The sequence below is a fragment of the Homalodisca vitripennis genome, chromosome 3, assembly GCF_021130785.1.
Source record: "Homalodisca vitripennis isolate AUS2020 chromosome 3, UT_GWSS_2.1, whole genome shotgun sequence".
NCBI classification, from domain to species: domain Eukaryota; kingdom Metazoa; phylum Arthropoda; class Insecta; order Hemiptera; family Cicadellidae; genus Homalodisca; species Homalodisca vitripennis.
In genome coordinates, this window is record NC_060209.1 from 114,126,459 (window position 1) to 114,403,201 (window position 276,743).

The window sequence follows — 276,743 nt, forward strand, 5'->3', positions numbered from 1 at the left end:
ACTTCCAGAACTTTTGTAAAGTATCTAAAGACAGAGAGATTGTATGTCTTATTTTGGCAATAGATACTTTATATATATTAATATACTTGACAAAATTTTACTAAGTTTTGGTCAATCTGTAAATATCTTTTTTATGTCCTAGAAGTTGTAATTCTGATTGTATTTAGAGGAAAACAGTATAGACTTATAAGTACCTAATGTATTCTAAATAAGGAAAGACTAGTTTATACAAGTTAAATTGTACTCAATCAGAATCATCTTTATTTATCATCATTACTTATAAAAATCATTAGTATAAATTGTACAGAGGAATAAACTTAATAACTAGAGTATATCGGTAAGTCAACCATTTCAAATTTGGAAAAATTAGAAAATACATAAACAATTTCAGGCTACAAAAATGTAAAATAGAAATTTTACATGAAATATTGTCAAAAACAATATTGGAAATTGAAGATGGTAAATGGTAATCAAATAAAATTTCAAGTTTTATCTTAAAAAAATTTTAACAGATCTGCTGAATAAACCATGTGAGTCTTTAGGTAAAATTGACTGAGAGTTAATGCCAATAATATAGTACTGTATGGACCAATTTTTTAAATTTTTTTAACTTATTCCTCACCTTTTATGTTTTTGATATAATTTAATGCACAAAGAAAGCAGTTATAGAAAATTTAAAAAATATATTAAACATGTTAATATTTCAAGTAAGATCTATCTATCTTCTATGAAGTATCTTCTCTACACATTATATCACATTTGGTATGGGAGTTGTATTTTTGCATATTCTTAAATAAATTCATAAGCTATTCCATTTAACTAAATGTTTCAGAATTAATTTTGTTTACATTTATTTTTAAAATGGCCTCAGTCATAAATCCATACAGAGAAAATTTAGTGTTTAAAAATCTTAAATTCACCTTCTGTTCCTGAAGGAAGACGTAGAAAAATGCAAATAAAACAAACGTTGAAGACCTAACAATATTTTCCCTGCCGATGAATTAATTTGATGTACAGGCAGTCTTTACTCATAAGGTCCTTGAAGGTGATACTCTTCAAAATTTTGTTTCTGTGATTGACTAGAGGTGTCCTGATGTTTTCGCAGGACTCGAATCCTTGAGTATACATAGTCCCAGTCCAAGTATCCCCCCTCCAGGTGCCTATCTCCTTGATACGTAGAGCGTCCATGGAACACTCGAATATTGTTGAATGTTAGGATTTCACCTTGAAACAGAAATACATTATTATTTCCACTTAATGAAATAAATATCTTCTAAAATTGTTTGTAAAAATAAATAAGCAAATATTATATTGTTGTATGTATTGTAGTTTTATAAATAAAGTTATTTAGTTTTTGAGAATTAATAAAATTTAGGTATTTATAATTTTCAGATTTTAATTTTTATTGTGTGTTATATTATTTGTATCTACAAATAAACAAAGTTGCAAGATATAATAGATCACCTGGAGACATCTTGTAGAGGACTTTGCTGTGGATACTGTGCATGTGTTGTGTGAACAGTTGCAGGGCTCTGTACCATGGTGTCACCTGATCCACAGGTACACAGAAATGGGAACTACGCTGGGGTTGGCTCCAGTTGATCCTCACCACCTCCCCTCCTGGCTCCTCACTGCAACAACCCACACAGACTTCAGTGCTTTAAGTAAATATCCTCCTCCAGCACAACTTAATCCAAGTCTCATAATTCATCAACAACCTTTGGAAAAACTCAGTTGTCATGTTCATAAAGTATATTTCCAACATTTAAAAATACAATTTTTCCCATGGATCTTTAAAATTTGATAAGTATAATCTGTGTTTATTATGTTTTTGAGACAGAGCCAAAAGTACAGAACAGCTTGAAGCATCCATAATGAGTCTCAGGCTGTTTTACATTATGGAAGCACTAGTATTGGTGTTTGACTCTTATATTGCTATGGCCTGGGTTAGACACGTAAATATTAACCTCATATAAATAATGTAATATAGATCCAACCCCTGATTCCAAGGTAGGCAGAATATACTCATGCTATTGAAGCAGTTACATTTAAATTCTAAATTTAGTATTGTTATCAACAAACTGAATGTAATTTCAATTTGTGATTCCAGAGGAGCAAAGTTTAACCATGCTGTAGAAGCAGTGACATTTAGATTCTCCGTTTAGTACAGATATGAACAAACTGACTCTAATTTCAATTCATGATTTGAAGGGAAGCAAAGTTTAACCATGCTGTAGAAGCAGTGACATTTAGATTCTCCGTTTAGTACAGATATGAACAAACTGACTCTAATTTCAATTCATGTTTTGAAGGGAAGCAAAGTTTAACCATGCTGTAGAAGCATTGACATTTAAATTCTCTGTTTAAATAAAAATCATTCCTTGACCTCTAAAACTCTCTATCAGACAACTTGTTCTACAGCTACATAGTAAACATCTATAATTCTCCTCAGCGAAAATACTAAGTATTAAACTGATAGTGTACTAACATATATAATCTACATACTCTAAGAACATTGAGCGGCTTAATAATGAGATATATGGATATCATATCTGTTAGGCAGCTAAGTACCGGAAACTTTTTCTTATATCTTTTATTATCTCATATTATCTTTTGTATACTTAAAAAAAAAATCAAAACTCAATATCATGGCATGTGTGATACTTTTTAAACATCCTATAACTCTTAAAATCAAAGACAGTAAACAATTTTTCTTGTAATTTTAAAAGTGTGAAAAAATTTGTAAATTTAACTATTATTTCTCTGTTCAAAAATTTTAAGTTTTAAAATCTGTACAAACATAATATGAGATTTATACTAATTATATTTACCAGATGATAGGAGCTCTGTAGATGGAGTGGTATTCTTTATCATCTTCTATGACGATATCCTCCCATTCGACTGGTACAGTGGACAGTATCCAATAATGGTGGGGGTGGTGTTCTCGCAGCCAGTCACAGACTGCTAGTCCATCCGCCAGCTGACTTTCCCCTCCCTCCCCCTCTCCTTGATTCACGCAGTGCAGCATGTTAACCTATCATCATACCATCGATTACATAAGACTGGGAACTTAGGGGGAAAATCATATTTACATGTAGATTTGAACAGACAGATTCACACAAATAGAAGTTTGTTAATTCTCCCTTACAAATTAAAGAAAAATTAAAGAAACAGTCTTGCCCTCTCCAGAAAAATTCCAAAAAGTTCATTTATTATACAAACAGTTTTCAAATTCTTTAAATAGTGAGAGTTATTCAAGTACTGTGGTAAAAAATGTAATTTAACCTTAATGTAACAATTTTTATGTTTTTCAATCTATCATTCAAGAATATGTCATATTTTTAAAGTAGTGCAATTCATCTGACTACAAAAATAAATGGTGCTACAGTTTATTAAAATGTAACTTGATCCAACACAAATTAGGGTGATTAAAAAATTACTCTCCATAAAATTTATGTCCTTTTGACAAACAATAAATTAGTTTTTCTTCTATATTGTTAATTATTTACAAAGGGCATATTTACATGCTGGCACTGGTAGAAGTAGTCATCACTATACCTGTACTGTACCTACCCCAGGCTTGTAGTGGTAGTAGGGTAAGTCAGTGTGCAGCTGCAAAGGTCCACTGAGATAAGCCACATTGCTGGTGCCAGGCTTTGCTCTCACTGCAAACGTCTCTCTTGGAAACAAAACAACAGTGCATAAAAGATTAGAAGGCTCTGCAGACCATAATAAGCATCTCATGAACATGAAATACACTACTCTGTACCCATAATTAATAAATTACAACATAAAATTTTGGTTTCAGATAGTCGTAGTTGATATTGTATTACAGTGTTATTAAAAACTAGTCGGTATAAACGAGCAGTGAAGTTGTTCAGCTTGCAAACAGAATTTTCTATAAATACAATAATCCAAAATTCTCACACTGTATACATCTCTAGCTGCTTGTTGAAATACTGCTTAGTCAGGTTAAGAATTTTCAATAATATGATATAAATCATGGGTTGAATTATCAAGAGTTAGGTGGTGGTTATAAAAAGCCCTCTCCTTATTGAAGTAATCTGGATATGATTAAGCTCAGTGATAACAATGCTGTAAATATCTTTAACTATTTCAAATTATTCTGATCATGAATGATTCAATCTTGAACACTTTATTCCACATAATAACGATTTATAACATTATATATTTCAGAGAAATCATTCTAGTTTTTCCTAAGTTTTTAAAAGATAAATCAAGTACTATAAAACAACGAACCAGTAGTACTAATAGTGGAGAGTAAATTCAGCTAATTCATCAACTTCTACATACAATTGCCATCTAAATAATATTTACAAACATGTTTGAGAAAACTAAAGAAAGACTTCAGTGGACTAGTAATGATGCTTACATAGTCTACAATGGGTTATTATAACTATTAGAAGGTCAAGTTACAAGCAGATCGCATATGTGACCAACCCAAAGTTAGGCCCAGCTATTGCATGCAAGATATTTCGTTTGTGATCCGCAATGAGCTAAAAGATACTTTTTAGTACTGCATTTCGTTTTATTTTTTAATAGTCTTTTTTTACTTAGTACTTAAGATGGTTGAAGGGGAAGCTACAATATCATAGTAAAAATATAAAGTTTCTCATATCACCAAGCACTGTTGTATAACAAAAATAACTCTAACCTCAAATTAAAACTAAATTAATTGTGGATTTATTTTAATTCAATCACAAAATTTAGAGTCTCCACTTGATCTGACCTAGAATATTAAAGGCTATAGTTAATCTTTTTAATAACCTACATGACCTACAGATCTGAGCAGGAACTACAACTCACATTTTGTTTTATTGTCAGTTTACAATCATATGAATTGAATATTTGGCCATGTAACACTTTTTTTCATATTGGGGAATAGTAAATTGTATTGTTGATTTTCACATGCAGACCTAACCTGCCCACTTCATTATAAGTTGTACTATTTAAATAAGTTTTAAGAGTTAGTGTATCTATTATTAGCCTCTTTGATGAGTAAAATTCACTCAGAATCCTAGTGGGAATAAAACAGTTGGTGAATAGAATCAAAGCTAATTATACATTTAGCTCTTTTTCAATCATTTCAATATATTTCTTATGCTACATTATTATTTTAATCAACCCAAGACAATTTCATTAACGGTTGAAATCTTAAAAAATATTTATTTTCACACTCAGGCTATAACAGAGGAAATGATAACCCAATGGTAGACTTTAGACTTGAACAGCATTATAAGGAGCCGTTGCAATACTCTTGATAATTACATCACTGATTTGCATGACTATGGCAGATTTATACAACACAAAACAAACCAATCTTAAATTTTCCAAAATGTAATAAATGATATTTCTTTTACAAAATGTGTTTACTGATTTTGGAAAAATAAATAACCCAATTTCAGAATATTTCTTTGTCAATAAATGTTGCAAATTCAATTTGAATGCACTATTTACACAAATTAAAATATATATTTACATCACTTCCAGGAAAACTCATGAATCCCCACTCACCCATAGTAAGTCTGTTTGAGGAATGCCACTCTGTTTGCGAGAGGTTGGAGTTTTCCAGTTTCTGTGCCAGCTCCCTCTACCAAAGCCACTCCATCCACAGCTAAACTCTCCAACCATCTTAATAGCACTTCATCCCTGAAATACATAATGTTATTAGAGCATTACTTATTTTTCACTTATTTTTTATAGCCAAATCAAGAACTCTTAGGAATTTGTACACTGATCTCAGCTTGATTGTCTGTCAGCGGTTATTTAAAAAAATGCTGATAATAGTTGTAGTTTTTGAAAACCACACTTTTATTTCCCATAATTATCTCTTTGATTACATTCCTATACCAGAATTAATTTTGAGTCACAATATTAATCAAATAAGTGGACACACTGCAATGCAGCCTGCTTCATATGTTCAGTAGATATGCACCAGACATTTACATACTACTATTTAATTAATCGGGTACAAACCAATGGATAAAGAATTAATAACGTTAACCTGACTACTATAATTCTAAAATATAACTGTCAACATAGCTGTCAAGCTTTCATCTTAGTAAGTTATAGTTGGTTTAGTGTAATCTGAGAACTTCATTAGGTGAAATTAATTGATCCATGGTTCCGATCTCATAGCAACATAAAAAGATTAACGTTAAGAAAATATGTCAGTGTACGTCAAGTTTAGCTTGTGTAATGCAGAGCAGCTATGAAGAGAATACAAACGAGAAAGGTTCAACATTTAATTATGCTTTATTTATAAACTTTAAATAATTAATGAAGGATTTTTACAAGTTTTAACCCTTTTACATGGAAATATAGGCATCTCCTCAAAGTGTGCACAAGGGAATTATAACTACCTTGGTCTTTTTAATTTGTCAGACAAGACAATAGACAAAACACTACACTTTGTCAGATTAAAGTTAAATATCTATACTGATGTAATTCAAAATTGTCTGTAACAATATAACTTCGACTCATCAACAAAGATAGAATTGCCAGCAAAACTCAAAAAAATCACAAAATTATTAGTTTTAAGAATGAAGGTGAATGCAAGTAAAATTTTTAGCAGCAGAATTTGAAACTCAGTCAATAATTTTACAATTCATTAACATGTAGCCGAGGGTACATACAATCTTTCACAACTGCCGTTGTGTGCCCAATCGAGTACATAACGGGGTTTCATTTAGCGTGCCGTGTTTCTAATGGGGTACATGTTGCAATGCATTTCTTTATAGTGTTTCCATTGTTTGCCTGTGTTGGTGATTTGTTAAATCTTACGTAAATTAATTTTTTAGTGAAAAACTGCGAAGCCTACATACTTCTTTCTTGTCATAATTAGATGTTCACACAAAAGAACTATTGCGGTTTATTGCCATTGTTATTAAAAATTTTGACAGCATATAAAAAATGTGAAAATTTACCGTTGTGAATGTGTTAGTTATTCAAAACCTTTATACACTTGTGAAAAGGTAAATGAACAGACCTTCACCCTAGTGTAGGAGAGCAAGGCCCTCTAACCAAGAGGTCATGTGTTCAATTCCCAGAGAGGTAAATAAAAATTGCTACTGGGTTTGGACAGTTTTCCCAAAAAACGTCACAAAAAAGTTTAATGTGATGATTCAAAGTGCCAATGTCTTAGAGAGAACCTCTTAAAAAAGAGCAAGTGGGGTTAAATATGTGCATAAAGACTGTAAACATTGAACTAAATTTGTTTACCTTTCTAAAATATCTTGAAAATTGAATCGCTGAAGAATATTTTGAAAGTCAGAGGCTGTCCAGGGCCGAGGAGAGGGCCTGTAGGAGGTATGGAGCCACTCCGCTTGACTGTGTGGGTTGAACTGACGTGCCAGCAACCATGGCAGACTGTAGTGACTCTTGTGATTGTCTGACCAGCTTACGTCCAGAGCTAACTCACTTATCTGTTCATTACAAATATTCACAAAAATATGGTCAGTAAAGTTACTGAGTATTAAATTTGGTCAACACTACAACATTTTATAACTTTAAAAACAATCAAAATAGAATAATCAGCATAGAACTGTCATTGAAATTGTAGACCAGATCACACACCTATTAGTTATTTTCTAAATTGCTATAAAATTGTATTTTATTATTTGTTTGTTATTAATTTGCTGTTATTGAAGGATATTTAATTTACTAGTAAAATTTTAAAACATTTGAATTAATCTCACTTAATTAATTATGTGTAAAATCTGAAAATAATGACTATTAATGCTATGGTTGTGTATGTACTTTTCACAATTTTTTTAAATACATTAATGACACAATGATCAAGCAAAAAATACATACCCATGTACACCTATGCAACTATGCATATTTAAAAAATGGCAATTTCATATTAATATGTTATTTTACAACACAAAATGCAGCATAGACAAATTATTTTGTGAAGTGAAGTGTTCATAGTTGATAAACAATATTTCATTACAATGTAAAATACATTTAAAGACCCATGTTTGGGAAATATGCTTAAAAGTACTGAAATAAGCTGTATTTAATACATATTTTAAAGTAATAAATTAGCACAACTTACAGAAGTTTTGATGGGCCAAGAATCAAATTTAAACTGTTCAATATTGATGACTCGAGAACTTGATGTCTTATGAAAGCATGACGGGCACTGACAGTTGTCTCGCAACCAAATGTGAGGATAACGGAGTTCTTCTTTACCATCTTCTTTCAAAACTAAATCATCACCTCTCGACTCAACAGTCCACAAAAACCTCTTCAATGCATTCACATTTATTCTTAATAATTTACTTGTTAACATTTTAGAATTGTATTATAGCTAATTCACAACTAATAAGTCATACACTGAACACTTTTATCAACCTAAAACAAAAATAAATACATATTTTAAAGACCTATTTTATTATTGTAATCACAGTATTCTTAATATTACTATACTGGAACTATGTCTTCACTAATTTAAACTGCTGAAGGGCTCCTTCATTTTAAAACACACTGTGTAGTTTAATGTAAACAACTCAGTGGAATTTAGAACAAAACTGACCTTTGCTCAATGGCAGGGTCAAGACATACTGTTAGTGTTTAGTCACTGAGCTGAGTTGCTTATCACCATTAAATTCTCTAGATGGCTGACAGACTGTTGAACTCAGAGTGTTTTGGTTGACTAAACTATTTACATTGATCAAATAACTTATCTAATCAAGTGCCATTATACATGCCATAATATACATTTAAATATTTATATGGTGAAATGTTTTATTTCCTGAATGACATGCACAAGAATACTTTAGAGGTAAAATAATATTTGAATATTACCAGACCAAATAAAACAGATTACAGACTACAGATACATATTATCAGATTACATATAGAACAAAGCTGAGTGGTTTTGTTTAAACATCAGCAATACAAAGCATTGCAATTTATTATTATAAATTAATCAATATCGTACAATGATTTGTTTAAACTATTTGTTTGACAAAAAACATCTATACAGAATTTAAAATAGGCAATTCTTTAAAGAATATAAAACATTTTAACTGTAAAAAAATATAAAGTTTCTGTCACTTCCAGAAAGTTGTACAAAATCCTAGTAGTACAATGATGATGTAAGAAAATAATTTTAAAATAGGAAAGTTGACCAACTAATAAATTATACATACCTTCCCTCTTATAACTAAAATATATAATTTACTCTACTATAATGTTTAAATGTATTACTATAAAGTAAATAGTAGGCCCAGGTTATACATACTGTCCATGAGCCAGTTCATCCCTGGAGAAGCTAGAGTAGTTGTGGAACTGGTACTGCTTTCTTCAGGCAACTTTCTAATTTGGATGGAAATAGAACATTTAAATGGACAGTGAGTGAACCTAGATCCTAGAGATTAAGTGAAATGCATAGCCTTTAACTCCCTGTACAATACATCACAATTATTACATCGTTAAAATGGATTATAATCTGTGGCAATGCTTTATTTAGAAAGTTTAACCTAAAAAGTATAAATACTCACATGTATCTGCCAATTCTTCTAATTAATGCTGCTGAAATAAATATTTTCATCCTATTTTAAGACAATACTTTTTCAACTCTACCTTGTGCTTTCGTTCCTTACTTTCTAATATATTTGTAATAATTAGAAATCTTCTTTTATTTTAATCTTATTTGGTTTTACGTGCTGTCAAAACAATATTCAAAAACAAAAATTTTGTTGAGAGTTTTTATTACTATTTTTAAGAATGTTTAACAAAAATTTAATTAAGACTCAGTCATTTATTCATTTGTTTATAAAAACTGTGTTTTAAAATAGTATTTTTTGTTTATGGCCCTTCTGACTTGTTGTGTAGTACATGACGCCTGTTGAATATGTTGCAACAGTCTAACGTTAAAGTTATTTGATCAAGACTGTTGGTAAAGGCAGAAGATTGCTTATAAAGTTACATGAACAAATGAATTACTTTACCTTTAAAAAAAAAACAAAAGATTCCCTTTAAAAATAATTTGTACAAGAGTTGTTTTTATCTATTGTAGAGTTTGTAAATAACATTTATTTTTTTTTAACTAATAAGCTGAGAACATAAATGTTTAAAATTTTAACTAGTTGGTCATTTTTCCTTGGAGTATTTGGCCTCATGATTTATTCACATTCACTAAAGTAAAGTTAGCTCAAATCTGCACTTCTGAACACTAAATTTTGAGCAGGAGAGCACTTTCTTAAAACTCCTGGATATTTTGACCCCCTACCAAAACTTTAGTCTTGCTACATCACTGATATTGATTACATAAATATTCATTAATTACAAGAATAGTATATTTCTTTAAAATAATTTTGAGATTGTTGGGTATGTTGCTAACCCAGGCACTACTTTTTTAATACCTTTTGCAGTGTTGTGTACAAATTCTGTTAGTGATATACAAATTAGTAGAAAATGAGTACAAAATCATGATGTTTTTTTCAATTCCAACATGGCTAGACGAGCATATCACTTGATGACCGCAGTCCCAAAACCTATATCACGTAGCCATTCCATAATGAATACTATGAGTTTACGAGGTTTAATAGTTTTTCTGACCTTACTATATAAGGATGCTAGACCATGTATGGCCAGACCAAAAAACTAAAAGCTACCTGATTATACCAGGTGGACTGCTGTTTGAAGGCAACGGCTGAGTATTAAGCATTGCTAACGCCCAGCCAAATCTCATATGCACCATCATTGCAGATAGAAATGAATCTTCATGCAACGTTTCAAGGCTATTGCTCAATACCTTTTGAGATATCCTGCCCAAAGATAGACTTTGCTGATGCTCAGCCAATTCCCATGGACACACTATAGCCAATACATTGATCTTGTTTATGTAGAAACAAAACTTTGAAGAAAATTTAACTTTGCTTTGGTAATTTGTCTGCACCACATATTGTTCTCAAGGCACTCTGCAGAAGACAGACAGACAGAGAGACAGTTGAACAATTTTGCCAGCACACTCATCTGTTCTTGAGATATCCTTATTATTAAATAAGTGAGTGAGTGCCAGCATTGTTGATATTAAAGGAGAATAATGTGAGATCCATAAAAAAATAGGTGAATTTGAGCCTAGATGAAAATTGAATACGAGAGATTAGATATTATCAAAAGTAAAATCAATCAATTTATTAAGCCATAAGACATCATCGGTGAGCTAGATAATCGCGTGATAAGAGTCAAAAATGTACCGGGCTAATTCTTATTGTTGTCCCGGATATTGAACTCGAAAATGTGGAGGTACTAAGAATTATGAACCAAAAAAGAGATAAGTTAAAACCTATGAAGATTATTTTAAACAATGCGAATGAAGGAAGTTAGTTTTTCAAACAATTTTCATGTAATTTAGTTGTTGAAGGTGATGCTAGTTTTCAGAGATATAAGTATTTGTAGAGACAGAATCCTCAGAGAAATAAAAACATCAACAATATCTGGGCTGAACTGGATAGAAATACCAGAGGATGAGAAAAACCTAACCTAAGTAACGGAATGGAATACCCACAATGTTTATGTGTAAACCATTCAAAAAACCTCATAAATGGCAGTGCACCCAAGAAGAGGATGTCAACCCTGCATTGGAATATTTGAAGTGCTACCCAGCCTACCATTAAACAAGCATAAAGTCGTTCTGGCACTTAATTTCTATAAGTGCAACTTCACTGAAGTATATAATTGGATTCAGCAGCAGCACTATCCTGGTGTTTCTTCCGACATGTATCTTGAAGCTTCATTTGTTGAGTTTTGCAATGATTTGAAAACCGTCATAATATTGAATTGCCCTCTGAGAAGAGAAGTAAAAAGAACTCCCTTCCTATGTTGGCTTTCCAAAGAACTAAGATAATGTGTAAAAAAAGAAAAAAAAAAACATCACTCACATTTCAAAAGAATAATGAAGGCATGAACAAACTAAGGGATGATTACAATAAATTCAAAGAATTGCATGACTATTGAAGGAGGCTAACAAGGCAATATCAGTCAAACTATCTAGCCACGGTTGATGATAGCCTGATATCAAATCCAAAATTATTTGAGGTCACCTGTGAGGTCTCAAGATTTCATCAATTACTTTTTGCTGGCTTTTTCTCCGCTATCTATGCAACTCTGTCAACTGCAACACCTTATTACTTGTACATGACCAACCTTAACACTCATCTATCTGAGTAACACTTAAGTTGAAAAGTAGATCAAAATCTTGACTATTCTTCATGCCCAGGCCATGCCATGATTTCTGCCAAAGTCTTTAAGTTTTGTAGTGAAGTGTTAGCTCCTTAACTGTATATCTACTTCAACAGCCTTCTCAGACATAGTGTGTTTCCATCAAACTTAAAAACTGGATTCTTATAGCTAATTTATAAATCTAGTCTCAAATTAAATGTAAAAAAAAAACAACAGGTTAATAGTTATTCAATCTACCACGGCTAAAGTATTTGAAAAAATTGCTTTGGACCATATGACCTTAATTTTCAGAAGTATAATTGTTTCACAACAACATATATTCCAAGCAGGAAGGTCGATTTCAACTAATTTAGTGGTTTTTATACTACTTTTTAAAACTACAACCAGCCTAATTGCGTATATCATGATTTAACCAAGCCCTTAAATAAGGTAACCCACTCGGAGTCACTAGCTCCTTGCTTTCCTGTATTCGATGTTGTCTCACTGGATGAACGTGTTCTTCACGGCTCTCATCTAGGACCATTCTTATTTAGCCTGTTTTTTAATGACATTGGTAGTTTGATTATAAGCTCCAGGATGTTATTGTTCAAAGGGTCGACAGTGTTTGGGATCTCAGAGTTCTTTTAACACCTACCTTTGACTTTGGTTTGCATATTACCAACCTGGTCAACAAGGCCATAAAAACACTTGGACTCATTTGTCGAACTTGACACCGGGGCTTCTCTTTGCAATCTCTCATAGCTCTCCATATGTTCCTTGTTTGTCCTATAATGTTAAACTCCTCTGTAGTGTGGTCAACTTACCAGGTGAGGCAGATCTCGTCTCTAGACTCGATGCAGGTCTAGGTCAGTGTAGAGTTCGGCTACCACCAGTACATGAATGTAGACCTGCACGAAGTTCAATTCCACTTGCAGCTTCCTAACCTGGTGGTTCGCAGAAAATTGATGGACATCATATTTCCCTTTGTGATCTTGAATGGACTGATCAACTACAATCAGAATCAGAATCTCTTTATTTCATAAACATCAAGTTTAGAAAGTGCGTCATATTAACTTAAAACATTTAAACAAAAACATAAAATGTTTACAGAGTTTCATAATTTCTGTACAAAAATTCATCAATGAAGGAAAAAGATTTGTTAATTAACCAGTCTTTCATCTTCTTCTTTAGAGTTGTTGGTAAACTATTCTCGAGACTTGTTGGTAGAACATTGAAAAATTTTGCTCCGGCATAGGACGTCTTTCTCTGAAAGTGAACTAGGAGATGTGTAGGTAGGGTAAACTGTTGGGAATGCCTTGTATTATGTTAATGGATGTGGATAAATTTCTTTGGATTCTCTTGTACAGCATACATAATTACTTCATTTATATAGATGAAGGCTACTGAATTTTTGTATTCTGTATACTGTATTTCCCATTCTCTGAAAGCATCCTTGCATGACTCTCTTGGCTTCAGCCCAGCTAGTATCCGTATAGCACGCATTTGTAGGACTAAAACTCTCTGGAGATTCTCTCTTGATATGCCTCTCCAAACCAAAATTCCATATCTTTCACAACTTTCAAAAAGTGCATAGTATGCGACTTTAACTGTCTTTACAGTGAAAATTGTTTTAGTTCTTCAAATTGCATACAACGCTGAGCCCAGTTTGCTACATAAGAACACGTGGGTGGTCCACAACAAGTATTCTTATATAATTACACCCAGATGTTTTGTTGTATAGACTTGCTGTAAGTTTGGCAGTGGTAATAGCTTGTTTTTTTTTCTTCCCAGAATGTTATTAGGTCTTGGTTTCGTTGTAAATCAAGTCATTTTCATGACAATATTCTTGCGCCCATTTAACAGATATGAAACTTTTGATTTCTAGTTGCGCTATCACAATTTAGTAAAACTGTGTCATCAGCAATCATTACAGCATAACTATAGCCTTCAACATATTTTGGAAGGTCAAGGGTGAAGAGCACAAACAGGACTGGTCCTAGGACAGACCCTTGGGGGACATCTCTCTCCATAGGTGCTCGTACCGGTTTTTACGGTTCTCGTTTCTCCATTTTTGGATTCTTTTAGTTCAACGCGTTTGCTTCAGTTAGACTAATAGCTGCAAAACCATTTTGCTGCCACACCATGCGTCCCCAAGGCTTTTAATTTGGATAGAATTAAATCATGTTCAAGACAGTCAAAGGCCTTACTAAGATCTAAAAATTCACTTGAAACAGTATTTCCAACATCTAGATTATTCACAATAAACTCTACAAGATTTGCATTTGTAGATCTGCCTGATATGAAGCCATGTTGCCTTTAGACTAGTAAATTATTTTGTGTTCTCAAGTGCTCAATGAGTCTATTAACCTTAGAGACAGTAGGTAGTAAGGAAATGGGTCAATAGTTTTGGATTATCTCTTTGGAGCTTTGTTTGTGCAATGGATACACTTTTGCAATCTTTAAACAGGAGGGAAAATGCCTTTAGCCATAGATCTGTTGATTAATTGTGCCAGAGGATAAGAAAGTTCTTTACAATATTTTAGCCACTCGACTGGAAGGTAGACAGGCGGACAGCCCCCGAAAATGAAGTGGAGGGGATATATGAAGATTTTTAGTTCTGCTTCCGTCTCCCAGACGTATGATGCCAGTTAAGGGTTAACATCTCACCAGCTATTATAAATGTTGTTGAGACAACTCCATTATATTTATATGACGGCTTCAGCTTTCTAATAATGTAACTAAACTGGCAGTGGATTGCACAGGGTTGAAACGTTAACATCTTATGATCGATTATACATGTTGTTGACATTGACAGCTCCATTATTGTATTCATAAAATGGATGTTGCTTTCTACGAATGTAGCCAAGTTGCAGCTCTATTATCGTATTTATATGATAGCTGTAATTTTCAACAGATGTAACCAAGTTCACAGTGGTTTGAAATATCTTTATTGCACTGCACATAACAATAAATTGTACAATTGGCAAGGTTAGGATTACTTAGTCCTTTCTTACACTTATAGGGTTAAATAGTGGTTATAGTCATGCATCTGGGCATTCGTTCTGATTTCTTCTGGAGCCATTGTATAGATGTATTAATGACTTCGAAAATGTTAAGGTTTACTATAGTTAGGATTTTTAGCTGCCTGAAGGTCTCCCTACAAGATTCTCTGTGTTGGAGGTTTCCTAGGCTTCTTATTGCTTTTTTCTTAAGAATAAGGACTCTTTGTATGTTTCCAGCTGTATTACCTCCCCATACTACAATTCCATAGCAAAGGTGTGACTCAAATAGCGTGTAGTAGCGGTCTTAGCTGTTTCCATGTTGCTTATGTTCTTCAGTCTCCATATTACATAAAGTCCTGAGCTGACGACACAGGGAATCAATGTGGGGTGTCCATGTAAGACCATCATCAACTGTTACACAAAGGTATTTAGCCGAGGCAACCTCCTCCAGACCAGGTATTCTTCTTGTGGTGTCTCTTTGTCGTCCTAAAATCAGCTGCTTGGTTTTCTTTTCATTCACAACCAGATCACTGCTGTGACAATACTGAATTGCCATGTTCAAAGCTACATATGAGGCAATTTCCAGTTGTTCGGGTTCCTTTCTACTTAGCAACAGTACCGTGTCATCTGCATACATCACCATTTTGCTGTAATTCTGTATGTATTGTGGAAAGTCATTTGTAGATATAATAAACAGCAAAGGCCCTAATACAGATCCTTGGGGTACTCCATGGATAATGGGTTTAATTTCTGATTTAATTTGATTTGTTTTCTGTCTGATTGTATGCTTGATTTCTACCATTTGGCTTCTTCCGGTTACATAACTTGTAACCAATCTCTTGATGTGCCCTGTATCCCAAAGGTTGTCAGTTTTTTTAAAAGCTGCGGGTGGTCAAGGCTGTCAAAAGCTTTACTGTAGTTTAGTAGTATGACTGTAGTAGTATTTCCTTTTTCATATTATTCTAGCAAGAATGTACTAGGCTTATTAGAGAAGTGATTGTAGATTTTCCTCTTAAGATGCCATGTTGAAAAGGTGTTAAAAGTTTAGATATTGGTATATGTTCAAGTAGTCTTACTAGTGCCACTTTTTCTATTAACTTTGAGAAAGCAGGGATCAGTGAAATTGGTCTATAGTTTGATGGATTAGTTTTTGAGCCATTCTTGAATTTAGGATAAATTTTGGCCAGTTTCAATGATGTTGGGAAAACTCCTGAACCAAATGACTTATTAGTTATATCAACCAGAGGATTGTTAAGTTCTTTGCAGGTTTTTAATAGCTTAGAGGAGATCCCATCATATCCTGATGAGGTCTTTGTTTTTAGTGAGCTAATAATTTGGTTAATTTCTTGTTTAGTTGTTGGTTTGTACAGTGGTAAATAATTGTTAATCCTTACAATTCCATTACTGAATTTATACAATGATTGTAATTTTCTACAGCTGTAGCATAGTGAACATTGGAATTTGAATGGTTAAATCTGGCATTTTTACGTTTTTATAAACTTTCTAAATTACCTTGTTTTTAATTAAGAAAAACTAAGCAAATTTTGTTCAGAAAAAAATACAGCTTACATCCTTACAGGTTAGTGATTGAAAATAGTCTCACAAGGCAAGAACATGTAGATTCACTACACTGTAAACTTAACAGCATTATTTTTCAATCTGAAGAACTGCAATAATAGAGGTTGCTTACTATGCATGGTTTATAAGCAGTATGAGATATGGAATTGTTGTGGGGTTGCTCTTCAATCTACAATCTGGAAAGAGTAGATTGAAGAGAGCTCTGAGGATCGTGGCGAGGCTGGAAGTAAGAGAAAGCTGCAGAAGAATTTTTATCAAGAACATTCTTACAGTGTTATTTTTTCCTTACATGAAGTTGGAAACGGGGAGTTCTATAAATGGAAAAGGGACCACCAAAAATGCTAGGATACATTAGTACAACTCAAGATTCATTATCAAATTACAATCCTCCTTATTATTGCACAAGGCTTTTTGAGAAAAAGCCTTCATACCTTGGAGCAAAGTTCTTCAATGCACTGCCCGAGAAACTCAAAAAGTTGTCAGAACCTACGAAGCTGAAGTCTCCTATAAAAACATGGTCGTCTACACAACCTTTTTATTCAGTTGCTGAATTGAACAGACTTTATTTTGAATGTTTATTAATTATTGTTTCATTGTTCGTTATTCTTTGTATAATGTTGACGTCATTCCAAATTGTAATGATTTTGTAATAAAGGCTGTTTTTATTGTTCGTTGTAATTGTCCGCAGCACAATTATTGCTTTTAATGGCTTGAATAAATTCCTTGAAACTACATTTCAAATATCCAAAGGTTTGACCAAAATGGTATTTAATACATTCACTGAAGTTATTTTGGTAAATATCTAATCTTTCTCTCTATACAATTTACTCTTTCCATCTCTTATTTCCCTCAGTTTATTTTTTCCTCTGAATAGTTATTTTGCTTTATTATTGTACCATAAGATCAATCAGTTTTTGGCAATACACAAGTTATGCATGTATTATACTTTGCTGAACTTTATATTTTATATCTGCATGCTCGAAAAAGTTTAAAAGTATGATCTGTGATTTGGTTGAAGATAAACATTGGAAAATAAATAGCAAATTCCAATCTTTGTTACAATTAATGTAAGAATGTGTTTGTTTGTAATTTTTGTGGGAAAATGTACAAAATTGCGACAAAACTTTTTTAAATAATTTTTCCGGTCCACACCATGTCGAAATATTACTTAAATAATTATAATCTTTAAATATTTCAGCTCATTGTGGAAAACCATATTCACTTAACAATTGTTAAATCAAGCTATTGACTGAAAATGGCTCTCGACAACGAGGACGAAATATTTCAAAAATGTAACTGTGCAAACAATGTTTCAACGCTTTGTGAACTGGAAAACTTAGATGTTAGTTATGACAACAGACAAGTAGGCCTAAGAACTAAGAATACTCTTATGTTTCAAATTTGTTTTTATATAAAATTTTTTTTAAGGCTTACAGGATTATGAACATTTTTCATCGTTATGTACTACAACAACAGAAACACAGTAATTTGAAAATTAGAGTTTCTTTTCTCTTCTTAAAATGTAAAATCCTAAAACGTATTGTTAAGTATGAAATAGAAAGAAATTTAAATATATTTATAAATAATTAAATAGGTTGTTTGTTTTTCATTTTTACATAACAGAAACTATGTCCAATAAACTAAATTCTTTTAATTGGAATATGTCAATGTCACTAGTGCCAAAAACATATCTTTATCATCATCATCTTAAAATTGTACTGAAAATAATTTTAAAACAATTACTTAAGACTTCTTGTGAGTTCTGTAGGTTTAATTGAATCTGTTCAGAGAAATCAAGAATCAAGAAACTTTACTGTCATTAAATACACAAGTGTACAATTATAGACATTGTCATGAACATAATAAACATGTATTATAAATAAAAACTATCATAAACTAAATCATGAAGATAGTATTGTATTTTGTACAGTAAAGACTTGGCAACGTTACAGGTCCTGTGTTCTACAAATTATATGTTGGTATTATTCAGGGAGATAAAATACCAGCATTATTGTAAAAATACTTTATTAAACTTCAAATTTTATATTGTATTGGAGGTGAAAGACCATTTTTACAAAATTATATGATGAGAAGCATTATCTCAGTCAGTCAGGAACTATTCATTTTCCGATAGCCCCGATGTTTGCATTTGTAAGTTTTTCACACGATGAACCAACTCCTCAATATGTTGACGCCTGCAAATAGAACAACTAAATAATTCGAGATACAGTATGGTTTTAAAGTCTATTTTCTCTTCTTAAGAGCTGGCTTTGGTGAAAAGTCCCTGAATTTTACCCCATAAGAGCAATGCTACACTTCAAATATCTTTACATCCTTATTGTTTGCCATATATATACGGAATGTCTCATTTTAAATATAAAACACTTTCAAATTTTACTTTCAAAGTGTACATTTTTTTAATAGTCTAACGAAAAGTACAAAATGCTTGAGAAGTATGAAAGGGCAGCGCATATTAATTGACATCTCCCGTAATTATTCTACTGCAAAAATCTAAGATCATACAAATTGTTTGAAGTTTAATGACATTGTTACTATGGAGCTAAAATCTAGATAACCACCAAAACAGCTGGCTGATTTTTAATTTAAAGATGATACACTCTATGTCTATGTTGATTCATTACAATATGTCTGCTTTGTCTACACTTGTATGTTAGCTGCTAAGTGATACAGACACAATTTTGTATTTCTTTACATAGTTCTTTTTGTAGTTATATAAAAATACAATCTCTATAAGGTTACAGGTAACCTTTTCTGCAAATAAAAGGTAGAATATGAGTTTCAGTTCTGAAATACAGCCATTTCCCTGAAACTCTATCAATTAAATTTTGTTAGATATTTTTAGCTCACTTTTTGTACTATCAGGCAGCCTGTAAAAGAATTGACTGAAATATCTATCAATATTTAAACCAACTACCTTAATAATGAATGGAATACTATTTTAAAAGGATTTCCAGTAGTGCTATTACTATAACTTTGGGGAAAAAACTGTTCATAACAGATAGCAATGTACAATAGCTGTTCAGAAATACTAGATATAACACAGCTATGATGGAAAGGGTTAATTCAATGCAAATTTTGGGTTTAACTATATTTCACCTTCTGCTTATTGTCAGATCTCAGTGGAAGGTGAAATGGAGTTAAACTCAACATTCACAGGAAATACTAGATTATGTATAAAATAGATGAAACAATACAAGACTTACATGTTGTTTAAGTTAGCCTTCATAAAAACTGCTCTGTCCTTGTCCAGGTACAATGGTTTCATTTTTCTCTCTACTATTGCAGTCTGAACCTTCACCTGTAATGTATAAACTCAAACCATCATCCAAGTAATATAACTAACAGTTTGAAAAATATTAAGTTTCATAATGTTAATTCTAATATGACAGCACACCCATGTACAATAACGGCTGTACATTGCTGTACAATAAAGGCCACAATAACATAACATACCACAGTGATGCTATCACAAAATATTGATCAGAATCCAAATATTAAAAATCTGGAGATGTGGCTTGGGAAGAACAGATTATAGAGCCAGTGGCATTTGCTGTGTAGCTAATTTCAAGAGAATGATATTGTGGACATTTTGTCTACGTGAATTATGTATGTTTTATATTTCTACAATTTGTGTATTTTGCCGGCAAAAATTAAGACAATTTTGTTTCAATGGTGTTGTATTACTATGCAAGTTTTTTTTTAACTGTGTGAAAATGAAAAGAATTATAGTACTTAAAGAAATGAGTATGAGTATAGTATGAAAAGAATTAATGGAGCTTATCACTCAAGGTCTAGAAAACTTTCTGCCTATCTTTTTGCACAATATTTCTAGAACAAACCAACCAATACATTTTAAATTTTGCATGAAACTTCAATTCCATATATGCAATATTGAATTCGATGATGGTGCATGTCCCTCCATTGGATTTGCTAGGTTTTAACAAACATTATTACACATTGGTCTTAAGAGTAACCATGATGGCAATGAGAAAACCACACCATGCATAAATTTAAAAACAAACAGTGCAATTATATGACATTTTGACTTATTACATGGTAACATGTGTAATGTAATGAATGAGCTATAGACTTGACAATTTTCATGTAACTCAGCGAAGCCTAGTATGCAGACTTGTGTAGTATACTCCCACCTTTTTTTCAGTTTTCCATAACTTAATTGTTTTCTGTTATTTTTATTTACTTTTTAAGCTTTTCCATTTTGAAATAATGTGCATCAATAACTGCAAATATTTACAAATACTTATCATTTATTCAATCAAGTGGTAGACGGTATTTTAATGTCCAGTGCAATGCACGATCATGGTCTTACTGTTCCTTCTACACTATTTCACTTCCTCATTAATATAGCAAAGAATATAAATGATGATTAGAGAGTAACTTAAATTATTAAAACTATTAAAAGTTACAAAAATGTATAATTTAAGCCGTACTTTTATTTCTGTGATGTAATACTTGTGTTTTATTGCACTGAAAATTATAATGTTTTATTAAGTCAAAAATTATAGAAAGATCTGTTACAAAAATTAAATAAAATCCAGTAGTGAAATATAATACTCAAAATAATGTTATACTATTCAAAGAAACCAGTCTATTTATTTACTAATTCATTTACTGGGGGACTACATTAAATATTGAACTACAATTGATGCAGACTATATAAGAGAGAAATACCTGTGTTGTATAGTAGTTCATTTTTGAAGAAGTTTCTACAAGGCATACGTTAAGGTTCTTAGCCTTATTTTCATAATTCTTTAAATCTTGTGCCATTTTTCTTTCTGCCAAAGTTTTAGTTTTACATTGTTGCTGAAGATTTTCTAAAGTCTCCTTCAACCTAAAATAAAAAATGCTGTAATAAAACTAAATATCTAGTTATTTCTTATGTTTTTCTTGTTTCAAATATTAGTTTATTTCATAATATATTATTCATATATTTTTCAACCAAATACCCTTAAGGATGATCATTAAAAATGTATGATTTGAAAGGATAGCAAGATTATTTTGGCAAAATACATTTATTTATACACTACTCAACGTCATTAAGTTTCAGAAAGCAAATCACCTATTGTTTTTTGTTTGTTTTTTTTTTTGTATAGTTCAAAGCCAATACTGAGCAGGACATCTTTGACTTTGGTGTTTAACACCAAATAATTATATTTATTTCTAAATGTACATGGTTTCAGATAAACACTTCATTATTCCTTGCCAATTTACACCAATAATTAAAAAAAGTTCATATAAGTCAAATTTTTACTCCCAATATTTTATTTATAAATTATATATTTCTTATTTATAACTTTCACTTTATATTGAAAATTTTAAATAAACTCTTCTATAGCTCTATTGGAAAGAGAAGAGTGTGTTAAACATGGATCTGATTAAGTTGTATAATACAACTCATTCCCGTGTTTCCTTACTGATGAAGTAATTTATTCATTTTTTCTATTGACATATGCGGCGAACACCCCACGCATTTCTGTGAAATATGCATGAATATATTGAATTTTATTTCACTCATTAGCTACAATGACTATTACAACCGAATACATAGAGCACCATCACTAGTAAAATATCCAAGTGCCTAACCGCTTAGCCAGCTGACTGTTCTATTTCATTGCTGTTTCCCAGCCGGCACTAAAGATTAAAATGTTCTACTGTGGTGGTTAGTTTATTGAGGTTATGATTATTATTATTTATAATGGCTGATCCATGTTCTTCAAGTGACATTAGGGATATTTTGTATCAGGAAAGTGAGTGTTTTTGATTGATGAGTGATTTTTATCTGATGACGAAATATCTGATAAAGTTTCCTGGCAGATTTTGTTCTTTTTGTATAACTTTTGTACCTTTAGATTCAGTGAATTTAAGCATACTAAACATTTTTTTTCTAATGAAACCGTAAACATTTCAAACATCTGTGTGATGCTAACTCAATGAAGCTATTACCTTTAAAATGTAATTTTGTTATTTTTTTTGTAGAAACATTTTTATAAGTTTGTACCATGTTTTGTTACAGTAAAGTATTCTCTATGCTGATTAAAATTATATTCTATACCATACAGTTGTATTCAACATTTATTCTCTTATGAAAAAACACTGTTAAAATCACTGTATCATTCTAGGTATTTTAACTGTATCAGTTTCAGCATTAATACACTGTAATAATACAGTCAATACTCAAATATTTATTGCGGAGGCAAAAAGTACATTTTTATAGCAAACGTCAAATATCTAATACTTTTGACACTCACTCTGCTCCAATCATCGCCACTTTTTTCACCACCTCAAATCAGGAGTAAGTCTCCTGATTTTGCGGTCTCCCAGTTAAACACCACAAACTCATTCACCCTATAAAACATTTTCAACACTAAACAGTGTTTTAAACGCTTTAAGTGTAGACGAATTTTAAATTTCATTTGGCAAACTGTTGATGATATGAACTCCTGCCTGTGAGGGCAAACATTCATGAACTACCATCCTGTATCTCTTAGTCTGGTAGTTTTCTCTGCCTCTTGTCTCGTACAAGCAAACATCTCGCCAAGTCGGTCAAATTACATTTAAACATACAATGTGACGTTATTTATAAAATGTAGACTTAGCAGAGTCAACAGTTGCAATCTTTTGAAAACTGGCCTGAACGTCTCTTTTAATTTGTAGTTTTGCAATGATGCGTATTGCTTGTTTTTTAAGTTTGAATACTCTAAAAAATTGGTTACTTGCACAAGCGCCCCAAAACACTAGTCTGTAGGTGATATGTGGATAAATTTAAGCCATAATTAGCCATCATCATAACCTGAATAGGGCAGTATTTAGCTACAGACCTCAAAACATAAATGCCTGAGGCTAATTTGGAGCAAATGTAATCGATATGAACATTCCATGTCATACCTTGATCAAAGTAAATTACAAGGAATATTGACGAACAGACCTCTTCTAGTATCGCATCATCCAACACGATGCCCGGGCCATATTCGCAGCCTGTTGAGCGCAAAGAAAAATTAAGAACATTGGATTTTGAAAAATTTGTTTTTAGATTGAGGTTGTGAAAATTCTGTTTACTGCAACAAAGGTGTTTTGTTCTTCTACTAATTTTGAAGTTTCATTAAAAAAAGAACCATATTATCAGCACACTGCACAATTCTTCCATGTGATAGTGATGATTCGATGGCACTGACATAAAGCAGGAAGAAGATAGGACTGAGAATAGATCCTTGTTGTACTCCATAAATCATTTTCATTGAATTATAAACATGGTTTGAAATTTAGACAACTTGAGATATGTGTCTTAAAAATGAATTAAGCCACAAGAGAGGAACGCCTTGGACGCCATGGGTCCCCCATATGTCAAGCAGCATGAGATGGTCAACATAATCGAATGCTTTAGATAAATCGAGAAACACACTTAATGTGTGATTTGACCTTCTAGCCCCTCTACAAACATCTCGACAAAACTCACAACTGTGGCTATTATCGATTTAAACTTTCTAAATGCAAATTGTTCGTTCGAGAGTTTAATGTATTTGTTAAGAAACTGAAGCATTCATAGAACAAAAAAGACAGGCCGATAATTATTAATGAGTGTGGAGTCGTCTTTTTTAAATTGGAATTACTTTTGAAATTTGTAGGAGTGAGGGGAAAACTCCTATGTGAAATGACAGATTAATTAACACAGTCAAAGGTCTCATAATATACTTGAAGCATTGCTTGATGAGCCACATTGACATTAAATTAGTATCATTGAACTTTTTTCATGAAAGCTTTTTTTCTTTGCTTCAAGGGGAGGGGGAAATCTCTACCAGATACCTTACAGTTTTGATGGAAGCTGCTGAATATTTCTATCCACCTCTTCCTCAACGACAAATATAGTCTATCACCTTATCCTAACTTATTAATGAAACTCTCGTATTTAGGTTTCAATAATAATAATTAACACTCTCATAGCACTCAGATGTGGAATGCAACAACAGTTATATAAGGAACAAGAATATTTTATTAGCTTTATGTCAGTATGAAACAAATTTTTTATATAATTAGTTTCATTGGAACTAACCAATAAAAGTATTAAAGATTTTGGTGCAAAAATAAAATACTTAAAAAAGGCTGTTGTTTCAAAATTAAATAGATCTAAATAAGAGTGCTCAGAATGAAAGCAATTCACAATTTGTAAGATTAGGATCATTTATTTTGTAATAAAATGTAAATTTTTTCAAAAGTCTGGAAATATTTACAAAAGTAGCAAGTTAAGTAGCAAGACTTAGTTAAGAGTAATATTTTACTTACTGACATTGTTCAGAACATCTTTTGTGGGCACCACAGAATACAGTACATGTAATGACTCAGTTGGTAATTAATTGTGAACAAACACAAAATAACTTTCAATTTCCAATTCAATACTTAGGCTGTGGAGGTGGAGGAAGTAAGCAGTGTCAGAAGGTGCCTTCTTCTTAGGTTTTGGGACTTGGGAGTGAAAATAGCTGCTTTCCTGTTCATACAGCACACAGGGAGGATAGGAAAAGGAAATGTAGTTCTCTTCTTTGTCAGTGAATACTACTAGCTGAACTGAGCCACAGCTAGTATCTTTAAATAATGTATACAATAGAGTGGACGGTAGTGACACTATCTTGCCAGCCTCATATTATATACGATTAAGAAGAGTCTACTTGTATAAATGGTCTGAGGTAACACTCACCTTTCACTTAACTCAATATGTTTATTCTGAGCTAGTTTTCGAGCGGCCTCTAATCTGTTCATAGTTTCTTTTAACTGTTCTCGGCTCTGCTCCTGATCCAAAAGTTGTTTCTGTTGACACATCAGCTGGCACTGCAATTCATCTACCCTGTCACAATTATAATATGTTCAGATCTACACCAAAACTCATACAGCAACATTTTAATGTACTTTTAGCACTACAATATCAAAAATTAAGAGTTCAAGGAGTTTTTACATTCTGAAAATGACGTTCTTGGGTTTTATCAGATTTTAAAAGGAAACCATTAGATTGAAACCTGTTGTATTTGATTTAATAAATCTTTCATGGTTACAATTGGCCAACTAAGAGAAACATTTTTTAAAGTGTTTCAACAGACTTTAAGAGTGGTTAAGTTTTACTGATTAAAAGGAGACAAGTAATACAATTCTTAAAATAGTATGGAAATATCTTCAAACACTCCTAATGGTTGCTAGACCTCAGACAAAATGGAAAACAAAAAATTAATATGATAAAGATAGTTTTGATGCCATAAAGAACAATATTCTCTTTTGAAAGACCGACCAATATTCCATCATACCAATACTCTATTGGTAGTGCAAAAAATCAACACATCACTTACTGCAAGACGTCTATACTTACTTAGATTCAATGGTTTCAACGGCTTTGACATGACGAACGAATATTTCCTCCCGACAGAGTTGTGTGAAGTTGGTCAATACCTGAAACATGGAAAAATCCATTTAACTTCACAAAGTTGTGGATATTTTTATGTTTTGAACTTTGGATTGCCAATATTCTTAATTTAACTGCTGCTAATATACAATACAAAATTAAGACATTAATTTGACAATGTTACAACCAACGATTGAATGATGTCATGATTACTCTAGTAATGCTATGGTCAAAACAACACAATCTACCTGTCTTGTTATGACCTGAACCTAGAATGCGATTGTACAAGATGGGACGAGTAAACTTTCTTTTTTGAACCTAAAATAAAACACACTACAGGCTTCATTCTGCTTTATTATTATTTTCAGTCTACCGTACAAGATTAGAAATTTGACTTTAACACAATCCTACACACAATGTTTTTAAATGTTTCCCTCTATTGTCAATACACTGATTCATTCAGTTAATAGCAAAAGTTGAATCACTCTTTCAAGCATATCAACCAGACTATCAATTTTGCCTTGCATGTTGTTCCATAAATCTTCCAGGATGTTGGGATAATATTTGTAAAATTGAGAATTGAGATAACTCAACAGGAAATATTATGTTTAATCAGGATGAGTTAAGTCAGATGACTATGCAGGCCAGTTTATACAATGTGGCATGAGCTCTTCCTCCAAAAATTGAGAAATGCGCCTTATTAGTATGTTTAAGGCTTGAATGGTAGATTTACTTTTCTGAAAACCAAACTGCAGGGTTTTTAAAAGACTGTTTCGAGGTAAGCACAAATTTGTTTTTTTAAAGCCTCTAAAAATGTTCCAAAAAGTAGAATAATGGAGGCAGGTCGCTAACTCTCTGGCTTATATCTTGAACCTTTTTGAGAACAGGGCAAATAAAAGAGATTTTCAATTCCTTAGGGAAATACCTATTCTTTAGGCCCAAATTAAAACAGTAAGTGAGAATAACATTTATATGGGAATATCTTTTCAGAGACTATAGACATGTCAACTATCAGAATTATTTCAATTTTTTAAACCATTAAGAATGCTTTCCAGTGTGATTTCAATCCACTAAAAGGTTTTGGTTGATTGCTGAATATTGTTTTCCTTTAGTAACTTATACAAGCTGTTAGAAGTATTACCAAGATGTTTTTTTTTTTATTTCTGTAACAAAGAAAATGAAAATACTGATTGCAAATGTCTGGCTAATACTACGAGGGCTGTTTTTTTTTCAACTTCCGATCGTGCCGCTAGATGGCTGGGCGAGCGGTATCGGCCAGCAATGCGCGGCAGTCGACTGCGCACCTCTCCCACTACAACCTCACTCAATTTCAGACGGCCGACGCCATTTCCAATTTATCTAGCGACACATAAACATGGCTACCATGATAGAATCTCCCGCCAAGTGTGAGTTGAGAAGTGTCATTCGTTTCTTGCAAGCTGAAGGGTTATCTGCAGCAGAAATTCACCGTAGAATGGAACGAGTATACGGTGAAAGCTTTATGAGTGACAGTGCAGTGCGTGATTGGTGTAGGAAATTTAAAGATGGACGAGTTGACATTCATGATGAAGGGGGCCAAGGACGAAAGTCGGTCGCAAACGAAGACCTCGTTGATCGAGTTGACCAAAGTGTAAGAAGCAATCGAAGGTTTACGATTACGGAGCTATCCAATCAGTTTCCTGAGATTTCAAGGTCAGCCCTATACTCTATCGTAACTGAAAAGTTAGGCTACAAAAAACTTTGTGCGCGATGGGTGCCGAAGATGTTGTCTGATGACCACAAAGCTCGGCGAATGGCGTCAGCAACGTCTTTTCTGAACCGCTATGAAGCTGATGGCGAAGATTTTTTGATCAAAATCGTGACAGGAGATGAGACATGGGTTCTGTACGACACCCCAGAAACGAAACAGCAGTCCCAACAATGGATGCATTCAAACTCTCCAAACAAACCCAAAAAAATTCAAAAAAACTTTCAACAACAAAAAGATTATGGCCACAGTGTTTTGGGATCAAAAAGGTGTATTGCTTGTTGAGTTTTTAGAGCCAGGTACCACAATCAATGCGGAAGGATACTGCGGTACGTTACAACGTTTGCGGAGAGCTATCCAGAACAAAAGGAGAGGAATGCTCACATCGGGAGTAGTGCTCATTCATGACAACGCCCGTCCTCACAGTGCTGCTTTGACAAAGCGTCTTCTTGACGGTTTTTAAATGGGATGTTTTTTGACCATCCGGCGTATAGTCCTGACTTAGCGCCGAGTGACTATCACCTTTTCCCGGAACTGAAGAAGATGCTAGGAGGGCAGAGCTTCCGAACAGACGACGCGCTGCGAGACGCCGTGAAGACCCATCTCAAATCACTGGCGGCAAACTTCTATGAAGAAGGTATTAAGAAGCTTGTACTCAGGTATGAAAAATGCCTCAATTTAAATGGCGATTATGTTGAAAAGTAACTAATAATGTACCTAACTTTTGATAATAAATTTATTTAATTACTCTCCCTAGTTTTATTTTTATATCACATCGGAAGTTGAAAAAAAAACAGCCCTCGTAGATGTACTGTGCTTGAAATCAGAAGTCATTGTGTTTAATTTTGCAAGTGACTTGCACTTTTAATGATTTTTGAAGAAATTTTACACATTACAATTTTTATACTCATGGTTATTCTGTCATACTCATGTGAGAGGCTAATGTCATGTACAGATTGCCAATAGACTTTGCAGGCAGAACAAATTTTAAATTCTTAACAGTATTAATGAGATGGTTGTTTTCTAAACGTTATAGTGAGAGATTTTTAAAGTGAGAGATCTGTACTTAAAGTACATATTATTCTCTTAAGATAACTCCTAAAAAGAAAGTATAAAAATTAAATGAACAGGTATGTTGTATTTTATGGTCATCCCATATAAGTATCCTTTGACACTTATGATCAACTTTTGTGTGAGAACTCCCAAGTATGGGATTTATTTGGAACCTTGTAATCATTCCAGCAATAATAATGGGTTCACCACACAATGTCTCTCAGTGTCAGTACTATTATAATCACCATTTACTATTATAATTTCAAACTGTGTAATGATACCCTAAGTGTATACAGTATCACAAAATTTTATATTTTTCAAAATAAGGTAACAAATACAGTCTTACCTGAAGATTAAATTTTAAATCGTCACCATCACCTTTATATTCAGCTATAAATTTGGAAGGAATTTTTGAAAGCTTCAGTATATTTCTTACTTCCTCCTGAAATGTTACTTCATCTTCCTGCAAAAAAATACAATGTATGAATACAAGATAATTTTTAACTAACTTCATGTGTAATAAACATGTCAGCAAATATGGCATTTTTTCAATAAACAATATGAGTAAATGTTATAGTTTTTTGCATATTAGTTTGAAAATACGCATTTTAACTGATTAATGTTTACGATTAATTAACTATTGTATTCATATTTAGACAATGGTTAAAAAAATCTTTATCTCTGCATTCTGGGATGTGTCAAAGAACATAGTACCAGTTTTTTATGGTCTTCAAAAGGATGTTAATCCTGGTATGAGCAGTGCAATTCTTTCCTGTGTCAGTACATCAATCGTTGTTGACATTAAGCATATCTGCAACCTATTATGTAGTTAAAAAAAACAGAACTACAATATGAAATGCAACACACTCCCTATCACTAAGAAAACTCTCTATTATGTATTGGTAGAATACTCTTCCTTCCCAATTCATCCTGTATCCTCACTCTAGGACTGGATTCATTCTACCTCCAACATGGACATCATCTGAAACTCAATAAAACTGAGGAACCGTTTTCGACCAGCTGTATCACACAGAAGCCATGGATGCCCATGCACAGAAAACGAGTCCATGTGTTAAGAAGTGAATAGTGGTTTGGTATATTTGTGCTTTAGTAGTTTAAAGAAGATGGAACATATCAATGCAATGAGTTTATCCAATTAACAAAGGAAAAAATACACACTACCATAAAATATCAGTCAGATCTTGTGATAATCTAAGCTTAAGGACACCTGCATAGGAGAGACATGGACATTTGATTTTCAATTAGAATGTTTCAACATTATTATAAACATTGGATTTTAGTTAACAATAAACAAAATTTTAGTAGTTAAGTACATTTCTAAATGTCCAAGAATAAGCAGCATATTCTAAAGACTAATGTTTAAAATAGTATAAGAGAACACTTTTTACATTAAGTCTAAAACTACACAAATTATTAAATTATAACAATTTGTTTCCATTTTTAAGTATGTAATGTAAGTTTAGTTTTAAACAGTTAAAGCCAATTTTAAACTCATGAACATATCTACAGAAAATATAATGTGCTGTACTGTACATCTCTGTGAGTGATCAACGGGCCTGTCCAGTGTCCGTGTGGCAGTCTCTATATGAACCAATGGTTGGCTAGACTCGAACAAAGCCGAGACACATGATGGGCCCGTCGACTGGTAAAGAACCAGACAGGCGGTCCGCTACCCCTCGAGAGGCCTGTTCTGTATCCGTGTCTGTGCCATGTGTCATGGTTCATATACCTCAATGGTTGCTAAAAACTGATGAGACAGACCCATTCCATTGAGCGGCTATGTGTCCATAGACTTTATACTCTCTCACTGTAAGAGAATGAACAACCAACTATCCTTTTTAAACCAAGATTACTTTAATAAAGTGCTTCAGTTAATAACTAAAGTAACTATTTTTACTTCAGTTAAAAATATAAATCTTACATTGACAGCTTTTAAAAAACATTTGTGATAGAGAAAACAAATTTATTTCAAGAAAAATAGTTATGGAATGTGAGAATAAGGTAAGTCAAGTCTAAACGTACGACAATGTATTATATACAGCAATGTACCTACTGAGCATTAATTGCAAAAAGCAAAAATGTGTATTTTTTGTTTTGTTCCATGACAAATGATATGGGTTAGCTTTTGTATGTTTGAGATGCCCAATGGCTGAGTTGTCTAAGATGTTGGACATTGATTCTCAGTTAGAGATACGCAAGTTCAAATCCTGTCTGTGACCATTGCATTTTTATCAGTACCATCGACTTTGTAGTGTATCGATTCTTCCCTTTATTCTGTTTGATAAGATCCTTGAATAGACCAGTGGTCCATGAGGATAGTCAGAATAAGGTTTAAAAGGAGATTGGCATCTCCTTTAAAGAAAAAAATTAAAATTAAATTTAAAACAAAATTAGTTTAAATGAATCTGTAAAACATTCCTTAAACCTCATTTTAGGAATGATAGAATTATAGTCAATAACTGCTTGACATTCTCAAAACAACATATCAAGCTCTGAACCTGATTTTCATATTTTAAGGGTTTATCTAGTATTTAATAAAATACAAAATTACATAAACTTATATATGTGTATATATATACATATATATATATATATATGTATATATACACACACATATGTATATATATACACAAATATATATATATATATATATATATATATATATATATATAAGTGACTTCTGTATAGACTACATACACATAATTATTAGTGACACTAACTTACCTTTGTTTGTGGTTCTGAAAGAGGTCCTTCAAATAAAATATCATCATCTGGTACTTTTATTTTCATTTTAAACAATTTTGAATCCAAGAATAGTTTTATTAATTAATATCTTGAAATAATTACCTAAAAATAATAGACAAATTAGCCTACTTTTAACCCCAGCATTTTATATATCAGACAATAGAAGGCTGGTTAAATGTCTGACAACTATCATATAGGATGTCTCCATATTTTCATGTAGCTGGCTTATAAAATTTCCAATTAATGCCACCAATGTTTTGTATATTGATGATTGAACAAACCTGTTACACGCAAAACTCACAAACCTCTCTATTAGCATTATATTTTGCCTTCTGTGGAAGTAGTTTAGATGTCAGTGTCAGCTATCTAACAATGTAACCCATTATTTACTGTTCATCAATAAATGAGTTTCGGTGATTGCAACCTCTCATTTATCGTTTTATAATTGGTCAAAATGAGTAAAGATTGTACAGAAAAATCTCTAGTGTGTGAAAATAAGAATAAAAGCATTGAGAAAATCAACTCCAACAACCAATCAATCAACTTCAATTTCTTTCATATTTTATGATGATTAGGCAATTCAAAGAAAGTGGGAATCATAAAAGTTAAATGTCAGAAAGCCATTATTGATGTTACAGAGCATAAATACATTCATTGTTTTTCTTCTTTGGCAGAAGTATAGGTGGTGCCAAAGGTGTGTTTTCAATAGGTTAATAACATTAATCTCATTACTGGTGTGGATTTTAAAAAGTGTAAAATCATGTAAAGAAATTCAACTATAACTTACAAACCTAATAAATAATGTACAAAAACTAATGTTAATTTAATAAGTGAGCAAACATAACCTAACCATAATTTCATAATTTCTTATGTACATAAGTTAGAACCTACTTACTTACAAACCACCTGGTAACTTACGATCACATCAATGCTTGTTTTCTGATTGAAAGACAATACACAATTACACAACAAACTTATACTCTTACTCTGAAAAATTACAATGATCAATTAAAAAATTAATACAGTAATTTAATTTAATTTGTAAATTAGCTGCTCTCATAATTTACACTAAAAAGCATATAATAATTTTCCAAACTAAATAATGGTAATAGAGTTAACGCCCAGTAGTTAAATAATGGATGCCACAGTTAAAAACAAGGCAGTGAAGATACTACCACATAGGGTGGTTGTTAATACTATATTATGCTGAATTTACCACAGACCACTTGGATAAACTATCGGGAGTAGATAACTCTGAAAACATAAATAACATGATGTACAATACACAGGTATAACCACAACATGACATTTCCACTTCCAATACTAAAAAGGGTGGTTTGTGATTTCTATCCTTAAAAAATATAACTTAAGAGTTTTATTCAGGAGGATGAGCAGATTATGTTATTAACTATGATTGACAACTCCAGCCCTTAATTTCACTGATAGGCCTCCTCTTCACTATTTTCTTTTGAAAACAAAAACAAATAGGGGCTGCAGTATAATAGGCGGCCATCACCACATTCGAATCATCAATATTTATGATTATCTACCAAAACTAAAATGTCAACCAAACTACATTACAGGTATTTCACATTACAGTAGTCTTTGTTCAGCTGTTTTTATATAAAAAAATAATTTAACTTAATAAATTAAAAAATGTCTGAGTTGCGCGTGTTTATTAAATGTAAAAAACAAAGCAGTCTGTAACATTTAGTTACTGTTTGCTACTTTGAAGGATAAATGTGTCTGACAGCTTGTTGCGTATGTCCATTACCGTTTTATTTGAGACCATTATTAAAACACCATACATATCATATTAGTTTGTTCGAATTAATTTAAATAGACCACTGTGTAATTACTAATGGTTCTAAAATGGTTTTCCCCTCACTATCCCACCCTACTTCATAGCCAGTTCCCACTACTTTCCTAAGCGAGAGAAGAAAATGTTGGACGACATTCATTGAAACCTAACCTATAAACTTACAAATGTAATTTGTTCACTAAATAAAACCATCTACAAGTTGACACATTACATAACTAAATATAAATTCATTGTTAATTGTTACACCGGAAGCGGGCTGAACAAAAATAAACCATAAAAGTCACAACAACATAGTTGGTTATTTTTTGCGACAGATTTGCATGTAGGCTAGACCTCAAAAATATAAAACGGCTCCAGTAAGATACATATACAGAACTAATTTTAAATAACTATAATTGGAACGTCTTTGTATTCAATTGTTAAATGGTTGTAAGTATTTACTTAGGCACTTCACATTAGGATTAGGCATATTTGGGCTGCAGCAAAGTAAATGGACACCACAATCATATCAGGGACCAAATTATTGATTATAAATACCTAAACTGTTGAATACAAACGTTCCAATTAGGCTATAATTATTTAAAATTAGGGGTAGACTTTAATAAGCGTCCTACACTCGTTGTTCAGTTGTTTTTATTGAATGGATGGATGGATGTTGTTATCCAAATGAATAATTCAATATTACAATTTATTTAACTTAGCATATGATTTCAACTTATTAGTTATAGTAATTTTAGTGTAAACAACAAACAGCAAGAAGTATTTAATATTTTGAGACTGAAAATGGCGATGAATATGAGAAAAAATGTGAGATATTTCTTACAAGTGACCAGATTTGTTTAAGTGGTTTCAACATTTGGGTTTGGCTCCTGGTAACCAACCCTTGGGGAGAATTCTTTCCTCCATTTCACAAAAGCGGTTACTCATTAATATCAAGCTGGGCAAGTTATAAAATATTGTAAGGTTTCTTTGATATCTAAGTCTAGGCCATAGTTGGTTTTGTTGTTTTGTAATGTTAGTGTTTTAAAAATTGTTTTTCAAATTGTAATTTACGGGATTCTTCTTGTTACTGTAATTTATCAGAACTGTATTTGTATACAATTTTTACTTAACAAAGTTGGATAATATATTTTGTTCGATAAAAATAACCGGAAGATTAGTGTAGGCCGCTCATTAAAGTCTCCCCCCCCCAATGCGACTAACAGAGCTAAAAGTATATATGACCTTGAACATACATTTAACTTTATAACTTTCAGCTTGAATTGTTATACAAATAAAATTCTTTCTAATAGTTCTAATTAAGTTAGTTTGGTAGAATAAGACTATGGTTAGCTTGGTGCTGTTGGTATATAGGCCCAACTCTAATTTCAATAATATTAAGGTAAACGCAAAGAAATTAATGTTCTAAAAAGTATTGTTTGGGTACTATTACAAACGAAATCTACTCTTAAAAAAGTAAATAGCAGTGTTATTAAAATTTACCTTCTAGTATTTTCGATATCGAGACTAGCCTCATCTGAATGAAATCTGACATGTACAATTTTACCCTGCATATAAAAATATCAGACTTATAAGTTGAATATAAAAGCACTTACTTTAGTAGATTAACAGATTAACACATATAAATGAATTTTAATAATATAAACACCGATTTCGTAGAAACTGTTTCTGAGCTTTCAGGTTAAATTTCGGTTTGTTTTCGTCATTCGTGTTGTTCAAATGGAAATGGAATGTTTGGAATGTCCCACCATATGGGTCGCCTAAAAAGACCACCAATCAATGTATTCATAATACCAACTGTAAATGATCAAACAGCATGAGTATTTGTACCCGTTTTTAACAACATTTATAATCATAAAAAATATACCTGAGTATCAGTGTTTTTTGTTGATTTTAATTATATGATATGTACTATTTACTATGCTGTATAACATTATAGGTGTAAATATCTGTTAGATTTAATAAACACAATTAAATATATGTATCACCTCAGTTATAGGGTGCATTTTGACCAAACAACCTTTGCATTGTTATAAATCATAATCATAGTACTATCTGTTCATGTACAGCTTTTTCAAGAGACAGTTATCTGATATATTTTATTGTAATTCTTTGTTATTTTTCTTCCTCAGCAACTAAAATAATAATAATTTTATTCCATCAATAAAATTTACAAAACAAAATTCACAAATATTTCTTTGGAATTTACTGAACACTATTACCAGTAGTGTTGCCAGTGATATATTTAAATAATAGTTTTAAGATACTTAATATAGAGTCTAGCAAACTTGAATAATGATATAAGATTGAGCCTCCAATTATGCTGTTTATTTGAAATACTATTGGTGTGAAAGAATATTAAAAAGTGCATGAATATCCATATTAATATTGTTAAATAACGTCGGCTAACAGTGATTTTACTACCATTGGTTGCCCAACCTGTTTGGAGAGCAATATAATATAGCAGGTACAAAATAGAGAATACTAAAAAGAGTTCTCTCCTATTAATACAATTTTATTTGTTGAAGGATTTGAAAGTAAACGTTTTTCAATCTATAGACTTGAATTTATATACAAATAAAGATAAAGGAACATATTATGAGACTTCAGCTCAGAAGAAACATAGATTAAGCTAGAACTATGAAATAGAGAATGACACAAGTAGGGAAGAACCTAAACATACAGGTAGATTTTTTAGATACAAAAGTAAACTATGAACATTCAGCTTTAATATTGAGCAGTAATGTAAAACCACATAAGGAACAGCAGATAATAAATGTAGACTATTGCAATGAAAATATTTGTAATGCTATGCTATTTATTATATCATTCTCCCCAGCTTCAGTTTGTGCCGTAGTTGTGTATGTACCGTGGTGGTATCCGATCTGTGAACGCCGTGATTGGGAACTACTAGTTTGAGGTAAAGAATGTCTATCTTGTGATGAATAGATATACGTACGTATTTGAATCATCTGTGGTGGACATTTGTAAATTAATCTCCGTGGCATGATCCGGTGGTTCATGCATAAGAGAGTTTCTTGAATCACTTACTGAATTTTGATTTTCATGTGTCAGGTTCTGATACTGGAGATAGTATATGATTATTACTGTTTTCTCTCATTCCTCTGAGAGTTTAACGTGTGCGAGCCGGTATTCCCTTGAATGAGTATAACTTCTCTCGCTAAAGGGTCAAATTTGCTAGATCAGTTGTGATTACAAATTAGGACAAGGCCAGGCAGAGAAAGGCATTTTGGAACTAAATTACCATAGTGAGATTTCCTAGGATGCTTTAACATAAACTCGTGTGGAGTGGTAATTGTAGATGTACATAGGAAAGATCAAATCGAGTAGAGGGCTTCTGACAGAACTGATTCCCAGTATGTGGTTGGACAAACCTTGGCTCCTCAGGACAGGTGTGAAGGACTTCCAACTATGCCATTATTACTTATTATTACTTTTCAACTTATTCATTGCCTCTGAAATTATACGCTTAAGAATGACTTGACGCTACCCCATGTGTTTCACAAAATAATTTCAGTTCTTGTGACATCAATGCCAATTCATTGTCTAAATTTATAAAAGAAACATTCTACAAAGACTAAACAGTTCACTTAATCTTTTGATGATTGTTGATGATGATTCTCAATTCTCAACTGAGCATCTGATGAGACAATAAGTATAGCTCTTCGACTAGATTGCATTACTTTTTGTAGTCTGGGTGTACCTGATGTCGAAACGATGTGTGGGGGGGTTCTTTTTGAGCTTCTAAGTTTTTATTCGCCGACTATTTTTGGATCACTTCAAACGAACATGACCCCAGATTGCAGGATTCAAATCTGAAACAGCATCAGATTCCAGATGAAGCATGTGAGAGGAAGGTGAATTTGAACTAAACTCAACATTCGCTTTGAATCAAACCTTTCCACTATAGCTGCGTTATGTGTACGACAGACAAGTTACAACTTCTGACCAATTACGTAGCTCCAAAAACCTACTCGTACTTTGTTGAGACCACCATCTACGGAGATGTGTTCTCTACTTTTGAAGCATTATATGTGAAACCAAAGAATGTGATTTTTGCTCACCACTGTTTGGCTATAAGACAGCAGCAATCTGGTGAGTCAATTGATAAACATATGAATATCTTGAAGTAAATGAGTAAATGCAGCAATTCTGAAACTGTTTTAGCAACCGAATACAAAAGTGAGTACATCCGTGATATTTTCATTAGTGGTTTGGTTAAAAATCAGATAAAGCAAAGTATATTAGGGAAAACAGCTCTTACACTTCATGAAGCATTATTCAGGCAAGATCCCTTATGCTAGTGCATCAGCAATCTATGTCAGCAATATATACGTCGCAACTACACTGAAGTTGATTCAACACAGCCCAATTCAGAACTGAAGCTGTAGATTTGTCACCAAAAAAACTGTTTATATTTTAATAGTGGTGTCATAGAATATCATATCAAGGTAAAGAATATGAGAATACAACTTGCTCCAAACTAAAAATACTTTGCCCGAGGATACAAAAATTAAAGAAGAAAAGAATAAATAAACGCATATACGAGTATGAGCTCAAGAATTCTCACAGTGACTACAGCCAATGTGAGAAATACTGCAGTAGTCCCCTCCAGCTTAAATAAATCTACAATTCCTATCCTTGGTTACGGTATTCTAATGAATGGATTGATTGACACTAGTTCGTCACTAATTGCATACATGGGAGTCTCGTCAGGAAATATAATGCAAAAATGGTGTCCTACAAAGAACCAATTTCCATGACAAACGCTTCATTGTGTACACAGGTAAACACAAATAAAAGGTCAATGTAAGGTTGACCTTGAGGTTAGTGAACACCTTTACAAAAACACATGAAAACACACTCTTTATCATGAAAAATACCTGTTCCGATGTCATAATTTGTCATGATGTGTTAACAAATAATTATACAGTGACAATTGTATTTGGCCGATCAAATTATTTTTTAGAATCACATTCACATTCACATGTTTGTTCATTGCGTCGGTTATCATAGTAGTGTTTGAACAATAAAAGTCTACGCACCAAGTCTGTGTTCATAAAATGAACAGGTATGCATTAGGATAGTTAGGTTATATGTTTTAATATGTCACATGCTAAAATGTATTATTAATGTTCTATGAGTTTGTTTATAGCTTTACTTATTTTGGTATTTTCTCGTTGCCTTCATGGTTACTCATAAGATCAATATTAAAATAATCGCTAAGGCTCAAACAAATCTCATGGAGGGACATGCACCATCATCGAACTCATTTAGAGATGAAGCTTCATGCAACACTTCAAGTCTACTCGTATAAGCTCACTTTTCAATATATCATGTGAACAAGCACACAGACAGAAATGAAACTTCTCCAGACCCTCAAGTGATATACTTCGCTAGTGCTCAACAAATATTAATGAAAATACATTATTTACACTATCGTAAGATACCTACCACTGGTAGTTTGTGGGTAACTTTATAACTCGGGTATCTAAATTTATTGGCCCCAGAGTTGCAATTATGGTTTAAACATTGAAGATTAAGAACACTTGTTCCTTAAATTTAAGAATGAATAGGAAAACACTGTTACGTAGTTATTTCACTTATAAATTTCACGTTATATTGCACAATAATTGTGCAACTATATGTGGAATACAGAATAATACAGTAATCCATAAAACGAGGCTTCATACTGGATAGTCACAGTATTACTGTTTTTTGTATAACATTTTAAAGTTGTTAATAAATTGCCTTATTTACTTTTATTCTTGAACGGCCATAGGGCGGTTACACACGTTGAAAAGAAGCATTGGTCTAATAATTGAGCTCTTAATCATTTAAGGAGTTTAATTTTGTAAACAACTAAAAATGTTTAATTCGGTTTATAAACACCGATTTAATTGCAGATGTTTTTAATCTGTCGTGCCTCAGGCAATACCAACCGGTTAAAAATAAAGGTTTCAAAATTTTAATTTAATAACAACTTTGACCATACAATAAATTATAAAATCAAATACTCAATAACGTACAGTGGTAACCATATCGTATACAATGTGGTCTAACTCGAATCAATAGTTTGCGAATTATGAATGTTCAAAATTGCAGTTTGATTGAAAAGGGCAAAAACCATATACCTTTTTTCGATGTTATCGGCATAAAAATGAATGAAATGAAAATGAAATACAAAATTCCTTCATTAATGAGGTGGAGTTAGGGCTATCTAGCCGTCTCTACCACTAATCCTCAAACTTCAACCTAAAAACTAGAAGTTATTTTAATTTTTTTCCTTTATATGTTTACACGCAGAAACACACAGGCTAAATTATAATGTAACTATTGTTACTGAACTATACCGCTTTGTTTGTGATTATCTTTAAAACTCGGCTATCTGTACGTTTTTATCTGAGAGTGGTAACACCTGTAACGAGGTTATTTTGTTGAGTTACACTTTCCTTAAGTTTTGTCGGGTCATTCGATTCTCCGTTGTATCAGTTTATTTATATATAGACAAGATTGAGTTCGACCAAATGTATTAACCTGATGAACTTCCGGTAGTACGGTCGGTCTTACTTATGTTGTAACAAATCAAGGTTTTCATTAAAGCAAAGTAATTAGACTGTATCACTGCAAACTCCTGCTTGAAAATGTTTTTGAAATATATTTATATTTTACTGAACTAATGGAAGGTGTTTAACCCAGGTCATCTGATGTAAAGCACAGGGGTATATTTTTAATAGGCTTGCCATGTAATAAATTAAATCCAGAACTGTATGGAACGGGAACGCGTGGGACAACTGATTTCGATATTTCAATACACAGGCTGTCTGCAGTTGTCAGGACTCAGCAGGTATTCTTCCATCCTCACTCTTTTACTCCGGGTCCGCTGATCATTCCTGTAAAGCGGATCCTGAGATGCTCGTTCAACGGTATGGATGTATATCCAACTGGAGTATTTAAAAGAAATATAGATCACACTATTCCAAAGGAGTCTCTAGAAAAAGCCTCTTCTTATTTGAATGATGTCAATATGTGCGGTAAGAAATAAGAAGAACATGGCTGGATTCTGGAAACATTCTTTACGGCTGTAGATAAATGCAGCTTAACCCGGAATAAAGACAAATCACGATTCTATTGGAAAAGCATTAAACTTCTGGGCTTAATGTATTTTCTTAACTTGATGTATTTGTTTGGTGTATTGATGTATTTTTTTTTTTTACTTATGGTGTATTGATGTATTTTCAGACCTGACCCTGAGAGAACCAACCCCCTACTGAAATTGCATGTACCTAGTAGGATATATTATCTGACTGAGTTTTTTTAGAATATTGTGATTAAACACTTCATGAGCCTTAGTTAGTTTAAGGAATGATTCTGTTTCCTGGGTTCAAAACTTGAGTTAGAGAGGAAATAATAAGGTCGCCGCATCGAGTGTGAATTTCATTTCAAAAACAAAACTTGTTAGGATACAGGATTCCTTGTTAAATAAAACTCGAGAATCTCTTGAACACAATATTTCCGAAAGTTTTGGATAAGTAAGGTATGGGCAATATTGTGTTTCACAGAGTCTGAGGATATACCTTACTGAAAATATATCAGTAGCGGCGGAATTAAGTCATGAATTTATTTCACGAGTCTGCAAGACCTCGCCAAATCAACATGACGATAAACTTCAGAGGGGGATAATGACGCAAGCTACTCCATCAATCGAGGGTTTGAACAAGGAAAAATAAATTGATTATTAATTGCGTGTTGATTACAAATGTTTGTTCCTTCGATGCCATTCATGTTTTGCTTCTTTCACTATTTTAGAGCAGATATAGCCGTATATAATGGCTACTGTCACAAGATCTATAAAAGTAACTATTATTTTCGTCCTGTTAACGTATTCTTTAGGTTTTAATAGATTTTGGATCGTTACTAATTTCCCTGACAGTTTCGCTTTTTCTTGGGTGAGTTTCTCAATACTTGGTCTGATTTAGTTATTAAAATTACCTTCATTATATATAGGACTTTTAAATTCTTAAGCACAATTAATTCGTGCAGGATAAAATAATCAATATGCTTGGTTATGATGTGTAAACAATGCAGCTGGTTTCTTAGTCTTGGTTATAAATGAATCGGCACATGCTAAAAGGGCCTCAGTCAAAAAAATTGAAAATTAAGTTCTCTATGGAAACCAAGTATTTGAGGATAGCTTCACAAATTCTGTGCTAAAAGGACCTCAGTCGCATGCATTATTAGTAGAGAAAAAATGGCTGATTCTCAATAAGTTGATTCTTTGCTGTACTCTATATTGTCTCTTTACAAATATTGAGTTTTGTCAGTATAATAGTAAATTTTGTTTTAGCTAAAATGGATGAGTTACAGGAAAGTGTAGAACAAGTTGGTAGGAAAAGAAAAGGCTAACAAGGATTTATGGAAAAGAAGCATAATAAAACAGGCTAGGGTGAAAGGTGAGGAGTTTGTTGATTTAACTCCTCATTTGAATGAAGCTGCTAAAAGGGCTGCAGCTGCAGAGTTAGTAGTTCATAAAAGAAAATCCAACAAGCTCTATAACCGCCTTAAAAAAGAGGTGGAGAAATACGGATGAGCCACATGTCCTAAGCCATATCTTTTGATTTCATGCAAAATGTTCAGCTCCCCAATATCCCTGTCCAAGAGACATTTTATCTTCGCCAGCTGTCAACCAGTGTGTTTTGCATACATGACATAAAAAGAATGATGCAGTAATTTATTTTTATGATGAGGGTACTGCCAAGAAAGTCCCAATGAGGTATGCTCGTTTGTATATGACTACTTACAGAAGGTCTTATCGCAGTAACAGAGCTTCATGTGTATTCCGACAAACTGTGAGAGGCAAAAATAAGAATCATTCTTTGGCAACAATGTTTTTAGCCTTAACTGACACCAAGCGATTTGACAAAATTGAACAAATCTTCCCAATCAGGGAACATTCATTCCTCCCCTGTGATATAGGGATTTTGGAATTATTAAGAAAGAATTGAAAAAAAAAAAAAAAAACATGACAGGATGTATACCATTCATGAAGTGACATGCCTTATCATACAGTCAAGTAAGTCCTCCAAGTTCATAGTTAAAGAAGTAGAATCTGAAGAAATTTTGGATTTCAAAAGTTGGTGGCTTACTTACTATAAAAGAAGTTGTATATCTCAAGAAACTTAAAACGAGGAATATTCCTAGAAATGAGAAAGTGCAATTTATGATAAGTAAATTTATTCATCTAACTTATGATTCCAAGTTTAGTTCTTATATTGTGGGAAGAAACGTTATTGACTCAATAGTTTCTCCATACATTTTGTCTTGGCCAATCAGAACACCAAGCAGTTTTACTGCCAAATAAGATTGCTTACCCTTTAAATAAGGTTCCAATTAAACGTGCTAAGCTACAAGACATCAGGAGGTTGTTGCCTTACATTCCTCATGAACATAAAGATTTTTACAACCTGATTTTGGAGTGGCCAACAACTGAGGACAACGAAGATAATGAGGAAGATGATGCATAAACTGTTTTTGATCATAATGTTAATTAAAATATTACTTCTGTATATTCTTATATTCATATAAAAGCAAACTGGCCTCATTTTAACTTTTTAAACGATTTTAACTAATAAAATATTCCAAAAGTATGATTTTTGAACTCAATTATTCATAGCAAAAACCCCGTTCCATGCTAAAAGGGCCTAAGTCTGACACATTTAAGATTTTTTTTTTAAATACAGAGAATTCATAAAAAATGTTTTCTTTTAACAAAAAATACTAACCAATACCTATCCTACCTTGTGGTATTTTATATTTATTTTTGTTATTAATTCTATGTTCTAGAAACAGTTTTTATTGTTTTTTCTCAAAAGTAGGTTGTTATTGACTGAGGCCCTTTTAGTATGTGCCGATTCAAATATCACCTAAGCTTTTCGTGTTTTAACATCTAAACACTGTCCATACAATTAAATTCATTGAAATATTTTGGTCTTACTGTGGAGAATCACCTCTAGTCAGCAGGTGCTCAACAAAAACTGAACCAAAATATTTTAAGAATACTTTAACTGTGTGAGCAACGCCTCGACACGGTGTACGCCGAAATTAGCTGTAACCTTGCTAAGGTCTCCTTGCCGTGATGATCTGATAATACAATGACTACAATATTCTGTTACTCATACCATGTATGTCAATGTTTGTAAAGATATTATCAGCTGTCGTTCTTGAGTGTTTAGACAACAATGAGCATGATGAGATAATATACAAAAGGTCTTAAGATTCGTTCCATGACATGAATAAAACTTTGGTTGAATGACCTTGTACTCAACATATCTATATTAAGATCTCCAAGATTATGAATGCATTGCTGGCTTTACGTAATATTAGGCATGGCTGATTAGAAAGAAGATGGCATATCTTGTGACAACTGAAATATTATGAATTTATTCTCATGGGATTTACATGTACTCTGTATCTCAAAAACTGTTCGAGATACAGTAAAATTGTTAGTTACAAAATGTTTGGAAAATGTTACAAGCATTCCAGCACACTTTTAGTTTTTTTCTGTAGATCCATAAGTAACATAGTTGTTAATATTTTACAAGTTTGAGTGGCCGATATATTAAAAAGAAATGACATACCAAGCTTGGCAATGAACTCGATAAAGTTATTTATAAAATACATGTTTATACCAAGTTTGAACTTGTTTCAACATTCTTATCGCCAGTTATTGGTAATGGAAAATTCTTACGATATTTATATACATAATCGATATCTCAAAAACCGTTCGTAATAAAAACACATTTTTCAATACAAAAGATTTTGAAATGCTATAACTTAAGCATTCGAGAAAACCTATTATTTTTTAAGTTCATAAATTACTGAGTTGTGATTGTTGATAAAAGTTCAAACGGCTGCCATATTGAAACGAAATGAGCACCAAGTTGGTCAAGAGTAGTCAAGATATGTACCTATAAGTACAATTTTTGTAGCTAGTTTCACCTTTATTGGGCATTTTTTAGACAGAACTATCCTTTCCACAAGCTACGTAATGTATGGAATATACTGATGTGTAACACTAGAGTTAATACAAGAGATTGTAATATCAGTCTGTTTGGAATCTAGAGTATGAAGTTAACGGGTTCAAATCCAACAACTAACAAGAAGGGACGTAAATCTAAGAATTAAGGGCTCAAGTCCCTTCACTTCTGGTTTAAATATAAAGTAGAGAAAATTGTGACTAATTTTACATTGAATGAAATACAAATAACAATTTCTTTCAGATGACGGATTGTATTTTGTAATTGACAATTATTACCGGTAGAAGTAATTAATATTCAAACCTCTGACAGCATCTGTTAATCTGTTAGCAATGTAGCGCATTAATTTCACGAATGAAATAACCGTTCCTAAATGTTTTCCTGGTATATCCCAGTTACATAACATTGCGGTAAGCGTGCTTTGTTGCTATTATAAGTTTGTGGATAGTGCACTGGCTAGTGCAAACAATCCTATTGGCCTAGCTAGACGTAATTCACTAGCACTAGCAGCAATGACGCGATGAAGTTCACTTTACAATACCTTTTACCCCTTCCAAAACTATTGATGCACCTCTATATTGCTATTTCAATTGTAACTGCTAGACTACTGTTACAGGCTTTGAATGTACAACAACCATTTATTCTCACAAATACAGTTATAAGAAGAAAACTTAATCTAAACAAGCTATCATGTTTTGTTGCTCAGGGACATATCAGAACTGATGAATAAATAAACGGTACATGCTAATTTAGGAAAATTCCAATACTAGCATTTTTCCTTGTTCCGAATATACAGGACATATTTTACATGGTTTCTCACGGAGACATCACAAGGACATATAACAAGAATCGTAATATTTTCTGTAGCATCGTCGAGGTAGAATTGTCTAAACAAGTTATCCTGTTTTGTTGCTCAGGGACATTATCGGAACTGAAGCACAAATAAACGGTACATGCTAATTTAGGGAAATCCCAATCCCAGCACTTTTCCTTGCTCCAAATATACAGGACATATTTTACATGGTTTCTCACGGAGACATCACAAGGACATATAACAGGAATTGTAATATTTTCTGTAGCATCGTCCGATCCGATGGTTCATGACATATTTTTTGAGGTCTCCCAAGAAGACATAACATGGTGCTTACAGCTCCATATATGAATCATGCATATGCTTAGAAGAAACATAAATATTTGTATCGTATTTCTCGCTACTAAAAGGACTGTTACATTGGTTCCAAAATGCTATACGTGAACTTGAAATGCCAAATTTAAATAAATTCCTTCTGGAAGGTTATTCAGAGCCATAACATAGTCAGATATATGTTTCCTACTATCTTTGTGATAGTTTGTGGATATGGGGAAATCCCACCAAAACACATCTTCCTATCTCACCGGATCAGACCGGATTACACTTAGAATAGGGCTGGAGAGTCACTCTGATAACAGAAATTATTGCTGCCAATAGTTAGGACATCTGAAAGAATCACACATTGAAATGTTTTCAGGCTTCCATGAGTTAACGAATTTTGTAAATAATTCCATTTATACGCTCTATATTATGTGCCTCCTTCAAATTAAATAGAAGGTCATCTGGAATCAAAGCGCAAAGCGTAAAACGAGTTATAACTATTCTCACACAAAAACATTTATTTATTTAAACCTTATCTCTGAAGTAAGTTAAGCATATCAGTAGAAAAAATGTGTCCTCAAAAAAAATCGATATAGATGATATCCATTATTTCCAATCGTACAGTTTTTCAAGTCCCATTTTCTTTGAGTTTTGTCTCGTGACGAGATAAAAATGAATAGCGTTGATCCAACTTACAAATAGTCCAAATCTCATGTGAATGAGATTAGTGATCAATCTGAACTCAACGAATTGATTCAAACTCACATTCCAAAGACTAACGCATTCTTCCCAAGATGATCTTCTGTCTTATGTGTTTGTAAATTAAACTATATACAATAAAGGCGTGAAGGCTTAAGTAGCATTTAGTAAATACCACTATTTTAAACGTCATTTATTTGCTTAATAATTTGCTAAATCGCCAGTTTTAAATATATAAGTTAGAAACACAACATATAGACATGGTGACACAATATACATACACTAATAAAATCTTATTTCAGCTATAAGCCAACGTAAACTTATCATTGACCTGCACAACCCTTGTGAAACGGCGTTTTGCATCGCATTGTGAAAGGCTGCTCCACAGCATGAGTGGCTCTTGACTGACGGTTGCGGTACACGGTACATATTTCTTTGATAAAAAGTACTGTTCTCAACAGAAAGCCTTTGTTACCGATTTGCCCCTCGTGATTACCCAAATAAAAAGAGCCATCAATATAAAGAGTAAAAGGTGAAATAGCGTCTAATTATTTTGGTTCAATATTTGTAAATGTTAAAAAGTAAATAACAAAAGATTGCAAAATTAATATTTGAATGGTTTGGCAATATCATCTTTTCTTGTGGATGAGTTTGTTCTTAAATATCGGTTCCATAATAACTATTACATTTTTTAACTTCAAAAACTTTAAATTTGACACAATTATAGTTCTTCAAGTCTTAACTATGATACATTATCAAAACTATTACAAATTAGTATTTTATACCACAATTTCGAGTATCAGACTTTGTATTAAAAATTATTCTAACCTAAAATAATAAATATGTAATTAACTTTGATATGCCGAAGACGGTCGAACGAACACAGCTAGGTTGTTCTACAAAGCAGGCAGGGGTGTCTAATTTTAATTTATCGTAGGTTAGAAACTGATTTTTCCCGAAGATATTAAAAAAAAACATCAAAATTATCATATAAGAAAAGTAACAAACATAATTAGCATTTGAGGGTTATACTATATATTGATTGGAAACAATAATATAACAATAATATCGTAAAATACGATTTACACTGCAATATGACTTCAATATTCTGAGGTGGAGGTTTACAAAAATCCATATGACATTGAGTCCAAAAACAATATTTATTTTACGTACGGTATATTTCACTTTTCTTCCGGCCACTAAAACAATATTTGTTTTGATTACTACGAAATAGAACATACTTAAATGAAAGAACCGTGGAATAACTTAGTAAATAGAACAACCCTTGGACTTCTAGCAATTTAACCCACATCGTCCTACTGATACTTATCTACCAATGTACGGCCTCGGTCTACGGTTTTCAGTCACAATACGTTACAGGCGGATGTGAGTTAATAACGTAATCTATAACCAGGAATTGCACTTATTTAGTGGCGCTTCTTGAAATAACAACCTGTAATACAGAATTAATGACACTTAGCTCTCGTCTAGCCCACCCCGTCGCGGTCGCGCCGTGCCGACAGACGCGGTGTCACAGATGTTCGCCCGGGGCTGTCGTTTCACCACCAGTTGTTTGTCGCTCTACATCAAACAGAGGAGAAGGGAAATGCGTATATATGGATAGGTAAGATGGACCATCGACACAGTTGCTCTAGGAATACCGTCATCATGCAGTTGGTAAGTGGCAAACATATATTACATTTTCCTATGTTCGTATCAAACTCGTCAAAAGTGTTTGTATATAAATCAAAGAAGTGTTTATGTGATTAATTGTAGGCATTAGTATTTACTACTGATATTTCATAGTGTTTTTTTAACCATCCGGTAATCTTCTGGGAATCTTTTGTTCGGGTTGATGCAAACCACAACATTCTATATGAACATTTAGGTCAGACATGCTTAGTTACTGACCATCTATATGTGTTTATTATATTATATTTTATATTTTTTTATTCCATCATGCCAGTAAAGATAAAGAAATCAAATTTGGCACAAATATTATTCTTACAGTCTCAAATCAATAAATACAAGTCAATATTAGATTATCATATCAAGTTTCAAGGCCATAGACGGTTGAAAACGTTTAATAATATTTATAAATATAATCGTAGTAATGTAAACGTTATAAAATTACATCCAAATTGTTTCCTGGATGATTATATTATATGTATAAAAATATCTTTAGTTAAATGAAACCAATTTCATTACACTTTAAACATTGTTTTATTCTTATTAGTTTTTATGTTATTAAGTTTTGTGAATCTATCCGTACACCATCTTTAAACATGAAAAGATAATTTACTACTGATTTTCTCTTGAACTATAATTGTATCAGATTTGAATTAAAAAAAACAATCTTAACCAGGTTTTTTAAGTTGCCAAATCTTAAAATACGTAGAGACCGACTAAGCATTTCTGACTCAGGTTATGTTACATTTTTGTTTGCATTGGCCCGTAGAAAATGTCCCGAAAAGATCTTCAAAGACTTCATAAACACCCTGCATACCCTAATTTTGTTATTATGAAAATTAAAAAATATAAATTTATTAGCAAAAGTGTTACGATTTCAAGTTAGCCTAAGATAGATGCTTAAACAAATTAAATCCAGAGGAAAAATATTTATTACAACTATTTACTCTTATTATACATTTTCAATGCTATACTATGCTATGTTTTACAGTAACTTCTAAAAATATTTAACATACCAGTAAAGCGTATTTTCATTAAGGCAAGTACAGATATACGCTAATTCAAGAACTCAAAAATACGCAACTTCCTAAATTCCATGTTATAGTTTTTCTTGCTTATAAAATTGCATAGTTGTATTTTTAATTTAAAAAGGAGCTATAATATAATATAGTTAACTGGATCAATGGCAGCCTCCCAAAATACTTTTGGATTCCATCTTTGATTTACTGGGTAACCCATCATCGGTTGTGAATACAACATTGTAATAGAAGGCAACTAAATTACACTACAAACTAACTAAATCATCATTATAAATACGTAGCGTATACCACAATGAAAGAGTGAGGATTGATATTAAAACACAAAAAAACTTGATCTCAGAACTCAAGGAGTGTTTTTTCGCTTTTCCAGGTCGCTATTGTCTGTATGCTGGTAGGAGTAGCCGTGGCACAGCAGGCCAAGGTGGACCCTAACTACTACATCCGTATCCTGCCCGTAGTCGAGCGTACAGAGATCCGAGATGTAGCCAACCAGTTCTCTGAGAGGTAGGTAATCTTTACTCCTTTTTATACTCGTAATTGGAAAATGTAGTTGATATGCTCTTTTATCAATTATTCCTAATTGTCTATTTTTCTCAATGTAACCAATTTCAAAACCAATCCGAGTGCTAAAAATCCGATATTGTTTGATATTGTAATCAATACTGACTTTAATGGTAAATTTTATTCTATAGGCAATTTTTATTCACAATTTAATATGTCATTTTATATATATATATATATATATATATATATATATATATATATATATATATATATAAAAGCACCTTTTCGTAAAATTAAACCAAAAATACATAATTTACTGTAATTTATCAATAATTTGTTACACTGTATGCATTATTTTCATTTTAATATTCAGTGACTTTTTCCACTAAGTATGGAAAAAAGGAATTTTCATTCAGGTCAATTTATACAGTGTTTAAGTAAATGTGAATGCGGCTTCAGATCTGATTTGGTTTGTTTCAGTTACACCACTCACGACGGCCAGACTTTCGTAGAACAAGGAGTTTTAAAGCGCACCGCTGACGGCCTCGACAACTTCCTAGTGAAGCAGGGCAGCTACCAGTACATCTCCCCAGAGGGTGTCCCCATCAGGGTCGACTACACTGCTGACGAATTTGGCTTCCACCCCGTGGGCACCCACCTGCCTGTAGCACCCGCCCCTCCCGCTGCAACATTTTAGATATATGTAGACTTTATAGTTTAACTTATTCGTAATTTCATAAATTTTGTACATAAACATTTTATTTTTCACAAGAATACTGCTTCCTATTATTATTCCCATAATTGTATGTATGATGTAGAATGAGGATAAACACAAAGGTACCTGCACAATGACCTTTTATTATCTGCGATTGCGATACCCTTACAACAGCTTTATTGATTAGATTCATTCATGAGCACAATTCAATTATATTTGTCTCCACCTGCTAAAAGTTTGTCTAATGGAATATATCTAACATGAACGGAATATTTATGAAAACAAATATACGAATTTGTAGACGTACAGGAATATTTCACTCTAATTAATCTAGTATAAGGTATTAGAAAAAATTCAATTGTACTATGAGATATGAGTGATCAAATAAACTAAGAAGCAATATAATAACAATTACTAAAACTAAAGCAATGAAAAAATGCAATAATAAATTACATTTAATATTTTATAGTACAATCTACTACATTTTTATAGTATATTTAACAATTTATTGTATATTGCATACAATATAAAGCACTGTTAATATTTACTAGTGACGTATTTATAATTAATTTATTAGCATTTATACATGCAAAAATTTAACCAAACAAACCTATTTTACTTAATACCCATCCTTGGGCTGGTACAATTCTAGTTATAATATTATCTAGTAAAATATTATTTATAACCGTTGTTGTAGGACGTTTTCAAGTCTTTAGGAAGTGTGTTCACCACTTTCAAAAAGTTTGGCAATGAAAATACTATTAAACGCAAACAGAAGATCTAATGTGCAGTTTAAGAAACAAGCAAATCTCTTTTACACTTACTTCTAAAACAGTTTATCTACTAAAATATAAGGTTTTCATTATCATTAATATACCGGGTGTCCCACGAAGAGTTTTGTTTGATTTTATATTACTTGCCCATTTATGCACCGAACATTTTAAAACTCTACACAAATCATTAAATCGGTTTTAAAAATATTCTGTGAAAATTTCAGCTCCCTATCAATTGTTGAAACAAAATAGTGGCATTTTTAAAAACTCTACTTTTTAAGTAATACTTTTACTTATACTTTTTAACAGTAAAAAAACGTTATTTTTGGTTTTGTAAAATTATTTATTATCATATCATATTCTAGAGAAATAAAGCATTTCAATCAGAAAATTAGAGCATAGCCTATTTAAAAAACTTACAATTACAGTCCACAGTTATTCGAACTGTAAACCATCGACAGCGGCACACTGATAATAGAGCTTAACAAATGAATCGTATGATCTTACAAAGAAATATTCTGTCGTATCCGGAGAAGTTCCTCTTCAATTGATTGTTTTAATTCCTAATCATTATTGAAGCTACGAGTATAAACTTGTTCCGTTAAGTAACTCCATGGAAAGAAATCACAACAGTTAAATCTGGGGATCGGGGTGGCCAATCTAAAAAAAAAAAAAAAAAAAAAAAAAAAAAAAAAAAAAAAAAAAAACAATTCCACGACCAATTCAACGGTCATGAAGGCTGTCATTTAGTAATCGCTTAACAGGATTTGCGAAACGAGGAGGAGCACCATCTTGTTGGAAGATTGCTTGATCCATTTCTGGAACCGTAAAATGAGGTAAGACTTGTTCATTTAAAACCTGTTAATATCTGTTCCCAGTAATTGTACTGTCTTAAATGTCGTAAGATAGCACTCCATTACAACTGACAGGTACCCACACAGTAAATTCTTTTGATTTGAGTAGTCTGTTCAAGATTGTGTGGATTACAGGAATTGTAATGATTACAATTATGCCTATTTACAGCACCATTGCGGTAGAAAGTGGACTCATCTGAAAAAATAATTTGAGTATGTCAATTAGGATCTAGCTCATGAAACTCAATGGCATGAGAACAAAATACCACTCTCCTGTCCGGATCATCTTCAAGAAGATTATGGAATAGGTGACTTTTGCAAAATTTAATTTAATTTTTATTAATTATTCTCTGTAGTACTGAAGACTTTGGAACACCAGTTTCAAGTTGAACCTTCCATAGTGATTTCGGTTTACCTGGAGAGCGGAGCATTCACGCATATACTAGTACTTTTCTTTCTTCATTTGATCCTCTAAGTACTTTTTACGACCTTCCAGTTTCTAACAAAAGATTTTTCTTGTTACTTATTGTTGGATTGCTAGGTGGTTCAACTTCTGGGTAGACAACTTGAAATTGTCTAATTGCATCTGTAAAACCAACAGCCCACGCACAACACTTCACATTATGTTCAACATTAAAAGCCATTTCTCGAACTTCAATATAAGTAAAACTGTAATGGAGGAGATTGTTAGGTTATGTTTTTATAGCACAAGCAATATTCTCCAATCAAACAGCTGTCTTCAACAATGAGCGTTATTAAACAGCTGTTCTTTAAAACTGCAACGCAAAAATCAAATAAGGTGATTTATGAAATGAATTTTTATAGGAGGTAAAATGGTAAAATTTTCAATATGTCACCTATTTGTTTCTACAATTGTTAGGGAGGTTTAATTTTCACAGAATATTTTTAGAACCTACCTTAAAAATTAATTGTGAAGAGTTTAAAATGTTCGGTGCATAAATGGTTTGCACCGTTTAATCGGTGCATCAAATCAAACGTTTAAACCTCTTCGTGGGGCACTCTGTATATACACAACGCATATGTTGTAATCCCAGGATCTTACTAACTATAAAATAATTATTAACTTTCATTTTGTAAAATTCTTGTTTTCCTAATTTGTTATTAGCGTATTTGTCTAAAATACCATAATATCATATTTGGAAAGAATCAGTGCAAATTATTTGTTTATTTATTCACGGTAAACCCATTACATACAAAGATTGCACAAATTGGTAGAAAAAGCTGAATAGAATAATCAATAGTAAATAAGTTAAAAATAATTATGATTATAGTACAAGAATAATTTGAATTAATAGCATAGTAATAATAATTTAAATGCAGACGACTTAATAATAATAACATATCAACAACTTATTAAAAATAAATAATATATAACAACAATATAATAATAAATAATATATAACAACAATATGATAATAAATACTATAATAACAACGATATAAAATAAATAATATGAATAGCAATAACAGCAGTACATAATTAGAACATTTTTAACTTAATAATAAATAATTTGATAACAATAACATAACAACAGTTTAAAAAGGAAGCAATAGCACTAAAAATATCAAAAAAATAAATATCTATAATAATACACTATTTTTTACAAAATAAATTAATAAATAACAGCATGCTATGTTGCGAAAATGCGTTAAGGAGGGTAACGCTGTTCTAGAATTGCCAAGGAAGGTCTTTTAAAGGAGGCGATGCCATCATGAAAGAAGTCAATGTCCCCAGCAGCAAGATTCCCAAGTCTCTGGATTCGGTTAATCGTGGAGTTCATCTCGTAGTTAGTAGCATGATATAGACGTCCAAACAGGTCCCTTGATCTAGTGTTAGACGGTACACGAAGATTGATCGAACTAAGGATTTCTGGACAGTCGACCAACCCGTTCAAAATTCGATAGAGGAAGAGAACATCCTGAACCATACGCCTGACACCAAGAGTCCTCAGTCCGAGTAGAGCAGCAATGTCATTGAGTGGAGCATCCCGGTATCCAAACCCAAGTTTCAGTCCAACCAGATGAAGGAATCTCCTCTGGATACGGTCCATGTCGTCAATAAGGTATTCTTGAAGAGGTGACCAGACAGTATTGCAGTACTCAATGTGGGGCCTGACAAAAGCACAATACAGAGATCTTAGAGCATAGGGACAGTGTAGATTTCTTGAGAAGCGGAAAATCATTCCATGACTTCAAGAAGCAGAAGCACAAGCACGCTCGACATGAAGAGCTGGAATTAGGGTAGGGGATAAAACAACCCCAAGGTTCCTAACCATCAGACGTCTCTCTAACTTCTTCTGGTGCAGTATGTAGCCAAACACAACCGGTTGATGAGATCTTGTGAAGGAGACTATTACACACTTGTCAGCGTTAAGGATCATGAGATTATCCACACACCAAGTTTCGATAACCAACAGACTTTCTTGTAGAAGATGACAGTCGTCAACTGAGGAGACAGAAGTATACAGTTTAATATCATCGGCAAACAATAAATGGTCCACTTTAATAACTTCCGAGATGTCATTAACAAAGATGTTGAAGAGAAGTAGGGCCAAGATGGGAACCTTGTGGAACACCAGATGTTGCAACGAAGTCCCTGGAGAATGCACCAGCAAATCGTACACGGAGCCGTCGATTCTGCAGATAGCTTCCAAACCATTCCAAGAGGGGCCCGTATACTCTATGAGCTTGCGGCTTTTTCAAAAGATGCAGATGAATGACCTTATCGAACGCCATCGAAAAATCAAGGTAAACAGCATCGGTCTGAGCTCGAGTTTTAAAAGAAGATATTGTCTCATTCTGAAAGAGTACCAGATTTGTTATGGTAGATTTATTGGGCATAAAACCATGCTGACTTGGCGTGATGATTCTCCGCAGGAAAGGATGAATTTTAGAAAGAACAAGCTGCTCAAATATTTTGGCAAGTACTTGTTGGTTTGCAATGGGTCTATAATTTCCGATGTCACCCGTTGATCCAGACTTAGACGAGATAGGGACAATATAACTGACTTTGAGGACATCAGGAAAAGTACCACATACAATGCATCTGTTGAATATTTGTTTAAGGGTGCAGCCAATACAGATGAGCAATGCTTTAGTACTAAGGGGGGTATGCAGTCTGGTCCACATCCCTTGGACACATCTAAAGATTCCAGAACACTAGTTACATCTTGTAGAGAGAAGGTACACGAAGAAATATACTCTAGTGGAGCAGCGTTGAAGAAGTAGATGTAGATCCATGAAATATAGAAGAAAAGGATTCTGCAAAAAGACAGCACATATCTTTGGGATATCTAGCAACTTTGCTCCCCAATTTCATTATTGATGGACAGTCAGAACTATTTCTCAAATTTTCACATAGCTCCAAAAGCCTTAAGGATTTTCAGGCAGGGCTTCCTGAACAAAGCCGGTGTAGTCATTGAGACAATTCTGGGATAGTTCTTTACATCTGGCACGAGCTCTGGAAAATAGATTGTAGGTGTTGATATCGAGAGTTTCCTTGTAGCGTCTATGCAGTATCTTCTTTTCAAAAATAGAGTCTTTAAGTTCTTTGCTGAACAGGAGGGAAAGTGGAAATTTCCAACTCACTTCAACGGTGTGAATTTGGAGACACAACCACCAATCATGTCAACCAATTTCCTAGAACAGCTGTTAACATCAAGTCATCAGGTACTGCAGACATGGTGCGAAGAAAGGGAATGAAGTTCTCGGAATACTTTTTCCAGGTCACATTTCTTGTATTTAGGCACAAAATTACACGATTTAGAAATATCAATATCACCTATGGGCAGAGAAATATCCAATGCTGGATGATGGGGAACTTCCAGCAAAATTGGATCCAGAGAACGGGCAGTGGTTGCTTCAATGGAAGAAGAAAAAATCAGATCAAGAAGAACTCCTCTCTGATTGGGTAGAGTATTTATTTGTTTAAGGGAGAAAGAGTCAGCAGCTTCCTAAATATAACGGGCAGAAGGAGACGAATTAGAATCATTGTCTTCGGACCAGGAGTGGTTCGGCAAGTTAAAGCCGCCAGAAACAATGAGTTCTGAATATTCAGTTGATGCAACGGCCACGTCTAGAGCTGAACAGAATCTTGAATACAGTTGTGATGATTGACCGGGAGGAAGATAGACTCCATCCAGAAGCAGTTTTTCACGACCAACTGTTAAAGAAACGAAGACACTTTCAGTACCGAAGGAGTCGGATTGGAGGCAATGTACAGGACAACATTCCTTAGTAGCGATGAGTACTCCTCCGCCTCTGTACATGTCACTAGTTTCATCCGAGCGATCCTTACGAAATACATTAAAGTTTGAGGCACCGAGTTGAGCACTATTGATGTCAGAAGTCAAATTAGACTCATTGAAGATAATAATGTCATGCAGACACTCCGCAGACCACCTACATTTTGATAATAAATATTTAAAAATGTAGATTTACCGTAAGACAAGTTTATTTTTTTGATTTTCAGTAATGCGGGGTACACCATTGACGAACTTGATCGTGAGGTTTTTCTCACCTGCTGCGATTCTATACTTTAGCTTCAAGTTAAGTGTCTCTAGATGTTTGCGTTCCTTAGGAGTTCTGTCACGCGAAACGGTCACATAAGCCAATGAGATATCAGTTTTAGGGAAATCTTGTTGTGAGAACTTTTTGAAGAAAGCGAATGCATCTTTTTTAGAGGACAAAATCCGTTTGATAGGACGAGGGGAAGAGCTAGAATGTTTACCAATACGGAAAAAGCTTACATGCGTAAGGCCGAGTCCAATAGCATTAAAAATTATGTTAAGCTAGTCTGAATCATGCTTTTTCTTTAGGTCAGGTGAAGTGCTAGAGCAATCGGGTATTTTATAGATGATTATATTTCGAGCTCGGTTGCTTCTATCGTTGACTTCAGCAATGAGATCATTCTCATCAGAAATTCCTAAATTCAGATTCTCGATCTTCTGTTCAAGCTCTAAAGTCTTAGTCTCAACCCTAACAAGTCTAGGCTCCATTGCATCCAATTTATCAAACAAAGTTTGAATATCCGACATTAAAGACGAAATTCCATCATTGATTTCATTTTTTGTAGCAAGCTGTTGAAATTGATTCAGAAGAGCTGTAACTTTTGCATTGAGATCATTAAGAGCATCGGGGGGCTTGTCAACACAATCCATTCTATCACATGTCCAAGTCTTAATAACTCCATCGGTTATTTTTTTGTACTCTACAGAGTTTAATTTGACGCATTCCGGTTGAAACCATCTTTTGCAGTCACTATCAAATTCCACGCCTCTGTCGGTTACTTTTTTGAAGCAATTAATACAGACAGTTTTATTCACTAATACAGACACCATTCCGTTGAAGAGCAGCAAGTCGGGGGAACGAGACTGGTTACAGTATGCTTAAGTAGGTAGAAGAAATAATGAGGTATGAATAAGTCAAAAATCGTGTACACCAGCACTAAGTTTACAATATAAAGATAAAGAACTTCAAAACAACAGTCATTGGTAGCTACTCGATCCACCACCAGACTGCCTTTGGCAGTAAAGCAATATACTGCACTTGATATTGTAAAAAAATACGACTCATTGGAAAAGTAATGGTGGAGAAGGCTGTGGATGAACAAAAATTCGGCGTAGTGATACCAGCTCGATACCAGCTTGTATCACTATTATGTATTATAATAAGTGATACCAGCTTGAGAGAACTTGGAGAGGAGTTAGTGACGTTACAGTTTATAAGAAGGGATAGAGTTGAACATTTATTGACGAAATGAAAGGTTTTAATTCACAACACTTTAAATTCACTGTAAAACAGTGATCCTATGACGTTGGAAGCCAAACAGCTAAAAATGCCAGGCAGCAATCCCACAGGGATCCCCAACAACCAACAACAGTAACAACCCACAATAACAGACAAACTTAACAACAACAAAGTATAAACTCTTAATTATTGATTACAACAGTACTAGAGATAAGAGTCAGTGACATCTAAATGTAGTGTAACTATTCGAAAACGACGGACGATCCACAAGGCTGTGGACTTCACCAGGCGAATCCCATTTCTCTTTGCATATCAGATAGCAGACGACTTGTCAACAATCTAGGGAGTGTGGAACGGAACGGAGGAATGAACTTCAGTGTTCGTCTTTCAAGTTACACGAATTAATCAGTTGCCACAGTTAGTAGGCTAGGGCTAATGATAAGCGAGCATTTCACAATGAGAAAATAGTTAGTGACCACAATAAAAATACACAGAAACTTACAGTCTCAGACGGCACACTCTTATAACAAAATAAAAGCCGATAGTGGAAATTTTGATTATATTTGAACTAAAATAAACCACAGCAACGATTAAACAGGTTTCGCAGTTCCTAGTCCGCGAGGAATTGTCAATCAATTATGATTCCCTCCTTGAGTTACCTACATACAAATGTTTAGGTAAATAAATGTTCCAATACTAAAAATATATTCCACTTCTTGTGTTAACTTTTCCATATAATTATGTTCTTCACACTATAATACGGTTTCGCGATCATCAGTTTGTCATGAGTTGCTATTACATTATTGGGTTTGTGTAGCTTGTCATCAAATCACCTTATACAGATCACCCTTATACTGTACTGTTGGCCATCCTTGATGTGAACAGTTGACGCTTTCAAGTCTATTTATTTGGCAGATGCATTAAAGGCGTTGCTACAGGACCTATTGAGTAGGCTACTCAAATATCTTCTGATAGATGTGGAAAATGGGTTGAAGGATACTACCTATTTTATACGACCAGGGAAGTGAAGGGAATTAGAAATGTCACCGGCGGCGCTGCTGCACAGGCATCGACTCTCATCAGTTCTTATCTATGGAATGTCTCGTATGAAGGTTACTTCGCTTCGAGGTGTCAATTGATGTGTTTTTAGTGAGCTACGCTAATGGTGTGACCGCAGTCATCACCATGATGACTCGGAAGTAGTTTCTTCTTCGTGTGTATAGTTGTATGTCATTAGTTTCTGAGTCTTTTATTTTTGAATGACGCTTTCAGTACTATAATTGTAAATTCTTTCTTGTAGTAAATTCTTGTCACAATAATAATTATTATTAAGTGAATCAGGTGATGATTCTTGACGGCAACTGAATGAGACATCTCATACTCGAGACACCGTTGTAAAGACAGCGATCTTCGTACTCGAAGGATCTCCTACAGTGATTCTCATAGTTGTTGGGTCCGTCAAGGCAAAAAAAAACAGCAATTTATCTGAGCGTGATTCTCGGTTGTAGTCTTGGGTATTTGAGCCATGCGGGAATGGTATATTAAAAGCCATCAAGAGAAGGTTAACGTCTCTAACCAGTTAAATAGGTTACTCGCATGAGCCAAGATCGAGCAAAAGCCGAGTTTTTATGGTCATTCGTTTGTCCACAAAAACGAACGAATCCAAATGCAAATGGTTTTGTCGCTTTTAGGTGTGTGGTATATCGACAAATGCCAAGAGCGTAAAGATGTACGAGTGCTTAATACTCGGGTGCAGAGGAGCACTCCAAATTGTCCGAGACTTTCTCTCTTGAAGGTTTGTTCCTAGAGAAAGTATCAATGGGAAGCAGTCACTTTCAAGAATCAAGGGTGCAAGACAGACGGTCAGACATGGCATCCGAAAGAATTCCATCCTGGATCTCCGAGGCTCATAAACAGTTAAATGTTATTTCAGTCAATTGGGCATGATCAATTCCATTCTATAAGTGTAAATGCATTTTTTTCTACAATTTATAATGTTATTCTGTAAGCAAAAAAGTTAGCAAATACCTATTAACCTATAGAAATGTTCTTTGAATGATTGATATGTGTAAGTGAAATATAAAGTTGCCAAGATAGTACATCCCTACGGCATTCCAACCTGCATTGACAGATGTCAACTCTCCCACTCTCACTTGTTGCTTTTTATAAAAAAAGGCTTTTAAACTATTTCTGCTAACACGTAACATTTCCACCTTTTCAATAAAATGTATTATGTTAGTTCACACCCGATCATAAGTATAGACTATGAAGCCAATATAAACAGTCGGCTTCATCAAGTTATTGATACCACAAAAACATTATATTATAGCTATAAACTGTTCGAAATATTTTTTGGTATATCCGATATGTAATTATCTTACATTTAAACTATGCATGTTTTTATTAAAGTATAAAACACTCGTTTAAGAATGCCAAACATTATTGATTCATGACTTGTAATTGTGAGGGCATCGTTAAATTCGAGAAATCTATTTATTGCAATAATGCCATGAATTAAGGTCTTTTGAACCATGGGAACACAAAAATCCCCTTAGATTTTTTTTAACTAGGGAAGATTAAATGGGAAAACACCTCTTCTAAAATAAGTTCCTTTCAATTTTTCAGCGAATGGCAGCGTTTAGATAGTAGATTAAGAAGGGTTCCACCATATCAGCAATATGTTCCATTAGATGTATTCTTGATTAATAATTTCGTTGATTTCGAAATTGTAAATCCTTTTATTATTTTAGGTACTACAAGTTCAGTACTCCTAATTGAGAAAAAAGATAATTTTGAGGTATTACAAACTTAGTACTCGTAATGAAGAAAAAGAATGAACACCCTTCATTTGGTGCTTAGTGATGAATTATCGGGACGAAATCTGGCTCGTTACAGTCATATGTTAAATGTTATATGTATATGCTAATTGTATTGTCTATGTTACAATTATTCAATATCGAAATGGTTTATCACTCACTATCACTAAAAAATTGAAATCAAATTGTTTTTGATGAGTTGTCTGGATGTCAATCAACTAACAACATTTGACACTAATGCACTACAATAAAAATGTTTGGGCCCTGTCGTAGTTTCGTAGAGCCAATAAATCTTATAGAGACATACAAAATTGATAAAAATAAATAAATTATACAAATAATCAATGATTTTTTGCAAGGTCATAAAATATAACTTTAGAAAATTAGAAAAAATAATGATCCAAGTTTAAGGAATATTTTAACCAGAAATGGAAGAATATTTTAGAATTATTTAATGATGTTTGGTTCCTTTGTATTTAATTTATTTCTAATATTATAAAATATGTTTAGGTAATTAAAAATAAAAATGTAGCTGATATAAATAAATAAAGCAGAAAAAAGATTCATGCTCACACTTATATTAATCAAAATAAAATGTTTGTTTAAAAATTAAATTCTTAACTAACAAGTTAGCTTATTCGTACTTCGAAATTAAAGAGTTTTTCACTAGTTCTGAATTTATATTGGCTTTTAGAAAGAACTATTTCCCGGTACAATGTCATCAGTTAGTTTTTGATCACTAAAATATGAGTACTGTACCTTTCAATTAAGATCTCTTCAGTAAAATCTTGTAACAATCAGACTGCTTTTAATATATATATATATATATATATATATTTATATATTTTTTTAATATATATATGACTCGGGAATTTACTTTTGTCATGGTTCTGAAAAGAGCAGAGGCATTTTGAAATTAGGTGAGCGTTTACATTAGCAAAGAACGTTTAGCTTCTTAAGCATATACTATATTTAATATTAAGTATATATACGGTTTCTTGATAATCCAAATGTCTCGGGAATTTACTTTTGTTCCCTTATTTGATTAAATCTTCTGACTGATATAAAAAACCCTCTTTACTTTGAAATAAACATTCACACATTTTGTTTGAAATCATCTTAACAGTAAACTTGTACAGATGGTACAACAGATGGCATTCAGTTGAGTATATTCTTAATAAAATCTAAACTAGACTAAAAGTTGAGTAAGTCAAAAACTTCAGAGTGTGAATGTTGAACGCTAACGCTAAGTAAGTTTGAAGTGTCTGAACGAGTGCTTAGGGTTGAGCCGCCATTTCCGGCTCTTTGCGAACTGCGCGCATACCTCGGAGGTATATGGGCACTCAATTTTAAGTCTGTGGTCTATTTAGCAACATCACAACATAGGAATTTTAGGTAGATGTTAACTTCAATAACGCTCATAAAAAGGTCAAACATGGTCGAGTCTGTCTTAGTGGATAGTTAAAAACTTTAATCAGGCTGTGAATTACGAATATACGAATGATAAGTAGGCCTACCCTACCGAAAAATAAAATCGAAACATAGTGATACGAGTATTAATAAAATGCTTAAACTCTAATGCAGTAGAATAACTACAGAGGGGTAAGTGGGATAGAAACCCCATCTCTTAAAAGCTGTAAAAATAGATAAAAAATAGCAATCAAACCTGTTTGAAATACAGCTTTCATTTTGATTTAAACCTTTATAATTTAGTCAAATTTGTATTTATTTAAAACCACACGATGTGGTTTGAGTGGTGGTTTCGTCACACCCCATCCCGTCAAATCCAAGTCCTAGTTACGCTACTGTTCTAGTGTACTTCGTGGTTTGAAGGAAGAGATTTTTTGTTATCTAGGTAATAATATAGGTAATCTTTATAAAGGATCTTTACAAAAATGTTTATAGTTTGACATTCTGCTGGTAATACCTGTAGGTGATATGAAAACTGTAATACACATTAATTTTATTACACTCTCAGAAGAGATATCAAAGAAATGAAAAATTAATTTGACATTTATTCAATTACAATTCATAGCGTCGAGAAACGAAGACTACGATTGAACTTTGTTGAACATTCAAATTTATTAAGAATTACTTGATTACAACACCGACAGTAGCATATAAATACAAATCTTTGAACTGTTCTTGAACGCCAAACATACTATAGTAAGTCATATCATAGTAAGCCTGGGTTGTGTCAAATACCCTGCTGTTTAATGCACTTTGGCCTGAGATATATGGTTATAACTTTGTATGCGAGTTGAAGAAAAGTTTCTTGTGATAAAATCTGTAATAAAATTATTAACTGGAATCTCTTTACTTTATTATTCAATAATAAAGCGAAATGGCCAGGCTGTAGTGATACTTCTCATCTAGCATCTGAATGAAGCAGGGCAATAAATTTACTGCAGAGATTTAGTAGCAATGTTATGTACAAAATTTATTAAATTAAGAATAAGTTAAACTATAAAGTCTACATATATCTAAAATGTTGCAGCGGGAGGGGCGGGTGCTACAGGCAGATGGGTGCCCACGGGGTGGAAGCCAAATTCGTCAGCAGTGTAGTCGACCCTGATGGGGACACCCTCTGGGGAGATGTACTGGTAGCTGCCCTGCTTCACTAGGACGTTGTCGAGGCCGTCAGCGGTGCGCTTTAAAACACCTTGTTCTACGAAAGTCTGGCCGTCGTGAGTGGTGTAACTGAAACAAACCGTATTCAAGATTAAAATATAAAACTGTTTTAGATTATTCTTTGAGGTTTCAATGAGTTCTGAGGTGCAGGATAATAGAGACAGTCAGTGTACTCTACTCGTATTTTTAATTCGAAAAGCAAATCAAAGTTATAAATTAAATGGTGTGATTAAATATACTAACAGTTGGCCTTTGAATGCAATTATTATGACAAAGGTTGAAACCTAGCACTAAAGGCAAATTAGTTTTATAAATTGTCAATGTTATGAAAGAAGCAAGGATTATCTACCTCTCAGAGAACTGGTTGGCTACATCTCGGATCTCTGTACGCTCGACTACGGGCAGGATACGGATGTAGTAGTTAGGGTCCACCTTGGCCTGCTGGGCCACGGCTACTCCTACCAGCATACAGACAATAGCGACCTGGACAAGGGCACAAACACAAATAATTTAAAGGCACTTTTTCTCAAGTTCCCTTTTTCATAGTACGTCAAAGTTATTATTTAGTCGACAATTAGATATATAGTTTGTATTAGTATTGTTACCTTACTTTAAAATTTTTTTTCTTTTATTTATGTTATTATATCATTTCTAAGTTGTTTATTTATGACGTAGAAATTCTAAAACTTAATAAACACCATATTACGAGTTTTTTCTCTCGTATTTTCGTTGTTACAGAGTAATTTCTTAACATTCATACATGATTACTTTATTAGACTGTATGTAACTCCAACAAACAAGAAGACAATTAAAAATTATAATACATTACAATTTTTAAAACATGACAAATATTACAGATGTTGAGTACATTCAATCACATTAATGAGTCTTTCTGATGCGATAAGGTTACTTCTACATTTATTATCGAACTTTAACTATCGTATTTTTACAACATGAACATCAAAATGTATTGATTTAATCTGTTACTCTGCATACACTTAAGGAAGATAGACTATTTAAATAAAATAACAGACATTTTATCAAAATGAAACAGTTCTGCAGGTTTTGTCCTTTGGATCTCTGAACCTTGAAAAGCGAATTCCACGGAACAGTCGTAAATGTGGGCAATTCGAGATGTTTATATTTTTTTAAATGTAATGATTTTCTAAATTTTTAGAATAGTTATTTAATAAACTATTGGATAATAAATAAATATTACTAAACACGCTCACCACTACTGTTGTAATTCATAATTTCTTACATCAGTCTTAATTTCAACACTCTGTACTATTTTAGAAACGAACATGATCGAATTGTAAACAGGCGAGTCACTTACCAACTGCATGGTGAAGTTTTCCTAGAGCAACTGAGGAAGTGTGATGGAGATCTATCGACCACACCCCTATATACTCATCTCCTTTCTCTTCAGTGTGGGATGTAGAGCGACAAACAAATATGATGAAACAACCACCTGGGGCGATCCTCCCCGACACCGTGTCTGTGGCGAGACCAGGGCCGCTAGCCGCTAGTATGGACCGGAATCACTATATTCTGTCTGGACAGTAGTTGGTTGCTCTGAAGGGTAACACACTCGTCGACCAAGGGACTCTCGCACGCGCACTCACATTCCTTTCAATCATCGAGTATGTTACTGATATTCATTGACCAGTTTTATTTACCCTAATTTATCCAGTTGATTTTATTACATACGCATTCTTCATATTACAACATGAATATAGTGTATCCAAATATTATACTTACTAAATATTAAAGCTAGTTTTTACATTTTCAGCTTCCACATTAAAAATATAATTTGGATTATAATTCCACTTCTAAAAATATCGCATTTTTAGTTTAGACCCATTTGATTGGTTTTTTCATGAAGATAAAATGTTTTAGAAAATTATTACAACACATTATAGGTTGAAAAATAATTTCTGTGCGCCATGGTTCGAGCGGACTTGCGGATGAGGATGGGAGTGTAAAGGGAGTCTCTATAATCCAGGGTATTAGTAAGGTCCCCATTAGTAAGGCCGAGTGTAACATTAATATGGTTACTATTAGGAATGGTATAAAAGTATAGCCAAGACTAATTTCAAGTACAGTTTCAAATTGGAAGCGTTACAAGTAAGCGTTAAAATAGATTTTCAATATATTATTTAGATATTAAACTCAGATTTTTAGGGGAAAGTTTATCACGATGTGTATTATTTTGATTCCAATGTTCACACGATTTACTAGCCTGTTTATTTACCATCAAGATACTCAGTCTGATACTGGATCGACTCTAATATCAATAAACCATTAAGTATCTAGTAAATATTATCAGTCATATTAATCCTTTCCTTTGTGGACACCGCCTTGAATGAGTCTATAGAATTATCTAATCGAAGTCACAACTAAAATAACCCAATACTATATGTCCATTCATAAAGTTATATTTATAATAATGGACTCACTAAGATCTCAAATAGGTAAGAAAATCATTAGTAAGAGTACTGATATATTGATATATGTTGCTGTTTTAACAGGACCGGCTTTTGCTTGTGCGGGGCCCGGTGTAAACTTTTACTGCGGAACCTCTAAATTTAGCACCCACCTTGCACCTGCAATCAATACCCTTCCCTCCCACTATATCCAACATGCGTTACAAATGTGAAAGTTTGTGAAGATGTTTGTATGTTTGATACTCAATCACGCAAAACCTAGTGGATGCATTTGAAAGAAGTTTTACGTGAATATTACTTATGTATAGCATACTTTTATTTCGAAGTACCACCAACAAATACTTTTAAAAATAATTTAAAGAAAATGAGATAGTCACAGACACGCGGTGTCACATTACTTTGTATTTGCATTAATGAATATCAGCTTTCGTTGTGTGATGCATATAGTAACGACAAATAGTATAACTATCTTTTATTATATATAGCAGCAGTGACGAATTAAAACCAATTAGTTTATTTTGGATTTTACTTAAGAACAAAATTGAGAATATTTACATATAAAGTGGTAAAAATTTGTTTCTTCCGACATTTTGGGACAGCATACTTAAGTAGCTGAAGGAGCAAAACAAAAGTGACCGGGAGCTAACATAATTCAACGAACCATTCGCTTCCTGACTACAGTTTTACAGCAAAGAGATCGCCGCCTACCGCATCAGAATACGACGATCCAGTCAGAAATGGCAGCGCATAATGTACTTCACAATGTGTACCTAAAACAACCCGCCATTTCTGATTGGATAAACCTTTTGAGATGCCGGTTTGCGGCATTCAACTCTACTAAGTGAGCTCTTTCAAATGAGGTATCACTCGACCCATGCTTTGATTTAAGATTTCCATGTTTTCCTCTGTGGGCCGTCCCCCCATGGTTGGCATGTCATGGTAATAGCAAGGAAAAATAGTTTACATAGCCATATGACACTGTGCAAAGTTTATAGATGTTATCTGCTATGGTTTGTAAAATATTAAGCCGTACCCAGACTTTTCAAACACCTTGTATATAAGAGACTTGGCAACAGTGCAGATCTATTGAAGAGTAAGACGCTGCCGAAGTTATGATTTTCACTCTCCCTCTAATACTAGAAGTGAAATATAAGCGTGGGTGTATACAATTTTTGACTGTACTAGGCTTCTTAGTCCAACGTATATATGTATATATTCATCTAAATTTTGTCCTAAAGATTATATTGACAAATAGGTACCTACATCACTATTTCAAAAGTGGAAATAACTAATCACTATGCGATTCAACATAACCAAAACAATTTCGAAAGTTGTTTCAGGTTAAACGAACCATTTAGAGTAAAATTCTAAAACTGATTAAAATTGAAGGAATGTTGGAATTGCCAATCAGCTAATTTTATTTAAACTATAGGCAACCAAGCGATCCAAATGTAAGATCAATCTCTATTCCTCCTTTTTATTTTATTTCTTTGTCAAAAATGTAAAATATTTCATATAACAACTTTGGAAAAATGTTGTTTTTGGATCTCGAAATATGAACACGTTTACTGATTTTTCTGTTACATATTGAATGTAAATGTAACCTTACTGAAAAATTTTAAATAGGTCTTTATATATTGTGTATTTGGTAGGATAACTAGTAAAGCTCAAATTTGTCTTCGAAATATAATTAATTAGAACCAGTAGTGCTACTAAAGGGCAAAACCTTATAAGGGCAAAAAATAAATAAGAGCTGCTCGCAATTTCGCTTAACCATCAAACTGGAAATGTAGATACAATATATTACAAGGTCAGGTGTATTTGGCTGCATCCTTTATTTTATATTTTGTTGCAGTTAGAAATTAGTGCAAAAATGTATTATTTTTTAAATTGTATTTATTCCATTAGTATAAACATTCAACGAATTTAATCAAACTAAAAAATGTGTACCTGTTATATGACTACTTCCGTCTCATAGATCATATTATGCGTAATTAAAATATCATAGGACTCCATATTATAGCATCATAGGTGATTTCACAAAGAAAGCTACGGTGTGTTTTGGATGATTGCTGAATGACGACCCTATAATTCAGCAGAAAATTCCGGGCGAAGCCGGGAGTAGTGCTATTTTGAATTATATATCACGTAAATGCAGTATGGAACGTGTATAACAATAAAAACATATTATAATATTAATAATACTGAATTATTCAATAAAATTAGAAAATAAATTATCCAATTATAAATGAAAACATACTTACATTACGGCATTTCCGAGGTTGAAATAATTTTCTACGTACAATTCATCTGATGTTCGATTGTAAATGAACAGCAATAGTTTATAACCATGAGTTATGTTTTTATCAGTTCGTTACTTTCTTAAGAATTGTCAAGCTTTAAGTTCTTAAACAAACAAACAAAATAAAAATATAAAAATTATTGTATAAAAAGTTTTTTTTAAATTTTACTAGGTGGTTTTAAAATCACTTTATACAAACGTTTGTTTCCCACTGTGACGGATAAACAACGAGTGAATACTTGATCACATCACATTGGACTGCTTTCTGTTATAGTAGCAGTTGTGTCTATGAAAACTTAATATTTTATAATTCTGGTAAACTTAAATACTTTTTAATGCGGAACTAGGTACGGTCACATTGACCTTAGTTTGTTAATATTTATTACACATTACATATTAATAACAATATTGAGATGTTTCATGTTTTTGTGAGTTTTCCATATTTTGTACACCCTACTTCACCACTTTCTTTATTGATTAGTTATATTAGTAGTTTCATATTTTTTGTCATGTTTGTTTGAGCTTTCCAGTGAGAGTAGAAAGTATCAAGTCAGAAAACTACAACTTGTACGAAAACGGGCTTGTAACTAACTAAAAATGAGAGTAAAATATGAGTTTCTTTTCATTCCCATAAATAATTTACTTTAATTCTTATGACTATGACTATGCATTCTATGTCTTTACATTCAAGAATATTAATGTTAAGCATCGGGTTCAGGCATAATATTTCGAAAGTTAATTATACTGTTAATCATAGAATAGCAGGATTAAGCTTATATACGAATCAGAAAATATTTATTATTCCTTATTAAATAAAAAAACATGCAGAATATATAGGCCTATATATATAAAATTTTGATAACTATTTACTTTAGCGATTTGACTGTTATTATTTTGGAAATGTCCACTTTATCTCTGTCACTGTCTTAAGTCTTGTGAATGACTAATGGCTGAAATTATACTAATAGTTCGGAGATCCCCAAAATTAAGGCTAACTTTGACTCTAAACATATTTCTGAGTTTTTTTACGTCACCTTTAAATGTCGCTCAGAATTGGTTAGAATTCAGCGCTCTCCGAGAATTGGTTATAATATACGATTATATTCAGTGGTATCGGTCTGCTGAGCCGATTAACAAAATCAGTGGAAGAATAAAATAATTACGTTTTATATACACTTTTATCTATTATCTGTCACCTATATATATATATATATATACAATCATTATCGTAACATTCATTATTAGGATTTGAATAAATACTGTACTATCAGCACTCTGTAAGTTAAAAATAATGTACAATATCTATCAGTTCCTGAACATATTTTTTTTTTTCAATAGACGTTTTACAATAAAAAAAAACTTGGACCCTCACAAATGGTTTTGAAAGGCAAGGCGAAAGGCTCCTACTGTACGTAATTAAATCATTAATACGTCAACCTGCTTAAAACTTAGCGATTTAGATCCAGTTTGACTACAGGTTCATACTGGGTCATGTTGGGAGTTTGTGCTGTGTGACAATGTATCGCTCAATCAAGTATTAAAAAGAAGGTAACAATTTTATTTTTCATTATAACGTGATCTTCCGTGGTAAGAGGAAGGGCTAGATAGCACTATCTCCACCTCTTTAACAAAAAGCATATTCATTCATTCATCTTTATTATTATACTAGCTGTTTCCGCAGCTTCGCACGCTTTTCGTAAGCGTTACCCGTGTATGTGAACTTCTGGCTCTCACGTAAATTATATTTCCAACGACCGATGTAGAGTTTTTTTTATAGCCATTGTACACGTACATGTGTTTTATTATAAAGTGGTGTAACACTCATGTTTAAGTTCAACCAGAAATTTATCTTCAAGACAAAATATACATCATAACTTAGCGCCTTCAAATAGTGTTTTGGCTATTAAATATTCGTTAACTGTCTCGTAATTGCAGTTTATAATGTGGCAGGCGCTTTGAAAACTATTATCTTTGGCAACACCAAATGGATGCGAGTTACACCAATATACATAGCATAGAAACCTTCTTCGTGGAAAAAAATACATATACAAACAAAGTTTGGTAATGATCGGTCAAATAGTTTACGATTCTATAAAGGACAAACACACAAACATTCATTTTTTCTTATTTTATATACTAGCGGGCCCGGCGCGCTTTGCTGCGCATTTCAATAATTTTTTGCAAAAGTTGCCCGCGGCTTCGCACGCAATTTCCCGTTGAAAAACAGTACACTATATGTCACTTATTCTTTTTCTATCACATTCTAAACATTGCTGAGATAATTGATAGTCGTTCCATCGTGAGCCTCTTGGGCGTAATATGAAGGTGTAATGTACCACATATTCCTGCCTCTATCTAGCTGTTACCCACGGCATTCGCACGCAAATCTTAAGAACCGAAGTCATTATATTACTTAGTAAATTTTTCTTTTTTTACTATAATAAATTTTAGATTAAATTAGTTATATCTCCGATGCACGATTGAGCTTGCTTTGTTGTCTCGATCGAGTGAGAATATGTACACACGGAGTTTTGAGGAACCATACTTCTGTCAAAAAAAAACAAACTAAGGTTTGGAATTTTATAAACTTCTTTATATTTGTAGCCAACGTAAGATAGTAATTATGATATCTGCTATTACTCTTTGATCAAGCATGAGCATGGTTTATATTAAATAAATATTGCAGTTAAGGTGAATTTTTACGTCAAATTTGAATTGTATTATCTGGATAGTAAAGTCTTTGTTTAACAGTGATTGCAAAAAAAGCAGTTTAAACAAATTTGTCGTTTCTCTCGCCCCTGGGGCTTACTGAGCTACTCTATGCTTTAAAACTATAATTGTAATATATGTTTACAAAGATACAGCTGATTAAAAATTTGATTAAAGCAGAAAGACGTTAACATATGTTTGCTGCAAAGCATTTATTATGGGTATTTCTGTACACCAGTGGGGCGGAATCCTGAATCGGGAAAGGGGGATGGGCATAGCTTATAAACCTTCTCCGTGGAAAAATACATATACGTAATACAAAATTTTCATCATGATCGGTCCAATAGTTCACGATTCCATATATGGACAAATAAAGGACAAAAAACAAAAATACAAACATTCATTTTTTTTTATATATATACTAGCGGGCCCGGCGCGCTTTGCTGCGCATTTCAATAATTTTTTTTTTGCAAAAGTTGCCCGCGGCTTCGCACGCAATTTCCCGTTGATGAAAACAGTTTACCACTCTATTTTCACGCTTATTCTTTTTCTATCACATTTAAATCTTAACATTGCTGAGATAATTGATAGTCGTTCCATCGTGAGCGCGAGGCCTCTTGGGCGTATTATGAAGGTATTGTACCATATTCCTGCTCTACAATCTAGCTGTTACCACGGAGCTTCGCACGCAAATCTTAAGAAACCGAAGTCCTATATATTACTTAGTAATTTTTTTTTACTATATAATAAAATTTTTAGATTAAATTAGTTATATCTCGATGCCACGATTGAGCATATTGCAGTCTTGTTGTCTCGATCGAGAGAGATATGTACACACGGAGTTTTGAGAACCATACCTTCTGTCAAATAAAAAACAACTAAGGTTGATTTTATAATAACATTCTTTATATTTGTAGCCAACGTAAGATAGTAGATAGTAATTATGATATCTGCATTACTCTTCTGATCAAGCATGAGGCATGGTATTTTATATTAAATAAATATTGCAGTTAAAAGGTGAATTTTTACGTCAAATTTGAATTGTATTATCTGGATAGTAAAGTCTATGTTTAACAGTGATTGCAAAAAACAGTTTAAAAACAAAATTTGTCGTTTCTCTTGTAAGCTTACTCTATTGCTTTAAAACTATAAAGTGTAATATAGGAGCTATGTTTACAAAGAACAGCTGATTAAAAATTTGAAAAAAGACGTTAAACATATGTTTGCTGCAATGCATTTCTTATGGGTATTTCTGTAAAACCAGTGGGGCGGGAATCCTGAATCGGGAAAGGGGAATGGGCATAGCTTATAAACCTTCTCCGTGAGGAAAAATAATCATATACGTACAAATTTTCATCATGATCGGTCCAATAGTTCACGATTCCATAAAGGACAAACATACAAAACATTCAGTTAAAAAAACAAAAAAAAAAAACCAAAAAATCTATATTCTATATTATAGATATATAGATTATGAGTTGTAATTTGTAATGTTTGTTGAACATTAATAGTAAAAAAATATTCTATTTTTGTGGTTTCAAAAGGTCCTTTTGCTCTAATATGACTTAAGACAGACATCAAACTTTCACAGGCGATTTGTGGCTAAGAATTTTGAAATAATTTTAAAATAACTACAAAAGTAATTTAATATACCTATATTTTATTCACATATGGTTTTTATTAAATTAAGTCTTACTTTCATAGTCTATTACAACAACGTTAGATTGTATACTGTACAGTTATATTAATTGGCATGGACACAAACATTATGTAATCAATTCTTGTGACAAATCGTGCACAAAACACAATTAATACTATAGCATTAACTCAATGACACGTAATCAAAACACTCCAAAATGAGAATTCCCAAGTGGATGGACGATTATACAGCTTGTTGACGTCGTAAACAACTCAAAGCCTTTTCAGACAAGTATTTAGACGCCTCTGTTTACTTATGTAACGACTTGTTTTGTCTGTTACTGAAGAATATTTTTAAGCCAGTCTCTCACGTAAAGTTATTCAGCTTTGTATTCGAGCTGGATTATAAGCTGACAAAACAAGCTGGTACTTATTAGTGTATATTTAGAAAATAACGACCAGGAATTTCCAAACTATCCGTATGATCTTAGTAAATGAAATAATAATATTGCCAGAGCTGCAGGTAAATCCTTGAAAGGGGCCCCGTGCTCTCTCTTGAATTCTTCCAAACTCTAAACGAATTAATTTTTATAAACTTCTTAACAAGGTAAATTGATTATTGCAAACACGGATTAGAAATTATGGATTTAAACAAAAAATGATATTGCAATAAAAATTCCATAATATTAATATGTTTTTCTATTCATAGTTACAAGAAGAAAATTTTAATGACAAATATTTAAGAGTTTTTTTTTTTAAACAATCTTACTTAATAATAAAATTATTTTCTAATTTCTTGTATTTCTTTACATCGATACTTTGTACTTGTATACTTGAATTTGTATTGTATAATATCTGTTTTTAATCAAAAGTATCATGAGATGAGAGGAAGCCTAATAGTTCTTGTTATGTGACTTTAGATCAGTAAGATCCGAAACTATACCTGCTAATAAAAGCTTCACTTTTGAATACATTACTGCCGTAATAGAAGAATCGATGTCCTGGCTCATTTAGTCACGCTGTGACAAAACTGTGCAATATTGACATCTGTTATTTTGAAAGGCATGAGCACATTTAATTTTAAAATTTGCTCTTGTACACTACCTCCTAAAATGATGGTCTAGTTGGATGCTTTGTTCTGCGAATCATTTAAGAATGGGTTAACGGAAGTGTTCCCCAAACTTTTGGAGTCAAGCCTCCCTTTAGGTTTGTACTACTTTCCGCGGCGCCCCACTCCCTCAACTCATCGTAATAGAATCGATGAAGAATAACAATAAAGTATTGTGACTATAATTCATATAATAATTAATTCACATCGGTAAAATATTTACCTGTATGCCTAATTTTATAAAATCAATTATATAAAACTGTGTACTATTCACTATTACTGATTTTAAAGAACACTATTATTATATCGTTATTAGTCTTGAAGTAATACAAGTGAATATATAGGGGAAAGTAAGGAAAAGCACAAAGCGTTTAACATTTTAAATATTGTTTTAATAATTCAATAATTGCTTCGTGAATATTACAGTTTAGCTAGTCAGATTATATCTACTCAAAATACATAACAGTTCGGAATATTCGTTTAAAGTTTCACACAAGCCAATCGGACATATTTGCTAAAAGTTTATGCGAAGTATGAAACTTAGTCCATTACTTCATAAAAATGTGTACACATGTTCGAAACTGTAACATATACTTCTTTTTCAATTTTTAAGTTTAGTTTGTATTTTAATTTGATGACTGCTACAGCTGAGAAGCCTGCCTCACAAAGGTGGGAAGTAGCAAAGGGTATCAATACAAGCAACGCTTTCGTGGCAATTGGCGGAAATTGTTCACTTTTTTCGACGTAACACCAGTTCGTTTTGAATCCAGCCTTTAACGAATTATCTGTTTGAAATCCAACCAGTTGATCACTCTCTACAACGTTTAGATGCATTTCTTTGTTAAATGTATTTGATACCCACATAATAGAGTTGACATCGTTGATATGGAGATATTCATCAGAATGCACTCAGTTTGGAAAGATCTTTCTTCAATAAACTCTTTCAAGGCAGAAAATTTAGTGTATTCATCTTTAGCGATATAGCCATCCGCAGATCAAGTTTCTATTTTTAACCTCTTCCATGTCTGACAGATTTAAGATATTTGTCTTCTTTTCTTGAAATTACTTACTTATGTTCAACTTTTCAAACAATTCAGTAAGGAAAGCTATCTTCGGCAGAAAGTTCTTATCAATAAATGTATCGGCAATGACATGGTTCTTATCTTTCTGTTGTTGAGCGTATATTTTGTGTCTCAGCTCAAACACTCTAGAAAGAGGGTTAGCAGGGGACAACCAACAAGAACTATTGTATAACAAAACATGAGCTGTCAGATCCCATGTCCTTGTATATTTGTTCAAACAATTCTTACTGTTTAAGAGTGTTTTTAATGTAGTTGATTGCACCCATACCAATGTTAAATATATCTTGCAGTTCCTTAATGAGGTGTTTATCGGCTAATGCTTCTATATGGATCATGTAATGGTAAATGGTCGCTTTCACTCGCACGAGCTTAAGCCTCCTTTTTCGCCCCGCAATGGAGCTGCCACTAAGTAGACTACTTATTACAAACATAGTTTCAACAGTCAATGTAATGCTTATTGACATGTCTGGGTAGAGTGATGTGTAGCGTCAAGGCTACACGTTTCAAGACATGGTGGTGGGTGTGCCTGCGAGTCACTCACCAGAACGCTATTTATGGGATGACGCAGTAATATCTTTTGTTTATGTTTAATTATTTTAATATAAAGGTTAGTTTAAGTAATTTATGGAGCTGTAGGTATATTAATAATAATTAAATAATTCGATATGACATTATAAATCTAGTCTAGAGTGAAGGCAAGAATAAATATATATATTTTTTTTAATTTTTCACACGATATGATATTTTCTTAATCACTGTAGTTCAACCTCGGCGCCCCTTGAAGGATTCGTGCCCCAGAGTACCGAGGCCACACTTTGGGAAGCACTGAGTCAATGTGTAAGCTCAGTACCGCAAGAATACTTTATTTATGGTACATACATTTTAGAAAAACAGCGTTTAGCATTAAACTAGAACTATTTTTTAACCGAAATTCGAGTGACGCGTTACATCTACAAACGTAAATAGTATTGAAAATACATTATAAGCGTTTTCAAATTCAAGATTATCTTTATCAGTGTGTAATCTCGTAGATACACACAGTGTGCGTTGAGTTTAGTTCCAGTTAACTTTAGTGCAACGAATCTAACATCTTACAATCAGGCTGTTGAAAAAAAGAACTGTTTAAGATAATAATATGTTTTTTTACACTACGTATATAAAAGATGACTTGAGGTAACAACATGCTTTTTATTTATTTCATTTATTTATGAAGTTACCAAAGCATGTAAATTCAAGAAAAAAACTTTTTTTCTAACTCATTTAAAAACTTGTAACTTCCTGAAAGCTGTAACTCATATACATGTATTTAAAAAATCACATTATTATCTTCGGCCAATTTTACTTGGAATTGGCTACAAAATTACTCAAATTTCCTTTTTTTAATGCCTGTGATTCCTTAAGGAGAGATGCAAAATGTCAATATTTTTCAATATTCTAAAGACTTAGTTATCTTTAAAAACTGTAACTTAAGGATATCCTAACTGTAAGAAAGTTTAAAAATGAACCTAACCTAAAACTGATTAGGAAAATCCCACCGAAGGAAAAAAAGGAGAGTGTTGTATTTGTGGGTGTAATATTTGGGGTCTTCAAGTAAATATTACATAATATATGTTTTAAGGTACCTATAAATTGCAATTAATACCATAGAACACGTCGAATTTGTAAGTTTTAATTAGTTAATTAACCTGATTCATTTAATAATTAATTTTTAAGTGAAACGCTTTATATTTTTGGCATATTTTTATTGTAGACTTGTGATGAAGTAATAAAACATTGTACCCTATTGTCCAGTAGGCCTACATTCAGATCTTTTCCTACAACTTTGTAAAAACCCATAACCAAGAGACAGAGTTCCATTTTTATTTTGAAGTGATAATAAATATTTGCAACCTACAATATTTAAATGAATAAGACACAACATACAACAGTAAGACTATCCATGACCTTGCATGACCTTGAGTTGTAGGACAAACAGGAGATCCTGGTGAGTCAGAGATATTTGTCTGGTCTTTGCGTGACTCAAGTCTGTTAATTGTTGTCACGAAATAGACTAACGCTTATGAATGTCCCAACACAACAGTAACTTGAAGAGGCCAGGTGGTGGAATGATGAACTAATTATAATTACTCTATAGGAGGCCTACGTGTGAAGAATAGTTCAACTAATTAGGAAGAATGGTTGTTTACTTAGTATATTTGTCTAAAATGTTTTTAAAATATCTTTATTTTTGTCGTCCTAAAAACAAAACAAATCAAAATTATATGAAAAAAACATATTTTGTGTGTTTTAGAGAAACTAAGTTAGACTTCATGCACACGTTTATTATTTGATTGATTTATTTTGGAATCGTTAAATGCAATATACATGTTGAAAGGTTATACATTTAGTTAAAAGAAAATTAAATATTTTCACTTCTCATTGAAATAATTGAAAACTTCAAGAAGAGATTCAAAAGGCAAGTTTGTATTATAAGTGGTAAAAATTTGGTTCAATTTTGTACAGTAGTTTTTAAAAAAATATTGAAACATGAGTAAAAAATTACTTTTTCAAAAATAAGAAAACAAAATACTGGCCAACTTAAAATCACTCTTTAAAATATTTCTTCTTTTTGATGTTGTCCTTTCTCCTTTTCTACATCTAACAAAATCTTCATTGCCATTCTTCATCTTCTCCTGGGCTGTTTTACCTCCACTTCGCATGCTTTATCAGATTGTTTTTATTCGGTCGCAGTCGATTTTGCTTAGAATGTGCAAAAATTTTTCCCGAATTTCCGAAACTCCGAGAAATTCTAATACATTTAATTGTCCCTTATTCCCTCCATTGAAACCGATCACAGCATCATATGTACCACGTTTCAAAGTTTGAATGCCAACAAAATTCACTTTTTGTATCCTGGACCACAATGCGGAATTGACACATTTATTGCCATTTTGCGTACGTACATGTAAGTGCTGAGCATTCTGGGTTTAGTTTCAGCATTGCTGTATTTGACGTTAAAACCTTCCACCTGTCACCCGAATGGTGTTTGGCCTGGAACTGCAAGTGCAATGTTGTGACTAGTAGTTGGACGGCAGTGTATAGACGTTTATATGTACTTAATTAATATAACGTAAAGCTTGGTGTGTTTCATTCTGACGTGAGTTTCAAAATTCCTGTACGAGTCTAGGCTAGCAATATTACTAGTATTATATACAAAATTGTTAAACCCGTAAGAACCTGAGACGTGTTTTGCTCTTTTCTCACGATTTTTGTTTACCACATTTTGAAATGTTAGCATAAAAGCGACACACGCCTTTTAGCTTAAAAGCATAAAAGCATAAAAACTGTGATAATAAATCTTTACTGTGACATCAACTTTAACAATTGTATACAAACGTTAGTTTTATAATACTAACTAGCAATAACTCGCGGCGTTGCACGTGTATGACCACTGCTCGCTCGAGTGAATTATTTTTCGACACCTATGTTGACTTTGCCTTGTTGCCACGATCAAAAATATACGTCAAAAAGTGTATATTTATGGTATTTGTAATTTACTTTGTTCTTATTATGGTTTGTGCCATACTTGGTTTTGATTTGTTTCCTCAAGAAAATATATCAAAAAAATATATATCACAGATTAGAAAAGTCTACTTGTGTTAAAAGTGGACATAGATGGGTTAAAATAGATATACCAGAGTTAAAATTTATACTAAAAGCTAGATAGTAATATTGTTTTTTAGATCTATGACTTAATATTGATAAAGATGTACAGTTAAAAGTACATTAATAATGACACTATGCTGTTGTTTCTTTATAAACGGAAAAGTATTGTTAAATTTAAAACATTTACAGCTGGAATTGGTACATTAGTTCAAAAGCACAGCTTTCATATAGCATAGTGTTTGACGACTGCTTGAAAGGGAGTCTTCGAAGTCAAATTCTGACCATCTAATATTTTAGGACATTTTCTAAGGTAGATGAGGTATTTAATTGCTGAAAACTTTAAACGGCACGAAAAATAATGGTTATTTCTTAGAGAATGTACTCACTATAAATGCAAACAAATTGAAAATAATAAACAATATTTACACATAACAATTGATTATATTAGGCATGCTTTTACTATCTAATATTCAACAAATTTAGAGACCAAGACGTGATTTTTCGCTGTTTTAAAGACCAGTGAGGCGGAAGTCATGTCGACGGTACTAGGATTAATCGTTATTACTTTAATATATATTTATATAGTTAATAAGGCAAGTTTTGTTAGGAATTTTATATATATATATATATATATATATATATATATATATATATATATATATATATATATATATATACGTGTTGTGTCGTAAATGATAAATTGTGTTTTCGAAGTTAAAACAGTGTTGTGTAGCGTTATGTTAGTAAGTACCGTTTAACAATTATTCAGATTCTTTGCTGTATTTAACCTAATTGTGGTGGAAAATAAAATCAATGAATGTTCGTGAATCACGTAGAAAGATAAAGCCGGCCTAGAAATTAGTGGATTAAACCTTAATATATTCACTCAGATTGATTGTGTTGAAGTTATAATAATTTTTCTAACATCCTTTAAATATTTTTCTGCATTTCGTTATTCATATTTTATTTTATACTTGGTATTTTTACACAAACTGTGAAAAGTATTCATAGTTATATTATGTAATGTTATTGTGAAATGCGTTATTAATTGTATATGTACAAGTCACTAAGATTTTGTATAAATATTGATTAGATTTATTAGCATTTTGTGGACGAAGATGGTAATTAACAGTAAGTAATAATAATTATTATTATTTAATGTGACAGTTGAAACAAATCCTAAAATAGTTTTAGAGTAATTAAATATATATATATATATATATATATATATATATATATATATATATATATATAAAACTTTATTTATTTTGTTCAGTAGACAGTAGTTGTCAACTGGCTCTGACGTGAGTTATGTCCTATAATTAGTGTAGTCTGTCGTAGACATGTTGATACCTTTGACCTACTCCTGTCGAGAGAAGTTAACGAGTTTTCTTAACACTTTCTATGTGAAAGCGCTGGAAGTTATTTTTCAGTGGAACGTTTGGACTCATCTGTACAATGTATGGTGAATTATAGACTTCAAAATCAGTTTGAAGAAGTGAGAGACGATTTAAAAGAGATAAGGCATTGGAAGGACATACACATCTAAACGTTTAACCTGTCTTTAATGGTGAAAACTATGTCACGCGATCGATAAAGATTTCTCAAATTCATACAGTTTTAGATATGCTTCTATAATTGACTTGGCGCGTCAGGGAGACCTTGGCAACCCATTTGGAAAATTATACACTTTCTGGTCGGTGAATGGCATAAACAATCATTAAAATTACATTGAAGCCGTTATAGTCATTAGTGAAGTTTAAAAGGATGACCTCAGTAGCGTAGCAAGAATTTATAAAAGGGGGCATTGACCGGGATATTGTATAACTGAACGATCCCTGCAAAAATCCACAATAGTGATCTGTGTAAATGTCAATTATGTTGGTTAGTAACGGTTTTATTGGTATAGCGTGGATTAGTTTTTCTCTTAATTTATATTTTGGGGTCACGTGTTACCCTTGAGTGTATTATGCACACAAGATCTAGCTCATCCATCGCTACAAATTGATGGCTCAGACTGTCATATGTAGTGTGAGAGGTCAGCATCAAATATTTAAATGGTAAAAGTCAAATTTGTTTGCCGCAGCCCTTCCTCGTACCTCAGGGCTAACTTAAATAATCCCCGGACCTCAGCACTTTCCCATGAATAATTCAGTATGAATTATTTATCTCCTGTGTAACTAATAAAAAAATACATCTCATATAATAGAAAAGGTAACCGACCACGCTTCTCGGTTTACATCACTGAGTAACCCCGCAGTGACATTGTTCATTTCTTATTACTTCGGTTAAAAGCTTATACAAAAAATGTTGCATAACTATACAATTTATTAATTCAGACACGATAAGCTAAGAACGACCCAGAGTGTCAAAATATGTTTATTTATGTCTATAAACATATTTTTAATCTTCGTTCTTAGAAACTAATTAAAACTACCCGCTCAATTATTAGATTTAGAAGGACAATTCTGATGCCTGAAGTGTCAAAGAGATTTAATGGCACTAGACAATAGCAGAGCTGTTGGCCTGGGGGTGGACAATAAGCTGGTTATCTCTGCCACACTATCAGATGACGGCGATCTACAAAAGCCTTGGAGTGAGGAAAGTCGTGTGAACTACTGTAAGTCAACAACCAATGAATCATTGACTCTGCCATAATTACATTGTTTGAGTATAACATTATAATTTAAGAAAGATTTGTGGCCCAAGAAACCCCTAAAAAATCTGTATTACACAATAAAACTGTGAATATAAATGGGTCATTGTTAATGCCTGAAAGTGATTTAAGTAAAACCCAATTGGTTTTCAGTTCCTATGTTCGCGTTCCACCCTGGTCATTGTATCTTTTCTGAAAGCTCCTGACTTCTAGTAGGAGAAATGATCGGATAACTTTATGTCAATGTTGAGAAGATTTCTTCATACACACATTTGGCTCGTATATATCATCGGAAGAAAATTCCAATCCTATCCCCTTCCTGGTTTCCATGGTGTAGGAACATGGTTTAGTGAAAGCTCATGACTTCCAGAAGGAGATTTGATCGGATATAACTTTATGTAAATGTTGAGAAGATGTCTCTTCATACTCACATTTGGTTTAGACTCGTATCTATCATCGGAAGAAATCTCAAAAGTTCAGTACTAACCCCTTCCTTGTTTTCATGCTCAGTAGGATCATGGTTTCCTAAGGTGTATAACAGAAAATTAATTTTGAAATAACCTCAAACACCTGTCTAGTTCATTATTTCCAGCAGAATAAACCTATATCTGCACCTCACTCGGTCCTTCGATCTAATAATGTTTCGCGTATATCTGCGTCTAAAAATACAGTTATTTAAAATGCAATGCTTAATATTAAAGTGTGTTTGTTTAAAACAATATCCCTAGCTTTCCCTACATTATTCGGATTTGCGTGTCTACTATTAATGCGTTACTTTCACTAATTCAACTGATATTTGTGGACAAAATCTTGGTTTTGAATTCTTTATAATTTTTTCGTGTTTTTAATACAACTTATTATTGCACGAATATTCAGTCCCATTTACTTTCTCTCTAGTATTTCATATTTGCAACAGAGTGGAACTATTGTAATATTAGTGTTTGTTAACCAAACATTATGACAGAGCTACCTCCATAATAAGTAATAAAACTGACATTACATTTTAGTTTAAACGTTTTTGGTGAACGTGAATTACGATTGACTTTTCAGACAAATACATCAAGTTTATGATTCATTGACTTTTTATAGATATACATTGTTTTTCCAAAATTACGATCTTACAACATCTTATGCAAAAGAATTTCATCAACGTTTCGATCAATTAAAACAGTTTAATGGTCTTTAAAGCTGGGAAATTGCGACGAAAAAATAGTTTTTATTATTTCATATAATTGGAAGGTTTTTATGAGGAGAAATAAAATAAGGTAAATATTAACATAAAGCCTGTGTTAAGTTATTTAAATCTAAAACTTATATTGTTATTCCTCCTTTGGAGTGCTTTCATTAAGTCCTCTTCTAAAACCTTGTTTTCGGGATAAAAAAGTGAATGCTAAGGGTACTTTCTTTACAGACTGAATGTCCAATTCCTTTGCGGTAGGGATGAACCTGTCCTTAGTTAACTTTTTAAAACATAATCAGAGAAATTCTGGATACTGGTACAGCTTCCATATTTATCACATGTGGCATAGAAACTGTAATAAGCATAAAACTACAAAGCAGTCTTTCACTTCAAACGAAAATGGAAGTAGCATTAAAACTCTCGTTTTTAAAACTTTTACCATCATTATGGTCGGATCCGCTAAGTAAAAATAATTAAGCCAATAGTAAGTTAATGCATATTTTTTTTTAATCATTAAAATTTTATCAGCAAAATATAAATTAATACATGTCAAAGAGAATACTTGAATGGTTCCAAAATATATTGAGTCTCTTAATAAATGCATTTAAATAAATACTTCTCACAAGTGAGTTCTTTAGACAGTCTAACTCATAATAAAGTAAAAATAATGTTGGCGTTATAATAAATATTTCCAGGAGCAGTCATGTGTTTGTATAAATCCTTAATTTCGGCTTAAACGGCATAAGAAGATTGAATGGGTACTTAATCCGCCATGGGCTTGTTCTCAGAAGAGATTATACAGAAGCTGGTAAACTTTGCTAGATGTAATATGCGAGTAAATCCTCTTTAAAATATGAATTGTGTACTGCCTTCGTCAACTGATTAGACTTTTAGCTAATATAATTACGCCATTATGTCAAATACTTATACATGGACAATTTGTTTGATTTGGTGTTTAAAGGGTTTTTATTATTATTATAGTAACTGGATGAGTCAGATAATGTGTCCTAAACGTATATTAGGAGAACGGTTAGAGCTATATCACAGAAACAAAATGCAACTCCCCAAATTACATGCAGAGAATTTTTTAAAATAATTCCATCCGATTTTAGGATGGAACACGTAAAAAGCGTTTAGTTTTCAAAATCGTTTTATATGAGGGACAATATAATACGTGGACAATGTAATATATTTGAAGTTTTTCAGCTATGGCCCTTTTAATTTTATCAAAATGTTTTGTACGGTTAATTTTGAATAGTCATTTTCATATGATATATCAGTTTATGTGTATTTATTACAGATTAAGAATATGGTTTGTTTAACTGGTATGTTTTAAAATTATTTGCAAATATAGTGTTTTATGTTATACCCCAATTTTACCGTGTATAGGTTTTGCCATTTTGAAAAACATATTTTTAAAACAATATTTTCTACGACGTTTCTGTGAAATAGAGCTTTAAAATAAATGTGCTATATGTTACGTTTGAAAATTTGGAGATTCGAACTCTGAACGTCCATTTTTGGCACATATTGTTCCATAAATTTGATTAAATTATTTTAAACAGTTTTCCGGTATGTGATGTAGTATGATTGCATTTTACTTCTTAGATATAATCCTAACAGTTCTTTTAATATAAGTTTAGGACACCTTAGCTGACTTACACTGTATAAAAGAAAAGTAAATCATGAACCGAATTCCGCAGTTTTAGAGCTGTAAAATGATCTCCATCTGCGATAGTCATACCACCCAAAAGCGATTGTAACGGTCGTCAGTTAAGAAAAGTGATCTACAATGGTGAAAATTAAAATTTAGCATATATATTTGTTAACCCATTGGTGTTCTGTAGTAAGATAGTGACAACGAAAAAAATTATTTTAAACGAAAAAACAAAAGGCACTGTGATATTTTTTATTCTAAAAGAACATAAAATCCTCATGGGTTCGTACAAATATGATTACATTGGTAGATATTATATGTACATTGGCATCATTTGCATGAATGTAACTGAACGACTGAAGTGAGCTATTTGGTTTTTAGCGGTTTGAACACAAAACATTTGACCCAAGCATTAGAATGACCTTCATCCTTTCTCAGTTAATATATTATACAGGGCGAGATTTGGATGTCCTTTCCTGTCATTAGAGGTCGGTTACAAATTTCTACCGACAATTTTTCACTAGTAAGAGCTTTATTATTTTGATGATGTTCTCGGCTACTATGATGGATCCACCATGTTAGAACTGAAAAACTGTTTACAAGTGAAAATGTGTTAATATTCGTCAAATTTAGTTTTAATTCTTATTTTTATATTCTAAAGTTGAGAATAATGTAAGAGAAATTAAAACTGTTTATAAACACGTACCCAAATCAGCCTATTTTGAAATTATGTGTCGCAACATTACACTTAGGCTACAGTTACCAACATGTTGATTAAAAATAATTAACCTTACATAAATAACGTCCAAGTCAATTTAACATTATCCGGTATCGTTATCTGAAGAAATAAAAAAGTATGGAATGGGATTTTAAAAACTCTACTTGTATAATATAATGCTGGACATATTATTTGGGGCTCTTTTATCCCATTAAACTGATAGGATTAAACTAAGAATTATTTCTTATTTTTCACGAGTGGAACTAGTTGCGTGTACTGTAACCATAAGTGTGTTTACTAGTGCTAATAAACAGAAAGTTATTGATTTAACAGTAAAGTTTCAGTATTTTCAAGTATCTTTTCAACTGAAGATTATTTTTAAATATTCAGAATAGGAGTGAGGAAATATTCTGATAGTAAAAATTAGAAAACCTACTATTTCAAAATGATATGAGGTTCTAGCCTTTTCAAAGTGATATCATTACCAAAAACTTTCAGAACCGAAATTATCTTTTTTAACTAAAATAAAACCGCTGATTTAAGTCACTGTATGTTAAGAAAAAGTAAAGTTAAAAATAATATACGTTTATATGATGAAATACTTATATTTTTGTAATTATAAATTTTAGGAATAGTAAACAAAATGATACACCGTACCATTACGAGAGAATGGACACGAAACGACAATTAGATGCAGTGTGAGATAATAAGTCAAAGCTGTCAGGACTGCTTCCCTTTTGTGTTGTTTCGATCAGCAAATACTTGTGCAGTTACCGAGAAGTGGCAGGGTGGCAACATTCCTGAGCAGGGTGGTAAACACCTCCAGTCATAGCGTCATTGATGTATTACTAGTAGTGCAATATTAGTGTTACTACTTTAGTATGTCTATACGTGTAATGTCATCTGGAACTCTCTAGCACTAAAATTATGTATATTTTAAATATGAATCAAAAGTAGAAGTCGGGTGTTAGTATTTTACTACATAAAGGATTTTGTTATTACTAGCAGTTACCCGCGGCTTTGCACGCGAATTCCTATTGATTCGGCATAGTAATATGACATTAAAATGGTATAATAAACACTTTTGAAAATAAATGAAGGCTACTGGAGATGTTCTCATCTGATCCATTTCTGAATAATTGGACTTTATGTCTAAAAAGAAATGTTTGGACCCTGAAGCCGATGGGTGAGAACAGTTCCCACTAGTACCAATGAAATACACAAATTTCTATGCAACATTACATAATATCTGGGAGAATGGCTTCATCAATGAAGTAACTCTTGAACTCTTTATAATTATGAATCGGAAGTTGACTTGTTTAAGGTACGTATTATTTCAGTGCACATTCTTAACAAGTTCAAAATGTCAACTGGTAAATTTTACACGCATTAGTCGAGTTTGCCTAGTTGTGAAGGCAAATAAGATATATATATATATATATATATATACACGTTAAATTGTATAAATGGCAATAGCCTTATTTAATTTCAATAAACATTGAATCACAAAAAGTACAACCGGCGGTGCAAGTACTTTTTGTGATTCAATGTTTATTGAAATTATATATATATATATATATATATATATATATATATATATATATATATATATAAGTGGCAATAGCCTAATTTAATTTCAATAAATATTGAATCGCAAAAAGTACCGGAAGAGCAAGTACTTTTTGCGATTCAATATTTATTGAAATTATATATATATATATATATATATATATATATATATATATATATATATAGGTATAAAAGAAAACAAAACATGTTTCTTCAACTTGAAAAGCTTAATATTTCGTTACTTTTCAGTAACATTATCAAAAGCATGTATACAATAAAATATAAACAAATATAAAAATGAAGGTTATAAAAACATTGGAAACAACAAAACAAAACATATGGTATCAAAGAAGAAAATTAAACATGTAACCTTTCCTAAACACAGAGATAGATAAAAAGTTTGAATAATAAATTTAAATTAGCTGTGTCTCAAATTTAATCCAACTGGTGATTTTGATTGTTTTTTTTATATATATTATATGTATATATATATATATATATATATACATAAATTTATATATATATATATATATAAATTTAAAATATTAAAGAATAAACACATAAACATATTTTTTTAAACCCCTAAACTTGATAAAAATGAAAATTTAAAAGGCAATGAACTACAAGGAGTCGATATAGTTTATTAAAAACAATGTTTGGCGTCTTTCTTCCTGTCTACTATAACGAAGAGTAACGAAATTCAAATATATTGAGTATTGAATATATATATATATATATATATATATATATATATCTTATTTACTCATGTTTTAGGATTTGAAACTTGTTATTTTTTAAATTATCCATTGCCACTAAGTTTAAAGAAAGAATGACTGGGTAGACGTAATTTAAACTTGAGTATTAAATTATTCTTTCAGGAACTTCTATTAATTTCAAATATATCAATACGAATGCATGAAATCATGCAGGATTAAGCAATGCTTTGAATTCCTTTTAATTTTTCTATCTACCATAGTTACAATATGGTACCAACGTGTACTCTATGACAACTAAATTTGAATCTTATTAGTTACTGACTATTTACAACGTGTCCAAGGTCCCTGTTGTTTTTGTCTACTGATTTATCTCTCGTGTTGGCCGAGCGGAGAGTCCTCGATTGAAACCTGATCAGGGCCTTTCGCCGGATTAGATGTGGTTATTTACAGGAAGGAGTACTAAGACAAAGTTACACTGTTCTGAGGTACTTTTCGCCCTGGACGGATAGCATAATTTCCGCAAACTCCGAGTTGAAAGATCCAACTTCAACCCCCCCCTTCCCCCACCACCCAACACGAGTTAATTATTACATGTCTATCCCAGAACATAATATCAGCAACTGCATACTTAACTTAACTCGGTAACTGAATGAAGCAAAAAAGAGGCAGAGGTATTTTGAATTCATAATTGTCCACATAAATTGATTTACAACTTGTAGGGCATATTTACGTACATACTTGCATAAAAGTTACATCATAATACTATTTATTATTATTTCAATAGCATTTTAAAGTTACTTTGTATTTCTAAACTTATATTTAAGTCACCCTTAGTCTTATAATGTTTATTATTAATTAATGTTTATATAAATAATTAAGATATAGTGCTTGCATACATTAAACTAGTGGTACGTCTAAGTTTGTACACAAGTAAATATTCCATCTATCTTTTGATAGACGTTTATTTTTAGTAACGTTACTATGTTAAACTGTAAATAATCTGTTTGTAAGTACTGTCATAAATGTAATTTAGCACAGCATTTATAAACTACTTTAGTTTAAATAAGTAGTTATTATATTTTTATTTCACAAAAAATAAGATTATACATTACCCTTAAGACTGAAATTACACTGCGTTTACTAGTTTTCATGTTTGTACATTAATACTTAAACAATGGCTAGTGTTAAACATATTATTTATGTATTTTGAATCTTATTATGAATTTTAAACTACTTATTTATTATTTATCGGGGAAGCTATACTACAGAAAAGTCATGTTTATATTTACCACACGTACTAAAAGTGCTGAAATCCTGTTCAAAATTACTCAAGAAATGCTGCTATTTTCTTAATGATATACCTTGAAGGACGTATATATCTCCGTGCTCCTTTATATCGCGATATTATATAATATATTCAATTCCCCGATGGCCCATGGCGATGAGATGGTGCTCATCACTTCACGCCCTCAATCGACTGGTTACGCTCTAGAAAGGAGGATACTTTCTCTTTGTTCATAAAAAAACTCGGTGTGTGTGTGTTTTGTTTAGTTGCGACCAATCAATATTATTACATTAAAGAACAAATATTAGGACTTATTGGGATACTCCAGTACCCCACAGTAGTCTGTTCTACTGTGATGTGTATTTGTGATCTGCGTAGCCTACTTGATTTGTGCTCGGCACTAGCATTCTGTTCAGTGACAACGCCTCGACTGAACTCCAAGCACGTTTTGGGTATGTTTGACCCTTTTCTTTCCCTTCTTTACTTCTTTCTGTTCTTTATTTTTGTATATATTAAAACCTCCCCCACCTGACGAAGAGGATAGATTTCAATATTCGAAACGTTGTGTTATATGGATTTAGTTCTATTTTGAAGATATATTTAATACGGTTTTAACACTTTTTAAGTTTCTACAATATGTTTTGTTATTTAAAAAAACTGTAATCTTCCTTTACTTTAACATTTAAATAATCAATAGGTTAATAATTTACAAAATTATTTTGATCTTAAGTTGGGGAATTTTTTATGATTACGACGACAAATGGAATTTTTATATTATTGTATATTAATATAATAATTTCAAATAATTTATATTCAATTGTATATTAAAATATCATAATGCCGGGCCATTGATAGTTTTTCTTGCAGGCCTTGGTAATGTTACAGTAGGACGACATATATTTAAGACACAAAAGCAATGCCAGAAATTATTACACGTTTCTCTAAAGTTTATAATTACTTTTTTACACTTTATCGTCCTCTGTATACGAAAGCACGTTGTCGTAATAAACCAGAACCGCTTTGAGTAATAAAGGACATTATTTTACAAGTGAAGGAGTGAAGTCTTACGTAAAGAGTGATTAAACTGAGCTCAGAAATTATAATTGTCAAAAGAATGTGTTAGAGAACAAAGACTATAAAGGAGAATTACGAGTAGGCGACTAAGCGGCGTTTTGTAGTTGAGAGTGAAAATGACGTACTTGGCCTTTAAACACGAGTACTTGGCGCCCTCACGCCCCTCCCCACCCCTTTGTCTCTACTTCACTGGCATTTATCGGTCAACCTTTAGCGAGCACCGCAAACAGCTCGATAATGCCATTCGATAGTCCGCTTTGATGCTACTTACACGTTCAATGTTTTTTTTATGTTTTAGATCATCCCAATCGTTAAGATATTTCACTGGTCCAAACTGTTTTATATTTAACCTTGCCTGGATCTACGTTAGTAACAGTAGGAATCAGGAACATTCATTAAAGATTACATACCCTACGTAACATTTTTTATTGGTTTCTTTAAATTTGTCCCATTTTTACAAGTTCTGTGCGTACAAGAACTAAGTAATCTAAATTGTCGCAGCACCTGCAACTCTGACATCATCATCTCGACTCATCCAATAAGGTTCATGGCTGCCCAACATGATTTCCCCTAATCAATCAAAAGATAAGGTCTAAACGGAATAAAAACTCCTTTATCCAAAGGGCACATATTAGGGTGCCGAATTTCTCCTGGAAGTTTAATTATAAGATAAACATAATTAAACTTACTACAAGTGCAATTAATAACACAAATAATTATTCAGATGTTTTAATCATTAGTTGGATTTGTATGCAGTTCTTTAAGGCAGAGGATACAATACACATTATTTTTATAAGGTTATGATAAACACCCAATTATGAGTAGCAATACACAGCTAATAACTAAGTAGGAGTATACCACACCACTTGTCGCGTAACAGGATTCACATAGGTTTCATGTAAAATTGTAAGTCTATAGCTCCAGCGGACATTTAGACAGACGTGTACGATACGGAAATGAAACTTTTACATTCCCCCTCCCGGCAGATAATAGCGAAATATGTCAACCTATTGTGTGACAGGCCTTAATAACGCTCAGCTCAATTCGATGGTTGCACATGCACAATCATAGAACTCCTGGTCTATGAAGAAATTCTAATTCTAATTAACACACAATTTAATCAAAGTGACTTCATTGCAGTTTTATTTTAATTATGATCTATATTTTACATATGATTACTCAAAAATGTTTTCTTCTCACTCTCTCCATACATTCAGTCTAGATAGCAGCGAATTAGAAAATATATAAGGACAGCGACAATGCTGACCTCGATACGAGAGAATCACACTCTGTTAGACAAGAGATAAGAAAGCAAATACAAAGTACAAATAGAAAATGTTCAACTATGGAAAAATAATTTTTTTATTCCAAAAATAAAAAATACCACAATTATACGACTATATTATTTAGCTTATTTTTAATGTGTAATTAACACCGACGAGTATTTTATTTTATGGGCTACACAAATATTGAACACAGGCAGTATACGCTTGTGAAAGCTGCCAGTCTCCAAGAATGTACAGCCTACTAGATTTAAGTTTCTAAAAGATATTGAATTATGGGATTTCCCAAACCACCAAGGATATTGGCTTCTGTGAGCTTTCGAAACTTCGACCTCCGGAATTGCCCGGTCTCCTCGTTCCTTCGGACTGTTTGACATCACTGCCTTTTTGTTTCCAGGTCATTGGAAGCTCTCGGATTCTGGAAGCTTCATGACTTTCAAACTTGCGGTCTCTATAAGGTGTAAGCTTGCAATGACTCACTGAATTCGCGAGATCGCAGCTTAAGCGTGTTTTTCCAATATATGGAGATTCTCGTTCCGGCTCGGGCCCCTGGGGGCTTCCAGTTTCTACAAGTTTTAGACTTATAAGAGCTTCCAACACATTCCGGCTTCCGGGACCTATTTCAGGTTTCTGCCCGCCCTCGCCAGTTTCCTCCACGTGGTACAATGTTTCGCACAATGAGCATGGTAACTTTGGTTAAAAAACACACAGTTAAATAATTCATAGCGTAGTTTAAGAGATATATACTTATCATTTGGCTTCTGGTATGGTTGATTCAAAAGCGATCACGAATTTAGTTTGTTTGACATGTGCTCCGAGCTGGGAGAGAAATCAAATGATTGAGACTTACTGTAACTGTGCAATTTTGCACAAGATATATGCACTGTCTTAAGTATAGTTTTGGGAGACAGTATCTTGATACACATTATATATGAATTGTATATTAACCATCATCAAATCAACATTGTCCCGGTCAACACGCGTCAAAACATTGTTGTTCAACATCAGTTGAATTCTTGCAATATCTCGGTTTCAGTTTACCGACCGCAGAAGGCTCTCCACAGCAAGACCAAGAACTTCAAGAACTTCAAGAATTTAATTGTGTTAACAATATTTCGTCGCGATGTGGATAGGAAAACTTAGATGATAGACATTACATCGGGTTCGAAAGCGTATTGTGATATTGACTCTTCATATGAAATTGGCTCCCTTAATTTTTCATACCAAATAGCAACATAATGTAACTTAATGTCACGTAAGGTTGTTTTATTATTTTCGTAACCTTTAATAATTGCATTATTCATTGTAAAACTTATTATTGAATTTTAACAACTTATTCTTGTTCGTTACAGAAAATAATATATTTGCAAAACAACTCAAATAATAATCGTTCTAAGAGAACTAGGCTTGCTGTTCTGAATTGACAAATTTGGAAAAAAATAAACTGTATGATACATTCTAGAAGCTCTGTTCTTATTAGAATTAATTATTAATTTTTAAAAAATACTCTAATAATATACTTTTTTATTTCTGTGAGGCCTTTCGTACTCAGTGAGCACATCATCAGACCCACATAACTGAATGAAAATATGTGGGTCTGATGATGTGCTCATTGAGTACGAAAGGTCTCACAGAAATAAAAAATTATATTATTGGAGTGTTTGTTTTAAAATAATAAATTGTATAATTGTGTAAATGTGTGAAGGTCCGAACATACCATACAAACTAGCAACATACTATTCGATATCAATATCTCCGAGTATCCACTTCCTATTGCACCAACTCAGTCTCGTGACCTCAACAAGAACAAGCTCTTTATACCGGCATCCTTTCCCACAAGGTAACATTTCCCGCTGATAGTTAATTTCATATAAATTTTGAGAGAAATACCTCATTTCATATCCAAACCAGAAGCGCAGAACCAATATCGATATATAACAGCTTCCATTATTAATGAGATTTATGGTGCATGACGTATCCTTTAGGTGATGCAAGCTATTTTGGGTTTGGAAAATATTGTTTTATGTTTAGTTCAGTTACTGAATACAGAAAAGTATAAAAGTTTGATCACACCTCATGAAATTATAGGCATTTAAAGTAGGTGATTTGGTAATTTGTAATCGAGTACAAATAAAAACGGTTCAATATAATGATATGAAATTTTTACAGTACATACATGAGACTTTAGGGGTTGATATGATTTGTAAGTATAAAAAATATAATGTTGTTAAAAAAACATATTTTAAAACGTGTAATTTCCTTAATAAGAGAAAGAGGACGCCGTAACACATGACGCGTAAAAGGCTTCGCTGGTTACATAACATTTTTTAAGCTTATAGCTCATATCATTATGCTACATGTGTTACTATGGCAAACGTTAAAACTCCATATGATTGTACTCGGTTTGTTAAACAATTTATTTGCGATGTATTATATATATTGATCGATGTTACTTATATAGAAATTAAGCCTGCTTAAAATTATTATTTTAAGATTACTTTAAATTGTTACTTAACATTTCAATAGTTCACTTAGTTCTCGAAATATCGAATGGACAGAAAAGACTGTCAGACATAAAGGAACTTTTTCCAGCTCCTCGAGTGGTAGGTTTCACTACTGATCAGGCAATAATTTATTCGCCATATGCGAATATTGTTGGTAAACATTATTACAAAATGTAATAGTTATTGTTCTCTATGATGATAGAAATACTATATTGCATGTAGAATAATGGGATAATGTATAGAACGTATAGAAGATTGGAAAGTAAATAAGGTTGTGAAGAAGCTTTCTTTGTCTCTCTCCTGGGCATGATGGAAAAACAGCTTTTACAAAACATTTCATAGTTGAATTTAAATGAAAGTTTTAATCTAAAATTAAACTGTCTGGCCTAAAGTGATTATTTACTTTCCACGTTGCGTGTTACGTTTAATTAAATCAGTCTTAGATCAAATCGTCAAAACTTCAAAACTTTAAAACTAAATGACTGGAAATAAGTGGCATAATATAAATGGACAAATGTTCTATTTTAATATTTTTGAGCTTATGTTAAAAATTTACTTTAGTTTTATGAATATTAAATTGTACATTACAATAGATGTTTGATTAAAAATTTACTTTAGTTTTATGAATATTAAATTGTACATTACAATAGATGTTTGATTACAAATTTACTTTAGTTTTATGAATATTAAATTGTACATTACAATAGAGGTTTGATTACAAATGTACTGTAGTTTTATGAATATTAAATTGTACATTACATTAGATGTTTGATTACAAATGTACTGTAGTTTTATGAATATTAAATTGTACATTACAATAGATGTTTGATTACAAATGTACTGTAGTTTTATGAATATTAAATTGTACATTACAATAGATGTTTGATTACAAATGTACTGTAGTTTTATGAATATTAAATTGTACATTACAATAGATGTTTGATTACAAATGTACTGTAGTTTTATGAATATTAAATTGTACATTACAATAGATGTTTGATTACAAATGTACTGTAGTTTTATGAATATTAAATTGTACATTACAATAGATGTTTGATTAAATGTACTGTAGTTTTATGAATATTAAATTGTACATTACAATAGATGTTTGATTACAAATGTACTGTAGTGTTATGAATATTAAATTGTACATTACAATAGATGTTTGATTACAAATGTACTGTAGTTTTATGAATATTAAATTGTACATTACATTAGATGTTTGATTATGGTCTTACATGGAACTTCATATCTGATCTAACCTATATTGAACAATGTAATTTAAACTATAATGTGTTAGCAATTTTGTTTTTGTTAAAAGATTTGTTTTTATTTTGAAGATTACAAATGGCTTGTACTTACATATACTAATAATCAGGTTAAGTGTAAGAAAGGACTATGTAGTCCTAACTTCGCCTGAAAAAATAAAGAGAATTTTCATTTCATTTCATTTCATTTCAATAGAAAATAGCTGCAATATTTTTGAAGATAAATGATAGTGATAATCTAAGTGTAACATTAGAATTTTAATGATGAAAGAACTTAAAATGAATACGTAAAGAAAAACATTGTAAGAACGATCTCATAAACTAAACATTTAGAAGTTGATAGCAATCAAATCGTTCAAAATTTAAAAAAGTGAATAAAAAACATTAGAGGGATATAAAACAACAAAAAGGGAATAAACCAAATGCACGTGGTGTTGAACCACGCGTGTGTGCATCTGTCTCCCGAAAGATTGATCACCCAATACCAATGACCCTTGTCCATGTAATGGTCTCTCTCTCTCTCTCTCTCTCTCTCTCTCTCTCTCTCTCTCTCTCTCTCTCTCTTTCTATCTCTTTGGTATATAATACAAATTAAAATTAATGATTTGACATACTCAAAATATGTTTGGTTAAGAGTAATTACAAGCAAAAAATAAATGATGCTTCAACACTTTAGTAAAAAAAGTTATGCTAATAGTTTATTTAAGATGTATCAAGATTTTATTTAGTTTAATTAATTAGAATGTTATCTGATCCACATGTTTTATAGTTATCGTTTTTCAATAGCTTATTTTTTTTTAGAATTTCCATTTTATGATTTCTGCGAGAATTTGGATCATAGTTAAGTTTTCCACGTAGTAAATTTGAAATTTTAAAAGCCAATTCGGAGCCTATATTTGATTAAAGATTTACTCATCGTACTTATGTCACCCGTATATCTACAAGGTTTATTAATTATATTTAGAAGTTTATTTCAAACGTTTCATTTTGTTTTAACATCATATGATATATGAATACATTTTTTGTACTAATTCTTTTAATGACGCAATAATGCTTAGTTTTTATTTATTGAATTTTATCTCTTTAAATTTTTTACGTTGAAATAACTTATTTTTAACTTTTAATAAAGTTTTAATACCTATTCTAAGTCAAATATTTATTTGGCTGATTAAATTTTAATTCTAATTTTTTTATAACGTTGCTATTATTAAAAGATTGAGATAATTATTATAAACTAAATTTGGATTTTTTATGAATAAACTGTATTTAAATTATGTAAAAACCTGCCTGTAAATGTCATTATACTATATGATGTCGTGACAGATGATGGTGGGCGGAATTGTAATGTATTCTTTCTGTCGAATCTCAAAGTTCTTGAAATAGTGAAGATTTGTGCAGAAGAATTAAACTGTTTACAGTTTATGTAAAGTGTTGTAGTCACTTGTAGAAAGAAAGTTTAAAAGTTTGCTGTAAAGTATCGTAGAGTAATGAAGAATGGAAAGTTTGTTGTAGTACATTGTAACTTGAAGAGAATAATCTAATGTAGTCGATCATTTAATGTAGAGTTCACTAACTGTATAATGGTTCTAATTTTTTTAGAGAACTTGTAGAGTTCACTCACTGTGTAATGAAAAAAAAACTGTTCTATATTCTTGAAGACAGACAAAAATGTAATACATAATTTTAAATAATTGCTTTATTTAAACTTGCACCGTTAATAAAATTCTAGTTGTTTCAATTTGCTAACCACTGCGTGTCTTCATGTTTGAAAAATCAGTTCTTAAAGTCAGTTGACAGTGTTTTTAACAGACTGGAAAGTAATGGGTAGAGGCAAGCGTTTAGATGTATTGACGAATCTAAGAAAGATACGGTTATTTAACTGTGGAAAATTTTACTTTTTTGATATAATGAAAATTTTAAGAACAGATTGGTTACATAGAATTCTTTATAACACTTGGTATACCTTATCTATATTTGGCATCTCTTTGGTAGGTCTATATATTTTTATATCTCTGAAAAACTGTTTGTTTACTAGGATAACGAAATTATTCATTGTATTGTTATTATTGTATTTGAGATGTAACATTTTTCTATATCCATTTTAAAATGTCTCTATAACTTTTTATGGTGGGTTTGGACAGAATTTCGTTCGTCCCCAAAAATGGTCTAGGTACTCTACATTATAATCTGTTTATATATACACAAGCCTCGCACGCAAGTTTTTAAATTGTAGTCCTATGACATTTTTCAAACATAAATAGGCATACCATAGGTAGGAGTACATAGTACACAGATTTCTCGTTCAAAAATTATATTTCCAACACAGTTAAGTCTAAGTCTACCTTATTACCCCAATCAAGAAAATAGAAATACACATGTCTCGGAAACCTATGTCGGAAAAAAGCGTTTACTTCTTGCCTTCTCACATACTTCCGGTATAAAAGAATTCCAGTACCACAATAGAGTTTGACTTGTCTCGACGAAGAAGCATGTATTCACATGTAGGACTGAGAAGCCTACTTTGGTTAAAAAGGGGCCTACTTCCGTCCGTTTGGATTCAATTACGCTGTCACGGTTTAGTTTTTTACTCATTGTCTCGACTAAAAAAATATAAATTATAAATAAAAACACATTTTGCAATTCATTTTTCTTCAGAAGGTATATAGGAGGCTGTTCGAAAGGGAGGGGGGAGGGCACCGGGGCAAACTGCACTGGGTGACGTGGTTGCAAGCTGAACCAGGAAGCGTGATAATAACAGCCACAGTCAAGATGTAAGTAGACAGCGCGTAGCATTGTACTAAGGAGGGAGACAGCCTTATGCTGAATGACGTCATGCGAGCGGACGACATGTTTCGTCCAGCGTAAGAGCACACCTTTGTCTCCTTACATATTGAGCCACATTCCACACATACTTGTATCAATGTTTGGAACTGCCATAAAATAAGCATATTAATAATTGTTATAATTAAAAAAATGTAGAAATGATAATGTTATCATTATATTTATTTTTATATTTATATTGGTTAGAGAAGGATGCGCGCCGAGGATAATCTCGTGCCCTATACTAGGATCGGGTCCAGGGCTGGATTTACATATGGGCTGAATGGGCTATAACCCAAGGCGGCAGAATTCAGGGGGCGGCAAATTTTGGATCAAAAAGTAAAAAATTAAATAATTCTAATAAAAAAGTAAATAATAAATCATATGTTTTATTACAAGATTAGCGTGGCCGCCTCGCTGCCGCCGACTTCGCGTCGATCTACCGTGGTTCCAAGGTAAGCTACATGGTTGGTTGGTTTGGGGGGGGGGGGGGGAGCGAATTGTGGATGGCCCCGGAGGCGGCAAATATTAAATCCGCCTCTGATCGGGTCTGCGCATAAACAACAAAACGTGTATACATAGTCTTTTGTGTACGACAATTTTCGAAAAGTTTTTTCATATATCGAAAGGTATTTTACAAAAAGTGCAAATGCACTTACTGTGGGAAAACCCGCTACTTCGATCAAGTAAGTTCATTAGTTTATCAACATTTGCATAATGTAATGTAACTTACGAAACTTCAGTAAACAAATGCAATTATAATGATTTGGATTATCTTATAATTTATTTTTACAGATTGCGTCAAGGGTTCTTGTTATTTATTTAAATTATCTATCAATAACTTCCTCTCCTAACTTCGCCTCTAATAAAGCCATTTTTCATTTCATTTTTTCATTTCATTTTCATTTCAATACAACTTATATTTACCTGTATATCTAACAAGATTATATTTGTATGTAAATAGTATGACAATGTTACTTGCACTGCTAGGAATGTAATAAATATCGATCATGTACGTGTGTGTTTGTTTTGTATTCACATGTATGTGTGTGTAAATCATGTAATAACACAACTGACTTGGAAAAATATATCGATGATGTTATGCAGATTATATTGGCTCAACAACAAATACCTTGAGAACAAGAATGACAGGACACCGATTCGATTATAAGTACCAAGATTTAAAGAAAACGGTTGCCACTCTTGGTGTATGACACTTTCTAAAACAAATATTCTGTCAAACATATTCGGCAAGTGCATCAAAATTCAAACCCAATTAACCCCAGAACACTGGAACAAGCACACCAATTGGTTTTAAAGAGAACATTTCCACATGGACTCAACATCAGGTAACTTAGCCAAAAACGTCTAAATTTGAAATCAACATTTGAAAGAAATATTTAGTTCGTGTCATCTCTATTTATTATTTATTTACTGTTTATTTACTTTTCGTTCGTATTATGTATTATTATTTTGTATTTTATACAATTTATGCGCCTGAAGACGGTTTTTACCAATATATAGTGCCAATGTATAAAAAAATAATATTATTTATATAGTCATTTATTAAAAATAATGTGTTGTGTGTGTGTGTGTGTGTGTGTGTGTGTGTGTGTGTGTGTGTGTGTGTGTGTGTGTGTGTGTGTGTTGTTTTCTGAAAGCTATAGAGCTATAATATGTATCCTCCAATCAGGCTAGCATCGGAGGTGAGATATTTCTCATCTGGAATATTATAATTTAGTTTTGTGAACTATGTGAAATTTATTTGTATTCTATTATATTTAATATGTTCTTGGAAAATAATGAGCTTATTATCGGTTTTGATACATTTTAAACGTATTTCTGTAGGATGAACAGTAGCCGGAGCTGGAGCTGGAGCTGGAGCGTTCATAGACTATTGACCGCCTCGACGCCACTGCGACAAGGCTGGCGCCAAAACGTAAACAGAACCTTGGCTCCAGATTTGGGTCGCAGTGCCATTCTATATTGCGTCTTTGACAATGCCTCGCCTTGGCCCGCCCACTCGCTCTGTTGTGTAAGGGTAGGCCAAGAATTTTTGTTCAAGATGTTTTCCTCGCTTATAAAGTGTCTGGACAAGTCGCTGCGAGAGATGGCGGACTGAAGGTCAATAACCACTCGAGATAGTTATGCGTTACTAATAGAGTTCAGAGTAACATAGTTTCAATTGTGTCGGTTGATTACTCGTGTATTTAACATTAAAATATACCAAATGTAAATCATACATTATGATTTATATATTTTAATTGTGTTGAGCTCAAGGTCAGCGTTTCTTTTAGTTGTTTTACGTTAGCCCTCTCGAATCCACACTTAAACCAACATGACCGACATGGTTCGGTCTTCTTAGACGCAGAAGAAGACAAAATTGATTTTCAAACACTGCAAGGAAAGGACGGTTATTACACATAATGTTCCATGTAAGGCAGTTGAGAATTAATATACTGGCTAAGCGGCCATTTATTATTAAATTATTATAAACTAGATAATACTATTCTTTATTCCTACCAACTTAATAATATTAATGTATACAGTCAGTTCAAAAGTAATTATTATGGCTGATTTGGAATTTTAACAGTAAATGATTAGTGCTTACTACGGATATTGATGATTGTATTTATTTATTATTAGAACGTGTTCACATCAAAAGTCTTAGAAAAAATGAATACACCGTATTTGTGAATGAACGATCAAAATAGTATTTTGGAAGATCTAAAGCGTTCTGAAGACTTTTTGTGGAATTTAGATGTTCCAGGAAGTAAATAACGTGAAGAGAGAGATAATATCGAGTTCAATGATGATGAATATCAGTCTATGAGATTTGGCTGAGCGTTAGTGAAGCACATTACTCAAGAGGGTATCTTGAGGTCCATTGATTATAGGATTAAAATTTGAATAAACCTTAATTTCTATATAGGCAAGATCGAGTTCTATGATGATGCATGTCTTTTCCTGAGATTTGGTTAAGTGTTAGCAACGTCTACCACTGAGAAAGATATATCGAGAACGAATTAAGCTATGGGCTTGAAATTCGAATGAAACTTAATTAATACTTAATTATGTCACTTCAGTGCATGTCTTTCTTACCGCGAAGATGAAGTCAGGACTTCACATCCAACCACGATGTCGTTAAGACGACAATAGCGTTGATACTTAGTGAACCCTGTTACGTAACACGTGGTCTGGCGTAGTCCTAATTTGTTGTATTGAAGTAAGCCGGTTGATTTCCAGTTATATTGGACTGGTAGAACTGCTGAATCCAAGGATCAGTTCGTAACGCTGGCTTCTTGGACGTAAACCATTATACTAACATGTAAACCTAGAGATAATGCAGTGCCTGACAGGAGCTAGAGTTCTCGTGATTTATGGGAACAACGCGAGGTTTGCTCCCTCGCTAACTTGATATCGGATGTACGGCCAAATATACTGTCCATCAAATATAAAGCGGTCAAAAAGATAATGAGTTTTTCACAGCCTGTAGATTTTCAGGATGCTTACACCTTAACAAAAATATTTGAAAGAGTATTGTCATTCTTGAAGGCGTAAACTTATGAGACGTATACTGATTTAAAAATGTTTTGAATGTTAAATTAAGCTGTAATTTAGAGACGGTGGTACTAACGAATATCATGACTGAAATGCTTTTTAATGTATTCATTAGGTACTTTCAATGTTTATTAATCTCAAATTCTTTTTTACTTTATTTTTCAAATATTCGAAATAAGTGATTGATGAGCAGAAAATTATTTTTAATTGTCTAAAATAAAATTAATTTAAAAAGCTTAAGCTGTAGCTATCATAGAGAAGCATGATAGTGAGGAAATGCAATTTAAGCAAATTTGAAATCTAAGATGTTTGAACATCCGAGTAACCAAATTATTTGATTATCATGTTTTACCGAAATTTTGTGAGATCTATTTTAGTATTTTTTCACTAATGACTGTAATTATATTTAGGAGAAAGTCGCTCGTTCAGCTAATTCATATTCATTACTCATATTCATCATGAATGGCACTGAACAGCAGCTACCAGCGATTCTGGTTCTGTAAAAGTACAAACTTAGAACAAATACGAAAAACAGCTCCTCTATTGTTAAATGATGTATTCGTCGTAATTTCGAAGAGCTTTCGTTGAAGGATAGTCTGTTTCATATTATTATGTAATTACCATTTCCTCTTAAGGTCTACAATATGAGACGACTAATGCTATACTTATGTAGAACTTTAAAGCGATAGATTCTTTGTTGTCTGCACGTCCGTCAATCTGTGTCTGTGCAGTAACATTTAGAGACTTGAAAGTCCGAACATAGGGTTTTTTGGTCCAAGAAGACGGCATATAGATAATATGTGCTATTTAGGTTACCATAGATGAAATAAAAGTTGTACAAATGAAGCTATTAACAAATGCTTGTATGAATGCATAGGGTTGAAAGGTCAATGGGCAGCAATCTTGTCCTTACGTTCAAGTTCAGCAAAAACTTTTATAATGTTTTGTCGGGTTATTCGATCTCCGTTTTAAGAAATACTTACCAGGCTTTAAACGAAAGGAAACATAGTGACATTTTTTATAAGAATGTTTTTTATAAGCTGTAACGAATAAGTAATTAATGTTGACGTGCTGTTGCACACGCTCGTTTAAGTACGTAAGACTTCACTAATGTAGGCCTACCATTTTTACTGGATTTTCGATAGTAGGTGGACTCAACTCATCACTAAAATAATGCACACTTAGTGAGTAATGGGAACCCTGCTAGTGGTGTTTGATAACAAATGATGTGACAATGTGGGTCACATTGAGTGAGGCGGCAAGGGTATGGGAGGGGCAGAGCGTCGCGGCGTCAGGCTGGCGGGCGTCTCTCTACTGCGGCGCGTGGTGCCTTCATCCCATCCCCAACCCTCCTTATAGAATATGTATTGTGTCAAGTATTTCATAACAATCGTCATCTAAATCATCATACGTTAACTACCATTTTACTTACGTGTTTATCTTTAAACACGGATCGCTCTTTTACCTTTTCACCAGAAAATCAGCGGAGTTCTTCCTTAAACTAAAAGGAAGCTATTTATAAAGTTTCTAGTCTCTAGGACTTGTCTATCAAGCACAGATTGGCCGAAAAACGTGCAGATAAATGGAGTAATTGCCCTTTAACATTTTATCAAAAAGTCTATAGGATTCGTTCCTCTACCTACGAATTGAGTTTTCAGTCTCCAGGACCTTTCTATAAGGCGTTATGGTACAAACGGGTAGACGGACAGACAGACAGACAGAAAAACAGACTGTCCTTTGACCTTTTAACTCCATAATCAATAACGTTTCATCCTTCGACTAAGAGATAACAATATACCAAGTTTTAAATCTCTAGAAACTTTCTATCAAAAGTTATTCGTAGGGACGGAAGGACAGACGAATAGACAACGAATTCAAGAAGGCTCTGTCGGTAAATAATAATAAATGAAGTTTTTATCGTGTCTGCGCAGCTAAAAATATTAAAACCTTCATCTCGCAGTAATAACCTAGACGTCATCCTTGAAGTTTGCTTGTTAATCATTCTAAATTTATGCAACGAGCTGACTCTTCAAACTCGTATAGTGTAACTTTCTCGTTACTTATTTTTAATTCATATAAAAAGTACTCTGATCCGGCTTTTTAATGTATAGTAGTGCTAATAATATTCATGTACTTTCTTACCTACTCGATTTTTTTAAATCTTGCTTGTTAGCATGACTACATTACTATAAGTGGGTTTATATTGATTATTTAGTAAGGGAAAAGTATACAAGTTTTATTGAAACAATTATTCTTGTAACCGGCGCATTTTTGAGTAGTAAGCATATCATATTATCACTCCATGGACACGGCATAGAATGTTTGTTCGGCCATTGCATTGTCATACCCTATAAAATAACTATCAGACTAGTATAATGTTCCTGGCCAGGGATTCAGATCAGCCATACTAACCCTATGAAGGGCAACAAAAACTTAAATACTGAATTACCAAGATAGAAATATGCCACACCATGTGACGCGTAAAAGGGTTCGCTGAGGTTGAATGCAAGATTAGGATATAATCATTTCATTAGCTAATACGTTTTACTTTGTAAAATGTCAAAAAGGAGTTTAATTATGTTCAGTATTTACTCTGCGATTTCCTCGATTCCATTATGGTTAACCATAAGACTAATGCAAAAATGTTCACTAACGCTCAACCAAATTCCATGGAGTGACATGGGCCATCAAGGAACTCTATGTTGTTTATTTAGAAATGAAACTTCATGCAAAACTTCAGGTTTGGTCGTTCTGGAGATACAGTGCGGACAGGGAAATATATAGACAGATAGAAATTAATTATTTACAGCCTTCGAATGATGGGGTTTCACTATAGCTCAGCCAATTAATACTTTTAATACTATACTATAGTAATACTATAACAATTCTTCTCAAGAACAAGTAAAAAGTAATTATGAGAAAAATATGAATCGTTAGAAAATGTTACATTTTTTCTTTTATTTGATCACACAGATAATGTTTACAAAGTGTAGCATGGTTACAATGAATAAAAACACCTTACTGTTAAAATAAATATAATAGTTTCCTCAATATTTTGTTATTTTTCTTTGCAATTATGTTCTCTAATGCAATGATTTTTACTTGGAACATGCCACTTAACTCAGCCAACGCCACATAGAGTGCTCTTAAAGCAGTTATGAATTTCCCCTAAATAGGTCATCTCAAAGATATTTTTCTTGAGTGATATGTACAGTAGATATTGACACATTTGATACATATTATCTGTAAATTGATAGCATTGAATTCTTACTCTGAATGTCTGAATAAATCCAACAGTGCAATCAGGATTCTGGAAAATATCCAAGGGTAACGACCAGTTTAAGTTCAGCAGTTTTGGAGTCATTCAACTAGACTAATTTGAAATTGTTCACTCTATCGTAATTGCAAATAGAGACTGCAATTAGACTATCTGTCGAAAATTTAATTTAATAATAAATTAATTTTATTAAGCCCAGAATTAATCCGTCGTATTCGGTTCATGATTTCTGAAAACAGTTATTTATGAAAACAGCATGCCTGATTCAACGAAAAGAGCGCTGGGATTTCACATTATGGTAATGGGTGATCAACCTATGAGCAATTGACAGTTACGTGCACACGCCTTTAAAGAAAGAGATTTTTTAGCATACCGGAAACAAGACTAACAGCCTCTAAGAACTTCTGGACACTAGGCAGCACCTGCTTTTTTTATCTTTAAACTCCAAGGCTTCTCAGGCCTCTGGCGGCTTTCGGCTTCTGTAATTCTCGGGCTTTGAAATTTCCTGGCCTACCGGTAGCTCCTGGCCTCTGATAGCTCTCATCCTATAGCAGCTTGTGGCCTCTGGGTATTTCCTGCATTCCGGAGTTGCCGCTCTTAGGCAGCATCTAGCTTATGCCAGCTCTAGTCATCGAGGATCTCCTGGTCTTTGGGATCTCCCAGTCAATGATATCTCTCAGCGTTTAGAAGCTTGGAGAACCTGGCAGCTCCCGTCCTCTGAGCGCATAGGACTTCCAAACCCATAGTATGTCTAGGCCTCCGCCAACTCTTGGTTAATGGTTAATGGGACCTTGTGGCATCTTGATGTTTAAAACCCCTGACAACTCTCATCTGATAGGACCTTCTGGCCTTGGGCACTTCCGATGTCTGTCCCAGTGTTTGTTATACCATCAGAAAACTTATAATCTTTGTATGGTATATAAATTTGGTACGTTCTTGCCAATATGGTCAACTCTGGTATGTACAAACTTCCTACCTCTGAATGAATTCTGAATTATCTAACCTACTAGCTCTGAGAGGTAATTACGAGAGCAAAAATGTTTGCATAAGATGGGTTTAATTGGCTTACATGTTTTTATCTAATCAGGGTATCCATAGATTATATAAGCTAGATTTTCAGAATTCATTTTCTCTTGGGCTTATTTGTCCTGGGTTAATATTCGAAGAAAATTATGCTGTAGTAGAGTATTTCATTTACTGAATAAAACGTTAATACAGAATTCTAACAGAAATCATCGTATATAGCATATACAGTAATTGCTTTTAAAATTGTTTTAATCCTAGAGCTCCCCCTCCGTGAATGCTGAAAATCATTACAATTTTCTGCGCGATTGGCTCCAATTACGAACTTGACCTTCCCATTCTCTTATGACGACAATACCAAGTTTCGTAAAGACATGTTAAGTACTGCGTCCGTAATCGTGGTGATACATATAGGGAGCTGTTTACATTTATACATAATGATAAAACCTGATTATGGCTTATTGCTTATCACTTATTGAAATGTTGTGTTAAATGAATTTCCTGCACTACACAACACCAGTTGAAGTGATCGAGTTACTTCATGTTTGGGCAACATCGTGTGATCAGCAGACTTGTGGCTGCTTAGGCAGATGGAATCAGCTTGTTGTCAGCAACAGAGTACCGTTATTGTTACAAGCATGTTGATGCCATTCAAGGCTTTGGGAGACTGATATGTCCGATATAGTACTCTGATAATCGTGGATGAAAGATTAAAAGCTATTGTAAGTTCTGTATGGCGACCAAAGGAATGAATAACAAAAACAACAAGTTAACTCAATAGAAATGTTATTTGAAAATAGTCGTTATTTGTTATGAGTTACATTTATTTGGTAATAAACACGGAAACATAAATAGTAACAGCTTCAGCTTGGGTTAGTTAACTATTAAAAATGTAACTAATTTTATCGCTTTGTACCAAATCTCATCATAATTTCATTTCATTTCATTTATATTTTAAAAATACAAACCTAATCAAAGTATTGCTGTGAAAAGAGATATGTGTACGTGAACTTTTCAGTCTAAAGTCGTGCATTTCGGGCGCGTGTGGGGAATGTTGCGTGCTCGGGACCTTTAAGATAACTGCGCCCTACACCCATATGTCACAGTGTTAATGAAAATCAATAAGGCGGCCTAGAGTCGACTTACACGAGATCCTATCAGAATATCGGAAATAGAGTTGTCGTTGTGACAATATGTCTTTGAAAGAACTGGATATACAGACAGGACATTTTAAATATAATAGAACGCATCTGTTTGATACTATTTTTTTAGTTTGAACATGAGTAAATATTAATATATCTTTTTAAATAAGCAACTAATAATAACCTCAGCTCACTGTGCTTGAGGTCGCCCCTCTTGCTTGGAATAACGCTAAAGTATTGGCATTGGCTTAATGTTTTAGAGAGAAGTAACAATTCAAGAGATCTGAATATTAAACATGCAGATTAAGAAAACTGATCTCTTAAATATAATACCACGCCGAATTTTTAATAATTTTATTTTTAACGAAGTATCGTTTTAGACATAAGGTTATGGGCTTGAACCGCAACCGTAGTTCTTAATCAAGGAGCTTATTTTTCAGGTGGTAAAGGTGACGGTGAAATCTCTTATATTTATTTTTCGAAATTCATTTTTTGATTCGGGTTAAGGAAGGAAATAGATTTATTTGATTTCAACCAATAATTTGTTTTTAACTAAAACATGTTTTGTAAATTAATTTAGTTGAATATTACAAAGAAAGTTCATATCATATCCAATCGCTTTTCATAATAATTGGACCAATAAGAGATTGGAGTAAAGGATGTTATGAGCATCAACTCAAAGATCTGTGAAAATTACAGTCTGAGATATGGTCTTTCGCTGTGTGACGTAAATATGAGAACAATTTTAATTTGTATGTGTTCTATGTATTTAAATAGCTTATCTAGGAAATGTTTTCATAACATATATCTTACGAGGCAAAGGTCAAGAAGAACTATATTTGGCCATTTTCAGGCCTTCCTTCAGCGAACGTAATGAAGTTTCTCTCCGGAGGGTTATATTTCTGGACATACAATATATCTTGCAAGGTAATCAGTCTGGTAACAATAATGTTTAGCAATTATTTAGGGTGCTTTCTATAGAAATAATGGAGCTACGTTATTTTCCTTCATCCCCTTGTACCAAATGGACGAAATACATGGGGTTGGAGATATCTAGGGTCGTAGTAATAGATACTCGGCATTTCAAAGTTTACTTATAAGTTTAATTATAGCCAATTAAACCTACAAGCACCACTTTAAGATGTTAAAATAAAATTATGACTTACCATTTTGCTACCAAAATTAAGTAATAATGAACTTAAATGATATCTTGGAGGGTGAGCCTGGTGGTTTCAATGTTCTTTGGAATTTTGCCTGCGAACTTAATCACTTCATAAAACTAAATTGGCTTCCCTTCACGTTGATGTCGACTCACACACCGCGGCGTCAGTATCTAGACTTGACATAGCAGCTGTAGGTAAGAAAAGGAATAGTGAATCAAGTAGTCCTGAAACAATAATCATTCTAGCACTCAAGAAGTGGGATAAGAACTTGATCTCAAGGTTGTACTCAAAGTACTTGGTCCCAAACTCACCAATAACAAAATCGATTCGGGAGCAGCCATTTATTGAGACGTCCTATAATCACGACGTGGTCTCGTCAGATGAACATCGTCACAACTATATTTGGATTAATCTGGCAAATTAAACCTCATCAATAAAAAGTAAGTTATTTCACTTTTTACAAATTTACTTTATATTACATTCAAAATAGTAGTCGCTCATGAATGGGCAAATTTATAATACGAAAAATCTAAATCTTTCTTATGGAAAAGACGGCCGAGGTGGTAACCGGTAGAACGGCTACAAAGTTCAAGAGAGAAAAATTCACTACGCGTTCCAATTACGAGTAGATTATGATTCCAAAAAGAATATAGATCCAAAAACATCGGATAAAAATAATACTAACCATTAACGAGTAACAGGCTTGCCAAAATACACATATATAATGCAACTAAATAACGGTATACCCTCAAGAGATATTTTTCTTGAAAATTAGTTTGCGACCTATCAATCAACTAGCAACAATGTCAAATTTTTACAAGTAAAATTAAATTTGAAGCATTAACCGAAAATTCAGCAAAACTAAAAATAAACAGTACTTGTTACAGACGCACGAGTTTACAAAATGAGATCAACTGTAAATCATATTGAGATTAACATATTGCTTACATCCGGAATTTGCCAAGATTCCAATCAAGAAGTAAGGATTTCCAGAGGAACTAGTTAACCATGCAAATGTTTAGTTCCACTTAATACTCCAATCAGTGAAGCCTCTGAAATCTGACACTGCTCAATCTTGACTCTTAAATTGTAGAGTCCACGTCCGTCTGAAGAGATACAGCAAGACCGAACAGTAGAGTAGACCTACTAGATACCAGATGCTGCACTAGACGGAAGGTAAAATGGAGCTAAAATCAACATTCACATTGATCCACTCTTCCCACCATAGTTGACAGAGTTGTTCACACCAGCATAAAAGAGATTACATAGTCCACCGTATGAAGCCTGGACATATAGAATTTACATTTTCTTCTAGATTAGCGTGAACGAGATTTTGTCACTATACTGGATTCAGCGAGTGTTGAGAGTAATGGACCTTCACTGCCGAGGTGTGTTGACACGACGATCACGTGTGGCCATATTCCCATAAATGTTTCATCGCTGATATGATCGGTGTATGGTTTGTAATAAACCCCTGAAGAAACGTCCACCTTTTCTACACTATGTGAGGTGTCACTAATTTTTTTCACCGAAATTCTGAAAATTCATTCCATCAACTGCCAACGTGATCTTTACCCGGTTTCTCTCCCCAATCGGTCACAGCACCCGAGGCTCTGCACGGTGTGGGCGAGGCTTCACTCTAAAGACTCGGTGAATCCATTATAGGTCTCGAGCCTCAGCACTTCTTCTGTTTATCTGATATTGAGTCTGAGCTGCAAACGTGTTTTAACCCTTTCGATTTTGTGTGTTATTTATATATACAGTAGCAGTTGCCTACGCCTTCGCACGTAATTACACAGGCTTTGCAAGTGTATGAGCACTGTGGTTCGAGTAAATTTGATTTCCTACGACAATGTTGAGTTTGTCTTGTTTCTCAGGTCGACAAAATTTACATACATACACATGTCTGAGAAGCCTACTTCGGTCATAAAGCGTCTACGTACGGCCATTTTAGATTGCTCCCATTCTAAGATATTTCTGATACCACAATTGTGTTTGCTTCGTTGCCCTGTTCAAGAAGATATATACATAAGCAGGTCTGAGAAGCCTACTTCTGTCAAAAAGCAACAAATATGGGTTCTGTAACAGCATTTAAACATTTTACTATACATATAGTAACATTTTGATAGTAACTTTGACATATAAAATACAGTTCTGACCAAGCATTGTATACTTAATATATAATACTAAATCTTTGTGAAATAGTAATTGGTGTATATATCTCCTACTTAAGACTCCAACGTCTCTTCAGGATATACAACCTGCGTTTAGATCTACAATCGGTTTTAAATTGTATAACATGATACAATATATATTGTATAAGCATTATCGATCGTAATGCATGCTTTTTATTCCTAAGAACAGGTTTGGTTGCCAGAAAGGCATTTTTGTTTTAAGAAAGTAATTGAAATGTACAGCATTTTCCTTTCCACGTGGTTAGTTGTTTAACACTTTTTTACAGTAATTTAAAAAGTAATTTTTTATTATTTGTTTTTTAAAAATTCATAAATGCGTCACAATTTTCTATGTGCACCATAATTGTTGAAGTCAAACCAATTTTTTGTACTCTGTTGTTGCTGATAGAAGTAAACCTGCAGTTGATTTGACCATTGAGTTCAACTCTGCAACGTAATCCAGAGGAAGTTTTTTGGGGGGAAATCCATTACTGAGGTGTTCACTTGTAAAGTGGTCACCTTTAAAAAACGGAAGACTGAAATAACCAGGTACAAAAACAAACAAAGAAGAAACAGGTGAAGGTCGGTCACCTGTGGCGCGTGCGCTTGCCACCCCCTGCTCGCCACCCACCCCACACTACCCTTAGCTGCCGGTCTCAGTAGCTGTGTCACGGTGGACGGCACAACCGTCTCTCATCCTTGGATACCGACTTACAGGTTAGTTTACGATACTTGCCAACTCTCACACTGTTGCTGTATCCAGAATTTCACTAAATGCACTAATTGTTTAATGTCTCCACTGTGTTAAATATTATTTGGTCTAATCAGTAATTAAAAACAATTAAATATATCAGACCATCCAAAATTGAATTACTTCATACAGTTAGTGATAAGCATATGTATTTTATCTTAACGGTAGTTGAAAGAATATCACGATATAGTTCACGATATCACGACAGAATGAGAGAGTATGCAGTAAAATGTGCAGTTGAGAGAAAGACAGGTGGTCGTGACACTCGCTACTGGGTCTGCTTCATGTCGTACACATGTTTAATGCACCTTAGTACTTTTATATTCGCTGTTCGTAATAAAATATGCTTCATGTAAACGTAGTATTATAATTATTGAAATTAAGAAATACACTGACGTAAAGCCAGTTGTACTTAGTATTCTAATAAGTTAATTACCATTATGTAAGTTGTATATTATACTGCTGGAAGTAAAGATTAAATGTTATTTTACACTTCTGAAACCCTTCATATGAACAGTGTACTATTTCATATAATCTCTATATGTTACGAACTGATACTATTATAGAAAAATGCAATCAATTGTGTGTTGGTCATTTTATAAGAATTTTTTAAAATATTAAAAACTATATACTGTATATACCTATATCCGTATACTTCTTTCATAATATTTGATAGTTATATTTAATAATTCCTTAAATGTTCATTCATGAATTACAAATTTGTTGGCATTTCACGAGGTGTCTCAATTTAAATATTTTATACGTACATTTTACATATACATTAGGATGTTCATTACGCAACCTTATGAATAGCTGAATTGGTTATGGAATTATACTCGTAAGAGATATTTTAGAAGCAATCTCTGTCAATACGAATATACTAACCATCAGTAACGTTTTATTGACAGTAACCTATCAAAATTGACAGTTGCATTCGTCAGAATCAGCTCTTGTCTGGAACTGCTACTGGAACCTGAGTCGCGGACTTTACACTATGCAAACTTTTCTACGTTATGTCAATCCTGTTCTACATTCAAATTTGTTATTTTGGTATGGCACCTGATATATCTGATCTTCATCAATTACTACGCAATCAATTACTGCATAGCATATGCATAATGCTAATCACTATTTGCAAACTACATACAGCCTACTGCATTAAGCAACTAGGCTACGAAAGTCATATTTTCACGGGCAAAGAATTTATTTACAAAGTAAAGGAATGTGAATGGATGCAAACTTGACAATATCCTACAGTAAACAAACTCGTAATTTTCGGAAACCCGTTAAGTGGTTGAACTTCGTACCAATAAAAACGCCTAAGTGGTCTTGTGGTATAACCCCCCCCCCCCCCTCCGGACATAGGAGACTTGGGATATGACTGTGTATGTTCGAATTCTGCTCCTCGCTTACGGATTGTTGGAATATCGTAGATGAAATTAGGGTTAATCCTTAATTATTGTCGGTGAACTTGGGCGATGCTGAGTGACGCTGTTAGTGGTTCGCAAAGCTAGCGTCTGTCTAGTCATGTTGTGACAGTCCAGGTTGAATGCTTCCCTGCTCTGAGAGTCACTAATACTATATACACATAGTCGCTCCGCCGGGACCAGAATCTGTATCACCTGCCGTGCGAGATTACTACCATGACACCACAGAGCCTTCCTTTACTTGCTGTCCATAAATTATTTGACTGTTTCTGTCACACATGTGTTTGAATAACAAAACCATTGACCAACCAGTTTCAAACAACTTTTAATATTCATTAAAGATTTTTAAGTGGCAACAGACTAATTTAATATATATTTGACTCATATCTATATATTTGTAATAGTGGCAATTTAAAAAGAAAATTGATAACAATACCTGCTTACGTTGTCTTGAACACCGTGTTAAGTAAGGAGATCTTCTATGTGGTTTATGTGTAATAATGAATTTGGGTGTCAGTTGAGGAAAATGTGAAGTTTTACCGAGGCATGTATAGCCGGGGTGGGAAAAACATTATTATAACAAATAATAAGGGTTTAGAAGAAGCAATGTTTAATAATATAACAAATATTTTAAGATCAAAGCTGAATATGTTAATAATGGTTGCACTGTTATGTAAGAAAAATATGGAGGAATATTATTAAGGAACAATGTAAACCAATGTAATTATGCTTCATTAAAATTCATGTAATTTGAAATTGACTTAGTTTACAAAGATCAAAGTGCAAACAAGTGTATTTCACCTCTTTTGCCGACAGCGGTGAAATTTAATTGTGATTCAAAATGTATACTGTAATACATGTGCATTTTAAATTAGTTTTAATATGTAATTTGAGGACTATTCATTTATTTGTTCACAAACCAGAAATACACGTACGTGTTTAGGCAAACAACGTACTAAGTGCTGCGTGATAATAATGTTTAGAGTGAAGACAGGTACACGATATGAACTGAATCAAACAAATGTTGTTGTACCTTGTAACCGATAAGCCCTTTATCGAATGGATATCCAAGCATTAGTTTATATTTTCCGCCTTTGTTGGTATTTACATCAATTTATAACATAAATTCTCTGTGCATTTAACGAACAATTCAGGTATTTACTTCACGTTTCCGCAAAATTTTCACATATTTATTACTTTGAAATTTATTAGATATTATATATTTCATAACAAAAATAATAATCTGTGAGATAGGAGGATAACGGTATTTACAGTTTTAACAGTACGCTACGGAAAAATAACAATAAGTGCACGAATGACGAAATCATTATCTCGGATTTAGAAACTAACTCAACTTGTGTACCTAAAAACTTCATGGAAATTTGTAAAATTTACGATTAGTAGAGAGGAAATCCTCCTCCACGAACGGAACTTGCACAGGTTTGTTTGGATCTACGCATCCACAACTTCACATGATAAATGCAGAACGGTTTAGGCTGCAGCTGTAGATACCCAGGAACGCATTGTAAATGCTAGGAGGGAAAATCAGCGCTCTAGCCAACTTTGTAGATGTTTCTAAGACAGGATTTTTCTCATCAGATGAAACGAGAGTTGATATCCAGAAATGCAAAGTTTGTAATATGTGGTAAAAGTCTCTCATGATGGTCGAAAGTAAGTAGTGCATCTGTCACATTGTTTACCTATCCAGTCATTGCAATCTCAGTTCGGTAAAGGAACATCGGTTTTTCATATAGGAATTCAAGTCAATTTTGTGTGTCAATTAAATGACTAGAATAGACGGCAGAACTTCAATTTAGGGAGCAGGTTTAACGCATTCAAATGTATATCCAAAAGATATAGCGGTCAGATCCTACTCATAAGTTACTAGATCCCAAATGAATGTAAAATAACTAGATAGTGCCTCTGAGGTACAATAACTGGTCGACAAATACTCGTACAATTCTAATGCTGTGCCCTCACAACAACTAGAAGACGCCCATTATGTGGGAACACAATATAGTAACTTCCAGAATTGATCATAACTTTTACTAACGTACTTTAGATTCACGTGTCACCATCTCCTTACTTTTTACAAAAGGATATCCCACTTTCGCCCTATATACAACAGCCTATATTGCTTGGAAATGCCCTTTATCCAGTCTTCCAAGCTCACACCCACCATATGGAAATCCCGCTTGGTAACCTATAAAGGGCAAACTATGTTTATAACGAGGATTCTTGTACATTTAATTTTACTGACCTTAGTTAAGATTACATATGTGGAAGAGGTTTAGTGGACTGTTTCGTAGTGGAAGTCCTATAACTCTAAAGCTATTAGATGACGAAGAAAATGATATCTGGAATTTCACACTTGTGAATCTCTCTATTCACCTTATTTGGATCCATTTCATCGAAAAGCCCTTTACCAGGTCGTACACTCAAATTGTATAGGAACTAGAGGAACGCGATGAAAGGAATCATGTAAGGATGGATTTAGGAGATAAATATTGAAGAGGTATCCCAATCAGTTAAAAAGCATGTCTAGATTTTTAATCCTGTAATTAACAACAGAACGGTCCGGGTGGACAACCTGATAAACTTACTTACTCACCGAAGCATTTTAGGCCAGGTTCAACAACCAATAGATTCTCTACATATTAGGAAGTCTAGATCTTAGGCACGCATTCAGCCCACGGAAGCAGGCTCGGCGTCAGAATGTAAGCCTGCTTGTGTTACGGACCTCAACAAATATGTTTACAACTTGTATTATAGCTATAGTTATTTTAATAAACAATAAATACTGTGGACGCCACAATGTTGATGTATTACACATGAAAAGTTTGAAGCTATTATGGCATGAGATGAGTTCCAAAACACTTCCATACTATAAATCTCGAGTTTTAGGTATATATTTGAATATAATAATTTCTTTCAATTACAGTTATTGATATCGGAGATAGTAAGATTAACCTAATCAAATTAATTGGCTTCAGAGTCTCATCCAACAAGGCACGTGATTTTCCGTGATGTGGACACATAACAAACATCAATGGTCTCAGGAATATTTGAAGGTGATAAATTATGTGTTAGGATTTCTTACCTCTAGTAAAATGATATATTTCAGTAGTGCTCGTGCTTGAGGTCGTGATCCTCCAAACTTCGTGTAAGATTTTAGGTGAGGACACTTCTCTTCACGACTTTTTGACCGATAACAAGAGGCGAAAGGTTTTTAATTTTCGACTTTTATAAAAGCCTAATTTTTCATAACTATTAAACCAAAACAGAGTGTTTGGGGTGATTCAGATTTACCAAAATGCCAATCATTGGCCTCGTAACTTTTTTGTAATTTTGAATTGGAATGGATAAATATCCGTTTCACAAATGTGGTGAAACGAATTTCTAACAACTGTATAGGCAGTATTTTTGGGAGTGGTTATGCTACATAAAATCACACCGTATATTATTTACCATGGCCATTCCGTTTGATTGTTGTAAGCATTTTGGTCATGGTGCAAACAAAATTATAAACTGTAGCTCCACACAAATTTCTTCCAATACTTTCACTGACTGCCGTAGAAAAGCAAGGATGTGAGTTCCCGATGTGACGTTTATCAGAAGGTATGAAATATCTCTTACTTGATTGATTATATTCTGGCTTTAGGAAAGTCCGGGAACTTCTTACTGTCTAGTGACAAAGACTTTTACTTCTCACGATTCTTATGGACAACTTCCCGTCTATCTAGCTAGAGGCTAGGAAATTATAGATCTGGCAGTAAACAAAGATACTTTGTGATGGGAATGATATTTACTATTACCACATCTGACCTGAAGGATATTCTGAGATATTTTAGCTTCGATATGAGATATCTCAATATCGTCTTATTTGTTTTGCTGACGAATTTCCCATTAAACCGGCTGCATAGTAATTTAAATTATTTAAACCAATAAGTCAAAGAACAAGTAGTAACAATATACTAGTTAAAGCGACAACATATTCAATAAAATTTTACAATCTAATACCAACATCTAAAGCTGATAATGTTCTTTAAAGCCAATTAGATATACAAAAGTGTAAGGATTCTCGTGGCGGGGATAGTTATGTCATAAATTGTTAGGGAACTTGTGAGGGAATAATTAAATGAACAAGGTTTCCCTTCTCCACACCTGTTTAATTAACTGTTAACTGTTAAAGTTGCTGACGCTCCGTAAAAACGCGAACAGCCATACACTGTAGAGGAACAGCAGTTCGATTTTGTAAGATCAACAAAAAGCAATCAAGTGCTTAGCGAGCTTTACAATTCAAATACGATTACTGAAGTGATCAACTTGTTGAATGTCAGTTATTCTGAATACATGGGTGTTGTGAGGAGTGTAGACGTTTTAGTTACAAAGATATATTTATTTATTGAACGAGCTTTCATTTAGCTCACTTAGCTGCCAATCACTTTTGAACATTTTAATATCGAGACTTGTCATTGAGAAACACAATTCCTTCGGAATAAAAGTAGGTGGTATCTAAATAAATTATGTATATGAAGCAAATTGTGTAGAAAACGTGTTAAACTATGATCTATTTATACAGTAGGAACATTTTTTAGTTCACAAAAGACGATAAAACATAAAAAAGAACAAAGGGACTGAATAGTCAAAGTTTATAATCATCCAAATTTCAATACTAAAACTGTGTAACTGTTTTTACAGCATTAATGTCTCTGTTATAAATCACCTTCAGTGCAGTAGGTTATATTTCATAGTAAAAAGTGTTCATGATTTGTGAGGTTTTAAAAGAAACATCATATTCCACTTATTCGATCGTGCACGACAGTAATATGTATCTTACTACCCTCAACACATTTCACTGGACATTGAAGAGTTCACCACTCTATAATCACAAGAGAGGTTGCAGTGTCCTGTGTCAACTATCTCATAACTCTTGCTGTAAATTGTGCTCTTGTGCGTAATGACTTATATTTTCAACACAAGAGTTCATATTGAGGACGGTAATGTTATACCGTATTTTGATAGCAATGTTCCACCACTTAACATATTAATTGAAACATGTCTACGATTTTAGGATCCATTCCACTATTTTGAAGTCCAAAACATGATAATTTTATCGACAATTGGAATTTACAGGAAGTTAAAACAGTACAAGCTACTGTCGTCAATTCTGATGGGCTTTTATTGACGATCTCGGCGGCGGAAGCTATTTTAGTAGGTGGGAGATTTGGTCTGTAGTACCGTTGTCCACAACTGCTGCACCTTACCATAGTACTTTGTTTTCCTAGTGTTCAAGTAGAGAGTTAATTTAAAGCTAAGCGATTAGAAATGAGATCTTAGTAATGTTAACTTTATAAAAATGATTAATTATGTTGTTTGCATTATGTATTATCATAATATGACATCATTCTATAATATTATTGCTATGTAGTGTATGTAGTGCTATAAGTACAATATATGTGTAATACACATGTAAATTGCACTGTCTTAGTAATTACCAAACAAAATTAAGAATTTTTTTCCGATCAGGTAAATTGTCTCTTTTAAATCTTATTAGAGTTTGGTTCTTTGCTTAATTTGACTTTCTTCTACTCAATACGTATTTTTTAAAGAAATAACTGCCGAAACCTTTAATTAAAAATACATTATGTATTCAATGACTGTCCTTTATCTAATACAAACTACCAGTTCAAAGAGATTAATTAATCTCTCAGAGACTGAGTACTTAGGAAACTGTAATGCTGCGTTAACTCCAAGGTTTAAACATTGGTTAATTTTAATTAATTTTGCGTACCAATATGATACATAACTGAACCCTTCAATGTTGGTTTGCTACTGACTTGATATTGACTACTTGACGTGATACTGACTTACTAATGACAAATCAACACACATTATTTTCCTCTATAACGTACAGGTTATTGACAAAAGATTCGGCAATTCAATTTAATTATATTTAAGTTCTAGCCGGTAACCGCGGCTTCGCACGCTATTTTAAATATCGAAGTCCTTTTAATACTTATTAAACGCACTTATGATGAAATATGATGACATTTTCCAGACAGTAAGTAGGCTTATATCAGTTACATATTATTTCATATATCATGGTAATTGTGGAATTCATAACATTAAGAGGATCAGAGTTGAACCTGACTTTTCGATCACATTTTGCAAGTTTATAAACATTTTTGGTTCTAACCAATTATTATATTGCCGACGCCACAGATGATCAAGAAAAGGCAAATACCTATATCTCGAAAACCTACCTTTCGATCAAAAAGTGTTTAGTTCTATCCCATGTCATATGCTTAGATATTGTCGGTCTCAGATATTTCCAGTGCCATAGTAGGGTTTGCCTTGTTATTCCGACGAAGTATAATTATATACATACTTAGGACTGAGAAGCTTACTTTGGTTGAAATGTGCCTACTTCCGACCGTTTCCATTCACTTCCGGCGCTACAGTTGTTTAGCCGGTGCCTTATTGCCCCGATAAAAATACTATACGTATAGCTTTTACTATGTACGTATAGTCAAGTAAACAGATGTTTCAGCCCCTTTTCCAACAGCTGTTAGTGTCAGTTAAATTAGGATTTTAAAGCATAGAAACTATAATTTTTTACGAATTCCAAAATATACCTGGTAACTTTTCCGAACTATCTTTTCATATAAACCTTCCTCGTATGTCAACAAATATTTTACAAAGAGCATTAGAGGGATTGGACTAGCCATTCTCGAGATTAGAGCTTAGCACACCCGTTTTCCATTCATTTTTATTTATTTATATTTATGTCGAACACAGTAAAATAAAAATATCGAGTTTCAAGCCGAAAAATAAAATTTTTTGGTGACAAACCGACATTACTAAAGAGTATTTCAATTTTAAAATAATGTTCATGCTAGTGTAGCAGAATAGCATCCTTCCTATAATACGTTTAAGGACAATAATAAACCAGCAGTTTTGTGGTCTCTCTATCAATAATCTTTTTTCATTTTCATCCTTAACGTTTACGAGAGTTGTAGTGAAGGATTTTAGAGTTGTATTTCAGCGTATTTATAAAAATTTTGCATAGATATAAAAAAGAAAAAAATTCAAAAACCCATAAGGGATATAATATGTCAATACGTTACTTTAAATTCAAAATATACTTTTAATTTAACTTTAGCACTATTAATATTGGTCTTGTTCCTACTTATATTTAATATAATTGAATTCATTTCCTTGTTATCTTTTCTACTTAAAACATAACATTTTTTTTTAATGGAAAAGATCCATGAAGTATACTACATTTTAAAAATTAAACATTCACATTTCTTTCCCTTTTTAAAACTGGGAGTTTCTTCTTCCTCTCAATGATATTATGTAATAAAATTGTTGTATTGTTTTTAACTAAATTCACAATATCTTTAAAGAACTACAATTTTGAACTGAAATAGAAACGTAAAATACTTCTATGGCAAACACGAAGGATATAAATAGGCTATAGAGTGGGCAGAGAGATTGAGAGAGAGAAAAGAAGAAAGAGTAAAAAAAACCAAAAGGATCACACGTGAGACTGAACGAACGCTTGGTTTTGGAAACTAGAGACATTATTCTCGGCAGGTAGGAGCAAAGTTTTTAATTAATGACGTTCTGTACGACCCGACAAAGACAAAACTCGGTGTGGCTGGATCTGAACTACACTTCTGCAGTTGCAACCTCATTCTCTCTCACTGGTCCCAATCGTAATGTGTTGTTGTACTCTAGTTGTTTTTGTTTCATTTATCAACGTGTGTTATTGGCTGTATCTGAACTACACAACAGCATTTGCAACCTCATTCTCTCTCACTGGTCCCAATCGTATTATGTTGTTGTACTCTAGTTGTTTTTGTTTCATTTATTAACGTTTGTTATTGGCTGTATCTGAACTACACAACAGCATTTGCAACCTCATTCTCTCTCATTGGTCCCAATCATAATGTGTTGTTGTACTCTAGTTGCTGTTGATTCATTTATCAACGTGTGTTATTGGCTGTATCTGAACTACACAACAGCATTTGCAACCTCATTCTCTTTCACTGGTCCCAATCGTAACGCGTAGTACTCTCGTTGTTTTTATTGCATTTCTCACCAGAGTACTGAACTCACCCAGTGTCGTAAATTTGAATATGTCAAGCTTATTATTAATTGAAATGCACCATCATCAAACTGAATGTTCCGAATATATACATGAAGATTGAATCTGCAAAAGTTGAAATCTGTAGATTCGAGATATCGTGCGGACAGACAATTAGGCAGAGAGACAGAAACTTTTCCAGCCCCACTAGAGGTAGGCTTTGCTAAATTTCAGCCAATAAAATAAGATGGTTCTATATGCACTTGAGAGTGTACCGAATTGTGTTTCTGTGAATAGTCAGTTAACTGTTTATGTTCGTTAATTCTGAAAAATAATTGCGAAAAGATCGTTAGCCAACGACGTGTGGCCGAGTAAGCGAATTTGAGGTTAGATTCTATAAGATGAAATGATCTGACAGCACACATCAGGCAGCTGACCTTGACATTGGTGATATTTACTTCTTTTTCTGCAATATTACACTTCAAAAGAAATTAAAAACAGCATGAAGACAACACAAGATGTTATAGGGCACTTTTCAGCTATTTAACTTTCGAGTTCATAATTTATTTTTGTCTAGTTTACACCAACTTCTTAGAACGACCGATTCCGCTTGATTAACTGTGGCTGTGAAAAATCGTCTACCTGGAGCACTTCGAGGTTGGTGTACTTCTCGGTTGGCCCGCGTTGTGGGGCCTCAGTTTCACCACCAGAAGGTTTACATTTTCCGTAGCTGACATGTCCGTCTTGTCCCTCAGTCTTTAAATTGAATAAACTTGCTTTGGGTAGCCCCTGTTAATAGCCAGGACATCCTGCTTGGTAAAAACATACGAACTATTGTCATCAAAGGTTAGTGCCAGTTTGAGAGACAAGCTCCCCGGAATCAAATTCATTGCCAATTTTAACCATTTTAAAACAATTACAAAAAATCTGAAAGGTCTCAGACCTAATTTCGATCGAATGTCATCATGAGTATATATAAAAGTATATCAAGTTGTATAATAAAAGTTGTCAGAGCATGTACATTTGGTGAAATGGGCAAACATGTTAGATAGTTGTTTCGTTACTTAAAACTATGTTTGTGTCACAACTGTTCTATCATGATAACAATTATTGAATTAGCTATAAATGATAATTTTGCATAACAAATTATGCAATCACATGCAACCTGCATGACTTTTGTGGCAAGTGTTCGAGTTCTGTGATCAGCAGTGTGTGATACAGATACATGGAAACCATATCGACATTGAATTTCCAATTGTCTGTCGTCCCTTTGTTGTCTTCCATACTCTTTTAGGAAAGCAATTGATCTAAATATGAAATAACTGAATCCAGAATAAATTCTAAAAGGAGTATATTACAATCATGTAGTTTTGGCTGTGAGATTTGGACTTTGCTAAGGAGACAACATAATAGCATGAAGGTACCTGACATTTATGTTGCTGCCATGGCCAAGTATTGATTTTTAATCACTAAGTTTTTGATGCCTGTAAATGAAGATAGATTCCAACTTTCAAAACTTGTGTTCTACTTTTTAACGTGTAATAATCCCAAATATCTGAAATCCTGTTATCCTTTTACGTGCAACTTTCTAAAGTGCGGATTTTTGCTTATACCTAATCAAAATACGCTTTTGGCTGCTTAATACCCAATCTTGGCGAAGACTAAGGCTAAAAGGTCTTTGGTTGTTTATACATTCAAATTCTACATGAAATTTCTTCATTTAAACTGTGTACATAGACGATAAAATTATAGGGGATTTTAAGAAATTCAGGCGATGGAGGGATGAGAGTCCCTCGAGAGGATACGTCTAGATTGTTATTTATCTCATCTATAACAGGACGTGCTGATAAAAACGTTTGAGAAACGACGTGACAACCCACAGCCTTCTGTATCGGCCTGCGCTGCCTACGGCCAAATGAATGATCAGTTATTCAGTAAAACATACATAAATTCTCAATAGTAAACCAGATTTTATCAACTGGCAGATGCAAACAGACACATATTTAGGTAAAAATGGATTACATTCAACAAAAACAATGTTATCAAAATGTTTGGATTAAAAACTGTGTTGTGTGCTTTTTTTCTCCAGAAATGTTTTAGGACTCTGTTTAACACCAATATGCAATATTGAACTGTTATTCGGCAACTTATAACGTTCATTATTGCTAGCTGGTCATAATTTACTGAGGCTTAAATAAAGAACGAAATGTTCAAATTAAAGTGACTGTTTATGTGTTAGGCTGAAGTTTTATTTTATGAAAACATATTACATTTTTATGGCTAAAGATAATTTTTTGAGTTTTTAGATTTCAATTTTATAGAAACCATTCTTAATTTAGTCTGTATCAGTGTATGATTGCGACCATTATTTAAATTTGTTATACAAATATTATGCTAAATCATATTACATTATTTCTGTTATAAACAAACCCAAACCTTTGAGTGAACCCTTACAAAAACGATTCATTAGAAAAATGAAGCATTTGATAAGACGCCTTAAAATGTTTGACTTTTAATTTTTAATTTAATTGTTGATTTGTACAGATTTATAGATGTATAGTAAATTTACAACAGACATGTGCATGCTCGCTTGTATCAAACATTCTCAAATACACCAAGGATCAAAGAAAACATCGATTGATTATAAAACAACAACTTAATGAGAGTACACAGTTAACTCTGCCCCGCCGGTGTAGCTCATGGATATAGTAGTTCGATCAGTAGTTCAGCAATACCAATCGGCTAAAGGTCAGCCCTCTCCCCCCTGTTTGCAACTAATTATCACCGGGTGACTGTTGGCCACATTGTCTGACAGGATCGGATTTACTCTCGACCTGCACAATCGATAGACCACACAATTGAACACAAATACTGTACTCTATATCAATTGTGTTGAATGGATAACTAGCTGTAGAAGGGTTGGCAAATGAGTATTGTTAGGATGACCAGAAGAGGGTATTTTACTTCTGCACAATAAACCTACTCAAGCCGTAGTTATTTGGATTTATACCACTATTATTAATTTATTTCTCCGTTAAAACGTTAATTAAATTATTGCTTGTATTTTAAATACAGTCGTTTAAACACATGGATGATTCGCTATGGTGAGATCTATATTCTCTTTTCTTATTGTTGGTTCACACAGAAGTAAAGCGGCAAGGCAAAGGGAGATGACTATTGATTTGCGATTTACAAAGGATATCCATCAAGCTATTTCACAATCCCGAATTTACGACTTTAATCCTATAAACTGTCCGTGATGACCATTTGTGTGACAGAGATGTGATAAATCCCATCAGAAATATCTCACTACAGTAGTAGTTTTCTCACTCGCTATTGTATAGTTTAATAAGCCGCAATTACTGGCTAAACTTTAGATAAACCTATCACTCCTGAGGCTAGAAAATGCCATTTCTGTCTGTCTGTTTATCTGTCTTTCTCTCCGCAGGATATCTCGAAAACTAACTCACCGATAAACTTGAAATTGTACATGAAGCTTCAGTTATATATGAGGAATAATGAGTTCGATTATAATACACGACACTCCATATATTTTGTCAGAGTACTAGCAAAAAATATTTTTACATTAGTAACTATGATGGCAACGACAAAATAGTAGAACAAATACATTTTCTAAACATAAAGTGTAAAATTTAAAAAAAATAATAATATTTTCGATTTCGTGAAACAATTTGTTCGCTTTCCCTTATAAGTATACGTGTTCTTGAGGATATTTCGTGAATTTAGCCATTTTCTAACCGACGTGTGTTAGTTTGAAGATAGTTTCTGTTGGATATAAATCAATGTTCACCTATTCTGTAATCTAATGAACCAGCTCCGATTGTTCTGACAGTAATTTATGTATACTTTCTCTTACTTTTGGATTATTTCTCTTTTATTTAAATTATTACTAGAATATCGTAGAATACCGCAAAAGTTCGTTTACGTTTGTTACATATATATGCTGGATGTATTCAATTTTTAGTTTATATTTATATCACACTAAGCAGTGCATTTATTTATTGTTAATGTATGGTAACAATGCTCAAAGAATCAAGTTTATTAGTGCTGCTGGACTGACTTAAAGAACTCTAATCCTGCACACATACGTGGAGTCTCTGCAGAAATTATTCCAATTTTCTTTTTACACTTTTTGAAAGTCAAATATATTTATGTATTGTTTGGAAATAAATAAATTAAATTAAATAAATGTAGTGTTGATATTTTACGTTTTAATCTAACAATATTTGTAGGTGATAAGCTTAATATACAAAATGTTATATTGTGTCTCTTTATTCGTTATTATACGGGTAGTATTCCTTAATACACAGCTACTGTATTTGAATATATTGATATTTTAAATTTTCAATCATAGACAAACACAAACAAGTCCTAAAATGTAGATGTCTGTTCTTTGTTGTGACTAATATGAACTACATATATTGCGTTCTATGTTGAGTAGTCCTATTAACCTTTATCGGTATTAAACTGTGCCCAAAACGTATTCCGTTATGAATACAAACTAATTATCTAAAGCACCAAGTAAATTATGAACTTAATTTATGGACTAACCAAACAACTCTAACTAACCACCAATCAGCAGTTGTAAACTACACCACGATAGCTCGCCAACTAGTTTCTTGAGATTAAATCTACGAACTGCTCACTTGGGAGCCGTTGTCGTCGGCCATCGTGTATGGTTAATATATCTATCTTGCACACACGTTTCGTAAAAAGCTACCTCATTTCCAAGGAAACGTAGACTTTCTGAAAATAAATAAGAAGTTCCACGTCAGAGTAATAACAGAGTGAGAAACTGCGTTGAGAATCAATAAACAAGCCTACCACAGCTATTACAGTCCGTGAACCCATCGCTGCATCACGTGACTAGGAGCCATCTCTTCAGCCCTATCTGGTCATACATTTGCTGCTGAGAGCCTAACATCCAATTACGTTTATTACTTTTATTTACTGCCCCCCTCTTGTTTTGTTACTTTGTGCACTTCATTTTCCTGTACATTGCAGAGAAAGCTATCAAGCCAAACAAAAAAAAGTGTTCACGATACTATCTATCAGGATATTAGTTTTTATACTATGTAGTAGTAGCGAAACGTCTGTTATTAATTCCATTGCGTTGTTTGTTCTGGATATTGTTAAGGTTAATTCAATTTCTTATTAGGTGTTATGTGTTGTGATTCTTCGCCTGGAATGTCGTACAAAATAAAATTAACAAGAATCATAATATTTATTTTATGATATAGCATCATGAAAAAAATGTTCAAACCACTAAAATAAGGACTCGCACTAAAATTCCCGATATTGCAATTTTCAATCACTGTTTGTTCTCTTTTAAGCCTCAGCTTCAGCTATGTAGGCTTCGATGTACACTGGTTTATTTTCAAAGTACACACACACTGTTTCGTGTCTATACATTATTGGCCCTCCCCGGAATTTGAACCCGTGATCTCTCAGTTACAGAGCCGAGACTATAACCATTAGTGTACGGAGGAGGACACACTATTTAGTTCATAAGTACATATAAAATACAATAATAAACAATCTACGCTATGGAGCAGCTGGAGAGTGTTACAGTTGGCCGAGTAACTGTCTGAAGGGGCGAGTCCATGTCGCTTCGAGCATCTCTCGGGCGTTCTTGAGTTCATCTGATGTTACCCAAGGATCTTTACTGGGTCCATTTCTTTTCAATGTCTATATTAGTAACCTGATCCAGTCAGTTACGGTGATATGCCTGTTTTCGCGTACGACATTAAGCTTTTTACGGAGGTAGCAGTTTTTGAAGACTGAAATCTTCAAGCGGCTTTTGATGTTATAGATGAGTGTACCAAAATTAATGCATGGCCTCTCACCGTCACCAAATGCAAGGTTGTTCCACAGGACATTTCGCCCTATCTTCTTCAACTACTCGTACTTTATTGAATCGGAACCTCTGGAGCTTTGCGTGGAAATTCGCGATCCTGGAGTGACCTTCAGCCATGACTTATTTCCTTAGGCACATATCAATGTCTGCGCAATAAGGCCTACAGATCAATTGGGTTCTTATTCTGATCCTTTTAGCGCCAGAACTCTGGTTCTGATTTACAATTCCCTCGTACGACAACGCCTAGAATATTTAAGTATAGTGTGGGCGCCTTACACCAGAAGTCATTGTGAACGGTTGGAAACAATTCTGCAGATATTCTGTAGTCGTGTTGCTTTAGACGGCTTCTTTTTCTTGGATGCTCCAGTTGCTAAGATTTATCTCTCGGTTACGATTGGAATCTCTCGACACTAGTCGTGAAGTAGCCGACCTTTGCTTCTTAATCAGAATATTGAGTAGATACGTCCCAAAGTCTCAAGCTACTTTCGTTGATTGAGCTGTCAGTTCCTTATCACACGTGATCCCGAGACCTATTGTTCAGAAGACACCATGGCAAAAACTACCTACTCCATTCTCTTCCCTGGATGATCGGAGAGGGGAACATGTGCCCTCAGGGCTGATCGAACTGCCAGTTCCTTTATCACACGTGATCCCGAGACCTATTGTTCAGAAGACACCATGGCAAAAACTACCTACTCCATTCTCTTCCCTGGATGATCGGAGAGGGGAACATGTGCCCTCAGGGCTGATCGAACTGCCAGTTCCTTATCACACGTGATCCCGAGACCTATTGTTCAGAAGACATCATGGCAAAAACTACCTACTCCATTCTCTTCCCTGGACGATGGGAGAGGGGAACATGTGCCCTCAGGGCTGATCGAACTGCCAGTTCCTTATCACACGTGATCCCGAGACCTATTGTTCAGAAGACACCATGGCAAAAACTACCTACTCCATTCTCTTCCCTGGATGATCGGAGAGGGGAACATGTGCCCTCTGGGCTCAATTTCTTGATCGATGCCATTGTTCTGAGCTTTAAGACGAGAGTCTGTAATATTTTCATGTCTCGAATTAGTTATGACACCTAATTCTTCCTTTCCATCACATATGGGCTCATCATTCAGTAGTTGCATGAGGGTGAAGTTTAGTGCATGCAGAGGCGAATAAGTTTGTAATTCAAATTATATGTTATTATTTTCGTCATTGTCTCGTTTCATATTAGTATTATCTTCACAAGTTTGGTTAAAATTGTATATTGTCATTAATTCTTTATTTTTTTCATACTATCATACTGCGTTTATTATTATGTATTTGATGATGTTCCTGACTCCATATTATAGTCACCGGCTGTCTTGTTTCTGTAAAGGTTAAGTTGTTCTATACTCATCTTTCCTTTTGTTATGCTAAGTTATATTTCTCGCATTGTACTCATATGTAACTATTAAACTGCATGTTACCTAATTTATAACTAACACACATGATAGATTGGTTGTTCTATTCTTTGTAGGTAGTTAGTACGGCTTTGTTGCAACATCAGCACACTAATGCACGTTGGACGTGCAAGTGATTGCATGTCACTACCATTTCCCCAGTTATTCATTAGGATTCATGGGACAGTGACAGCAGTATTGTTGTTGTTTTTCCTTTTCTATCACTACCATCTTGCATTGCAGGTTGTACGGTTCATGTAACCGTATGTGCTAAATGAATAAATCTGGTACTTCTGCAGTAATTCCACATGCAGTCAGTGATCTAGCAGATATCTGTAATTAAAGTGGACACTTTTTCTACTATAAAGACACACTCACTATTGTATGGTCAGGAATTGCCTATAAATAGTCGATAAAAATCATAAATCCAAACTAAAGTCACGTTACATTTAATTATAAATTGTTATACAGGTTAGTTGATACCGGTTACTGAACTCTAAAACTCATGTTTGCCTACTTTTATAATTATATTTATGCCTCATTTCCTATCAAACTTATGATAAAAAAAATTGTACAGTAGGTATAAAACATCATGTATAATTTAAACTCTGCGTTTTAATTATGTAACATTGACAGTAAAATATGTTACTTTATTTGTAGTACGTCGTTGTTTTAATTATGTAACATTGACAGTAAAATATGTTACTTTATTTGTAGTACGTCGTTGTTTTAATTATGTAACATTGACAGTAAAATATGTTACTTTATTTGTAGTACGTCGTTGTTTTAATTATGTAACAATGACAGTAAAATATATTACTTTATTTGTAGTACGTCGTTGTTTTAATTATGTAACATTGACAGTAAAATATGTTACTTTATTTGTAGTACGTCGTTGTTTTAATTATGTAACATTGACAGTAAAATATGTTACTTTATTTGTAGTACGTCGTTGTTTTAATTATGTAACATTGACAGTAAAATATGTTACTTTATTTGTAGTACGTAGTTGTTTTAATTATGTAACATTGACAGTAAAATATGTTACTTTATTTGTAGTACGTCGTTGTTTCAATTATGTTCATGTTTAAATAGTTTTGTCTCGTAACTCATTCGCCCTATAGCAAAAGTATATGTGCATACAACATAAATTTGGAAATGTTTTGAAAATAAAATATTTTTGAGTTTGAGTTTAAAACATCCACACATAGTATTGTAAGAGTCCTAAAACAATGGTTGTCATTTATTACTTGTTATTTCATTTTTTACTAGTTTTAAATTTAGATCACACACGTTTTAAATATGAGTTTTTCATCTGTTGAACTATATTTCAATTTCACAATTATAATATAATGCTATATTGTAATGCTATCTTATTATCACATTTGATTTTTTCCTACCGTCCTCGTTTTTAATACTTTGTAGAAGATGTAATATTTCGTAAATTAAATTTACTTTTCGTAATATTTTATGTAAATGTCTTAAATAAAGTTGTAGGCCACAAACTGCTTCGCTCGACGTCATTTATGGTGTTGATATACCCTTGCATTCCAAGTAGCTGCCATTAATATTCATCCCAGAGCCACTAACTCACTCCTTTGAATTGGAGACTACGTACACTTCGGTTTAACCAAGTATAAGACGTAAATTTTATTCGTATATTTATACCATAGTTTTCCAAGAATTTGTTTTGTTCATTCGTTGAAAACTACCAACTTGTAAAAAATAGTGACGTAAGAACCAAATACAGTGTATGAAGAGAGTCACAGTCTAAATACGAAAACCATGTTTAGAATTGTCTAGGGCATACTTCGAACAAGGCATAATTTAAGTCAGGCGTTGTAATTTGTTGCAAGCCACAAGTTTTTAACATATTTTGACTAGATTCAATATTGCGGCCAATTTAAAGAAACAAGGTTAAACTTTACAATCAGAGGTTTATAGTATGGTACAATAAAATTTATTTTACCTGAATATCCAAAAAGTTCTACCATGCAACAAATTGTTCTATAATATGTATAATCGTCTTATAATAGGTGTAAAACATTGCAAGACCCTGCTAACTTAACACGTGTTTTCTATCTATACAGTACATTAACTTAAAAATACAACAACAAAAATGTAACTCTTACAGTGTTGATTTCCGGCCAGGAGAGAGTCTGGTTACCGCTGCAACTCAGCACTACCACCAGGCTTGGAATTGAAAGGATGTTAGTAACTATCTAAATAAAAGGTTTGCTCATTTTTAATCAAGTTCAAGAAATTCGAAAACAAAAATACGTGCGAATTACTACCACCACTAGACTTCATGTTAGCGAAACTGTAAAAATGTACAATATTTTCCACTTCTCTGCAGACAGTATAATGATTAAGCATCTTTTTACTACTTATTACTACGAGAGCACAAAAAATATCATCTCAAGGTGGAGTTTCTTACTTAAGGTTGGACCTTAATTTCACTAGAATTAATAGTAACAACAAAAATATTCTGGTAAATACAATCATATCAAACAATATAAATGTAAGATTTCATAAAAAACAGTTAACACCGTTGATTTTCATGTCAAGATATATAAAGCCTACCTCAATATTTTAATAAGGTAATCTCATAGGAATGTAATATTAATGTTCTCTGTCATTTTTCACTCGAACTTTACAAATATTAATAAGTATTATGATTTAAAATAATTTCGTTAATTACTGTTCTATGTTTCTTAATAGTGTTATTGTTTTGCTGGAAGTTCAAAAATTTAATATTACAGTTTTAAAAAGGACACTATTTTCCACCTAATATGATTGTGAAATCCATCGGAATTTTTCGAAGATGTTAATTCTACTTTTTTCTTTGAATAATGTATAGTATAAAAGTAGTACTGAATGTCACACTATACTTAATGTAATGTATAATATCCAACCAACCAAATTATTATTAATTGTTTTTTATTGTTCTCATAACAGTGAAAGAGAGTTCCATATTAAAATTCTTGACACTGGTTTCAGTCAAGACTTGCAAGTGAGCTAAAAGAATTATATTAAAGTTAGGTATGGTCACTATTGGAATGAAAATAAACCTCAGTGACATTACTAAATTCACGGACTGATATCAGTGATATAATGATATGCAATCAAATAATTATTAACTTTGCATAAGAGCTTTAAATTATACACAATAATGATTTACGAAATATTTAATAAATAATAAAAACAGTCGGCATATTTTTGTACATAAACGCTTAAAAGCGTTCACTTATGATTTATTCGTATTTCATTAACGTTGACATTGTGAACTGTTCATTGTAAAGTATATAGTTTTCATAATCAGTTCCTCAAATTTTCCTAAAAGAAGCTTTTTACGGCCAATTAAGGTTAACTATTAAGTAATAATATTCCCAAACGGGCTAAACTGTGCTTTAAAACACAATAGTGAACCTATATGATAATTATATTTCGATAAATTTAACCTCTGATATCTTACTTACAACATAATAAAACAATGTATATTTTTTATTATTGCATCTGATTATTACTAACACCATGTACCATCAGGTTTAGTATTTTAAAATATATACATAATCATTTTAACGTCATGGCATTATTTTTATAGGAACTTTAGATGGTTTATTACATTTTTTAATAAGGCTCTCGCTGTAGGCAAAAGCATAGCTGGATGGAGTTTGCCTAGCCAGCGCCTGACTTTTTTAAGACTTCCGAATACCCCTCCTTTAAAAATTCTGAATTGGAAGTGATTGGCTGATTCTCAGTGAAACATATCAATTTAGAGGACTGACAACATTTCTCATGTATATTTATCTGTCAGTCTTTCTTTACGTAGTATATCTTGAGAACAAATTGAGCAGTAGACTTAAAAGTTTGCATGATATTCACTTCTACTTATGCATAATCGAGTTAAATGATTGTGCAAGTACCTTATCTGACCGAGGCGTATTTTGGTATTGTCGACGTACGTAAGAAAAGACTCAAACATTGGTAAAAACCATATCCCACCAAAATGCCATCACTAAAGCGTCCCAAGGCCTCTAAAATTAGCTATGGCGTACTCCTAACACAGATTTACACGAACAAAAAATATAATCATTAAAATACGTAAACGGAGCAAAGATTTCTTTTACATAACTTTGTTAACCGTCGCTAACAACCTACTATTCAATTCAAGCTGAAAGAACGATGTCTCTAAAAACATAACAACGAGTGATGATATAACATTATCTTGCTTTATAGCATCCTTTATGGTTATCTGTTATTTATGTTATCTGCCGCCTGAAGGATAAAAGAAAGAAGATTGTTTTCGTGCATCCCATAAAATGGCAATTTCTGTAGATTAGTGTCACGCAAGTACACGATAGTGGAAGGTTGTTAGAAGTTATAAAATACACATACAATTTCAATATAATTAGCTACATTATCAATTTTACTTACAATTAAAAATATAGTAAACTGCAATGAGTGGATACTCTATTAAAACTAGGAAGTTTACATAGAGACGAAGCATTCTTAATGAGCTTCCTTAGTTTGCTTCTAATAAATTAACATTTTCTCAGGATTTTGAACTATTTAACCAATTAGTTAGCAAATTTAAGTAATTATGGTAATTTTAAAATGTTTACAGTTAACATTTATGTTGGCTATCTGTATATATTTCGTCCTTTAAATGGAATGACTATAAAGGTAACGGAATTTTTTCGTCATTTGCTATCGTCCAGTGAATTTGTTTCTAGATATGCAATCTGATCTCTTCCTTAAGGGAATAACTAATCTGACATATAAGTACAATCATGTACTATAATAAACAAGTCATACCAAAGCGTTGTGACACACATTTACGTCGAAATTACATCTGATGTATACCAATGTCATGCACACAATCTTTAGGATATTATCCTAATAACGCAAACCCTAATTTATTAGAAACTGTGCTGAAGAATACAGATCTTGTAATTATTATATTAAAATAGAATTTTTATTTAAATACATATAGCAAACATTGTATAGTACGAGTACATATATTTGTTTTATGAATGTGTAACTCTCTGATGTTTGTATATGACGTAAAAAATAAAACAGTTTTATGGCTCTATACAAACTGTATTCCAGTATTATAACTGCTGTTGAGCAGTTGTTTAAGTACAACTACAGGTTGATTCAAATTTAAAACAATATGATAAATACGGAATGTTATAAATGATACAATGCTTTTTAACATTAATAAGGATATTTCAAAATATAGCAAAGAGCAGTATTGTACTTTATTTTATGATTTAATCATTTTACATTTTATTGGATAGTTCTAGTTTTTACAGAGCATTCTTATTTCGCTTACTAACGAACGTGCGGGATTTCAGAATAGTCAGTAAAGGAATGAGGAAATGAGGAAGCAATATAACAATTTGGATTTATCGATAAGTAGATATATATATATATATATATATATATATATATATATATATATCATATGTTAATTTCGTTATTTAAACACATATGTGACAGATACGGCCAAATACAATATAATTGAATCTTAAAAAGTAAGGTCTCTGTGGGGTAATGGTAGCACATTCACCCGGCAAGTGAGAGATCCGGGTTCGAGTCCCGGCGGAGCAAGTACTTTTTGTTATTCAATGTTTATAGAAAAATTATATATATATATATATATATATATATATATATATATATATATAATTTTTATATATATATATATATATATATATCTACATAATATGTCCGTATGTGTATTAGTTCATTACAATATAGGAGAGAACCGTGCACGCTTTACGTTTCCGCCCCCATTTGCTACGGTTCACAGTCTTTGGTAAAGTCTTACATTTAAATTACCAGTAATGTTTTGTGTAGTTCCATAAAATATTATACAGGAAAATTAATGTCCAAGGTTTTTGTTCCTAGGTTTGTTCAATCCAACGAATTATATTAATGGAACGCTCTCTGGGCCGGAGAAACCGAGCCGAAATCCTGGCCTGCGTTCCGAGTCTGCAGGCGCTGGAAATGGGCAAGAACTCACCCCGCCCATATGGCTGGCATTATAGTAATGATCTAACATCACTTTAAAACGCCTACTAGACTTAACAATATTGTTAGATACCACCATTTATTTATTATTACAAATGTTAATAACTGCTTTTTACCGTGGATTTTTATTTTTAATTAACACAAACAGATTTTTTGTACAATTTCAAAATAACAGATTTTGACTTGGTATTTTACTTATAAAGTCGGAAACGAAGAACTGACATTAAAATATTTCCCAGGTGAAAAAACAACATTTTTATTGACAGTATTTTATTTCAAAGTAAACTACATAAAATGTACAATCATGACATACTTAATCTACGTGTTAGAAAATAAAATTATTTTTACCAATGTTTGCCTTATTCCTAAGTTGGATTTTTTTGTAATGTCAAAAGTTTTTATTTACAAAAAGTAATTGTGGAAAAAAGTGGCTGCCATTAATCCATCTGGACGTGCAGTTGTGCGCAGCGCAACTCTTCACTTCGTTACGAAAACAAACATTAACAACAACAAAAACTAGTTGAGTTTCTCAGAGCAGACGTCTTGACGTACTGAACACGAAGAGTAACCAACAAAGCAAAATCTCGCGTTAAAACGAGTCGTGTTTCGGCATGAAAAGGCGTGATGGCCGTATCGTCCCGTTGATCGCCGCACAACTCGGTGAGTTCTTGCCCACTTTAAGCGCCTGCAAGTCCATGGATACACCCGCAACGCACAGCTGTGTGCGACCGGAAAACACAACATGTGGCTTTTCGGCAGTGCGCGTTCCAGTAGTATATTTCGTTGGTTAAATCATAACAATCTGTTTGCTTAGCTAACAGCTGTTTGGATGTATATACTCTTAAAAGGCTGGTCAGTATTCAAAACTGATAACTGAAGACGTGAAAAGTTAATTGATATTGAAAAACCCTTAGATTACAAAGAACGTAGCGGTAAGCGTGAATATGGGCTTCGTCGGCGTGTGTAGGCTTCAACTAAGCTCAGCCAAATTTCATGGTTAAACATGCACCATCATATAATTCATTCTTGCCTATAGTTTGGACATTTCAAACAAAATTAAACGTCTACAGATGAAATCTTTCTCGATATATCTTACCACATGATACATTTACGTGTTTATTCATTTAAATTAAATTGCATAACGTGTATCATTATTTCGCAATTAGCTCATTGCAGTCTTAGTTACCTAGTTAAGACCAATATAAAAATATTCGCTAATGCTCATCCAAATGCTATGGAGTGACATCCATAATCAACTAACTCAATATAGCCTCTATCTAAATGAAGCTTCATGTAAAATTTAAAGTCTATAGGTAATTTCTTTTCATACAGACGAATCTTTTCAGTCCTTCTACTTTATAGGCCTCGCTAACGATCAGCCAAATTATTATATGCCCAAAATTGGCTTCGCAGAATACTTATTATGTTATATACGTATTCAAGAGTCATCGTGCTGCTAAACAACGTATTAAATAACACAATAACAGATAACTAGATTGGGAATAAAACAATTTTCCAAAGCACTCGCCTCTGAGACAGGATTATCCACTCTCCGGATAAAAATCATCAATGCTAAAGTTCACAAGGTTACGCTATCTTTCAAAGAAAATGGAGCTTTTGCCTCCATCCTTCTCTGACGTCCAGTATTCTGAGAGTTATCTTAGTTTAAACGTTATTCATAAACTAAGAAACGAGTTCCCGATGCTGCAGAAATCTTCAACTAGGAATCAAACTTATGATTCATTTGAATGACTTTTCTTGTATATGTCTTAATAACAACACCAGACTCTTAAAAACAATTTCAATAAATAAATACAATTCAATAAAACCCTTATTTAGAGTATTACCGGAAAAATATCTTTTAAACTATTAGGACAGATTGTCTAGTAAAAAAAACTCTATTCAAATCTGAAATTATTACATCCTAGTACAGGAAACATTAAATAAATTACTATTAAGACCAATTTTTTGCCAAACTTTTTCTATATTACGACTAGCAGATATTAATAGTTGCCGAGTCTATTATTCAAACAATAGCTAGTAAGTAACCAACAAGTACTCTACAATATCGTAAACGAAGAGGGAAGAGAAATGTGAAGTGTGGTTGTCGATAAGCCTGTAATTTATCAGAGCCGATCTCTAATGGTGTAACGGTGTTAATTTGAACCCCCGGCGCTGCTTGGCGTGACGGGCGGGCGCGGGCGGCCGAGGCGTGATGCTGGAGAAGGGGCAACTCTGGTAGAGTGAGCCTGACACAGTCTATCAGCCAGACGAGCCTGCTCGGTCACTTATAATTGATCAGGTACCTGCATGCAGGAACAGAATTAATGCAGTGCAATAGCCACAGCGATCAGTGGTGATAAACCTTAATGAATTTGTGTATGTTAACATGTGGTGAAACATATAGACATCTAAACGTATACCGTACATTAAATATAGGGGCATTATTCTTAAAGCAAATCACTTCGGTTATGTATAACGAACCATCAGAATAAACGTTATATAACGCTATGTATTGATCCTATCTGCCAATATACTGACACTATAAATTGTATTCTATTTGACAAATCATTCATAAATTAAATAATGTGTACGACTGTCTTTTTCACAGATTAATTACAAAATTATAATTATTTTAAATACTTTATTAATGTGTCTTAAATCTTAATTTGTGAATTATTCCAAATTCATATCATCGTGCTTCGAGCTCTACACAAAGAATGACGTTTTAATATACTACTACAAACAACATTGTTTATATCTATTATATTTCGTTAAAACATGATGAGGCTTCTCATCGCAATTGAACACAATTGGAACTGTATAAGTTGGATGATTGGCTTACTAATTTATATTTATTGGCTTACTTGCTAAGCGAAATAATTCGTCGCTGCTTAGCACAGAAGCACTGGTGTGAATTTGTGAGAACTCCCAATACCATAGGCCAGTACACGCGGCATTACAATGCCCTGCAGTATAAGAACAGCATGACTGATCATTCTTCATGGAAATCATCCGAACATTTCAGACATATAGTTTATGGTCATTGAAAGAAATAGCCAACTCCAAAACCACATTTTATCATTGAATTTTAATGCTTAAAGACTCGGTGCTGGTCTTTTAGGTATTTTTGTTGTTATTTATAAAGAAGATTTTCTTCGTTGTAACAATTTTTTATTTCACTGTTTAAATAATAGAAAAGTATATACTTTAGAAAATATGATAAAAGCTTCCAAATGAAACACGTCTTTAAAATGAAACATTTCTCATCATTATATGTAAAAAAATAAGGGTGTACAAGTATTTAAGTTGAATATTGGTGTTAATAGTAGTTGAAACTCAAGCTCGTTTTATTACCAGTTCTTAAGGGCTCAAAAAAGAAAATTTGTTAAAAAAATCAAGTGGTTAGGGTTAACAGCCCTGCTTGCTTATATGCGTTTGTGATATTATTTGGCCTACCAAGTTTTTATTTGGTTCCCGACAGAGATATTCACCACCATGAAAGTATAGGTAATCACAACTTCCAAACTAATATTATCACAAGTCTTGCATACATATCTACCACAAGAACGTGGTGTCAGACGAATCAATATGATGATCCTTAAAATAGCAACAATTCCAACAATTGCATTTTGTTCGAGTTGGTGTATCGTTTTATGAGTAAATGGGATGTCTGAGATTGTCTTACAGATGTTGCACTTGAGATCAGTGAGAATTTTGCAGGAGTGAATTTATTTGTAAGTATGGCTGCGTGAATGTATGTTAAGATTGGATGCTTATTAATTACATATATTTTTATGATTGCAATACAAGGTTACATTGTGCAAAATGCAATAACGAGTTTATACTGAAATATAACTGAACTACAGAGACACAATAGATCTGCACTCCAAATAGTTTTAATAATTAGTGTTTAGTTTTTATTAAGTGCGTGTTGTAGAGTTAGTGTACATTGAATAGATACACAACATGTCTATTGTGGTTGGTGAATTGTGCGTGTCACAGCGCTATGGTATGTTTTGTTTACTTTAATCTACGTTTGTAGTCATCCATTAGTTTAATAATTTACCTGAAGAAGAGATCAGATTGCACATCTCGAAACGTAGTGTTGCTGATTGTATTGTATCACTGAACCATGGCAAATGTCTGGAAAAAATTTCTGTTTCATTTGTGTATTAATTTGATAAAGATGCTAATGGTTCATATTTTACATTCGAATTTGCTTCTAAACGGTCATTTAATCTATTTAAGAGTGTTGTGTGTTAACATAATATACTTATAACAAAATCGTTTTTTATGTAATGTGTGTATAAACAATCGTGTACAATATTTCTCATACGTGTAATTTTTTGCTTAGCGAATTATAAACCACATGGCCTACATCTTGCTAAGCCTAGATTTACATAATAAATCAAATTTTAATTAATGCGTAAATTATTGTTTGATTTTAAATAGTATATTTTAGGCCGTACTTCTATGAAATTTGTGGATATCTGTTTATATATCAATCAATTCAATGTCCTTCCCAACGAAAGATAACATTGCAACAGTGCATTTCCATGTCGATACTTGTTGCTGTTTGATAATGTTCGACAGGTAATTTTTTAATTTTCCTCTATTGGTCGTCTTTACGTACATATTTTACTAATCAAATACTTCTATAAACATGTAAGAGATAAATTCCTGGTTCTCAATTATTACTATATTCAATTCGATCCTCATGAAATGCAAGATAACACTCTAAGAACTGCTTTAACATGATGTTAGGATAAGATGGGGTGTTCCTCCATATTTACTTCAGGTGACCATGTCTGAGCGATTCATCCACTTAATTAATCTGGTTGCTAACTGTGTATGAACTTGATTAATGGAGTTGTACAATATACGAACAAAACTATTCTTCACTGTGTTGTTTACTACCATTGCGACGCAGTTGCAATTGTTTTGATAATTAACCCATGTAATCAGACAGCATACCGTGGGCTTCTTGACCTCTGACCGAACAAGAATTGACGAACAGGAGCTTTACTGAACATTATTATGGGTATACAATAACGACGAGATGCCAATTACAGAGATCTAGCTTAATACGTCTTGTTGGATAGAACGGTGGGTAGCAAGAGACTAGCTCGTTCCCTCTCTACCTATATAAATCTTAACTTTAAACACTTTTCTCCTGATAAAGTACTGACTACACCGTTCTAACTGTCCAAAGCAGGTTAGACTGACCTTTTGTGTATTTATACCTTACCTATAACAACACAAAAGGTCAAAAGGTGGCATTTGTTTTATCTACAACTCACATTGCTAGTTATATTTATCAGTTCTTATGTTGATGAAATGTCGTGGCGTCAATCCTTGTAAATTGGAACTACATCCGTTGGAAATAAATAAACAAAAGATGTAAATTGGCTTAGATTTAGGATGTCAGTCAAGTAAACAATTTAAAGAAAACACGGAGATATCCAAGGTTTGGGTGGTTACATACATTCTACTGTTTGAGTAAGTGCGGGCACATGCCGATGGGCGGTTGCTATTGACTTAACTTTTAATTAAGACATCCAGTACAAACAATTACGAGTTGACCTTTTCACGTTCAGTGTAATGTTTGGCTTCTAAATTATTTCTGGCAGAGGTAACAATTCAAACAAGTGCATCAGTGATTAGCAACTGCTAAATCACAAAACTACAGTTAGATGCTTGAAACCGTGTGACGAATTAATAATACCAATTTTGTGTCATAATTTCTTAGGATTACTGTGTAATCTAACTCATACGAAACAGCTGAGGTGGTCAATATAACAGCTGAGTTATTTACAGGCAGGTGAACAATGAAATACTATCCTAGTGGCTTAGTGCTTGAGCTACAAATTGCCATTTATCAGATGGTTCTCAGTAATCTATAAGAGCAGGTAGCACTAAAATAGTCCGATGATGGCTGGAGCCTCTGAATCCTTCTACTCGCGTCTACACCGTTGTCAGTTTATCGTCTATGGAAAATTACTGATCTATCTCTGACATCTTTTGCAATAAACAAACATCACCAAATATAGGTACATTTTATTTTATTCATCAGTCTTGCTGACAAAGTATAAATCAAGCAGTCAGTACGAGACTGACTATAACCATGTCACAGACTGGGTCAGCGATATGGCAACATTGCTTCAATTTTAATCGGACTATTTTTGTATTGGTTTACACTAGTAATAACTGTTCTTCTTGTATTAAAGAGTTGTTGATCGGCTTTTGAACCTGGAGACCTTGAGAATTTGTTCCCACATTCCTGCTTGTTGTTGACTTAGATGAAATGAATCTTAATGACACTATTAACCTAAAAAAGCTGTAGGCCTATCTAGTTTTTATTTGAGATAACTTAGTGACCATGACTTTGATTAAGGGAATTGCGTACATTTAAAGAGAACAAATTGAGCACCAAAATTCCTAAACGATAGACTCCATCTTAACTTTTCCCCACTGATGTCATTCAAACAAACATTAAGTTTTTATAACGGTCGTGTCGTGGTGGTCGTGGCTGGGGTGATTCCTATTGATCTGCTGGCCATCGAGAGACGACCGCCTTTCGGGAGGCTGCCGAGCGGGGTAGAGAGGATGCCTTGGCTGCTGCCAGGGTGGAGACTCTGCAGGTTTGGCAGCGGAGGTGGATCGGATGGTCGCTGGACCTTCCCTCTCATCCGAGAGCTTCAACCCTGGATAGATCGTGGCCACGGGGAGATAGATTTCTAACTGTGTCAGTTCCTGACGGGGCACGGTTACTTTAGGAAGTACCTCTACAGGATGGAAAAAGTCAGGTCGCCTCGGTGTGCTTACTGTCCAGAGGAGGATGATGATGTTCATCACACCTTCTTCGCTTGCGGGCGCATCATCGAGGCCAGGTGAACGCTCACCACCACAGTTGGCGATGTTTCGGCAGACACCATTGTGGAGCTGATGCTGCAGAGGGAGGACGCATGGAATGCAGTCACCACTCATGTACATGCGATCCTTCATCAGAAGCGTGAAGACGGATGCCTGGCTGACCCCCAGCTTCCGAAACAAGTAGTTTTGTCCTGGATGGGACATAAGACACACGGACCAGGCAAGATGTCATCCGAAAGGGTTCCGGCCTGGGCTCTCCGTGGCCCGTAGGGGGTTTAGTGGGTAGTCCGCAAGGGAGTCCCATACTTCGTGCGCAAATGCATCCCCCCTACGTAAAAAAAATATAGTAATAATTAAAAAAATGTTGTTATAACACAACTATAACTATAAATTTCAACCTATCACGTATTGCATTGCTTTACGTAAATAAATTGATTATGAAATCGCATTTCTGATTTTAAATTTGATAAGTCACTCTGTAAAGTAGCGCAAAACCAAAGAATATAACTAAGAATCTCTATAAATTATTTTAATAATAATATATATAAATTACTCCATGTCAGTATTTATTATTTCGTTACAGAAAAGAATATTCCGTTCAAGACCAAATCTGTCTCTGTAACGTGCTAACAACATGTAATATATGGTGTACATTATCATTAGCAGCATAACAATGACAAAACACGTCCTAAACACGAGTTTGCTCTCAGTTCCTACTTAAGTTACAGCACTCGTAGTCTTTTTATTCTTTTATAAAGAGTTCTAGTTCTAATTTTGTTATATTTGGTCATAACTCTCTGTATTAGTTTTCTGCAACTAAGCCTAATTACTGGAGGTTTCTATAATAATGTATAATTGGATGACTAACTTAGTGAGCAACATGTTTCAACGAGTTTTAAACCCAATGAGCGTAGGGGCATATCTTAGTTCATTAGGCAATCTGTTAATAAAACAAACTCTTGCCTGTAAGGTTCATTAATCACCGTCCTGTGTCTCCCAGTCCGGTACTTATCTCTACCTCTAGTCTCGTACGAATAAATGTCTCGGCCATTGGCCAATACATATAGTTACAATACACAATAGAATATAACGTTGTTTCCAAAATGTAGAGGTTTGTTAGGGTCAACGGTTGCAACCTTTTGAAAGCTGGGCTGACACCTCTCTGATCTTCAATTTAACGGATCGCTTGTTTTAATGGAATTTGAACGCTCTAAACTGTTGATTGTTTGCACAGGTATCCCATAACACCAATCTGGAACTGAGGTGGGGATAAATCAAGCAATAACACGTCGTTATCAGAGCGTGAATTGGGTAGTAAATGGCGATGTTACTTATGAGCAAACGTGGTCGATATAAACATTACAACTTTACCTTGATCGAGGTAAATTCCAACAAATTCCGAGGAATATTTTTCTAGTACTGAATCCGCAAACGTGACGCTAGGTCCATGCTCGAAGTCTATTGAGCGCAAAAAATTAAAAACGTTGAATTTTGAAGAAATTCTCTTTAGAATGAAATTTGTGGAAGAGTTGGACTCCAACAAAAAGCATTTGGTCCAAGACAGATTTCTAAATTTCGCTGAAATAAACGATCAGCATACTGCACGATTCTTCCAAATGGCAATGATGGTTTTATATCATTGACATAAAGCAGGAACATAATTGGCTAAAAATAGATCCTAGAGAGACTCCTTAACATATTTCCATACAAGTAGAAACATAAAGGAAGCACGCCTCGAATGCTATAGAACTCCAATCCGTCAACGAATATAATGCAGTCAATAAAATTATACTATTTGAATGAATCAAGAAAAAACACTTATATTTCTTGTCTAGGAATTGGATAATTCTCGTTAAAACAGCTCTTAGAACATTTTACTCAGAACCAACAAAATCAAAAGCGGCCGACAGTTATTGATAAGGCTAGATATGCTCTTTTTTAAATTGAGGTTACTTTTGATATCTTTAGAATTGATGCAACACTCTATCTGAAAAGGCAAGTTTACTAATGCGATGAGACGCCAAAAAATGCTTGGAGCATTTCTTGATGAGCCATAATGACATTAAATTAAGATAAGTTGACCTTTCTGAGAAGGATTTCAGGCTTGGCGCTGTTGAATAATTCTGAAGAGTTCTTTTTCGACGACAGTTGTTAGGCCCATTTATTCTATGTACTCTGTCACCCAGTGTGTTTTACTTGAGGTGCTGATGGGCAAGGGCTTTCCTCACAAGCCACATTTGCGAAAAACCTGTTAACCTTGATAATCACCTCAGTTCCATCATCCAGAAGCCGAACGTCAATTATGGTTCAAACATTTTTTTGAATCATTACCTTTATTTTTAATGATGCCATAAATTGTTTTGGAAATGTTTTTGGAAGAAATAATCGCTTCCGGGATCGCCTTTCTATAAAAAAAGATTCCTTTCGAGATGGACTTATTGTTTGTGTGTTTTTTTGGCAAACTTTGAATTACTTTTTGTAGAACATAAGTTGAAATCAAAATTAAAATAGCTATTAAAAATGTGCTATTAAAAGTGCAGCTCAACTGTTAGGGATGAACTTAGAAATGTTCTTGTTAGGGATTGGTTTTGTCCCATTCTCTTTTGAAAGGACAAAACCATTCTCTTTTGAAAGGAGTGAGGTATTCTGGGCTGTGCCTCTTGCAGTTTTGTAAATTTTGAAAACATTAACAACAATACACTCATTTACATCCTAATCAGAAATGCATTACAGTAATAATTTAATAATTTAGGTTAATAAGTGTAGCTTAATCCGTAAAATGACAATGAGCAGCTTAATATTATTCAGTCATACAAAATACAAAACTAAACTGTAGGACAGTGATTTGTTCTTGAAGCATTTCTGGATAACCCATATTGACGTTGAATTAAGATTGGTAGTTAAATATATAATTAAATTGTTTAATTTTATATTTCTTTACATACAGTTGTAAACTGTTATCTAAGGTAAGGTTTTCTAATTTTATATAAGAAATAACTGTTGAAAAAATTACTCATCAAGTTTAAACGTAATTAAAAAACATGGATTTGTAAATTAATTAATACACCGTAGGGATCGTTATTCTAACGAAATCAGATTACTGTTTCATTCAATTTAAGTTTAAGGTACTTTTTTATGGTAGTCTTTTGTTCTATTTAAGTTTTTTAGTGGGTTCAAAGTATTTGAGTTAGTTCTATTCAAGAAGATTAGTGTATCTGTAGAAATTTCCATTTAGCTGAAATGTTTACTTCGATTGTAGAAAAGTTGTTGCTCAAATTACACAAAAAGTAATTTGTGTCAAAAATAGGTCGGTACTTTAAAGTTAACTAAACCAATCAACTGACATTTTCCCGCAAACTTTGCAGTTAAAACCGCTACATCACCACGTGTTGCAAGTCTTGAACATTTTGCTGGGCAACTTTGCAGCATTCACTCACTGGCAAGTACTCGTCTCTGTTTAACATTCAATGTATACTGTGTGTCTCCTCCAAACACGACCCTTCATCAGGGAAGATGTAGCAATTTATTCTTGAGTAATTTATATTTCAGACAGGTGAACTGCACTTCTCCATGGCATTTTAAACAGACGTAGATAAGATTATTCTAGAAATGTATAACCCGTATAATAGTTTTAAAAACCATCGTTTAACAACAGTATTCAACACACGAGTATAAAAGAACAGTTCATTTTTGTAAACTTAGAATATTCAATTGTTTTAATTAATAGTTTAATTACAAATAATACAATAAAGCATTTTAACAATATATTTCATCCTATGGTTTACGACTTTTAATGTTACGTTACCATTAATTGTTACAGTTAAAATCGCAATGTTGTTAGTGTCACATGGCGTTTAAAATGTATGATTTAATAATGTACTTAGAGTTTTATTCCTCGTTGCATGTAGTTTTCGAAGTCTATAACTCATATCATTAGGCTATATGTGTGACTATGTCACACGTTAAACAGCCATTTTATTTTTCTCACTTTGTTTACATATTTATTTATTCTATGATTTACTCGTGACTATCATGGTTGCACATAAGACCAATGTAAAAATGTGCCCTAATGCTCAGCCAAATCTTATTGAGTGACATGCACTAATGAACTCGATGTTGTTTACTTAAAAATTAAGCTTTATGCAAAATTTCAAATTTGTATTTTTGTTTGTTCTTGATATACGAGTATAATTCGTACAGACAGACAGACAGACATAAATTAAATTTTTCCAGCTGCTCGATTGATTAGTGTATCACAAAAAGTTTAAAATTTACGATTTAATAATGGACGTAATTCTTGTGTGTACGTTATCATGTGTTTTGTGAAACACAAAACAATGTTGCGCGGTTTACCTCAAGCCAGATTACTCTCGGGCTCGCTCTCGCTCGAGCATTTAATAACACGCGGTAAATGTGGCGGCACACTCCACCTTGCTGTTGTCATCTTCCCTCATGTCACCATATGTAAACATTTGAGTGTCTTTTGTCACAATTGTGTGAGAGTGAGCTATGCCTTCAAAATGTCATCTTTTGTTAAACGCAATGTTTCACGCATTCAGTCGTCTCTGTATAAACTTCAGTACATTTAGTACATTTTATATAATCACTCTGGTGTTTTTGGTAACATGAAAATATACTATTCCTCTGGTACACTAAACATTTGGCTGGTCAAAGTTTAATTATCATAATATAAAATGTTCTATATGTACTGAAGTTTATACAGAGACGACTGAATGTGCGAAACATTGCGTTTAGCAAAACATTCACGGAAGTAAAAGAAAACTGGTGGCTGGTGTCGCAATGAGGACAAACCCCTACCTCGTAGGCATGTCTCCTGACACATCAACAGCCATATTGACAAATTAATTATTAAAGTTGTTGAACTCGATGGGTAATGAGATGCAATCTTTGGATTTTACAATCCCTATACTTTCTAAAGTTGATGAATTTAGCCGTCGCTTTAAGTGTTTCGAGTTTAAAAATACAATAAACCACATTAGAATTTGAAAGGCCGGGGAAAAGAAGTCGTCTGTGGTATGCAACATGAGTCGGGTCAGTAACAGCAATGATGGCAAATTAAGTTTCAGCAGCGGTAGTGTGGTAGGTGGCTTGGAGTGTTAACAGTCATATTACAAGAGTGAATAAGATAGTGTGATCGTAAGCAGGAGGGACGTGAAAGTCCGTGTTCAGATCACCCACAACAATAAAATGACTATAATGACCATATGGCCCAGCAGCACATGATCAAATTCAGCAAGAAACCGTTATTAAGATGTGTGTTCCGTCAATATTGCCGACCAGTACAATGAGAGAATATGCAGCAAACAACAAATTAGTTAGAAATACTTAGCGGTTCCAGTGAGGATCGGTGTGATGAGGTCGGTCAGACGAACAGGGACACCTCTGATACCGCCCTTGTTGGTCCACAGCACTCTGCCATCTTAGGTCCAGTTGTTGCGACCATGTACTGCGCAGTCAATCTCCTTAGTCCTTCTATCCTTAATCTTATCGGATCGTCACTCCAATTCCCTTTAGTTTTTATTAGTCACGTACACAGCTCGCCCTGTGTTTCCTCCCGTTGCGTTCGGGCTGGCGTTGGCTGCCGATCCGGTACGATTTTGGAGTTCTGGCAATCAACACTGAACTGTTTCAGACAAAGATCAACTACGATCTGGTCAGTGTTCTCATCCCTCTTCTCATCAGCAACCAGCTTCTCGTCCAGAATCCGCACCGTCTCCATTAGCTTGGCTGTTAGCTCGCTGCGAAGTCCTTCAATCTCCTCATTGAAGACAGAGAGAGCAACACACATCTACATCTCAACTATAGTCTTCATCTCCACGGGGAGCCTCGTGGCTAGCTGTGTGACGACGTCAGCGCCGGCAAAGTGGAGGTTCACACGGTCTGCCACCACCGCCGGGTCCACATTGACGCTCTTGTCATCAAAAGATGCCATTGTTGTTGATATGGGTTTCTTATCAACAGATAAGATACTGTTTGACCTTTGTATCTCGACCTCAGTTGCGGTGACGATCGAAACATGAAATTAATAACATTATTAAATTTTTTCACACCTTACACATCGACTAAACTCGTAACAAATTGCTTGAGTCAATACGTTCTATGCATGTCTGCACATTATGTACATTTAAGAAAGTCGGTATAACTGACTTAAAAATAAAAAGTATTGCGGAGCCAAAATTAACGTGTGACTTGGATTGACTAATTCCCTTTACCTATTATAATACTTTAATATAACTAAAGTAATATTTTATAATGATGACTTATTAAAAAATAACATTAAATAATAATCTTGTTATTAGACACTAATCGGTTAATTGAGTGTAGGAATAACTGACTTATAAGCCATATTTGTTACTGAGAAGTCGAGTTCCTCAAAATAACTTGTTGTTAAGCGGCCGACCGCTGTGGTCGTGTGGTGGGTATCGATCCACCATCGGAGAAGAAACTTCGTCCTGTGAAACTCAGGACAAATTGGCCCGAACTTGACTTCGGCTGACAAGGGATACACACCTGCCACTCATTTTTACCCCTATGACGTCAATACAACCCATCTCAGCTATTTAGTTTCGATATCATATTTGTTGCAATTGTCTGTTTTAAATTACTATTAACTAATTTACAAAATTCACATTGTCCAGTTTTCTTTTACTTCATTATAAACCTGTGGATTTGCCAATTGTTGTTCCTAAAATTTTGGATGTTACAATGTAAAATATCCAGATAATATTTAACAATGTTTGATCTCTCCTCGTTAACTACCAATAAATTATAATTAATATCATCATGTACACATTAGTATTGCATTAAAACCTGCTTTATGATCAGTTTAAAATAAATTTGAATATAGATTTATTTGAAACAAGAGTACTCTTGATTTAGTGGTATCCATTAGTCATTCAGATATATACTGACTAGGACTGGTATACATACAGGTGGTCTCAAAGACCAACTGCACAGTCCGAAAATATGTAATGACTTCTGTGGGACTGCAGTTTGCAGTTATATCAGTTCAACAATTATTCCATCCTCCCCAAAGTGTTAGAGAAGGCAAAATGGACAGTCAAGTAAAGGTATTTTTTTTAAGTGTTCCCTCTTGCTCACCGCATAAACACTACAGTTTCGCACCTGTAGAAGGAGTGGTCAATTAGTGTCAGGTGGTGTTATTAATCTCAGGTATTTTAAGAAACATCTCACTATATATCTAACGATTTCTGAGACGTCTTTCTTGGAGCCTACAAGCAGGTCCTTAGGTAAGCTAACGGCTATTTAATCTTGCTGACCGGATTAGGGTTGTCGTTTATGCCGCTATTAGAAGCTTGCAACTCTGAAGCGCACATACGTTCTTGACACTTACCCCTGAATTGACCAAGATCGCCAAGAACTAGAAGAATTTTTACTAGAAGAATTTTTACTAATTTACTATAAGAATGGCGTTTAGAAAAAGTGTACATGGTCTGCGAAGTCCTGTTACTGCATATGATTCCTTATAAATGTTCATTGCTTATTACTTTACTGACCATAGAAACTGTTGAACACCGGATTCCGAACCACTAGGTGTTTGATCTGATCTTAATAGTAAGTTAATAATACGTACTTCTTCTAATCTTCCTTCATTCGATTCTTATGTCATCTAATTTTCGTTTAACACTCACTGCCTCCGATGATTTGTCTAGTTGTGGCCGATTACGAGTGGATGTTCAAACATGAGAATGCTGTAGTTACCTCCTCATCTAAATCTGTTCAACTACCAGGCCTCCGAGAAGTTAGAAGTTAGATTACGCTTGAAACAGCGAAATTTTTCCTGAGTAATATATTTTCTCTAATATTCAAAAAGGTTGGCTGCAAAAATGCAGTTAGGAGTGCTACAACACTGTTATTTAGTTTACCAAATACATAATATATGTGCGTATGCATGCGGTTCTTGTTGTGTGCGCGCCCTTATAAATTATTCAGCAGCTTGTCTCTAAATACTACTTTATATTCAACACCACAGTGCTGTTTTCATTTATTTTGGGTTTCAAATTTAGAAATAAAAATAGGTGTAAATAAACTAGTAAATCGCCTCGAAGATGTCTTGTCTGTGTGTGTATGTATTTCCGCATATGTTTGTCCACTCTCAACTTGAGTTCAGATTCACGAAGAACGGAAAGATGTAACACTAGAGTTGATTTATCAATAGTAGGAACAATAATTCTAAAAGCTGAACACAACTGGTGTCTCTCAGCGAAATACTGGTTGGTAAAAAAAAAAAAAAAAAAAAAAAAAAAAAAAAAAAAAAAAAAAAAATGTATTAACAACGTATAATATTATAAAGTCACTTCTGAATTCAGCTCATACGGGATTCTAGTAATACACTTTCACACCTACTGTTGTTTCTCTATCAATTATATAAGTTTGCTTAATGAAAGACAATTTGTGACTTGCTTCTCAAGAAGGTGAAATTGCTTCGAAAGGAAAATTAATACTGTAATTAAGACAAGCCGGTAAAATTTTACCAAGCAATTTGGGGCTTCATATGCACACGTGTGCTGCAGTCACACATTACAAGTTAATGCGTGACTCAGCAAAATCGAGTTAATCTTCTCATTAGCACATATTTTCCTGCCCGCTTGTATTTCCTCTGGCTGCAGGTACAATATTGTAAGTTTTGATTGGCTAAATCAGGTGACCAGTTTCTTAAAACTCACTTACAGCAACTGTCGGAAGACGTCGAGACTTCTATTTTAATTTCAATAACATGTTATTGAAACATTTGTTTCTGGGGAAACGGTACAAGTTCATTTGTAAATTTTTCTCACCCTCTCCGGAAACAGAACGTGTGACCTTTTAGATAAAGAGCTGCAGATTTTTAACGCCACTTTTGAGGTTAAATATTTGTAATCGTCAATAGATAGTGAGAGACCGGTAAAATTAGAAAATAAATAACTCGCTCAGTTGGATAATTTATTATCGGAGAAATAATGTCAGTTAATGCAACAACCGAGTTCCATTTATCTAGCCATTAGAGATAAGGTGAAATAGTGAGCGTGTGCCAAACAATTTGGTAATACTTTTAAGTAATGAGCTTAGCTTAAGTAACAGTATAACCTTTTAAGAAGTTTGGTTAACTTGTATGGATTTTCATTGAAACTAGTAATATATTGCTCAAGTATAGGCCTAATGTAACATTACGTTATTTTAAGCCGATGTCAATCAAATGTAACTGCTAAATCATCCGTAACTCTTAAATATATAATCTATGAAGAATGAAGAAAACTAAACTTACTATAAAGTAAAACTATTCAATGGTTACATACTGAATATAATGCTACTGATATTCTTCGTACATAGTAAACATGGGTTTACGCCGAATGTAGGTGTAGCAGTCATTGTTCTATATCGGGCCAGTTTCCCGAGAGTAACTACACTGGATACGGCAAAGCGACGTGTCACTTGCGTCACACAAACACGCGCGCGCGTCATTGTCTGTGCAACTCTATGGATGTCCAGGAGCGGCATATCACTAACCTCAAACCTCGAGATATTGGAGGAAGAGAGTTTATCGATAGATCAGTTTATTGTGGTCGGTGGATCTTGGATTAGGGGAGCTCTATTAGTTTAAAGACTGTTGTTAGCCGAAACATGAGGCTGAGTATCCATCATGTCACTACGAAAGCACACAAAAGTTATTTAATGAAAAGAGGTTTCTCATCTTTTTTTCCTAAACGGAAAAAAACCAGGAGAAAGTGTGTGTGTGTGTGTGTGTGTGTTTGGGTGGGTGTGTCCAAGGATGATATTTAGCACCAATGTTGGCCTACAAAATAGTAAGGCCAGCTGGAATTTCCTACTTATACCGTAAGTAGATTACAATCGCCGGAAGGAGACGCTTTTTTAACGAATTAAGGTTCTTAGACATCTTTCCTTGATCGGGGTGACGCAAATATTCCGCCGTAAATATTATTTGTTCGAACCAGAAGTGCGTTTTACGCGCAAAACATGAAATAAGTGCCAGTCGCAAAATTGTTTACTATCTCAAAGCCTGTTGCGGGAAGAATGAGCGCAGTCCTAATATTATTATACTCATCATGTAGGAAAGCAGAACATATAAAGACTGTTTCAGGACTTAATCTTGTTTGTGCACAACGTAAGGAGAAAGCGCCTTGTTAGTGAGGAGCAGTATACAGTACCTCCCCCCTCCCCCTCAACACTCACCCTACACCAAACCACACCCTCCTCACAACAGTAATTATCCACTGCAAGAATGGCACGCTACAGTTACACACTGGAGTGCTGTATGTAGGTTGTTTGGTAATAAAGATGTTTCGCTTCATTGTTTATCAACGACGTCGACGGTCCATTATCTGTATGCTTGTAACAGAAACACCAACAATATACTCGTGACAAAGAGGCTGCGATTCATATTGTACATATTGATGTTTTTGAAATTATAAAACTGTAATATATCCTGTGAAATTTAGATGTCTAGATACATGCGTTTGTCTAGACATCTTTAATTTTTATGTTTAAAATAATATCACAATAGTGTGTCAAACAAATCTTTGTCTTTAATTGTTCAAAGTAATCACACTTAATGAGATTTATGAGGCATCATACTAAATTTTTATAATTTAAACATAGAAATACATGAATGGATTATGCAAATAAAATGTCTTCAAACAAACAAGAAAAGACAGAAAAGAACATACGCTCACTATCTTTGTAGTTGTGTTTATTGCTTGTGTATTTCATTATTAGTAAATATGATCTATTTATAAAAGATGTTTAAACAACAAATTGACAGCACTTTTTGGCCGTGGAAACTGTATGATTCCGCTTAAAAATATGTAATATAAATTCGAATGGGATTATCGTTGAAAGGATATCACAACCGTAGTATATATGTACAGGTATCTGGAAATTAAGTGTACATGTACATTTTAGGTCTAATGTAGGCCTATTTATAATACACTAATATATTACAATTATTATAATTTATACGTTACTTAAATAATTATATTAAATATGAAATTATTGTATTTAAATTATATTAGGTTAGATACATGCATTCAATTGTATATGCAGAATTAATGCACTTAACGTATTTAGAGAGGTACACCAGGAAATGATACTATCTGATGCTCTCAACTTTAATCGGTTTTACTGCTTGTTTGTTGTGTAAGTACCTTCATATGCGTAACACATTATTATCACACATTTTTCCGGAAGGCACATTACAAATTTTGCTAAAAATAATATAAGTTAAACATAGGAAACTAGCCTTCATAAAACAAGATACTTGCCAAATTATACAGATAAAAGAGAATCCCAATTTTGGCAAAAGGAAGAGAAACGAAACTTTTGTTTGATATCTCATTGCAGCTGGTGCCAACTTCGACAAACTTTTGATTGCCATCTTTATAAATATAGGAGGTAAATTTAATGCGTTTAAGTTGCTATCATTAGAGGACTTTGAAAACCAAGTAGTTGTAACACCACGATAACTTAACTTATACTCGTATTATTAACCCATTCCATTAAACCTAAGTGAGAGAACAGCAACACTGGGTCCTCTAGCCATCCGTTATACTGCGTGACTTTCCTTTTTAATAGGACTTCCTACTTTTATTTCGGAATAGGCAATATCCCACAAAATACTTGTTACATAGAAGTAACTAATGACCATATTAAATTGAACATATTTATTTCAAAGCATTTAGCCTTCCTTAAAATACCAACTGAGTTCTTTACACCCAGTTTTAGAGCGCATCATGTAACATAGTAACTTTAGATAAATTATTATATTTTTTAAATACATTTAAGCCCTTACCTGTATTTGTGATCTTTGCGTATCCGTCTAAAAGACTTTAACTACACGTTTTTATTTATTTTGAAGAAACCGATAAAACAAATAATTTAGATGCTAAAATTACACTAAAATATGCTAGGTTTGTTTTTTAATAGGAAATCTCAATGTTTAAATGTTTATAAACCAAGTTTTAAAAACATTACTCCACTTTATAAATGTATTAAACTGTTTTATATTATACTCTACAACATAAATTTTTATTTCTTAAAGTTAATTTTTCGTTCCGTGTGTTTAAGGTTTTTGCATCTAAAAACCTTAATTGATTGTTTGTATATAGGTCTTCTTAGATGTTTAAAAGGATTCATTTAACTAGAAATAATATTATTAAGCTTAGCGAAATAAAAAGTTAATGTTGGGCAATATATTGTACCTTCTCACTGTCAAGTATTGCTTTACAATAATTTTGAAAAATTTCATTTCTTAACTGATCCGAAAGTGTAATTTTTATTTGCGGAATATTTTTTTCTGTTTGTGTTAAGATTACACACTATCGAAAATGTGAAAAAATATGTAATATCCTACCCCCGATTTATAATAAATTCAAAAAAAATTGTAAATTGATATTTTTATTTGCGGCAGTATGAGTGTTTTATACATATTCAAAAACATGAAATATTCGTTCCTATTGCAGGGCTACACATGGAGGAATAAAACTTGCCTTTGTGAAAATGTGTTGTATTATCTTTCATAACTTAAAGTTTTTAAACGTATAATTTATGTTATTTTATGAACTGTTTTATAAACAATGCTTTGGCAACTGTCTTGCCATAAATTTCTTATAATTTAAAGATTGTACTTCTCAAAGAATTTGGAGAGGTAAATTTCAAATTTCTGTACAGTACAAGCAGCCTCTGCCTGCATAATTCTTAGTTTACATATTTCTATATAATTGTATGAAGTATAACTGAATTATAGTAGGTACAAACTATTTAATATCCTGTTGTATTTCTTATTCAGATACGTGAAATTTGTGGTGGGAAGTAGCAGCACACTCCAATAGCACAGAAGTGGAGAATCGCCTTTGTCACTAAACCAGTCCTCTGAGATCCCTTTGTCCAACTTGAGTCCATTCTGTGAATGGCTCCACAGTTACCGAGTAAACTCCCACAAAGAGATTAACTGCTCGGAAACTCACAGTAATTGGTATTGAATATAATTTGTTCTCAGTCACCAACTTAACAAAGATCACGTATTATTACAGGCCACTTATATCAGCCACAAAGATATAAAACTGCTCGGAAACTCACAGTAATTGGTATTGAATATAATTTGTTCTCAGTCACCAACTTAACAAAGATCACGTATTATTACAGGCCACTTATATCAGCCACAAAGATATAAAACTGCTCGGAAACTCACATTAATTGGTATTGAATATAATTTGTTCTCAGTCACCAACTTAACAAAGATCACACATTATTACCGGCCACTTATATCAGACACAAAGATAATAAACTGCTCGGAAACTCACAGTAATTGGTATTGAATATAATTTGTTCTCAGTCACCAACTTAACTAAGATCATACATTATTACCGGCCACTTATATCAGACACAAAGATAATAAACTGCTCGGAAACTCACAGTAATTGGGATTGAATATAATTTGTTCTCAGTCACCAACTTAACAAAGATCACACATTATTACCGGCCACTTATATCAGCCACAAAGATATAAAACTGCTCGGAAACTTACAGTAATTGGTATTGAATATAATTTGTTCTCAGTCACCAACTTAACAAAGATCACGCATTATTACCGGCCTCGTATTAGCCACAAAGATATTAAACTGCTCGGAAATTTACAGTAATTGGCATTAAATATAATTTGTTCTCAGCCACCAACTTAACAAAGATCACGCACTATTACAGGCCACTTATATCAGCCACAAAGATATTAAACTGCTCGGAACTCAATGTAATTGATATTGAATATAATTTGTTCTCAGCCACCAACTTAACAAAGATCACGTATTATTACAGGCCATTTATATCAGCCACAAAGATATTAAACTGCTCGGAACTCAATGTAATTGATATTGAATATAATTTGTTCTCAGCCACCAACTTAACAAAGATCACGTATTATTACAGGCCATTTATATCAGCCACAAAGATATTAAACTGCTCGGAACTCAATGTAATTGATATTGAATATAATTTGTTCTCAGCCACCAACTTAACAAAGATCACGTATTATTACAGGCCATTTATATCAGACACAAAGATATTAAACTGCTCGGAACTCAACGTAATTGTTATTGAATATAATTTGTTCTCAGCCACCAACTTAACAAAGATCACGTATTATTACAGGCCATTTATATCAGCCACAAAGATATTAAACTGCTCGGAAACTTACAGTAATTGGTATTAAATATAATTTGTTCTCAGCCACCAACTTAACAAAGATCACGCATTATTACCGGCCACTTATATCAGCCACAAAGATATTAAACTGCTCGGAAACTTACAGTAATTGGTATTAAATATAATTTGTTCTCAGCCACCAACTTAACAAAGATCACGCACTATTACAGGCCACTTATATCAGCCACAAAGATATTAAACTGCTCGGAACTCAATGTAATTGATATTGAATATAATTTGTTCTCAGCCACCAACTTAACAAAGATCACGTATTATTACAGGCCATTTATATCAGACACAAAGATATTAAACTGCTCGGAACTCAATGTAATTGATATTGAATATAATTTGTTCTCAGCCAGCCACCAACTTAACAAAGATCACGTATTATTACGGGCCATTTTTATCAGACACAAAGATATTAAACTGCTCGGAAACTCAATGTAATTGTTATTGAATATAATTTGTTCTCAGCCACCAACTTAACAAAGATCACGTATTATTACCAGGCCATTTATATCAGACACAAAGATATTAAACTGCTCGGAACTCAATGTAATTGATATTGAATATAATTTGTTCTCAGCCACCAACTTAACAAAGATCACGTATTATTACAGGCCATTTATATCAGACACAAAGATATTAAACTGCTCGGAACTCAATGTAATTGATATTGAATATAATTTGTTCTTAGCCACCAACTTAACAAAGATCACGCATTATTACAGACTACTTATATCAGCTACAAAAAGATTAAACTGCTCGGAAACTCACAGTAATTGATATTCAATATAATTTGTTCTTAGTCACCAACTTAACAATGAGCAAGTATAACGGCCATCTATATCAGCCACATAGAGATTAATTGCTCCATGTTTCCATGTTTTACCGTAAATAATAAGTACAAATATTAGAAGATAACAGACTGTTGTATTATAAAACACACGAATAGCAATAACTCTACTAGGGAATTGTGAGAGGAAAACATGTTTAATAAACCAGAATAAACGAAAAGTTGCAATCTGTCATAAATTATAATTATCTTTTTTTATGAAAAATATGCTATTAAGTCTTTATAAAGAATTTTTATTTTGAGCAATGTGATCAACTATGCACATCAACAAGAAAAAAATCCGTAACCACGCACTGTGGCCGATGTGGGACTAATTTCGTTAGCAAAAATAATAATATATGTTTCTGTAATTTTACTACATTCGTTTCATTTCTTTTCTTAGCCTTCGCAGAATATAAACAAAAGTAAACCTTTAATATTTATCTGTAGAGCATCGGATTAAAATGTCCTTCCCAATAATATATTCGCTGTTTAATCTCAAAGTGAAAATTAACTCATAGAATTTCATGGCACCAAACATGCTTACGGCACACAGAGCCAGGTGGTTGAAAGCATTATGTAACGGAGTATTCATTGCCAAATACATAAATAAGCTGTTAAAGTATTTGAAAAACATGTGATTAACTTTTATAAATTAATTTAATTTATTAGTACCCATAATGAAATCACAGGTGGTAAATTTCCCTAGAGATACAATGACCATGTGCATGTCGTTTTGTGTATTCATTTGTGAGCTCGTTTCTACGGTCGTAGAATACTGACGTAAATTAGTCTTTATGAAATATAAATGCAAACTCAGAGATCGTTGGATGTAGAACAAATTAATAATTACAGACAGCAAAGAAACTATTGTTGTTTGTACGACAGAATCAGACAGAAATTCCCAGCGTCTATTGTCTGCGAGAACAAAGCACCCCCTTTAGATAGTAACTCTACTAAGAGAATAAGTCATTTATTTTCAAAAACTGTACATCATATTTAAAATTATACATCATATCATAAAATTTGTATTTTTTATATGTGTATACACGAGTATATACAGTGTGTCCACAAAGTAATGTCAAACTTTATATGTTGTATAACTGTTCTATTATTGATCGGAGGTCTACGAAACAGATATAAATTCAATCAGCTGCTTTCAAAGTTTGACGTTTTGACTAAAACAGTCATCATAGCAATTTTGCATAAAAAACATCGGTATGTTTTGTGGTTAGAAAAGTGCTGTGAGAATATCGTCGAGTGTTTCATGAAATTCCCTCTGACAGACGCAGCATTTATCGATGGGGAAAGAACTTGAAGAATACAGACTTACTGTATTTATTAATTCCTGCGTATTGGACAAAAAACGGACAGTTAGGTTGAAGAGGAGATGAAACCGTCGAGAACATTTAAAACAATTTTATTAAAAGGCCAAAAATGCCAGTGTGGAAACGCGCACTTGAGTTGAATGTCCTTAAGTCTACAGTTTTAAAACTTGTTAAGATTTAAATATAATAGTTATAACCTCAATTATTGCACGCTTTGAAGGCTGATGACAAATTCAAGAACTAGGACTTTGCTTTTGTTATTATGTATGAAAATTGACTGGATTAAAATGTTATTCACCAAATTGTTTTTAGTGATGATGCTACCTTTCAATTATCTGAAAATGTGCAATGTCATAACGTTCGTTTATTGAACACTTGAAGCAGTCATTGAATCAGAGCAGTCATTGAATCAGTTACCCCATAAATCCTGGTATGTGAGATCAAAGTTCGCGTGGACATCTACAGGGCGTTTAATGATGCCGATGTCGAGCTCAGAGGAACTGATGAATATTTATTAAACTACTCTTCAATCGTAAGTTATTGTTAGTCTTGTGCTCTACATACGTTTTTAAATCAATTAATTTAAAAGTGTGACGGAACTTTATTGACACACTGTATATATCTTATACGTAACTACCAGTAATAGGTGTAAAAGATACGATGATGAATCTCGTGTACCTAATGATCGTATTTTAAAGTATACGTATGTATTAATATTAATTCTAATTCTGACATTTCTTTACCCTTAAGCATAAATATTTTATTTGTGTGTGTGTGTGTGTGTGTGTGTGTGTTTGTGTGCGTGTGTTTTAGGAATTTGATATTCATACACGTACAGTAGTATTGGTAGTTTCGTTGGAAACTAGAAATAAGAAGTTACATGAAGTTAAAACAGCAGGGATAGAAACGGAAATACTTTCAGTGCTTGTGGTTAATTGGGTGTTTCTAATCGTACTCGAACTTCTACAAAACTCAAACTCTGAAGTTAAACGATGAACATGAAAATAGACTAAGTAATTTTGAAACTTGTAAATTAGAACAATACGATTTATTTATTATACTCGGATTCACATGGAAAATGTGGTTTTATAATAACTAACTCGATTATTTTACCAATTACCTTAATTCAACTTGAAACGTTGACACGATTATGTATTTACAGATGAATACAATGGAAAATAACTGAGGGGTTTAACGAGTCTTGAGTACAGAGATAGTTCCAACTGATATCCACGGGTTCTTAATAAATATATTCAGTCAGTATTAAATGTGTCTTTGGAAGTCAAAAATGATAAGGTAATTTTACTATAAAAGCGACTAAGGCTTTCCTGTGGAAAATGATGCTGAATGATGAAGTTGGTGTTGAAACATGAACCTAAACATGAACGAGTATTTGTACCCCTCCCACCTTGACTGGAAGAGGCTGAAACAAAGCTAGCCTTCCCTTCTTACAAGATGACATGACTGAAATAGTGCCTGCTATTCATGCTCATGGTGGATGTAGCACTAGATCTCGACAGAAGGAGGTCGCTACCCCCTTCTACCCTTCCTGAATACTATGTCCAGGAGTAGCGCAAAGGTCCTTTTCATACGAAGTGCAATTAGAAGATTCCTCAGATTTTTGTCTTAAATGAACCAAAATAATCATATAGATTTACATGAAGACAGAACCAAATTTCAAGAATTGTCTATTGTTCTATATTCTGTTATTTTAAAATGCACTTTTCTTTCTTTGTTCCATGTTTTTTAACAAAAGAAATAAAAGTACATTTTAAAGCGAAGGGTATTTAGCTTAAAGCATTTCATTGTTTTAATAATTGTACAAATATATTAGTTAAATTGGCATTTAACAAGCCTTTTAATTCCGACTCTTAAGTTTTGAAATTTAATTTAATAAACTGGGAAGGCTTTTTGTTCATTAAGTCTGTTAAAGTAACGTTACTTTACAGGAAAGAGTTCAAGTACGTATATACTGTAAAACAGTTATATCACCAAGATGTATTTAAAACCAATACATTCAATATATCTGAGAAACTTCTATGTGCAATCTTATACTCTAATCATTGTAACACACAATATATAATTAATTGTACATTTAAATGAACGATTCTAGCTATTTTACTAATAAGTAGATAACACGATAAATATTTTAAACGGAAAATTAATATCTAATTTTCCTAGGCTTGACATGGTTTAAGTCACTTCATAAATATTCAGATTGTCATAAAACTAGGAAACAAAAGAGAAACGTTTTTGGCTCGAAGTTAGTGTAAATTATTCCCTTTGTGCACAGTGTCTTTGTTATAGTTGTGGTTGTAATTCCTCTAAGATTTTGCTATTCTAACTGTATGTTTAAGATTGTAAATTGACACAAAATGATTAGATCAATTTTTTATTAAAATAATCTATTACTTCTAGAAAAAATAAGCCTGTACAATAAAAGAATGCTGACGTTAATGTTTATTTCTTTGCTTGCTACAGGTTAATCATATTTAAAATAAACTCAATAGAAGGTAAAAATATTATAAATAAGGTTTTAGTCTTAAATTATATTTTAATTCATCGGGTGAAAGATAGAGCTTGCTCCCACTGGGCCCTTGGACGATGATTACAGTTTTAGCGTACTGTAGGATATTGCCTCTTGTTCCCAAATTAAACAATACAATAGGATCACAAACCTAATATTTCAATATATATTACGACATTTCAATTATCTAATTGAACATTAACATAATTTATATTGTTACATTGAAATAACAAAATACATTCAAATTTACCAATTATATTTACATTAAGAATTAAGAGTACACTAAAATTTAGTATCAAACAGAGCACACGAAATGAAATGACCAGTGCTGCAGGTGCTGTACGTTTATGAAGTATTATAAACTGTGGTCATCGATCCAATTATTCCTTTACATCCTTATTTTAGGTAATTATAATTTTTGTTTAATTTTATGTCACTATGAATGTAAAGTAATACAGTGCAAAACAAGAAGTTAACTTACATGTGGCTATAAATACAGAAAACAATTCAAGTCTATCAATAAATTCCATGTGACCATTATAGGCTATTTCTTTATTCATTGGCTGTCTAGAACCTTGGCTTATTTTTAGTATAAAATATTAAAATTATCAGATGTTTAACATGAACATTTATAGTTAAATTAATAATAATATACTATATATTATTCCTTCCACGATTTTCAAGATGTTTATTTCTGAAGATGTAAAAAAGTAGCTTACTATAATGTTTGAGAATTTACTCTTTGATCATGTAATAATTATGAGAAGTAAATTTTTTACTTACATAAGACAAAACAACAGTCTTGTAATAATATATTTACAAAGTTGTATAGCTCATTTAAAGTTACCTTTGACTCGTCCCAAGTTTGAAATATGTTGCCATGGTTTCATTTATAGCGGCTTCATAGCCTTGCATCCCAAGTAGTCAGCATTAATATTCATTTCAGATCCAGTAACTTGCTCCTAACCTTTACCTCGACCAAATGAAGCACTCAAATTTTAAATTATTATCTATTGCCCGTGAGAGGTTAATGGAGTATACTTTTGTCGAAATTAAACAGGTTTTCAATTTGTACTCCACATAAACCACAAAGCCGTGTTGTCATAATCTATTTATATTGCACTTTATTTTAAAACATTACCAAGTGAATAAATTGTTGACAAAGGGAAGAGCCAACAAAGAAGGTTTTAATTCAAGGAGATAAAATGGTTGTGAAGATAGTCAAGAGCTTTATTGTCTTGAGACAAAAGACTGATTGACGGACTTCCTCCAGGCACAGAGCGAGTAACAACCTCCTCTGCGCCTTGTCGCGACGTCAGCCCAACGTGAACTGTATCTTCCTATTAAGATGGAATATCCAGAACATTCTGCAATAATTTACCATTTCAAACTAAACTTCAACCATGTATTTGTCATGTCATGTCAAAAAAATCTTGAATACTAAATTATATGAAATAACGATTTATGTCCACCATTTAAAGATATTAAAACAATAATGGATAAGGCTCTGGGGCAAGGCTGCCCACGGATTGCAGTATTTGTGGTCAACAAATCTCAACACAATAATGAAATTTCAATAAAATATACATACATTTCAGTATCTTATATAAGACAATGGCGTCTTATAAGACATAGTATTGTATATTTTTCAATAAAACAGGAATTTCCTGTACCGCTGTGTACACACAAAACGCAGCACATGTTTATGTTGCTTTTTAAGTGTTTGTTTTTGTGCGTTTTCGTAGCTAACACAAAATTTTATAAAAATACTATTTCACACACACACATACACATTTCTAAGGTAACAGACATCACTTTGTCAAAATAGCCAGGATTTAACATAGTAAGAAAAGATGTATAATAATACTATGTATGTCTTATAAAAATATCGAGAAAAATAATGAAAAGAACTCCTAAATTTAATTGTTTTTACTATAGGAAATTTAATATTCGTTGCTGAAATCCTCAAGTGGTATAAAACATATTTTCAGTTCCTAAATCATCGATCCTTAGATAAAACTGACTGAATAAAATCGATATATGAGATACAGGCAAAAAATCTTTTTCTTTATTCTTTACAAAATATTATTTTTCCTTTTTCTTAATCTACAAATTTGTATCTGGAAACAGTATTTTCAGCATTGCCTAAATATTTAGTACCAAAACGTGATATTTTGAATACAGTAGCACAACACTGTGCAAACTCGTTTTGCGCTCTAAAAAAAGGGTTTAGAAATAACGGTTTGTTATTCTCAACAATCCTTGTTGACAGATATTTACACAAAAGTAACCCCTTGAAGTGCATAAGTCACCACAATTCTCTTCGTATATTTACTCGTACATTTATTTATTTAGGGTTGACTTTCGGGATTTCACTTTGGGAATTTATCATACAAGGCTCCCTTCACTGTACTTTTACTAGGAGATTTAAATGGAGTGTTTATTCCATTTTTCTATCTACTTCTTGTATACAAAGTCTCTAAAAGTATTGTTTCCTAAATACAGCATTACAATTACTACTTTGTATTAATCTCATTACAATCTATGCTATGTAATCTGTAAATATTCAAATATTATTGAAGGAGAAGCTCTTCTTAATAGAAAAACTATTTTCTATTACTTTCTATAACATAAAACTCACAATTGTACAACAATTTTAATTTTTTTACACGAGGCCTTTCGACATCTAAAATGCCATCGTCAGGTGTGAGAAAATTAAAATTATTGGACAATTTAAGTTGTCTTTTGTAGAAAATAATAGAAAACTCGTAGATTTCGATTAAAATATAATAAATAGTAATACGTTATAAACAATTGATTAGGATAATATAATAAATATTTTATAAAATATATAATGAATATGAAAATATATAAACAGTATATGAACTTTAACTCAAATGTACTAAGCAATTAAATTCGTAAATAGATTTTTTAAACTATTATAAACATTAAAATATTAATGTATGTAATATACATTGTCGTAAAATACTTATCTAAATAGAAATATTACGACAATCTAGTACACGAGAACATGTAGGTGGTGAACTTTGAACTACAGTAATGTTAGCCCACGCCATGAGTAGGTTTAAAGCCTGAATATGTAACATTTCTCATGAAATAGAACATTAAAATTAAACATAATTAGACGCGTTCTATATACTATAATACTCGTTTAATTTAATAATCTTATAGTCTACTAAATGTGTGTTACACCATCGTGAGTATTACACCACCCCCATCCTGTGTGTTATGTCATACAGGTTTTCAAATTCCCAGTTTCAGAACATAAGTCAGGAAATACTTGGCGCTCAAAAATATAAAAGTTTTTGTTTTACAAGACTATGAATATTTGGAAAGTAATGAGAACTCTTAATATAAGCGGGTAATAACCACGTCCAAGCGGTTATCCAGACAACCTTTTTGTGCCGTGAAAACCCCCCCAAAGAAAACATTAAATCTGTTCAGGATAACAAACTGTTCAAAATGAACAACTTCATTTAACCAGTAGAGTTTGTTATTAAATCGCGGAATTAACTGAACGTTTATCCCACTGCAAATGAGTATTTCTTGCACGGTAAAGTGTTGGTAGTAGAATTTAATAATTTAAAAATAATTATTTCATTGTGATTGCAATGATGTACATAATTTTTTTCAGTATTAAATCTTTTATAAGTTTCTCTCTATAGAGAGAACTTATAAAACTTATGAAACATACATTTCTATAAATGTCTGTTTTTTTATTTCCTATTTAACAAATTAATTGTAGGTTAAACATAAAAAATCTATTTTTGAATGCTCGTTTTTGTGTTTAACATAGTACATCTTAAACAATAAGAGGGATACAGTTATGGAACAAACTTTATTTATCATGTCAAAAACCATTATAAAAAACTGCATTCCTTTCGAAATCCTCTTCCCAGACTCCCTGCAAACGATTTAACCTCGGGTAGTAAATTATGGGTGAAATCTTTTGTTGGTCGTTACTCAGTAACAAAGCTTTCCCGGGCCTATGTTTATATGAACTTTGTTCATTATGTTTTATAATATAAGCTCAGAAAGTTCTGGTAACACTTCCCGAATCACCCAGTATAAGTTATTATTATTTATTTAAGTTAGTTACATTCTGTTTTTATTTAGTTTACCATTTATTTGTATAAGTAAAACAAATCATTGCTATATCACATCTAATCTAAAACCTAGTTGGAGTGTCATCAGAAATGTTCTTTTAGATATTCTTTTATCAAAAATTATATTTAAAATAATTTTAAACTGTTTTTTAGTTTCTCTCCTAAAGAATCTTTCTTGGAATCAAGATTCAAATTTAATATTTTAAAGCTTTTGACCGTAGATCTCGTACATAATTTAGTTTGTGCTATTTTCTTGTATGTTATTGACAGTGTTCTGAGAGTTTAGTCAAAATCTGATGAGAGCTTTCTAGGTAAATGTTTGTTTCTTGGAAAGAACCAAATCAGTTTTCGTTTTAAGTTAAAATATTCAATGAACATTAAGTTAAGAATTGAAAGTGGGGGGAAGGTAGTTTGTTTGTAGCTAAAAGAATGGATATTTAAGTAAAGGTATTAAATAATACTACATTAGTTATTATAAATATTGATTGAAAATAATGAAGTTCTGAAGATTTCCACATATTTTAACTATATTCAATAGAAAATAAATACCTTTGTGACTTTAAATTACTTTAGCATATTTGTGCACATAGTTTTGTGTAATGAAATTTATGTTACATACACAAATAACTGAAATGTTTATTTTTGTAAATCAATGAGGTTAACTTAACATATAGAAAGTTTATAATGGATTCTAATAAAATATATTATATCTGCATATTTGTATTTAATTCATTTCTTTAATATGATGTCGCAATACATTATAAGATACTATGCAACGTATAAGGGTCTAATCTGACCTAAAACTATTAAAGTAGTAAATATAATAGTTTTGGATCGGTGCAGCGTGTTTTATTGTATTAACTTAAAAATGTAAAAATATTACAAAACCTTATCGTTTTGAAAAGAAATTTTGCGTGGTGAGTAAATTAAATAGCTAAATAATATATAACATTCTTTATAAATTGTATATTGACTTAGTTTCATGATTTTATCACGCGAAACAACTTGCAGGTGTTTAAAGTTCCTTTCATTCTTGGAGATCTACCACCCACTGAAATGAATTATTAAATTATTATCTCATTTATTAAACAATACGTAACAATGAATACCTAAGTGAATGCAAGGTTTTATGCAAGCTACAACTCAATCAATAATACAACTTTGTTTGTTTAAATGGTTCATAATGAGAAAATATTATAACAAAATACGACTGTTTAAAACATTTATCAAAAATATGCAGTATATAGTAATATTCTTAGTGATTACGTTAACACACGTACCTCGATACAGTAGAAGTACGATAATTGAACTTTGCATGTACTGCGATATTTATATGGCGGGGTTTATACAAAAGGTACTTGAATTTCTATTGTCAGTTAAGGTTATAGAGTTTATCCTAAGGGAACGTTCATTTATATAAAGGTCGCAACCTTTTAAATGTCTTGAAAAGGTTTACTCTAGTTGCTGTTTCATTAAGAAACATATGTTTAGCTTGAAGTTTTTATGGCATATTTTGTATATATGACTTTGTTTTTTATAACAGTACTAGCGGTTGCCCGTGGCTTCGCACGCAATTTCCTGTTGAAAAACAATACACTATATTCACGTATTCTTTTCTATCACATTCTACACATTCCTGAGATAATTTATAGTCGTTCCTTCGTGAGCCTCTTGGGCGCATTATGAAGGTATGTATGGTGTTGATAAGTTATTCAGTAAAATTAATTAATATGGATGAATCTCAATAAACTAATTAGGTTATAAAGAATCAAATTCGTTCTGTTAAAATTAATTTTCTGACTAAGATATTTCCAGTATCATTGAGGAGTTTGCTTTGATCTCCGATCAAGAAAATGTATCAACGAAAACCAATTTCGATCATAAAGCGTCTTCTTTCGGCTCTTTTCATTTACTTTCGATCTAACCCAATTCGATTACCTTATGTGCAAACATTCATGGCTTTGTACTATGAGGTGGTTTTTATAACAGCGTTTAATAGTATTTTCATTGCATTAGATAGTTTATTGATCATTGATGTAATCTAAATTTGATATTAGACAATAACTTCTTCTATGCAATATTACACTACTGAAAACAACTGTTTTTGCCTCTTTGATGAACTTCAGCTGAAAGTGTTAACAGCTGTTAAACATCAGTTCACTTTGTATTACGTGTCGTAGTGCAGTCTGCCGGATCCAACGTAAAACACTCCAAAATCAACAACAACTTACAAATGAAAAATTAATTTAAAAAGCATTTTCCAGTGGACCAAATTGTGAATCTAAACCATTCTTGAATTCCATGGAAAACACACACAAAATTTCATCAAAATCGGTCCAGTCGTTTAGGAGGAGTTCAGTCACATACACACGAACATAAGAAATATATATATATATATATATATATATATATATATATATATATATATACAGTATATATAAAGATTTAGTGTTGATTTGTACAGCTGTCTAAATGTGGTTTATTTTAAGATAATAGCCTTAAACTCATCCGACACAAATACAGTAAGACAACACGCTATTATTTTGCAACTCTTCAAATGGGTTCAATAGAACTAATTCTCAATATTTCGTGGTATGAGGATATATTTAGCTGTACTAAGAGATAGGAAAATGTTTTATTAGTGTTTTTATTCTTCTTTGTTTACACAATATATGCAAGAGTCTTTACGTGGAAAAATAAATGTCGGTTAAATTTTGTTAGCTGCCAGCAAAACTCAAACGATTATCTATAAAAACATATTTGTGTCAATTATTTTATATTATTTGATAACTCCCTCAACCATTAGTGATTCTAGATGACACTCTGTATTCTGTACGTGGCACTGCCTCGGGGCGGTTTTTTGTTCGTTGTCATCAGTGCAGGGCAACACTGAATGTTTTTTCAGTACAACTTACAATATTTTTTACAATTAAAAATATATTAATTTGATTAATTTCAGTAGTTAAAGTATCATATAAAAGTTCCAATTCATGGGCAGCTATCGAAATTTGACAATTTGTCGTAGTTAAGCATTAGACTTATGCTCGGCTAATTAACCTTGTTTATCAATGCCACAACATTTTAATTAAATATTTTGTATTAAATAAAAATGTATTGCTGTATAGTTGTCACGCCAGTATCCCTGTATACTGCCCGCTTAGTATTGTAGCGGAGTTGTAATACTGCTATAATACTAATTGTACACAGCCATTAGGTCACATCGTTATCTCTCATAACGCCAACAATACATCAATGATAAACAGCTTTGCCACGTCACCGAGTAGAGGGCGCCCTCACATGGTATGTCATGATTCACAGAATAATGGGTCACAAATACAATATTTACAGTTTACAATTACGTATGTTTCATGATTTTTAATAATAGGTCTATGAAATATGCCTAATTATTTTTGAAATTGACATTAAGACAGACATTTTCTAAAACTTACGACTAACTTCTTTACGTATTCATATATGTTACAAGCCGGCTGTGGTGAGATGATTATTTGCAAAGTGACTAATATTTTAATAGTAAAACGATGAATTACTATAAAGTGAAATAATTTTAACCAATGATATTTTTGATGTGTATTGGTTATATCTTTAAAATAAGACACTACCATTAATATACTACAAAATATAAGAGCATAAGTTGTTAGAAGTTTAACATTGTTACTAAGGAGCTCAAATCAAGGAGGCACCTCTACGCACTTGCGACTTCCTGCATAAAAGTACAACTGATAATGAAGTTAACGTTTTCCATGTACATCAGTATTAGGTACTCTAGGTAATGACCGAAACATCCTAAACCTCTTGAATCTCCTAAACTATTGTAAACGATAAAACTACAATTCGTAAAAGAAACAAAATACAAACAATCTTTGTGTAATTTAAAATACAAAGTAAACTCTCTTTGTTACAATCATAGCGGAAAATCTTCTTAAATGAACACCATCATAAACCATACCTTTATTTTAACAAACTTTGTAAAACTTTGATCCCTAAAAGATATCCTGGTAACTAAGTTTACTACATTCTAAATGTTGAAAACTCGTCCAATTAATTTTAACGGTAGCGCTTCAATTTATAAATGTAAGAACGTCAGCGAATCCCAACTGAAATGTCAAGCGATAGTTTAACTAATTAATGTGCTACATTCACAGGCGCAAAAGTAGGTTAATCGTGTAACTGAGACGAGCTGATGTATACGTTGTAGCACTTGGCAACTGTTCAAGTGCGGCATGTAATGCCGTCTTTTTCAACGACGCGGCGGCACATGTTTCAATCTACCCGAGTGATATTATCTACACTTACTCATCATCACAATCCAATTGTATAATTGTAACAACCGTTAATTATAATTGACAAACAGAATATTGCAGCTTTACTTAACAGAACAACAATTTGGGTAAATGCAACAAACAATCGAAACTGCAACCCATACTTTATGAGAGATTAGTAGAGTATTAAATAAAAAGCAGCGTTCACTGGTTATACAATTACATTACTATACAAAGAAACTCCACAAAATCCAGGTTCAAATTAAATGCGGTGTAAAGATTATAATTTACTTGTTACGAGTAGCTTAAATCCTAAACAACTATAAAATTAGGAATATATACGGAAAACAGACATTGCTGAATTCCTGCTGGAAACGACTACTAAGTAAACTTTAGGAATAGTATTAGGTAAAATTCACTTTTATAATATAATCAAAATCCTATTAATGTATTAAAGGAAACACTTTTACGCATATACTACCCGTCAATTAAGCCAATAAATACTCGTAAAGTATTTTGTGGGCGACAAAATTCCTATTCACTACCACGTACAAGAACTGCTGTACAGGAGGTCTCTCATAGAGTTTTTTTTCGCTTTAGATTTATAAATCATTTATAAGCACTCAACTATTTTTCGACTTTCCAATATAAGTATTGTTAATGGAACATAAAATATAATCAATACATTTCTATTTACGGGTATTCTAATACAAAGTTTTCTGAATAACCTAAAAATTAAAATACATTAAAACACCTCCGAATGTAAAAATATGTTTCTACTATAATAAGTTTTTAGACTAGCAACACAATGCACATATAAATGATCAGGAATGATTAAACTAATGTTTGTTTATGTCTTAAATAACATCTCACTCAGAAGTTTATCTGGAGCGCACGAAGTAATTTCAAGTCGTGTTCTCTACAAGATCATCTTCTCAACACCAATTATCGTTCACTTTAATGGTCTTGGCTTATGTAGTGTACTACCACGAGCCTGAAAAGGATGTAACTGAAGCAGACAGTTATTTCAGTTTTTTTTAGGTAATATTTTGCACGAATCAATTAAAACAATTAATTTTATCTAGCTCATATATTCAAATTACCATGGAATGTTTGGAAATTTCTACTGATCGTCCTGTCCTAAATCATACAATATCTCTGATAAAATGTCTGTAACGAGTTACAAATGTAGCAATAACAATTAACAACTGTTAATAATAACACATAAACAATTAATTATTCTTGCCATTGTTTGTTAGTAACTATTAACATCAAAAATTATTCCCCCCTCTTTTCAAAACAATCTCATAACAATTTCAGCGATTTAAAATAACTTTTAACACAAGACATGCCTAAACTAAATAGTCCTTCCGGTAAATACTGTAATGGTAGCATACTTAACGGCAAGTGAGAGATCCGGGTTCGTGTCCCCGCGGAGCAAGTACTTTTTTGGTTAAATCTTTATTGAAAGTATATATAAACTTGATATACAAAATCTACCTACAACCACTACATAATTTTAACATTAGCAAAATACAAGTAACTACACAAATTTGTTCTTTAGATATTAAAAAAATAACACTAAACACTTTGCAAGTTATTAACTGTATTTACTTTTATCTCCTTATGCAACTGAAAACTGTATGTTTGTTCAATCAACAAACAAAATATGCTTGTTTAACTCAATTACTTTTAACTAACTGAGTTGGAGAGTTAATAAAAATAAATTAAGATCAAATTTCATGTATTTGTAAATAAAATCTTTATTTTCTGATAACCAAGACAGAGCTACAATACATAAACTTCATAGATGAACTTTTTCTCATTACAGGAAACTATTATTATTGCATTTCGATTGTAATTCTCGTATCAATACGTTTGTTTTAAATCTAATACATGAAGAAAGCTATTGAAATTGCGATTAGTTTCCAAGATATCACAAAAGTATATTAAGTTCCAGTCCAACAATAAATGAGTGTTTTATAATAGGAGAATATACAGCATGTACGATGTTCAGGCGCTTGTATGTGACGTTATAATTATTTCTTTCAGTCCTACAAGAAGTAACGAACGTATGAATTAAACGCCAGGCTTCTGTGCGAGAGACGTAATGGCAAAGGTACTACTTTAGCTGGCTATTCAGACTTAATTACTTGGCTGTGAGAGGAGGTTTCAACATCAGGCTTGAATACCGGTTAAGTATCCAAACTACGTTTATATAAAACGTTTTGGATGTTTCTTTTCCTCACCCAAATGATTTCCACAGTTGGTAACTCATTTACGAATATATATACTCATACACGAACATTTCTTCGTGTTAATTTTATGTTAATTTTAAAATGTTATTTTTGTATTTCCATTAGAATTTCGTTAAGTTGATACAAATAAACGAGTTAAGATTAACAATATGTCTTATTATAAGTGAATAAAACCTGAACACCTAATATACAATAACACTTATAACTCAAAAAATGAGAGCGGTGCATGTATATTGTTTACACTGTTGAAATGCAAAAGTTACGAAATAAAAAATCCTGAAACAAGTTGAATTTGGTACAAAATTGGATCTTATTAATAAGTTCAATTTCATAGGCCAGCATGGTTCACCATTTGGTTTCAATATGAAGGCTTTTAGAATTTTTCAAAAATTTACAACTCCGTTATTTTTTTATTATAAAAATGGAAAAGGTGTTTTAGAATTCATATAAAAGTTCCTAGACTTAAAAAAATGTTTTTGTATCTTGAATGTTTAGCACATGAGAATTATCACAAAAACCAAGTTACCTCTTCCGGTTGAGCCAGAAGGACTATTATAATTCAGATATGACATTAACGTTTTTAGGGAACTGAAAAAAGTAGTTCTTGTCATACACACTACTTACAATGTGAAAATCTCCGCATTTCTATATTGGTTCATATTATGTTGTACAGCTCTGTTGGATGCTTTACATGACAAAAGATGTCAAATTTATGTTTTGAGGTTTCGCAAAAATTAAATATTCAGTGTGCTCTGTTCTTTTATGCCTTTATGGGATTTTATCGGTCGTGGACGGGTCAATGAAGGCCGGTGAAGATTTTTCCCTAGATCCTAGATAAGTTTGAAACCAAAAAATTCATAAGAATACAGTGTGAGTGCGACTTCGGTGAAGTTAGAACCAACTTATCTTTCCCCATACTAATAAGCCACAGATCAATGTAAGTAATCCTGGTTACTTGAGGATTATTATTCAAAAAGACTAACACTAACTATATGAAACCTGAACAGATTTCGTCACTATGGGAGCAATAACCGTGCTATAGATGCCCAGTCCTGCCAGAACACCTTTAAGAACAATGAGTCAGATGAGTTAGTTTGGTTCTCAGGGTTCACATCTATTTTATATTGTGTTGCAGGGGCGGTATGCGAGGCGGCTAGCCGTGATGTCCCTGTGTCAGCTGCAGGCTCATCATGAGCAACACCTTGGACAACGACGAGTCAGAGGAGGTAATTATCTTCTGTCATATTCACTGCTGTATCTGAAAGATATACACATTACTATGTGTAAGCACGATAGTTTTAAAATATACAAGTACTTTTGTCATATTTGCCTCAAAAAAAGACAATGTGAAATCATTAAAGAACACTATTTAGTGCATAATATGCTTTATTTATAAATACATCTTGTCATAGGGCGGATGAGAATTTATCTTTTTAATTTCTCTTAAAACCTCGGAATAAAATTTGCTAAAAAAACGTTTAATTCTTAGCTTAGGTAATATCAGTATGTATACTGATATATGAGGCACTACCTGTATTACAGTTATCTAACTGGTATACTTGTACAAGATTATGAAAGACAATACACGACACAGAGTGGCCCTGACCTGAAATGAGCCTTGGATGTGACGGTGTGGGAGGAGGGAGAAAAGGCGAAAAGGGCGGATAAGTCTGAATTATACATCAGCCTTCTGTTCCTCTGTATACTTCATTCACTAAACTCGAAACAAAATCAATTGTACCACCAAAACTGTAAATTGGATCTTGAATGTACTGCATATCAAGTTTAATAAATTTTTATAAACGTTAGAGTGTAGTGTAAACTTTATAATATACAGCTTCACATACCACACAGATGCTTCTAGTCATTTTTGCATTCTAATAATACAGGAATGTTGGGAAAACAATATTTCAAATAAAACTATCACTCTATTAAGAGTTACTATTCAACATGGCTATTTGTAAATTTTGGAGGAAACAATCTGTTGTGGATATCACCCAAGCTCGGGAAACTTAAAAGTGAACAGGCGTCTCTATAACGCGTTTCTATTCATAATATATATTACCTCTACAAGGAACCTATTGAAAGGATTGTCAGCAAAATTTATTTAAACCTTCTTTTTTTATTTTTTTGTATGAATACAACAAAAAAGTACCATGAATTATCTTCGAACTTGATCTTAGTAGAAATGAAGAAATGAAAAGGAAGTAAAAAATGAAATAAGATAGTAGTGAGTGATTGAAATGAAAGTTTAGGTAATGCTTTTGGTCTACAATTTAATTTGTTTTCGAGATATCCCGCGAACAAACAGACTGATATGACATGCATTTTGTTAACAAACTGAGTAATTATATTATAGTAATTATTAAACTGACAATATTCAGAAATGATTACATCAAAAGTTTAATTAGACAGAAATTTATACTACCTCGAGAATTGTACTGCGAAACGGATTTAGCCTCAAGGCTTCATACCCCTGACCTAATAAGATGTTTCAGTAGAAACTACGTATTCAAACTTGCTACGGAACTACCCTTAACATTCTTGTTAGTTTATAAAAAGTGTACTACCATCCGATTTGAGGCATCCATTGGCATTTTATACCTTTTAATGACACAGGAATGTTTCGTGAAAAAGGAATTTCAGTGCTCAAAATATTTCAGGAATACATAGGAAGCTAATTAAGATCGTATTGTCTCTGTTGTACAGTGGGGGGATTAAAACAAACACGCGGGTAACAACTGTAATAATGGAAATTCATTCCAATCATGACAGCATTTCTAATCTTCTATATCTTAATATTTCAAATGAATAAAGCAGTTTATTAAAAACGTCTGTACTGTGTATATAGATTATTAAATAACAAAAACGAAAGCCGGAAAGAAATTCGTCATGTGCCATGACTCAATGCTAGAGTATTACGGTAAATGGATCAGTAGTATAAATTCGTCTATAAAGTAAAGTAAAACAATGTCTTATTTTAACATGCGAAGTTAGGGCTAAGAAGCCCTCTCTAATGCTTAATCTGGGAAACAGTGGCAGGTGACTTCCGAACCACCACTATCACCATCCTCCAAGCAGAAGCCACGCTCGACGTTGCTTGATTCGGTAATCCCGCGATAACCGCCGTACTCGCTACACTTCGCCATTGGCCCTTCTATAAAGGGAATCCGCGCGTGAGACCGGGAAGGAATTTTTTCAGTTTAATGGCCTTATGCTGTGATGTGCCCTATTACTCGTTAGTCACCAATCATTAGTCATTGTCTCATCTAGACTCTGAGTCATGATGTAAGACACCACGAACAGTTCGTTTCCGTTAATCTTATTAACTTATAAGCTTTAAACTTACTTACATCTTTAATCTATACATCTAAATAAAATTATACAGCAATATTGAATTATAAATGTTACCAAAAAACTGTATCTTATTATTATTATAGAAGTTATTTATTTTGCACATTGACCTTGTGTCTTATTTTTTTGTAATATTGTCTTATACTTCTTAGACAAAAATCTGACAAAATGATGGGTTAAAATAACTTTGTGGACTACACATAGTCGGTAATTTGATCAAAATTGTAGTTTAAAATGAATTTCGTCTTCCCCCTCCCCTCTCACGAAAAAGAAGGGGAAGCGGGTTAGGGAATTGTTCCCTATATTGCAGCTATATCTCTTCGCCAGACACGGTAGTTGCCGTTGTCTGTTCCTTGTTAGTCGAAAGTCTGATCAAATTGATTGGTTAAAATAAATTTGCCGATAGCCGAGAAAGGGAAAGACGGAAAGGAATGTGTCGTGTATATTGCCGTCATAGCTCTCCACCGCCGGACACAGTAGTTGTCGTTGTCTGTTCCTTGTTAGTCGAAAGCTGATCAAATTGATTGGTTAAAATCAATTTGCCCATAGCCGAGAAAGGGAAAGACGGAAAGGAATGTGTCGTGTATATTGCCGTCATAGCTCTCCACCGCCGGACACAGTAGTTGTCGTTGTCTATTCTTTGTTAGTCGAAAGCTGATCAAATTGATTGGTTAAAATAAATTTGCCGATAGCCGAGAAAGGGGAAGACGGAAAGGAATGTGTCGTGTATATTGCCCTCATACCTTACCATTGCCGCGCCTCAACCAGTTCACTCTTAAATTTCGTAATTACAGAGTATTTACCATAGTGAATCATTTCTCTTTTTCAATAAACTATATTCCGATTTTATTGTGACTTTATTAATAATAAAATATCCTACAATTAAAAAGTACCAATAGATCACTTGTGGTTTCTATGGTTTAAAAGTAAAAATGTATCTTTTACTTTTAAACTGAAAACTCATACAACCGTAAAACTAGTTCTTAGTAATTTGATATCATCTTATATAATTACAGATTAATCGGACATAAAACATTGAAAAAGTGAAAGGCATTAAAACGGCATGTTATTTAATAATATAGCTTAGTAATTTAAATTATTTAAAATTTCACATTTTACAGTCATAGTGCATTTTATTTCTAGAGCGCCATAATATAGAGTAAGGTAATGTTAAGTGTAGGTTTCCAATAACCATTCATGTGTTTTAATAAACCAGATCTTAGTTCTTGATAGTAAAACTAAAAATCTTGTAAAATAATACATTAATTAGTAACAAATATTCTATAAATTTGTATACATTGTTAGAAAACTAGCGATCCTTTCTTCCAACTGTGATAGTTAAATTATCTGTAATTGATAGTAAAAGTCCGGAATTTTTCCGCTGGATTTGTTCAATTTTTGACTGAACGTATTCTTAAAATTTTATCTCTAATTTGATGTATGAAATAAATAGAGATTCGACACTCAAAGTCAAGTTGTAATTTGTTTGACCAGCGTATAAATATACAGGCTTAATTTATTCAACAACCCTACACAGTTGTTATGAGACAAGTGATATTTCACGTATTCGTTAATTAGCAGATTTTAGACTTTTATAAGAGCAATGCTAAAATTCGTGTTTTATCACTCTGAAATAGTATGTAAACTAAATATATAATAATTTGTGTTTATTTTTCTGCTCAAAATTTAAATATTGTTTTGATAAATGCAACCTCTCCACATCCGGTACATTGAGATAGGAGTGTTGTGATCTTTAGGATTAGTTCATATTTATAATGAACTTATGTACCCAAACTGTATTTGACAAGAACTTCTCAGAACAAGAAATGAGACACAAATCCTTAGCTTAAACAAGTAAAGCCATATTAAGGCAAACTTCAAACACTGGAAATGTTGAGGTGTGAGTGAGGATCAAAAGATAAACATGACAAGATAAGACGCTTGACACGTTGCGTCGACAGAACACTTGTTTCAACACGTCCTCTGTTAAATGACTGTTCTCTGACGACCACATTTTTATTTTATTCATATTGTTGTTTTGTAATGTTTAAACCGTATACCATTTAATATGTGAATAGTTAGTGTTAAACTATATCGGTGCTCTTTGGATCTAATCATATCACTATTCATCTGTTTTATTTTGAGCTCAAAACTTAATCACTCTGTTACTGTTTTCAATCAGTATAAAATTTGATTACTTTAAATTTTAGTATTTACTAATATTACTCAAATATCTGATCGGATACTTACAATATTTCAAGCGCATTTGTGTAATATAATAGGCATTCCAGATCAATAATGAGTCAACTGTATTGCCTTTTTTATTTTAAAAATTACAATAAACTTTAGGGGGCAAACAGATTAGAGTAAGTTGACATACTCCTGCCAAATACAAGGAGTCTTAGGGAATGGTTTGGACCATTCAAAAGTGAACGTACAACCTGAAGGAGTATAATGTTGGAAAATTTGCGTTTGTGGAATAACTCGCTGTTGTATACCTTAAGCAAGCCTTTGGTGATTAACGTAATAATTCAGAAAGGCCTCATTTGTCACTTTTATAAAACAAACTACAATGACAAATTATGACCACATCATATTTCGGTTACCTCTTCTGATTTTCAGTGGCAGCACAATAAACATTTTGATGCCGATAGTCCAGAGCCGAAAGAATAAAAAAGATAGTAAAATTTGCATTGTATAAGCACATAACCAGATTTCTTTAGATCGCTAGATGAATGTCTCCTAAAAAAATAAATCGATTGTCAACCACGCTAGTTTTGGCAGAGAACTTTCCTTTTAATACTAGAGTTCTCACTGTGAAATTGTATTCACATAACAAACATTTCCGCAATATAATCGAGATTATCCTTATAACTAAAAATTATCGTTAATCCAGATGTGTGTTTTAAAGACGTTGTCACAAGCCTTAATAATAATCTTGTGGCTCATACTAAAAAGTATAATTTTAATCTTTATCATCACGTTATTTACTTTATGACGCAAACATAAAACTGGATTATATACTGAAGCAAAGTTTTTATTTAATCGTGTTACTATCTAAAATAAACTAATTATTCATAACTTGTGTTTAATAATGACTCTATTTGTGGAAGACAAATCCGTATTTATACCGTTGGTGTTTCCTAGAACCTGGCAATTAGTTTAATGATAAACTTGCCAAGTTATACGCTGGAAAACATCTGCGGTATAACACAGAGTTGCCGTCATTCGTAATTAAATTAAAGCTACGAGCTGTGTGTAAATCTACTAATTAATAAATTCAACTATTAAAGTTTTATGAACTCTATTTGTCAATAATGAAATACATAGTTTATCTTAATGTTGCTTACTTTTAAATTTTACAGCTAAGTTTAGAAAGCCGGATGGAAGTTATCTCCGGTGAGTGATCAGAAGCTGCCAGAGAGAGTCTTTACACTAATTTGTCCCTTTTGCGTCGTTTCCTCTCTCTGTTCCTCTTTTCAGCCAGCTCTGATCCTAGCTTAGCTTCTTTCATAACACCATCGAATATTATTCTTTGAGTAAACAAAATCATATACATTATTACGAGGGTGTTTTCTAATATGAACCACGGTATCACGAAACGATAATATACAGTAACTAAAGAACTGCAATATTATATATATATTATATATATATATATATATATATATAAATAAATGTAATAAATAATTTATCATTTATTGACAGTCACACGAACCTTCGTATGCATTTGGTAATCGAAAGGGGTAGCTTTCTTAGTGAAATTATATAAAATGAAATTAAGCATAATTTTTTAGCAATACGTTCATAGATCAACATTTTCCTAATTAAAAGTTGGATCTTTTTGTTATGTATTTTTGTTTTTAGTTATGTCTATTGTGTAAAATGTTATTTCAAATATTTGGTTATATTCGTATTTGATAACCAAACTGTACTCATTATGCGTTTGATAATATACCTAACAGTTGCAATTTTTTTTCATTTTTCCAAAAACTTTTAAGATTAAGTTAATAAATTTTCCACTCTTCCTTTTTAATGCCATGCGCGATTGGCTATTTCTTTAATAAACTACTAACTTTCTATTATCGAATGAATAATTAGTTGTCTTAATATCTGTACCAGCTCTGTTACAATAATTAAATATTGTGAATAATGTCTACTGTGAAAACATTGATCATGTAACATGATGGAGCCCAATCATACTTTTCAGACAGAATTAGACAAATATCTAGTACTGATTATTTCAGTGTTGATGGTTAATATATTCAGAAGTAAAATCAAATTTGTAATGCTTCGTATTTCAGATTTTCGACGTGTATGGGTTATTTACGTCTGGATAGAATAAATTAAACTTCTGATGCTTCAGTGAATCCCGATGATTAAAATATTTACAAATAATGGTCTTAGAAGCGCCTATTAGAAGCATAGGTCTTGGACCTACTTCGGTCAAAAAGCGCCTATTTCTGGCCACTGTAATATATATATATATATATATATGTGTGTGTGTGTGTGTGTGTGTGTGTGTGTGTGTGTGTGTTTCTGCCTCTTTGGTGAACTTCATATGTTTCCGTAACATAAACATATGTAACCGAGAGTGTCAACATATGTTTACTGCCAGTTAAATTTCAATTGTTTATATGGAGTTTTAAAATATTGAATTAAATTTTTCCGAATTTGTTCCCCGTAAAAAATCTTCCTCAGGCTTAAAAAAAATAACAAAATTGTTCCAGCCATTTTCGAGATTAACTATTAACGGACACATTTAACAATTCATATTTTATTTATATTTTATTATTTATAACACTATTTATCATCCTTTTGTCCAATGATTTTCTTCAGTTTCATTCGCCTCAGAATTTATAACGTCTTTTGGCTCTTTCCAAGTGAAGTCAAAAAACGCTTTGTCGTATAGGTGGACAAACGACCGTGCAGTATTTCAAACTGAACGCGTGGCTATTGGAGGGATTTCAGTGCCCCCCCTCCCACCGGTCGAGTGGAAAGGTCACATATCGATAATAACAGGACCGAGAGCTAAAAGGTACCCATTTTATTCCTCTTATCTGGTAAAGAGCAAGTAGGTGCCTTTATGTTAGTAATTTAGTCTGTAACTTGTGAGTATCATCTTTCATTTTATATTTAGTACAGACTCAGCAAATATTTTGCGTCTTTGTGACGAGATATCATTGAATGCTGTTTAAAGGTAGTATTTACTGGTGCAGTAACTGTTCTAAATTCCAAGGTTAGGGAATGAGACGAGACTTCTATTTGTAGTAGGAAATCAGTGTCCTTTTTGTGGGTTCTGATGCTATTACTTCCCCAGATGTCGGTATCGAAATTCCATCATTAAAAAAGATAGTTCAGTAAGAATTATTAAGATTCTAGTTATTCTCTGATTAGGATTTTTGGGAAAATAAATGTCATTTTAGCAATACTTTCTAAAGAGAATTCATTGTTAAAGACACTGTTTAAATTTCTAAAGCAATCTATCTATTGTACTCCTACTAGCCGTGTCTCTGGTGTAATACTATGATAAAGCTTACAAGGATAGAAATTGTCGAAGAGCGAAACCAATTGAGAGTTCTTGTAGAACATTTTGCGTTGCAGATAACACATTCAAACTTTCACATCCATTAAGGACAGAAGTTTAATATTTCAAATGCATCGGATGGTTTAAATTCGTTACTGCAATATGTAGTCGAATTAGATAGCAACTAAATTAATTAACTGATAGTAATTATAATGTAATTTTTTTAGTGAAAAAATTCATATTTTTATGTATATGTAGTGTTTGAGGTTGTGCAGAAAAAAGTCCTTTCGTCGATGGTTTGGAAGTTTTTTCTGAACTATTAATAGATGTAAGAAAGGAGCTAAGACATTCTATTTAACTTTGTCATATTGTATTATATCCGTAACTTTTTTTATATAAAGTTAACATATCGCTAAGAAATACAAACATAACTTGGGGTGTAATATTCGTGTAAGAAATGTGTATGGTAGTCCTTAATTTGGAGTACGGGAGACGTGTAATAATTACAATGTAATTAGATTCAGTAGGAACGTAATCATTTAAGAAACGTTTACACAACAATATTGTTTGTAAAGAACCTTTCTAAAAACGTTTATTACGGTGTGTGAAAATTACATGTGAGTATATCACTACTGTATCACGTAGTGAAAAACCTCACGCTTAGTGTGGCATTGATAAAAAAAAGTGTTTTAGAGTTGTAGAGTCGCTGAAAAAACTTATGTTTTATAAGTTTATTGATGCATTGTTAGACTTTAAAACTTTATAGATGTCGTGTATACAAAAACTGTTGGAAGTATAAAATATAAAATTATCTTCTTTGTGACCCAATGGAGCTACCTACCAACCGGTTCGGACTGCGGTACTACGTTTAAAGAAAAAGGCTCAAGGGCAGAGAGCTCGTAACTATACATTACTGTGTGTGTGTGTGTGTGTGTGTGTGTGTGTGTGTGCGTGTGTGTGTGCGTTGTGCGTGTGTGTGTGTGTGTGTGTGTGTGTGTGTGTGTGTGTGTGTGTGTGTGGTGTGTGTGTGTGTGTGTGTGTGTGTGTGTGTGTGTGTGTGTGTGTGTGTGTGTGTGTGTGTGTGTGTGTGTGTGTGTGTGTGTGTGTGTGTGTGTGTGTGTGTGTGTGTGTGTGTGTGTGTGTGTGTGTGTGTGTGTGTGAATTAAATTAGTTTCAATGGCAATAGCCGAATTTAATTTCAATAAACATTTAATCACAAAAACTACTTGCTCCGCCGGGGCAATATATACACAAAATGTAATCAATAGTTATATTCATTTAAAGGCAATTTAACTTAAATCAATGCACAATTTCAGCTAGGTACTGAAACTAATCTACATAATCCAATTAAATCTATCGATACTACAATTTGAGAAAAAGTATAAAACAATGGTGTTTTTCTAGCAATTGCGTTTTAATAGTTTCATAACTATAGACAAGCATATGAGTAATGGTTGTTACATTGGAACTCAAAACTATCGCACATTCGTATTACAAAGCAATGTACACAATGTGGTGTAAGAAAATCACTATAATAATTCACAGTCCTTTATTTACTTTATCCAGTCATTTTCTATCCGCTATAGAAATACATAATCAGTTTAGCTTAATCACTTTCTAATACCGTGTTAAAATGTGTTGACACATGTTTAAAGGTGTGGTAATTTGATGAGTTAAAAACACATTTTGTAACTTGATAATCTCCTAATGAATATGGTAAAACACAATGAGGCTCGCAGCCCATATTGTTTGATGAGGTACTGACTCATATTCAGAACCAGTGGGGTGCGGTATGACATGGAAGCAGTGGGGTGATGAGGGGGTGGTGGAGGGATGGGTCGATGGAACCGTGTTTACATTTTATCTCCATTCGCCTAATGATTTTATTTTTGTTTCAGCACATCAAAGGTCTGTTGGATTAAACAACTGTAGCGTACCTTTGTTTGCTACTTGAAAAATGCTTTGGAATTTTCGTTCCTAATTAATGACACAATAGCGCAGTTTATGTTACTTCATGTTATTTTAATCCACTACTTACAAATACAGTACTGTTTAACCATTACATCATTATATATTATTTACAACCTCATACGGTGTTTAAAGTGAACCTTTTTAGTTGCATTGAATCTCACCACTTCTGAAACAGTGAGGACAATTCTGTCTAAAAGGCACCTTTCTCCCTAATGGAATATCGGTTGTGAGAATCTCCCGCGGGTGGTTTTATTGGACACTAATGCAAATCTCCCCCAGGACTCAACCCATCATCGAAATTAAGTTTTTAACCTCCCCTCCCACTCCAACTCCCACACTGACAGGAGTAAATCTTAGAAACAATTCTTTGAGAGAAAAACATTATCGGTGTTCATCAATTTTTCAATTATAGTTCTAAAACGGATGGTATTTGATATGTGGAAAACTTGGAAGTCTATATTATTAAAAATGGCTCTCGTTTCTACGAGAGCTAGAGAAATAATTACTTTAAATTAATTTTCGTAGCAATTTGGATATTCAGCTTATGTTCGTTAATGCAAGTTAACCTTTGGCATTTTCAGTAAAATCTTGATCAATATTGTGATGAAAATTATGGTAGTTATCAACTATAATGACAGAATTGAATATAGTAAAACAACGATATTTTGTCATAAGTAATTAAAAGTGAGTGATTACCCTTAATGGTAATTATGCATGATATCAACAATAAACCTACCCAACCATAACTATTCCACATGTTTATTAACATAAACGACCCCATGTCGTTCCCACACCTCAAAGCCTATACTACCCTGGGTAGAATATTGGTCTTGTGGAAAGTAGAACAAAAACTACATGACTTTCACGCGTATACGTCAACATCCCTACCTGACACAACATAATAATATATGTTATATTCTTGTATTCAATCCATGTTTCTTTAACTAATATCTGGTAAGTTTTGTTAGTTTTAACTGAAAATGTAACAAAAACCACCAAATATAAGTTCGGTCGACATAATTCGTAAGTATCCCCATAATTGTCAATATGATTTGTATAGAAGGCCCGTTTGAACCAAACAGACGCGTATAGTTGTCAACAATTTTTCATTTCTTCTACTACGCCTTTGATAGATCACGAGAGATTCGATCCTTAAATCTTATTTCCGTGTTCCAACAGCTCCATTATCCAACCATTCATATCCTCAGTATTTTAACTCCACGCCTTTTAAAATTATACAGAGCCCTTGACTATTTTCTTGAGATTTATTAACCCACCCTTCAGACTTTTATCTTAGTTATTCCTCTCCAACAAATTCCACTCATACTATCCATCTTCATGTATGTCCATAACCATGTATTGTTCAGAAAGTATCTATAGTCTAGCTATAGTATGGACTTATCGTATTAACCTGTATTAATAACGTGACATTGCCAATTATCTCCTATCCTGACTAAGAATCTTGAAGACATCCGGATCTATACCCTCTGTATTATCTTCTTCACACTGGAGTCTATAATTATTTAAACTTTCCAAACTGCATCTCATCACCACAATTGTGTGTCTTCATCTTTACAGTTCTGCAGATTGGAATTATGGCTCACCCATCTTTCCATATCACATTCTTTCGTGTTCTTTACACCAATTTCCAATCGTCTAACATTGCTCTTCTCTACTAATAACTGAGACATAATTTATTTAATTCTATAGAACTTCATCTCGAGCAGTTAGAATTCAAGTTCGGAGCGGAGTGAACTTTCAATTATTTCCACACAACTCACTCAAACCATCAATTAAATACAAACATAGTTTCGTTCTAAAGCTAACTCTGCTTCCTTAATAGATATTAAGTTTTTTATTAGTGGATTAAATTAAAATGGGTTGGCTTACAAAAGCTAAACTGAATTTCCGATTAACTGTATTCTTGTTTTATGTGATAAATACTAATTTTAATGCATTAAAAGAGGGATATATTAGGAATACAATTTCAGAATAAAATGTATTCCGCTTGCTTTGTTTTTGGCAATAGATTCAGTTTTCAGGTTCAATGTTTAATATATTAATTCTAAAATTATAAATAATTATTTACATATCATCACAATCTTATACAATATTAAGATCGTCCAATTAAAACAATAAATGCTTAATAGCAAATCCTTTTCTGTGATACTATAAATCATTGCTTGGTATTATTTTAGGACCATTATGTAAAATGTAGACTTTTCATTATTAAAAAATTAGTTCATACCCGCGTCATCACCCGCAATTTCTAAACAACATTTTGTGTATTTTATTAATTAGCTCCCACGATTTAAGTGACACTTGTCCTCTTTTAGACCAATGTACAGGAACTCGAAGTTCATAGCCTTCTTAGTGAAAGCACTTGTGATGTAATACGATAGGGATCTAGGATATATTAATAGATTAATAAGTCATATATTATGCATCAGGTAGCCATTTTCATATGATTAAAAGATGATTACATGATGAAAAGGATCAGAGACTAAAAGGATACAAGCGAAAGTAAAATTGTGAGTAATTCTTATTTCAGGTTTTGCACTTCGAGTTCAATTTAATACGTATATTTCCAACACATAATTGAGAATAATTTCGTAATGGAATTGGATATAAGACAGTACAGTTTTCTAAATTGTATATGTATAGGTATTGTTATTTACAATTAATAGCTAAACTCAACATCAATAATACTAACACATTTCAATACTTACGTTATGAGATTTGTCACCCATATGTCAAAATGATACGTGGTACAGTAAAAAAGGCTACATGTTCTTGCTTCCCGATCCATATTCGCTTTAAAATACGATTTCCTTGATCCAGTCTAGGAATTATATCAGTATTTATATAATTATACGGTACCTAATCGGTACCATATACCTACCGCATTAGTAAGATATGGATGCGATGTCCCCTCGACAATTTTCTGTCAAAAAAATGCCTTTATTGTCTCGTGTAATACATTGTGATCCGATCAAAATGTAAAAATTTTAAAATAGTGTTTAAATTAATTAAACATATGGTCGTGCTCTTATTAAACAATGTTTTCACAGAACAGTTATTAAATTTAACAGACTCAGTACAATATTCACTCAAATACATATATACGAATTCCTTTAAATATTTATGTGAAATAACATATCAGCTACATAAAAATAATTCAATGTTAGTGTGTATTTTTTTTATTATATACATGTTTCGAAAAATAACAGAATGAATATTATGTCCTGTTACACAGAACAGATGAATTGTCAAGCTACTGGATAGATTCATGGCTATCCGTGGATGTTTACTGAAGGGCTCTGTTGGAGGAACAGCTCAAGTTGCTATAGCAACAAGTAAAAGTGTCAATAACAGCTGTAAACCCATCCACAAGAAGCACACGCCAGTAGACGCTCGTTCCAACCATTAGTCAACGAGGATATTGTCGACTGTTAAATTACTTCTTTCAACATCTTATGTTTATGCAATTTATAGTCATATACTGTTCTATATTAATAAATTTTCTATGTTAAAAAATAGCCTTAAATATTATTTATTGTGGTTATCAAAACTTTTGAAACATAAAATTTCAAAAATAAAATTTTAATTTCAATTTACTTTGTTCTCCTATTATGAGATGTTGTAGGACTGTATATAAATGACTGCGTCGCGTCTTTAAAATTTCTGGATATGGAAAAGTTTTGACTTTATCCACTCTTTCTACCAAAATTTAGTACATATCAGATTGGTTTATGATCATGTACATTACAGCACTTTCTTAGGCCTGAACCAGAGTACCTGAACATGCATAAATTTCTTGCGAAGCTATTGGAAAATAGTGCAGAAACAAGCACTATCATAAATGGCAGAGTTTCTCTGGACAGACGTTCAAAAAACTCGTTCGAAACGCTAGCACTCGGTTCACGAATTGCTTTGTGAAGCTAACAAGAGGCCTTTATTTATTTGTTACATAGGTTTACAATAGAATGTTGCAATACAACTGTAAACATATAACACGTCATTTTTAGTATCTTATTCAAAATGTATACTATTGCAGAATTTTTAGAAATTATAATAACAGTGATCGTTAAAATACTGCAATACAGTTTTATATTATGAAAATTAAGACAAAATTCTGAAATTTTATAAGGATTGGCATAATAAGCAATTTTTCAAGTCACTTTCTAAAAATTGTTGAATTCTCTTCTAAAGTCAAATTTGGAGGCAAATTGTTAAATAATTTAAGTACTCTATAAAAATGGTCCAGTTTCTAGAAGGGTGAGACGATAAGAAGGGTACTGGAACTTGTTTTTGTTTTATGTAGGTACTGTAATCATGTTGATGATTGAGTTTTATAAAACGGAGTTTTATACAGTTAATTCTAAAATATAGAGAGCAGGTAATGTTAAAAATTTTCAACTGTTTGAAGAATGGGTGGCATGAATGTCTAAAATTAATATTGGTAAGAGTACATACTGCTCTTTTTTCGGAATAAACATTTTGTGGCTATTCAGCTATATCTCCAAAATATAATACCATAAGATAAAAGTGACTGAAAACACCCATGATAGACTGCTTTGGTCATAGGAAAAGTCACAACCGTTTTAATATCCCTAATTAACGTGTCCATTCCACTTTAAATCATCATGGATTAATACTGCTAAGAATTTTATAGAATGAATTAATTTCAATTCTTTTTTGTGTTCTTTTTTATAGTGTATGTTGTAGTTTTTATTGTTCCAAAATTAATCATGTTAGCTTTATACAAATTGAGATTTAATCCATCGCACTTAAACCAATTCAAGAGCTGACGGATTCATAAGAGGAGTTTGATGTTAATTTCTGGAAGGGTTTTGGCTGTTATGAGCGCTGTTGTGTCATCTGCAACCAAGATTAGAATGCCATCCTTGAAATAAAAAACAAAATTAGAAATAAAAAAAGGTCCTTGTTTTAATCCTTGAGGGATACCGTACTGAACTTTTCGCTATTCTGAACAACAATCCGAACCATTTTTCGCAGTGATTTTAACTCTTTGGTTTTTGTTTAGTAAATAGGATCTACACCATACTATTACATTTTTACTCGTGCCGTAATATTAAAGTTTCTCAAGCCTTGGATGGGTCGCTTAAGACTCCAGGTGTTATGCCCAACCCATCCAAAGCCTGCAGAGCTTGATTAATTAAATTAAAGACCGAATATATAGTTGAGCAATTCTTCCTGAAACCAAATTTTTAGTTAAAAACTGATTAAAACTTTCTCGAACTCGGCTCAATACAATATCTTCATATATTTTTGAAATAACCGGAAGTAATGCTACAGAACGATAGATCTTATTTATGAGATTTTTTAGATAGAGGAAGCACAGTTGAATATTTAAATTTTTCTGGAAAATAACCAGTTAGTAATGACATATTCATTGCTTTTGTCAGGGGTTTTAGAATTATGAGGGATAAATCCTTGAAAAATGCTGTGGGAATTTCATCCCAATCAATTGAAGACTTGTTTGGTAGTTGTTTGATTATTTTTAAAACTACTAATCGGCTACTGGTTGGAAATTAAACTTTGGAATTAATTTAAATGTCAATTTATCCAATAATGCCAGGGCTCTAGGTAGTGGTGCTCCCTTAGCAGCCTCCTGTACGGCTCGAATACTCTCTCAAAAAATAATACACTTCTGTTATAAACGCCACCGTCTATTCGTGTAATTGCGAGCGTCGAAAAACAGGGCTCTTACAAAAGGGTTTAAAATATTGAAACTATTGGCATATCAGTCTCATACGTGAAACTATAGTTATTACAAAATTCCATAGTGTAGCAGTTAATGACAGGTGTGCGTTACGCGGACACGAAATCCCAGCATGACTGAACCTCCGAGACTCCGACAGACATCTGAATATAAGTGAACCTCCGAGTCTCCGACAGATACCCGAGCATAAGTGAACTTCCGAGTCTCCGACAGACAACCAAGCATAAGTGAACCTCCGAGTCTCCGACAGATACCCGACCCACAACCATGTGTAGACCTCAACAGACAACGCATTGGCCGGCTTTAGTGGCGAGTTCCGCCTTACAATGTTGGTGTTAGGTGATTTTAGGAGGCTTCCTGAATGTCTAAAATGAATCCATTATAAATTGAAATAAAGAGAAACTCAGCCGGGATTTGATGGCAGAGTATTTATTTCCGGTGAGTTGGCTTTTTACGAGCGAGTACTACACTATTTCCTGTGTCTCTCTAGGTTATATTCCTCCATATATTAGACAATAATTTATAATCATAGTTTTTTCTAATATAAATTTTACAGTTACTGTTCACATTAACGGTATGTTCACCTTAAGTATTAAGAAAGTTGAAAAATCTTAAATTACCAATTACTCGTAAAACTAGTTTGTTCTTTGTCACATTGCTGGAGAAGCATATACTTGGCAACTAACGAACAAAACTTATTCACTTTTCCTTAAACTAATGTAATTGTTCTATTAAAAATTTAATTTACAATTACCAATCAAGTGGCAAGTAGAACAAAAATCATTAAACATTCAAGTGTGTTAGTTTCTACACAGCGGGGAATTGAGTTAGTGTGAAGTTTTTACGTTGTATGGGAACGACCTGTTTGGCAAGCAAAGTTGAGGGGAGTAATGGCTGCTAATGGAGGTTTTGACCACGAGTAATGGAAGTGACACCACGTGTTTAATCAATTAGTGAAGGGTTGTTCCCTGAGCATACATACAGTGGCTAGACTGACGGTTCGGCGGAGCAGCACTGTAACATTACAGACGGAGATACAGGTGGAAACTTTAAAGAAGCAGAGGTTTTAGTATTACACTGTGATCGTAAACACTTTAAATTCCAATGGTACCTAAGAATGAATAGAATATATTATTAGGAATTTTAAAGAAAAAGCAAGAGCGTTGACTTGTGATTTAAACGGATGTATGGTAAAATATGTTTTTATTAATTTATTAAATATTCCTAAAACGACCAATGTATAATATTTCGATTGTATTTGACTGAAACGCTCAAATATATTATTCGTTTTTTATATTCTTTTATCCTTTTGTTAAAAAAACTAAACATAGCATTATTCTGCTATTAAAACCTTTTATGAATATAAGATTATTATTATTACATAAGCTGATCACTTTCGGAATCAAACATCTTAAGACTGTAATCTAAGTGTTTAATGCTATTCATGTGATTTTAAAATAACTTTTTATTAATCTTGTTAAAAACAATATTGTACTATTATTTTATAATTTTTTTCAGTTTTACATTAGTTTTCATCATCATTCACATAAAATCCATAGTATGCTAATGAGAATTGTACATTAATGACATATGAGTAACTTATATCCTATATATTATTCGAGTATGTATCTGGACGTCCTGGAACTGACGTTGCAGTAATCATTAAACGCTTTACACAACAATTTTTTGTACTGGGTTTTCAACCGTTGTAATTTAAAATAAATGCGAAGAACAAAATGTCACAATAATTTGAGGTTAAGCTCACCAGAGAGCCTCCTCTCTCCACCGAAACAATACCGCGCCCGCCGCGCTGCTCCGGTAACGGTACTTGTCGAGATGGGAGATAGTTGAGGACATTACTGGGGTCTTCCCTGCCACTTCACTTTAGTGTTGGACCTACAACGCACTCTCTGTAACTTGTGTATTAGCTTTGTTCATGTAATTGGCGGTTTAATAATTTATAAAGCAAAATTACTTGTTATAAAGAAATAGGATAATATTTTATTACGAGTATTTGTGACTGTCTATAGCTAATTGATATTCCTGCGGAAGTTAGGCTATGCTGACACTCATAGAAATAAAGTTAAATTATTTTTTGATAAAGAAATTTAATATTTTATTATTTGTGACTGTGTATAGCTCATTTCATCCTTAAGATTCCTGCGGAAGTTAGACACGGATACCCAGCGATATTCCGTGGAGGAAAGAGTTAAATTACGTGTTAATAAAGAAATATAATGTTTTATCATTTGTAGCTCTGTATCAGAATTTGGAAATATCTAATAACTTAGTAAAAAACATACACGTAATTTAGCGTATTTTATACTACTACTATATTACATATTACTACTACGTATACGTATACTATACGCACTATACGTATTATTGTTACGTATATTACTATATTGCGTTTTTTACTTTGCGTTGATTATTTTATAGTATAGTCTTCGATTGTAAAGGAAATGTATGAAAATATATGATACAAATATTAACCCTTACAGTGCTGCTACAGTATATGATATTAAAATTGTGAAGTTAAGTTTATTGTACTACTATCCAACCAGCCTTGGCATTCAGAGGGCATTCAGTCAATACTTCATCAACTACTGTTAAAACCGGTGTTAATAAACATTATTATTATTTCTGAAATTCTAAAATGAATCGAAAGACTGGAGAGAAAAATTGCCTTATGAACTTGAAGAGGCAGGATACAAAATTTTAGTGGATCTGTAGGCCGCACACCACGAGGCTAATGGTGGTTCTTGAGACGAGAAACAGATGTCATGAACTTCCTCGGGAAGGATGCCAAGTCCAACGTACCAACTGTGTTTTAATTCATTTAAGACGTTTTTATCTTAGCCTTATTACAAAATTTCCTAAATTTTCTACTTAAATAACTTTAATTTCTAAATTGTTACAAAATATTTGCATTCTTTTCCTTTATTAAGGGAGGCTATCTTATGAGGCTATGAATGTACAATAATGAATATTATAATGAATGAATATAAATAGTGGAAAACCTATTTTCCCAACCAAACATCGATCGCACCAAAAAACCGATTGTATCGACTGATACGATCGACCATTCAGTTACAGGAAGTTATTTCACAAAGGCCAATTTTAGTAGTAAAAAATAAGTTTGGATGTTACTAAAATCGAAAAGTGGAGGACTAACACTCAACTTCTGTATTGATATCGGTGTTCATAACCTGGTCAATTCTTTCTTTATTGACGATGGAAGATTTGAAAGGATAACATGATTTCGGACATATAACGATGGCAAATGTCCGAAAACCTAGGCAATTTTCTTTTCTATCAAAACGTTGAGCTCATGTATTAATGGTAGATTCGATTGATCATATAGGAACTCATGGATATGACATACATTTTCATTCCAAGCCATCTCCGCCTCCGTGTACATTGATATTGGAAGATATAACAGAACGTATTACAAACTACATTGGTCTCGAAATATAAGCGGTTCCATCAGAGCAGCAAGAGTTCGTTCATCCGTGAAATAACAAGAGAACCCGCAACACACGAGAACTGTGTTGGAATAATAAGTACTCGTACTCGACCGGCAGTGGCAATAACTCGCTTATTCCCTTGTGCAATCTGGGCTTTAATATTGTCACAACTTTCTATTACGTTTTCTGTTATGCACACTACTTTGCAAATGAATTTAGGAAAGAACAAAATTAAATAATACTTTCTAACCCAGTTTGTTTTTTAAATATATTTCAATTAATACGTGTTTTAGGTTGATTATATGTATATACGTCTTAAAAAATCAGTTTTTTTCACAATTGTCCTCATAGTGACATTTTTAAAAAGTCTTACCCAGGAGGATTCACTTCTGACTGGTTCATACATACCAGTTGAACCCACACGGGACATAGCAAAACCGACGTGTTACTTAAATCTGATCAACCTTATGAATGTCCAGGAGCGGCACATAACTAAACGTAAATGTCGAGATTCTGGGGTGCAAGGGTAGTTCGTTAGGTCTAGTCTACTCAAGGAGATAACTTTTGGATTTGGAGGGTTCCCTAAGAGTCAAAGGTTCTTGCTAGTTTAGACATAAGTACGAGCCACCCCCTGCCTGCTTTGACTAGAGAGGCTGGTTCAGAAGTAGCTTTCCCTTCTTCCGAGGGGATGCGACTGAGATTAATGATTTAATTCTTCCTCGTGGATCTCGACAGGAGGATTCCCTTACTCCAGAATATCCTGTTACTCCGGAAGCAGCGCAAAGATCCTTTTAGGACTATGTGCTATTTCCAAGCTTCTTGTCCTAAGAGGAAAAAAACACTTAAGGAAGTTGTTCCACATAACTTTACAGAACACGACATTCAGAGCCCAAAACCAATGCATTATAATAAATACCGCGGCTTGTGAAAACGATAACTTCGCCAAAAAAAGAAAGTCCAAACTTGATACAAATTGGTCGCATAAATATCTCGGTCAAGTTCGTTGGTCAGCTCAGTACGCCATTTCGTTCCAATTTAGCTTCCGCTTAATCTTAACTATGTTCACATCACAACACCGTTATTTATGAATCTAAAGAAAAAATGAAAAAAAATGTTCTGTAATACTTATAACAGTTCCTAAACATGTTTTAGTTTGACAATACTTAAATTCTCGAACAGGTTTCAAGATATTGATTATTATAGGTTATTGGTTTTCAAGGCATTTAAGAAATATTAACCTGCAGCAAGTACATACTAATAATGTAATAGAAATGTTTTTAAACTTTTATCCAAATATTCAATAGTGTAATTCCTAGGTTAATTCATGGGGACAATAATATGGTTCAAGTTAATATTGTTACTGTTTTTATAATATTTATACTGTATTATTGGAAATAAAAATATTAATTTGATTCATACCTGCCAGATGAGATAAACTTAGAGTAATAGATTGGTAATTAGGACTGATATTGCGTTCTAAATGTTTCATTCATGATACACGTTTCTATTGAACCACTGTATGTACAAATAAAAACGTTCAGTTTTCTTAAAATGTTGCATGGAAATTTAAAACGGCCGCTGTTATTTCTAGTCTTACGCTGTGTACAGTTATTTTTCACAAATTTAGATACTTATTAAATGTACGTATTTAAAATTACAGTATATTATTCTAACATTGTTAAAGTATTTTTGTTTATATAATATTCATCCGAACAGACATTACCTTTAATATTTTCTCATGGTAGTTTTCTAAACTGGTTGAAATTGTCTTCTTAAATACTTTCCACGAGTTAAGAAATACACCCATGACATGGGGTCTCTCCTCCAAATCCCACCATCACTCCTGAGGTAATGAATCGTCAATCAGTCACTTTCATTTTCTATCAATTTGCTTCCAATTCATTTTGAGTCTTAACATAAGTGTAGTAGTGCTTTGACTCTTATTTAAATTATTATTTTCTGAGACAAGTGAAAGAAAGATTGATAGATTTATAGATTAGTAGATGGGAAAGGAATTATTTCTTAAATATTCAAAATCAGTACGCAATCGGCCGGCCACTGATAGTGAGGTCACCACTTGTCACCGACCAATGAGATAATTACAGCGGTAACAAACCGCACAAATCTGGGGCACACGAGTCTGCCGAATTGAAAAGCTGTGATTCCGCGAAATGATTGGTATTGTTAATTGGTTTCGCGCGAATCTGCTAAAGCTTAGTACGGCCAGACTCGCTTCTGGTGTCATTGTCTTTATATAGTGGCCAATTACTCTATATGTACTCATAAATGCAGATCAGAATGTTTATTTTTAGAAAAATGTGTTTTATTACTTTTTTAATGTTTCAGTCTGTTGGAAAAATAATTGGGCGATTAAATAAAGCGCAAAACTTAATAAATTATGATAAAAAAATGTATGTGTTGCATATTAATGTAAAATTATAAAATTCAATATTTTTGATGATACGATAAATTCCTTTATGGAGTATGCACTAATGACGTTAACAGGCAACTTAGAAATAAGCCAGTTACAAGCTTTGCCAAATTTACATGAAAAGTTTTAAGCCTATTGCCCATTTCGTTTTCGAGATATCCTGCAGACAGAAATATTCAAAAATACAGAAGCGAAAAATGTTCAGGTCCATGAATGGAAGCGATATATACAATGTTTTCAAGTATAAAGCTCAATTCATTCTCTATATATTCCTCTGACTTATAGGCTTTGCTGACGCGTCCTTTAAAACTTATATCCATATAAATCAATGTATATTTAGGTTATTTTATAGGTCAAAACATTCACAGATACGCAGACAGTTAGGCTGCGCTAACGCTCAGCTATATCTCGTACAGAGACATGAAGCAGCATAAAATGTTATGTTGTCTATATAGAAAGTTTACGTGAAAAATCGAAGCACTTTCGTCAATTAGTTCTCGAGATATTCTGGGGGAGGGGGGAAGACAAACAAAAGAGAATGAGTTAGCCATCTCAGTGATAATTACTAAATCTCAATTATATAGTGCCCGTTTCGGTCTTGATATTCCTACGGAGTTGGACTTCGGTGACGCAGCCAAATCTATACACCATCATAGAACCTAATATTGCCTATCATATAGAAATGAAGCTTCATACAAATTTCGAAGTCTATGGCTCAAATCGTTTTCGAGAAACCGTGCGTATAGAATAAACATGTTATTTGCCATTCCATAGAAATTTGTGAAATTATAATTGTACTAGTAAAAATAGTGTAAACTTTATTTTTTCTTGATACAGCAGTAATTATTATACACAAATTTGAATTCAGCAGAAATTCTATTAATCAGTCTTGTGTTTTGTTTCATCCCACCTCAATTAAATGCAATGGTCCTGCATTAAAGTTCTCCGCTTTATAAAAATAAACTTCCACGTTGGAAAGTAAAGCCAAAGTTACATTTACAAAACTTTGTGACAGACAGGATTTCAGTGTCATAGTACCGACGTTAGTTACTCAGAAGTAATTTTTGTATTTGAAGAAAGTAATCTAATCTGCTATGCTAATTTTAATGTCTTGTATATTAAAAATTCAAGGTTTTTAGTATGAATGACTTATATAAATTAAAAATTTATATCTATTTAAACTTAAATAAATAAGACAAATTAATAACTATTTAATTTTTGTAACTATGATACTAATAAATGAAAAATATTAATTTACCTTTAATAGGTAGTTGAAATGTTTAATAACATGTATGCTGTTACGTTGGTTTTATCAATCCAATAAATACTTTACATCTTGGTGTAATTTAAGTCGTAATTAAATAAATGGGTATAAACACTAAACTTCATTAAATTAAATAGTTTATTATAGTTACGAAAACTCAAATGATGTTATAAACATGAAGGTAAGACATATACAGTAAAATAAACGTTTTATATGATCAGTTTAATAATTCCTTAAGAGTTTACATTCACGTTTTCCAAATACACTTTGATTTTTATACATAATATTTTTATGAAGGAGTCGATTTACATTTTCTGACTCCATGTGCAATAAGATGATATGTGAATCCGACCAGTCCTCAAACCATGAATAAAATGAGTGAACACGTTAAACATCTTTATATCTTTCTAATTATAACTTAATAGATTATGTTTTAGGAAACTTACTGATAAAAACACAATATAAGTTATAACTAAACGTATGAAGTTAGTTATAAATTTCTAAATGAAATTTCAATAGTCAATAACTAGAATAACCAATTTACATTTGTCCTTATTTTAACTACTCGCATTAAATCATTGAAACACTATTTTTATGGAAAGGGAGCTTAAAATTTATTCTCTAAGAACCTATACTTTCACTTGCCAGACAACTTAACCAGATATATTTCAATGATAGATACAACACATTTGCTACAGCTGACAGTAACAAGACGTTATTGTAACTAATATCTCTTCTGGCGATGATATACGAGTATCTGCCAGTATTCCGCTGCTTTTGCTGATTTCCTCCTATCCCAAAAACTGGGCTATTTCAACATCTATAAAACAAATATTTCAATGCAAATAAATCCTCCTCTCTGTTCATTATCAATAAATGGTAAAAATGTTTACCTTATTTCTATTCCTTAATTCATGGTTCTTCGATATTAACTTGGTACTCATAGTCTCATAGTGTATTTGGAACAAATAACATTATTAGAACTATAAGCTTCTAGGGACTCCCAGCTCTGGCTCCCTAGATACTTTTGAAGCTTCGAGTAGAAGAGAACATCTTGTTTCTTAGAAGATTCCACCATCTACGATGCATTGGGTTTATAGGAGTTTATAATGTAATATTTCTCTGCTTTTGGGTTGAACTCTTCGGCGTGTAATATGTCCCATTGGACCAGACCTTTATTAACCTTTACTTTTGAATCAAAAAGGCGTTTCCATCTTCAGATACTCGTAACCCCTTGGAAATCTGGTAGGTGTACCGTTTATATCGAAATCAGCACCTAATACTTCTTGAATCCTTTTTAGCGTTTAAGACTACGTGACCTCTACAAAGTCTTAACGGAGCTCAGCTATCATTTTGAAACTCCGGCCATTAAAACCACGTGGTCTCTGAAATTGTGTCTAGATCTTGTTAGAGAAAAAGCGTCTTTAACCACCCCTGTCTGTCGGAACGGAACAATAAAAAAGTCCGGTCTCTGAAAACAACTGGGGCTTACAAATGCCCTCGTTTCTCTCCTCTTCAAGCCTACTATATCTAGAAGCTCTCGATTTCTGAAATTACTTTGCCTCTAGAAGTTGTAGCTTTCAGCTTCAACGTGTCTCTAGAACATTTCAGCATTGCAGCGTTCGGGTTTCTAGGACCTCCTATTTTCTTCGACCACCTGACTTCTGAACGCCTCTAGTTATCACATGACAATAACTTTTGAACCAATAGTCTCTTAAATTTTCATTCTAGGCCTGTACGGAGCATACCACCTTTTGGAGCTTCCATTTCTTGAGGTTCTGATCCTACGGGAATTTCCAGCATTTTGAATAATCCGAGAGCTCAAGGCAGCTCTCAACGTAGGTCTATTGGTGTAACATTGGTGCGGAAGCCATTGGACGGATCAACTACTTACCTGTTTGCTCCGAAATCATATAGCCTCTGGTAATAATACCCTTTCTAACGCCATGAGTAATTTAAATAATCCTCGTTTCTAGAGACTGCAGACTTCTGAGGCAGTCTGTGAAGTAACAAATCTTGAGTTAACTTTCAATCCATAAAACTGTCTTACTAACTTTGGTTGAACCCATACCGCAGTGGAGCATATATTAGGTCATGTGCAATGTTTATCAATATTATGTATGCCCCAATCCTCACTCTTAGCCAATTTCAGACATTCATTTAATACTACCTTAATTAAAAATTTGTTTTGTGAAGACGAATGTATCATAACACAAGCTCCATCCTTGAATCAAAATGCGTACATTCTTTCCATACTTTCTTTTCGTTTCATTGAACGTTCATCCCATTCTCAATTTAACTTTATGTGTACGTATTATATCTATGATAGTTGGACCAGGATCACCACAAGTTGGCTCTTTACACTCCCAATAACTTTCATCAAAAAACGATCGTTTCATAAAATTTTAATTTTTGCGTAAAACTGTTTCAACAATCAAGCATGTAGGCTAATATGTCACAGTTTGACTCTGTGAGTCCAAGAAAAGTTACATTGGTCAAATCTTCCTCAAAATCAAACTTGTATTTGTTATGTACATATTGACCGACCACCCAAGTTTCCGTTCAATACACTAATATTTATAATGCATATACATTTGACCATACGACATTTATGCAATAGGAAGGTTATAAATGTCCCTCAAAATAATTATATAAGGTCTTGTAATGCATAATTTATATTTATTTCGAGGCAAATTCGTCGTTTGAGATGCGTGCAGTTATAGGACTTACATTATAAACTATTCGAGCCTTTATGTATTCGTGACCGTGAACAGCAGAAACTCTAAAAGTATTAACTAGAATAGAACTATCCCATTATCAGAATTATATATTTATAACGATATAAATATGTTTCCAAATAACATACGTTCAGGTCTACATTAGTCTACGACGCGAAAGTCTTTGAATTATTATTTTATATTGTCAACCAGGTGAAGGCAGCACTAGTCTACACGTGTGCCTGCAGGGTTGATGAGATAAATTGGCCAACTCATTATTTTTTCAGAAGCCAGTGGGCGGCGGATTAAGTCTCCTTTCCTCTTCGCTAATAAGCTTAATTGCAAGCTGTTTCAGCCTCAAAACACTCCACCTTTATTTGCAGTTAAATTATGATAATGGTCGTTTGCTTGGATATGAAAATCGAAAGCCTAATTATACTCGTATTTTAATTTTCAAGTGTATCGTTTATTTCTTTATTTTTAATATGTTTCAATATTAGTATTTTTATGTTCAACTAAAACAGGGTGAAATATATCGTGAGGCTGTAATTAATTATTTGAGTAAACGTTTTAATAAGCCATCCATAGAGTCTATGAACTGTATGTTGGATATTCGCTACGCGCGCACACACACACACACACACACACACACACACACACACACACACACACACACACACACACACACACACACACACACACACACACACACACACACACGTTACAGCTGGAATTAAAAGCCCTATTTTATTAAAGAATATCATCAAACCTTCTTATCCTATATAAAGATGGTGATTAAAATATAAATTTAGGTAAGTATATAATATACCTCTTACTAGGCCACCTTAACGAGGACCTAATTGCGGGTCTTGAGGATATAAATCTTGCAGAAACTTTACTGAAATCCTTAGCTGAACGTTTTTATTCATCGTGACAGCAAAACTGGCTTCTGAGCATCATAAACCAACATTTTTAGTTAAAAATACGAATTTTAAACGAATGCTGGTGTATGATTTTTATTGGTGTTTAATACTGAATCTAATTTGGAAATGTTAAAGCATTTTCTACTTTTACAGCTACATAAGCGGAAACTAACGGTATAAAATATCAGAGAAGGTATCAACAATATTGACCTTCTTTTCTCGACCAATTGCCACAAAGGATAGACTACTCCACCGATCCGGTAGCCATCGTGTTCCATGAGAAATTCATGTAATTGACTCGAAGGTTCTAGTAACGATTTTCTACTGTACCCGTGAGAATAAACTTATATGTTTGCACCACGAGACGATAAAATACGATGTTACTATATTTTATACTGAACTAACAGGATTTATAGCAAAATATAAAGTTTGGTTTTTCCCGAAACAAGAGCACCTGCGTACCTTGAAAAGCACTCAAATGAAGAACCCCATAATGACACTTTCATCACGTTCAACGATCGGAGCTCGTAAAAAGCTATTAAGTTATCTCGATTTTTCGACTTTTGGTACATTGTCAATGATAAACTTGTGATTGGCTGAGTTTTAGCGAAGCTTATCATTCTTAAGGGTAAATAAATTTTATTTCTGTCTGTCTGTCTACATGTCTGTCTGTTCACACGATATATCGAAAACGGATTGACCTTTAGACCTGACTTTATGTACTAAGCTTCATTTGTATATGAGGAACACTGATTTCAATGATAATACATGTCACTCCATGGGATTTGGCTGAGCTTTAGTGAATATTTTTTACATTTTTCTTATGGTTAACCATGATGCAAGTTGAAAAAGAGCTAAATACGAGATTTTAACAAGTGAAACTTTTGCTCGAAGAGTAAAAAGAAGATATAATAGACTGGAGCCAATGTTAACAGTCGGAGACGGTATTTGACTGCAGCGCACTTTTATTCGCTAGCTTACCGGAACGATTTAAACACTGCCATAAAACCTAAATTACTGAATAAAATTGTGAATCTATCATGTGGCAAGATATCTCGAAAAGGATTTCATCTGTACACGTTGAATTTTGCTTGAAACTTCATTTCCACATAGACAAGAATGGGTTCTATGATGGTGCATGCCCAAACATGGAATTTGGCTATGATGTCTATCAATCAATAGGCTAACGCAGTCTCTCTTATGTCTGCCAGGGGGATGTAAACATTTCTTTTCTGTATAACTGTAGTCTGTCAATCAGTCCACAGGATATCTAAATAATTAAATGAGCTATATAGACTTGAAATGTTATGTGCAACCTTAGCGAAGGCTATTAAACGGCACGTGGTGTGGTGTACTCTTGCCTTATACATTCTGGGAACAAGTAATTAGTGAAAATCGTCCTGTTGGTGTTTCAGGAGTCTTCATTTTCCGTGGATAATTTTTTCGCTTCGATCAAGAAGCTGAGGATCCTCTCATTATACTGTCCTAAAATAAATAACCTTTTTACTTACTTCCAGAGTAATAAAATTAAGGATGGCTAGGTAAGGTTGGGAATAGGGGCCCAAAGAAAGATCCCATGAGAAAGAGGCTCTATATCTCAAGTCATAACACATTGAAAAAATGGGAGGGTCTGTTTCAGTCTTTCCCAATCAAACCAAGTACGAGACAGTATTGTCTCATGATAAGGACTCATTCTACCATTCACTCTCCGCAGTTAAGAAGACCTTACGATCCCTATTATGAGTCGCTCGCTTATAAACCAGCCAGATATGAACCCTTCCTAGGGGATCTGTTTAAGATATAACTGAATGTAAACCACATACCTTGTTTTTATATAACCATGTTTTTTTAGTCAAAATTCATATCGCTCTTCCCTATAAGCATATATTTGAGGAATAACTTCTTCAAATCCCGACACGACAGTGGGGGTTGGAAAGACAATCCTTGTGCTACTAACCACTTGTGTGAAGACCCCACATAGACTCTACAAACAGAAGGTTGTGGTCAGCGACATTCAAGGCACTAATTGATAATTTTTAATCTTAGTGCCCACATCCACAATGAAGCAAAACACGAATTGTGGAACGATGGAACGATCCGCGAACAAATGGACTGTCTTTTTACCACGGCCCACATTCTAAATTTTAAACCTCTCCCTGCACACGATCTCTTCTCACAGAATAAATACACGTACTGTGAAGCCCCGTATGGTATGATATCAATGAGGAAATGGTTCACACCGTTGAGTGCCTTTCTTTTCGAGATGCTGAGACCCACCTAGAGATAACATCGTTAAGCCTAGCAGCACACTAGAGTGATCTTAGTTCCGAGAATCAACTTACATGTCACCGGAGAGAGTGCAACTCATGCATTGTGTCATACGTTCAAAGGACAAATTTCTCTGCATCTCAAATAATAAGTAAGCACCTTTCTTTCTCGCAGCCTCTGGTTAGATCACATATATTTTCCACGAATTTTCCAATATATAGGACAAAACAGTACATTAATGATACATTGAATGATCAGTAGGAGATGAACAGTAGGAAAATTCAAACCAGTCTACCAGGTTCTCTAACATCAACCGATTGTTCAAGAAATCGAAATACAGGAAATCTGTCTGTAAGCGACGTTCCGCAATCACTTCAACCGTAAGCGCTCTTCAATAATGGATTGATTGTCAAAGTGTTGACAGTCAAACTCGTCATAACCTGAAGGTAAATGAACGGAATCGAGTGGGAGTAAATTTGGGAGAAAACTAGTTAGTTAATAAATGTGCATCAGGAGGCTGAACACGCACTGCCCCGTGCTTAGTCCCTAGAAAACTTGAAGGGCCAAACAAAATACCATTATAACATTTGTATTGCGAATTTCAAATAATTATCCTTTAAATTTAAGTTATACCATGATAGAGTTTTCCTTGAAAACGGCAAAATAACTAAATAAAATTCCGAAATCGATACTAAAAATCTATTTAAGATTAAAACCATATAATTGCCTCGCACATATTTCGACGCTTATTTTTAGTAACATTTTTTTATTGTTTTAAAGTATCTTAAATATACACATAAAATAAACGCGCAACCGTAATAATTACAGTTCAGTCAGTAATTAATTGTCGTCAAATCAATTTAAATCTGATTCATTTGAATTGTAATTAGAACAGGGTAATACGTTTGTTCACGTACGTCAGTAAATAAAATGCCATTCCTATCCGCTTACCTCAGTTTTGTAGAAACCCTAAGTTTTAAATGATTCAGAACAAAGTTTTATCGTCACACGTAAATCTTAGATATTTAAAGTTCAGACTCTTGATAAGAAATTGTACGATTGTAAATGTTATGTTTTATACCACCTGTCACATTTATTGTTATTAATTTACTGAGTGCTTGTGAAGTGAAGAAGGTAAACTTTTGATATTTGTGTATAAAAACTTATCTGAAACGCGAGAGGAAGGAACGAAGAAATTATCACGAGAAAGGAACCAATCTCTCACGCCCAGAGTTGGCGCAGGATCAAGCGCTCCAGATTACTTCTAGCCGGAGGAGATACTCTTTATTTTTATTCACTTGAATGTTCTCTAACGTTGTCCAAGAAATAACTTAGTGCAGATTTCCTTGCACTCCAATTCTATTGACATGCGTCTTTTAATTGGTTTATGATCTTTGAAGTTTCACTTTTAGTAACTGATCTGCGTTATATTTTCTTCCGTATATATTCTCCTAGGTTTAAATATCTTTTTCTTTATTTGTAATTTTAACTCTTCCATGTTTTGAAACTTAGATGAACTAACTTATTTATTCTCTTTTTGTAACAGACATTTTGACTTAAATGTTACTTTTTGACCAATATATTTGTTAAAAATATTGTTGATATCATGCGTTCAAAAGATGCATTAGTTTTTAGTAAATACGGATGATGATTGAAGTTTATATTGATTGACTTTTATACACTGTTATAGGCACTGAAAGAATAACATTTGAGTACTGTAATACCGTTGTTTATGAACCCTCAGGAAGTAATTAAGTATATACGAGTATATGTTAAATGTATTTAATACAAATTATTCTTTTAAGTATTTTTATAATATATAAAAATTTATATCTCCAGCAGAATAAACAGAAATGAACGAAAATACCACGGTTTCCTAAAATACTGGCCACTTTTTATTAACCTTTTACTCATATAACCAACACGTGTGATGAACGGACTCTCTGATCTGAAAAACCTCCCACGGCTCTACTGCTCATTTTGTTGTACTTATATTAGAAAAATGTATTTCTGGCTTTAGATAACGTTTGTGGTGACTACTGTAATAAATCTGAGAATGTTTTATCGTATATGCTGTAATAAATCTGAGTTAATATACCGAGACAACCAAATCACGTGACATGTGACGTGCGTGACAAGAGTACATCCTATATTGCCTCGACACTGTAGTTCAAAGACATACACGGAATTACTGAATCGGGTTATGTCTATAAGCCTGCACATCGTTCATCACAGGAACTGCAACAGCAATACAGCAATAACACATCGTCGCCTCTTTTACGCAGCCTAAACATCCCTTATTCCGTGCCGAACTAACTATTGCTCCTATTACTCAGCTCAACCAGCATCAAATACTGTCACATGTCAGCATCTTGACGTCTGCTAGGACCATCGTGACAATACTATTACTTCTGATGTAACAACACCATGATGTCGATGTGATAACCCTTCAGCACCATGATGTCTGACCACCGTACCGCCATCGTGACGTCTGATATGAGCATCGTGACCTGATGTAAACACTGGATTAGCATCATAGCGTCTGATGTAACCACAATATCAATATCATAACGACCTATGTGACTACTGTGTCAGCACCAAAACGACTCCTATGACAACCGTGATCACGATCATATCTGATGTAACCACCCTTTTTAATTTATTAACTTGTATTTATCATTGTAATTCATAAATGTAATGATGGTCTATTTAAAAATCTTTGCCATGTGCAATTGTATTTGCCTTTACAATTTCTCGAACGTGGTATAGAAATGAAGTGTTAAGTGTTTATAATTTGGTGGAATATCAATAAGAAGTTAATATGCACTTGTAATGAATGAGCACTTGTAACATAATTATTCTTTGTCGATTAATCACTAGCTTGAGTAGAAACCCACAGTAATCGGTTGAGCCAGGAGTGTAGCGAGGTGACTCATCTCCTCCTTTGACCACTCAACTGGATATCAATTACCACGATTACCCATCAAACCTTGCCACATTAGAGTTACTTCCAAACCTGTTACGGACGCGGTTCGGCTCACTGTAGTTTCTCTAATCAGATTTTCGACTACGTCCTGACTCTCTTACATTTTCTCAACTGTGTGTTCTGAAATTCACATCCCCTACTTTGATTCGTTTAACTTTTGAACGACTGAGAGGTTTGAAAGCTATTATGAATGTGTAATAACATCATCTTCGGGCGTTTTTTTTATGTATTCGAAGTTTCCCCTTCTTCCCCAAAATAAGGAATTGGAGGTAATTTAAAATCTTTCGTGGGATGACCCATCGAGTGCTACTTGTTATTAAAGGACAGAATGAAACGCAAAAAACTACACCACGAAAATCAATTTCTAACAACTCTATTAAAACCACAAACCGTTTGAACAAATATAAAGTTTTACTTCGAATGAACATTATGTCATAAGGAGTCAACTTAGAGGCATCATTCTTCTTTTGTAACTTTTCAGGAGATGTTGCACAATATATCATTTGAAACTTTTCACTTACCTGTAAACATACCTTTTTGGTAAGGCTAGTAGGTATTTAGATGTAACCCCACCTTGTGGTATATCTTTGTTTAAGCGTTATTAAAACAACAAGAACAATAAAAACTAGATGTCTTCTATCTAACATACCATCCAATTTAAGTTATATATTTACCTTTTTTCAATGTTATATGAGTACTTGGAAATTGGTTTTCATAGTATAGTTGGTTTTTCCTCATCACGTATTACGAGGCTCCACTCGATGAGTTCATCCCACTTAAAATTGTTGGGGTAACCCCTGCCACCAATTTGATGGAGATGGGAGAAATTAAGGAGATTTTAAAATTCTTAACTCTTCAAAATTTAAGGCGGATAGGTTACAATTTAGGAACACCGGGTATGTATTTTACAAAACCACCAAATTTAAAGTTTATTTATTCGGCTGCAGTATGATAAACGTCCAACACTCGAAGGATTATAACGTTTTAAATGCTGTCAGACATGTTTACCCTGTTGTAAAATAATTGTTGTACATACTACGCTATTCAAACTTAGTATAAGCAAAGTTTGTTATTTTCTATAGTCTAAAATGTACATACTTCTTTTACATATAATAATATAGCTTCACTATAATTCAATCTTACATTATTGTTCCAAATTAATTTAAACAAAGTTAAATCATATGTATGGTATTTTAAGAATGGCCGCTAGAGACGGGAAATACTCTTGTTTGTTAATAACCTATAACAAAATAACGTGTTTGAGGTACCACGTTTCAGTAACCTGTTATCGTGGTAATATTTTAGTACACAATCAATTTGACTCACTACAATGTAACATAGACTAGTGAACTAATAAAATTATACACTGGTTAATTCAAATTTTGACTATAAAACACAATTATTATACTACGAAGTCCCTATCTACTATTTGTTATTAGGCTTTGTATATTTTTATACGTAAAGTGTTATATATTTAAAAAGTTAAAGATAACCTTTACGAGTGCTCAAATGATCTGAGCTTAATTGAAGTTCTCAAGTAATGTTTTTCTTACTCTGCTAGAAGTGTAGGGTGGCCAGGCACTAATGGAGAGGTGAATTTCTGATCTGTACTTTCTCGACCTCCGATCACGTTACAGATCGTCGAACTTCCCCGACGTCAGATCACGTTTAATGATCTAGGACGTGATCTGAGGTCGGGAAAGTACCAGTCGGAAATGCACCTTACCATCAGTGAGGGCTTCAGTGACGTCAGGCGCCACCCCACTCTTCTGGGCAAAAAAGAAAAACATCCCTCGAGATAGTACCCAAATTCAAGCTCAGATCACGTGGCCACTTGTAAAGATTATGTTTAACTTTGGTACTACTAGTGATATATTCCATAATGTAATATTTCTATTCCTAGCCTCATTGCTTGCATGAAATGGCCTCGGCTGTTACTGGTTACCGAGTAACCTAAGACCAGAAAGTCGTTGCGAGATCACCAAATCATTTAGCCCAGCTGTTACTGAAATAACAGTACCCCATTAATAGGTTACCACTGAATTACCTGTTACTAACAATATCTGTAATAGCAGCAAGTACAATGGTTATGTACATGTTTTAATTGTGGCACAAGGTGTCAGACATGTTTACCCTTCATTATAGTAAAAAAGTAAGTAATATTTTATACTGTTAGTTTTCGTTTGTCCTACTTTATAAATACACATAGTCTAGATTTTTTTGTATTGGCCATAACATTATTACTTTTTATACTGTAGTTTGAAATATTTATAACTTAATTTGGTTTAAGTAGTAATATCAAGGATTGAAGGATTGTTTACTCATGAATATGGATCATTCGAATGTTGAACGCTTATTATACTACAGCTATTTATTCGCAAAGACACCTAAACTCGTGCCATCGCGAGTTCATGAAATGTAGAATGAGTTAGATGCCCTGAGTAGTCATAAAGTTGACAAATGCTTATTTTATGGATTGTTTGCCCAGTGAACAAGGGGATCTTCCGTTTTGGTTGGATTCCCAACCACTAGTTATGGGTCTGATTGGCAAGGCCACACTTTTAATTCTCACTTCCCGAAGTCCAATAAAATTCAATTAGTTACAAATGCAATCACTACTTACCAGGTAATTCTATTAGACAACGTGAGGATGGTAGTAAAGCCTCGTTGCCCCAGTTCTCACGAAGACTTAAATATACAAAAAGCTTAACTCCAACAGTACTTAAATAAATGCCATTGTGATCAGGTTAACGTTGTAGGATTTGTTGCAACGTTACCCGACCATGAGTGATATATTTAGAGAGAGAATGGCTGTAGGTCATGTTGTATTCAGCGTACGCGCCGCGCCACCCCTCTCGTTGGGTTATTGATGTATCTGCAGTTGTTTGTTTCGTTTAATACATTTCAATCTCCATATAAATAATTGGATGGACTTAGTTTACTGTTTTAATAACATAAGAATAAATCTATAATCAGTTTAAAGAAAGTTTACTTTGCCCAAATTACATATAAAGGGTGTAAAAAAGTACTGCACTGGCTTGGTAAATCAACTGCACTGGCACGAAAACAGGTAAATCAATAATAACGCTGTACATCTTTACTGCACCTATAAATCTATTTTTAAGTAACTACCATTTTTTGTCATGGCAAGAGAACATGACAACGTCCCATTGGCCCGTAAGGAGTCAGAAGAAAATCTTAAAGGAGAATATAGGTCGAGTAGTACATCAAATTAAAGGTCTTTATTAGGAGAATACCGTGCCACAAATCCGACCTCAAAGGGTTCACTCTTTAAAACATTACACTGAATTAAAGTTTGACTAATGTACGATGTAGGCCCTGTTCTAGATGGTTTAATATTCTTGTCTTGGCTAAAGTTGTGAAAGTTAAACTTAGTAAATGAATACTGAACTTATGATTGTTGACATAGTTAAGATAGTAGACATCAGATGGAGAATGGTCTACAAGGAGTTTTTACCGTAAGTTTAGCTCAAGATGTACATCATTATAAAGCGGTTGTTTCGCAGAGATGAATGCTAAAGGGAAAAACTTGGTATCAAGTTAGTACTTTGTATTTAGTATTATAGTTAATACTATTTTTTATTATATTTAATACAAAATTCTTATTGTTAGGTTGGGCTTTGGACTTGATGTATATCTTACATTACACTTTAAAACAATGTATATCTTGTGCTATGCTTACGTTCAATTTTTTGCCGAACTCCTTATAGACCATCGTTTATTAGATGTAGAGTCACTAACTACCTACCTTAATATCTATAATAATAATAATAATGTTTTATTGCGTGAACATATTACATGTTAAGCAATCGTCAGATAACTGAATTAAGCTTAAATTTTTCACTCATACTTGCATCAAAATCCCTTTCTAACATACAGTTTTGACATTCACTCTCTCCCAGTCATTCGAATTGTTCCACCCTTTCCCCAGTCAGTAAGCCAATTGTTATGTCTCCCAGTTGTGTGCCATGAACTCGTCCGTACTGTAAAATGCGTAAGTGGTCAGTGTTGTTTTTAGACGAGTCTTAAATGCCTTCAGCATTGGGGCACTTTTAATCGAGCTTGGCAATTTGTTGACCAATCGAACTCCTGCCTGAGAAGGCAGTCGTTCATGAGCTACCGTTCTATGTCTCACAGATCGGTAGTCGTCCCTGCCTCTCGTTGCATAAGGGTGTATGTCACTACCTCTTATGGTCTCGCATTTGGACTTGAAAAAAATGCAGGTTTCCAATATGTAGAGGCAAGGAAATGTCTTTTTCATAAGTCCAGTATTTATTTACTAAGTTTAACTTTCATAACTTGAGCTAAGACAAGAATATTAAACCATATAGAGCAGGGACTACATTGTATATTTTTCAAAATTTAAACCAGCAGAGTGAGCCCTTTGAGGTCGGATTTATGGCATTGTACTCTACTAATAAATACCTTTAATTTGCTGTACTACTCGACCTATGCTCTAAGTTAAGATTTCCTTCTGCTCCTTGCGAGCCAATCCCCCGACATGACAAAAATATGGTAGTTACTTCCAAAATTACGTTTATAGATGCAGTAGTAATGTACCAAGTTTTATTGATTTACTTGTAATCGTTCAGGAATTATAAAGCCCGTGTGGGACTTTTTTACAACCTGTATATTTTGGAAATGAACTCCTTGCCAGACTCTATATCCAGCCTTAACTCTATTAGAGGTGAACTGGTAGCTGGAATTCCCCATTATATTTGCGTTGTAAGCGCATCGATACACCAGTGTATTACGTCATGCATCTGTTAATTTAACTACTAAGAAACACGGTATTTATGTTATTATGTGTTTAAAATCTTTTTCTGATCTTTTGTGGCGTACGAGTCTAAATTATGCCTAAAATCTAAAGTCCATGTATTTTGACAAAAGTATCATTAAACATTTGTGTGGCCGAGAACAAAGTATGAATAAGCGCAACAAGTTTTATGATAGTGTATCAAAATCATTCTTTATTACATCGAAATAAAACTAAAACATAATTAGTTATTTACTTAATTATTTCATCCTTGCTATTTATTGATCTAAGCAAATACATTTAATTTTTCTTTTTCTCTTAATTTCCTAATGACCATCAATGAAATCTTTTACTTGATAAAGCTATGCTTACATGCTACGATAGTAAGTTGGCACTGAAAGGGTTAACACAGTATACTACACTAACAGCAAGGCGTTCCTCATAAAATGACAATATCGTTTATATCTACACTTTGTTACATATACGGATACTATTTCATTTTAAATATTCAACGTGGAGTTATATAATTTTAATTTACGTTCAATTGCTGTTATTTTTTTCATTTGTAAAAAGTGACTAGAATGACGCACGGCGTGTAACTCGAAACTGGAAATCTAAATTGAAAAGGTAGAAGTGCAATAACATGTTAATGAAGCTTGTTAACGGTAAGGTGTTACAGTATAAGCCTCCCCCTGCCGTCCCCCCTCCTAACCCCTGGCCCCCAGGCAATTATAATAATGACTAGGTGTGTGAGGGTGCTTTCAAATGTACACATTTACTTGCTCAACAGTTTCCACTTGGGAGCGCTAATTTTCACAAATGAACTTGTTATAAGTTTTAAAGACTCAATGACAAAATTATTTTCAAGAGATGATTAAATTTATTTAGCTGCATTTTAACGTTTATCTTATATCTACCAATCTATGCATATTTCATTTACAACTAATTTAAGTCTTACCTTGTCGCTTTATTAAACGCTTAAATGCGGCCAAAATTTTGAATTTAGTACTTAGATAGATTATGTAGTAAAATTAATATACGTTGATTACCCCATCACTTTACTTAACCGATAGTTTAGTTTCAACTGTTTTCGATTCCCCGACTTGCAGTATTGCGTTATTATAAACACAGTATGTCAGTTTACCTCTATCACTAATCAATCAAAACTGTACATCTATCACTTCCTTGGCTTACTATTTTATTGCGTTCATTGATGTTTTATTTTTATGTATGGCACTTTACTATACAGTGACAAAATTAGGTACAACCTTCTCACTGTACCTTACAGACGCTCTATATCACAGCTTATTTATTACCAGAGAGGAGGAAAGGTGAGACTGCGACTTCGTTTGGACTCCCGTAGATTCAATTCATTATTATATGCAAACTAAATTAAATATGAAAAGAAGTATTTTAAATACATGTCTCAAACACTAGTTTACTTTTCTACGGCAGTTAGCTTCATTTTAACATTTAGTCCCGGAAGAGCTCTTTCATGAAACTTTGTTTCTTTAGTTCAATGTCTTCATTTTTTAATAACAAAACATGATGTATTGGTTTTAAATTTCGATAAACTTACCCAGCTTTTTGGAGATATTTAAAAAAACAAATTACTATTCCAAATGTTTGTAAATTTCACCATCCGTATAACGTTTTTTTATGAACGTGTTTTTATTGCATGTTATTTAACATATAATACGTTTTACAATTAATTTTAAACGAGAATTGTATTATAATGTACTTTGATTCATATTATCCGAATTAAAAGACTACCATCTGAAAAAATACAATACATGTTATTTTACAGGTTAGATATACTTTGGCTTTTCACTAAAATCTTTACTAAAAAGATTTTAAACAATTTAAAGGACATTAAACATGTTTTTAGAGCAAACATTTTAAATTTCAACAAGTTGAAACAATTCTATTAATGGGCTTTTACCAATTACATATATAAACCTAATGCGGTCAAATCCAAATATTGCAAAAATAAATCTCAAACAAAGAGTACGTTCCAACTTGTATAACACTGTACGTACACATAATGAATTATGTTTAACGTAATCGTGTTAAAGCAGTTTCCAAAAAATCAGAGATCATATTACCTCATTGAATTCTTTTTGCTGTTACTAAATTATAAAGTAAAATTAAGGTTTAACTAAAACCTCTAACATCCTAGTACATACTTTTTGTGAATATACAAAATTCTCGAAACAAACTTGCAAACAAAAAGTAGTGGAATGTACTCATAAGTCTTATAAGAATCTGATCCACCAAATGTTGTATAATCTTTAATTTCAGAGGTCTGAGCTAGCTGTGACGTTAAATTAATTTTAAATAGTTCTGATATTACAGTTAGTTATGATTCAAATGTGTACCTTAGACTACTAAATATGATTTGGGCATACTGGTTTTCTTTTTGGAAAAAATAATACACCAAGTATAAGATAAACACTATACATCTTCTTCATAAATTGTTTTAAAATATATTTTGGAGAAGAATATGATCAATGTAATTTAATCCTGAGGTAGCACTTCTGCGGTTATTTGTTTTAAATGTTGTCAACTTGACTTACAATTCATGTAAACAAAACCAAAGTCTCGATAACGTGAGAGGACTCGCAAGATTTGGATGTGAATGATTTAATTAGCCAACAAGGATCAGTGACGGCTGTAGTAAGGGAGTGAAAGGGAGGCAGACAAAACACACGGCTTTGATGTGCTGCTTAATTAAGACTCGGTCTTGTGCTTGTTGTGTCTTGAGTCAGCTCCCTTCAGCTGCCAACTTCTGCCTCGCTCTGCCTTGATACGCGTGTTTAACCTAGTGTGCGATTTAAATGAGTTTTAACTTCATAACCCAGATATTTCTGCACGTATGTAATTATTAATTAATCTGTATTCACTGACTACAGTGATATCAAGCAAACTAATGTACATAATTGCTAAAACATCAACTTGCTGTCTCAGCTGTTGTTTGTCCAGCTCTGGAATATGCAAAGATGGTAGTTTAAAGTTTACTTCTATCAAAATTATCAATCAAAATTTAATATCTACCACTTCCTAGAACTATTATTTTATTTCAGTTCATTATTATTTAATTTTGACTTATGTCACTTTACTTTACTGACCAGAGAAGATGGTTAAAAAGTTTAATAGTTTTCTCAAATACATAATTAAAATTAAGTTAATTTACCAGTTAATCTTTTACCTAGTTATGGGAATGGGGGAATTCGGAAGAGATGCTATCAATTGAGGAATCCCAATCCTATGGAGGATACCTAAGATTTGTAATTTTGTTCATTCAGAGGAGAACTTACTTGTAAATCGTAGCTTTGTGGAAAGGCCTGGTAGCAACCAATTCGGTGTGACGCCCAAAAAAAAGAACCACTACAGACCAGGTAAGTTGTAACTAGCAGTTCCCACTTCGAGATGTAGGTAAGCGCATGCGTAGTAGTAGAAGACCCACATCTGGGTCGCGGGAACAGAAACTGCCCCGTACTCGCTTCCATACAAAGTCCAAGATGTGTATAGAGTTATTAGGGATTTATTTATATGATTTACTTATAGTGTATTGTATGGTACTGCTAACGGATTATCTATTTGACAAAACAAATTTATTTATTCAGCCTATTATTTTATTTTGTCATTGAAAATTATAAGTAATCATGTAACTTTTTTATTATTTATTGGACTTTTTTACCTTTACTTACAATTAAAATAAGATTCCATTTTCTTCGTATAAACCATAATTTTGGTTCCTAACATAGATAAGCTCTCGCAACATAGTGTCCCATATTCCTATCTTAATAAGTGTGTTTTTATATGAATGACAAATATTCTATAAACTCCTATTTTAAAAAACTACCCATTATCAGCAAGAAAGAACGCTAAGCGGAATCAATTTTTAATCTACTACATATCATTTAATAATCTGTTAGTATCGAACAATTTTCATTAAACGATTATTGATTCATTAAAAAATTAAAAATTACTTTTATTTTCTTTTATACAAATTTTACTATTATTAGGACCATCAGAAGAGTTATAGCACTCAACTACAACACAAAACAAATGATGATGAGGGTTGCTCTTTACAAAAATTAGTTAAAGGGACTAAAATTCACACTTTCAGGATCTGTATATGGTTAATGGACATTTTATTTAACATTCATTTACGTATCTGACAGTTGGTTTTATGTGTGTCAAGCCAAGAAAAACATAACCTGATAAAAAAGTGTTATTATTTCATATTTGAATGCCCTCCTATGTCGACCACTATTAAAATTAACGCGGTTGATGATCGCTTTGTTGACTGACTATTGATCATGAAAATAATATTAATGAAGAACCCGAGACTTCTTTTCAATTTCTTTCCGAGTGGGAATTTTCAGAAAAACTAGATTGAGTGCTTAAACACAATGTAAATGGCTCTAGGTTTCTGGAATAGTACAACTGTAAAACGCTCTGACCTCCTGTTACTCTGTAGGTGCTTGTAAATAGTCGTTCTTATCACTAATATGGGATAACTTGTGCTCCATTTTTAATCAGGAAATACAAGCTGATCGTCCAATAATTAAATCACTGGTTCTCAGTTCCTACACTAACAGAGTATGACAATGGCACCTAGCTTAGCCTTTCACATCGAAATAAATAAAGAAAACCTGCCGCAATATCAACGAGTTTGCGAGATGATGGTATTACCTTGTGTGAAATTATCGGCATAACCATTTGTCAACAGTACTCACGAGTTCGATTACGTCCGATTTCCGAATGTTACACTGAAGTAAGTTATTACGGATTTCTCTGATGACCTCTTACAAGGAGTTTTGATGAGGTTAGTTAGGTAAATTGAGTTGGACTGAATGATGATTTTACAACATAAATTGTCACGGAAGCCAGCAGACTGTGGTAATGTACTGCACTGCCCTAGGATAACACTTCAGATACAGCCAAAAGATTCATTAGAGTGGATACACCTTCCTTAAGTGTCACCATGATCATCAATTCCACATGAAGAAGAAACCCAATACAAATGGCATTTTCTGAAACAAAAGTTTGATGGTTAGCAGAAAAATATACCCCAATGGTGTATTTATTTACAGGATTAATTCTTGTTCTCTCTATGAACAAATTATTCAGAACCTTTCTTGTACTTCAGTCATATTTACCACCTTTATCACTTTTGTGCTTAAGGGTAAACATTTCGTCACACTACCTTATTATTAAACTAACACAGTAAAGCACTGTCATTGACCTATATGATACCTTGAATCATAATGATTGACGCAGTCTAGAGCACTCCTCCATAAAGCGATTATAAAAAAGAATCTCTTTAAATTAATTCACTTCCCAAAAACTTCAAATGCAGGCTGCAATGAAAAATGTTACGTGTGCGGAGTGTCTTTGAGAATGACTAGATACAGATAAAGCTAAAGTTGGTTACCGCCAAATGACATTTGTCCTCAATCACTCGGGAATATGATCCGGAAGGATTTACCACAGCCACATATATTTCATCCTGATTGCAGAGCTTACTGAGACCCAAAAATTAACATGATGAAGCCGTTCTATTTGCTGCCCAAAAAGCAAGTTCGCGACAACTTGAGGTGCTGTCTATGATCCGATCACTAACGATCGATCGCAGCCTCCAAACAGAAAGGATTGGCGTATAAAGATCTGGCATGATGAAGGCGAGTGAGTTGCCTGTTAAATGACGCGCGTTCTCGACTACTTGAGGTGTTGTCTGTGATCTGATCACTAACGATCTATCGCAGCCTAAAAACAGAAAGGATTGGCATATAAAGATCTGACATGATGAAGGCGAGTGAGTTGCCTGTTAAATGACGCGCGTTCGCTACTACTTGAGGTGTTGCCTATGATTCGATCACTAACTATCGATCTCAGCCTACAAACAGAAAGGATTGGCATATAAAGATCTGACATGATGAAGGCGAGTGAGTTGCCTGTTAAATGACGCGCGTTCGCTACTACTTGAGGTGTTGCCTATGATTCGATCACTAACTATCGATCTCAGCCTACAAACAGAAAGGATTGGCATATAAAGATCTGACATGATGAAGGCGAGTGAGTTGCCTGTTAAATGACGCGCGTTCGCTACTACTTGAGGTGTTGCCTATGATCCGATCACTAACGATCGATCGCAGCCTACAAACAGAAAGGATTGGCATATAAAGATCTGACATGATGAAGGCGAGTGAGTTGCCTGTTAAATGACGCGCGTTCGCTACTACTTGAGGTGTTGCCTATGATTCGATCACTAACGATCGATCGCAGCCTACAAACAGAAAGGATTGGCATATAAAGATCTGACATGATGAAGGCGAGTGAGTTGCCTGTTAAATGACGCGCGTTCGCTACTACTTGAGGTGTTGCCTATGATTCGATCACTAACGATCGATCTCAGCCTACAAACAGAAAGGATTGGCATATAAAGATCTGACATGATGAAGGCGAGTGAGTTGCCTGTTAAATGACGCGCGTTCGCGTCTACATGGGGAAATGAGTCGGAAGCTCTTGTATGACTTCATCGCGAGCCATCGGTCTCAGTCTATGGCTTCCCATTCCCGTCTTCACTTTAACCTGATTTCCTCAAGATAAATAACATCTATTTATTCTTTGTTTTTAGCTTCGTATTTTTGTAAGACCTCCCTCCAATATACACACCTTTTCATTACACGTTTAACATTGGCTTTTTTCCTGGTTTATGATCGATTTCTAAAACAATGCAAGGTTTTTTTCGTTTTTATCAGCTTACTACAGGGTACTGTTTCATTCATAATGGCCATTAAACATGTTCTTTGTAGTGAGCTACAACTATAAGAATATCTTTTGTTAATTGGCATTAACAATTGGCTTTGGTGGTAGAATAACTCATTACTTTATTAATTTGTTTTTTACAATCTTTATGTAGCACGTACCTCGATTATTAATAGGCTAGAAACTAAAAGTTTACTCCGTGAAACGTCTTAAACTTAGCCTAAATAATACTATTGAATTGACATTCATCCATTTAAGACATGCTTAAACAGTGAAGTCTCAGATCCTTTTATTTTTTACCGCGTTTGATCGTACCAGTTATCTAACGACACACCAGTAACATCGATAACCATTCATATGTATTAAAGTTATTACAGGTTACGGTAGTCACATAATATATAACCTCTGGTAGGAAGAAATTGGTATTGATATTAGATTACAGTTTGGCCTAGATAAAAACCTAACCACTAAAATTGTTGGTGACTGAATTGCCGATTCATTAATCAGCTATTTTGACTTGGAATCAAATTAAACAAGTTTATTATATCCCTAGATAACAATATTTATGTTATTTTCAATGCCACAGAGGTATCAGCGGTGTCAAGACTAAAATCATTAGTTTTGCTATCACTAAACAGAATAAGTTGTTATTTATTTATTTCGCAATCTTGCCAGACGTGGACTGAAGTACTAATGGCGGCTTAGTAATACACATAGGTATCTTAATTTATTTGAATTGTGTAGTGTTAATTAAAAATCTTCTGCATTCATGATTTGGATCAGCACAAATTACTATAGCGAAAACAGTTTATTTTATAAAAGCTAATTGTTTATTGAAATGTTACTATCCATTTTATGTTCTTTCGTATTTAAGGGGGAGGGGGGAGTTTCTACGCCATTTGTTTTACTTTCACATTAAATGTTCCTAAGGTAAAACTTTATAAGCCAATTCACACATTTTTGTTTACCTCCACGGGATTCGAACCCGTAAACTCGCGGTAACTACGTCGCGGTGAATACATTCAGGCTATTTAGTTATAGTTCATAAATATTGCTATGTAAAAGTGTTTTGTTTTTAATAAGTATAAACAAATATTCAGTCGATCAACCAACCAATATAATTACGAAACAATATTAATGTAAAATATCGTGTAACTCTAGGAATTTTTATGTAGCGTCTCCGCACGAAACGCTTGTGTAGTTTTAAGAATGAAGTATGCACTGAGTGTAAACAAGCTCTTAAACCTTTCATGAATATAATAACATCCTCGAGTCTCTTTTCTGGAAGCTAAAATAACCAAGTTTGAAATAAAATATTACTCTTCAAAGGAAATGCATCCTTTTATAATCATTTTTGTATTCACGTTTCATAGTCAACTGGAATCATACATTTAGATCTCTTGTAATTAAATTTTAATAACGGTCCCTTATTAACTGAACGAATATAGATAAATTTATTATATAACTCGATTGGCTTTACAACCTGCCTATCTCAATATTAAGTCGTACCGCTTTATACAGTTACCCTAATTATTGGCATGAATCTTATCTATGAACAGATTTAGCGATGTGTTATGATGTTTGCAAGCTATTTTGTGACATATTGGGATTTCTTCGATCAAGACAAATGCAAAATTGAGTAATACGAGGAGGAAACTTGTAATTTATAGTCTATCTTTTTACTACAAATTCGTACATTCATAGTGTCATTTATATTGGTTGTTTTAAATCATAAGAACCCAATTCAAAAATACCATGATGACTGTACACTTATATTTACCCTAGTATTTTAAAATTACGAAGTGAAAATAAACGAGAAGATGTATTTTTTTAAGAATAACTTAAAACTCGTATGAGGTAAATTTACGATGAAATTGTGTTTATTCAGCAGTAAAAATGTATCTATCAGTTACTTTCAACTGATATTAAAATGTCCAGTTTTTTTATGTACGTTTCGTGAAATTTGAAAATTATAGATTTATTTTACTTCCAAATATACAGGGTGGCGCATATGTTAGTTTCCCCATAAATTGGGATATTTTTTCGATAGGTTGGTAACAATGTTAAGATGGCAGCAACACGGAGTAAGTCTATTGTTGTCTGTTCCAGTAGCTTGTGTAAAGTGACGCTATTTGCATCTGATATTTGTTTGTGTGTGTTTTAAAAATTTTCCGACACAACAGTTTACATTCTTCAGTTGTGGTGGAAGCATAATCAAAATACTGCTATAATAATTAAAGAATTTAGTGGTAAATATTCGAGTTGTCGCGATACTTACGCGACAGTATATGCGGAAGTTACAGAGAAATTTGAAAAAACAGGAAGCGTTTTAAATGCCCCGAAGTATGGTCGTCCACGATCAATCTACAACGAAGAAAACCTGCAGACAGTTGCTCAAGCTTTTTTAGCCAGTCCCGATAAATCGACTCGTAAGGCACCTGCTGAACTAGAAAGATCAAGAAGAAGCGAGCAAAGAATGTTAAAGCAATGAAAATTTAAGCCATACCGTTAATCTTTACTCCAAGTGCTTCACGAGGATGATTCCGATAGGCGATTGGAATTCTATGAGACAATAATTATCCGCTCAGAGGCTGATCCAAATTTCTTACGATCTATTTTTTGGTGTAATGAAGCATGTTTCAAACTAAATGGACGCGTTAATCGGCATAACTGCGTGTACTGGTCGGATATAAATCCTCATAACGTAATCCAAGCAAAACCCAATCTGCCTGGTGTTATGGTATGGGGAGGTATTTCGAGTACTGCACTGATTGGCCCTAATTTTCTTCAATGAAATGTTAACTCAGAAAGTTACTTACGGTTTCTGCAAGAAGTAGTAGTTCCCGAGCTCAGAAAAAATCCTGTTTTCAATATTCATTCGCTCATCTGGCAACAAGATGGTGCTCCAGCACATTTCGTTATCCAAGTTCGATATTTTTTAAATAATACATTTAATGAATGGATTGGTCGTTGTGGTACAATCGATTGGCCTGCCTGCGCGCTCGCCAGACCTGACCCCATGTGATTTTTCACTGTGGGTATTATAAAGGAGACTGTGTATGATTCAAAACCACAAAATCTTGACGAACTCGGAAACCGTAATTAGAAATTTATTTTAATTTTTTAATAACGATAAACCTTTATTGCTAAAATTTGTGATTCTGTTCTCAGTTGTTGTATGAAGTGTATACAAAATCAAGGTGGACATTTCGAACAACTGCTATAACATTGTATGTAATATGTAAGTAATTTCATATAATGAATTTGTTTTCTTGTGTAAAAGTGTTTTATTCAATTAACCTATAATGCCTTTAAATTTCTCTTCTAGGGAAACTGACATATGCGCCAACCTGTAGAGCTTTATAAGTTGGGACTAACAGTCATGTGACTTCTCTATTTAAACTTCATCATAGATTATACATTATTTAAAGCACAGTAGGTAAATCCTGAAGAAGAGAAGTGATTGAGGATAAGTTAGAGAAAAGGGTTTAAATTGTTGCCAAATCACCGACGCTTTTTCACATCTCTCACACATGCGGCACGGCACGGCTGATACATCTCATACTCCTTTGGGACTCTCATGGGGTCGACTCGGTGCCCAGCCCATAGGTGGATTTGCAGTTGGCGACGCCGCTATTACTGCACAAAAATTACTGGCGTTGAGGGAGGACAAGTAGAGCAAAGGAAGTCACTTATCTCGGACCAAAGAAATTTTACAAAAAATAGCGAGTTTAGAACATTTTAAAGGGGGACAAGAGCGGTTACGAGACTCCTCTCACCTTGATACAAGATAAACTGAGCACGGCCCCGGACTAGGTCAAATCATGGACAACTCTAACCGCACACTCCCCGGGGAGTGTCCAGCAGGCGCTACTGTGACCGATCGGACTGTACCGCAATGACAATCGTCCAATGGGGAACGATCAACTGATTTAAGGTCTGGGTGCTTATTGATTTTTGGACAAGGAGTGCAAATTCCAAATAAATTATTAGAAGTATTGAAAAGAAGTCTTACTCTAATAAAACAATAGTAACTACTATACAATAGGAAATGCGATTTTTACATTGTGTCCTGTTACAACGACAGATACACGATGTTTCTCCAACTCTTCCCCACAACCCCCTCCTGGGAATAAATCCTAAAACATAAGTACGGGCATGCCCAAAATCCTTCATTGTTTACGGTACTCGGTTCGTAGTTTGCTGAATTGCTGAGGCTGTCCATCATAGTGATGAAGCCATGAAAGACTGTCTTGTTCAGTTTCAACTTAATGCTGTGTTGCTTGTGTCATGTTTCCACAGTAGATTTGTGTTCTGTTCTGGTTTTTTATTTATGCATCATCAAATTGTTGCTAGGTTTCAGGTGTAAATATGAATTTTGGGCGTAAAGAAACTTTGACTTTGATGAATTCATCTCCATATTTCTGAATTGTTTACTTTCAGCATTTTGAATCATGTGTTTTAGGAATTGACAACCAGAAAAAAGAAAAATACCTGTACTAAAACCTTCATAACACAAAACAATGGCAAATGTCCACGATCATGTTACCCATGCAGCATTACAACGTCAGTATTTAAATTATTTGCAAATTATTAGTTTTTAACTAAAACGCACAGACTCACATAACGATAGTAATATAAGCGATTGCATTCCAATGATACATAACTATATTTGTCTTAATTCAATGAACAAATTCGAAAAAGATCAGTGTGGAAGTTGTTAAAACTATGAATACAGGGATGATTGGCACTAAATTTTGTTTTATATTGGGTTATTGTGCGTTGTATTTGGAATAAAACAGTAGTTTTAAAATTATTTACTCAAAATATTCTTAAAATAAGGAGTTTGTAAGGCTTTTTACAAAATTGGTGACATGTGATTAATAAGCGAAGTTTTTTTTTAATATTAGTTAAATAAAATACTCAAGAAGTTGTTAGTTTGGAAAGCGTGATATATTTCGAATAGAATAACTTGTTTTTCGTTACAATTTGTTACCTTTGATTTAATTTTATTATTTACTTAAAGTTATTGAAAATGCAAATTGTGTAATTTTATAAATTCTCTTCAAGCTTTAAGAGGATTTTTAATCATCCGAAGCAATTTTGAAAGGTGGCAAACTAATTTTAAAACTTTATCCTTAAAAATATACGTTAATTGGTACATTGGTAAAGAGCGTCCACATTGACTGACAAAGCTTAACGTTTGAACAACTGAAAACACATGCCAGATTTGAATTCACAAAACCGGAAAACGACGTTTGTACTTTAAAGTATAATACACCGATCACTACTTAAGAACCTAAAATCTAGTAGATATCTGAAATAATGTTGTCTATGCTGTATAAACAATACAAAGGTTTAAAGAAGAAAGATGACAATAACCCTGAAGAAACAATATTTGCCACTTTGGATGCGGCACGGCACAGCGTGGTGGGTCGGGGTGGGGAGCTGCGTCAAGATATTACATTGCTCCTACATTCTGGTCACGATGTTCAGGCTTTACTGCAAAAGGTAGGATTTGCAATCATTACTCTTATTATGGAACCAGTCCTGAACAGCGAAAACTTTATAATTATCACCTGACATTATGACCTTTTACGTTTCAACTATTTTTCTGATTCAAGTCCCCTTAGAAATAAGAAATATTTATAACGAGTATAAATATTCATGTTAATATTGAATTGTTTCAGAAATACCACTAAAAAGTATTTATGTATTTTATTTACATTTTATTTCCCTATAGACGGCCAAAAAGATTATTTACTCACTCGATTATTTATATGAATTAATTCCTAAGGTGTCGGCCACCATAAGCGATGCAGTATTATAATTTAACGTGAGTTTATCCTTTTTGCTACTTTATCCAATTATTTTTTCCCAAATCTCAGAACGGGATCACTGTATGATACCAAAGATAACAGAAAATACAACACACTGGATACTCTAGATTATTTCAAGACCTTCGACATGATGATAATAGCTAAGATGAAAAATTATATATTCAATGTGATCCCGATTGCTTAGATGAACTCCTATCTGAAAATCAGGCGCCATGTCATGAAATTAGGCGTTGTCACTTCAGAAGCTGCTATCGAACTGTTCGGTGTTCCTCAGGGGAGTTTTCTAGGGCCCAGTCTTTTCAACCTGCATGCAGCTGACCTTCCCATTAGTGTGAAGAACTGCAAAGTCCACCAATATGCAGATGACTGTCAACGGCACTTAGCCTATAAGTCGGAAGCAATGAAGGCTGCCGTTGAAATACGATCTGCATCAAATCTGTGAATGGTTAGTCGACAACGGTCTAAGGAAGCAAGTGCACGTCCTGCATTTTGCACTTATCGACCTTTTACAGGACCAAAATGAGAGAGACGGGAGAGTGGTGGCTGATACAGTGGAGTTATCCATGTTCATCAAGATAAAGACCTAAGATAAAAACCTAAGATGTGGTACTGCATGACGCCCTCGCTCTTTCTGATTATATCACCTACACCGTAGAAAATTGGTGGAATAGCCTGTATAGGGTCAGGAAACTACTTCCGGAGTCCGCCAAGCTTCACCTTGTATAATCGTTTATTCTTCCAGATGTTTACTTCTATTATCCTGCGTACCGTAATATAACTTCAAGGGGGAAACGCTGATATTATACAGAAAATACAGAACACCACTATTCTGCATATGTACCGCCTGGGAAGATATGATCATGTGACCTGCTTTCGGGATGCCGCTAATCTCTTTCCTATGGAACCCGTATGGAGTATACAGTCATGTTCAACTGTGCATAAGGTGTTTGCAACTAGAGGAACCTCCTCATCTTAGCGAAATTCTCCGTTATCAGGAGGAGGTCGCCCTGCGCAACACACGCCATGACAAAATACTCCGGGGTCACATTGGAAGTTAGTCGAGGAAGTTTTTCTTTCTTCTAACCAAAAGTTTACAATAGCCTACCAAAAGAATTACTGCACTGCCAATTTTAAATCCAAAATTATATACTCATTCAAAAGTAACTGGTAGTGAATTTTTTATCGAGATTGTAATTAGGATAAGCTAGGGTTAGTATGACGAGTGTTTGTTTGTAAAACAGTTTTTGACTGAGATATGCCCAAAAATCCAAGAACAATTTCATTGATTTATCATGGTAATACGGACAGATGTAATCGGAACCTCTTTCAATACCTAATTCAAAAAGGGTTACGATTCCTCAAGGTGGGCAGTTTCCTGCGGCCTAGTGGTTGTGATTCGAATTGTGAGGTTATAATTGCTCCATTCTTAATTTCTAAGGTTTCCTGTACTATACCAATTATAATATTAATTTGTGTTTATTTATTTATATTTAAACGTAATTTAAAATCATTTACATACTCATTGCGTGACCTTTGTGGCGAAATTTGAGGAAAAAGAGCATAAAAAATCAAGCTGAAAATGATTACAAATACAAAATATGTACCATGTTAAGTAGAGGATAAAACCCGTACAATACAAATATAGGCTAGTGAAGAGAAGAACCCATTGTAACTGCAACAGAGAGTTCGAGTGAAAATGTGTGTGAACCTTTAAAACATTTTTAAAGTTGGGCGCCATATTGGAAAAAATTATGAAAACTTCCAGTCCACGTAGCTCCTGAACCATTAGAGATATGGAAAAACTCTCAAGAGTGCCTATTTAGGTTCACACATTTTCACTCGAACTCTCTGTTGCAGTTACAATGGGTTCTTCTCTTCACTAGCCTATATTTGTATTGTACGGGTTTTATCCTCTACTTAACATGGTACATATTTTGTATTTGTAATCATTTTCAGCTTGATTTTTTATGCTCTTTTTCCTTAAATTTCGCCACAAAGGTCACGCAATGAGTATGTAAATGATTTTAAATTACGTTTAAATATAAATAAATAAACACAAATTAATATTATAATTGGTATAGTACAGGAAACCTTAGAAATTAAGAATGGGAGCAATTATAATCTCACAATTCGAATCACAACCACTAGGCCGCAGGAAACTGCCCACCTTGAGGAATCGTAACCCTTTTTGAATTAGGTATTGAAAGAGGTTCCGATTACATCTGTCCGTATTACCATGATAAATCAATGAAATTGTTCTTGGATTTTTGGGCATATCTCAGTCAAAAACTGTTTTACAAACAAACACTCGTCATACTAACCCTAGCTTATCCTAATTACAATCTCGATAAAAAAATTCACTACCAGTTACTTTTGAATGATTATATAATTTTGGATTTAAAATTGGCAGTGCAGTAATTCTTTTGGTAGGCTATTGTAAACTTTTGGTTAGAAGAAAGAAAAACTTCCTCGACTAACTTCCAATGTGACCCCGGAGTATTTTGTCATGGCGTGTGTTGCGCAGGGCGACCTCCTCCTGATAACGGAGAATTTCGCTAAGATGAGGAGGTTTCCATAAAAAGATTTTAAAGTTGGCCACCATATTGGAAAATGGCGGCCATCTTCAAAAAATATGAAAGTGTATTCCTGAGTAAAACTTAAAATTGAGCAAGTTCCAAATTTTAAAGTGTGGTGCTAAGTCATGTAATTAAAAAGTTAGCTATTGGATCACTTTAAAAAACTCACCCTGTATATATATATATATATAGAGAGAGAGAGAGAGAGAGAGAGAGAGAGAGAGAGAGAGAGAGAGAGAGTAATACATTTAATGCATGATTTATGGAGTCATTAAGACAAATTATCGTAATATCCCTATGTCCCTATGCTATATAAGTAATTTTGCTATTCTTTCAATCTCATATTATTGTGCTTCCTTTCCATATATCACAGTTGGTCTTGAAATTATTATATACTTTGAAATTTTTTATTTTGAAAAAGGAGAGAGTTTTGTGTCACATAGATGACCACGCTTTAAAGAAAGTTTTCTTAAACAATGCAAATGAGAGAAGGAAGAGAAGTCGATTATGGGCGATATAGTAGGACCACAATGAAAATTATTTGAGGAAGATGGGAGTGAGACAATGGAGAAGAACTGCTTCTGACCGAGTTGAGTGATGAAATTTATGTCAGAGGCCAGAGTTCTTCAAGAGCTATAGTGCCAATGACTAAGCGAGAAATATTTTGAATCATCAGTTCCTATGGTTTGTATTTTGTCATAAATCGAAATAGTTTAAAAGTAACTACAATGGAATCTTGAGTCACTAAGTTCTCAATTATTTTCGAATTAGAAACGAACTATTTAATCTTTTTAACAAATTAGCTTGAAATGAATTAAACGACATTTCATATACATTACAATTTCTTTGAAGCAGTATTTAAAAAAAACTTTATGGTTATTCTCCATGTATAAGTTTTTCAAACTGAACAAAAAACCAATATGAAATATTTATATTTTCAAACTTGAAGAAACGTAGGCTTTAGATTTATTACAAACGAATATTGTTAGTGATGAGATGTCGTAATTGAGCTAAGGAATATTTTCTATTCAAAGCCACTTGCACGGAAAACAATCATTATAGCTGCATTACAATATGCGAAAAGTAATACTTTAAAATGTATAAGTTATGTTAGTTACTTAACTAATTATTAACTAAAGTTATTTTTAACCCCATTTCTTTTAACTACATAGTTAATAACAATAAAATCGTTTGAAACTAAAATATGACAATTTTTCATTTCTAGAACCCTCACTGCAGGATGTAAAACAATACATGGTACAAAATTACAAATTTGAAGTAAAATATTCAGTTAAATATTAGCCGTTAATAATTAATTCTTCATTGTCTATTACTATACGACATAGACACAAACGTACCAAGAATTCAAATTGTGCAAAGCAGTCAGATGAAAATTCGATAAGGTATGTTCCGGGTTTAATCTATATTTACAAAGTTGTCTGGGAGGGCCAGCAGTGAAAGGAAAGCAATACTGCCGATATTCCATATCTCCCGCGCTATTGCCTTCTACTCCAGTGCTCCCACATCTCTATATTTTCATTGACGTGGTCACGAAGTCAGGTGATGTCTTCATTCTTACCTCTAGAACCATATATGTTACCTAAACGAATCACTCATTTATCCTAGATCGTGAAGCCTTTGATGTGTTGTTATTAATTAACTCTCTACTTGTAAGCGCCAAATTGGCATATGTCTTACTGCCTTGTGCACACCTGAAGAAGGGGGTGGATTTCAATCATCGAAATTTAGTGTTAACAAATGTTCACAGAGTTTTCATACACACATGTGTATTATCTTACTTCTCCACGCTTAAACCAATTTTGGTAGATATCTATATTTAAAATTCTGTATTATACTAACAATTAATTAGTTTCATTCTTTGTTCCTTAAGATAGTAGTTGATTATGTAACAATAAATTTAAAGGTAGAGGGGTTAATCAAAATGAAGAGTATACATTTTGTTAGCGATTCTAGAAAGAATATCCGCTGTATTCCTTAATCCTCTTGCATCATTATACATATTTATAATTCCGTTTCTGGAATTTGTTCATGTAAATAAACAATATTCATTCATATTTTAACCTATTTTCTTAATTATTTAATCCTTACACAACTTCAATGCTAAATTCTTACGTTATCAAAAACTGTTCTGTTCTATCGAAATACTCACATTTTAACACCATTTTATTGCAGTGCAAGAATGAGGCATTAAAATACATCTTAAGATCATTTACGCTTCGAAGGTACTCGTATATGTTTTTGAGACACAAACGACATTGAATTCCAGCCAGTGATAGCTATATCACGGGTCTGGTGCAGTAGAACATGTAGTGAAGATCTTTCGAGAATGAGCCTTTGAAATGACAAAATCCATAAATGCATTTAAAACCATTAAAAAATTCACAAAAAATATTACTACCGACTTTGGTAGGCCTACCCATAAAATTGTATCCTTTAGTACTAACTTTAATATCCCTTTAGCATAAGCTTCCGTACTGGAAACAGTTATGTACGCACTAATGCTTCACTGTCACATCTTTAACAGTGTTACTCAAATAATGAAGTATTTTAAGAAAGTTCGTCTATCACTTTATAAGCCAGTGCTGTTATATTATAAGAATATATCGGTATGCTTTTGTAACTGCCTCAATATAATAATGCATATTCCGAGGGTTTTTGGTCTGTGGTGTAGGACCAGCTGGTTGGACTTATCTAAAGCCTTTTCCCGTATTAAAACTGTGCTTATTTTAAAATGAAAGGGTGCTTGATCATCACACATCGCAGCTTGGAGCATCCAATTCTAATTTATCTGTTATTGAACTATTTAAGTTTAAAAGTTTTCAATTTTCAATAAGAAAACATTTGCCCAAACGAATAGACAATCATATAACTGTAATGTTTGTAAATAAACTCGTGTAAGCATATATTTATATGTAAATCACAAAGTGTTTAAGTAACAAGGATTTTGCCATTTTAATCCTTCCAGCTTGGGTGAAACATAAACGATCTTAAATAGTTAATTTTCACCGTGAACATTTTCTTATAAGAATGCAAATTCTACAAAAAGCTGAATTCATTATATTAATTTATAATTATTTTTATAGTGATTAACCATACATGATATAATATAACAGGGATCAATCCACAAATTGAAAATCTAAGATATGTTCACCTCAATGACAATTCGGAATTGACTTTATACAATAGTACCAGATAAATGGAAGGTTATCTTTCTAATCCAGCTCTCCTACATAAGTTTCATAGGTCAATGTTTATCAATACAATTAATTTATTATAAACAAGTTTCATTTAGCACATGTGTACTGTATAGAAAATTCAAAGACGACATAAGCATAAGAGGAACAAACAAGTAAGCATTGTTTATACAACAATACACCAACAATACTGTGGAGACACGTGAACCGCATTGTAGCGCTGACGTGCTCTATTCATCCTCTATCATCTTGAGGTACAGTTGTGTTAGTAACAAGCAAACAAGCAGATGACATACAGCCAACCTTGTCTACACCGTACATCTAATACAAGCAAGGTTAATGCGACATAAGCACACGAGGAACAAACAAGTAAACATTGTTTATACAACAATACTGTGGAGACACCGCATTGTAGCGCTGACGTGCTCTATTCATCCTCCATCATCTTGAGATACAGTCGTGTTAATAACAAGCAAACAAGCAGATGATATACAGCCAACCTTGTCTACACCGTACATCTAATACAAGCAAGGTTAATGCGACATAAGCACACGAGGAACAAACAAGTAAGCATTGTTTATACAACAATACTGTGGAGACACCGCATTGTAGCACTGACGTGCTCTATTCATCCTCTATCATCTTGAGGTACAGTTGTGTTAATAACAAGCAAACAAGCAGATGATATACAGCCAACCTTGTCTACACCGTACATCTAATACAAGCAAGGTTAATGCGACATAAGCACACGAGGAACAAACAAGTAAGCATTGTTTATACAACAATACTGTGGAGACACCGCATTGTAGCGCTGACGTGCTCTATTCATCCTCTATCATCTTGAGGTACAGTTGTGTTAATAACAAGCAAACAAGCAGATGATATACAGCCAACCTTGTCTACACCGTACATCTAATATAAGCAAGGTTAATGCGACATAAGCACACGAGGAACAAACAAGTAAGCATTGTTTATACAACAATACTGTGGAGACACCGCATTGTAGCGCTGACGTGCTCTATTCATCCTCCATCATCTTGAGGTACAGTTGTGTTAGTAACAAGCAAACAAGCAGATGATATACAGCCAACCTTGTCTACACCGTACATCTAATATAAGCAAGGTTAATGCGACATAAGCACACGAGGAACAAACAAGTAAGCATTGTTTATACAACAATACTATGGAGACACCGCATTGTAGCGCTGACGTGCTCTATTCATCCTCTATCATCTTGAGGTACAGTTGTGTTAATAACAAGCAAACAAGCAGATGATATACAGCCAACCTTGTCTACACCGTACATCTAATACAAGCAAGGTTAATGCGACATAAGCACACGAGGAACAAACAAGTAAGCATTGTTTATACAACAATACTGTGGAGACACCGCATTGTAGCGCTGACGTGCTCTATTCATCCTCTATCATCTTGAGGTACAGTTGTGTTAATAACAAGCAAACAAGCAGATGATATACAGCCAACCTTGTCTACACCGTACATCTAATATAAGCAAGGTTAATGCGACATAAGCACACGAGGAACAAACAAGTAAGCATTGTTTATACAACAATACTGTGGAGACACCGCATTGTAGCGCTGACGTGCTCTATTCATCCTCCATCATCTTGAGGTACAGTTGTGTTAGTAACAAGCAAACAAGCAGATGATATACAGCCAACCTTGTCTACACCGTACATCTAATATAAGCAAGGTTAATGCGACATAAGCACACGAGGAACAAACAAGTAAGCATTGTTTATACAACAATACTGTGGAGACACCGCATTGTAGCGCTGACGTGCTCTATTCATCCTCTATCATCTTGAGGTACAGTTGTGTTAATAACAAGCAAACAAGCAGATGATATACAGCCAACCTTGTCTACACCGTACATCTAATATAAGCAAGGTTAATGCGACATAAGCACACGAGGAACAAACAAGTAAGCATTGTTTATACAACAATACTGTGGAGACACCGCATTGTAGCGCTGACGTGCTCTATTCATCCTCCATCATCTTGAGGTACAGTTGTGTTAGTAACAAGCAAACAAGCAGATGATATACAGCCAACCTTGTCTACACCGTACATCTAATATAAGCAAGGTTAATGCGACATAAGCACACGAGGAACAAACAAGTAAGCATTGTTTATACAACAATACTGTGGAGACACCGCATTGTAGCGCTGACGTGCTCTATTCATCCTCTATCATCTTGAGGTACAGTTGTGTTAATAACAAGCAAACAAGCAGATGATATACAGCCAACCTTGTCTACACCGTACATCTAATACAAGCAAGGTTAATGCGACATAAGCACACGAGGAACAAACAAGTAAGCATTGTTTATACAACAATACTGTGGAGACACCGCATTGTGCGCATTGTAGCGCTGACGTGCTCTATTCATCCTCCATCATCTTGAGGTACAGTTGTGTTAGTAACAAGCAAACAAGCAGATGATATACAGCCAACCTTGTCTACACCGTACATCTAATATAAGCAAGGTTAATGCGACATAAGCACACGAGGAACAAACAAGTAAGCATTGTTTATACAACAATACTGTGGAGACACCGCATTGTAGCGCTGACGTGCTCTATTCATCCTCCATCATCTTGAGGTACAGTTGTGTTAGTAACAAGCAAACAAGCAGATTATATACAGTCAACCTTGTCTACACCGTACACCTAATACAAGCAAGGTTAATGCGACATAAGCACACGAGGAACAAACAAGTAAGCATTGTTTATACAACAATACACCAACAATACTGTGGAGACACGTGAACCGCATTGTAGCGCTGACGTGCTCTATTCATCCTCCATAATCTTGAGGTACAGTCGTGTTAGTAACAAGCAAACAATCAGATTATATACAGCCAACCTTGTCTACACCGTACATCTAATACAAGCAAGGTTAATGCGACATAAGCACACGAGGAACAAACAAGTAAGCATTGTTTATACAACAATACACCAATAATACTGTGGAGACACGTGAACCGCACTGTAGCGGTGACGTGCGCTATTCACCCTCCATCATCTTGAGATACAGTTGTGTTAGTAACAAGCAGATGATGTACATCCAACTTTGTCCACACCGTACATCTAATACAGGCTATTTGAATGACGCAATAGCAGGAGTAGAGGAGAAACTAACGTCATTCATATATAATGACATTAAAAGTAGAAAATAATCAATTCATTGCAACGTTTGAATTTTTATCTTTTCTACTATAGAATGTTTTATAAATATTTCTGACCTAACTAAAAAAATACTAGTTCATCACTTAATAAAATAACGTGAATTTACTTTTGAATTCATTGCTCAAACCACTTGTGATAATAGTAAAGAAATATTTCTGTGTAAATAAGTCAGTACGGTACTTCTCAATGTTAACCACTAAATCTTTAGTCTCGACTCTGAATGTAGTACTTACTAGCTGTGACCCACGGCTTTGACCGTAATCTTTTACTGAATGACAGGGACGTCATGGACATATCATTTTTAAACATCATATCAAGCCTCCTGAGATAATTGTCATTCTTAGAAAGTATGGATAGCTGTAAACTTTATACAATACTGTGTATAATCCCTTTCAGGTGTGTTATCATATTTCAGTGTTTAGTTCAATTCAGTTGGTTAGTTCATATATATTATATATAATATATATATATATATATATATATATATATATATATATATATATATATATATAATTGTATGTAAAAATCAGTATCGCATCTCTCATCAGTGCAAAACGTTCTCACTTCCCCGTCAATTGTTTTTCCGACCTTCGGATAAATTGCAGTTTGTGTCTGCATTATTGCTTTGCGATTCTATTTCCCGTCCAAACTCTGAAATCTATAAACGTGACACAAAATATAAAACCTTTAGGCATAAGATTAAGCACACACATAAAATTAGACTACATTTTTTATGCCTGAAGAAGGTTTCAATCCTTGAAACGTAGTGCTCTATTTCAACATTTAGCGATTGGAGATAACGAAATCTTATTGTATTTTCTGTTAAAATAAAAACTAGCTCAGTATCTACCATTTTACTGACAATACACTAAACTAACCCTAGAAAGATAATTGATCGTGACAGGAAGGTGAATTCCTAGGATGAAGAAAACAAGTTCTAAACAAACTATTTGTATATGTACAATTTTGAAACCCCGTTTAGAACGTTTTCTACCACCTCCCGGACTATTACTATGATGGTGAGTTGAATAACCAATCAGAATTGGGAAATTACTAATAAAATTCACAACATGTTCGAAAATAATTCACAGATTTTGTTAAAGAAATCATAGGTTAAACAACTACTACCCGTGCTCTCTGGAATACGAGAAAGATTTTCAAATGAACACTCTTTATAAAGGTGCTTGACCGAGTTACAAATCACAGCGAGCACTCTTACAAACTCTGGGAGTATCAGCCAACACAAACAAAACTGATTTTACCGTACCTCGCTTCTACTGTGCATCTAAAACTTAACATTAATTCACCTTTGTTATATTCGAATAGTAATTAACCTGTTTTGTGAACAAGAGCTATTAGTCCCTTAATATTCTCACTCAATCCGCATTATTTGCACTGTAACCAACATTGCGACAGTGGTTATTAACAGCTGGCGTATTTGTGCTTAGAATAATGTTATACTGTGCTGGTAAATACGCCCACTGGCTACGAGGTTTTATAGCATCGATTTAATATTCCTTGAGAGACACACAGCCACCAAAGAATAAAGCGATACAACGGAGTATCGAAGGACTGACAGATCGTAACAAAAGAGTTACTGTACAGACAGACAGAATGACCGACTGCCCTTTGTCCTTTCATCCCAAAATTAATAGAGTTCTTCCTTGAACCAAGCTGAACTTGTGCATCAAATTTCAAGTATCTAGGAACTTTCTAACAAGAGTTACCGCACAGAGTTACCGTATGTGAGGACAGACATACGGACAGACAACTCTTCGACATGTCAATGAAACGTTAATAGAGGTTAGAGTATTTCTTTTACCAAGCGGAACCTACGTACTAAATATCAAGTGTCTGGGACATTCCTATCAAGGGAGTTATCGGATCCCCCAAGCGGATGGACGAATAATTACACAACTTTAGAAGGGTATAATTAGTACTTGGCAATTAGCTGCTACTACTCATGTTTCCGACTCCAAAAAACTACAAACTGCGGTGATAACTATAGGCTATTTTGTGAACCAGCAATATCCGATATATCAAGTAGTACAGAACTCTCGGCGACACGACAATAACTAATAGTAATTCATTATGAACTCTCAATTTACGGTTGCTTAAGTGATATTTACCTGTTATTCATTCAGCCGAGTTGCCAAGGTGATAACACTAACTCGTGTGTTGGTGTGCAGAAGTATTAGCCTATATACAGCAGACGATTACTCTACAGCAGTGCGACATTTACTGGATTTGCTCTTATCGTCTTCTTCAAGTCACAAAGGTAATATTTATCTGATGTGCAGCAATCCCTGATAGACGATCTGCGGCTCTCTGCAGCCCGAGAACAACTGGAAGTGCTTTATTCTGACCTCGCTCATCTTCGGTTGCCTCGGTGCTTTAGTCTCATGTCGTCTAATGTAAGTCACTATAGTAATAACTCTCTGATGTGCAGCAATAACCGATAGAGCAGACGGTCTGCGGCTCTCTGCAGCCCGAGAACAACTGAAAGTGCTTTATTCTGACCTCGCTCATCTTCGGTTGCCTCGGTGCTTTAGTCTCATGTCGTCTAATGTAAGTCACCTTAGTAATAACTCTCTGATGTGCAGCAATACCCGATAGAGCAGACGGTCTGCGGCTCTCTGCAGCCCGAGAACAACTGAAAGTGCTTTATTCTGACCTCGCTCATCTTCGGTTGCCTCGGTGCTTTAGTCTCATGTCGTCTAATGTAAGTCACTATAGTAATAACTCTCTGATGTGCAGCAATACCCGATAGAGCAGACGATCTGCGGCTCTCTGCAGCCCGAGAACAACTGGAAGTGCTTTATTCTGACCTCGCTCACCTTCGGTTGCCTCGGTGCTTTATTCTCATGTCGTCTAATGTAAGTTACTATAGTAACAACTCTCTGATTTGCAGCAATACCCGATCGAGCAGACGATCTGCGGCACTCTGCAGCGCGAGAACAACTGGAAGTGCTTTATTCTGACCTCGCTCATCTTCGGTTGTCTCGGTGCTGTCACCTGGTGTCGCCTCACTCAAGTTACCAAGGTGAGATAATCAGTTATCTTCTTAAAATTATAGAGTGAAATTTTTCCCTCGGCTTAATGTTTAATGTTTATAGATATAATCCTGGTAATGAGTCTAGTAGTCGATTTACTGGAAGTCATGATGTGGAGGAGAATAATATAGCACATATGTGCTCCCCTTACATTTTTACGCATTTAAGCATTTATATACTTCGTATATACAGTACAGAGAATACGCTAAAGTGAATATAATTTTCTCGTTTGCTTGATTTTTCAATAACTAATCTAAATTAAATGTCTCTAAATAATATGCGACACTTCACTACCAACGTTGTGTTAAATTTCATACAATTTGTTCTAATCACAATGATCTATTTTTTTATGTTTATATTTTATATGTCTATCTCGCTTTCTTTGGCATATACATATTACTTTCAGTCAATCCAGGCTACAGAAATATTATTGATACAAGACTGTATATGAAGTGTTTGGATCGATAATGTTATTGCAGAATGTAATAAAAATCTACAATTAGCGTATAGCCTACTATTGATGTTTTGGAATGCGGTTTATCTACTACGTAACGTGGGAGTATATAGGTTATCTAAACTAGTGAAATGGCTTTATTTAGTGTTACACGCATAGATGTAAATATATGTGATTAGTTGAGGCAATTGCACAATAGCAACAAAGAGACAAGCAAGATCCTACAAAGAGATACATTTCAAATATACTCTTATCCATAAGTGCATAACTGTTGAGATCATTATATTTTTGTTATTAATTTTAGAACATTTCCAAGTACATTTAGATTTGTCTGTGGCTTGCTAGAAAACAGAATAAAAATTCTGTAAGATCGTTGTTTAAACAGATTATATTGCACGTAATTTATATAAACGTAAATTGTATGCATTTTCTTTGTCTATTTAGTTCTATACTCCGCATCTAATTTGTGCAGGTGGTGATAAATCTGTCACTGTACCCGATCAAGCGAGACAGACAGATGTCGCCGTGCGACGAGGGATACATCTACATCCCCATCGCCTTCATGTGCATGTTGTACCTACTCTACCTGGTGGAGTGTTGGCATTGCACGGCCCGCGTAGAACTGGGCTGTCTTGTAGACGTCACCTCCGTGCTCGACCGTGTTCAGCAGATGAGAGACGCACTTCCAATCCTCTGGTATGAAGAGTAAAACTTTAAAAGTTACGATTTTATATTTTGTATGTCACTTTTATTTCAAATAGACATAGGTTTGTTAAAGGCAGTACACATAAGCTGATAAAACAAACCTTTAGGACTTATTCCACACGTTTATGCTTTAGATTTTAGAACAATTTCAATGACAAAAAGTTTTGTTTTTATATCTCTGAAATACGTTATATAGGTTTTGTTGCACACGATCAGATACACGTTGTATGATAATTGCTTCATAATATTTCTACATAGTACTCATAACAAAATATTTGATCTTAGTTGTTGGCTATATTTGTACAGGTGGAAGGCAGTCTGCTACCACTACGTGCGTCGTAAGCGGCAAGTGACGCGGTATCGTAACGGTGACGCCTACACTTCCACGCAAGTCTACTACGAGCGAGTCAACTCACACGCGGCCGGCACTTCGTTTGTTTTTGCTTACTGTGGGGTCAGAGACATTTCTCGCAAACTGATCTTAAATGAGGCAAACGGTCAGATCACCAAAATACGCTTCAGTAAAGGTAATTTGATTTTTAATTAATTTATTTATTACGATAAAAACGGTTGTAAATCTAATTTATGTTGCCGATCACACACATGAAAAAGAAAAGGATGACAGTAAAAGAAAGAATGGAAAAGAGAAAAAGGACTACTGGGGCCAGCATACTAGCCATTTATTATTTAAATCACTCTCACATTTAGGTACACTGCATCTGTCCTAAAACCTCACACTTCTCCCATGTTCACTTTAGAATGGTTAAGAGTTTTCAAATCGCCTTAGGGAACAAGTAATAACATTAGCTGAAGAGATTTGAATTTCAAAACTACCTTTTTCTTACAATGAAGGATGAGCAGACTTAACATAATTTTGATTTCTTTTCATGCTGTTGTTTTTCTCTCATTAAGATCTTCAAGTTGAGCATCACTTGATAGGTCGTACAATGTGAAATTTTTTAGTCGCTTCTTAGCAACCCACCACCATTTTGGTAGTTAGGAGGTAGTTTTAAAATTCATAAAAAATTTTATCAGGTGGTGTTCTTACATATTTCTAAAAGAACTCTTACCTATTCAAAGGTTGAGGGGAGTCTGACTTTTGGAACACCATTATTTTTTTATAGTTTGAAGGACTATTTAATCGGATATTCCTGTCACCCCAAAACCACATTTTTCTACCCTCTAAAATTCTAATAATTGGTCAATCTGATGAGCAACCACATGTTGTAATCATAATACCAAAAATGCCAGCAATAATAATACACAGCTAAAAATTATGTCATTAGTATTATTGATTATATGCAACCTATTTATTATAATCCTAATATGATTGTGGAAGACACAAAATTAATGACTGACATGAGACTGGAAACTTTTGAGATGAGCAAATAATGTAACACCTTCACTGCTGGTCTACACTGAATGAGACCGCCCATCCTCAATCCCCTCTCTCTGCCGTAAGGCGTCTGCCGCAGTCAAAGTTTGAGTGTAGAGAACCCCAGCTCATTCTTATTGCACTGTGTAAATTATCACACACAGATAAACTGATACCTGTGTGATCATTCATCAAGCTCACTGCATCCCTCTTGTGGAGTTCAATGAATAGCAACTGATTCTGCTGACACTGTACATCAAATATGATGTGGTTTTCTCTTCCTGTATATATTCGTGAAAAAAGGCATAATGTATTTAACTGTAAACAATATGTTGACTATAGTCAGTCAATATCTCCTATTATATCGATTTTTATCAAACTAGAATCCTGGGTATTATCAAAAAGCAAAGAGAAATCAAATAATTAAAAAGATTTAACAACAATTTGATATGTGTACTGAACTCTTCATTATTACCTATTTAACTTTGAATTCATTCCATACAGAATGATTGAAAAATTGGGCAAATTAAGAGTTGACATTATGTTTGGTTAGTTATAATTTTAGGGCATCAGTGAGCAAACCATCATCTAACAAAACAAAAAATATTTGTTCCTTACATTTAATTTGGAAACACTGTTTGGAAACATTGTTTTCAGGCTTTGCTTTTGCCAATGTGGAGGCAGCAGCTGAATTTGAAGAGCAGCGAACACGTTTCTTTTCCGAGCATGAGCGTTATGACGACTACATGGAGATGCGAGAGGGACTGGACCTCACCAACATTGCTGGGTTTAAAGAGAACGTGATCGCACTGGCTGATCCTGATAAGATGCCCTGGTACGCGAGCAGGGTCGTGTTCTGGGTCTGCTCCTTTTGTCTACTCTCTTGGCCGCTGCGTCTCATACTTGAGTACAACACTGCCTACGTTCACTACCAGGTATTGTTGGTTGATAAAACATTTTCATGTTTGTTTACATAACTTTAACAAACTTGAAATTTTAACGTATCTGTTGATTATAAAATCTTACCTTCTATAGTTTGACATTTTAAAAATATCTTAGTCTAAAAGTGACTTTTAAATTTAAGAGAATTAATTATTCATAAATGATAAGATTTATATTGTATAAGTAAAAACCCTGTCTATCAAAACATTGTTGAATAAATATTGTAACTTGACCATTTCTATATTATTCTTCAAAAAACACACAAATAACATGCTGATCAAATGATCTGTGTTTATAGGTAACCAAACTGTTTGGGGTGAACTATGAAACAACTTCCAGTAATGTAGCAACACCAACAGCAGTGGTTTCCCTTCCTCAGCGTTCTTCCACCCACATCAGCCTGACAAGGTCACAGGGAGCCAGTACGGTGGACAGTGGTGAACTGGAGTGGTGCATCCGGGAAAACACCGCTTTAGTCCCCAGTTACTCCGAGGCCTTATTGCTCAACGAGCATACTCAAACACAACCTCTTCCTGTCACAACTTCCTCTTACAGCATCCGTGCAAACAACAACAATAACATCACAAACAGTGACCAGCGCCGTGGCAGCAACCGCCGTTCCTGGGGTAGTATACTCAACTTCAACCGTAGCACTTCCCAAGACAATGTGTCACAATCTTCCATGCAGAACAGAGTAGTATTATATTATCCCAGTCCTCTAGCCGAGGGCTGCCCGGCAGATCCTTTCAGAGGACGTGAAGCCACGACTCCCACAGAGGAGGCACCACCGCCTTACGAAGAAGCCCTAAGATTCCCTGTCCTCAGTCGCTTACGAAGATCATTAACAGATAGGGGTGAGATTTGTCGAAGGTCCTTTTTTTCTCAGAGACGATCGTGTTACGGAGAACCTTCCCCCATCTCAGTGCACAATGAGATACGCATCACTCCGCCTCCAGCGAGTCGAGGACGTACACTCATAACTATGGAAACCAGCTTATAGCACAACTTTTCTTACAGTATTTTGCTGCTGTAGACGAATGAGCCTTCAATCGCAACAAGTGCTTCAATGCTGTATAGCACACTTCAGCTAGCTTGTAAGAATAAACAGTGTTTTAGTTATGTAGATATTTTCAACATCTCAAATCAACTCCATATAGGCCTTTAATAGAGTCAAGGTTTTCATTAATAAGCTACTTTCTTTTTATTATTTTTTACAGCCTCCCTTTTCTTCTGTCCCATATTTGTAGACTTAAAAGTAACACAATCAAAATCATACAAAACATTTCTTATAAAGTTAAAAATGTTAATAACTATCTCAACCCCAAATGAACCATATATAGTAATACTTAGTCAATCGAAATTTTGTTAAAATGTTAAAATATGGCATTCAACTGTGAAGTTTTCTAAACTATTATTTAAACAACTATGATCACTATACTTAGTGTGTAAGATTCAAAGAACTATTTGAAATGTTGACAACATGCTAAAGAAAAGCTTATATTTTATTATTGTAAGGAACAACGGAATTCATTGTTTAATGCTTTATGATTGTTCAATAATTTATTGTATACAGTTAATTTCTATTTTTTTAATTTTGTAGCTGTAATCAAAAATTGACATAAACAGCATTACATTGAGAATAAGTTTAATACCTCTTATATAAACTATACAAATGTTAGCTTAGGATGTACTTCATGGTGATGTTTCTTAAACTCATATGTTCAGTTTCAATTTCGGTTTCAGAACAAGGAGGCCTAAGAGTCTACATCAAAAACAAAAAAGCCTCCTGTAATTATCAAAGAATGTGATGCTATTTTTGTCTTAAGGGAGTTGCTGTCCTAAAAGGCTGTGACTCTGAGATTGCAAAAAACTAAACAAATTAAAAATAACCTATGCACCATCTTAAGTGTTTCTAGCTTAAGTAGTTTCTATAAAATGGGAATTGAAGATGCAAATAAAAGTTATCTGTTAAAACTTCAAGTTTTAAAAGCATTAATACTACTTATTTATACATGTGCCATTGATTGTGTTTTATCAAAATAGCAGTTATGAGATGTTGGTAAATACTTACTTAAAAATCATATTTTGTTTTGTAAGTGGGACTCAAGAGAACAGAAAATTGTTTTCACATAATATTTGCTCATTTTTTCGCCATAGATGGTGTAAGTGAGGCATTCAAAATCACAAAATAGGTTTCAGTATTTCTACCCTAGTTCCACCCCTAGGCAACAAATTAAACAAAATGCCTTCAATGTATTCTGTAAATGTAACACTGCAACTTCATAAATCGTTTAAGTAGTTTTGGATTTATTTTATTTTATTTTTATAAGAAAATAATCACTTTTCATTATGCCAGTTCATTAACCTTATTCATTAACCAAACTAATGTTAACTTGCTTCTATACATGAAATGAAATGAAATGAAATGATTTATTAGCCCAATAGAACATTACAATGTTATAAGGCTCGTCAAGAAATAATAACACTAAATACTAAATAACAATTTAAAAAATACTAACTACAACACAAGTAACATATAGCTAATACTAGGTGGTATGATATTTCACATCTTAATTATTTTCTGGTGAATTCGGACGAAAATCGTCAAAAGTATAAATTTCAGTTTGAAGCATGTATTCTTTAATAGTTTTTTTGAAAGCCTTTAATGTAGGAATCTCTCTCCATGCTAAAGGTAATTTGTTAAAAAAATGCTGACTATTGTAAGAGAAAGATGTTTTAAAATGGGTTGTTCTGTGTATAGGAACAGGTAGAGAATAACTATTACGTGTTGTGTAGTTATGATGGGAGATAAAGGGATTGGACTGTATTCTTTTATATGTTTGAGTTAAAACTTCCATTATGTAAATACTTCTTACTGTTAAAATTTGAAGATTAAAAAAATGTCCTCTACATGATTGATTAAATTTCAAATTTCCTAGAATTCGGATTGCTCTCTTTTGAGTTTTGAAAACCTGTTCAATAAATGGTGAACTTCCCCAGGAAACAATTCCATATCTCAACACAGATTCGAAATAGCCAAAATAAATAGTTTTTGCTGTTCTTAAGTCAGTCAAGTCTCTAATTTTACAAATAGCATAACATGCTGAATTTAGTTTCCCATTTAACTGACTGATGTGATTTTCCCATCTAAGATTGTCATCTAAAGTAACACCAAGAAATTTACAATTTTTTGTAGAAGTAAGTTTACTTTGGTAAAAAGTTATTTCAAGTTGTTCTCTAAAGTTTCTAATAAAGTGAAAATTAAGTATGGATGTTTTGGAAATATTTAAGGATAGTTTGTTAGCTTTAAGCCAGTTAAAAATCAAACTAATGTTATCATATAATTTTTTAGATAGTTCAGTTTTATTGTCAGATTTAATCAAACTAGTGGTGTCATCAGCAAAGAGAATTAATTTGTCACATAAATTGAACTGCTTGGGTAAGTCGTTTATAAAAATTAAAAATAGTATTGGACCTAAAACTGACCCTTGGGGTACGCCTGCCTCCAAATAGCGGGCAGGAGATAGATATTTATGGACAGAACCAGCACTGTTTTGAACTATCTCTACTACCTGGCTGCGATCCCTCAGAAAGCTACTAAACCAATTGAGAGCAACTCCTCTGATGCCATAATACTCCAATTTATTTAACAAAATTTCATGGTCTACACAATCAAAAGCCTTCTGGAGGTCACAGAACAGGCCACAGGTCGACTGTCCCTGGTCCAAGGCAGTTAGCACATAATCAGTTAAACTTATGATAGCATCTGAAGTTGACAAATTAGATTGAAAACCAAATTGATTTTTATTTATTATTGAGAATGATTTTAAAAAATTTTCAAGCCGTAATTTTACAATAGTTTCTAATAATTTTGAAAAAACTGAAAGAACTGAAATAGGTCTGTAATTTTCTGCAAGATTTGAATTATTGTTTTTAAATATTGGAGTTACTCTGGCTACCTTGAGACATTCAGGGAAGACTCCGTGAGTCAGGGAGCTATTCACCAAAGAGCAGAGGTTTTGACAGGATGTGGATGTGTTCCTTCAATATCCTTGGAGGTATTCCATCCAGGCCTGGTGACTTACTTGATTTAAATTTACTTATAACTTCAATTATCTCTTTTTCACAAACAGGATAGAGATAAAATGAACCATTAACAAATGGATTTGGCAAAAAATTTTGTGGATCGTAATGCCTTGAATTCAGCAAGTCAAGTTGGTTTGAGATAATATGAGGTACACTTGTGAAGTGCCTGTTAAATGCTATTGCAACATCCATTGGCTCAGTAATATCTTGTCCATTAACAATTAGATTAATGTTTTTTACAGAAGCGAATGATTTAGTCTCTGTATGTATGGTGAAGAAAGTAAAAACCAACTTCAATGACATAAGAAAAGTCTATTAACATGGTTAGAATCTTAATTACATATATGGTAATAGCTAACATTTTATAGAACATGTGACTCCGATATCTAAATCATCATTTATCAAGCAACCTCACAAGCTATTAATACAAATTAATGAAAACAGTAATAATAGAAATTAAGTGTCCATGAACTGTCTGTTTTTAAATATTTCACAAAAAATTGTCTGGTAAGGTAACAATTTGTAACCATTACTATTAGGTATTGAGTATAATTTTGTTTCACCTAAAAATATTCTTTATTATTATGAATTAAAATTAAAAAACCAATAAAGCAATTGAAAGTTATTTCAAGTTATCTTTTACCATATACTTGAACAGCAGAGTTATGCAGATTACAACCAAATGAGCGGATCAAGAAGCTAAACTAAGGCTAAGACTCAATTACACTCAAAATGCAGAGCATAAATGTCACATCAGTCGCTTAAACCTTAAACTGATATTTTGAGCTCAGTAATAAATTAAATTTAATAACACTTAATAGGAAAGCCTATACTTTATAGAATTATATAATTAAATACTGTTATTCCTTAATATCCTTTGGAATTGGCAGTATAAAATAACAATACATTCCATTTCTTCAAGAGACTACTTAGAATAACTATTAACAGTACATGTGAAATAATGGGTATCCAGTTTTTTTTTTTTTTTCAAAATTGGCTCACAAGCTTACAACTAAGCATTTTTCTGAATAGAAGCCTTATATAATCATAAATTTTAGCTTTAGTTTTCTTCATAATAAGGATAAAATATTTCTTATAGTGTCACTCAAAGTGTCTCAACATGTAAGAAATCTTATTATGAATAGTTTATTTTCCTTTGCCCACAAGATCTGGAAGGTGTCTGTTGGTTTTTTCCCTCTATGACATATTTCACTATTGGTTGCGTATGCAGCAAGACATATTATGGAGGAAAAAATTTGCAAACAATTTTCAGTTCTTCAATCAAAAGTAAGCTATTCATAACGATGTATAACAAGTCAGGACTCTAGTAACAAAACCGATCAAGAAATCTATTGAATATATAAATATTGAGGTATTTATATATGTAGTATTAAAAAAATAATTGCAGAAGGCCTTGAAACATTTAAATGTACAGATGTAAACTCAACATTTTTATTTTCTCCATTAAGTATTTTAATTTTTATAACAATTAATATCGACATTTCAAACATAGTAATTAATTACGGTCATGTCATTTTCATAATGATAAAACAATAAAATGATTTCACACAGTACTACAAATCTGTATGAACAGTAATAAAACTACTGTTAAAGTTACACTATGTATTTTATTTAGTTGGTGTGTTATGTATGTCTACTTCCGTCCTCGCTACTCTAGTCAATGTCCTAAGATATGAAATTAGTGTTGCTATTTGCTGTCTTGTTACAAAGTAACTGTGTTTTCTTTGTTTACGTTAACATTTAGCATTTGTACAAATTCATAATGACTACATTGAATTTGTATTTATTACTAGTTTTACAATGGTTAACAAGATTCATATTTCACTAATGTTACCTTAAATAAGAGAATTCCATATAAGACATGTTCTGTGATAATGTAACTAATAAAAAAGTCAACAATATAATTAATTATGAAAAGAGTGAACTTATTTCCCATATTCGTATAATTCAGCTACAGAAAAATAAAAACAAATCCATATATTTCTATAATTGTTCTCAATCTTCTCATACGAGAAAAATACTTAACACATTGACTGGATATACGACTTACGACGCAAAATCAGGTTGTGAGTAGTTGGTCTTACTCAGTATAGAGCTGCAGTGAAGGAGTTATTGGTATGTACTGAGTGAGATCGAACAGATTACCCAGCCTCTGCATTGTACGGCATCTGCCGTAGTGAAAGTTAATACAAGATTATTAAGTGAGATTTCATCCACAACTTTAAATTTGTTAAAATTGTTGTGATTTTAATATAGCTCTTCTACCATTTCTCATAATGGTATCACAACCTTGACATCAATAGATTTAAATTTTTTGTTTTTAAAATAATTTAAATTTTGTTATCTCTTGCACCATAATTGACAATATTTTCAGAGCTAACATTGAAAAATTATGGTACTCTGGTATTATCCGGAGGCCACTAATTCTGGAAAAGTTTAACTAACTGGGGTCTAAAAAAAAACTACATTATTAGAACAAAAACGACTTTATTTTATTTACTGTAAAAATTACATGCCATTATGAAGATCAGTTCTCATTTTCTATCTCTCTAAAGAAAGCAATGTTGGTGAGAAGAAGAAACTCTGTCCCTATCTACTATTTGTTATAAATAGGTTTAGATTAAGTTATCATACATATGTTTTTTTTTTTTTTTTTTTTTTTTTTTTCTTCTGAGGGAAGAGGACACTTTGTCCCCGCACTTAGTCCTAAAAGGACCTTTGCGCCTCCCTTACTTTTATTTTTTGCCCTCAAAAACCGAGGCTTTTGCAAAAACCAATCAGATTTAAGGGCTCCTGTTCTTTGATGTCCTTGGGGCTGAGGAGGTATGCTCCCAGGTATCTTTTCCTAGTCTCTACGATGGCAGGACAATCCAACCAAATGTGCTCCGCTGACTCCTCCTCCTCTCCACAGAGTCTACATTCGCTGCTCCGACTAAGGCCTACCTTCAAAAGGTGCTTTCTCAGAGGGCCATGTCCTGTCAACATTCCTAATATCAGTCTTATATCCTCCTTATTCTGGTCTAGGAGAGCTGTCCTTCCTTTTGCATAAGGAGAGATAAACATTTTGGATATTCTTAAACCCGAGGCTCTGCTCCAATTCTTATATCTTGTCCTCTTTTTCCCAATCTTTAACCAGAGCTTTAATGCTGGAGAAGGATATTCCACATCCTGGCTCTGGCCCCACCAATATGGATTCCGCTCCCTTTTTGGCGAGGATGTCCGCTTTTTCGTTTCCATGAATTCCTTCATGACCCGGAACCCGGCACCCATCCGAGTGTTACTCTATTACTTGTTGCTAGCTCTGCTAGGGCCTTCCCTGCATTCCCCAGACCGCTTTCGAATCAATCGAACAGGTATCCAGTGCCTTCAGTGCAGCCTGACTATCAGAGAGTATAAGGTATGATAATCCTTTAGTCCCCAACTGTGTGAGTCTTCTAGAACATGAATCTATTGCCATGACCTCCGCCTGAAAAAACTGAGGCATGTCTTCTTCCCAGGGGCACAGCCCATGTCAACTCCAGGTCCATGTATTCCATATCCTGCCCTTGAGTCTAGGAGTGAACCATCGGTGTAAAACTTCAGGACTCCTTTTTTTGGGTAGGCCTCCCTTTTAATCCATTCCTCCCTACTTCCGATAGAGACCGTGTATGGTTTTTCAAAGGAGTATTTTCTTAACCATAGTATCAGATACTTTGGTTAGCATTTCCAGCCTCAGGGAAATTTTCCAATATCTTCATATGGCCTTCTAGGGAGGTAACATTTATTACCTTTGTCCCTAGAACTTCATTGCGCTCATCGCAGCTGTTCTCATCCACTTCCTGGCCAAGAGGAGTATAACCCAGAACCGCTTCCATTGCTAGTGTTGGGCAGGAGCTCATTGCTCCCGTGATGCTTAAGCAAGCTAACCTCTGAAGACTCTGTAGCCTTTTTGCAGCTGTTGTTTGTTCGACCTTCGGCCACCATACTAAAGCAGCATATGTGACCATTGGTTTCACTATGGTTTCGTAAATCCAATAAATCATTTTGGGTTTAAGTCCCCATTTAAATCCAAAGAGTCTCTTACAGGCCCCAAGGGCCATTATTGCTTTGGATATCTTGTTTCTAATATGGGAGTTCCAAGTGAGCTTCTCATCCAAGATTAAACCCCAGATACTTCACTTCTTTTTGTTTGGTTTATGCTGATTCCCTCCAGGACCGGTTTAGCTAGCTGGAATTTCCTTTTTCCTGGTAAAGGTAATCATGTTTGTTTTTGATGGGTTGATCCGCAGACCTTCCCCATGACACCAGTTGCTTATGAAGTTCAGTTCTGTTTGTAATTGGCGTTCCAGCCTGCCAGTGTTTTTCCCTTTAATCATAAGCCACTAGGTCATCCGCATAACATAGTAGCCTTATCCCCCTCTTCTCTGCTTTTCTTAGGAGATCATCCACTACCATCGCCCACCAGGAGAGGAGACAAGACTCCCCCCTGGGGGCAGCCTCTTTGGGCCGTGATCGCAGCCGATTCGTCCCCGTACTTGGCTTTCACCTGTCTGCTTTTTAGGAGGGCTACTATCCATTTGACTACGTCTGAGGAAACTCCAAAACGTTCCATCGCAGTCTTCATGGATTGATATGCTACTCGGTCGAAAGCTCCTTCAATGTCCATGAAGACGCTGACTAGGGCTTCCTTTTTTTCGAAGGTATTCTCCACCTCTCTCACTAAACTGTGGAGAGCAGTGGTTGGTTGATTTTCCTTCTATGTATGCGTGTTGTGTGGGACTAAGTGGGTGTTCCAGTAATATTGCGTCCCTTATGTGTCTATTTATTATTTTTTTCCATAGTTTTTCACCATGAATGGAGGTTAGGCTTATGGGTCTATACGAACTGGGTTTTGTTGGATCCCTGTCATTTTTCCGCAAGAACACCACTAGTGCTATCCTCCAATTCTTTGGGTATATATCCTAGGGCGAAACTGCTTCTAAATAGAATGCTAAGGGTATTTAGTAGAATGTCCAGCCCCTCTTGAAGCAGGGCTGGAAAAAAACTCCATCCGCCCCAGGAGATTTAAACGGCTTGAACGATCTTATCGCCCATTTAATTCTTTCGTGTGTGAATAGTCTGTTAGACACCTGTCTGGCTTTTGCCACCTCCCGACTGGATCCCCCCCATATAGAGAATAAGTATCCTCATTACGAGTTAGTTGACCCCCCGGGAAGTGTGTCTCCAGAAGTAGTTCTAAGGTCTCCTTCCTGTTCATTGTTCGGTCACCGTTGTCCTTTACTAGAGTCCCATAGGATTTGTATGCTCCGTTTGGAGAGTTTTTTGAAGCCTGGATGCCTCGGGAAGACTGTTGATATTTTTACAGAAATTCCTCCAGGTTCTTCTTTTATTTGTTCTTAGTTCTTTCTTAATATTCATTTTGGGCCTGTAGATAAGGGAGCCAGTCGTCTGTCCTTTTTTGCCCATTTTAATAATTTCCTCGTTTTGTTTCTTAATGTTTCCAACCTCCCAGTCCACCACGGCACATCCCTCTTCAACCGGTTTTTGCCTGGGAGGACAGTTTTTCTCGTAGGCCTTTATTATAGCTTGCTCTACTATTTGTGCAGACCTTTCTAATTCAAATTCATTTCTCTGCAAGGGTCCTATTTCTTCCAACTCTTCTGCCAGGGACTCTCTGTAACCTCTCCAGTTGGTCGATTTAGGAACCCTGTGGGTCACGTATCTTTCCCCTGTCTCCTCTATGTCGAACCTAATTGGACAGTGGTCCGATAGTGAGGCCTCCTTGGAGACGTGCCACCTTACTATATTTATGTTTTTTAGTCCTGTAGATAGTGTTAATGTCCAGGACTTCTTTCCTATTTCTAGTTATAAAGGTTGGGCTTGACCCTCTATTCTCTAACACTAGATCATTGCTGAACATAAACTGTAGAAGTTCCTCACCTCTCTTGTTTGTGTTCGTACTTCCCCAATACGTTGTGGTGAGCATTGCAGTCGCAGCTGAGAATGAGGGCCGAGCCTCTGTCTCTGCAGCTCTGCAATAGTCTTTCAAGTTCTTTTGGTGGGCAGCTTGTTTGACGGGTTGGGGAAGTAAGCTGAGGCTATAGTAACCTCTTCTGTCCCCTTGCAGTGAAGTCACCTTCACTGTAGCCGCCACCAGATCCCTTGTTATTAGATCTGTAATCGGAAAGACTGTTATTAGTTTTGAAGTTAGAATACAAGTTCTTGGGTTTTCAGTTGTTCGATCATAAATGATATTACCTACCTGAGTTGTCAGTCCTCTGATGCAACCTCTGTAGATCCAAGGCTCCTGGATTAGGGCGATATCCAGGCCTGTTGAGATAAACCTTCTTCCCAAGATGTCAGTTTGCGCCCTTTGCATGGTGTAGGTTTATCTGTATTAGGCGCATACTTACGCCTTCTTCCCACCTCCCCCAGGTGGTCCATCCCCGTCTCTTCTTCTGGATTGCTTGGAGACTTTATCCCCTTTTCTTCCTCGAGCCGAGACGGATGGTCCTTTGAGTGAAGGTCCCTTCTTCAAGAAGAGAGAACAGGTGGGTCTTTCTTCTTCGAGACCGCTGCTCTGGCTTGTGGAGTAGACCTTTTAGGTAAGGTATGTACCAGATTGCTCTGACACCTTCGTGGCCCTCCTCCACTTCCATCTCTTCAGCGGTCGTTTTTTTCTGTGGTGACCGTCTCAGATTTCTCTGTAGTCCCCCTCTTCCCTTGTGGGTTGTTCTATGTTTTCTTGATGTTTTTTCTTCAGTCTAAGCTGAACTTTCCCAAACTTGTAGCCGATCCATGGACCTTCCTTCTCAAGTTTGTTCGCTGTAGCGCAGTCGACTGCCAGGGTGAGTAGGACAGACTTCCCCTCGTCGCTTCTCCGCAGAACATTCCATTCTCCGACAGATAGCTCTTTGTTTTGTCCTTTTAAGAGCTTCATTATCTTTTCGGTTGTGTCATGTATGCTGTCAGGAAGATAGACAGTCGCGATTCTCGCACGAGGGATTTCTTCCTCTGCTACTATCCTTAAACTGGCCTCTTCCCAAGGCTTTAGGGAGTCTTGCTTTCCTTTAAGCCATTCTGCTGTTTCAGTGTTTTCGCAGGTGAAGATTAGAACCCCTTGTCTCCTGTTGATACCGTAGAATCTTGGAGAGTAGGGACCCTCCTGTTCCTCCACGATAGCTTCCAGGATGAAGCTCTGGATCTTCTCCATCTGTTCAGTTGTGAGTAGTGTCTCGGGAAAATTGGAGTGCAAGACCCCTACCCTTATACCAGCTACCGCTTGTTTTGTATGAAGGTTTCTGGGGTTGTCCAGATTGCTCCTTGCGTTACCCCTTGATTTCCTTCGTTCTTTGTTTTCTTCCTCTGATGGGCCTCCGGATGGATCCCATCAGAGTGAGGTCTTTTCGGTTTCTTTCCCTCTTTTTGTTTGTTCAGTTTCTTATTTCTTTCTTCTGGGATTGGTTTTAAGGCCAATTCCCTGGCTTCTTCTTTTGGGAGTACCCTCTTTTTCGGAAACCAGACCATGCGTTTCCTGGCGGCTCCACATAACTTAGGCAGTGCTGGGAGCTGTCTCTCGACTTTTGCTCCCTCTTCCTTCTGGTGATCGCCCTCCAGTATCGCATCTTCTTCATCTGTTTCGACTCTGACCGAGTCGGAGGCTATTGGACTTCTACTAGGAAGTCCGCCTGTTTTTTGGGTTTGGTCAGGATTGCTAGGGTCAGAGCCCATCATCAATCCCTCTGTGTTTCGTGAATTTTCATCCACTTTTTGAGTGCTACAAGAGCTCTCTGGTTTTGTTTGTTTTTCTGTAAATTCTGTACTCATTGTGTTCCCACGAGTAGCGGAGATCTAAAGGTCACCCCAAGCATTGTCCCGCTCTACTTGGGGAAGGCTAGGTTTAAACTGGAGGTCGCCAGGTATCCAGAGTTCGCATATTTACGACCAAAGCTCTCCCTTGATCACGCAGCCCTCGGCATATGCTGTTCCACCTTGGCTTGGATTAACAGAAGGAAAATTAGAATTAGAATAGCTTAAGATAGATTGTTGGGAAGATTACCCGACAGGTGAGAGTAGTGGGAAAAGAAAGTTAAAAATTTTGGATAGTTCAAAAGAAAGCCCCGCCAGATCAGCTCAGCCTGATCGGAATTATAAAAGAAGACAAGATTTGGATCAGGCAGTTCCCAGGTGCACACGCGCACGAAAAGTACAGCACTCAAGAAGAGAGAAGGTGGCTGTGCGTGTGCTTCGTGGACGCTCTGGCTTGGCACATGTGTTGGGGTATGAAGACCCCGCCACTTCGCACCCATCATACATATGTTACTAGTAATACCAAAGTTAAAGATAACCTTTATGAATGATACCTGATCTGAGCATGAATTTGGGTACTATCTCAAAAGATGTATTTTTTTCACCACAAGTGCGGGATAGTGCCGAAGCTTCCAAAGTGCTGAAGGCCAGGAGCATTCCGTTCAGTGCTTTCCTGACCTTAGATCACATAATGTAATCTGTCGTTGGAGAAGTTTAATGATCTGGGACGTGTGATCTGGCAGAAAAAGACAAAAATTCCTCGAAATAGTAACTAAATTCAAGCTCAGATCAAGCGAGCACTCGTTTACTTTTTATATTTATATACGTACGTATGTATACAGCCTATAACAAATAATAAGTATGGACAGAGTGGTCTCCTTCTCACGGACATCACTTCCTTTTTGAGGCATAAAACAAGAACCAATCACTATAATGATAATTTTACAGTAAGTAAAATAAAGTTCTTTCCAATAATGTAGTTTTTTTAGATCTCCAAGTCTCTTCCAAAAATAGTGGCCTCCCGATAATACCAAAGTACCAAAATTATGAATGTAATTACTAATATATAATAAATTTAAGTTCCATTTTGTGTCTACTTTTATTTGACACATTTTCTTTTTAAGTATGTATATTTATATTTTTGTATTTATATACCTAAAAACGTACAAGCAGCAAGTTGCTTACCTGAAATCTTCTACATAGTAAATTTTACATCATATTGTTAAGTACTTTTAATATGGTTTTTGTAGTCACAAGTTTTATATGCAGATTATATTCTCAGAGAAAGTCATTCAATATAATCACAGATCTTCTGAAAAGATTTGCTATTGAAGGAAAATTACAAATAATAAAAAGGAAGAGTGAGTAAATTATCTGTGACCTCTCTTGTGGATATATCTTACATATTAACAAATCCTGTACTTATAGCTACATGAACATAGTTTTTTAATCATTTTGTGGCATGCTAAAATCATCCAATATGTAATTTCAATATAAAGTGCATATTCTATTACAACTTTCTGAACAACGTATCGTTGCAATTGCCTCCTGTATGAAAAGCTACTATATTGAAAAATTGCTGCTGTTATGAGAATATACAGGGTGTCAATTAAGTCTGGAACCTCTTTTTTAATTTTTGAACCATAATGGAAAGAAATACCAAAGTTCACACGTGCTTACTGGTGATAATAACGCACACATCTGCCCAATTACCGACCGGATAATCCCTTTGGGAGACGGTCCACAAGGAGTCAGACAGAATTCTTAAATAGCAGCATAGGTCAAGTTTGATATCAAATTAAAGGTCTTACTTAGCAGAGTACAATGCCGCAAACCGGACTTCAAAAGGTGGATTCATTCAGTAGTTATAGCTATTTGAATTTTAAAACAATTGAACAATGTAAATTATTAAGTATTACAAGTAAACACCAATTTTTAAGTACCTGTGATCAAAGTAAGTGTTCAAAATGTTCCCCTCCCATCATCTGACTATAACTATAACTACTGAATTAATCCACCTTTTTAAGTCGAGTTTGCGGCATTGTACTCTGCTAAGACCTTTAATTTGATACCAAACTTGACCTATGCTGCTATTTAAGAATTTTTTTTGACTCCTTGTGGACCGTCCCCCAAAGGGATTATCTGGTCGGTAACTGGGCAGATATGTGCGTTACTGTCACCAGTAAGCACATGTGAACTTTAGTATTTTTTTATATTGTGGTTTAAAAATTAAAAAAGAGGTTCCAGACTTAATTGACACCCTGTATAAACTACTCATCAGGACACATCTAGCTACTGTCTTCACTGTTCTCGTTGGTATCAGTTTCATTCTGCAGTATAGATACTGCTGCACAAAGAATTAGCTCTTTTAGGATTTTAAAACTGCAGAAAATGGAAATTAAAGTGGTGAAGGCAAAGATTAGACAGCATCCTAAGGATGGAATGTCTGGCCATCATGGAAGGTTACCAAAGTGATCCACTCTCCCTTAGAGTGCTGTCTTAATCTTGCCACCTTGGATATTGTGATTCAGGCTATTGCTACAAGTGTGCTCGAACTGGATGCACTCCAATGGATACTCAAAGATGAGTATGCTAGGCTTAGTATGAATAAACTTATTCTACATTCATCTTAAGGGGTAAAATTCCCTCCATGAGTAATGTTAATCTTCTCACATGGTGGGCTTAATCACAGGGCTTGGTTGGATAACTAAAGAAATATCTCCCCAAAATGGGTAGATCTAGAGGGCAAACTATATAATTGGTAAGACACCACATACCCCTTGCTTTTTGACTGTCCTGTGCTAGCTAAGGAACTTTTTTCATCTTTAGGCACATTTGAAAATATAGCGGGTTTCCTCAGGAAATTAAATAAGTCAGTTGGTAGTTTGTAAGGTTGCTGTAACTGTAAACTAAAACATCACCTTTTCTACTTCCAGGGTACTCGAATAGATCCTTTAGAGGCCTCATTGCTTTCTAATAGGCAACTCTTTAGAAGATGATTATAAAACTGTTCACTTCACCAACTGATGCCTGTCTCGTCATCTTCATCAGCAGACCCTCTTTTTCTGTCCCATACAATCAGAAATAGCAATAACATTGAATAGTAAATCACAATCAATTTTCTATCAATCAGAACAAAAATAATGTAAAACTAAACGGAACCGAATGCAGCTGTCAATATTACATAGTGTATAAAGACATCTTAACCTTCTAGTGGCCAGTAATATAAAGGAACATGTATGTATGTATATATATATATATATATATATATATATATATATATAATATATACACACACACACACACACACACACACTGTGAGTTAAAAGTATGGATACACTTGGTTTAGTTTTTGTTGGATAAAGATGGAGGGATGGAACTTGGGACAACTTTATAGGAAATAGAAGTGAACTTTTTAGTCACTGTTACAACTTGTCCATTTTCTCAAAATGAGATTTTAGGTGGGCGGCTCATATTTTTTAAATGTGAAGACCCATTAAGTGGCATCTCATTTGAAAGGTCTTAATAAAAGAAGAACAGTGGAAACTGGAGCTCTGCATCTCAACCCAGTAAAAAAGGCAGCAGTTTCCATCAATAAAAAAAGGGCCCAACAAACATCCCTCACAATGTCAAGCCAAACGTTTAATTTTTCAGGGAGCTGTGTATGTTGCTCCCTCATCCAATGAGAGATTACTACCAGCCCAATAATGAGTATTGTGTCTGTTAACATGACTGTTTAACATGAAAGTTGCTTCGTCTGAAAAAGCAATGTTGTTTAATCTAATTGTATTATTATCAATGTTACGAATCATTATTTCACAAAATTCTACTCAACGATCAAAATCGTCCTCACTTAGCTCATGAACTAAATAAATTTTGTATGCTTTATAACCACTGTCATGTAAAACTTTACAAACTGATGTTTGAGATATACCCAATATTTGAGAAACATTTCTTGTTGAGGCTTGAGGATCTTCTACAATAGACTGTTAAAGTCAAGTGACAATGATACGTTTGTAGCTGATTTTGGTCCTCCAGGTTTGGGGCGGTCTTTAACGCTGAGCGTTTCCTGGAAACGTTGAATTTTTTTTAACTCCTGATTTCTATACAGGGTTTTGATTGTGATAAGAGTCATTAAATCAAATTCTTACCTCATCATAAGATCTCACCTGTCTCCGTAGCCTCGCATCAGGATAATACGCTCTTGTTCACTTAAAACTCCATTTTAACATAAAGTACAAAAAAAAACATGCCTCAACTTTATTAATTCCAACCAGAAACTGAACATGATTCTGGACTTCCTCAAAACTAATAAGATAAGGGATGCCTGCCCTGCAGCAGGTAATAGCTATAAAACAGATTTTAGAAACTCCATTTCAACATAAAGTATCACCAAAAAAAAACACACCTTAACTTTATTAATTCCAACCAGAAACTTTTAACATGATTCTGGACTTCCACAAAACTAATAATATAAGGGATGCCTGCTCTGCAGCAGGTAATAACCATAAAACAGGTTTCAGTTTGTAATTAAAGTTACTGTATTTACCTTCCGAATTTGTATGTTCATGTTTCGACTCAATAAGCTGCCATTTTGTACTGGGTTGAGATAGAAAGCTCTAGTTTCTACCGTTCTTCTTTTATCAAGATGTTTCAAATCAGATGCCACTTAATAGGTCTTTAGACATTAACAAATTTTTAGCCATACCCCCTCCCCCAAAATTCCCATTTTGGGGATAATGGACAAAGTTGTAACAATGACTAAAAAGTTCACTTCTATTTCCTACAAAGGTATTCCAAGTTCCATCCCTCCATATTTATCCATAAAAAACTAGTGTATCCATACTAAGTATGGATACACTAGTTAAAAGTCTTTTAACTAACACTGTATGACAGTGAGAACATCAAAATAAAGTGCAAAACCTGTTGGATTAGAACAATATCACTTTTATTACAATGTCAACAAAGACTTTTGCTTTTTAAAGCATTGCTAATTAAGACTCTACCATTTCACAACAGACAAAAAGGTGTCATAATACGACTTTGCCCATAGTTCCAGGGTTAAAAGCCAAAAACAACTGATGACGTGTTGTAACAAATTACATGAGATAACACCCAATCATGAAACTACAATACAAAATAGAATCAACTGAGACTTTTTTCTATGTTCAATTTGCATGAAACACTACCACAACAAATTAGAATGACCAAAATCACAAAGTCGCATTTAAACTTTGTAAGCCTATACATATAGTACACAATATGCCAGCCAAGTATTGGTTTGCTGTAAATTGGGTTGCTTTTCACAGTTACGTCATATAGATGTAGGCCTACAAAGTTATAATGTGTTTGAATGAACTGGTTACTTGTTTTTGGGCTATGTGCGTTATGTGATTTTAACTACAAAAGGAAGCATTTCGGCAGATTCAATTTTGTATTGTAGACATAATGAAGCGTTGCTCTTCAGAACATGTAACTTGTGAGAACGCATAATTGTTCATTTATGGATTTTACAGGAGTATGGACACCAAACTGTGTGCTTGAATGATTAATTATGTCTACTAGGAAAAGAAACCAACGTTGGTTATGGTTTTACAGCATATCCAAATTGCAGAATACAAGTATTTACTAAATCAATCAGCACTACAGTTCTAAAAAATTACTGCTCTGTCTTCATTACAAAAACTTAATTTCTTACAAAATTATGAAACAAATTTTTCTACACCTCCTATCTTCTGGAAGGTTCCAGAAAAGACCTTGAAATTATAAAAAACCACAACCAAAAACCACCTAAAGTTGTAACTAAATGATACAACGTAAGACAAGTGAACATCCAAAACCAGGAATTAACGTCAACGATGGAACAGAGATAAAATTAGGAGGTTGATAATAATAATTAAACCATATTGCAATACAGTTTTATTTCACACATTTCATTACACTACAACGTGTATAAGGTACTAACTTAAAATTTCTATAAAAGTATATTTATGCCAATAAAAATTCATATGAGTGCTTTTTATCAGTGAATGTTACTTAACACTTATATTTTAAACAATTAAACATCCGTTAACAACTATGCATTGTAATTTACAATTTTTCACATTACTTTGGTACTATTTTATTATTATTAAGAGCAAGAATATAACTTCCATCTTCATAAGACAAAGATGTAAAAATTTGCAATAGCTACATGAATTGGAAGCTTTACATGATGATACTTTAAGACTACATGAGTTTTACTATAACATATTTTCTTATAACTTAAATAAATATAAAATATATATTATTTCCGATGTATCTCTTGCATTGATTAAGTACACATACTATATCAAATATACAATTTGTATTTACTACATTACGTTATAATACAAACACTGATAAACAAATTAATAATTTTGATTACTATTGATTTATTTTCCAACGGTGGCCTTGCCTTACGCATGTGACAGCCATTAGAGCCGTTTTTAAGTAATATTGAATAAATGTCAAAAGGCTATTGCACTCACAAAAAAACTTTTTATTAACAAACAAATTATAATAATCAATAAAGACTAATGCTAATATGGAATTAATGAAAACTGGTTAACTTTTAGCGTAGACAAGCTAAACTGAATGTTTTAAACATGTTTCACTACTGATTGTTGATCCTACAAGTGCAGTTGATGCTCATACATAAAATGCTTTACTTGAGGATAGTGTAAAATGTTACTCTTACTACATACTTGAAACAAAATAAATTTACAATTTTATATTTATGGAATGTATAAGATGAAATTATAACATAATAATTTATAATGGTATCTGATATTTCTCCATTAGTTGACAAATATAATTGTAACATCATTTAAGAAAAAGTAATATTCAATAGTGAAAGCATTAGCTTAAACTGTATCAGTCTTTGGCAAATGTCTACAGCTCTTTCACAGTTTCCTATCGTACAAAGGTGTTGTTAGCCATAGATGTTTTGTATTTATCAACAATAAAATACATTAATATACAAGGAAATGAGTTACTTCATTGAAAGTTTTGATTTCTTCAGAGGAACAACAAATTAATTTATATAATCCAAACACTAACAAAGCTCTACTGCATTTCCCCAAAATCACTAGTTTTCCTAATAAATTTAACAACTTAACTTGTTCAATAACCAATCAAAACTGTTAAAACCAAACAAGCGTGAAAAGTCAACAAATCTAAAACTATAACGCAATGTACCACAAAACCACCACATTTTAGTTGTGTAACAGTTTATTCAACTAAAAGGTGTATACTAAAATAATGCATAACAGACACATTCCTTGTATAACAGATAACAAATTATGACAACACTATATTTTTACAAAAGCAAATTATAATATACCAGTATAACTGTACCAAAGTGGTTCAACTTTTTAAGACATTTTTATAATTCACATTTTAGCAATAATACATTAAATGAAACGACAATGTTTACTTAGACTATAAAACATAGTCATTTATATTTCAGCCATTTTTTTCAAAAATACATTTTACTTGAAAATATATTAAATGCTAGAAATATAACTGTTAAAGTAAAGACTGAATTTATATTACAAACTGTAAGATTACGTCAATACATAGAACTCGTACAAATATTAAATTGAAATAGTTTCTTAGATAAGTATTCAATTGTTAAATTATGACAGTCAATATTTATTTACAACCACATTACTTTCCTGTAATTGCATTTTTACATTTTTGTTAATGCAACATTAAAAATTAATACTTAATGGAGTAAATAAAAATTTCCATTATCATATCAACAGTACAATATTGTTATGCCTTTATTAACAGTTTGCTTTGTTTCCATGTCTAGGTTATGTGCAGATATGTACTTTAATAAAATCTGGCTTGATTTATCCAAATCATTTATTTATCATGATTTTCAATGAAACAGTAAATTAGAGTATATATTTCAGTCTTTCCATTGCCCAAACCAGCTTAAATGGTTTTAACTGTATTACACAAAGTACTATTTTATAAACTATGACTAAATTTTTCTTCTTCGACTGTCTTCATTTTGTTTACTTTCACCTACTATTAACGATATTCAACAATATACCAATACACGGTTAAACATACACCAGATATAGTGTTCATACATCCTTCCATCATCAAAAACAAACTTCGAACAAAGAATAAGCAGATGTTCAACCTTTGTATAAAATCAACCAATCAAACAAAGTAACTTCACATGAGTCAAAACGTTACTGGAAAACTTTATATGGATTAAACTTCAATATACCCTGTTTACTAATTTGTTTAATCTGTGTTTCCCCATTACCAATATGGTTACCCCATAACCCATAAGACCAATGTAACCATAGTCACTTCTTGACAGACTGAAAATGAGACAATGGACCGATGTGTACCATTTTCAATACTGATGTACAGTTAGAAGACTAAGACCAATGTAACCATAGTCACTTCTTGACAGACTGAAAATGAAAATGAGACAATGGACCGATGTGTACCATTTTCAATACTGATGTACAGTTAGAAGACTAAGACCAATGTAACCATAGTCACTTCTTGACAGACTGAAAATGAGACAATGGACCGATGTGTACCATTTTCAATACTGATGTACAGTTAGAAGACGTAGAAAATCGGTCCAAATTTCAACCTCTACGTCAACTACTTTGACAATTATTGTGCATACAAACAGTCAGACAGAAATCGGATTTAGCCATCAGCAACTGGTGGGGCAGACTTTGCTAAATGGTCAACCAATAAATAGGTAGGTTTTAATATATATATATATATATATATATATATATATATATATATATATATTTTACACATATATATATATATATATATTTATAGAATATAAATATAAATATTTTACTAGGTCATTTTAAGAGGGTTAATCAGCAAATACGTGAATTTAAGGTGAGAGAGCATTTCGATCATAAATGAATATATATTTAACAACAATTACAGATAGAGTAAAAATTGAGAACTCAGGAGTTTACTATAAGTCTTGAAGAAAATTTATATGACTGATATATACACACGTTAACCTACAAACTGCAAGTATAAAGTGCCTCACAACGCTCTTGTGATTCATGTACAAGCCACTGCTACCAACTCTGAGAGTTCAGCCAGCACTTGTACTACTTGCAGACACTTCACATACTTCCCAATGAAGACTATTTACTGGTTCAAAAAATCATTTTCTACATAATGAATGGCATAATCTTACTATCTACGATAATTAAGTTGACTGTAATGAATATTTTAATGGAAAGTTGGAATTCTTTTTTGAAATGCTAAATTAAATTGAATATTTTTATCGGGTTATTAACATCATCGTTAAGTTGGCTATCTGTATAAAGTATTCATTAAGACAGCACTTTTGGTATGTTTTAAATGTATAATATTTTACTGACTTTTATACGTAAATAGAAAGAACTTTTGAACACTCTCCCTGATAATTATTAGAAGTATTGAGGATCGTGCATGCTTCGGGGTGAGGGTCAGGGACTTGCTACTGGAGGGACTGTGGGGGTGACAGACGATGGTGCTTGCAGCGTTTGTGAGGTCTGACAGTGTGTTAGAATGCTGTTATTGTTCTTTTTATATTCTCTTTTGTGATGTTAGCCTTTTTTCTTTATCTTTCATTAAGAATTATATTATTAGGTCCATGAGTTATTTTATATGAATTAAGCAATTTTGTTTATATTTTATTATAAAGTATAAGTATTGTTAAAAGTTTACATGTGTATGTATTCAATTATTGTTAATTCACTGTATATGATATGATGTTGAGTGGTAGAGGGTTTGATAGCCCTAACTCTGACTCTTTAATAGTCATTTTTATTTCAAAATAAAAAATCTATTTAGTGCTCACAAACCTAATCTTGGATTTTAACTAAACAAACAGATTATTGTTGCAAACAACCTTATAGGAAAATTTCAAAGGACAAAAAGATATAAACTCAAGTAAATCTTACATTTTATTTACAATGATAAACTATAATTAATCATACTTTCAACAACTTATTTAAAACAGAGCAAAACAACTTGAAATCCAAATAACTGGCTAGCTAAATATTTCAATATTGAACCTAACTTTACAGATGTTATTCAACAGTTTCTAAATTTCATAATACAGGGTTACTTATATTAAATTTACCACAGTTACTTATTACTTTTTATACCTTTAAAAATAACTTGTCTCTGATATACAAGAATAAAACATTTGTTAGGTTATTCATTGGTCATAATTAGTTATGTGGATGAATTAAAATATGCACACAATAAGTAAATTACTTAATGACGTCTAAAAAAACAACCAAATACATACCCTCATGGCACAAACATTGTACTATTAAAACACTAAAGAAAAAAATACAATACTAAAAATCATGAAATACCAACAAATATGTAAAATTGTTTCCTAAGGAAATTCTTTAAAACGCTTTATAAAATTTTAATGCAGTAGAAGCAATTCACGTCAAACAATTTATACTTTTAAAACACTTTTTAAAGTCTAAATACCTAAAAATATATTTATTACATAGGTCTGCTAGTCTTACTTTACCACTGTTTACACACATTAACAAATTTACATAACTCAAAAAGTAACATTCAACTAAAGGTGAGATGAGGTGAAAGAGAGAGTGATATTCAGTCTACCTCCCCATTATATTCATACCTTTGTACCTACTGATTGAATCAATGTTGCATGAATAAATGAATAAGCATTCATTCAATTACCAAATCATACATGCACACATACCTTTAAATAATATAAATGCTCTAAGGCACTATATCAGGTAACAATTACAAATTTTACGATGTTTTATCGTAGTGTCAGTCTTTTACCTTCACCTATTACGTTTTCCTGAGCGTGTCCAAGACCTTTAAAACAGTCTGGAAGTCTTCACTATCGTTGGTATATGATTCCATTCTGCAAAACACATTACTAATTAATTCCAGAACCGATTCAATTATTTATAAAACTAGTTACTCCAATGAAAGAGCAAACTTCCATAACACATTAAGGTTAAGATAACATAAATTGATTAAGATCCAGCTATATTCACTTAATGGAACATGAAAAGTTACATATAATAAAAAAACACACAAAAAAACAATGGAAATATGTTACCATTACTAATGGCTTCTTCAGAACAGCTGAGAAGAAAAAGTTCACAAACAAAAGGAGGTTAAGCTAACTGCTAATTGTTACAAAAATGAGAATGGTATATTCAAAATGCTTTTATTGATTTACACTCTGTTGACTGATCTGTCAATAGGTTGTGAGGGTAACAGGATCTGGTGCTTCAGACAAATACACTTGGAGAAGCAAGTTCTGTATGAACTACAGTTGATTAAATAAATTTGAAGTATTATTTTTCTTATGAAACTACTAGAGTTCCTTGTCCAAATGCTACATTAACTTATAAACAATGCACAAATGCTTTAGATGTTCTTTATATGTGCCAAGAATTTATTTCAATACTCAATGTAAATAAAATACTAATAAAAAACTGTTTTTTACAATGTGGAACATTTGTTAGCATGAGGTCAACCTTAATCAAATTTCATCAACATCCATGTGCCGAATATCCATCCCATAATAAATGATTTGGTGATGAGTCAGTTATAGCTTATATTATAGCAGGAGTGTGTGAGGACATTGTAATGGGACGTGTTACGCAATGTACATCTAATGTTTGTTTCATGAATGAAGAAAAGCTTGTGGTCACCAGGTGAGTCTGCATCACTTGTCGTTATTTACATCCAATGACAAACCTCACAAACACAAATACTCAATAGCAAGAATTTGTATGGTTTTCTTTGAGATTTGTGTTATTAAAATTCCACTGTACTTACCAATCTCTGTTTAGACCCTTAAACCTTTTTATTGAACAAAAGTAATATCAATTCAATTTTTTATTTGATATACTTTTATTACTTATAGCAAATGGAAACAATAACTATCTTAATGTTAATGGTCAAGTTTGACTAAATTATAACAGAAATTCCACCTCCTTTTTTGTTTCTTTTTTTTATAAGTTTTTAATCTACTTGATAAACAGAGGAATAAATATCTGTACATATTATTAACATAATGTAGAAATTAAATACACATTTCTTCTAATGGGTGCCAATACTTCAATGCACTTGATTTTTTATCACTGAAAATGTTTTGAAATGTTGACTGCGGCAGGGGCCATAATGCACATGTCGTGATCTTAGACTACTTGAGATCGTTCAGTATCCATCAGGAAGTATTCAGTATTCTCTGTCTGCAGAGGTGTTAACTACTTTATTATAGCCAAACAGTCATTTAATAAGTTGATATTTGAGCCACCAATTAGATATTTTAATATATATAATAGAACGTAAAAATTTTAAACGTTTATTATGATGCCAAAAAATTTACCAACAGAGTTTGTTTCTTACATGCATACTGTTAACAGGTCACAGTTTTACACTAGGGTGCTCCAACATAAAATTTTAACATAATTAATATGCTGCAGACACCCTACAGCCCCAACCTGACTCCCAAGCACTTTTTTTAACACGCTTTTATTATTTATTCTCTGAATTAGGAATGGCATGAACTGGAATCAATATGACAAATTCAGCAGTCCATGGTTCCAGATTCAATTACAATAAGTTTAGTTAGAATGGTTTAGCTAGAACCATCCTGTTCATAGACTAGCGCCATACACCTATAATACTTCAGCATGGAAAATTCATTTTACATTATACAACTAAAATAAATTATTTTGAATAATCTTCTTATTAAAAATTTCTAAGTACATTTAAAGTAAGTTGGGAGCATTTTTAATATGACCACAAAATGTTATAACGTTTTTAAAGAGAAGATGAGAGGAAAGAATATAATTACGTATGAAACAAATAATCATACCTTTAAATTTACGATTTCATGTTATTTTTTAGCCAACAACTCTTAACTTACTTGGTGTAGAGCTCCTCGCAGATTTCAGGTGAGAAGCAGCCCTGTCTCAGTGCCATCATGCACTGTGCAGCCAACGACTTGAAGCACTGGCGGCGCGCAGCGTTGTGTGGCGGGTTATCCCACAACGGCGTGGCCCGCACATAGCTCCAGGCCATCTGGATATACTCCAGTACAGCACCCCACTGTTGTGATTCCACCAGTTGCCTACCCTGCTCCAGCACACATTTCTGCACACAAAACCGATTAATCAGATTAATCAAAGCAAACTTTATGTTGTATATAATCTGCAGTTTTTTTTACGAAAACTTAGGCTACAATATGTAAGTCACATGGCAATATAAGTGAAACTGATCTCAGTAACAAGCCTGTACCGACACTAGTTCTACACATTATACTTGCACCAACAAGAAGTGCAGCATCATATACAATAAAACTAATAATATCAACTAACATTAGTGATGATCAAGTTAAAAATGAATAAAATCTCTAATCTGTTAAAATTGAAAAAAATTATTCTCGGTCCTTAAATCTTGAATCCTAATTGGGTTTTGTTATTGAAATAAAATAAAAAACAAAACAACTTCTGCCAATCTGGAAACTGCCAGATAACACAAAAAGTATTTCACCACAACATATATTAATGGGATTTAAGGTTCAGTAAAGAGGTTTTATTTTAAAAACTAAGTCATATTCCTCAGCTTCTGCTTACAATTGAACAATTGATAAATTATTAAATATTAAATATATTCCAGAATATATGCCATTTACTTGTAAAAATATGGGCATATATTTGTAGTATTCAGAATAAATTAGGAATAGGTTGATTCTGATATCTGAAATTCAGCTGTATCGAGGTATTGACAACTCTTGGCACTGCTACTGTTTTCACTTGTAAATACTGAGTATAGATCCAGTTCACCATCCTCTTAGTGCAGCAACTGGAATCTGACGTCACAGACTTGACTTTTGGAACCTGGAGTCATGTTCGTCTGGAGAATCTTTTGATTTAAAAGGATAACAGTATTTCGTACATTTGTCTTCATTATATTTTTAAAATTAGAACACTACAATTTAAAGATTGAAATATATCCTCTTCTTTAAGTATATAAAAAAACTAAAACTTAAAGTTAAGTAACGCAAAAATTGCACTGATTTTTTGCAAGCCTGTGACTACTTGTGCAGGCCACGACCTGCAATGCCATTGATCTATACAAACTGTTCTAGAAGTGGTGGAAATTATTGACATCCATTCTATAATTACAGACAAAGCCAATCTCGGAAGATTCGATTGTAGAATCTATGCAATCAATACAAATCTTTACTGGAAATATGGTAGATTCAAGATTTAATTTTGACGCTATCTCTAATTCAGATATTACAGCAATGAATGAGAGCTGAACCTATCACCCTTACACCAATATTTTATTCATGAAATAAAATATCTTTGCCCATAATATGACAATGTTGAATTTTGAATGCTAAGTTAACAATAATTAAGATCTATCTATTTACTAATATGTTACAGTAATTTAAGAATCAGAAAAGCTTCGTAGATCAATTTGTTGTAGTATAGATAAACAGAGATGTCATAAAATGGTTTCCAGTATATGAAAATTTAAAGAGAAGGAACTCTTAATGTATGATTTCTATGGGTAACGAAGAGTAAAGTAGAATATGTACCTTGAAAGATAGGACATGTATAGCTGCCCTGCTATAAGCAGGGGAATCTGTCTTTGAAGTTAACCTAGAGCTGGGCAGTGACTTGTAGATATTTCGCTTTAACTCATTCAGTCTTTCTTCAAGTGGTGATAAGTCTGGTGCAGGTAAACTCTGTTTAATCTCCTGAAAAATTCATTAATGTTACTTTTTACAGAGTAAAAGAGCAATCCATAAACTAAATTGCAAATCTAGGTGAATAGGTTAAGAAACTTATTGCTAAAACATACCATTATGTCGAGTGTTTAAAAATAAATATCAGGGTTTTAAAACTTTAGTAATTTGTTTACATATAACTTGAAATTATAATTCATGCATCAAATCAAAAAGGAACTCAAACAGTTTTATTTGTTGTCATCTATGCGCATGCAGATGCAATGTTTCCCCCGCCACTTATTAGAAAGCGCTAGTAGCAACAATGGTGACTCATGAACAGAAGCCTTTTCGTGTTCTGCAGTGTGCAAAGACTGAACCTGTAGAAACTGTGCAACATGCGATTTGTATAAAGTTTGGTTGTGATCCTCCAAATGATAATAACAACCGTAGATGTTTGAGGGTACTGGCTGCCTTTGTAAAGCGAAGTGTATAATAGGCGACTTAACGGTTAGTGAAGAGAGTACCGAGCAAGTGAGAGAGACTTTCATACATAGCCCACAGAAATCTGTTCGGATTGCTAGTTGTGAATTATTTAGCAATTGCAGTGATGACTGTTTGGAAAATGTTACGGAAACGCTTACAACTACGTCCTTTTCATTTGCAGTTGTTACAGGCTTTAAAGCCTGCAGACTATGGCTTGCAAATTTTGCAAAATGAAATATTGTTGCACGACAATGAAGATTTTCTAAATCATGTTGTTTTCAGTGATGAATCAACATTTTACCTAAGTGGACATGTGAACACTCACAATGTCTGGTGCTCAGTAAACCCTCATGAGATTGTACAATTGCAACAAAACTCCCCTGAATTGAATATTCTGTGTGCCATATCTAGACAGAAAGTTTATGAACCTTTCTGTTTTAGAGAGGAAACTATAATTGGTATTTCTTATATTGATGCTCTAAAACTATAGCTATTTCCTGAATTGGAAGAAGATGATCCACAGAACTTCATTTGGCAGCAAGATAGTGCACCGCCTTACTGGCATAACTCAGTATGTGATTGGTTCAATGTCACTTTACCCGACTGCTGGATTGGTCACAAGGGGCCTAATGACAGAGCTAGTTTTCGCATGGCATCGTGGATCACCAGACCTGACACCATGTGATTTCTACCTTTCAGATACGATTCATAAAGGATTGTGTATATGTGCCTCTGCTACCAGCTGACCAACCCAACTTAAAGAACAGGATTGAAGCAACTGTTGCAACATCATTCCAGACACATTGTACAAAGTTTGGGAAGAACTGGGCTATCGACTAGACGTGTGCCGTGTGACGAATGGAAATCACACTTAACACTTGTACATTTGTAGGTATAACTATTTGAGTTGCTCATAAGTATTAATTATAATTTAAGTTTTATTTATATAATAAATAATACAAAACGTTAAAACTCAAATATTCATTTATAACCGCCCAGTATTTTACAAAAATTATATATTAAACTTTAAGAATTGAAATCTACCCTCTTCCTTTAGTTGCAAGAAACTAAAGTCATAAGGTTAAGTACACAAAATTTGCAATGAGTTTTTATACCACTATTCATGCAGGTATGTATATACCAGGTGTTTCAAATTTTAACTATAAGAAATACATGAAAGATTCAACAGACAAAGTTGTGTGTGACAACACCAATAAATTAATGTGGTCAAGTTAATTATTTAAGAGTTAATCAAGCATACAAATTTTATGAAAAAAATATTAAATTGGAAACATACCTCCTCCAGTTCCGAGTGCTTGGTTACAATGCCTCGAATAATGCCAATCAGCTGGTCAGGAGTAAGACCTTTAAGCGCAGATTCCAGGGGACTGTTTGGATCTGCTGTCCGCTCAAAGCGTAATTTCTTGGCATTAGGTGATGAAGTCTGTAAAATATTGCTAATGAAATAAATGTGAGATTAAATTAAGTAATAAAATAATAATAAATCCAAGTATTTGTGATGAATATGTGACTGACTGAGGACTTTTGTTTTTATATAAATAGCCTATAGAAAATATTAAATTGAAAAGCTGACATTTTAGTATAAAGCAGTTCATTCCTTGTGTCAATATCTATAACTGATATGGATGTTTACAGAATGATGGAACAATTCTTGCCTTTTAAATTATATACATCAAATATTTATAAAACATTTATGGTGAATACACAAAATATTATGCAATACATAATTTTAATTAATATCAACTAGATAATATTGTATTTTAATTTTAAAAAAAGGCACATATTACACGCATTTACTTTTTTTACTATTAAAACTAACTAATTTTGGTACTTTGGGATTATACCGACCACACCAGTATGAAGAACACAAAAATATAAATTTATAGAAATAAACATGATAGAACGAAAAAAACAACTCTTTAATTACAAAATTACAAACTTACAAGCATTTCCAGGTATTGTGATCGGTATTGTTGTTGCTGTTATCTTATCTTTCTCGAGAATCCCGATTACGGCAGGCCGCGCGGCATCACATGATTTGCACTGTACACAATTGCCTTTCCATTACAATTCAATTTATATTTCTGATCAGCCCCTCTAGAATTTGATATTTTACTGATAGGTACTATCTCGAGGGATGTTTTTCTTTCGTCGACATCAGCGCGGGACAGCACCAAAGGTGCTGTGGAAGCCCGCGCTGATGGCCGGAGGCACTCGCATTTTGGGTGGCGGAATGTGATCAAGAATAAAAACAAGTTTTGAGTGTTTTTTCAATAAAGAGTTTAGTTTTAGTTTGGTAATGTTTGTTGTTGTTGAATTTTTGTGTTTGGAGAAATGTAGAGGTAAAACACGGAAGTACAACAAAGCGACGCACCAGCTGAACGGGCGGCGAGACTCTGCAATCACGTTATCTACTAGACCGCTCGACTTTGACCTCTGTCTGAGGATGGGGAGGGGTTTGTGATAAGACAATTCCTGTTTTATATTGACGAAATATTGTTCTACGCTAATCTAGTAATCAGTAAAAGCAAAATGTCGAATAACCATTCATGTCTGGGTGTGGTCGGTATAATCCCAAAGTACCCTAATTTTTACTTTGGAAATTTTGAGTCTTACTGTCCACAGTTTGTGGCTTCAATTCCATTAAAAGTTCATAAAATGTGTCTCATTTTTGAAATGTTCACTGTTTTAATTCACTAAAAAAAAAAAACCAAAATAACAGCAGAACACTGCCACCATCTGCAATGCATGAAATGTAATCAACTGTCAAACAGAGAGACCCTTCAATTTTTTCAGCAAAATACAGTAAAAAAAATAATACAAAAGACACAATGTTAGAGTATATTACATGCTTTCAACATTATTAATTCTTTTATTTATGTAGAATTGTTTACCTTTTTCTTTTCTGGCGATAGACACAACTCTTTAGGATCGTTCAACAAAAGTCTTTTTCTGGGAGTACTTCTCAAGACAATTTGTGACTTGTTGGGTGACAACTTGACAGGGGTCCGCTCTCGAGTGGCTGGGGCACTCTCACGCTTACGGTAGTCAATGTCGGGTGACCAGGTCACAGGCATCTTGCGCCTCCCTCGCTGCTGGATGATCAGCTCATCAGGGGAAGGTGAGGGAGAGATGTATGAGGAAGGAATATTCATGAAATTTGTTTGCCCATTGAACATGTTGTGTGTCCGGGTTACTGAAAAATAATTATCATTACTTATTCAAAAGTTTAGAAGCACAATGAAGTTCTATGTGAATTGGTTAGCAAAAGGTAACCCTAATAAATGAAACTATTTCACTTAGCTATATTTTGCACTTCACTGAGCATACAAATAACCTAAACTGATGCAATAGACCTTATTTTCACTATACAATCAAATCAAATAAATTGTATGTTTTAGTCAAGAAAAAGTACATTTGCCAAGAAAACAGCAATTCATGTTAGTTTGATGTGACGTATGTTAGTAATCAACCAAGAGATAAATTTCAATTGTATAAAACAACTCAATTTTTTATTAAATCAAATGAGGAATTTCCCTTAAGAAATTGATTGTCAGCCACACCTGTTTGGGTAGGTTTCAAATAAAAAAGTTACAAACAAGTTAAAAATACCAAATGATATCTACCTCACAAAATCTACTTCTTTTAGCATGACATAAATACAAAAAAATCAACACTTTCAGTTTCTATATCATTGGATGACATTGATTTAACTATTATTTTCCCCAGGACGGTTCACTTCACACTAACATACCGTACCAGTTCTATATAATGAAAATTACTGTCCATAATTTTATTCTTAATCGATTAATTTCTAAATTTTATCTAATTATTAAATCTAAAGGCTACCACAAAAAGTCCTGTTTTATTATACAAAATCAATGATATGACAAATCATGTCAAGTGCAAAATATGTTAAAACATTTTACTAGTATAGTGTAAAACATAAACATAAAAAAACTTGTCTTCGAAAAACTGTTATTTAAATACTTCCAAGTACTTAAAGTAGAAAATTGAGCATTTTATAATGAGAATATAACTTTTAAGGGAGAAGTTAAGCGCCTGAAAAGTTTCCTTCAAATTTTAAATCATTTAGTTTTACATATTTCAAACAACTTTAAAAACATTTAATAGATTTTTAAAATCCAAACTTCATAAATATATGAAATTAGTTATATTTAATTCCAGCTAATTGAACTGTCCTAATATTATTTTATTTCCTAAATAATGCTTTCAAATCTACCTGGAGTGACGTTGTCTGAGAAAGACATGGCTCCAATGCGAGCCGGTATCTCTGCCAAGGCACTACGAGTGGATCGTCGGACGTGCAATGTGTCATGTGGAGGAGTTTCCATTCTCGGTTATTGATCTGTAACAGATTGATAATAACAATTTAGGCTATATCCACTATAGAGCAACTTCACACATAGATGAAGACTGTCAGTCTGGCAAGAGCACCTTGGATCAAAATTTGCTTTAAAAAGCTGGTTGAAAGTTTGGTCTGATTAGCGTAAATGAGAGTGAACATTCTTTATTTATTCTGAACAAAATGCAGAAACAGTGTGTTTTTTTGAAAAACTGTTATTTTCTTAACAAGTGCAATCATGTATGCTGTAATACAACACAGTTTATACATAATAGGAGATAAAATATTTGGATTTTACCTATAATTTCAAAATGGTGTAAGTTTATAAAACTCTCATACTAACAAAAGACAAAAAACTACACATACTACTCACTGAGTGTTCATGTCAATGATGTTTTCACTCTTTCATAATCAGAAGGCCATAAAGCTACTTTATTTCATTATTACACATAGAGTGGTCAAAATCTATTAAAAACCATCAATTAGAAAATATAAAATAAAAGGTAAGTATGCTTAATTCTTTTTTTAACTCATTTGACAGTACACTGTGACAAGTGTATTGTGATTTTCCCTTTGAGTGCCAAGAGCCGGTTTAGTTGGCTGCTTAAGTAATTCAGAGAAGTGCCGATGAGGTCGGCTGACTGGTACTTCTGACACCTGTGTTTCTTTAGACATCATCATCAAAAGTGAGTGGATCACTCAAAAACACTCTGGTTCATTTTAAAGTTTACTTTAAAATATTTATAATCGTTGGGTTGATTAATAAATTATAAAATAATATAGTAAAACTAGGTGAGTTGCAAATATGAGTCATGAGTTCCACCTAGGGATTATGAGAGGGAGAGAGTTAAAGAGAGTATTCACGAATTCAACTTGTTAGTTCAATGTATATTTTATATAAATGTAAATTATGAAACTTCCCTTTGTTTCGAAGAAATGACTTCTTTAAAAATCCCACTACACTATGGAGAAGACTAACCAATGTTTGATCATTTAAAATATTTATTGATGTCATTCAACAGCTCTTAAATGTTTCAATCACACTCTAATATCAAAAGACTTCAATCAAACCTTGAAATTTAATATAGTTTTCTGCTAAATATACATATTTCTAGGTATATTTAACAAGAGCAGTCCAGTCTCATAATCTAATTGGTATTTGAAAAGTTCTGTAAAAGTTGTGAAATAACTTGGTAAAAATTCCATAATTCTCATTAGTTTATTCACAAACATTTTGCCTGAAGGCTGTGCATCTAACAAGACTTCTTTAGTGCCACTTATTATTACAAGAGATTTATCTGGCACTCTTTTTCTAGTAGTCTAAAAATAAACCACAGATCGATATCATAATAACATGCAATTACATGTGGAGCTTTAATCCGCTGAGTGGGAGCAGGCTCTAAAAGTACCCTAATAGCTGAATTCATTTTCAACTATTACAGATGTAGGTACAAAACTTTGAATATTGCCGTTAGACCATGAACTATATTAGTAAGTTTACTGAAAGGTAAACAAGAACATGTTGAGTTGAACCTCAAATTAAAACTATTAGTAGAATACAATGCTGCAAACCCATCTAAAGCCACAAACATGACTTAAAGATACACAATAGTCAAATTGGTAACTGTTTTAAATTTTGGATCTAAAATGTCATCCACATGATTGATTAAAACTATATACAGGTAGAAATTTAAAATTAGAGATTAATATCCAGCCTAAAAGATATTTTGGCAATAAAATGGTCGACTTCAAAACATTTAGAAATTATTTAGAATAATGACTATTATTGTTTCAGAATCGAATCTCTTTATTTCATAAACATCAAGTTTAGAGTGTCATATTAACTTAAAAACAATATTTAAACAAAAACATACAATGTTCAATATTTACAGAGTGTCCTAATTTATGTACAAAAAATAATCACAAAAATTAATCAATGGAGTAAAACGATCTGTCAATAAGCAAGTCTTTCAGTTTCTTCTTTAGAGCTGTTGGTAGACTATTCTTCAGATTTGTTGGTAGGGCATTGAAAAACTTTGCTCCGGCATAGGACGGCTTTCTCTGGAAGAGAGCTAGGCGATGTGTAGGTAGGGTAAACTGTTGGGAATGTCTTGTATTATGTTGATGGATGTGGATAAATCTCTGTAGATTCTCTTGTACAGCATACATAATTATTTCAATTGGAGGGTACTGTGAGTATTCCCCATTCTCTGAATTCACCCCTGCGTGACTCTCTTAGCTTTAGTCAAGCTAGTTTCCTTACAGCATGTTTTTGTAGGTATAAAAGTTTCTGGAGATTCTCTCCTGATGTACCTCCCCAAACCAAAATTCCATATCTTACACGACTTTAACAAAGTGCATAGTATGTGACTTTAACTGCCTCTACAGTGTTGTTCTTGTTCTTCAAATTGCATATAAAGCTGACCCCTGTTTGCCGCATAAGAACTCCACGTGGGTGGTCCACGACAAGCATTCATCTATAATTACACCCAAAAGTTTTGTTGCATAGACTTGCTGGAAGTTTGGCAGTGGTGATAGCTCATCTTTATTTCTTTCCAGTGTTTGTTTGGTCTTGGTTTTGTTGAAAACCAAGTAATTTGTATGACAGTATTCTTGTGCCAAGTTAAAAGATATAAAACTTTTAATTTCTAGTTGCTCTGTGGCACTAACAAAAATCAGCAAAACTGTGTCATCAGCAAACATTACAGCATAACTATAGTCTTGCACATATTTTGGAAGGTCAAGGGAAGTGTGTATTTCAACAAGTGTTTTTCAAATTGATATTTTTACACAATCCAAACATACTTGAAACATAGTAAAAATAAATTGCTATCAAAATTTGTGATAAATATTACAATTTTAAATTGTGTTTATCAACAAAAGTGTTTTATCTGACGTCATCCCACATTAAAAGTAGGTGTAAAAAATTATTTCTTCCACATTCATGTTCATGCAGTGTGCAAGAAAGTAACAACAATTTCATTTTACACAATTTCTCTTTAAATTTGTTGAACTTTTATTATGAGGTGTTGGACGTTCAAAAAGATTCTGAGGCTGTTAGATAAATCTTAACTACCTATAATCTAGCGTCATCAAACCTAGAAGCAGATGCTTCTCATCTGCCTATCCACCTCCGGGAAAAATGGTGATTTACTTGCGGGTATTCATTCTGAAATGGGGTACTGCTCTATCCTGTTGAAACCAATTGCAGGAACAATTTCGTTGACTATAATCTAGATAGTAATTATTGAGATCTAGGTTATTTCCAATAAAAAAGGAATAAACTTTTCCAGGTACTGGATGTTTCTTGCATCCAAATAGCCAAAAGGGAATACTCATACAGACAAACAAACGTTCATTAGTTTAATAATAATAGTATATGAGTAATATTTACACAGAAACAAGTTTATTTGAGTTTAATAATAGTACATGAGTAATATTGACACAGAAACAAGTTCGTTTGAGTTCAATTTCCAGTGCTGCAGATACTCTTTGGTTGATACAAGATTTTCCAGAAATACTTGAAAACCAGGTTTGAATAAGATAAGCAACTTTAAAATAAGTTTTAACTTATCAGTTTGCAAAGGTCAAGAGGTCAACTCTGTCTATTACAACTGCAAATACTTCCTTGGAGATTTAATGTATTTACTTAGTATACAAATAAATAAATCAGAAAAAATGCAACCAATGATGTAACTGGATAACCATAAGAAATACTGACATAACAAAACAAATCGGACCTTGGATTTGAACTGTTGTTTTACACAATAACAGTAATTAATAAAAAACATTTCCTGACGGTATTAACGATTAAAGGTTTGGAGAGGCTACAACCCTAAAATTGTAGTATTGAATTAATTTATACTAAAAACAATCTACATATTATAAATTTTAGTCAATTTGATTTCCTTGCTGAGGATAAAGTTTTTGAAGTATGTGCCTTGTCAATTTTAATTGATGGGTCATTAATTATTGTAGTCACCCTTTACCGTACACCTGATTCTGATTATTCAATACTTTTTAATAAACTAAGTGTATTGTTCAGTATTTGTAATACTCGAAGCCAATATAGTCCAGGGGCTGATTTTAATATTAATTTTAGGAATCGAACAGACGCTTTGACTAGAAATATGGGTGACCTAATATCATGCTTTGGCATGAAACTTGGTACTAGAGAAATAACCAGGCATTCACTTAGAGGTGGAAGTTGTATAGACATATAGTTGTAACATCTGTCCAAAAGGATTAGTGGGAGTGTCTATCTTGAAAGAACATCTATCTGACCATTTTGCTCTACTTCTAACACTGAAAAACAAAAACTATCCTAGGAACATTAACAGCAATGCAAAGATACCTGTAAGATTGATTAATGATTCATCAGTTGCTCACCTATTGTTCACACTGAAACATAATGCTTGGATTTATGTATATTCAGCAAGAGATTCAAATATTAAATTTTTGACATTTTTAAATACGTTTTTATATTTTATAAACTTGTCTTTGCTAGTTGAGCAAACCAAAGTTTGAGTAAATAATGTAATTAAGGATAAGAATTACATCATTGTTCAATTCTGATTTAGTGTCAAAGAAGAAGGAATTTGACAATTATTATTACTTGGTTAAACAAACTAATAATACTGAAATCCATGAACGTTATAACAATTTTAAAAAGTTACAAAGTTGCTTTGTTTAATCCTAAACTTGACTACAATAACAAAATAGTTGAAAATGCTCATTTAATTGAATTAGATAGTTTACAAAATCAAAAAAATGAAACTGTGCACAGAAAACAAACTTAACTAAATATTTAAAAACACAAAACATACAATTTTCTTTCAAACGTAGTCATGAGTTAGTCACAGCAAATTTTTTAGGTGTTACAATACAATCGAATCTAAATTGGGATAACAATGTATTCAGTTACAAGTAGTTTCAAAAGGAATATTTGTACCGTACTTCGGCAATTAATCAAAGTTGGGAGAATCAAAATTGATGTTTTAAAAAGTTTATATTACACCAACATTCATAGCCATTTTTTTTTTACTACACTATTATATGGGGGCACCATTCATCAGTCTCACGCTTAAAAAAAAACTGCAGAAAAGAGCTTTACGAATCATGTCTGGAAAATTGAAATTAACTAACAATTTTTGTTAATACATTAAGTCTTACTCAAGTTTTTATGGCAGCAGATTAAATTTTTTAACTTTTTACCTACAGAAATAAAAGCACTTCCTCTTCACTTGTTTAAAAGATACGTTAAAAATACACTAACGGCAAACTGTTTGTAAATCCATAGAACTTTTTTTACATTAAGGTTTTAATTTTAATTTCTTTATTGTTATTTGTTGATTGTAGTTTCTTGATTGTTATTGGTTAATTTTTATTATTATTATTTTGCTTTTACCCATGTTAATGCAATATACAGGGTGGCGCATCTGTCAGTTTCCCCAGAAGAGAAAGTTAAAGGCATTATAGGTTAATTGAATAAAACACTTTTAGGCAAGAAAACAAATTCATTATATGAAATTACTTACATATTACCATACAATGTTACAGCAGTTGTTCTAAAGGTCCACCTTGATTTTGTATACACTTCATACAACTGAAAATAGAATCACGCAATAAAGGTTTCTTGTTATTAACAAGTTCAAATGCATTTCTAATTATGTCCGAGTTGTCAAGATTTTGCGGTTTTGAAGCATACACAGTCTCCTTTATAATACCCCACAGTGAAAAATCACATGGGATCAGGTCTGGTGAGCGCGCAGGCTAATCGATTATACCAAGACGACCAATCCATTCATTAAATAAGTTATTTAAAAATTCTCGAACTTCGATACCGAAATGTGCTGGGGCACCATCTTATTGCCAGATGATTGCGAATGAATATTGAAAACAGGATTGTTTCTGAGCTCTGGAACTACTACTTCTTGCAGCAACCGTAAGTAATTTTCTGTGTTAACATTTCCTTGAAGAAAATAAGGACCAATCAGTGCAGTACTCAAAGTACCCCCCATACCATAACACTAGGCACATTGAGTTCTGCTTGAATTACGTTATGAGGATTTATATCTGACCAGTACACACAGTTATGTTGATTAACGTGTCTATTTAGTTTGAAAAATGCCTCATCACACAACAAAATAGATTGTAAGAAATTTGGATCAGCCTCTGAGCAGACTCAATTATTTTCTCACAGAATTCCAATCACCTATCGAAATCATCCTCGTAAAGCGTGAGTAAAGATTGACGGTATGGCTTAGATTTTCATTGCTTTAACATTCTTTACACGCTTCTTCTTGATATTTCTAGTTCAGCAGGTGCCTTACGAGTCGATTTACCGGGACTGGCTACAAAAGCTTGAGCAACTGTCTGCAGGTGTCTTCATTGTAAATTGATCATGGACGACCACACTTCGGGACATTTAAAATGCTTCCTGTGTTTTCAAACTTCTTATTTAACTTCCGCATATACTGTTGCGTAAGTATCGTGACACCCGGATATTTATCACTAAATTCTTCAATTATTATAGCAGTATTTCTATGAAGCTTTCACCACAACTGAAGGATACAGAAATTAATTAGTTCATCTATTCTATTTATGTACAAACTAAATAACAATGTGGACATTTTTGATCCCTGAGGCACCCCTACAGGGTTACACCTCCATTCAGACAGTATACAACTTTGAGTTTTAACTCTTTGAACTCTATCTACCAAATAAGAGCAAAACCATTTAACAACTGTACCATCAAAATTATAGGAGTCGAGTACAGAAGTACATTGTACTAAATTCCACATTACTATTTATTTTCATTTTATAATAATGGTCAAATAAGATAAAATTAAAATATGAGAAAAAATGTTAAAGACAAAATAATTCTAGTTCTTGATCCATAAAACTACTGCTATAAATCACTTGTTTAATGTTTGAGATTTTATTACAAAGCATTTAAAACAATAATATGTCATAAACACAGTATTTGAAAGACAATGTTCTTAGAAAAAGTTAACATGTTAATGACAAATTCATTACTGTTATTTTTAACAAAGTAAAAACATTGAAATTGTTGTGTTCACACGGTTTAAGTTAGACCCCAAAAGTCAAGATTGCTAGTACAACATTGCATGATTATATTTTGCACTAATCGTCAATTCCAATAGCGTGTGTTCTAAAGTAAATGAGACACATTCAGTATGAAGAAACATTAAATAAGGAAATTACGGTAGCAAATATGGAAGTAACGGTGGTTAGCTCTTGGATACCCTAATACTTTAGGTAGACCCAACAGTCAAGTAGTTAGATTATAGGAGTTTTCATTGGTTTAAACCTTAATAATAGTTGTTAAATATAACAAACAATAATCTAGGGTAAACCAGTTGGCTCTTGGATAAGGTCCAAAAGTCAGGAAAGTTAGCTTATATGAGTTTTATTCACATAAATAACACCTCAAATAATAGTTAAATTATAAAAAATGCCTCTCAGATTGGTCTGGTTATTCTCTGTGTTGGCAGCACTTTCATATTGGTTCCTCTGTTATCACCTCCTTCAAATATCTTGTTTTATGTTATCCCGACCTAGAACTCAAGATTCCCAACGGATCCCTCATTACTAATAGTCTAAAATATTTAAAGGCAGTTTCAGATTGTTTTAATAGATATCCAAAAATCCAGTATTGACAGGAAACTTTGAGCTTAGTTAATTTTTATCCCAGAAATTTAAAAAAATCAATATTTGTTCCATTAACTATCTACGTGATCACTTGTTTGTTTTTATTATATACAATTTTCACAATCCTTACATGAGATAATTTTTGTATTAAGCTACAGAATCATATGCCAATACTGCTTCACTTTTATTTAAATTAAGTAAATTAAAACCATTTTTCTTCCATCAGTCTTCTTATCCAACTTTCATACAATTTTACGGAAGTTTCAACAAAGCAATTTGAAACAAAATAGACACATCCAACAATTTGACACATCCAACTAAATGATATAGGCCTAGCGCACATTAATAAAGCAGTTTCATAGTTATAAATGAAACAAAAGTAACTTTTCATCAATAAATTTTATTGGTTATATCTAGCCTATAGGTAGTGAATGCATGGAGAAAATGTCAAACACTTGTTTAAGTGGTATGTGATGGAGGTTTAGCCAGAACAATTATGAAATAATGCTGAAAAAAACAAATTCTAAGAAATAAATAAGTCTTCCGGTACTTTTCACAGAATCAGGAGCGGGCTCCATGGCACTCAGACAACTAAAATCTAAGAGTATAGAGCAGGCTACATGTTATTCGAGGATTAAAATAAAATTTAATATTGTAGCCTACATACATTTTCTCTCAGCAGTAAAGATTAAAATAGATCCAGCCAAATTTTTCCTGTATTCAACCAAATTCTCCAATACCCACTTTTTTTATTTAAGCAAGTGCATCAGTGAAAAGCTTAACAGTGCACAGACTTCACAATTTGTTCCAGAAAGAGAGAGCTAGGATAAATCATGTAAAGAGGGTCATTTTTCAAAGGGCTAGTTTTCAGTGACATAACTTTTAGGAAATGAAACTTTTTACGTTTTCAATTAGCCTATTCCAACAGTGGCACAGAACTACTTCTAATTTTGTACAGCTAGCAGTAATTCTGAGATCTATTAAATTTGGAATAGTTTAGCTATTTTATTTCTCAATGGTCTGCTACTGACCAGATACATGGTCAGATACAACCAATGCTAGGAACAATCATTTGGTTAAACATTCTTAAAACCAGTTTTCTTTATTTAAATCTTAGATTAAAATATAACTAATTTAGTTAACAGTCTTATATAGTGCAATATCTAAATAGTCTATACTACACTCGAATAATCCCAATATTAATAGGCCATAACAATTGCATTATGAACTGTGTAACATGCAAAATTGTTTCGCTGAAATAGCCTATTATACAGAATAAATATATATTACAAAATAAAATCATTGTATTTTGTAAGACTACCAAGATCTTTTAAAACTAATAAAATAGCTGAATAGAAATTTGGTAGATAGCCTTTCACAATGTAGCCTATCTATGGATTTGTTAGAATTAACCATATAATTTGTTCTACAAAATAAAAAAATGCGAACAAAAATAAGAATAAATTATTTATACTACTATAGAGATGCACAACTCAAATTATTGTTTATTATGGAATGTGTAATGTAGTTCAGGACGCCACGTAAGAGCAAAGGGTATCCCGCTTTGTGAAAACCAACAAAGCAAATCAACCCTAAATTCCACTGTAGACCTCCCTTTGTAAGATGTGAAAAATGTCCGTATTTTAACAGGATAACATTTGCTATAAACATTTATAGATACTTTAAATTAGTGTTATAATACCAATAAACCAGAAATAAGTATTTTACTCACCCTCTCTTAATTTCTTCACAATTCTTCTTTCTCCAGAAAACCAAGTACAGTCCTTCAACAACGTTGGCGTTGGCGCTCTGGCGGTAAAATTACCGTTGTGTGGAGAATTTCGCGGGAGAATAGAAAGTGGGATTGAGGATTGGGCAAAATCTGGCCAATAGCTTATTGCAAGGTTTTTTTTCTACTATACACAGCTGGTTGAAGTTAGAAGATTTTGAAAATAACAGCCAGTACAAAATATAACTTGTATGTCATTGAAAATTATTTCACAGATAAAATAAATGTAATTTTTACATAAATGACTAACCCAACATTCTTTTTCAGAGATAACTCTCTTAATCTCAATAGTTGGACCAGGGTTTGAGACAAGAGCGTAGCTGCATACTTCATTCGAATATAAATTATTTCATCAACTAGTTTTAGTAAGGGCGATGAATCCGGGAGAAATTGCTCCGTATATTGGCCTTGGGGTTTATAGATTCATCCTGTATCGATGTTAATAAAACTGTTAAAAACTGTGTTTGGGAACCTTTCCTTTATTATAATAATGTAATTTTAGCTAATATAATAATTAGTATATAGGTTGTAAATGTGCTGACTGTAAATGTGTTCAAGGATATTACGTTATGTAATAACACTGTAGTACACCTTTTTTATGCAGAAGGGAATCTGAACCATCTTTTACTCAATGATCATAATTGTATTATAATAAGAATATAATATGTCTTACAACACATTATACCCATTAACATTTTAAAAGTCTATTAAACAAATGCAACAAATATCACGTTTGAATAAATAAATAAAAATAGAATAGAATGAATAAATATCCAGGTATTATATTAGTTTCTTTTCTAATCATAAAT

The 276,743-nt window shown here is 33.4% G+C and overlaps 5 protein-coding genes across 10 annotated transcripts; 2 read left to right on the forward strand and 3 right to left on the reverse strand.

Moving 5' to 3' along the window:
* Positions 1-233: 233 nt before the first annotated feature.
* LOC124357336 (gamma-butyrobetaine dioxygenase-like) lies at positions 234-13,038 on the reverse strand. 5 transcript variants are annotated; one of them, XM_046809028.1, is made up of 9 exons: positions 13,020-13,038; positions 9,272-9,345; positions 8,081-8,379; positions 7,243-7,445; positions 5,536-5,670; positions 3,559-3,679; positions 2,832-3,034; positions 1,465-1,631; positions 234-1,224 (listed from the first exon to the last, which is right to left on the reverse strand). In XM_046809028.1, the coding sequence occupies exons 3-9, from the start codon at positions 8,315-8,317 to the stop codon at positions 1,025-1,027; spliced, it is 1,266 nt and encodes a 421-aa protein (XP_046664984.1). In that variant the 5' UTR covers positions 8,318-8,379; positions 9,272-9,345; positions 13,020-13,038; the 3' UTR covers positions 234-1,024. The 5 variants fall into 5 exon arrangements, with proteins under 5 accessions (XP_046664984.1, XP_046664983.1, XP_046664988.1 ...); XM_046809027.1 differs by lacking the exon at positions 13,020-13,038 and having other exon boundaries at positions 9,272-9,430; XM_046809032.1 differs by lacking the exon at positions 13,020-13,038 and having other exon boundaries at positions 3,574-3,679; positions 9,272-9,420.
* A 5,745-nt stretch (positions 13,039-18,783) lies between these two features.
* LOC124357338 lies at positions 18,784-35,331 on the reverse strand. Of its 2 annotated transcripts, none has more exons than XM_046809034.1 (8): positions 35,180-35,331; positions 31,742-31,864; positions 29,343-29,459; positions 26,164-26,243; positions 25,504-25,650; positions 21,489-21,648; positions 20,000-20,094; positions 18,784-18,970 (listed from the first exon to the last, which is right to left on the reverse strand). In XM_046809034.1, exons 2-8 carry the CDS (start codon positions 31,805-31,807, stop codon positions 18,892-18,894), a joined length of 744 nt encoding a protein of 247 aa, XP_046664990.1. In that variant the 5' UTR covers positions 31,808-31,864; positions 35,180-35,331; the 3' UTR covers positions 18,784-18,891. The 2 variants fall into 2 exon arrangements, with proteins under 2 accessions (XP_046664990.1, XP_046664989.1); XM_046809033.1 differs by having other exon boundaries at positions 35,067-35,321.
* A 12,770-nt stretch (positions 35,332-48,101) lies between these two features.
* Positions 48,102-50,402, forward strand: LOC124358323 (cuticle protein CP14.6-like). Its single transcript, XM_046810622.1, has 3 exons — positions 48,102-48,149; positions 49,572-49,705; positions 50,186-50,402. The coding sequence occupies exons 1-3, from the start codon at positions 48,102-48,104 to the stop codon at positions 50,400-50,402; spliced, it is 399 nt and encodes a 132-aa protein (XP_046666578.1).
* Positions 50,403-109,912: 59,510 nt separating this feature from the next.
* LOC124357339 (transmembrane protein 151B-like) lies at positions 109,913-237,291 on the forward strand. The gene is made up of 7 exons (XM_046809035.1): positions 109,913-109,980; positions 170,485-170,575; positions 231,313-231,444; positions 232,381-232,604; positions 232,920-233,140; positions 234,646-234,923; positions 235,229-237,291. Exons 2-7 carry the CDS (start codon positions 170,540-170,542, stop codon positions 235,928-235,930), a joined length of 1,593 nt encoding a protein of 530 aa, XP_046664991.1. The 5' UTR covers positions 109,913-109,980; positions 170,485-170,539; the 3' UTR covers positions 235,931-237,291.
* Positions 237,292-256,795: 19,504 nt separating this feature from the next.
* Positions 256,796-275,992, reverse strand: LOC124357340. The gene is made up of 7 exons (XM_046809036.1): positions 275,878-275,992; positions 266,349-266,474; positions 265,000-265,301; positions 263,382-263,528; positions 261,470-261,631; positions 259,790-260,016; positions 256,796-257,764 (listed from the first exon to the last, which is right to left on the reverse strand). Exons 2-7 carry the CDS (start codon positions 266,458-266,460, stop codon positions 257,689-257,691), a joined length of 1,026 nt encoding a protein of 341 aa, XP_046664992.1. The 5' UTR covers positions 266,461-266,474; positions 275,878-275,992; the 3' UTR covers positions 256,796-257,688.
* Positions 275,993-276,743: the final 751 nt, after the last annotated feature.

What these genes read in the sequence shown, in the direction of transcription:
- LOC124357339 (XM_046809035.1), top strand. Translation starts at nt 170,540, where the DNA reads ATGAGCAACACCTTGGACAACGACGAGTCAGAGGAG. An exon ending in GCCTCACTCAAGTTACCAAG is followed by an intron (nt 231,445 to 232,380) that starts GTGAGATAATCA and finishes TAATTTGTGCAG; the next exon opens with GTGGTGATAAATCTGTCACT. An exon ending in CTGCCTACGTTCACTACCAG is followed by an intron (nt 234,924 to 235,228) that starts GTATTGTTGGTT and finishes CTGTGTTTATAG; the next exon opens with GTAACCAAACTGTTTGGGGT.
- LOC124357336 (XM_046809028.1), bottom strand. Translation starts at nt 8,317, where the DNA reads ATGTTAACAAGTAAATTATTAAGAATAAATGTGAATGCATTGAAGAGG. An exon ending in CTGGGGTAGGTACAGTACAG is followed by an intron (nt 3,035 to 3,558) that starts GTATAGTGATGA and finishes GTATGATGATAG; the next exon opens with GTTAACATGCTGCACTGCGT. An exon ending in CCTCTACAAGATGTCTCCAG is followed by an intron (nt 1,225 to 1,464) that starts GTGATCTATTAT and finishes TTCTGTTTCAAG; the next exon opens with GTGAAATCCTAACATTCAAC.
- LOC124357338 (XM_046809034.1), bottom strand. Translation starts at nt 31,807, where the DNA reads ATGAAAATAAAAGTACCAGATGATGATATTTTATTTGAAGGACCTCTT. An exon ending in GTTGAAACCATTGAATCTAA is followed by an intron (nt 25,651 to 26,163) that starts GTAAGTATAGAC and finishes TAATTGTGACAG; the next exon opens with GGTAGATGAATTGCAGTGCC. An exon ending in TGAACTACTATACAACACAG is followed by an intron (nt 20,095 to 21,488) that starts GTATTTCTCTCT and finishes TATACATTACAG; the next exon opens with GTGAAGGTTCAGACTGCAAT.
- LOC124358323 (XM_046810622.1), top strand. Translation starts at nt 48,102, where the DNA reads ATGGACCATCGACACAGTTGCTCTAGGAATACCGTCATCATGCAGTTG. An exon ending in ATACCGTCATCATGCAGTTG is followed by an intron (nt 48,150 to 49,571) that starts GTAAGTGGCAAA and finishes TCGCTTTTCCAG; the next exon opens with GTCGCTATTGTCTGTATGCT. An exon ending in GCCAACCAGTTCTCTGAGAG is followed by an intron (nt 49,706 to 50,185) that starts GTAGGTAATCTT and finishes GGTTTGTTTCAG; the next exon opens with TTACACCACTCACGACGGCC.
- LOC124357340 (XM_046809036.1), bottom strand. Translation starts at nt 266,460, where the DNA reads ATGGAAACTCCTCCACATGACACATTGCACGTCCGACGATCCACTCGT. An exon ending in TATCGCCAGAAAAGAAAAAG is followed by an intron (nt 263,529 to 264,999) that starts GTAAACAATTCT and finishes AATATTTTACAG; the next exon opens with ACTTCATCACCTAATGCCAA. An exon ending in TACATGTCCTATCTTTCAAG is followed by an intron (nt 260,017 to 261,469) that starts GTACATATTCTA and finishes TTTTGTGTGCAG; the next exon opens with AAATGTGTGCTGGAGCAGGG.